At 47.5% G+C, this 288,358-nt stretch overlaps 1 protein-coding gene, 1 long non-coding RNA gene and 2 gene segments (V, D, J or C); all 4 read left to right on the top strand.

Annotated features, from left to right (window-relative positions):
* Window positions 1–53,128: 53,128 nt before the first annotated feature.
* LOC311529988 (immunoglobulin lambda-1 light chain-like) lies at window positions 53,129–209,244 on the top strand (the record flags this gene model as incomplete). Its single annotated transcript, XM_084646263.1, has 8 exons — window positions 53,129–53,174; window positions 54,480–54,712; window positions 94,400–94,485; window positions 196,905–196,975; window positions 204,717–205,007; window positions 206,451–206,510; window positions 208,446–208,562; window positions 209,043–209,244. 7 exons carry the CDS (start codon window positions 53,129–53,131, stop codon window positions 208,559–208,561), a joined length of 903 nt encoding a protein of 300 aa, XP_084502389.1. The 3' UTR covers window position 208,562; window positions 209,043–209,244.
* Window positions 124,033–138,777, top strand: LOC311529672 (Ig heavy chain V region 3-like). The segment is given in 7 exons: window positions 124,033–124,415; window positions 124,870–126,042; window positions 126,791–126,955; window positions 127,456–129,469; window positions 129,587–130,484; window positions 131,280–131,564; window positions 136,929–138,777.
* On the top strand, window positions 165,873–167,127 carry LOC311530072 (Ig heavy chain V region 6.96-like). The segment is given in 2 exons: window positions 165,873–166,015; window positions 166,344–167,127.
* Window positions 209,245–232,691: 23,447 nt separating the features above from the next.
* LOC311529651 lies at window positions 232,692–236,776 on the top strand. The gene is made up of 2 exons (XR_014713853.1): window positions 232,692–232,838; window positions 234,292–236,776. It is a non-coding gene; the product is annotated as an uncharacterized lncRNA (long non-coding RNA).
* The last annotated feature ends 51,582 nt before the right edge of the window (window positions 236,777–288,358 follow it).

The raw sequence follows: 288,358 nt of genomic DNA, 5'->3' as shown, positions 1-288,358 counted from the left end.
GTTGCTCATTGTTTACTACTCTAAATGCTCCTAGATTCTTAGGACCCAATCCAGAGAAACACGTGGGCACTTACTTTACTCTTGTTGAAATCAATGGGCTACACACGTTGCTTAAAATTAAACATGTGTTTAAAGGCTTTGCTATGTCAGGATTTCAGTTTGAAATGCTTAAGATATAAATGATTATTAATTATTGCCTCACTGCTTATGAGTCTGTCTCTCTCATACCGAAGTTGCATCTTTAATTATCTTTCTAGAAACTGTCTCTTTCTTTCCTTCACTCTGCCTTTCTCTGTCTGTGTAACTCTCCTTCTGCCTCGGTTCCTCTGCTCTGTCTGTTTCAGAAATGTGCACTCAGACTATCTATCTATCTATCTATGAACCCGACCTGTCTGTCACAGAAGGAGGCGCTGTGGCAGTCAGCTGCTCCTACAGCACCGGCTATAGCGGTGTCTCTCTCCACTGGTACCGCCAGAGCCCCAGCCAAGCCCCGCAGGACATTCTCCGGGGAGGCGCGAAGGGAAGCACCATCAGTGACCACGCAGATTTTGCCCAGAGGAGGTTCATTTCTGAAGCTAAAGCCACTGCTACAGTTCTGACCATCGCAGGCCTGGAGCTGGCGGACGGAGCTGTGTATTATTGGGCCTTGAATGAGACACAGTGAGGGTCCCCGCAGACAGCTGCACAAAACCCTCCCACATCCCTCACTTGCATTCTTCCCCATCTGTCTCTGCTGTTGAGTTTGAAAAATCTTTGATGCAGGGTCCTTGCCTGACAGGGCCAGCCCAGATCTCAGTTTTATTGTCTAGGTGCCATCACCATGACCGTCAATTTCCAACTGTGTGCAAGGAAACACTTGTTCTCAGCGTTTTAATCTGATTTCGGGTTTTGAACACCAGATTTCCATTAAAAATGAGCACGGACGGATATAACAGATTTTAAAAACCAAAAGGCACCTGTCTGATTATCTGGGCTGACTCCTGCATAGCAGAGGTCAGAGAATGTCATTCCGTAATTCCTGCTTTCAGGAGAACATTTTCAAAACTGCCTTTTCAAAATGGGGCTGTGTCCTACCTCACTTAGGTGCTCTTGAAAAATTTACCATAAGCCCATAACTTCAATCTAAGTTACTTTTTTGACCCCCATCACCTGAGCACCTTACTGCCTTCGATTTATTTTATTTTCACAACACTTCTGTGATATAGGACAGGGCCACGATCTCCATTTCAGGGATGAGGACCTGAATCGCAGAGAAGCCAACAAGTCACCCACCCAACGTCACACAGAATCTCCCAGATTCTAGGCTCCTGGCCTAACCACTTGCCCATCTTTGCTCTCAAACCTTCTTATCAAACTTGTCTTTGAGCTACAATATATGCAGAGGAGCAACTTCTCCCCCCGCCCTCCCTGGCACAGCTGAGAGGTGGGAGAGGGGAGGGCAGTAGCAGCTGCTGTTAGAGTAGCAATACCTGGCTGTAGGTTAAAAAATACCTACTCTTCATTTCAGTAATTCTTCTAACACTGTATTCTTTAATGAGCCACTTGTAATTATGGTTAGGATTTTAAATGAGTTAAGCACCCAGTTTCCTTTGAAAATTCCAGTGAAATTCAACTCCCTTAGGCTCTTTTGAATATCCCAGCCCTACTCACAAGCCAAGAAACATAACAAACACAGAGTATTCGAACAAGCCTGAAGTCTGTACACCAGGAGGATTTTGAATAATAACTGTATTGGCGTCAATGGCCCAGATCCCCAGGTCGTGATTCAACGGGCTTAATTTTGCTTCACTCTGGAGAAAGAACCCTCGGCAAATTTTTTCTCTGGGCTGTGAGCAGGGAGGGCCCTGCCCAGATCTGTGGCAATGGGATCAATGTGTAGTCCCGTGTGTGTGTGGGTGTGTGTGTGTTAACATTTGAAAAAAAAAGTAAAAACCTGCTCGACTTTGTGATTCTTGCTGAGTTATCCTCTCCGAAGTACTAAGAAGAACAAGTTGCTCCTTCTACTGAGCTGCGAAAGAGATCTGGAGGTCAGAAAGGTGACACGTGACAGGAACAAGCCAAAGCCACAGCGGGTGGGGTAAATGCTACCGGAGGGTATTAGCTGTTCCATGGTGAGAGAAACAGGCTTCAACTGGGGTCTATAGGAGAGGACTAAATGGAGCTCTTGCCACAGATTTAATGTCTCTGACTTGATTCTGTGAGAGAAACTTCACCATAAGATTCTGTTCTATTCAGGTTCCTGTATTGCACCCATCATTGTGGTGGCTTGGAGCGCCTGAAGATCTGGAAACAATATATTTAACCATGAATGCTCCAGAAATCCTGATCTGGACAGTAACAGCATTCCTTTCTTTGAGTAAGTGTCAGCTAAAGGGGGAAATGAATATTACAGCTTCTGTTACCCAGTGGATTTGAATAGGCGTGGGCAGCGGGGGGAGGGGGAGCAACTGGAAGACAGGATTTTGGGATTCTGTTCACAACTCAGGGAGGAGTGGGGGTGTCTAGTGAGTTAAAGGAGTGGGTCTGGCCTGGTTTCTAGTCCCACCTCTGGGAGAGGAATAGAGTCCAGAGGTTGAAAGCAGTTAGACTGAGAATCAGGATTCCTGGGTCCTATTCCCAGCCCTGCGTGGGAATCAGGGTCTATGGTTAGAGCATGTACGATTAGGACTCAGGACTCCTGGGTTCCAGTCTCAACTTCACTGCTGCCTTACTAGAAGCTGGGCAAACCAATCCTGTATTCTACGCCTGAGTGGGTCTCTTTGTACAAGATGCGCATAAATAGCCTTTCAATTTCTGGGAGGCCGTGAGTCCTCAAGGGACTCTGTTCTCCTCTCACGAGAGTGGCTGTCGATGTGCAACAATTTTACATGCTTAATTAGAGTGAACTTTTTCTGCATCTCTTTCCTTCCCTGCAGGTTTCAGCCAGGGACAAGGCAGTGTCACCCAAACACAAGGGCAGCTGGTAAAGTGGGGGGGCCAGACTGTCACCCTGGAGTGTACTTTCTCCACTGGATATCAGTATTATTACTTATTTTGGTACAGACAGCGACGATCAGGGAGAATGGATTTCCTCTTCCGAATAGATGAGAGTAACGATGAAAAGAATGGAGCCGGGAGACGGTTTTCTGCACAATTCAGGAAATCCTCAAAATTCTTCAGTTTAACCATTAAAGAGCTAAAGCCGACGGACTCAGCGATGTATTTCTGTGCTCTCGTGGAAGACACTATGAGGCGTTTCATTGGGAGACCTGTACAAAAACCCACCCCTTGGCTTTCTTATCATGAGAAACACAACTGTAGAGGTGTATCCCCAGGCCACAGACAGATGGTTACACCAGGTGATAGGGCTGGTATAACCCACACGACCTGACACCTGTGAAGACTTATGGGCCTCATTCACCATTTTATTACTTCAGATTAACGCCAGTTTACCCACAGTGGGTCTGCTCCCAGCTGCGGTGAATCACTGTGGGTGAAATGGAGTCAACTGGGCCAGGTCCACCACAGGTATAAATAAGCTGTAATTCCATTGGGCGGGATTTCCCCAGATGGGGTAAACCAGCATGGGTTCAATTGGATAGGTACACAAAGGCACAAAATACGGAAGCATGCAGACATACACGCATGCACATGCAAACACAGACATAGAGACATACAAAAGGATATCCACACCGACAAAACCAGTACGCACAACACAGAACTTAAGTCTTCCCACAATGTCTTTAATTTGCGTCTCCCTGAGTAGCAACAAGAAGGACAATAACAATGAAAATGAATAAGAAACCGATCTTCCAGGAAGTGCAGTGGAAGGAATTTGCCCCACGAGTTCTCACTGGCGCTTCAGGGGCAGAACCCAGCACGTTTCCTGTGTCTGTTATGCTGTGTCTGTTATGCATTTCCCGAACCCCTCCCTCTTCTGCTCGGCTGGTCTCGCAGTAACCGTTCCCAGCCCTTGTTCCGAGAAGTTGCCTTTAAGATTCTTCTCGCCGCGACCTCTCAGCTTGTCCGGCTGCCGCTGTCTGAGGCACCATGGAGACGCGTTTCATTCTCAGCCTTTGGGTCTTTAACCAACTAGGTACCAGGGTGCTGTTTTTTGGAAGAAGCTTCATGGAATTAGGCTCCCAACTCCCGTTCTACCCAGAACCCGAACCCTGATTCTAACCCTGACCCATATCCGAACCCCGGCTATCCTTAACCCGAACCCTGATCCTAACCCTGCAATAATGACATTATTGCTGGCAAACATATTAATGCCCAATACCAATGATATCTGCGTGCGTCAAGAGATTTGGAAACCCCCCATTTTACAGCAAGGGAAACTGAGGGATAGATTATCCATCGTCACATACTCAGAGTATGTGGCAGAGCAGGTCTCTGAGTCCCAGAGCAGATCCTTGTCCACAAGCCCATCCCCCTCCCTTAACAACGCTAATATGTCAGCTGCAGGCTGACCTGAACTTACTCTGTTTCGTGGATGTGCGGTGAGTTACCCGAACTCCTCCCTCTTTCTCTCCATTGGTTTATAATTAATTTTACACAGTTGTAGCTGCCCTCACAGACATGACATTTATATTCCTCTCAGGCAGCGGCAATAGCTGGGAGTTTGAAACTTGGTGGATAGAGAAGATACTATGGAGAAGTGTTTTAGTCTCAGCATTTCTATATTCAGCCTCCTAGGTAACTGGGCTGGGATTTCAAGGAAACTAGACAGGGAGTTCCCATTGAACCCTAACCCTCTGCTTAACCCGTACCCTGAACTGTAACCAAAACGGGAATACCACAGCCTGACAGTTCACCCTCACCATAACCCTAAACCCTTGTTCATACCCTCTCCTTAAACCTAACGTTAAACCCCCAACCCTTCTCCTGCCCATGACATTAATGTCTATTGAGTTAGGCGACTAAATCCCTTAGACTTCCTTCAAATTCCCTTAAACTGCAATGCAGGTGGAATCATATCCAGGGCTCAGCTACAGGTGAAATGACCTCGAATGTGTTCGTCTTCTTCCAGGTGCTGCGCTCGGTAACTCGGTTCGGTCCAACGAACCCGAAGTGTCTGGATCAGCTGGAGGTTCTGTGACACTCAGCTGTTCTTACACCACCAGCGTTAGCTATGCCTATCTCCACTGGTATCGTCAGTATCCGAACCAGGCCCCGCAGCACATTCTCTGGAGAGGAGCGAAGTCCGCCAGCGGCCAAAGCGACACTGCAAGTTTCGCCCAGCAGAGGTTTTCTTCCCAGGCTGATGACAGCTCCACCGTTCTGAACATCGCAGCCCTGGAGCTGGCGGACAGCGCGGTGTATCTCTGCGCCCTGAGTCTGGCACAGTGACAGAGCCACATAGGAGAGCCGAACAAAAACCCTCCCTTCCCAGCTGCAGATAATGCTGTGCACATTGGAGTTGGAAGCGGAGTCCCTCCGGAGTTTTGCTGCACTGTTAAAAACACACATTCTGGCTCGGACGTGGTGCTGTCAGATTACTCCTTCCTAATCTCTCCAAAGCGCCAAATTCTTATTCAAACTGCTGTATTAAACCAGGTTTCAGAGGAACAGCCGTGTTAGTCTGTATTCGCAAAAAGAAAAGGAGTACTTGTGGCACCTTAGAGACTAACCAATTTATTTGAGCATGAGCTTTCGTGAGCTACAGCTCACTTCATCAGATGTGTACCGTGGAAACTGCAGCAGACTTTATATACACACAGAGAATATGAAACAATACCTCCTCCCACCCCACTGTCCTGCTGGTAATAGCTTATCTAAAGTGATCATCAGGTTGGGCCATTTCCAGCACAAATCCAGGTTTTCTCACCCTCCACCCCCACACACAAATTCACTCTCCTGCTGGTGCTAGCCCATCCAAAGTGACAACTCTTTACATAATCAAGTCGGGCTATTTCCTGCATAGATCCAGGTTTTCTCACTTCCCCCCCACCCCCATACACACACAAACTCACTCTCCTGCTGGTAATAGCTCATCTAAACTGACCACTCTCCAAGTTTAAATCCAAGTTAAACCAGAACATCTGGGGGGGGGGGTAGGAAAAAACAAGAGGAAACAGGCTACCTTGCATAATGACTTAGCCACTCCCAGTCTCTATTTAAGCCTAAATTAATAGTATCCAATTTGCAAATGAATTCCAATTCAGCAGTTTCTCGCTGGAGTCTGGATTTGAAGTTTTTTTGTTTTAAGATAGCGACCTTCATGTCTGTGATTGCGTGACCAGAGAGATTGAAGTGTTCTCCGACTGGTTTATGAATGTTATAATTCTTGACATCTGATTTGTGTCCATTTATTCTTTTACGTAGAGACTGTCCAGTTTGACCAATGTACATGGCAGAGGGGCATTGCTGGCACATGATGGCATATATCACATTGGTGGATGTGCAGGTGAACGAGCCTCTGATAGTGTGGCTGATGTTATTAGGCCCTGTGATGGTGTCCCCTGAATAGATATGTTTTTTGCTTTAATTTGGGCCCAGAGCAGAGACAAGGGAATTTGTCTTTTTCTGTAGGCTGACAATCACTATCAGAGAATAGGTATTCTATTCCAGCACAGCAAAATTTTACAGCCAAGTTTTGTTTGTTTATTTCTAAACCTCGGGTGTAAAGTTAGTAAAAACAGAGAGGTTAGAATGGCAAAATCCGTGGCTCGACTACAGCTCGAATTAGCCAAATTTCAGGCTGAGGAAAGACAAAGGGAACATGAAAGACAGATAGAACTCATGCAGCTGAAGAAGGAACAAGAAAGGGAGGCAGAACAACACCAAGAGGCTGCCCACAAGAGGGAAATGGAAAAAAAAAAAAGCTGGGAGGAGGGAGAGAAACAAAGGGTCTGTGTCTGTCTGTGTGCTGCTCTTGCCAGGGACAGAACAGGAATGGAGTCTTAGAACTTTTAGTAAGTAATCTAGCTAGGTATGTGTTAGATTATGATTTCTTTAAATGGCTGAGAAAAGAATTGTGCTGAATAGCATAACTATTTCTGTCTGTGCATCTTTTTTGTAACTTAAGGTTTTGCCTAGAGGGGTTCTCTATGTTTTTGAATCTAATTACCCTGTAAGATATCTACCATCCTGATTTTACAGGGGGGATTTCTTTATTTCTATTTACTTCTATTTTTTATTAAAAGTCTTCTTGTAAAAACTGAATGCTTTTTCATTGTTCTCAGATCCAAGGGTTTGGGTCTGTGGTCACCTATGCAAATTGGTGAGGCTTTTTATCCAACATTTCCCAGGAAAGGGGGGGTGCAAGTGTTGGGAGGATTGTTCATTGTTCTTAAGATCCAAGGGTCTGGGTCTGTAGTCACCTAGGCAAATTGGTGAGGCTTTTTACCAAACCTTGTCCAGGAAGTGGGATGCAAGGTTTTGGGAAGTATTTTTGGGGGGCAAAGACGCGTCCAAACAGCTCTTCCCCAATAACCAGTATTAGTTTGGTGGTGGTAGCGGCCAATCCAAGGACAAAGGGTGGAATATTTTGTACCTTGGGGAAGTTTTGACCTAAGCTGGTAAAGATAAGCTTAGGAGGTTTTTCATGCAGGTCCCCACATCTGTACCCTAGAGTTCAGAGTGGGGGAGGAACCTTGACATGGTGGCATATGAGGAGAGATGAATAAAACCGGGACTTTTCAGCTTGAAAAAGAGACGACTATGGGGGGATATGATAGAGGTGTATAAAATCTCTACTGGTGTGGATAAAGTAAATAGGGAAGTGTTATTTATTCTTCTCTTAACACAAGAACCAGGGGTCACCCAATGAAATCAATAGGCAGCAGATTTAAAACAAACAAAAGGAAATATTTCTCCCTGCAATCAACCTGTGGAACGGTTAATGTCAGAGGATGTTGTGAAGGTCACGACTATAACGGGGTTCAAAAAGGAACTAGATAAATTCATAGAGGATAGGTTCATCAATGGCTATTAGCCAGGATGGGCAGGGATGGTGTCCCTAACCTGTTTGCTAGAAGCTGGGAATGAGCAACTGGGGATGGATTACTAGATGATTCCCTGTTCTGTTCATTCCCTCTGGGGCACCTGGCACTGGCCACTGTTGGAAGACAGGATACTGGGCTAGACGGACCTTTTGTCTGCCCCAGTCTGGCCATTCCTATGTTCTTACGGCTCTCAACCTTTCCAAACTATTTGTACCCCTTTCAGGAGTCTGATTTATCTTGCGTACCCCAAGTTATACCTCACTTAAAAGTGACTTTATAAGAAAATCCGACATAAAATAGAAGCTTCACAGCCCACTATTACTGAAAAAATTCTTTTTATTTTTACCATTAATTATAAAATCAATCAATTGGAAATATCGCACTTACATGTCAGTGTATAGAATATAAAGCAGTATAAACAAGTCATTGTTTGCACAGTATGCATCCGATGAAGTGAGCTTTAGCTCACGGAAGCTTATGCTCAAATAAATTGGTTAGTCTCTAAGGTGCCACAAGTACTTCTTTTCTTTTTGCGAATACAGACTAACACGGCTGTTACTCTGAAACCTGTCAGTTTGTACTGACTTTGCTAGTTCTTTTTATGCAGCCTTTTGTAAAATTAGTCTAATATCTAGATGAATTGATGTACCCCCAGGAAGACCTCTAACCCTGGTTGAGAACAAGTGCATTGAAATACCACCACTAGAGAATATAAATGGCAGGGGTCTAGTCAATAAACTTATTTAAAGTATTTTCTCACCCTCTGTTGGTGTTCTTAGTAATACAATAAATCATGTAAAAAACGGAATTTGTTGCAAAATGGTGGTTAAAATTGATGGGTAAAATAATTACAATAAAATAGCTCTTTGTAAATGCGGGTAATGTAAACAAATCATTGGCTCCTAATGTTCCAGAACTAAATCACTGTTCAATCATCAGACAAGGGTCTTCTTTGATGTAATTTGTTAGAAAACCCTCATTGCCTCGCATTTCTTTTCAATAATCCATATGATCAAAACAATGCCTTCCAGGTATATTGTGAAACCAGCTGAATGTTGAAAAGTGTGAATACTTATTGTTGTTTGAAATCACTTTATGTTTAATTTCATAATTTCTATCCAGGGAACAACAATGGCTGAAGAAGAAAAGGCCAAATAAAATAATTATTTCAAGAATGATGTCCGAAACATTCAAAGAAGACAGAGAGTTAGATGTCTAGTTCGCATTGCTCCTTGGACAATCTCAGACTTCATTCAACCAAAAAAAAAAAAAAAACTATACAGTAATATGACCTCCCAGTAACTGCTAATCACCCCAAGATATTTATCCTCACAATCACCCTGGGAGATGGAGAAATATAACAATATCTACTTTACATGTAGGGAAACTGCGGCACAGAGACATTAACTGGCTTGCTCCAGGGCAAACAGGCAGTCGGTGGCAGAGGCGAGAACTGAATCCAGGTGTCCCCAGTCCCAGACCAGAAACTGACTCACAAACCCTCCTTCTTCCTTGAACCACCTCGCGATTTCAACTGCACTCACAAACTTGCCTTTTTTCCTGAACCGCCCAGCGATTTCAGCCGCAGACTAACCTGAACACGGCTTGTTTCCTGTGTCTGCTACGAGCTCCCCAAACTCCTTCCTCTCCCACTCGGCGGGTTTCTGATTAACCGTCTCCGGTCCGAGCTGCCTTCAGGAGACGTGAAATGTAATTTATTTTGCAGCGGCAGCAATATCTGGGAGGTAGAAATTTGGTGGTTGCAGGAGGAGACACCATGGAGACGTGGGTTATTCTCGGTTTTTGGATAGTGAATCTCCTAGGTAACCGGGCACGAATTTTCAGAGAATTCTACGGAAAACTCCTTGCGCATTAAACTCGAAGCACAATCGCAAACTGTCCAGCATAGATTCCCCCTAACCTTAGCCCTTCCCCTAAACGCTAACCTTTTTCTCCTTTGTCACCCCAACCCTACCCTTAATTCCTTTGGCGTTGTTGGCGCATAACGCCCCTATTCCGCATTCCTTTGAATTTCCCCACCCTCAAACTGCCATGCATTTGGAACCGTTTCCATGGGTCAAGTGCAATTGAAAGTGTCACCCGGACCTTGATTGCAGGTGCTGCCCTGTGCGACTCGGTCCGATCCAAGGAACCCGAAGTGTCTGGGTCAGTAGGTGACACACAGCTGTTCCTACGATACCAGTGACACTGCGGGCGTCTCTCGCTTTTGGTACCGCCGGTTTCCCAGCCAAGCCCCTCAGTACATTCTGCAGCGAGGAACAAAGACACACAACGCTTACAGCGACACTGCAGATTTCGCCAAGGAGAGAATTTCCTCTCAGGCCGACGAGAGCTCAACAGAACTGAAAGTCACAGCGCTGGAGCTGGCGGACAAAGCGGTGTGTTACTGCGCCCTGCAGCGCCCACGGTGAAAGAATCTCACAGCAGGGCTGTTCAAAACCTCTCCCAGCCTTGCTGCAGGGGCTGTCACAGACATTAAAACGGGGAGCAGCGCATTGCAAAGATAGAACTTCCCTTAACAGTTACATATTTATTTTGAGAGCTAATTTAAATGTCGCCCTGGGATAATATAATGGGCCTGACATTTATTTAGGAAATTATTAACACAGCTTTGCCTAGTTTAGGAGATTATTTATATCTTTGAAGTGGGGGGGGGGAGAAGGAATCATTTGTAGTAAAAAAGGGTTACAATTTTGAGTGAAATATAGACAAAATGAACTACTGTTAGAAATACTAATTCAGGTAAAATGTGAATTAAAAATGTCATTGAAAAGGGATAATAGACTGTTAAATAGCTCGTTAGGTTAACACTATACTGCCCGTTTGGTGAAATGGGGGTAACATATGCAAATTGAAATATGGGGAAATAGAAATACCGATTATTGGGTAGCGGGCTCCAGCTGCTGTTACCAGCTCCCTAGCGGTCACATCAATACGCCTATCGCAGAGACCTTGAAATTTTGGGCGGATTTCTTTGGAAACTATTTAATTGTAATTCAATTTTCCCAAGAGTATAGGTCGAGAGCCCTGAACTCTAAGCTCGTCGTAGGTGGTAAAATCATCGCCCTCTGCTGGTGGAAAATAGAAACACAGGTTGTCATAATGACAGGTTTCAGAGTAGCAGCCGTGTTAGTCTGTATTCGCAAAAAGAAAAGGAGGACTTGTGGCACCTTAGAGACTAACCAATTTATTAGAGCATAAGCTTGCTAGACTATAGCTCTTCGCTTTAACTCAGGCTGTCGGCAAAGGCAGAAAATGAAAGACAAAAATAATTTAAACAATTCTTTTCAGAGTTCTGGCCGGGCGTTTCAAAGGAGGGTAACAGAGTTGGGCGCCTCATCCCGTTACATTTTTCTTCTGATAACCCCGGACACTATTGCTGGTGACAAGTTCATCCCCCAGCCAAATGATACCTGAGCGTGTCATGAAATATCAACAGTCCCTATATGAGTTAGAAGAAACCCCTCGCTTTTTTACATCTAGGGAAACAGAAGCATGGAGCATTTCCCACAGTCACACACACAGTCTATGGCAGAGCAGGTCTCTGAATCCCAGAGCAGACCATTGTCCATAAGCCCATCCTCCGCCCCTTAACAACACTAATATGTCAGCTGCAGGCTGACCTCAACCCACTGCATCTGCGGTGAGTTCCCCAACTCCTCCCTCTTCCTCTCCGTTAGTTTCTAATGAATTTCCACAGTTGTGTAGCTGCTCTCACAGACTGCAGTTTATGTTCCTCTGACACAGCGGCAATAGCTTTGAGTTTGAAACTTGGGCGGTATAGATAGAAGATACTATGGAGACGTGTTTTATTCTCAGCATTTGGATATTCAATTTCCTTGGTAACTGGGCTGGGATTTCAAAGAAGCCTAAGGGAACCGGACACTCGATTCCCATTGAACCATGAACCTATCTCTATACTTAAGGGTTACCCTAGACTGTAACCAAAACGCGAATGCTACAACCTGACCCTCACCATAACCCTACATCCTTATTCTTACCCTCGCCTTAATCCTAACGGTAAACGCTAACCCTGCCCCTGCTCATCACTGTAAATCCTATGGAGTCAGGCGCCTAAGACTTCATTTTTCAGAGGAACAGCCGTGTTAGTCTGTATTCGCAAAAAGAAAAGGAGTACTTGTGGCACCTTAGAGACTAACCAATTTATTTGAGCATGAGCTGTAGCTCACGAAAGCTCATGCTCAAATAAATTGGTTAGTCTCTAAGGTGCCACAAGTACTCCTTTTCTTTTTAAGACTTCATTGAAATTCCCTTTAACTGCAATGCAGGTGGAATCATTTCCACGGCTCAGCTACAGGTGAAATGTTGTCCATGAATCTGTTTGTCTTTTTTGCAGGTGCTGCGTTCAGTAACTCGGTTCAGTCCAACGAACCCGAAGTGTCTGGATCAGCTGGAGGTTCTGTGACACTCAGCTGTTCTTACACCACCAGCGATAGCTATGCCTATCTCCACTGGTACCGTCAGTATCCGAACCAGGCCCCGCAGTACATTCTCTGGAGAGGAGCGAAGTCCATCAGCGGCCAAAGCAACACTGCAAGTTTCGCCCAGAAGAGGTTTTCTTCCCAGGCTGATGACAGCTCCACCGTTCTGAACATCGCAGCCCTGGAGCTGGCGGACAGCGCGGTGTATCTCTGCGCCCTGAGTCTGGCACAGTGACAGAGCCACATAGGAGAGCCGAACAAAAACCCTCCCTTCCCAGCTGCAGATAATGCTGTGCACGTTGAGGTTGGAAGCGGAGCCCCTCCGGAGTTCCGCTGCACTGTTTAAAACACACATTCTGGCTCGGACGTGGTGCTGTCAGATTACTCCTTCCTAATCTCTCCAAAGCGCCAAATTCTTATTCAAACTGCTGTATTAAACCAGTGGCTTCCATATGAGGAGAGATGAATAAAACCGGGACTTTTCAGCTTGGAAAAGAGACGACTATGGGGGGATATGATAGAGGTGTATAAAATCTCTACTGGTGCGGATAAAGTAAATAGGGAAGTGTTATTTATTCTTCTCTTAACACAAGAACTAGGGGTTACCCAATGCAATTAATGGGCAGCAGGTTTAAAGCGAACAAAAGGAAATATTTCTTCATGCAATGCACAGTCAGCCCGTGGAGCTCTTTGCCAGAGGGCGTTGTGAAGGCCAAGACTATGCCAGGGTTAAAAAAAGAACTAGATAAGGAGGATAGGTCCACCAATGGCTATTAGCCAGGATCGGCAGGGATGGTGTCCTTAGCCTGTATTTGCCAAAAGCTGGGAATGAGCAACTGGGGATGGATCACTTGACGATTCCCTGTTCTGTTCATTCCCCTGGGGTAGCTGGCGTTGGCCACTGTCAGGAGACAGGATATTGGGCTAGATGGACCTTTGGTCTGATCCAGTATGTCCGTTCCTATGTTCTTATGGTTCTCAACCTTTCCAGACTGTAGTTACCCCTTTCAGGAATCTGATTTGTCTTGCGTACCTCAAGTTACACCTCACTTAAAAATGACTTTATAAGAAAATCTGACGTAAAATAGAAGCTTCACAACCCACTATTACTGAAAAAAATCTTTTTATTTTTACCATTAATTATACAATCAATCATTTGGAATATAAATATCGCACATACCTGTCAGTGTATAGAATATAGAGCATTATAAACAAGTCATTGTCTGTATGAAATTTTAAGTTTGTACTGACTTCGCTAGTGCTTTTTAAGTAGCCTGTTGTAAAAGTAGGCAAATCTCTAGATGAGTTGCTGTACCCCCTGGAAGACCTCTTCGTATCTGCGGGGGTACCCCTACCCCTGGCTGAGAACGACTGCATTAAAATGCCACCACTGGAGAATATAAATGGCAGGGGTTTAGTCAAGAAACTTATTTAAAGTATTTTCTCATCATTTATTGAGGTTCTTTGTAATATAACAAATAATGTAAATATGCTAATTTGTTGCAAAATGGAGGTTAAAAATGGTCAGTAAAATAATTGTAGTAAAATAGGTCTTTGTAAATGCGTGTAAGGGAAATAAATCATTGGGTCCTCCTGTTCTGGAAGTAAATCACTGTTCAAGCGTCAGACAAGGTTCTGTTTTTATGTCATTTGTTAGAAAACCCTTATTCCCTCGCATTTCTTTTCAATAATCCATGGGATTAAAATAATGCCTTCCAGGTATATTGTGTAAGCAGCTGCATGCTCTGTTAAAAAGTATGAATACTTATTTCTTTTGAAATCCCTCTGTGTACCCTTCATTTTAATTTTTAGCGAGGGGGAACAACAGTAGCTGTAGAAGAAAAGGCCAAATAAGAATTTTGTTTGAAAACTGAAAGGACACTCTCAGAGTTAGATGTTTAGCTCTCCTTGCTCCGTGGACAAGGTCAAATTTCACTGAATTGCAAAAAAATCGACGTAGTTATATGACCAGTAACTACTGAACATCGCAAGATATTGATCTTAATAAACCCCCTGGGAACTGGAGGAATATTGCAATTTCTATTTTACATATAGGGAAACTGAGGCATAGAGCGATTAACTGCCTTGTCCAAGGGCAAACAGCGAGCCGGGTCGGAGTTGGGAACCGAACTCAGATGTCCTCAGTAAAAGCCCAGAAACTGACTCACAAACCCTCCTTCTTCCCTGAGACTAACCTGAACACGGAAAGCGTTGCAGACATTACAGCTGGGGACAGTGCTCTGAAGGGGACTGTTTACACTGTTTTAAAATGCGCCTTATAGGTCTTAAAAGTCGTTTCTCAGCTACAGCGGGGGCACGTATTGGCCAGGTGTGGTAAAAATGTTTATCCAATTTGGCAAAATGTGGGCTAAAAGTCTGACAATGATTATGCTGTTAAAATTACCCCTTTGAGGTAAAAACGAGAGTAAAATATGTGAAACATGGTGAAAATTAATGGACCCCCGGCGGGGGTGCTTCCTCGAGCGGATTCAGTATTGGAGTCTAAGGCAAACTCGCATGTTGTGCTGATTTGCTGGGGTCTCTCTTTCCCGTGCATCATTTTTGAAAGACCCGCTCGATTAAAGCCATGCTCTGTAGGCTGAGTGGTGAACGCTTGGAAGAGCAGCGTCACCTACTGGTAAAAATTATAGATACATGTTGATTTTTGACCCCTGTTGTTTTAGTATTTTAGGTTTTAATCAGTGACAGCAAAGAGAGGGGAAGAAAGAAAAAAAATAAAGTAATTCTGCTAAGAATTTCAGATGGGATTCCCAAGGCCCAGCTACCTCTGAATTCATGCTGTTCAAATCCCACTCTACATTTTTAATGAACTTTTCTATGGCATTTTCTATGGAATTATATCCCTCTACAGTTGCATATAAGCGCCTGAAAACTGATTATCCTCAGAAATCACATGTGATTTAGAGACGTTATTTGACTCCCTTCCCCCCATGATGTAAGTGAGGAGTTAAAATTACTTGCCATGGGTTAGCAAGAGAATCCAGTTATGGAATCTGAAGTGAACCCAGATGTCCCGAGTTTAAATCCAGGGGCGTTCACATCTAGGTTAACTCTTTCCTTCAAGGTAGGTTGCCATTCCCACGTGTGCTTCAACAGGAGGTTCACCGACACAGGAAACACGCTGAGTTCAGGTCGAGAGTTCCCCAAACTCCTCCTATTTCCTCTCAAGGCTGCTTGTTTGTTTTTATTTTTTAATTACAGTTCCCCAAATGTAGCTGCCTTCGGAGACGTTCAGTTCAGATTTCTCTTCTCAGCAGCATCGGAGAGCCTCAGACTGGGTGGCTGTGGGAGACATCATGGGGACATGTTTTATCCTTAGCATTTGGATAATAAACCACCAAGGTGAATAGACGGAGATTTTCAAAGGAGTGTGGGGAAGTTAGACGCACATTGGAACACAGCTTTTACATTTTCCCTATAAACCCTAACCCTTTCCATGACTCCTAACCCTAAGGTTTAACCTAAGCCCTAATATTATCCTTATGCTCAAACTGAACCCTGAAACGTAACCGAACCGTATCCTGCATTCCCTTGGATTTGGGAGCCTAGCTGCGTGAGAACTCACAGCCTTAAACTGCAATGCATCCAGGAGGGTCTCTCTGTCTCAAGTGCAGTTTAAATTACGCCCTTGAATGTGATGGTCCTGTTGCAGGTGCGGTGCTGAGCGACTCGGTTCCGTCCAAGGAAACCCAGGTGTCCGGAGCTGAAGGCGATACTCCGCTGCTCTTACGCTGCTAGCTATACTGGGTCCGTCTGTCTCCACTGGTACCGCCAGTTTCCGAATCAAGGTCTGCAGTACATTGTCTGGAGAGAACCAAGGATGCCAGAGCTTTCAGTGACACCGCAGATTTCTCCCAGGGGAGGTTTTCCTCCCAGGGGAGGTTTTCTTCCCAGGCTGATGACAGCTCTGAAGGGTTCATGTTTAGCTATTCCACCTGGAAGCAGGCGGGGCACACCTTGACTGTTCTGTAGAAGCAATGCACACATTGCTCTATCCAAGGACAAGGGCTAGATATGAACCATGAGAACTTGATTGTTGGGACAGTAACTGCCGGAGGCTTTCTTAGCCTGGGCTCAAGGCCTGAGAACCAGGATTGTAGTAGCTAAAAGATGCAACTAAGTATATTAATCAACGTCATACATTCCTTTGTGTATCTTTTTGCGGTAGCAGTGTGTAATGCTTAGGGGGGAGAAATATAATAAAAGGAGAAGGTGGAAGGCGGGGGGCAGAACGCCCATCTCAGCTGACCAGCCTGCTTTCTTGCATAAAGCTGTGTTCTGTCTCATCATTGAACTGCCACACAGCTCCACAGCTCTGAACATCGCAGCCCTGGAGGTGGCGGACGGAGCGGTGTATCTCTGCGCCCTGGGTCTGGCACAGTGACGGAGCCACATATCGGAGACGTGCAAAAACCCTCCTGTCCTTGCTGCAGCTGAGGTTAGGCGCCCCCTGAAGCGGGAAGCAGCTCCCCGCTCAGAACATGTCACAACATTACAGCAGAGACTTTTGGGGAGGGATTGTGTTGGTTTGATGTGACCCCTTCCAAAAAAACCCCAAACGGAAACCCTTAGTCCTAGATTATAACACCAATAAGGGACCACACTGATCACCTAGATCCATCTCTCCCTCCCTCCCTGACCAGGTGATTCAGTTCCCTGCCTAGACTGGGATACCCTCAGCAAGCCAGACAGCCCAAGAGGCCAGATTCCTGCGTCTTGCTTTCTCTGCAGAGGGAAAGACCAACGTAATTGTTACAATTACAAGTTACCAGGCAGCTGTTTCTAAGCCAGCACATGTAGTTCTAGGGTGAAAGCTTTACAGAGAAAAAAACATGAGAACAATCAAATAACCTAGCGGCATGCTAACAGGCTTATCAGGAGTCTCCCCGATTCCAACCTAGGCATCAGCCCTTCTAAACCCACAACTGGGTTTTCCCACGTGGGTCATAACTATTTCTGAATTCTGATCCAGAACCAGAACATATAATCTAGTCTTTCCTTTATACAGCTTGGGCCTTGACTCTTACCTACATGTAATAAGTGATAAGAACATAAGAACGGCCATTCTGGGTCAGAACAAAGGTCCATCTCGCCCAGTGTCCTGTCTTCTGACACTGGCCAAAGCCAGGTGCCCCAGAGGGAATGAACAGGACAGGGAATCATCCAGTGATCCATCCCCTGTCACTCATTCCCAGTTTATGACCGACAGAAGCTCAGGACACCATCCCTGCCCATCCTGGCTAATAGCTCACCAGACACAGGCCAACTCCTCAGGCTACAGCTTCAAAAGGCTGGGTTTCTGCTGAGGAATTTGCATTCACTTCTCCCTAGATGTTGCCCAGACAAACACTCAACATCATTTGTTCCCAAAGTCCTTTTTGGTCCTGCACTTTTTGTCAGTGTAGACCTTTGAATGCCCAGGTCCCACATCACATCTCTCCCCTAGAGAGGTTACATACAATCGTGGCCCACAATAATTCATAAAATTTCCATTTCATACAATGGACCCCCCACAGATACTTAAATATAATACACTAAGGGTTTTCAAGGATATTGAAGGAATTTGCCATATCTATCACAACACAGGCCATGGGACTTCCCTGAATTAATTCCTGTTTTTGCAACCACACATCTTTACACGGGGTGGACGGGGGGAAATCCCACCTTGATTTAAAAGTTGCAACACTTCCTAAATTGTTCCAGTGGCTAATTGCCTTCAGTGTCGAAAAATATAATTAAGGGAACCTTCTTCTCACCACCAGATGGTGCAGAGACAGTATAAACACACATTGTAATTTGAAATCCTTCCATACACCCTTATTTTCAGTATTTAATCGGCAGACAATAAAAGCAATTTAAAATAATTCTTCCAAGAATTTTTTTCTGGGAATCTCAAAGGAGACTAATGGAGTTGGGGTCGAAAATCCCATTAAATTTCTCCTTTGAAAATACCACACTGCATTCCTACTAAAGCTATGTGAGTACTAATGTGATCCCAATTACAATATAATTGGAGTGACTCCAGATATTTATACTCAAAATGAGCTAGAGAAATATGATGATTGCCATGCAGAGAAACTGAGGCACAGAGCTATTAAATGGCTCGTCCAAGGTCACACAAGGAATCTGTGGCACAGCCGGAAACCAGGCCTAGCACCAGCGTTCTAACTAACCGCAAACCCAACCTTCCCTCGCTAGCTGTGTCAGCTGCAGACCAAACTGAACCCAGCGTGTTTCAAGGCCCGAACCCCTCCCTCTTCCTTTGGGCTGGTTCCTGATGAACCTTCCCTACCTGCAGCTGCTTTCAGAGGCGTGGAGTTAATTTTTCTGTGAGCAACAACAGCTGAGAACGTCAAATTCGGTGGCTAGAAGAGAAATCATGGAGGCGGGTTTCATTATCAGCATTTGGCTGCTTATTCACCTAGGTAAGCAGTCGGGGGTTCTTCAGCGAATCCTCAGGAAACCAGGTGCCCAACACTCACTCAACTCTAATTCTCAAACTTTTCCTAACCCAGACACTAACTATAAACCGCTACCCTAACACTAAACGCTAACCCCCCTGGACGCCTCTGACGTGCCCGCCTAAAGTGCAGCACACCTGAAACCCTTTCCGTGGCCCAAGTGCAATTAACTTGCTGTACTTGGATTTAAACCTCTTGTTGCAGGTGCGGCGCTGGGTGACTCGGTCGAGTCCAAGGATCCCCAAGTGTTTGGAGCAGAAGGAGACTCTGTGACCCTCAGCTGCGCTTACACTACCAGCTATCCCGGTTCCCTCTCTCTCTACTGGTACCGCCAGTATCCCAACCAAGCCCCGCAGTACATTTTCCAGAGAGGCGCGAAGGGAAGCAGGTACCAGCGCACTGCAGATTTCGCCCAGCAGAGGTTTTCTTCCCAGGCTGCTGACAGCTCCACAGTTCTGGACATCACAGCCCTGGAGCCGGCAGACTCAGCGGTGTATCTCCGCACCCTGCAGAGGACACAGGGAGAGAACCACATCGCAGAGCTGTACAAAAACCCTTCCAGCCTTATTGCAGCTGAAGTTAGGCACACACACGCACTCTGAGGCTGGAAGCAGCGGCCCTTGGCAGATTTGTTGTACAGTTAAGAAACTCATCATTAGGAATAGTTTTGGTGGTGTCAAGGTATTCCTTCTGATTCCTCTCAAAAGCAATTTCCTGTGCAAACATGAGAGTGTAAGAAAATGGCCATCCTGGCTCAGACCAAAGGCCCATCTAGCCCAGTATCCTGTCTTCCAACAGTGGCCAACGCCAGGAGCCACAGAGGGAATGAATAGAACAGGTCATCATCAAGTGATCCATTCCCTGTTGCCCATTTCCAGCTTCTGACAAACAGAGGGTAGGGACGCCATCCCTGCCCAGCCTGGCTAATAGCCATTGATGGGCCTATCTGCCATTAACTTATCTAGTTCTTTTTTGAACCCTGTTATAGTCTTGGCCTTCACAACATCCTCTGGCAAGGAATTCCATAGGTTGATTGTGCTTTGTGTGAATGAGTTCTTGTGTTATGAGAAGGGGTAAATAACACTTCCTTCTTTACTTTTTCTTTACCAGTCATGATTTTATAGACCTCTATCATATCCCCCCTGAGTCGTCTCTTTCCCAGACTGAAAGACTTATTAATCTCTCCTCATACGGAAGCTGTTCCATACCCCTAATTGTTTTTGTTGCCCTTTTCTGAACCTTTTCCAATTCCAATATATCTTTTTTGAGATGGGGCGATCACATCTGCACACAGTATTCAAGATGAGGGCGTACCATGGATTTATATAGAGGCAACATGATCTTTTATCTTATGATCAGTCCCTTTCTTAATGATTCTCAGCATTCTGTTCGCTTTTTTTGACTGCTGCTGCACGTTGAATGGATGTTTTCAGGGAAATATCCACAGTGACTCCAAGAGCTCTTTCTTGAGTGGTAAGAACAAATTTAGACCCCATCACTGTATATGTATAGTTGGGATTACGTTTTCCAATGTGCATCACTTTGCATTTATCAACATTGAATTTCATCTGCCATTTTGTTGCCCAGTCACCCAGTTTTGAGAGATCCTTTTTAGCTCTTCACAGTCTGCCTGGGACTTAACTATCTTGAGTAGGTTTCAGAGTAACAGCTGTGTTAGTCTGTCTTTGCAAAAAGAAAAGGAGTACTTGTGGCACCTTAGAGACTAACCAATTTATTTGAGCATGAGCTTTCGTGAGCTACAGCTCACTTCATCTTGAGTAGTTTTGTATCATCTGCAAATTTTGCCACCTCACTGTTTACCCCTTTTTCCAGATCATTTATGAATATGTTGAATAGGACTGGTCCAAGTATAGACCCCTGGGGGACACCACTATTTACCTCTCTCTCCATTCTGAAAAATACCCATTTATTCCTACCCTTTGTTTCCTATCTTTTAACCAGTTACCTATCAATGAGAGAACCTTCCCTCTTATCCCATGACAGCTTATTTTGCTTAGGAGTCCTTACTGAGGGGCCTTGTCAAAGGCTTTCTGAAAATCTAAGTACACTATATCCACTTTTTCTAAAAACGTGGCTGGAAATTTCAAAGGAACCTAAGAAGAAAAGGAGTACTAGTGGCACCTTAGAGACTAACCAATTTATTTGAGCATAAGCTTTTGTGAGCTCACGTGTAGCTCAGGAAAGCTTATGCTCAAATAAATTGGTTAGTCTCTAAGGTGCCACGAGTCTTCCTTTTCTTTTTGAGAATACAGACTAACAGGGCTGCTACTCTGAAACCTGTCAAAAGAAACCTAAGGGAGTTAGGCACCTCTCTCTCTGTGTGTGTCTGAATTTCTGCTTTGAAATTTCCAAATTTCATTGTTAAGAGTCTGCTTACTTGTATGGTCTTCTTCCAAATGATATCCGAGCGCCTCAAGATATTTATCCTCAGGGTTCCCCAGTCAGGGAGAGAAACAAGACCATCTCTCTTGCAGAGGTAGGGAAAGGGAGTTACAGAGATATTCATTGTTTAGTCCAAGGTCATAGAGGGGGGCCATAGCAGATCTGGGAACCGAAGCCACTGCCAGGTCTCCTGTATCCCACCCGGAGCCTTAACAACCGGTTCATTCTTCTCACCTCAATTTCAGGACTTTTGTCAGCTGCAGACTGAGCAGAACTCACTGCGTTTCCTGTGTCTGTTCAGAGTTTCCCAAACCTCCTGCCTCCCCCACTAGGCCTGTTTCTGATTAACCTTCCTCAGTTGTAGCTGCCTGCAGAGCCCTGAAGTTTAGAGTCCTCTTAGGAGCGGTATCTGGAGCGTCCCATTTAGTCACAATAGGAAAAAAGTAATGGAGCCGTATTATATATTCAGCATTTGGCTATTTAGTCGTCTAGGTAAACAGACTGCAGGTTAAAAGTCCTACGACCATTCAACCCTGTATGAAACCCTGACTGTCCACCTGACTCTAAACCCTACTGCTAACCCTAAATCTAATGGCAATGACAAACCCTTTTCCTTTAGTATAGCCCTAACCTTAACTTAAGGGCCGTCAGGCAACTAAATCCCTTATGGTTTTTCAAAATGTCCAGCCTTACACCCCAATGCACCTGGAATCATCTCGGTGCGTCACGTACAGGTGAAATTATGCCCTTAAATTGAATTGGCTTGTTGAAAGTGCTGCTCTGGGGGACTCGGTCCTGTCCAAGGAACCCCCGCCTCTCTAGAAGAGAAGGAGACGCTGTGACTCTCACTTGTTCTTATGAGACCAGCTCTACTGGCTACGTCTATCTCTACTGGTACCGCCAGTTTCCCAACCAGGCCCCGCAGTACATTCTGTGGAGAGGAGCGAAGCAGGCCACAGGTCAGAGCGATACTGCAGATTTCGCCAAGGGGAGGTTTTCTTCCCAGGCGGATGACAGCTCCACAGTTCTGGACATCACAGCCCTGGAGCCGGCAGACACAGCGGTGTATTAATGTGCCTTGCAGAGAGTACAGTGACAAGGCTACATGGCAGAGCTGTACAAAAATCCTTCCAGCCTTATTGCAGCTGAGGTTAGGCACACACCCTCTGAGGCTGGAAGCAGCGGCCCTTGACAGATTTGTTATACTGAAAAGAAACTCATCGTTTGGAGTAGTTTTGGTGGTGTCCAGGTATTCCTTCCGATTCCTCCCAAAAGCAAATTCCTGTGCAACCATACGAACGTAAGAACGGCCATCCTGGGTCAGACCAAAGGTCCATCTAGCCCAGTATCCTGCCTTCTGACAATGGCCAATGCCAGGTGCCCAGAGGGAGTGAAGAGAACAGGGAATCATCACGTGATCCATCCCCTGTTGCTCATTCCTAGCTTCTGACAAACAGAGGCTAGGGACACCATCCCTGCCCAGCCTGGCTAGTAGCAATTGATGGACCTATCCTCCATGAACGTATCTAGTTCATTTTTGAACCCTGTTATAATCTTGGCCTTCACATCATCCTCTGGCAAGGAGTGCCACAGATTGACTGTGGGTTGTGTGAATAAATACTTCCTTTTTTTGCTTTAAATCTGCTGCCTATTAATTTCATTTGGTGACCCCCTAGTTGGTGTGTTATGAGGAGTAGATAACACTTCCTTATTTACTTTCTCAACTCCAGTCATGATTTTATAGACTTCTATCAGTTTTATAGAGCTATAAACAGTTGCATTATAATATCGCCCTTGAAGAATATTAACGGGATTAAAATAGCCGGGGAATTTGTTTCTGTGTTTACACTGGCCTAGTTGTAAAAAATGTAATGTAAACAAATTTCATTTGTCATGAACTATGTGTTAAAATGTGCGTGGAATATTTTAATAAAATAGTCTCAGTTTTCGATGGGTGTAGTGGGGTTAAATTACCGGTTGCAACTCTAACAGAGTCAGACCACTATTTAAACATAAAACAAAGCTTGTATGCTCGAGTGGTTTGTTAGAGTGCTATCGTTCCCTTGTATTACTTTTAGATAATGTACAGGATTAAAACAATTCTCTGTATGTATATTGGGGGGAAACAGGTTTGATCATTGGCAACTGTTTGGTAAAGTGTATTTTAACGGGGGAGAGAGAGAGAGAGACCGGCTCCCAGTTGTAGAAAAAGACAAACTAATATTAAAATGACAGGTTTCAGAGTAGCAGCCATGTTAGTCTGTATTCACAAAAAGAAAAGGAGGACTTGTGGCACCTTAGAGACTAAGCAATTTATTTGAGCATAAGCTACAGCTCACTTCATCGGATGCATTCAGTGATGAAAAGCTCACGAAAACTTATGCTCAAATAAATTGGTTAGTCTCTAAGGTGCCACAAGTCCTCCTTTTCTTTTTAATATTAAAACAATTGTTGTAAAAATGTGGCAGGAATCTAAGTGAGTTAGGCACCCAACTCTCACTGAATTTATCCATTGAAAATTCCAGATTTCATTGTTAAAATCTACTTACTTATATGGTTCTTCTTAGGAATGATACCGGAGTCCCTCAAAATATCTATCCTCACAATGCTCCAGTGAGGGAGAGAAACATGTCCATCGCTCTTGTACAGTTAGGGAAAGGAAGTCACAGAGATATTAATTGGCTTGCCCAAGGTCAGAGAGGAGGCTCTATAGAAGACCTGGGAAACGATGCCAGATCTCCTGTATCCCAGCCCAGAGCCTTAATCAGCGGCTCATTCTTCTCACCTCAATGTCACCACTTTGTCAGCTGCAGACTGAGCAGAACTCACCGCGTTTCCTGTGTCTGTTAAGAGTTTCCCCAACCCCCTCCCGCCTCCACTAGGCCGGATTCTGACGAACCTTCCTCAGTTGTAGCTGCCTGCAGAGCCCTGAAGTTTAGAGTCCTCTTTGCAGCGGTATCTGGAGGGTCCCATTTAGTTACACAAGGAAGAAAATTCATGGAGCCTTATTATATATTCAGCATTTGGCTATTTATTCACCTAGGTAAACACGCGGAGGTTTCTGAGGAGTCTAAGGAAGTTAAAATTTCTACTACTATTCAACCCTATATGGAACCCTGACTCTTAATCTGACCCTAAACCCTAAAGCTAACTCTAAATGGAATGCCAATGCCAAACCCTTACCTTTAGTCTAGTCCTTAATTTAATGGTCATTGGGAGCCTAAACCCCTTAGGGTTCTTCGAAATTGCCAGTCTTACACCGCCATGCACCTGGAGCAGCCTCGGTGAGTCAGATACAAGTGAAATCATGTCCTAAAATTTCATTGCTTTGTTACAGGTGCTGTGCTGGGGGACTCGGTCCAGTCCAGGGAACCCCACCTCTCTGGAAGAGAAGGAGACGCGGTGACCCTCACTTGTTCTTATGAGACCAGCTCTACCGGCTACGTCTATCTCTTCTGGTACCGCCAGTTTCCCAACCAGGCCCCGCAGTACATTCTCCGGAGAGGAGTGAAGCAGGCCAGAGGTCAGAGTCATACCGCAGATTTCGCCAAGGAGAGGTTTTCTTCCCAGGCCGATGACAGCTCCACAGTTCTGAGCATCGCAGCCCTGAAGCCGGCAGACACGGCGCTGTATCTCTGCGCCCTGGGTGTGGCACGGTGACAGAGCCACATAGGAGAGCCGCACAAAAACCCTCCCAGCCCTGCTTCACTGGATGTTCAGACATTAATGCTGCTTGCAGATCTCCGGAGGGGAACTCCTTCCACTATGTACAACCACATATTTTGGGAAGACAAGGGGACCTCAATGTATCTGTCCTAGCACCTCCCAAGAGTCAAGTACTTATTTAAAGAGCTACATTCAGCTGTCACGCTTGGAGAATATAAAGGGCACGAGCTTAAACCAGGAAACATCTTAGACATTTTTCTCCACAGTTCTCCAGCGGGCCTCTCCGTGTGTAGTGTGGGACGAAAAAAAATTGCTCATTTGTACTAAACTGCGGTGTGCAAATATGTGGATAAAAATGTACATAACAAATGGAATTGAAGTCTTTATTTGTGGTAAAATTAGACGGAAAATGAGTGAGAAAAATATGAAAAAATACTGTTTAAAAATCCTATTTGTGGAAAATGTGGGTTACATGTTATTTAAAAATTGCGGTCAAAATACCTAATTAGGGATGATTCTGACTGGGAGAAGCTGCCCTTTACCACGCCCCCAAAGTGAAACGAGTATTCCAATCGGAGACAAATCCAAGTGATGGGCTGATCGGTTTGGTAACTGACATTCCTTTTTATCGCTCTCTAAAAAAGTACAGCCCCCGTTCGCTTCAAGCGATGCCTTCGATGAGTGTGGTGGGATAATGCCAGAGCAGCGCCATCTTCTGGTGAATCGAATAAATACGTGTTGCGAGTTGAAACCCTCCCACTGTTCTAGAAAATTTGAATGTTCTCCCATTTCAGCCGGAATGACAATAAACATACCAAGACTTTTAAACAATTCTTAGTTAGGAGCCGGACTAAATCCCAGTCTACATAACTAGTCAATACTACATGATTCCCATCACTTTCATATCTGAGTGATTCAAAAGGACTTATCGCCAGAATCTCCATGGTCGGGAAGAGAAATATTATCACTCCTCTGTACAGAGTGGGAACTAAGGCACAGAGAGACTGAGTGAATTACCCAAGTTCACCCATGGAGTCTGTGTGGGAAACTGAGACCAGCTCTCCTGCTTCCCAGAACTCAGCCTTCTGCACCACAGCCCCATCCTTCCTCCCTCCCGCTCAGCACCAGCGTCAGCTGCAGACTACCCTGTATTCAGCCTATTTCTTGGGTCGGTTTAGAGTTTTCCCTCCAAACTCCTCCCTCTTCCTCCAGGCTGGTTTCTGACCGATGTTCCCCAGCTGTAACTGCAGATTCTAGTCGCAGCAATATCTGGGAGAGTCAGACCTGGCTGCTATAAAAGAAACCATGGAGAACTATTTGATTTCCAGCATTTCGATGTTCAATCTCCCAGGTAAACAGGCTGAGATTTTTAAAAGGGCCCAAGAGATTTAGGAGACCAGCTCCCAATCAATTGTAAACCGAACCCTAGCCCTGCCCAACACCCACCGCCTCACCCCATCTCTAACCCTAACCCCAATAATAACCTTGACCCTAATCCTAAAATTAACCTTAACGCCAACTTCATTTCCTTTGGAGCAAGGTACCCAAATCTCCTAGGCTTTTTTTTGCAATCCACAGCCTTAAAGTGCAATGCACTTGGAATCATTTACATGTGTCAGGAACAGCTGAGGTGATGCCCTTGGATGTGATTGTCTTGTTGCAGACTATGATATGGACTGGGTCTGTCAGGCTCCCGGGAAGAGTCTGGAGTCAGTGGCTAGGGTTAACTCTCCAACCGGATCGAGTCAACGGTATTCTAAGGCTGTTGAAGGGTGGTTCACCATCCCAGAGACAATTCTGTCAACACGATATATTTGCAAATTTCCAGCCTGAAGCCCGAGGACACCACCCGCTATTACTGTGCCGGAGACACACAGTGAGGGGAAGCTGGTCTGAGCTCAGACAACAACCTTCCCCTGCAGAGACCGGGGAAGGGATTTCCTGGGGGTGGGATTCATGCTCCACAGCAATGAGAACAGACCTAAAGTATCTCCCTTTATGGACACTGCACAGAGCTGTACTGGGAGACAGAGGTTCTTCCGACTCCATCTCCCCTGGGGAGCGCAGGGAGCAGATGCCCAGCGTGTATTTCACAGAGCAGGAGGGAAGAACAGGTGTATCCGCCCTGGTGCTGTGGATACCCCCAGTGACCCACCAGAGCTTTATGATCAGATATGTTGCAGCTCACTGATCTCTCCTTCTCTCACTGAAGTCAGTGGAGAAGCTGAGCCCAGATAGATCATTGTCTGGAAGGGAGGGGTCAATGATCTATGAGTGACCTTCCCCGTCAGCCCATCGATAAAGGACTTTCTTTGTAATGTGGCCAGCACAAAGGCCTTTGCACCTACAGAGCCTCTCCTAGGCCTTCCGTGGCTAAGTCATCTGATACCCTTCTGCACAGGGGTGACCTTTATCCTCTCTCTGTGGCACTAAGCAATTTGACTGAAATACCTTCTCGAATATTATACCCTAAAGCATAATTTTGTGTGGCGGTTCAATACAGGACAGGACACGGTTTTAGGCAAGCAAGCAGGCTGGTCTGCTGATGGGATTGCCCCTGTCAGCTTTTCCACCTCTTTTATTTCTCTCCCCCCCACGCATCACATACCCCAACCGACCGCAAAAGGCATCAACAAAGGAAATAATATGACTTTGATTAATATTCCTATTTACTAGCCTCTATCTACTACAATCTTTATTCTCAGGCCTTGAGCTTCGGCCGAGGAAGCTTCCCACAGCTGATGTCCTTATTTTGACTTCCCAGATGGTCCATGTTTTCATGGTCCATGTCCTTGGACAGAACAGAGCAATGTGTGCATTGCTCCTACACAACAGTCAGGGTGTGCCCTGACTGTTTCCAGGTGCATGAACGCTACATGAACCCTTCAATTTTGTGTGAAGCATCTTTCTAAAGCATGTTTCCTTACTCATTCTCCAGGTCATCCTGCAAAGGAATGGATCAGTAATAAAACTAATTGCTGGTATATAACAATGGAGTTGACATTCAATACAGAATGGATGGGCGGCTCTTTAATCTTCCATGTCTCCGCTTGAAGTCTAAATCTTCAGGGTGTCCATTACTAGTCTTCAGTATGCTAATTATTGTGTCATCCTTACACACAGTGAGAATGACCTTCAGCTCATACTGGATTTCCTTGCACAAGATTACCAAAGCCTAGGACTCTCACTCAATATTGAGAAGACTAAAGTGCTCTATCAACTTGCTTGAGGCCTTGCACATGACCCACCACAAATCACCATCGAGGGTCAGACTTTCGAGACAGTTGAGCACTTTTGCTACCTCGGTAGCCAACTCTCTCAAAACACAAAAATTGACTGTGAGATCCAGCACAGGATCCAGTGCACAAGTGCTTCCTTTGGGAAATTGCTCCTACGCATTTTCATGTACCGTGTCCTACAGAAAGACACCAAGACCCAGGTCTATAAGACAATTGTTGTTCCTACGCTCCTCTATTGATGTGAAACCTGGGTGACCTATCAACAGCTCCTCAAGAGTCTGGAGAGGTGCCACCAACGATCCCTCCAGATGATCCTTCACATCAAGTGGCAAGATCACTGCACTAACAACAGCATCCTCACTGAAGCCAACATCACCAGCACTGAAGCAATGATCCTCATGCACCAACTTCGCTGGGCTGGACATTGGGTGTGGATGCCAGACTCTTGCCTCCCAAAACAAGTCCTCTACTCTCAGCTCACCAGTGGTCAGAGATCCCATGGTGGACAGAGGAAATGCTACCAAGACACACCGAAAGCGTACTTTAAGAAAACTAATGTAGATGTCATAAGCTGGGAGGAGCAACCCACTTCGAAGAGAAGAGCCTTGCCCTTGAAGCTTAAAAGAGAGAGAGAGAAGGAAGGAAAAGGAAAGAACTTTCTCCCAGCAGGCAGCTGACCTGCCAGGAAATGTCTGTGCCTACTGAGGGCAGATTTGCGGTTCCAGGATTGGATGCCTGAGTCATCCAGAACCCATATGTAAATCCATGGCAGAGATAATCTTTGAATCGAGGGATAGCCAATTGAAGGAATTATAACATTAGCCACAACACTAAAGGGAAGAGAGACAGAGATCTACAGAGAGAGACAGAGACAGAGAAAGAGAGAGAGATTATATTTAGTGGTTTTATATTTTCAGATGTAAGGAGCACAGACTGAACACCCTAAGGTATGTTTCTTTATTGAGGTTGGGGTCTCCAACCCACCGGCCATTAGATGTTTACAAATTGATACAGTGCCACACACCACCTGGTGTCCCCCGTTATATTGTCCCCACCCCCTGGCCCATGCAAATGAGCTCCCTGGGGGTCTGTTCATAGCCCAGCCGCAGGCGGCTCACCCCCCTCAGAGCCAGTGCTGGGCTTCAGCTTCCCATCCTGCCTGAGGAATGAGCCGCCAGCTGTAGACATGACCCCCAGCCTGGCCATCGCCTTCCTTATGAACCTCCCAGTGGGTACGGGTGGAATCTACGCTTCCGCTAGGCGTCTGGTACCACATCTTCCCTAATAACTGCGCCTCTGGAAATGACTGCAATATTTCCCCTTTATTTCCCCCTCTGCAGGTGTTTATTGCCAGGTCAGCCTGGTGGAGTCCGGAGGGGAATACAAGAAATCTTGAGAGACCCACAGACTGACCTACACTGTGTCTGGGTTCTCTCTCACTAGCTACCATATGCACTGGGCTGGGCCTGCCGGGCAGCAGGGAAAGGGCTGGAATGGATCAGAGTTACCTGGACTGGTGGAAACACTGCTTATAGAGATGCTCTCAAAAATCACCTCACCATCACCAAAGACACCTCCAAAAACTAAGTGTACCTGCAACTGAGCGTCCTAAAGCCCAGAGACACCTCCGTGTAGTACTGTGCCAGAGACCCACACAGTGAGGGGAAACCTATTAGAGCCAGCAGTAAAATTAATCTCTCAGAGAACCAGCCATCCTGTGTGAGTCACAGAGAGCTGCAGCTGCCAACACAGTATTCTCTGTGCTTTATTAGTCTTCTGCTTCCTGTGGCTTCCACAGCAAGTTACAAGCCCTTGTGAATTAAACTCCATATCACCCAAAGTCACATAACGAATCAGAGATACCAAGACTGAGAATGGGACCCAGGAGTCCTGACTCCCAGGGCCCTGCTCTACCAGTTTGTCTATTAGTCTGCTCAGAAGTGAAAGGAAAGACCCCAGGAATATTCATACCTAGTCTCAGGCTATAGCAACTAGATAATTCTTCGCTCCCATGGCTGGCAAAATAAACAAGGTGTATTTTTACTGGTGCCTGTGGTAGATCCTAGAGCCCGACTACAGTATTAGAGCTAGGAACAGAGCCCAGGCCTTCTGTTTTGTGGAGGACAAAGTCTGAGTCTGTGACAGGTTGGATCACAGAAATCCCCTTTGGGGCTGCCATCTGATGTGTTGAGACTACCCCTGCCCCTGCTTTTCCTGCCAGCTTGGGACTTCAGTGTCCCACCTTGTTTGAGCTGGACATGCTAGGCTGCTGCAAACCCAGACCCGGGTCTCACCCACACCCCCAAAAGCTGCAGGCTTAACTGAAAACAGCTTAAGAAGTGTTCCTGTCTCTAACACTCAGATGCTCAACTCCCAATGGGGTTCAAACCCCAAATAAATCCATTTTACCCTATATAAAGCTTATATAGGATAAACTCATAAATTGTTAGCCCTCTTTTACACTGATGGATAGATATGCACAGCTGTTTGCCCCTCCCCCCAGGTATTAATCACTTACTTTGGGTTAATTAATAATTAAAAAGCAATTTTATTAAATACTTGAAGTAGGATTTAAGTGGTTCCAAGTCATAACAAACCAAACAAAGTAAATTACCAAGCAAAATAAAATAAAACATGCAAGTCTATGCCTAATACAGTAAGAAGCTGAATACAGATAAAATCTCACCCTCAGATGTTTCAATAAGCTTCTATCACAGACTGGACACCTTCCTAATCTGGGCACAATCCTTTCCCCTGGTACAGCCCTTGTTCCAGCTCAGGTGGTAGCTAGGGGATTCCTCATGATTGCAGCCCCCTTTGTTCTGTTCTACTCCCTTACATATCTTTGCACAAGGTGCTCTCTGGGTTCCCACCCCTCCATCTAAATGGAAAAGCACCATGTTAAAGATGGATTCCAGTACCAGGTGACATGATCACATGTCACTGTAAGACTCCAAGCCCTCATTCCTCCCAGCCTGACTCACAGAGCCACCAACAGTCAATTGTCCTGGTTGAGGGGAGCCATCAAGATTCCAAACCACCATTAATGGCCCACACTTTCCATAACTACAATAGGCCCTCAGAGTTATATTTCATATTTCTAGTTCCAGAGACAAGAATGATACATTTATACAAATAGGATGACCATACTCAGTAGATTATAAACTTTGTAAGCTTTATTTGCTCAAATAAATTGTTTAGTCTCTAAGGTGCCACAAGTACTCCTAAGCTTTGTAATGATACCTTACAAGAGACCTTTTGCATGAAGCATATTCCAGTTACATTATATTCACATTCATTAGCATATTTTCATAAAATCATATAGAGCGCAACATCATAGAGTCATTGGCTCAAGAGTACATTGATTGACAGCAAATAGCCAACACCTCACTCTGGCCCTATGCCTGGAAGGTGCTGAGCCTGCTAAATCTCTTACCCCAGTCCCATTGATAAATCTCTGTGGGTGAAAATCATCTGAGTGATGAGGCAACAGCACAAAGGCCTGACCCCTAGTGAGCCCCACCTAAGCATGAAGTCTCCTTTTAATATTTCACAGGTCCTGTCCTGCCCTCTTTACAGAAGCCAACTTCTCTGGTTTTACCTCATTTCTCCTAAGTGTTGTCTTCTCTGTCTCTGTGCCCCAGATTCAGCCTCATAGAACCAATTCATAACAAAATAAATGTTTACAGAGATCCACTTTTACATGTGCACTTGGCTGCCTAAGTTACACTGCCACCTCCAAACACAAGGTATAGTTCACCCAGAGTAATTTCCCAATCCCATGCAGATGCTTAGAGATGAACAATCTGGATTCTCCCATGCTCTGCCCCACATGGTTCATTTTTAACCTCTGCAAAGCAGCTGGGGTGTGGGGCTGTTCTGATGTACAGCACCTCCTACGTTTTCAGAACAGGGACAGTTTCACATCCCATTTCTAGAGTCTACTACTGCAGCTGATATATAGAACAGGGGAAGAAGACCAATTTGTCAGGTGAGGAGAGCCACAACACAAATAACCTGCTGATGAAGACTCCACAGGAACAGGTCACAAACATGTCACAGGCTGAACTTTATTCATCTCTGCCAAGCCTCGGTGCATGGAATGTTAAGGTCACTTTATGAGCAGATCCCTGACTTAGAACAAGGGGCTGCAGGGACCCAACTCCCAGATCTGGTTGTGTTCCCCCAACCAGCTCCTCCCCTTGCCCAGCTGCTATGGGGTCTCACTGTAGCACAGACTCTCTTCTGTGTGGGGTGTGTGTTTGATCTCCTCTAAATTGATGGGGGATGTGTTTGTTGTGACCTCTTCTCTCCCTGTTCCCTCTTCTCACTCCTCCCATATGCACCTGGTCACAGATATTCTGACCCAGGCGGATCCCTAAGTGAAGCATCCCAGAAAATCCACCCTGCTGAAATGCACTGGGACCGGGTTTAATCCCCAGGTCTGGTTGGTCCCACAGGAACCGGGGAAGGGGGTTTGGATGGCTGATGAGCTATCACAAACCTTCAGTCACAACCCGCTCCTCTCCCAGCCTCCAGGGGCGATTCACCCCCTCCATCTGTTTGTTTTCCCCTTATGTAATATGTACTTGGGATCCCATCGCACTGTGCTGCACAAATGCAGAGTCTTGGATAATCTGATTCCCTCCCTCTGAGACCTACTGAAACTAATAAATCTCATCGGAGTTTGTGACAGGTTTCAGAGTGGCAGCCGTGTTAGTCTGTATCAGCAAAAAGAACAGGAGGACTTGTGGCACCTGAGAGACTAACAAATTTATCTGAGCATAAGCTTTCATGGGCTAAAACCCACTTCATGGGTTGCATGCAGTGGAAAATACAGTGGGAAGATATATATATATATATATACATACACAGAGAAAATGAAAAAAATGGGTGTTGCCATACACACTATAATGACAGTGATCAGTTAAGGTGGGCTATTATCAGCAGGAAAAAAAAACCTTTTGTAGTGATAATCAGGATGGCCCATTTCCAACAACTGACAAGAAGGTGAGAGTAACAGTGGGGTGGGGGAGGGGAATAAGCAGGGGAAATAGTTTTACTTTGTATAATGACTCATCCACTCCCAGTCTTTATTCAAGCCTAATTTAATGGTGTCCAGTTTGCAAATTAATTCCAATTCAGCAGTCTCTCATTGGAGTCTGTTTTTGAAGTTTTTGTTCTTGTAATATTGCAACTTTTAGGTCTGTAATCGAGTGACCAGGGAGATTGAAGTGTTCTCCAAATGGTTTTTGAATGTTATAATTCTTGATGTCTGATTTGTGTCCATTTATTCTTTTATGTAGAGATTGTCTGGTTTGGCCAATGTACATGGCAGAGGACTCTCACCTTCTTGTCAACTGTTGGAAATGGGCCATCCTAATTATCACTACAAAAGGTTGTTTTCTCCTGCTGATAATAGCCCACCTTAACTGATCATGGCAACACCCATTGTTTCATGTTCTCTCTCTCTCTATATATATATATACCCACTGTATTTTCCACTGAATGTATCCGATGAAGTGAGCTGTAGCTCACGAAAGCTTATGCTCAAATAAATGTGTTAGTCTCTAAGGTGCCACACATACTCCTCCTTTCTTTTAATCAGAGTTTGTGCCTCCTATAAGGAGCGGGATATGCAAATGAGAGTGAGAGTTTCCTGTTTAAATCTGTCCTTCTCTCTGCCCAAGCTGCACCCGGAGACACAATACGCAGCCCCCTGGTTCTGTGCAGTTACCAGCCAATTATCGTGAAAACTTTCTCCTCCAACACAAGGGAAAATGAGGCTTTGGCTCCATTTACTTTTCACTGCAGAGGCTTTACAAGGTATTTACTCCCCTTAACTGTATTGGAGAAATAGGGGGATATTACACGGCTGCAGTTGATATCAGAGTGATATTAGAGTCTTTATTCCCAGGTGCCCGGTCCCAGGTCCAGCTGGTGGAGTCCGGAGGGGGTGTGAAGAAGCCCGGAGACTCTCTCCGCCTCTCCTGCAAAGCCTCCGGGTTCACCTTCAGCAGCTACCAGATGAGCTGGGTCCGCCAGGCTCCCGGGAAGGGGCTGGAGTGGGTCGCTACGGTCAGCCAGCCAAGTGGCTCCAGCCAGTGGTATTCCCCGGCTGCTCAAGGCCGATTTACCATCTCCCGAGACAACTCCGTCAGCTCGGCCTATCTGCAGATGACCGGCCTGAAAGCGGAGGACAGCGCCAGGTATCACTGTGCGAGAGACACAGCGACGCCAAACCGAGCAGTGCCGACGCAAAACCCCGACTGCGCCACCTCCCGTGCGCCGCTTGGGGGCAGCAGTGACCATGCAGCTCTGGGCACTGGCAAGAGAAAAGGCATCAGGGTGAATTAAAAGTCTGCCATGGGCTTTTAACCCTCTAATTCCCTGGCAATGTCACCGCTTGCTTCACGATGGGCTCCGTACAGAGACGGCTCAATGCCTGAGCAAACCACAATCAGCTACAGCGGGAGCTATGGGTCAGGCCTGGGATTTTCCAAGCAGACCCATGAGTTAAGGCCCCGCCCCATCCATTTGGAAATCCACGCCCAGCCCCTCAGCTAGTGTGAATCGGGGGAGCTCACCATGTGGCCCACAACCTATGTCCACAATGCAAAAAGATTTTCACAGGGACAAATAACTCACCAGCAGCCCTTCCTCCTCTGAATCTGTCCAGTGGGGCTAGTTATGTGACTTCTAGGGCAGAGACCAGGAGAGTTGATTGGAAAAGCTCAGGAAGAGACCCCTGCACAAACAGGAGCTGATCCCATTGGTGAGGGGCCAGAGGTCACTGGGGTCAGAGAGAGCAGTGCTGGGGTCTTTGCTTGGTGGCTGCTGCCCTGGGCTCCTCATTCTCCTCTAGGGTCCATATGGGTGACCTACCACAAGGGCATCTGTCTCTAGTGCGAATGGCAAGACTTTTCTCAGACTGATTCCCTACGCCCAAACCAATTCTATCGCTTGCCCACAATGGAGGGTCAGACTTTTCTCAGTGACACTGATCATACATTAAATGCCCCATGGGTAAGGAAATTGGGGATGATTTATTGACCGCACCAGGGATTTTCAATGAAACCTAGAGAAATTAGGGGCCAAAATCTTACCCAGAGCCTCACTATTCCAGATTACCTTGACTCAGGGTCCCAGCCTATGACTATGGTGAGAATGCAGACTTAGAAAGGGAGATCGGTTTTCATAAAGCCTTGACCCCCACAGGCACAGAGAGTCGCATCTTCATCTGCCTTATTCTCTAGCCAAAGAGTCTCATATCTAAAGGGAAGATCCACCAAAGCAAATTGAAACCAGGGGGTACCTTCCCTTTGAGTACAACAGTCTGTGGATGAGACTTTGGAATCAAGATACGCATGTATGAGCTCAGGCAAAGTGGTAGTTAATTTCTGTGTTAGGCAAAACATATTCAGGATCTCACTATGCACTGCGGTGTGCTGTACAAACATACTGCCTCTCTCTGTCTGACTCCCAGGGCAAGAGTTTGTGACTCTTATAAGGAAGGGGATATGCAAATAGGGGTAACAGTTTCCTGTTTCAGTCAATGTCTCTCTCTTCCCAGGCTGCACCCGCAGAGACAATCTCCAACCCCCATCTCTGTGCAGTTACCAAACAATCCCCTTAAGAATGTCCCCCTCCAACACGAGGGACAGTGAGGCTTTGGCTCCATTTAGTTCTCCATGTAGTAGCTTTGGAAGATATTTCCTAACTTAAATGCACTGGAGAGGCAGACAAATAGTTTATATTTGCTATTTTGATACTAATATTTCTATCGTCTCTTTATTCCCAGGTGTCCAGTCCCAGGTCCAGCTGGTGGAGTCCAGAGAGGATGTGAAAAGGCCCGGAGACTCTCTCCGCCTCTCCTGCAAAGCCTCCGGGTTCACCTTCAGTGGCTCCTACATGGACTGGGCCCGTCAGGCTACCGGGAAGGTTCTGCAATGGGTGGCTCAGATCAGTTCCCAAAGTGGAATTGAACAGCTGTATTCCCAGGCTGTGAAAGGGTGATTCACCATCTCCAGGGACAACCCCAACAACCTTCTGTATCTGCAAATGAGTGCCCCGAAAGCCGGGGCCACCAGCCGGTGTCACTGTGCGAGGGACACACAATGAGGGGAGGCGAGTCTGAGCTCAGACAATAACCTCCCTGCTTCACTGCAGGAGGATTTTGCTGTAGGTGGCCTTCATTGTCCATAAAATGGCATGAGCTGAATGAAGACAAAAAAAAGCGAACCAAGGAAGCCTGTACTTGTATTTCGTTCTCCCCCGGGTACTTATACCGGAGGACAAGTGGTGAAGAGATGGACACAATGACAAACGACAGCCCTGCACTTCCTCGACTCCCTCCCCCAGCAGCCTTTGCTCTCACCTAATTTCCCAGATCTTCTGGGTCAGCCAAGCATCTAACCCAAAGGACCATGCTGGCTCCCTTTGAAGCACCACTGGAGTTACTGACACTGCTTTTGGGGTGGGGTGGGGGGCGGGGAGCGGAGGTTTTCAAGCAGAAGAGCCAGATTGTGTCATGTAAGACCTGAATTTTTGGTGTCTGGACCCTAAACCCTGCAGCAACCACAGATAGTCATTTGTTAAATGTGAATAGGGACATGAGTGTTAGTATGAAAGAGGATTTGAATGGGGATTGGAACGGGAAGGGGACTACGTGTATAAATGGGAGTGAGAAGGGGGATATGATTGTGAATGGAAATCCAAATATGAAAGGCTATTTCAGAGTGAGTGTGAATAAGGATATGAATGTTAATATAAATGTGAATGATTAGTATTAATCCCATTAGAGTGAAACCTGTTCTTATGCCCCAATTGATCCTCTCTGCACTCTCCCTCCTGTATTCCACTCCTTATTTGTATAAAAGAGATACATTTACTGACCTGCGTTTCACACAGAATTGTAGAATTTTAGGCTGGAGGGACCTCGAGCGGTCACCTAGTCCAGCCTATGCTCTGAGGCAGAAACAAGTAAATCTAGACCACACCTGACAAATATTTCGCTAACCTGTTCGTAAAAACTTCCAGTGATGGGGATTCCACAACCTCCCTTGAAAGGTGATTCTGGTGCTTAGCTAGCTACCCTTAGAGTAAGAAATTTTCCTTAATATCTAATTTAAATCTCCCTGGCTGCAGATTAAGCCAACTACTTCTTGTTTTAGTTCAATGGACATGGAGAGCAATTGATCACAGCCCTCTTTATAACAGACCTTAACATATCTGAAGAGTGTAATCAGGTCCTCTCACCCCTCCCTCTTCTTTTCTCTAGATTAAACATGCCCCATTTTTGTAACCTTTCCTCATAGGTCAGGTTTTCTAAACCTTTGATCATTTGTGTTGATTTTCTCTGACAGGCCCGCTCGGGCGGGCGCAAAGGGAGCAATTGCCTTGGGGCCTGGGAGATTTAAAAGGGCCCATGGCCCCCAGATGCTACGTCAGTACAGCTGGAGCTTAGGCAGGCTTCCTGCCCACCCTGACTCCTCGCGGCTCCTGGAAAGTGCCAGAATGGCTCTACGGTCCCCGGGGTAGGGGATCTCCGCAACCTGTCCCTGTCCCCAGCGCTGACTCCGCAGCTCCCATTGGCCGGGAACTGCAGCCAGTGGCAGCCAATGGGAGCTGTGGGGGCAGTGCTCAGAGACTCCCTGGGTCCCCCACCTGGCACCAGCCAGCACAGGCACAGCAGGGCTTGTAAGTGTGTGGGGGCCCATTGACTGTTCTGCCCTGGGGCCCGGAATTGCTGTCGGTGGGCCTGGTCTCTGTATTCTCTCCAATTTGTCCACTTCTTTCTTAAAGTGCAGCACCCAGAAGTGTACCCAGTACTGCAGCTGAGGACTCACCAGTGTTGAGTACAGCAGGAAAATTAGCTTTCCTGTCTTACGTATGACACCTCTGTTAATACACCCCAGAATGATATTTGCTTTTTTGTGCAATTGTATCACGTTGTTGTCTCATATTCAACTGGTGATTGCAGCCTGATCTATAGATTATGAATTTAAAATTCCCAATTATTACTTTGAGAGTTGGGAGGTTCTTGTCTCAAGATCAGGCCCAGTACTATTAAAATTATTATACAGTTGGGAACCCCAGTTTTCACAGATGCAACACTCACACTATAGGAAATCTTTTGATTTACAAATAAATAATTTATTAATACATTTAGCAAAGTCACACACACTCTAACTCAGTAAGGTAGATCGAGATAATACAGACAGTACATTTGAACATCCACGCACACCATCCCTTGCAGAACAACCTGAAAAGCTAGCCATCACTTTCCTCATCACCGTCACCTTCCTCATCTTTACCAGTGGCCATCATTCTGGCCCCTCCCAAGGGCTACATCTCACTCTCTCCTCTACTGCCCTGGGTTGCCACTTTTATAATATGTTACACTGATGTTATCAACCATGTCTAATGCATATTCAATAGAGGTTTCTCCCCTCTTCCTTATTTGTATTTACTTCCCTTACCAACGTTAAGGTGTCCTTCTTGTATAGGTTAATTCATTTATTATTTCACCCCCATTATCGTATACATCAATTTGGTACTATGGAACTCTTGCGGTCAGAGTCCAAAACCTTCCAGAAGCTGGTGTCAGTTCATGTTCTGTGATTGGATGAGGGAATGAACAGCATAATTGCCACAGTTACAAATTACCAGGCAGCTGTTTCCAACCAGCACATATATTTTTAGTGTGAAAGCATTACACAAAAACAACAACAACCTACAGCAGAACAACCAAATAACCTACCCACATGCTAAAGGGCATATCAGGAATCACTCCTGATTCCAACCAAGGTGTCAGTCCTTCTAAACCCACAACCACTGTGTTTTTCTCGTGGGTCATAACTGCTACAGAATCAAAACAAATAGTGCAGTCTTTCCTTTATATAGCTTGGGCCTTTAATCTTGCCCATATGTAGTAGGTAATACGAACATAAGAATGGCCACACTGGGTATGTCGATATGTGTACTAATGTGACCCCCAATTACAATATAATTGGAGTGACTCAAGTTATTTATAGTCACAATGCCTAAATGAGCTAGAGAAATATGATGAATTCCATACAGGGAAACTGAGGCACAGAGCTATTAAGTGATTAGTTCAAGTTCACACAAGGAGTCTGTGGTGCAGCTGGGAACCAGGTCTCCAGCCAGAGTTCTAACCAGAAGCCCAGTCTTCCCTCCCTCTCAGCTCTAGGTCAGCTACAAACTAACCTGAACCCCTCCCTCTTCCTTTGGGCTGGTTTCTGATTAACCTTCCCTAGCTGCAGCTGCTTTCAGAGGTGTGAAGTTAATTTTACTGTGAGCAGCAACAGCTGAGAACGTCAAATTCGGTCGCCAGAGGAGAAATCATGGGCACGTGTTGCATTATCAGCATTTGGTTGTTTATTCACCTAGGTAAGAAGTCTGGGGCTCTTCAGAGCATCCTAAGGAAACCAGGCACCCAACTCTCACTCAGCTCTAATTCTAAAACGTTTCCTAACCCAAACACTAACTCTAAACAGCTACCCTAACACTAAACTCTATCCCTGACACTATCCTTAATTTACCTGGGGTTGGGCACCTAAACCTCTTAAACGCCTTTGAAATACCCACCTAAAGTGCAGCACACCTGAAACCTTCTCTGTGGGTCAAGTGCAATGGAACTGATGCCACTGAGTTTAATTCTTGTGTTGCAGGTGTGGCGCTGGATGACTCGGTCCAGTCCAAGGACCCACAAGTGTCTGGAACAGAAGGAGACCATGTGACCCTCAGTTGCTCCGACACTACCAGCTATCCCGGTTCCGTCTCTCTCTACTGGTACCACCAGTATCCCAACCAAGCCCCACAGTACACTCCCCAGAGAGGTGCAAAGGGAAACACGTACCATCATAGTGCAGATTTTGCCCAGCAGAGGTTTTCTTCCCAGGCTGCTGACAGCTCCACAGTTCTGAACATCACAGCCCTGGAGCCTGCAGACACAGCGGTGAATTACTGCTCCTTGCATAGGGCACAGTGACAGAGCTACATGGCAGAGCTGTGCAAAAGCCCTCCTTGCCTTGCTGCAGCTGAAGTTAGGCACACTGAGGCTGGAAGTAGCGGCCCTTGGCTTATTTGTTATAGTGTGAAGAAACTCATAATTAGGAGTAGTTTTGGTGTTGTCCAGGTATTCCTTCCAATTCCTCCCAAAAGCAAATTCCTGTGCAAACATAAAAAAACATAAGAACGGCCATACTGGGTCAGACCAAAGGTCCATCTAGCCAAGTATGCTGTCTCCTGACAGTGGCAAGTGCCAGGTGTCCCAGAGGGAATGAACAAAACAGATAATCATCAAGTGATCCATCCCCTGTAGACCATTCCCAACTTCTGGCAAAATAGGATTATTAGGGACACCATCTCTGCCCATTCTGGCTAATAGCCATTTATGGACCTATCCTCCATGCATTTATCTAGTTCTTTTTTTCATCCTGTTATAGTCTTGGCCTTCACAACATCCTCTGGCAAGGAGTTCCACAGGTTGACTGTGTGTTTTGTGAAACAATACTTCCTTTTTTTGTTTTAAATCTGCTGCCCACTAATTTGATTTGGCGACCCCTAGGTCTTGCATTATGAGAAGGAGTAAATAACACTTCCTTATTTACTTTCTCTACACCAGTCATCATTTTATAGACCTCTATCAGTTTTATAGGCCTCCTTAATATTTGCATTAAAATATCACCCTTGGAGAATATAAATGGGATGAAAGTAGTTGGAGAATTTTTTTTCTCTGTTTACACTGGGGTAATAGTAAGAAATGTAATGTAAAAAAATTCCATTTGTCATTTACTACGTGTTAAAATGTGGATGGAATATTCTAATAAAATATCCTAAATTTTGAATGTGTGTGGTGGGGTTAAGTTAATTGTTCCAACTGTCACAGAGTCAGATCACTATTAAAACATAAAACAAAGCTTGCTTGCTAGCAAGGGTTGTTAGAGAACTATTGATCGCGTGTATTTTTTTTAAATAACGCGCAGGATTAAAGCAATTCTCTCTATACATACTGGGGGAAACAAAGGTTTTATCATCGACAGCTATTTGGTAAAAAGTATTTTAACCGGGGTGGGGGGAAGAGAGAGACAAAAACGGGAGGGGAGTATCATAAATATAAAGGGAAGGGTAAACCTCTTTAAAATCCCTTCTGGCCAGAGGAAAAATCCTCTTACCTGTAAAGGGTTAAGAAACTAAAGGTAACCTCGCTGGCACCTGACCAAAATGACCAATGAGGAGACAAGATACTTTCAAAAGCTGGGAGAAGGGAAAAAAACAAAGGGTCTGTGTCTGTCTGCGTGAGGTTTTTGCGGGGGACAGAACAGGAATGGAGTCTTAGAACTTAGTAAGTAATCTAGCTAGGTATGTGTTAGATTATGATTTCTTTAAATGGCTGAGAAAATAGCTGTGCTGAATAGAATTAATATTCCTGTCTGTGTGTCTTTTTTGTAACTTACAGTTTTGCCTAGAGGGATTATCTATGTTTGAATCTAATTTCCCTGTAAGGTATCTACCATCCTGATTTCACAGAGGTGATTCCTTTACTTGTATTAAAAGTCTTCTTGTAAGAAAACTGAATGCTTTTTCATTGTTCTAAGATCCAAGGGTTTGGGTCTGTGGTCACCTATGCAAATAGGTGAGGATTTTTACCAAACCTTCCCCAGGAAGTGGGGTGCAAGGGTTGGGAGGATTTTGGGGGGAAAGACGTGTCCAAACTATGTTTTCTCAGGAATCCAGATAAAGTTTGGTGGTGGCAGTGGAAGTCCAAGGGTAAAATAGTTTGTACCTTGGGGAAGTTTTAACCTAAGCTGGTAAAAGTAAGCTTAGGAGGTTTTCCTGCAGGTCCCCACATCTGTACCCTAGAGTTCAGAGTGGGGAAGGAACCTTGACAGGGAGTCAAGTTGTAGAAAAAGACAAACAAATATTAAAATAATTGTTGTAAAACCGTGGCAGGGAATTTCAAAGGAATCTGAGTTAGGCACCCAACTCTCACTGAATTTCTCCTTTGAAAATTCTAGATTTCATTGTTAAAATCTACTCACTTGGATGGTTCTTCTTTGGAATGATACCGCAGCGCTTCGAGATATCTATCCTCACAATGCCCTAGTGAGGGAGAGAAACGCGACCTTCTCTCTTGCACAGTTAGGGAAAGGGAGTCACAGAGATATTAACTACTTTACCCAAGCTCATAGAGGGGGTCTGTAGCAGAGCTGGGAACAGAAGCCAGGTCTCCTGTATTCCAGTCCAGAGCCTTAACCACCAGCGTATGCTTCTCACCCCAGTGTCACCACTTTGTCAGCTGCAGACTGAGCAGGACTCACCGCGTTTCCTGTGTCTGTAACGAGTTTCCCAAACCTCCTCCCTCCCCCACTAGGCCAGATTCTGACGAACCTTCCTCAGTTGTAGCTGCCTGCAGAGCCCTGAAGTTTAGATTCCTCTTAGCAGCAGCATCAGGAGCTTCCCGCTTAATCACAATACGAGAAAAAAATCATGGAGCCATATTATATATTCAGCATTTGGCTATTTAACTACCTAGGTAAACAGGCTGGGGTTTCTGAGGGGTGTTTAGGAAGTTAAAATTCCCACTACCATTCAATCCTCTATGGAACCCTGACTCTCATCCTGACCCTAAACCCTTAAACTGACCCTAAATCGAACGGCAATGCCAAACCCTTACCTTTAGCCCAGCCCTAAATCTGATTTAATCGCCTTCGGGCACTTAACACCCTAAGCGTCTTCAAAATTGCCAGTCTCACACGGCAATTTACCTGGAGCCGCCTCAGTGAGTCAGATACAAGTGAAATGATGCCCTTATGAATTCCTTTGTTTTGTTGCAGGTGCTGCTCTGGGGGACTCGGTCCAGTCCAGGGAACCCCACCTCTCTGGAAGAGAAGGAGACGCTGTGACCCTCACTTGTTCTTATGAGACCAGCTCTACCGGCTACGTCTATCTCTACTGGTACCTCCAGTTTCCCAACCAAGCCCCGCAGTACATTCTCCGGAGAGGAGTGAAGCAGGCCAGAGGTCAGAGTCATACCGCAGAGTTCGCCAAGAAGAGGTTTTCTTCCCAGGCCGATGACAGCTCCACAGTTCTGAGCATCGCAGCCCTGGAGCCGGCAGACACGGCGCTGTATCTCTGCGCCCTACGTCTGGCACAGTGACAGAGCCACATAACAGAGCTGTACAAAAACCCTCCCAGCTTCACTGGATGTTCAGAGATTAATGCTGCTTGCAGATCTCCGGAGGGGACTCCTTCCACTATGTACAACCACATATTTTGGGAAGACGAGGGGACCTCAACGTATCTGTCCTAGCTCCTCCCAAGAGTCAAGAACTTATTTAAAGAGCTACATTCAGCTGTCACGCTTGAAGAATATAAAGGGCATGAGCTTAAATCAGGAAACATCTTAGACATTTCTCTCTACAGTTCTCCAGCGGGCCTCTCCGTGTGTAGTGTGGGACCAAAAAAATTGCTCATTTGTACTAAACTGTGGTGTGCAAATATGTGGATAAAAAATCTACATAACTAATGCAATTTTAATCTTTATTTGTGGTAAAAATAGACTGAAAATGAGTGAGAAAAATATGAAAAAATACTGTTTAAAAACCCTATTTGTGGAAAAATATGGGTAACACGTCATTTAAAAAATGCGATCAAAATACCTAATTAGAGATGTGTCTGACGGGGTGAAGCTGCCCTTTACCACGCCACCAAAGTGAAACGAGTATTCCAATCGGAGACAAATTCAAGTGATGGGCTGATTGGTTTGGTAACTGACATTCCAATGATATTGCCAAGAATGACCTTGAGCAGATCACTGCAGACTACGTGGCTCTGGGAAGAAGGATAAAGGAGTATGAGGCGCAAGTGGTGTTCTCGTCCATCCTCCCCGTGGAAGGAAAAAGCCGGGGTAGGAATCGTCGAATCGTGGAAGTCAATGAATGGCTACGCAGGTGGTGTCGGAGAGAAGGCTTTGGATTCTTCCACCATGGGATGGTGTTCCAAGAAGGAGGAGTGCTAGGCAGAGACGGGCTCCACTTAACCAAGAGAGGGAAGAGCATCTTCGCGAGCAGCCTGGCTAACCTAGTGAGGAGGGCTTTAAACTAGGTTCACCGGGGGAAGGAGACCAAAGCCCTGAGGTAAGTGGGGAAGCGGGATACTGGGAGGAAGCATGAGCAGGAGCGTGTGAGAGGGGAGGGCTCCTGCCTCATACTGAGAACAAGGGGTGATCAGCGGGTTATCTCAAGTGCCTATGTACAAATGCACAAAGCCTGGGAAACAAGCAGGGAGAACTGAAGGTCCTGGCAAAGTCAGGGAATTATGATGTGATTGGAATAACGAAGACTTGGTGGGATAACTCGCATGACTGGAGTACTGTCATGGATGGGTATAAACTGTTCAGGAAGGGCAGAAAAGGTGGGGGAGTTGCACTGTATGTAAGGGAGCAGTATGACTGCTCAGAGCTCAAGTATGAAACTGTAGAAAAACCTGAGAGTCTTTGGATTAAGTTTAGAAGCCTGAGCAACAAGGGTGATGTCGTGGTGGGAGTATGCTATGGACCACCAGACCAGGGGGATGAGGTGGACGAGGCTTTCTTCCGGCAAGTCGCAGAAGCTACTAGATCTCACGCCCTGGTTCTCATGGGAGACTTCAATCACCTTGATATCTGCTGGGAGAGCAATACAGCGATGCACAGACAATCCAGGAAGTTTTTGGAAAATGTAGGGGACAATTTCCTGGTGCAAGTGCTGGAGGAACCAACTAGGGGCAGAGCTCTTCTTGACCTGCTGCTCACAAACAGGGAAGAATTAGTAGGGGAAGCTAAAGTGGATGGGAACCTGGGAGGCAGTGACCATGAGATGGTCGAGTTCAGGATCCTGACACAAGGAAGAAAGGAAAGAAGCAGAATATGGACCCTGGACTTCAGAAAAGCAGACTTTGACTCCCTCAGGGAACTGATGGGCAAGATCCCCTGGGAGAATAACATGAGGGGGAAAGATAGCCAGCTCTCCTGGACTCATTTTAAAGAATCCTTAATCCCGATGTGTAGAAAGAATAGTAAATATGGCAGGCAACCAGCTTGGCTTAACAGTGAAATCCTTGCTGATCTTAAACACAAAGAAGAAGCTTACAAGAAGGGGAAGATTGGTAAAATGATGAGGGATGAGTATATAAATATTGCTTGGGGATGTAGGAATGGAATCAGGAAGGCTAAATCACACCTGGAGTTGCAGCTAGCGAGGGATGTTAAGAGTAACAAGAAGGGTTTCTTCAGGTATGTTGGCAATAAGAAGAAAGCCAAGGAAAGTGTGGGCCCCTTACTAAATGAGGGAGGCAACCTAGTGACAGAGGATGTGGAAAAAGCTAATGTAATCAATGCTTTTTTTGCCTCTGTCTTCACGAACAAGGTCAGCTCCCAGACTACTGCACTGGGCAGCACAGCATGGGGAGGAGGTGGCCATCCCTCTGTGAAGGAAGAGGTGGTTCCGGGCTATTTAGAAAAACTGGACGTGCACAAGTCCATGGGGCCGGATGCGTTGCATCCAAGAGTGCTAAAGAAATTGGCGGATGTGATTACAGAGCCATTGGCCATTATCTTTGAAAACTCATGGCGATAGGGGGAAGTCCCGGAAGATTGGAAAAAGACTAATGTAGTGCCCATCTTTTAAAAAAGGGAAGAAGGAGGATCCTGGGAACTACAGGCCGGTCAGCCTCACCTCAGTCCCCGGAAAAATCATGTAGCAGGTCCTCAAGGAATCAATTCTGAAGCTCTTAGACGAGAGGAAAGTGATCAGGAACAGTCAGCATGGATTCACCAAGGGAAAGTCATGCCTGACTAATCTAATTGCCTTCTATGATGAGATAACTGGCTCTGTGGATGAGGGGAAAGCGGTGGACGTGTTATTCCTCGACTTTAGCAAAGCTTTTGACACGGTCTCCCACAGTATTCTTGTCAGCAAGTTAAAGAAGTATGGGCTGGATGGATGCACTACAAGGTGGGTAGAAAATTGGCTAGATTGTCAGACTCAAAGGGTAGTGATCAATGGCTCCATGTCTAGTTGGCAGCCGGTATCTAATGGAGTGCCCTAAGGGTCGGTCCTGGGGCCGGTTTTGTTCAATATCTTCATTAATGATCTGGAGGATGGTGTGGATTGCACCCTCAGCAAGTTTGGAGAATTGGGCCAAAAGAAATCTGATGAGGTTCAACAAGGACAAACTCAGAGTCCTGCACTTAGGACAGAAGAATCCCATGCACCGTTACAGACTAGGGACCGAATGTCTCTGCAGCCGTTCTGCAGAAAAGGACCTAGGGGTTACAGTGGATGAGAAGCTGGATATGAGTCAACAGTGTGCCCTTTTTGCCAAGAAGGCCAATGGCATTTTGGGGTGTATAAGTAGGGGCGTTGCCAGCAGATGGAGGGACGTGATCGTTCCCCTCTATTCGACATTGGTGAGACCTCATCTGGAGTACTGTGTCCAGTTTTGGGCCCCACAATATAAGAAGGATGTGGAAAAATTGGAGAGAGTCCAGCGAAGGGCAACAAAAATGATTAGGGGACTGGAACACATGAGTTATGAGGAGAGGCTGAGGGAACTGGGATTGTTTAGTCTATGGAAGAGAAGAATGAGGGGGGATTTGTTAGCTGCTTTTAACTACCTGAAAGGTGAATCCAAAGAGGATGGATCTAGACTATTCTCAGTGATAGCAGATGACAGGACAATGAGTAATGGTCTCAAGTTGCAGTGGGGGGGATTTAGGTTGGATGTTAGGAAAAAAAAATTCACTAGGAGGGTGGTGAAACACTGGAATGCGTTACCTAGGGAGGTGGTGGAATCCTCTTCCTTAGAAGTTTTTAAGGTCAGGCTTGACAAAGCCCTGGCTGGGATGATTTAGTTGGGATTGGTCCTGCTCTGGGCAGGGGGTTGGACTACATGGCCTGATTCAATTCGTGTTGAGCACCAAAATCTTTTAGATCCTTTAAAACTCCCAGCCGTGAGCTGCGTTCTTGGGTCACACCCAGCTGAGAGGATGTCCTGCAGTGTGACGGTCTTGTTGCAGGTGCTGCACTGGGTGACTCGGTCCTGCCCAGAGAACTCCAAGTGTCTGGAACAGAAGGAGACTCGGTGGCTCTCCGCTTTTCCTATGATACCAGCTCTACCGATTACGTCTATCTGAATTGGTACTGCCAATATCCGAATCAAGCCCTCCAGTACATTCTCAAGAGAGGAGCGAAGCTAGCTGGAGGTTTCACTCATACTGAAGATTTTGCCCAGAAGAGGTTTTCTTCCCAGGCTGATGACAGCTGCACAGTTCTGAACATCGCCTCCCTGGAGCTGGCAGACACCGTGATGTATTACTGCGCCCTGGAGAGGCCACTGTGAGAAAGCCACATAGCGGAGCTATACAAAACCCTACAGCACTGGAGGTTGCAGATAGAAAACTGCCCAGCAGCACTCCTGAGGAGAGTGATCACTCAGCTAAAAACACAGATTTTGGAGTGATTTTAGTCATGTCAATTTATTTATTCCAAATCCCCACATTATTAAATCGTTATTTAAGCAGCTGCATTATAATGACACCCCTGGAGAATCACATAATGGTAGGACTGGAAGGGACCTGAAGAGGTCTTCTTGTCCAGTCCCCTGCACTCAAGGCAGGAGTAAGTATTATCTTTTAGACCATCCCTGAGAGGTGTTTGTCTAACATGGTTCTAGAAACCTCCAGGGTTGGAGATTCCACAATATCTCTCCGCAATATATTGCAGTGCTTAATTACCCTGAAAAAGGATTTTTCCTAATGACCAACCTAAACTGCAATTTGGCTGCAATTTAAACCCACTGCGTCCTGTCCTCTCCTTGGAGGTTACACTTTTTCACCTTCCTCCTTATAACATGGTCTATGTAGCTGGTACAAGTGACACAGCCGCATAGCAAAGGGATGCAAAATCCCTCCCTTCCTTGATGCAACTGCGGTGAGGCACATGGAGGCTGGACCATCTGCTAGCCAATTGTAAACACAGAATTTGGGGTGACTGTTGATTTCCATTTTCTTCTTCAACATCCCCTGGGAGATTAAATGTTTATTCAACCAGCTTCACTAGATGATTTTTGGAGACTACCCAGGGGGAGAATTTAACCCAGGAAATCTCTGGAATGCCTTTTCTTCCTTCCCAAGCAGACAGAAATGGGTGTCGCTGTGTTAAAAAAAAATTCTTGGTAACATGTGGCTCTAATATGGTGAGAAAATAAATGTTGTTAAATAGAGATGTTGGTGGATGTGTGGTGTGGGATAAATCTGCCATGAATGGTGAGAACTGGGATTTGAAAAGGAGGCCGATGGATTTAAGAATTTAAAAAAAAAATCTGGATGAAAATTTTAGCCATAATGGCTAATAAATATATGTGAATATATGACAAAATAATACACATTGGACAATATAATCCCAACTCTACATATAAAATTATGTGCTCTAAATTAGCTGCTACCACTCAAGAAAGAGATCTTGGAGTCATTGTGGATAGTTCTCTCAAAACATCAACTCAATGTGCAGCAGCAGTCAAAAAATGGAACAGAATATTGGGCATCATTAAGAAATGGGTAGATAATAGGACAGAAAATATCATATTGGTTCTGTATAAATCCATGGTATGCCCACATCTTGAATACTGCCTGCAGATGTGGTCACCCCATTCCAAAAAAGATATATTTGACTTGGAAAAGGTTCAGAAAAGGGCAACAAAAATGATTAGGGGTATGGAATGGCTGCCATATGAGGGGCGATTAATAAGACTGGGACTTTTCAACTTGGAAAAGAGACGACGAAGGGGGGTATGATAGAGGTATATTCAATTATGACTGGTGTGGAGAAAATAAATAGGGAAGTGTTATTTACTCCTTCTCATAACGCAAGAACTAGGGGTCACCAAATGAAATTAATAGGCCTCAGATTTAAAACGAACAAAAAGAAGTATTTTTTTCACACAGTGCACAGTCAGTCTGTGGAACTCCTTACCAGAGGATGTTGTGAAGACCAAGACTATAACAGGGTCCACAAAAGAACTAGATAGATTCATGGAGGATAGGTCCATCAATGGCTATTAGCCAGGATGGGCAGGGATGGTGTCCCTAGTCTCTGTTTACCAGAAGCTGGGAATGGGTGACAGGGGATGGATCACTTGGTGATTCCCAGTTCTGTTCATTCCCTCTGGGGCACCTGGCACTGGCCACTGTCGGAAGACAGGATACTGGGCTAGATGGACCTTTGGTCTGACCCAGTATGGCCGCTCTTATGTTGTTTAGTTCTTATGACCCCTTCTATCATTATATCTCCACTCCACGAGATGCTTATCAATAAAAAAAAGAACAGGCGAGGCAGAGCTGCCATATTATTATGTCCAGTTTACAGATGGGGAGAGAAGCGCAAAAATATTGGCTGACTTGCCAGAGGTCACCTGGGGCGGAGCTGGGACTCGGACCATGACATCCTGAGCCTACAGCCAGTTACATTAAGCCTAAACCAGCCTTCTTCATTAACCCCATCACTCCCACGAGCCGGGTCGCTCCAGCTGCAGCCCAACCCCAGACTCCAGAGTGTGACCCGGGTCAGGAACGAGTTCCTCAACCTCCTCCCTCTCTGCTGGTTTGTGACCGTCCTCCAGAGAAGTGAAATTTTCCTCTTCGCAGCAGCGGTGGAGGGGGTCAGACCGGGTCGCTCTAGGAGAAGCCATGGAGACGTGTTTTCTAATCACCCTTTGGGTACTGACTCCTCTAGGTAATTGAACGGGGATTTTCCAAGAAACCTGAGAGAGTTTAAGACTCCTAAATTTCATTGAACATTATCCCTAACGCTAACCCCAAACCTAATGGTAATCTTATGCTAAACCCTGACATTGATGCTACATATAACCTTCACCCTCACCCTAATTCAATTCCTGCCGAGCACCTAAATCTTTTAGAGTCCTTTGAAACTCCCAGACATGAGCTGCTTCCCTGGGTCAAGCCCAGCTGAGATGATGTCCTGAAATGTGTTGCAGGTGCTGTGCTGGGTGACTTGGTCCCGTCCAGAGATGCCCAAGTGTCTGGAATAGAAGGAGACTCTGTGACCCTCCGCTCTTCTTACCATACCAACTATACCGCCTCAGTTTATCTGGACTGGCGCCGTCAATATCCGAATTAATCCCTACAGTGCCTTCTCGTGAGAGGAGCAAAGCGAGCTCAAGGTTTCACTGGTACTGTAGATTTCGCCCAGGGGAGGTTTTCTTCCCAAGCTGATGACAGCTCCACAGTTCTGAACATCACAGCCCTGGAGCTGGCAGACACAGCGGTGTATTACTGCGTCCTGGCAGGGACACAGTGACAGAGCCTCACAGCTGAGTTCTACAAAAACCCTCCCCTTCCCGACAGTGCTGGAGGTTGACGACATTAAATCTGCCCAGCAGCTCATCCGAGGAGACTGATCACTCATTTAAGAACACAGATATTAGCTTCATTAAGTTGTTTAAGCAGCTCCATTAAAATGACACACTGGAGAATCAGAATTGTAGGCCTGGAATTGACGTCTAGTCCAGTCCCCAGCACTCCTGGCAGGACTGTTATCTTGTAGACACTCCCCCTTACAGGAGGTGTTTGTCTAATGTGCCTTAAAACCTCCAAGAAGGGAGATTCCACAACCTCCCTAGGCAATTTATTCCAGTGCTTAACCACCCTGACAGGGAGTTTTTCCTTAATGTTCAACCTAAACTACAATCTTGCTACAATTTAATCTCCTTGCTTCTTGTCCTAGCCTCAGAGGTTAATGGGAACAATTTTTCACCTTCCTCCTTGTAACAACCTTTCTTGTACTTCAAAACTGTGATCATGTCTCCTCTCAGTCTTCTCTTCTCCTGACTAAACAAACCCAAATTTTTCAATCTTGCCTCATACTTCATGTTTTCTAGACCTTTAATCATTTTTGTTGTTCTTCTCTGGACTTTCTTCAATTTCTCCACATCCTTCCTGAAATGTGGTGCCCAGAACTAGACACAATACTCCGGTTGAGGCTTTTCAGTAGAACAGAATAATTACTTCTCCTGTCTTGCTTACAACACTCCTGCTAATACATCCCAGAATGATGTTTGCTTTTTTTTTTTTTTAGAACAGTATTACACTGCTGGCTCATATTTAGGTTGTGACGCACTATGACTCCCAGATCACGTTCTGCAGTACTCCTTCCAAGGCCGTCATTTCTCTTTTTGTTTGTGTGCAACTGATTGTTCCTCCCTAAGTGGAGCAATTTGCATTTGTCCTGATTGAATTTCATCCTATTTACTTCAGACCGTTTTTCCAGATCATTTTGAATTTTAATCCTATCCTCCAAAGCACTTGCAGCCCCTCCCAGCTTGGTATCATCCCCAAATGTTATAAGTGTATTCTCTATGCCATTATCTAAATCGTTGATGAAGATATTGAACAGTACGGGACCCAGAACTGATCCTTGTGGGACCCCTGTAATTATTCCTTTTCAGCTTGACTGTGAACCACTGATAACTACTCTCTGGGAAGTATTTTCCAACCAGTTATGCACCCACCTTAAAGCAGCTACATCTATGCTGTATTTCTCTAGTTTGTTAACGAGAAGGTCTTGCAAGACGGTATCCAAAGACTTACTAAAGTCAAGATATACCACATCTACGCTTTCCCGCATCCACAAGGCTTGTTATCCTGTCAAAGAAAGCTATTAGGCAATAAAGGTAATCAATTTAAATCGGCTTCCCAAGGGTCATATACAAGTTTGATGAGTTAAAATAAATAAACAACATTTGTACTAAAAATGAGTAAAATATCACATCAGTTTATACATGTTAAAATATTATAAATTACCAATTTATGGCAACTTGTCAGAAAGAAAGAAAGAAAGAAAGAAAGAAAGAAAGAAAGAAAGAAAGAAAGAAAGAAAGAAAGAAAGAAAGAATATCCATTTGTGGTACAGTAGGGATAAAACAATACGAATTAAAACATATAGATAAATAATACTATTAAAATACTAATTTGTTGCAGAACATGACTTAAAACATGGGGAAAATATGCTGTTAAAATACGCAGATGTAGGTGCGTGTTGATGGGAATAGCTGCCGTTTCGGACTCCCCTAGAGATATATCGCTGTTCAAATTTAAGATAAAATTACATTTCTGGCTGCTGTTTTAAGAAGCTGTTAGCCCTCTTTAGCGAAGGACGATAATACGTGGACAAGGTGATGCTCTCTGTGCAGGCTGTGGTAAAGTAAAGGTAAAGCAGCGTCACCTGCTGGTGCAAAGTGTAAATACACCCTGTCGTTTAAAACACTTGTATGTTCTTTATATTTGAGGTTAATCATGATCACAGCAAAGGACATAGAAGAAAGACATTAAAAATCCTTTCAAGAACTTGGACTGAGATTAAAAAAATGCTATTAAACTTTTCTTTTGAAAAGCTCAAACCTAATTACTGATAAATGTATCCATGTCCTTAAATGAACGCCACAATAATTTCGGAGGGCCTCAGCATATTTATCTTTACAATCCACATTTGGGGCAGAGAAACATAATTTTATAGCAAGGGAAACCAAAGAACAGAGTGGCTAATTCCCTTGATCAAGGTCACAAGGGAGCCAGGCGGAGAGGTGGGAACTGAAGCCAGCTACCCCTGCACCCAGAGATGAGCCTTACCCACAAGCCCGTTCTTCCTCCTACAAGCTCACCACAAATTCATCTACAGACTAACCTGAACGCAGCGTGTTTCCTGAACCTATTAGGTGTTACGCAACTCCCTGCCTGTTCGTCCAGCCCGGGTTCTCTTCAACTTTCCTCAGTTGTAGCCACCTACAGAGACTTGAAGTTTAGTTGCCTACTTCCCCCCTCGCAGCAACATCTGAGAGCGTCAGACTTGGTCGCTGTGGGATACATCATGGAGACGTGTTGTGTTCTCGTTATTTGGATATTTAATCTCTTGGGTAAATGCGGTGGGATTTTCGAAGTATTTTGAGGAAGTTAGGCGTCCAACTACAGTGGAACCCTGAACCTAGTTCTTTTCCAGCCCCTAATCTTTATACTCTGTCCCTAATCCTGACCTGAAACCCCGATCCTAACCCTAGCGGTAAACGCTACATTTTACCTTTACACTTGTCAAGGTTCCTCCCCCACTCTGAACTCTAGGGTACAGATGTGGGGACCTGCATGAAAAACCTCCTAAGCTTATCTTTATCAGCTTAGGTCCAAACTTCCCCAAGGTACAAAATATTACACCCGTTATCCTTGGAATGGCCGCTACCACCACCAAACTAATACTGGTTACTGGGGAAGAGCTGTTTGGATGCGTCTTTCCCCCCAAAATACTTCCCAAAACCTTGCACCCCACTTCCTGGACAAGGTTTGGTAAAAAGCCTCACCAATTTGCCTAGGTGACTACAGACCCAGACCCTTGGATCTTAAGAACAATGAACAATCCTCCCAACACTTGCACCCCCCCTCTCCTGGGAAATGTTGGATAAAAAGCCTCACCAATTTGCATAGGTGACCACAGACCCAAACCCTTGGATCTGAGAACAATGAAAAAGCATTCAGTTTTTTACAAGAAGACTTTTAATAAAAAATAGAAGTAAATAGAAATAAAGAAATCCCCCCTGTAAAATCAGGATGGTAGATATCTTACAGGGTAATTAGATTCCAAAACATAGAGAACCCCTCTAGGCAAAACCTTAAGTTACAAAAAAGATACACAGACAGAAATAGTTATTCTATTCAGCACAATTCTTTTCTCAGCCATTTAAAGAAATCATAATCTAACACATACCTAGCTAGATTACTTACTAAAAGTTCTAAGACTCCATTCCTGGTCTATCCCTGGCAGAAACCAGCATACCGACAGACACAGACCCTTTGTTTCTCTCCCTCCTCCCAGCTTTTGAAAGTATCTTGTCTCCTCATTGGTCATTTTGGTCAGGTGCCAGCGAGGTTACCTTTAGCTTCTTAACCCTTTACAGGTGAGAGGAGCTTTCTCCTGGCCAGGAGGGATTTCAAAGGGGTTTACCCTTCCCTTTATATTTATGACAACACTAAACCCTAACACTGTCCTTATCCCTAACTCTAGTACTAACCTCTAAACCCAGACCTGATCCTTACACCTAACCTTAATTCCTTTCTAGTTAGGAGCGTGGACACATAGGTTCGTTCCTGATCCCCAGCCGTGCGCCTCGAGCCATCTCCATGGGCCAAGGGTGGTTGGAATGACGTCCTTACATGGGATTGTCTTCTTGCAGGGGCTGGGCTGGGCGGTTCGGTCGAGCCCAGCGAAGCTGCAGTGTTTGGAGGAGAAGGAGACAGGATGACACTCAGATGCTTTTACAATACGGACTATTCTGGTGGCATCTATCTCCACTGGTACCGTCAGTATCCGAACCGAGCCCCGCAGTACATTCTCCGGAGAGGAGCGAAGTCCTACAGCAAACTCAGTGATACTGCAGAGTTCGCCAAGAAGAGGTTTTCTTCTCAGGCTGACGACAGCTCCACCGTTTTAACCATCAGATCCCTGGAGCGGGCAGACACAGCGGTGTATTACTGCGGCCTGCCGAGGGCACAGTGCCGGAGCCGCCTAGCAGAGCAGCACAAAAACCCTCCCTTCCTTGTCGCAACTGAGGTTATTGAAGCTGGAGGGAGAGTCCCTCAGAAGACTTGTTACATTGTTAAAAGGATTAATTTCGGGGTGAGTGTGGGGGTGTCAGGTTATTCCTTACACACACACACCCCAAAGTAAAATGCTCATTGAACAATTTACACTAAAAAAGTCCACCCTTGGAGAGTACAAAGGGCAGGAACTTAAATCAGGAAAGCTGTTAGACACCTTCCAGCAGCATATTCTGGGGGAATTTGTAAAAATAAGTTGTAAAAATACCAATTTGTTACAAGTGATTAAAATTGTGATGCAAAATTGCAGTATTAGTTCATAGATAGAGTGAGGTTACCTTTACAGTTCCAAATCTACACTTGTCAAATCACAACTGAACCAGAAGACAAGCTTCTATTTTTGTGTGAAATATTAGAAAACTCCTTATTAGTAGATGCATCGATTCCAAGGCCAGAAGGAACCATTGTGATCATCCTGTGTAATACAGGCCTGAAACAATTCCTAGAGCAGCTCTTTTGGAAAAACTTCCCATTTGGGTTTTAAAATTGCCAGGGATGGAGAATCCACCACAGCCCCTTTGGTAAATTGTTCCAATGGTTAATTACCCTCACTGACAAAAATTAGCACCTTATTTCTGATCCGAATTTGTGTAACTTCAACTTCCAACCATTGGCTCCTGTTATATCTTTCTCTGCTAGGTTGTAGGGCCCATTATTAAATATTTGTTTGTAATAGACCATAGTCAAGTCACCCCTTCACCACCTCTTTGTAAAGATCTTGAGCTTCTTGAGTCTATCACTATAAACATGTTTTCTAAACTTGTAATCATTCTCACAGCTCTTCTCTGAACCCTCTCCAATTTAGCAGTCTCCTTCCTGAATTCTGAACACCTGAATTGGACAAAGTATTCCAGCAACGGCCCCAGCAGTGCTAAATATAGAGTTAAAATAACTTCTCTCTGCTCTTATTTGGCGCTGTATCTCTCTTCTAGTACCTCAGTATAGTAACCATGGCCTGCCCTGCATTTTCCAGAGAGGAGCTAAAAGAGCCAGTGATGCTGCAGGTTTCTCCCAGAAGAGGTTTTCCTCCCAGGCTGATGACAGCTCCACAGTTCTGAACATCACAGACATGAGGCTGGCAGACACAGCGATGAATTACTGACCCCTGCAGCGCTCAAAGGGACAGAGCCACAGAGCAAACCTGGACAAAAAACCTTTCCTTCCTTGATGCAGCGGAAGTTAGGCACACTGAGCCTGGAAACAGCGGGTCTTAGGAGAATTGTTACACTGTCAATAAATACATATTTTATGGTGACTCTACTGGTGTCAAGCTAGTGTTTCCTATTCCCCGCAAACCAAATCTTTATTGAAATCTTTATAGTAATTTATCAACCTTGAATCATAGAATGGGCATGAGGTTATTCTGTTAACATCTTGGGAATTTTTTTCTCTTCATAGACTATCGTATTTTGCAAATAACGCGAAGTAAAAACACCGATTTTTTTTTTAAAAAATATGACTTAAAATAGTGTAGTTAAGTGATTTAAATGAAGATAACCTATTTATGAGCGTGCGTGGGAGATTTAAATGACTAGCTGCAAGCCTGCGACTGTCACAACCTATAAAGCACCTTCTGTTTTGGTGTGATTAGTTAGAAACCTCCTATTGCTTTGTTTGACAGTTTGATAATGCATGTGATTAAAGCAACGCTGTCCAGCTAGATTTGGGGAAAATAACAAGGTAGCACAACCTACTGGTAAAAAGTATAATACACATGTCATTTGAATCTTTCCAGGTTCTATTTATTTTAGATTTTAACCAGGGAGGAAAAAGAGACTTTTAAAACATATTGCAGGAATTTTGCATGAGACTTTTTTAAGGAGCCTCTGTCAACGAGACACCCAAATTTCTTTAAAATCATCCTTTGAAAGTCCCAAACTTCATTCCTGGTAAAGCTATCTGGGTATCTATCTACTTATATCACCCCATCACAAAAAACATCTGAGTGCTTCCAAAGATGTATCCTCACAGTCCAGGTGTGGTAGAGAAATATTAGGATCTCTGTTTTACATATAAGGAAACCTGGGCAGAGAGATTAACTGCCTTGAGCAAGGTCTCAAAGGGAATTTGTGGTAGAGCTGGCAACTGAAACCAGCTCTCCTGAGTCTCAGGTAAGTGCCTCATCCACAACTCCGTCCTTTTCCCTGCAATCTCAGCAGGATGTCAGCTGCTCATCATTGGTACCAATTGTTCTTGTACCAAACCCAAGAGCATCTAATCTGTGGACACCAAAAAAACACCTCCAGCAAAACAGGGTACAGACTGTACAACACGGAGGGCAGAAAGTACTTGCAACCTGGGATTTAAATTATGGCTATTAACAATGAAGAGGCTGCCACCTGTTTCTGAGCTGTTGCACAGTGGTAAATGCTGACTCTTTCTGTGCAAAAATGCACTCTGGAGCTCAGATTGTGAGCTCTTCCGGTCTAGGGGCATCTTCCCCCCCTGTGTTTGTACAGCACCTAACACTATGGGGTCCTGGTTCATCACTGTGACTTACTAGTTCTGCTATCACTACCATCATCATCATCATCATCATCATCATCAGAAGAAGAAGAAGAAGAAGAAGGAGAAGAAGAAGAAGAAGAAGAAGAAGAATAGAGTCTGAAAAGAGAAGTGTGAGGCAACCCAGAATAAACAGGGCTCTCAATATATGATGTTTTATGGCTGAAATGTTCAAATCAGTTAGTGTCTGAAAGCCTCCCAATCTTTAATGTATGGATCCTGACAGCACCTTGTAGGAGAGGAAAGTCCTGTTATCCACATTACAGTTGGGGCACTGTGGCATAGAAAGACTAAAGGTCTTTTCAAAAGCATCTAAGTGATTTAGGAGGGTAAGTCCGTTGGCAAATTAGAAGCAAGGCACAATTTTTAACAGAGAGGGTGATTCATCCTTGGAACAAACTCCCAAGGGAAGTGGTGGATCCTCAGTCTCTTGGGGTCTTCAGATCCAGACTGGACGCGTTTCTGGAGGATATGGGTTAGACACAGATTACTCAAAAAAGGGGTAACAGAGTGAAATTGTGTGGTCTCTGATATGTAGGGGATCAAACTAATCATACATGATCTAGATTTTAGGCTGTAAAATAAATTTTAGAAGGTGGTTTAGGAAACTAGAAAACCATTTACCTAAGGTACGTATGTGGCCCCCATTAGCAGGACCATCACAGTATTTTATCCCCAAAAAACTCCTGTGAGACAGGGAAGTCCCATTTTATAGATGGGGAAACAAAGAACAGAAGGACTAAATTACTTTCCCAGGATTACAAGGGGAGTCTATGGCAGGTCTGGAAATCCAAGTCCCTCCCTGGCCTCTACCTTAGCCATAAAGACCATCCTTTGTTAGTTCCAAGGAGAATAAGATTGCAAGGAGATGGAAAGTTTGCTTAACTCCACTAACCACTAGTGGGTAATGCTATAGATTAATAGATTTAATAGGTACCTAATTGTAGGTTAATAGATTTAAAGGCCAGAAGACCACTAGATCGTAACCCCCTGTATCACATAGATCATAGAATTTCATCGTGTTTCTCCTGCATTGAGACCAACAATTTGTGCTTGATTAAAGCATATATTCCTCAAGTCTCACTGTTGTGGAATTACTGGTCTCCACCTCCAATTGGTGGGATGACACAGCAGTGAGACTTGAGGAAGATATGCTTTAGTCATTTAGTAATTATTATTGGTGTGTCTCAGATATTGCATTATTATAGCGCCTAGCAGCCAAATTTGCAAATGTATTTAGGTGCCTAATTCCCATTGATTTCAATCGTACATACATACCTTTAAAATCTGGCCCTTAGTCCCGCTGTCCCTCAATTCCTCACCTGTAAAATGGGGATAAAAGTCCTTCCTTAGACTATTTAGACAGTAAACTCTGCAGGACAAAAAATGTTTTGTTTTGTTTTTCCGGTGTGCCTGTGTAGCACCCTAAACAAAGAAGTCTTTATGTGGTACTGCTATATAGAGAAAAGTAATAATGATATAATGATAATAAATGTAAAGACCGAACACCCGCACGCCTTCAGCAAGCAAGCAGTTCTCCATCTGTAGAGGATGAAAGTTTAAAGAGATCTTTTGATGAGCAACATCTTGTGATATGTTCAAAAAACACCCTCTTAATCCCAGGTTTCAGAGGAACAGCCGTGTTAGTCTGTATTCGCAAAAAGAAAAGGAGTACTTGTGGCACCTTAGAGACTAACCAATTTATTTGAGCATGAGCTTTCGTAGTGAGCTGTAGCTCACAAAAGCTCATGCTCAAATAAATTGGTTAGTCTCTAAGGTGCCACAAGTACTCCTTTCCTCTTAATCCCCTATTTCCTTTACTGCCATAGCAACCAAACTGCCATGCAATCTTTGCAGATAAGGCAGAAGTGGTGAGGGGTTGAATGCGTGCGGAGGCGCGGTCTGTCGGTGTTATCTCCCCACCGCCAGCGACAGCGGCGAGCTTCGATCTACAAACAGAACAAGAAGACCCTGCAGTCAGAGTGCCATGAGTGGGCGCAGCTGTCTCGTCTTGTCCCTGTTCTGTGAGTAACGCCGCCTGTTGTCTCTTTTAAATGCGATCTTGTTATAGTAACAGCCACTGCCTCCAACTGAAATCAGCACCCCATTAAGCTGTGCTGAGCTCTGTACAGATACGTAGTGAGTCTCTGCCCTAAATAGACAAAGTCTAAGGAAAAAAGAAGTTCTTTTATCCATATTTTACATAGAGATCCAGAGAGAATACAACTGAGAGTTACAACGATGCCTAAGAGATTTAGAGGCCAAATTTCTGCTACTCTTAATGGGAACTGAGTGTCCAAATCTTGTAGGTTTCAGAGTAGCAGCGTTAGTCTATATTCGCAGAAAGAAAAGGAGGACTAGTGGCACCTTAGAGACTAACCAATTTATTTGAGCATGAGCTTTCGTTAGATACAGCTACACTCGAATGCGTCCGATGAAGTGAGCTGTAGCTCACCAAAGCTTCTGCTCAAATAAATGGGTTAGTCTCTAAGGTGCCACAAGTCCTCCTGTTCTTTCTGCGAATCTTGTAGGTGTCTGCTGTTCTCAGCCCAGATGAGTTCCTGAAAGTCACCCAGAGAGTTGGTAGCAGGGCTTGAAGTTAAATCCAGTGTCCTCAGACCCAGCTTAGTGACTTCCATACCAGACCATCTTCCTCTGTCATCACCATTGCAAGCTAACCGACTAAGTCCCGTTCATTTTCCTCTTGTGCTGTGCATCGCTAGCCCACATTTATTGGTTAGTGTTTTATTTAACTCTCTCTCTCTCTCTCTCATTCCCTCCCCGGAGGTGGTATCTGCCTGTCTGAAGTAACCCAGTCCCCCGACCAGAGAGGTGCTGAATTGGCTGATGCAAAGATTCAATGCAAGCATGACATTCCTGACGGGAATTACGATTCCATTTACTGGTATTACCGGAAGGCCAGTACTGAACTGACTTACATCACTCACAGCTACAGTGAGGAGAGAAATTCAGGACGCTGTGGACTCTCTGTTGACCGTGCCAACAGCTCCAGCATTTTAACCATCAGGACTTTACAACCGGGAGATGGTGCTGTATATTATTGTGCCTTGCAGCCCACAATGGTTCACCTCTTGTAACACCCTGAACAATAACCTGCCACTCAAGGAGAGCTTGGTCCAAAGACCATTGAAGACAATGGAAAGACCCCTGTTGAATTCAGTGGTGCAGCTCAGGGGATTAAAGACAACCGTGGGCAAAAATGTCCATAGGAAGAGAATTCTAGTGCCGAGCAATATCGGGGGTTAGAGCTGGACTGAATTCCTCAGGGAAGATTGGCCGAAAGTTAGAAAATAAATAGACACGGTGAGTGAGGCAATATCCACAGAGCTACCGCAGAGCTCTGTGGAGAAAAAGTTCGGCCGATAAAAGATATTAGATCTCCCCCTTCTCTCTTCCTTACCCGGGGCCCACACAGCTACCACAACACTGCAAACGGAATAAAAACGCCGATAATGACAAGACACTGACCAAAGGCAAATGAGTCTTGTAAAGACAAGACATGCAGGTGATGAATGAGATTTGTTAACCCTTCTATGGAAAGTTCATGTCCGTTAATAATGATAAAATCAAGTGGTTAAAAGAATTAAAAGAATTCATTGTCCAGTTCTGGTCACCCATGCTCAAAAAAGGTTAATTCAAAGTGGAAGAGGTGCAGAGGAGGGCTACTCAGACGTTCAGGGAAATGGAAAGCTGATTTTAGGAGACGCAGTTGATTATTTAGCCTAGAAAAACAAAGGCTGACAGGGGATGGGCAGGGATGGTGTCCCTGGCCTCTACTTGCCAGAAGTTGGAAATGGGCGACAGGGGATGGATCACTGGGTGATTCCCTGTTCTGTTCATTCCCTCTGGGGCACCTGGCAATGGCCACTGTCGGAAGACAGGATATTGGGCTAGAAGGACCTTTGGTCTGACCCAGTCTGGCGGTTCTTATGTTCTTATGAGGATCTGACTGCTCTTTATAAATGTATCAGTAAGATAAACACCAGGGAGGGAGAAGAACTATTTAAGCTACTGGACAATGTTTGTAGAAGAACAATGGGTTATAAACTGGCCACGAATAAATTTAGACTGGAAATTAGAAGATGTCTAATCATTAGCGGAGTGACTGTGAGGTTATAGAACAGGTGATAGGAGGAGTGGGCGTGAACAACCAAACTAGTTTTAAAATGGAGCTTGATAAATTTATGAAATGGCATTACCTGAAATGTTCTATGAGCCAGGATGGAGATCCCTTCCAGTCCTATGTCCTACGTTCCTATGGATATTAATTGTTTACCTGAATAACTAAATTTTGTCTTTATTAAAATATTGGAAAAATGAATTGTGTGTGCAAATAAAATCAATATATTAAATATCTCTATATAATATAAATGTTATGAAATATCTGTTTATTTTTACTGTATTTTTGGATACATGAATAAAAAGAAGTTGTCTAAATTTGACAGACCAGAAAAATGACTGTGTAAAAAATCGGTATTTAAAAATAAGTGGCTATATCTCAGAAGAAGGTGAATTTTATGAAATTATTATTCCTTTTAAAATTGTATGTTTTAATTAAAAGATGTCTTCGTTTAGCAGTACAGAAAAATCATTTCACACGGATTGTCAAGAAGAACTTTGTGTGTCTGTTATTGGGAAATTCATTTTCTAATTTATATTTATAATTACAATCCAGAATTTATTAGAATATAAGAAATGAGAGTGCAATACGGGACATGGGAGCACAATACAATACAATACAAGAAATGAGACTAGACTAGAGTAGACTAGAATGTCCTTTAATGACTGGATTTGTTTCTTTAAATCACTGGATGAATATGGACTGGAAAAGATACTTGAAACCATATATCTCAGCTCCTCAAATGCTGTAGGAGACTACCCTACCGAGGCCAAAAGCACTTCAGACATAAAATCCACAGTGGTTGGAGATTTGGTTTCCATGGTGGCTAGTACCTGATAACACATCCATTATCTATCTAATCTATCTATCTATCATATAATCTCTCTCTGCTTTATATCTTAACTCTTATGACAATGAACCACCTCTCTTCCCTTCTTGAGAAGAGATATGGGGCATTTTCTTTTGTCGTCCCTGGGTATAGTGCAATGCTGTACAATTTTCATAAGCTTTATTCTTGTCCACATTCATGGTGCAATATATTCCTATCATGGGCCTGATCCAATGACCCTTGAAGTGGATGGGAAGACGCCTGTTGACTTCAAAAGACTTTGGATGAGGCCAGGATGAGTCACCTTAAATTGAACAAGGCATGCACCTAAAAAAGAAAAGCACCTATTTCCGGTGAGATGAGAGAGCAGCTCATGAAGTTCGTATCAAAGGGTCCTATCTCACAGCAGCGACAAACACCCTGGGGTCTCAGCATGCCTGCGCTTCCCTTGGTACTTGTCCTAACCCTGAACTGGTCCGGTGAGCTTATGAACACCATAGTGTTTAATTCCAGCTTCTATGTCTGTTCTTGGCTGATGTTTGCTTAAAAGACTGAGATGAAATCTGTGTGTCCTCGGGGGTTTTGTAATAACTCCGATGTTACTTTGATGTGTTTAAAGGGCTCACCCAAGGTCAGACAGTCATCCAACCCGTGAGAGAAACAAAGTTGAAGGAAGGGGAATTTGTTACCCTGGACTGTAGCTATAATTCTGGCTTCCCAACGCTGCTCTGGTACAGGCAGGAATCAGGAGGATCTCCACAGTTCATCCTTCAGGAGCGCTCCAGGCATGAAGATTTGGAAGAGAGGTTCAGGAACCGTTTCAAAGCCAAAATTAATAAAACCAGCAGGGTTTTCCCTTTGGATATATCATCGGTTCAGCTGTCTGACTCCGCCACCTATTACTGTGCGCTGATAGACACAGTAGGAAAAAGGATACACCTTCCTTTACAAAATCCCTCCGCCCAGCAATGCACAAAGAAACAGCACTCAGAAGGAGTGGAAAACTGGGGCTTGTCTATACTTGAAAATGAATGTGTATTAAGGTAGGGTGTGAATTTAAAGTTCAACAGAAATTCTTTGAAATATCCACCTGTGGACACTCTTATTCCAGAATAAGAATGCCTTGTTCCTGTTTATCTTAACCCACTTTCAAAGTGGGTTACAGCAAAGCTATTTTTCTCCTGAAACACATTCTTTGAGCCTGTAAAACACGGAACAATTTAAGGCCCTATTTAGAAATAAATGTAAAGGCTATAGAGTATTTTAGAGCAAGGGGGAAACATTTGTCACTGAGAATTTAAAATGAAAAGCAAAGAACCAAACCAAAGAATGAATCAAAAAAGGGAAGAAACATAGAAAACATAGACCGAGATAGAGAACAAGCAAAAAGCACCCCCCAAATCCAGAAAATTGAATGCAAAAAAATCAAACATACAAACAAGCAAAAATTCCCAAAACATACACAGCGACAACATACAGCACAAACAACAAGAACGCAACCACAGAATGCAAAAAGATAAACACAAACAGAATAAACACACAAGCACAAAAGTCTAAAAGTCAGCATAAACCAGGAAAGAGAAAGAAGCCCCTCCCGTCTTCACAAAAACAGGAGAAAGAAAGAAAGAAAGAAAGAATCCCTTTCCTCTTTAAAAATGTACCATACTATATATAAAAAAAAAACTTTTCCAGGATGATTAAAACAACAACAGCAAGAACAGTATGAACTTCAGGCTGCACTTCAGTGGGATGTAGGTATCTAACTCCTTTAGATTTCTTTGAAAATTGCAGCCGAAATGCTTTGCTGGGTGCCTTTTGCAGAGCCCAGGTCTGTGTGAACAGTTGTGCGGCATTTCTCCTTTTCTCTCCAGTCCTAAGGAGGTTAAAGGCCCACCTGGTGTTTGGAAGGATCCGTATTAAGAGGGGAAAGAGCTGTTTGATATCTGGCTGCTCTATGTCTGATCGGAGGGGTGTGAGCGGAGCCGCGATGTGTTACCCTGTGAGCTAAAGACGTCAAAGGCTGGGGAGCTCCATCTTGTCGCTTTTGAAGCCACGCTAACCCAGAAATCGAACTGCTGCCAACCTCCATCCTCTGCCAGCGCCTGCAGAGGAAGGGGCACGTGACTTTTGTATGACAAAGGGGATGACTGAGAAACTCTTGGGTGTTCGTTTTCTTGCAGAGATGAGAAGGGGCTGCTGCCTTCTGCTGCTTCTCAGCAACTTATGCGGAAGTAAACAAAAAACACAATAGCACAGAGCCCTAATTCTGCACTTGCTGTCTGAGTTTGGGTTTGTTCTGGCTTTTTCTTTGGGTTTTTAGGTTTTTGTGTATGAATTTACTGTGTCTGAGTTTCTTGTGCTTTCCGTGTTGATGGAGCTTTTCTGGTGTTTATGTTCTTCTTTTCTGTGTTTGGCTTTTTTCAGTTTGTTCCTTTTTCACTTTTTATTTTATTTTTCAGGTTTTCATATTCGTGGTTTTTTGTTCCTATGTTATGATATTTTTGTGTGTTTTCAGTGTTTATTTTGAATTTAGAGTGCTCCTGTCTTTGTGTTTTTCTTTTCCTCTTTATTTGTGTGTGTGTGTGTGTCTTTTAATGTTGGCTTTCAGGTTTTTGTGTTTAAGTTTTTGTGTGTTTTCTGTGTTTAGGTTGGTTTTCAGGTTTTTGTGTTTGATTTTTGTGTGTGTTTTCTGTGTTTCGCTTCGTTTCCAGGCTTTTGTTTTTATTTTATTGTTTTCTTCATCTTTAACTGGTTGTGAAGCTGTTAAATTCTCTCCAGATTTTCAGTTACATAGAATAATTCTTGACTTGCCAGATACTGTCATTTCACTGTTCAGCCATCTCCGCTGACCTTTATCCTTCTCCCTCATTGCTCCCTTACTGGCAGTTAATCTCTTTGCCTGATTAATACGCTTTATTCTCTCGCCAGCAGTCAGGAGTGATGTGGTGCTGGAACAAGGTGCCCAGGCTTTGGCAGTCCGGGAGGGCGAGGAAGTGGCCTTCCAGGGCCGTGTGAAGGGAGGGGAGATGAACAGCTATTGGATGAACTGGTAGAGAAAGGGGCAGCGGGGCCCCCTGACCTGGGTTTACCGAGAAGGGGACCACTATGGAGAAGGCTTCCAGGGCCGCTTCGTAGGGGAAGTTGATAGCTCCAACAACAGGTTCACCCTCAAGATATGAGCGCAGAGCTGCGAGACAGGGCGGTGTATTACTGCGCTTCCAGTCCCCACGGAGCCACAGCTGTGCTGCGGAGCAGAGCCAAAACTGACAGAGCCGGGGGAGGGCGAAGCATCGCTTGCAAACTACAGACCATGGCCAGCTCTGGGGCAGGAGTGGCTGGGGGATCGCTCTCTCTCTCTCTCTCTCTCTCTCTCTCTCTGTGACGTGTGAAGCTGTCAGGGAAGCCATCTCGACAGAACTGGAAGGAGTGACTCTATCAGACAGCAGTACAGAATTTAGTTCTGTTTATACTAAGTCTAGGTTGGGATCTTTCAAAGGAATATAATTCATTAAAAGCAGTTTTAGAGATCCACGGGTATGTAGTATAGTATAGTATAGTATAGTATAGTATAGTATAGATAGATAGATAGATAGATAGATAGATAGATAGATAGATAGATAGATAGATAGATAGATAGATAGATAGATAGACAGACAGACAGACAGGCAAGTTGTGCTTCTCCTGTGCAGAGGGGGAATTTAAGCCTCATTTTGTAACTCAAAGAAATGGCCACAAGGTGCTGCTATTCACCCATAGTCCATCTTCTGAGACCAGTTAGACTGAAGGAGCTGTCCAAGGTGGAAACCGTCCATGGAGAGTTAAAGAAAAAAAGTGTCAAGAGGCTAACCTGCCGATCTACAGAACACCCTTAACACAAATCTCTGCAGTAGGAGGGAAGGATCTAATCTAATCTCTCTCTCTCTCTCTCTCTCTCTCTCAGAGAAGGTGGGTGACGTAATAACTTTCGTTGAACCAACTTTTGTTGTTGGAAAGAACAAGCTTTCGAGATTCAGAGAACTCCTCCTCAGGTCTGTTTTCCTTCTCCAGACCTGAGGAAGAGCTCTGTGAACCTCGAAAACGTGTCCCTTCCACACACAGAAGTTGGTCCAGTAAAAAATATTACCTCACCCACCTTGCCTCTCTCATACCCTAAAACCAAAAGTTCTGCAACAACTCTCTTTCTCTCTCTGTCTCTGTCTCTCTCTCTGAAAATAAATACATGTGTGTCTGTCTGTCGGTCTGTCTGTCTGCTTTTATGGATTATACTCCTCTGGAGAAATGGTAAGCTAATTTAGTTGCCTGCAATAAATATAACGAAGTTATACACCTACACCGATGAGAAATTGTTTAAGAAAAAAAAAACACTCCTTCCCATTGTCTCCGGGTGGCTTTTCTGGCAGAATTTCTCCCTCTGTCTTTTCACAGCCCTCCCACGAGGGGAAGTGGGTCCTTGGCTGTAAATAGGCCGGACAACAGGGCGGACGTCTCATTCTGTGTGTGACAGCGGTAGAGACGAGATGTGGATCGCCGTCTGCCTACTTCTCCTCAGTGTATCATACTGGCAGTCAGACTGAGTGTTTTCTAACTCACGGGTCTTACTCTGCCTCCACTGTTCTCCTGCTAGGCCCCGTGGCTGGGAACTCCGGGGCCCAGATTCCAGCGTCTGCGTCAGCCAGGGAAGGGCGGCCCGTGAAATTGTCCTGTCAACACAGCACCACGTACACGTACGACGCCCTGGGGTGGTACCAGCAGCTGCCTGGGCAGCAGCCTCTGCTCCTACTGCACAGAAATGAGAGGGGAAATGAATACACGCGCGGTTCGGTGGCCCCTCGGTTCTCCTCCGAGCTCAGCACCCATGTCAAATCGTTCACGCTGTCCATAGACGGGGCGCAGCGGGCTGACTCGGCGGTGTATTTCTGCGCTCTCTGGGATCCACCGGGCTACGGAGCGTCCCGGGCTCCCGACACAAACTGCCGGAGCGGGGGGCGGTCTCGAAAACGAAGGGAGATGAGTCATTTCCCCTGCGTGCACCGGGGGGAGGGGGAGGGGAGCCAAGTGTCAGAGGGCACCAAGAAGTGTGTTATTGTTTACAAGCAGGGGGAAGGGGTCACACACTTTTAAGCTTGTGCAGGCCCACTTTAATGCTAACCCCCAGACTCTCCTTGGATCCTCCATATAACCTCTTCCTGGCCAGAGTCAGCCACATCATCCCCCATTCCCATCTCCTCCCATAACAGGCTCCCCCCATATTTGCCCTCTCCCCAGTGGCTCTTTGTGCACCCCCTAGACCCATTCCCCCTGCCCTCCATTCCTCTGTGTACCCCATTCCCTCCTCTCCCCAGACCAGGGTCCCACATTCTCTTCCCCTGAGAACATAAGAACATAAGAATGGCCACAATGGATCAGACCAAAGGTCCATCCAACCCAGTATCCTGTCTTCCAACAGTGGCCAATGGCAGGTGCCCCAAAGGGAATGAACACAGCAGCTAATCATCAAGTGACCCATCCCCTGTCACCCATTCCGAGCTTCTGGCAAACAGAACCTAGGGACACCATCCCTGCCCATTTTGGCTAATAGCCATTGATGGACATATCCTCCATGAATTTATCTAGTTCTTTTTCGAACGCTGTTATAGTCTTGGCCATCACAACATCCTCTGGCAAAGAGTTCCACAGGTTGACTGTGCATTGTCTGAAGAAATACTTCCTTTTGTTTGTTTTAAACTTGTTGCATATTAATTTCATTTGGTTTCCCCTATTTCTTGTGTTATGAGAAGTAGTAAACAACACTTCCTTATCTACTTTCTCTACACCAGTCATGATTTTATAGACCTCCATCATAACTTCCCTTAGCCATTTCTTTTCCAAGATGAAAAGCCCCAGGCTTATTAATCTCTCCTCATACAGAAACTGTTCCATACCCCTAATCATTTTTGTTGCCCGTTTCTGAACCTTTTCCAATTCCAATATATCTCTTTTGAGATGGGGGCAACCAGATCTGCACACAGTATTCAAGATGTGGGCATACCATGGCTTTATGTAGAGGCAAGATGATATTTTCAGTCCTATTATCTATTCCTTTCTTAATTATTCCCAGCATTCTGTTCACTTTTTTTGACTGCTGCTGCACATTGAGTGGATGTTTTCAGAGAACTAGCCACAATGACTCCAAGATGTCTTTCTTGAGTGGTAACAGCTAATTTCGATCCCATCATTTTATATGTATAGTTGGTATCATCATAAAATTATATAAACATAGAACTGGAAGGGACCTCGAGAGGTTATCAAGTCCAGTCCCCTGCACTCATGGCAGGACCAGCACCATCCAGAACATCCCTGACAGGTGTTTGTCTAACCTACTCTTAATAATCTCCAGTGATGGAGATTCCACAACCCCCCTAGGCAATTTATTCCAGTGCTTCACCACCCTGACAGTTAGGAAGTTTTTCCTAATGTCCAACCTAAGCCTCCCTTGCTGCCATTTAAGTCCAGTGCTTCTTGTCCTGTCCTCAGAGGTTAAGGAGAATAATTTTTCTCCCTCCTCCTTGTAACAACAGTTTAGGTATTTGAAAACTGTTATGTCCCCTCTCAGTCTTCTCTTTTTCAGACTAAACAAACCCAATTCTTTCAATCTTTCCTCATAGGTCATTTTCCAGACCCCTAATCATCCTTGTTGCTCTTCTCTGGACTCTCTCCAATTTGTCCATATCTTTCCTGAAATGTGGCACCCAGAACTGGACACAATACTCCAGCTGAGGCCTAATCAGCAGGGAGTAAAGAAGAAGAATTACTTCTTGTGTCTTTCTTACAACACTCCTGCTAATACATCCCAGAATGATTTTTTTTGCAACAGCATTACACTGTTGACTCATATTTAGCTTTTCCTAGGGGTCCTACTATGACCTCTAGATCCCTTTCCGCAGTACTCCTTCCTTGGCAGTCATTTCCCTTTCTGCATGTGTGAAACTGATTGTTCCTTCCTCAGAGGAGTACTTTGCATTTCTCCTTATGCTTTCCAATGTGCATTACTTTGCTTTTATCAACATTCAATTTCATCTGCCATTTTGTTGCCCACTCACCCAGTTTTGTGAGATCCTTTTGTAGCTCTTCACAGTCTGCCTGGGTCTTCACTATCTTGAGTAATTTTTTATCATTTTGTAATTCTCCCTCTATTTTCGGAGCGGGTGAGCCCCGCCCACGCCCCTCCCCCCTACCAACCAGGACCCACCAGCCCTTCCCCCGCTTCCTAGCGACTCTAAAAGGGGAGCCGCAGGGACAGAAAGGGGGCGCCCGGCACAGCCACTCCAGAGCCCTGCGCACCCCATGGCCCTGCGCCTCGCCCCTGTTCCTTAAAGAGACAGTGACATAGGGTAGAAAACTCGGCTGCTCTTGACCTCTGCTCACCCTCCGCTTTGGAGCAGGAGGGACCGTATCTCGGGCAGGGAGCTGCTAGGTGTGACTGTTGTGTGTGTTGGAGCCATGAGAAAGAGAGACTGCGCATGCACACGCAAATAGGGACACACTAGGTCGGAAAGACAGAGTGAGAGAGGAGGACACAGACTCGGATCCAGAAAAGGGCGCGGGCGCGCACACACGCCCCCCTTTCCCAAGCGTTACTGGGGTGGGTGAGCTCCACCCCCATCCCAGCTCCGGATCCGCTGTTCACACAGAAGCTGCCGTCACCCCCTGGCGCTCCATTTCCCCTGGATAAATGACTGCGGCTCATTGTATTTCCCCCAGTGGTTACAGACTTCCGGGGATCTCTGTGTCTGTGTCTCTGCGCGCTGCCGCTGTTCCCAGGTGAGCTCCGAGCTGCGGGACCAGGGGCTTGTCTGTCTATGGGATTTTCCTCGCCTTGTGCCTCCCTCCTCCTGGTTCGGTGGCTGGGAACTCGCTGACCCAGATCCCGGCTTCCCTGTCAGCCACGGAAGGGCAGAGGGTGGAGATAAGGTGTCAATCCAGCACCTCCTACAGCAGCTGCGCCCTGGACTGGTACCAGGAGCTGCCCGGGAAGCAGCCCCTCTTCCTGCTGGGCAGATACTCCTATGGCTCGGAGCGCAAATCCAGTTCGGTGGCACCTCGGTTCTCCTCCCAGCTCAATACCGGAATGAAGTGCCCCAGAGGGTGGCAGTGTCTGAAACGCAGGGAGACGTCCAGTGGTGGATTTAGTTAGTGGGGGCCTGTATGCAGGTATATTTTCGGGGGCCCCCACTGGAGACTCAGCCAAGAAAAGGAACATGCTTTCTTACCTCCCCAGGTTTTTCATTATTTTTTCTTCATCCTCCTCCTATATTATAAGTAATAGGAAGTAACTGAAAATAAAGTGAGGTACCTTGACTGGGGCAGGGGTCTGGGGTGCAGGAGGGGGTGTAAGAGTAGGGATCTGGGAGGGAGTTTGGGTGCGGGATGCAGGCTCTGTGCTGGGGCAGGGGATTGGGGTGTGGGAGGAGTCAGGGGGTGGCACTTATCTTGGGTGGCACGGCTCCCAAAGCAACCTGCACACCCCTCTGTCAGTGGCTCCTAGGCAGTGGGCCAGGAGGTCTCCGTGCACTGCTGCTGGCAGGCGCTGCCCCTGCAGCTCCCTTTGGCCTGAGTTCCCGGACAATGGGAGCTGTGGAGTCGGCACTTGGGGCAGGGGCAAGGTGTGAAGAGTCCCCACCACCTCCACCAGGAATTTCAGGGACATGCCTGGCACTTCGGAGAGCAGTGTTAGGCAAAAAAAAGGTCTTTTCCTCAAGAATCAGGCAAGCACAGACAATACTGAAGAGAGGGGTTATTCATGGTACTGGGAAGACTGATAAACAGCTTCAAAAATATGGTGCCCGAGTGGCCAGTTATATACATTCTCTTATCAATTCATTTGCATTTATCTGTACATACAGAGACAGACATTGTTACTAGTCAAGAGAGAACCCCGAACAAAGATAAAAATAAAAACAGTACATACATACAGCGGTGGTCCTAATTGCATCAAACATCTATGACTACCTTGTGGGGGAAGGAGGCGGGGTAGGGATGAGTTCTTACAGTTATCCAGTGGGCTGTGAAGGGAGGGTTTGTTCTGTTCTAAGAGCTGAGTTACTGGGCGGGCATTGTCCATATAAGCTTATCACTTGTTTACAGTTGTCAGTGTCCTTGCTACTGAATGCTACTGAATGTGTGTGTGAAGCATTCCTGCTTGTTCTGCGGTTTCTGTCTTAGCTGTTAGCAGCATGGGGCAGAGGGAGGGAAGCAGAGCGGGCAGGGAGCCGCCTTAGACCTGCTGCACTCCTACTGGCAAGTCTCTGTGTGCCCCTTGGTGGGGAGGGGAGCAGTGGGTCTCCCTGCGCTGCCCGGGGTGGGGCCAGTGCGCGAAGCCACCTTATCCTTGCCAGTAACTCACACAGACATGCCAGCAGCTTCCGGGACCCATGTGGGGCCACCAGCCACAGCATACAGGCAGCCTGCCTGCCTGAGCCCTGCCACATTTGGGGGGGGGGACCCTGCCGTTGGGGGCCATGCCACCGCATGGTGTGGTTAATGGTAAATCCGGTCCTGCAGCCAATCCTTTCGAACACAGCTGGGGCAGTACCAAAGTTGAGAGCCTACCAAACCCTACAGGGAGTCAAATCTCTTCCTACCTTTATTTCTTTAGTGACTGGTTTTGATCCTTCTCTTGAATCCCCAGACTCAGAAAGTGAGCTCACTCAGGGAAGGAGTTTGTGCTTCTTATCAAGGAGCAGGATATGCAAATATGGGTCTCAGTTTCCTGTTTAAATCTGTCTCTCTCTCTTTGCCCAGGCTGCACCCAGAAATACAATCCACAGCCCCCTGGTTCTGTCCAGTTACCAGTCAACCTCCCTAAGAACTTTCCTCTCCAAGACCAGGGAGAATGAGACTTTGGCTCCATTTAGGTTTCCTTGTAGCAGCTTTGGAAGGTATTTTCTCCTTGTAAACACATTTCGGAGGCAGAAGGTTTGTGACAGCTCTTCGTACGATTTCTAAGTGTATCTTTATTTGCAGGTGCCCGGTCGCAGGTGCAGCTGGTGGAGTCCGGAGGGGGTGTGAAAAAGCCCGGAGACTCTCTCCGCCTCTCCTGCAAAGCCTCCGGGTTCACCTTCAGCAGCTACCAGATGCACTGGGTCCGGCAGGCTCCCGGGAAAGGCCTGGAGTGGGTCTCGCTCATTTACACTGACGGAAGCAAAAGTTATTACTCAGATGCAGTCAAAGGGCGATTCACCATCTCCAGGGACAATTCCAACAACCTGCTGTATCTGCAAATGACCGGCCTGAAACCCGAGGACACCGCCCGGTATTACTGCGCTAGACGCACAGTGAAATGAGACCTCTTGTTGCTAACACAAAAACCCAGGCTGCGGATTGTCCCTCCTGCCGTGCGCCGCGTAGGGGCAGCAGTTAAACGAATCATACAAGAGGCAGGAGACGCGTCTCAGCCTTCAAAACGAACAGCTTGTGTGTGTGTGTCGTGGAGATGGGCTGCTGCTTTAGATCCCTGGCAATGCCACCCCTTGTTACACATAACCGCCCTGGGGCCTGCAGTGCAGAGACCATCGGAGTCCCCCATAAGCCCTGCTTAACTGGGATACCTTGTAGAGCCACTTTCCCCTGGCAGAAGGGGAACGGTCGATCTTCTCCTGATCATTTCTATCTCCGATACAATGGGCAGTAGCTGTCACCTCGGAGAACAGAAACGGGTGATGGGACTGATCTACAGCCCTTGGGAAGCAATGAAAAACCTTGCCTCTGATTTCACACAGCTATGGTTGTTGTGATCTTAAGACATACATTCACGGTGAGAGCAGAACCACAGCTGGAATAAATGATCACTGACCCACTGGATTCAATGCAGCAGATGCCCCTATTTATGCCGGCTGACGATCTGGGCCTTTTGTTCAAACAGTTAAAACCTCTAATAAACACATGGGTGCTATTTAGCCAATGGGTTCTGGGTGCCTAACTCCCTTAGGTTCCTGTGGAAAAAAAAGTTTTTTCTAAGAAGAGGCGCCATTTCTACCTTTAGAATGAGGTAGTAACCCCTTCACAATAGTGCCCGCTCCTCCGGAAAGAATTAAGGGCTGTGCCCTGGGAGTTTTAAAATGTTACAAAGCAATTAAGATTCCAGTTAATATTGGATCCCTGTCCCGCGAAGACTTTATTAACTAAGTAGAAAACGAGACAACAGACGGAATGCCACAGGAAACCTGGGATAATGTGTCAGCGTGACAGGCACTGGTCCCAGCAAACCACTGATCTGACTGCTCTCTCGCTCTCCCTCCTACACATAGACCCCCCCAAACACACGCACACGTGTCCTATCGCAGCGTGCAGGGAAGGGTGAGCTGGAGCGCTTGTAGGGGGAGAGACCTGGCCTCCAAGCCCACCCGGGCCTGTGAGCTAGTAGCTGCAGTGAGGGACTCTGGATTACAATATTATGTCAGTTCTCTGCCATATTCTCTGTTTTCATTTTCAACCCTAAAGACTCCCACAGCATGAGCTGCACCCATCCCTTCTAAATCCACCCCCCCCGCACCCACATCCACAGCGACCCAGCAGCAGAGCTAGTTCCCCTCCGTTCTGGACCCTCACAACCAATCTCATCCCCTAGCAATACCGGCAGCCCGGCCTGCTCCCCTTTCATCTGTGCGGAACCCCACATCAGCTCACCCCTTAGAGACCCCACCGCCAGCGCCTCCTCCCCCTCCCCCTATACCTAACCCCCTGCTACCCCAGAGCCACTGTCCGCTCATAGAGACACCAACAGCACAGACATCTCCCCTCCCCTCCATACGTAACACACGCTCCCCCTGCACCCCCAGGGCAATGGCTCTCTTGAGTTCTCTCAGGGGGTGGATCCCGTATGCACCCGGTGGCAGACCCTCCTGCCAGCGTTATGCAAAGCGGAGACCTCTCTGGTCCGATTTAAAAAAAAAAAACCAAAACAAAACAGGCTTTCCCCTCTCACAAAGTCCAGGATCTGCCTCAGGGACTCCAGTTCGGACCAGATCCACCTGAGCTCTGCTCTCGAACCGCACCGTGGCTAAGTTGTCCCTGGTACAGCTGCTCCTTACACTGGCCACCCTTTCCTGTGAGCTGGGTTGGGGTTCGCTACTTCCACGCGCTACCCATTATGTGTCTAATATTATGAATTTAACGTGCAATCTCCCTTTCTTCATTTCCCCCCGCAGGGGCCCGCTCGCAGGTGGTTCTGACCCAGTCGGGGACAGCGCTGAAGAAGCCCGGAGAGTCCCATAAACGGCAATGTTCAGTCGGTGGGATTAGCAATTTGGGCTGCAGCATGTTCTGGATCCGGCAGGCTCCCGGGAAGGGGCTGGAGTGACTGATTCACTGTTACAGTATTCAGAGTAGCAGCCCTGTTAGTCTGTATTCGCAAAAAGAAAAGGAGGACTTGTGGCACCTTAGAGACTAACATATTTATGAAAGCTCATGCTCAAATAAATTGGTTAGTCTCTAAGGTGCCACAAATCCTCCTTTTCTTATTACAGTATTCTCCATCTAACAGCTACTCCCCGACAATCCAGGGGCGATTCACAGCCTCCAAGGACAGCTCCAGCTTCTATTTGTACTTGAGCAGCCTGAAACCCGAGGACACCGCCGCGTATTACTGTGGGAGAGACACAGCGAGGGGAAACTTATTATGCGTCCCACAAGAACCAGCAGCTTCCCGAAGGTCCATGAATCGCACTAAGCGGGAGAGGGCAGCAGTTACACCGAACAAAGGGAAGATCTCACAGGGAATTTTCATGCCGCTATTTACCACGGTGGAAACTGAGACCACAGTGAAAAAGTTTTTCCTTCTGCCCTAGAGGTTAAAAGTGGGAAGCCTACCGCTATACTTCTAACACAAACGTCAACGACACCTTTACTTTTCATACCCCTCTGACCAAGACATTATCTGCATTTGTCTTGGTCTCTAGTAAAAAGAGTATTCTCCTTCTGGGTTTGATCCAACGTCCTCTAAACCTAAAAAGAGTATTTGTGTTGATTGCAATGAAGTTCATGTCAAGCCCTAGAACCTTGGCAACTGGTAATTCCTCTCTTCGGGGCAAGTATATTCAAGACCCCAGGACTCTTTGTTAGGCGCTGCACAGACGCACAAACACAAACAAATTTCCCTCTGAGCCTTAGTTACAGTCATGATGACGTTTGTACAGCTTATAAAGGGGGAAATATGTAAATTACGGTGATAGCTTCCTGTTAAAATCTGTCTCTTTCTCTCTGCCCAGGCTGCTCCTGGGAACACAACCCCCAGCCCCTTGTGTCGATGCGGTTACCAGACATTCGCCCTGAGAAGTTTCCTCTCCAACACCAGAGAAAATGCGATTTTTGCTCCTTTTAACGTTCACTATAGCGGCTCTGGAAGGTATTCTTTTCACTGAATCATTGGCAGAGTTAAACGAATATTATATTATTGTGGGTTTTATACCAATGTTTGTAACCTGTCTTTATTCCCAGGTGTCCGGTCGCAGATCCTGCTGGTGGAGTCCGGAGGGGGTGTGAAAAAGCCCGGAGACTCTCTCCGCCTCTCCTGCAAAGCCTCCGGGTTCACCTTCAGCAGCGCCTACATGGAATGGTTCCGCCAGGCCCCCGGGAAGGGGCTGGAGTGGGTGGCTGAGATTCGACCCGATGCATCCAACCAGTGGTATTCCTCGCCTGTTCAAGGGCGATTCACCATCTCCAGGGACAATCCCAACAACCTGCTGTATCTGCAAATGACCGGCCTGAAACCTGAGGACACCGCCCGGTATCACTGTGCCAGACTCACGGTGAGAGGAAATCTCATAGTGTTAATACAAAAACCAGAGCGGAAGAAATCCCATTTCTCCCCTGCGCCACGCGGGGGCAGCAGTAGCGCAAATAGCACCGCCTTGGGGCACAATCGTGAGAAAGAACAAAAGGAGTTAGGAACAACATTTTTCCATTACGTTTTCACCGTTCAACTCCAGAGGGGGATGCAGCCCCCCGCAGTTCAAAGCATAGACCCTTCTCGGAGCGCTACTTTCTCTCCCCAAACCAGAAGCCTCACTGAGACGAATGGGAGACTTCCAGAGAGTAAAGAAAGCAGCACCTGGGCCCTGACCCAAGTCTGAACTTTCCACGAGATATTTCCCTCTGCTCCCTGCACTTTTCAGTGGAGCCGGACATTGCTAGTAATGGGCATGGGTGGAGAATTCAGTCCCAGCCCTCACTCACCGCCGGGGGAATTTTCACCCAACACAGAGCCTCTCAACCCAGTTGGATTTTGTGACCCCCCCCCCCGAGTCACTGACCCCCTCAGTGGCTGGCTATTACACAGCTTCACTGCCCACAAGGTGGGGGCTGCAGAACTGAGCCTCCCACCATCACCTAACTTGGGGGCAATGGTCAGAATTCTGGTCGTGCCACCCGCCGGTACCTGACAGCAGTCAGGGAAGCTAATGATCCAACCAGTTGGCTGAATTCTGAGAGCACCAGCTCAACGAATCCCTGCACTGTCATCACCGACAACCCCAACGTGCAGCCTGGCAACCTTTCATGTCATTGGACAAGCTCTACGCGTGTTACAACTCAATGTTGAGGGTTTGTCGGTTGCCAAGAGTGATTTACTTGGCATTCTTGCTCATGAACATACTAACAACGTCATTTGCTTGCAAGAGACACACATGGCACCTGCTGAAGATGGGCATTACAGTATCAACAGCTTCGACCTGCTGTGCCATGTGGCACACCTGAAGCATGGCTGAGCTACATACGTTCGGTCCAACATTGCACATGCCATTCAGCTAATATCCACCAAATTCTGTGACACCATCCAGACTGGCGGTTTCCGGATGGCAAATGTTTACAAGCCTCCAAATGTCAGCTGGAACCAACAGGTCCTACCAAGCCTGCCACACCTGGCTGTCTACTTCAGAGACCTCAACAGCCATCAGACAGACTGGGGATATAAGGAAGCTAACACTGATGGTAAACAGCTTGCAGACTGGGTATCTCACGAATGATGATAAGCAATGAGGCACGTTCCATTCTACTGACTTGTGCTGGGTCAGTTCAGTACATGGCCATCCTCAGCCTGTAACATGCCAAGTTTTGGATAATTTTCCACACAGCCAACACAGACCCTCGCTGATCCATATTGGGCTACAGCTCCCAGTTGTCAAGAGTTCCAAAAAAATAGTGGTGGAACTTCTGAAAGGCCGACTGGGAAAAATACAGGGAAGTGCTGGAGAAGAGTGTAGTGACAATACCAGCCTGGCATATCTTGGTAAATGAGACCTACTGTCACTTCTGTGGTGCTATTTAAAAAGCAGCCTGCAGAACCACCCCATGCAGTTGCTGTCAGGTCTACATCCCCTGCCTCGATGAGGCTAGAGCTGCCTTGCTCAAGCAGTATGAGGCATCTGGTGACCCACGTCGCTGACCATCTGATCAAATCATTGGACGCTGGTCGCTGAGCCAGATGGGAGAAGATGACGGAGAGGATGAGCTTTACCTGCTCCAGCTGCAAGTGTTGGAGCCTGATCTGATGCCTTGGAGCAGCGCAGCGAGCAGCTGCACTCAGCTACATCCAGCCAGTGACATCCAGCCAAAGTGCCGAACAGCTACTCAAAGTGGCCAGAGCACCTTTGAAGAAACAGGTGTGAAGACAAGTGAGGAATGAATGGCATATGTTTAAACATGTACAGCAGATCAGAAGCTTCCCAGAACCATTCACTGTAACAGAGCTGGAACAGACACTGGGTAGCATCCAGTGTGGAACAGCTGTGGACTATGAAAACATATCTCCAGAATTCCTGAAAAACCTTGGCCCTTGTGCTCAGCTTTGGCTTGTACAATTCTTCACCAGGGTCATCAGTGAAGGCAGGCTACTTAAGATACAGTGCACCACAAAAGTCATTGGCCTCCCAAAGCCTGGAAAGGACCCAAGTCAAGCATCAAGCTATTGTCCCATATCATTACTGTCAGTGTGTTTCAAGCCACAGCAGCGCTTGGTCCTACAGTGTATATTACCCAGTGTGGAGAAAATTTTGAGCCATGACCATGCCATCTTTCACCCAGGGCCATAGCACATGTGACCAAGTACTCATGCTGACCACTATTTGTTGAAAATGGCTTCCAGAGAAACTTGAAAACAGGCGCTGTTTTCATCGACCTAACAGCAGCATATGACACGGTATGGCACACTGGCCTGCTCATCAAGGTATCATGGGTCCTTCTACCTTAGGTCACAGGTGTTGTTGAACTGTTCCTCCATGATAGGAAGTTCAGAGTCCTTATGGGGGATAAGATGAGTGCTTGGAGATGACAGAGCAATGGGTTACCCCAGGGCTCTGTGCTTTTTCCAACCCTGTTCAACCTTTACATCAATGACCTATCAACAACGGAGTCATGAAAGTTCATTTACACAAACATCATCTGTTGCGGTACCCAGGCCCAGATGTTTCCCAAGCTTGATGCCACCTTAAACCAGGACATGGTAAAGTTACCTGATTACTGTAAAACTTGGCACCTCCAGCCAAGCATCATAAAAACAGTTTCCAGTTTGTTCCATCTTCATCACGCCATCGCCACCTGAGAACTGAATGTTTATCTGAATGGTCAGAAGGTGAAGCATGAAGTAGAGCTGGTCTATCTAGGTGGGACCTTAGACCGCACTTTGAGTTACCATGCCCAACTGAAGACAGCAGCTAAAGTTAAGTCACACAACAATCTTCTTAGTAAACTGGTAGGTTCGTCATGGGGTGCTCATGCCACAACCCTGCAGACATCAACTCTTGCCACCTCGTATTCAGTGGAGGAGTCCTGCGCACCAGTGTGGAGCTGATCATCACACACCAAACTGGTGGATACACAGTTACATACTTCCACTTGCATCATCTCTGGCACCCTACATCTGACTCCACTCCCATGGCTTCTAGTTCGAGTAATATCGCTCCTCCCCATATCAGATGAGAGGCTGCCACTGGCAAGTTACTGGAGAAAGTACGTGCCAGCCCAAGCCTGCCACTGCACAATGACCTTTTTTAAGCTGCTAGCCACACGTTTGCTGCCACGTTGCCCATTATGGTCTCATCTGCCACATCAGGATGTTAGGGTGGAAACACTGTGGCAGGAGAAATGGATACCTATTATGATCCCTGTCAAGGCTGTTTCCCCACTCTGACACTTCGAGTGCAAAAGGTGGGGGCCAGGAAAAGACCTTAAAAGTACTTGCCACTAAAGGCTTGCTTTAAAACTCCCCCAGGTTACAGATTCCCTGGCCTCTGACTGATATCACTGCCACCATCCAAATGCAAAAACCTCTTTGAGAACCCAGGAAGGCACACTTGGGAATTCCTTCCTGTGAGCTCTTTTAGCTCTCCCTCTGGAGAGAGCTTGGAAATACCAACTGTTGATATCAGCTGAACATGAAACTTTAATTTCTTAATTCTTCTTAGTAACTGGTTGTGAAGTCTTAGACATGTGCACACAGACCCTCCACCTTCTAGGACACAGGAATCAGATCACGTTCTTAAAAGAGTGATTTTTATTAAGCAAAAAGAAAACAGATCTGGCAAAACATTGCTTGGTTGCTAGGCGTTATGGAGCAACTAAAAAAGGAAGTTTTAAAAGCACAGACAATTGCTTCCCTGGGATTCAGCTTGAAAAACTTACAATACAAGAGGGAAGTTACATGTGCTCAGCACAGAGAAACCAACAAACCCAAAATAAAGCAATAAATCTGATTGCATCTGACTCAATATTCCCTGTTCTACTCACATATCTTTAGTTCAAGATTTAGTCCTTCCCTGGGCATGGATGTTGCTGGATTCTCCATGCCTGGCCCCTGGCTTACTTCATGCCCTTTCAGTAGCTTTGCCTCCCAGAACACAATGGGAAAAGAAAAGGCTGCTGCTTTATTTTGATTGGTTCTCCTGGCCTCCTGCCAACACACTTCCTGCTTCCCTAAGTAGTGGTGGGAGTCTGGGACTCTATGATTTTAACCCTTACAGGCAAGTCAATTCAAAGTGAGGTCTAAAGAGTTAACAACTACTGAGAAAGATTCTAGCTACCTGAATGGCTGGAACTTCCAGAAAATGATATTCCCCCCCCCCACCCCCCTTCATCACCATCCCCAACCAATCTCTCATTGCCTACCCCAAAACCTGCCCACCTGGTTTTGACCTGCCCCATCAGCAATGGTCCCTGTTGAACAGGTTCCAGACTGGGCAAGGTCTCTGTGCAGCATTGCTGGGCCTTTTGTGACAGCCCTTTGTGCCGCAACACAGAAAATGACGTACATTGTCGAGGAATGCCTGCTGACTAGGTTCAGTGATGGCCTAGAAAAACTGCATCACGTCACTGAAGATGCCATTGCTTGGCTAGACGACTATGGATGTGCTAAATAAATACCTAACTTGACTATGAACAGCCCTTAAATACATGTTGGGGGAAGAGTTGTTTTTAAAGGTATTCATGTTTTCCTTATCCAAAAGCGAAATGAGGTACACACTGCTCTGTGCGACAGCCAGACTGTTCTATGAACCAGAGTGCAAATAATTCACATCACCAAGGGAAGGAGTTTGAATCTCTTATAAGGAGGGGGATATGATCATAGGGGTCACAGTTTCCTGTTTAAATCTCTCTCTCTCCATGACTAGGCTACAGGTCAAGAGACAACGAGGAACAATTGCATCCACCTGCCCTCCCCCTAGAATTTTCCCCACTAACATCAGGCAAAATGAGACTTTGGCTGCATTTGCTTTTCTTTGTAGTGGCTTGGAAAAGTATTTTTTCCCGTAGTTGTTGTGACGTTGCACTCCATGTGTTTTATGGAAATATGCTTATGAAGGTGAATATGATGTAACTGGAATATGCTTTATGCAAATAGTCCCTTGTATAGTGTCCTTAGGAAGCTTGTAATCTACTAAGTGTGTTCATCTCATTTGTTTGCTTGTATTATTTCTATATCTGGAGGTAAGAGGATAAGATATAAACTTGTAACACTGTTGTAGTCACACCAGGTGGGGGCCGTCAATGGGGTATTAGGAACTTGATGGCTCCTGTTGACTAGGGCAATTGATGGTAAATGGTTTATTTACCTGCAAGCCTTCCTCTGTATGTGTGGGCCAAACCAGGAAGAATAGAGACTAGGGGTCTCAAAAACATGCGACCATAACACATGTAACTGGAATCCATCTTAGTCCTTGTACTTTTCCATTAATGAGGAAGGGTGGGATCCAAGCACAGACAAAAGATTTCTGCCTTGTGACAAAGATATAGAAGGGGCTGAGTAGGACAAAGAGGGATGCCAGTCATGAGAAACCCCCTGTTTAACACCTGAGATGTCTGCTGGAAATAACAAGGACTGTACCAGGGGAAAGAATTGGGCCCAGACTAAAAAAGAGTCCAGTCTGAGAAGTAAACTTATTGGAACATATTTGAGGCTGAGATATTACCTGTAATCAGTTTCTTAATGTATTAGGCTTAGACTTGCATGTTGTTTCATTTTGTTTTGTGACTTTGTTCTGTCTCTTATTACTTGAAACCACTTAAATCCTACTTTTTATACTTAATAAAATCACCTTTGTTTATTAATATTAATTTATTAATAAATCCAGAGTAAGTGATTAATACATGGGGGAGCAAACAGCTGTGCATATCCCTCTATCAGTGTTATAGAGGGTGGGCAATTTATGAATTTACCCTGTATAAGCTTTATACAGAGTAAAACATATTTATTTGGGTTTCAGGCTTCCAGAAAGACTGAACACTGGGTGCTGGGAAAGTACCTGTTAACTGACAAGCCCCTGGGCTGAGTGAATCTCAGTTTCTGTGAACTGCAGGGGGGTGTGGCCCAACCTCTTGGTCTGCACTGGAGCTGACTGGTGTGTCTAACTCAGCAAGACAGGAGTGGAGGGGAACCTGTTCTGGCAGGGGAGTTTATGCTCACTGGAATCCCAGCACACTGAGTGACAGTCTCGAGGGAGTCTCTGCAACTGAACCCGTCACAGTTGTATTGTAAAGACAGTGGCAGATTTAAAGTTGGTGGGGCCCTGTGCTCAGCTTCATTCCTTCCCCACCCCACCCTGGAGACCCAGCCAAGAAAAAGAACATTCTCTCTTATCTCTCCTGCCCCCGTTTTTCATTCTTTTTTCTTCATCCTCCTCCTATATTATAAGTAATAGGAAGTAAATGAAAATAAATTGAGGTACCTTGATTGTTTTCGTAGGCTAACTTTTTTTCCAGAGACCACTTGAAAATTGGTGAGGGTCTTGGCAGACCACTTAATGAACTTTCCAAATGACTTTCATTTCACTCTGCCCTGCCCCCAGCCCAGACCCCTGCAACCACGTTCTCCCCGTCCCCTCCCACACCATCCTTACCTGTCCAAAATTTTACCACTGCTGAGCATCTGTTAAACAGATGCAGTTGTAAAATGATGCTTTGGCCCCTGGTGCCACCTGTACTTCCAGGTGTCATTGAGGATCCAGCAGCACCCCAAATTGAAAACTTCTTACATGAAAGAAGGATAGGAAGAACAATCACTCCACTTCCCCTTAACACACTATTGGTGCTTCCGTTATGTCCAAACTAAGCTTCTGCCTGAAGTAAGATGTGGCCCTGAAACGTCAACCCCTGTTATCAGAGGCCTGGTATGAGGCCTGAACTAAAGTAATGGTCAAAACTTTACTACCATAAAGCAAAGTTAAGTTGTGATCCAGAGGCAGACCCTGCTTACAAAAGTTGGGAAGAAGGCAGCTGCTAATTGGACATATACACATATCTAAAGGGTATAAAGCACTAATAGGCTAAACATGGGCCAGGATGGCACCAGAACAATCCGGTATGAACACATTCCACAGAGATAATGAGGAACAGGCTGACCCATCCTAAAAGACAGGGTCAAAAGAATAATATGATGGATAGAGTTGTTTGTTCAAACCAACATGTACTAGGAGAGAGACATCACCCCAACAGCAGAGGAGTTGCCCCTCAGTATGTCAGGAGTGATATGTAACTTGTTTGTACCTGTGTATGAGAATGCATCCCTGAGTGTATGTCTTTGTCTGGCCTCGGGGGCAGTGGCAAATCCCGCCACTGACTGAGCCAGTCCATTGTCAGGGAGCACAAACGTACTAGCAGAACTGTAGACATCTGATTTGGGGAGCTAGAGACTGTGTTTCATTTGGCAATAAACCTGGCCGGGTGCCTTCGTACCTTATCGGAGTCTGTGGTCAGTGGGCGAGTCACTCGAGATCTGCTGTGTCAGCAATCTGCACAGAGCTGGGGCAGCACAGAGAGGGAACACCCCCCGCAGCCGACATGTTATCAGCATTGGGCAGAGCAGAGCACCCCACCGGTGACCTCTGATGACAGACATTAGTGGAATTTGACATTTAACTCTCATTACATTTCTCCATCGAAAATCCCAGTTGTCATTGTTAACAAATCTGAGCATGTTTTGAGATTTCTCCTACCCTAATATCTGAGTAGGTCAAGATATTTATCATGACAATCTCCACCTGATGTACAGAAATAGCAAGAAGTTGAGTTTACAGATAGAGACAGTTTTTCTGCCTTTGCCTGAGAAACTGGCCAAGAAACTGGCCTTTGCCTGAGGCAAAGACATCCCCCATCCCACCCCTTCTCTGAAGAACCACCCCTGCCCATTCCATTCCCCCTCCCTTCCTTGCTCGCTCTTCCCCACCCTCACTCACTTTCACCAGGCTGGGGCAGGTGGTTGGGATGTAGGCTCTGGGAGGGAGTTTGGGTGTGGGAGGAGGTGAGGGATCAGGCTCTGGGAGGGAGTTTGGCGTGGGGTGCGGTGCAGGGTGCAGGCTCTAGGCTGGGGAAGGGGTGTGGGGTGCAGGCTCTGGGAGGGAGTTTGGGTGAGTGGTATGGGCTTTAGGCTAGGGCAGGGGGTTGGGGTGCAAGAGGGGGTCAGCAGGTCAGTACTTGCCTTGGATGGCTCCCGAAAGAGATTGGCACACCCCTCTCGCAGTGGCTCCGAGGCAGGGTGATCGCGGGTGTCCGCATGCCCCTACCCACAGCACCGCCCCTGCAGCTCCCATTGGCTGCAGTTCCCAGCCAATGGGAGCTGAGGAGTCACACTCAGGAGGGGAGCAGCACGCGGAGACCCCCCACCCCAGTGGCCACAGGGACATGCCAGCAACTTCCGGGAGCAGCCCTCGGCACAGAGCGAGCAGGAAGCCTGCCTTAGGCCCACTTCACTGCCAGTGGCGGCGGTGGCCAGGGGCCCCTACGCCCTTTTACATTGCCTGGGCCCCATGGCAATTGTCCCCTTCCCCCCACCCTCCCGTCGGCGGGCCTGGACCCATCCCCTGTCGCCCATTCCCAGCTTCTGGCAAACAGAGACTAGGGCCATCCTCCCTGCCCAGCCTGGCTCATAGCTCATCAGACACAGGCTGACTCCTCAGGCCAGAGCATCAAGAGGCTGGGTGTCTGCTGGGGGATTTGCATTCACCTCCCCGTACATGTTCCTCAGAAAAAAAAAAAAAAAAACACTCTACATTTTTTTGTTCCCAAAGTCCTTTTTGGTCCTGCATTTTGTTCTGTAGAGAGCTTTGAATGCCCAGGTCCCATCTCTCCCCTAGAGCGGTTCCATACAATCCTGGCCTACAATAATGCTTAAAGTTTGCATTTAACACAAGGGACCCCAACAATATTTTAACTTAATTCAGTTAAGGCTTTTCAAGGGTGTTGGAGGAACACAGGCCATGGAACTTCCCTGAATTAATTCGTGTTTGTGAAACAAGACCTCTTTTAGGAGGAATCTCCCCCCCACCTTGATTTAAAAGTAATCACACTTTAATTGTTCCAGAGGCTAATTACCCGCAATGTTGAACAATATAATTAAAACAGGTTTCAGAGTAACAGCCGTGTTAGTCTGTATTCACAAAAAGAAAAGGAGGACTTGTGGCACCTTAGAGACTAACCAATTTATTTGAGCATGAGCTTTCGTGAGCTACAGCTCACTTCATCGGATGCATCCGATGAAGTGAGCTGTAGCTCACGAAAGCTCATGCTCAAATAAATTGGTTAGTCTCTAAGGTGCCACAAGTCCTCCTTTTCTTTTTATAATTAAAACAACCTTCTGTCTCTGCGTCACCTGGTGGTGAGAAGTATACACAAGCATTGCAATTTGAAAGCCTTCCATATACCCTTATTTTCCGATTTAAATCGGGAGCCAACAAAAGCAATTTAAAATAATTCTTCCAAGAATTTTGGCTGGGAATCTCAAAGGCGGCTAAGGAAGTTAGGCATGAAAATACCATTACATTTCTCCTTTGAAAATCCCAAACTTCATTCCTACTAAATCTATGTATGTACTTATATGATCCTAATTACAATAAAATGGGAGTGAGTCAATATATTTATACTCACAAGTCCAAAATGAGCTGGAGAAATATAAGTAGCTCCATACAGGGAAACTGAGGCACAGAGCTATTTAGTGATTTGTTCAAGCTCACACAGGGAGTCTGTGGCGCAGCTGGGAACCAGGTCTCTGGCCAGAGTTCAAACCACAACCCCAGTTTTCCCTCGATTTCACCTCTAGGTCAGCTGCAGACTAACCTGAACCCCTCCCTCTTCCTTTGGGCTGGTTTCTGATGAACCTTCCCCACCTGCAGCTGCCTTCAGAGGCGTGAAGTTAATTTTCCCGTGAGCAGCAACAGCTCAGACCGTCAAATTCGGTCACTAGAGAGGGAAATTATGGAGGCACGCTCCATTATCAGCACTTGGCTGTTGATGCACCTAGGTAAGCAGTCTGGGGCTCTTCAAAGCATCCTAAGGGAACCAGGAGCCCAACTTTCACTTAACTATAATTCTAACACTTTTCTTAACCCAAACACTAACTCTGAACCGCTATCCTAACACTAAACTCTATCCCTCACACTATCCTTAATTCACCTGGTGTGGGGCTTCTAAACCCCTTTAACGCCTTTGAAAGGCCCGCCTAAAGTGCAGTACACCTGAAACCCTCTCTGTGGGCCAAGTGCAATTAGCTTGCTGCCCTTGCATTTGATTGTCATGTTGCAGGTGTGGTGCTCTATGATTCGGTCCAGTTCAAGGAAACCGAGATGTCTGGAACAGAAGGAGACCATGTGACCCTCAGTTGCTCCTACACGACCAGCTATCCCGGTTCCGTCTCTCTCTACTGGTACCGCCAGTATCCCAACCAAGGCCCGCAGTACACTCCCCAGAGAGGAGCGAAGGGAAACACGTACCATCATAGTGCAGATTTCGCCCAGGGGAGGTTTTCTTCCCAGGCTGCTGACAGCTCCACAGTTCTGAACATCACAGCCCTGGAGCCTGCAGACACAGCGGTGTATCTCTGCACCCTGCAGCGGGCACAGTAACCGAGCCACATGACAGAGAGGTTGTCAAGGTTCCTCCCCCACTCTGAACTCTAGGGTACAGATGTGGGGACCTGCATGAAAAACCTCCTAAGCTTATCTTTACCAGCTTAGGTCAAAACTTCCCCAAGGTACAAAATATTCCACCCCTTGTCCTTGGACTGGCCGCTACCACCACCAAACTAATACTGGTTACTGGGGAAGAGCTGTTTGGATGCTTCCTTCCCCCCAAAATACTTCCCAAAACCTTGCACCCCACTTCCTGGACAAGGTTTGGTAAAAAGCCTCACCAATTTGCCTAGGTGACTACAGACCCAGACCCTTGGATCTTAAGAACAATGAACAATCCTCCCAACACTTGCACCCCCCCTTTCCTGGGAAATGTTGGATAAAAAGCCTCACCAATTTGCATAGGTGACCACAGACCCAAACCCTTGGATCTGAGAACAATGAAAAAGCATTCAGTTTTTTACAAGAAGACTTTTAATAAAAAATAGAAGTAAATAGAAATAAAGAAATCCCCCCTGTAAAATCAGGATGGTAGATATCTTACAGGGTAATTAGATTCAAAAACATAGAGAACCCCTCTAGGCAAAACCTTAAGTTACAAAAAAGATACAGAGACAGAAATAGTTATTCTATTCAGCACAATTCTTTTCTCAGCCATTTAAAGAAATCATAATCTAACACATACCTAGCTAGATTACTTACTAAAAGTTCTAAGACTCCAGTCCTGTTCTATCCCTGGCAAAAGCAGCATACAGACAGACACAGACCCTTTGTTTCTCTCCCTCCTCCCAGCTTTTGAATGTATCTTGTCTCCTCATTGGTCATTTTGGTCAGGTGCCAGCGAGGTTACCTTTAGCTTCTTAACCCTTTACAGGTGAGAGGAGCTTTCCCCTGGCCAGGAGGGATTTCAAAGGGGTTTACCCTTCCCTTTATATTTATGACAGAGGTGCAAAAACTCTCCTTGCCTTGCTGCAGCTGAAGTTAGACACATTGAGGCTGGAAGTAGGGGCTCTTGGTAGATTTCTTATACTGTGAATAAACTCATAATTAAGAGTAGTTTCGGTGGTGTCACGGTATCCCTTCTGATTCCCCTCAAAAGCAAATCACTGTGCAAAAGTAACAGTGGCCAGACTGGGTCAGACCAAAGGTCCATCTAGCCCAGTGTCCTGTATCCCGACAGTGTCAAATGCCAGGTACCCCAGAGGGAATGAACAGAACAGGGAATCACCAAGTGACCCATCCCCTGTCTCCCATTCCCAGCTTCTGGCAAACAGGGGCTAGCCACACCATCCCTGCCCAGCCTGGCTAATAGCCATTGATGGACCTATTCTCCATGCATTAATCTAGTTCTTTTTTAACCCTCTTATAGTCTTGGCCTTCACAACATCCTCTGGCAAGGAGTTCCACAGGTTGACTGTGTGTTTTGTGAAACAATACTTCCTTTCGTTTGTTTTAAACCTGCTGCGTATTAATTTAATTTGGTGACCCCTAGTTCTTGTGTTATGAGAAGGAGAAAATAACAGTTTTTTATTTACTTGCTCTGAACCAGACATGATTTTATAGACTTCTATCATTTCATAGACCTCTAAACAGTTGCATTAAAATATCACCATTGGAGAAAATAAACGGGATGAGACTAGTCGGAGATTTTGTTTCTCTATATATAGTTGGGTAGTGGTAAAAAAAATGTAATGTAAAAAAATCCATTTTGTCACTTAGTGAGTGTTAAAATCTGGGTGGAATATTTTAATAAAATATCCTGAGTTTTGGATAACTGTTATGAGGTTACGTTACCGGTTCCAATTCTCACAGAGTCAGATAACTATTAAAATACAAATCAAAACTTGTATGCTAGAGTGGTTTGTTAGAGTACTATTGTTCGCTTGTATTATTTTAAATAATACACATGATTAAAGCACTGCTCCCTGTGTATATTTGGGGAAACGGCGGTTTGGTCATCGACAACTATTCGGTAAAAAGTATTTTAAGCAGGAAGGGGAGGGGGAGAGAGAAACGCACACAGCTGTAGAACAAGACAAACAAATACGAAAATAATTGTTCTAAATAGGTGTCGGGGAATTTCAAAGGAACCAAAGGGAGCTATGCACCTAACTCTCTCTCTCTCTCTCTGAATTTCTCCTTTGAAAATTCCAGACTTCCTTGCTAAGAATCTAGTTACCTGTATGGTCTTCTTCTGAGTGACATCGGAGCGCCTCGAGATATCTATCCTCACAATGCCCCAGTGAGAGAGAGAAACATGTCCATCGCTGTTGCACAGGTAGGGAAAGGGAGTCAGAAAGATATTCACTGGCTTGCCTAAGGTCAGAGAGGGGTGTGTGTAGCAGACCTGGGAACCGATGCAAGTTCTCCTTTGTCCCAGCCCAGAGCCTTAACCACCAGCTCATTCTTCTTACCTCAATGTCACCACTTTGTCAGCTGCAAACTGAACAGAACTCACCGCGTTTCCTGTGTCTGTTAAGAGTTTCCCAAACCTCCTCCCTCCCCCACTAGGCCGGATTCTGGCGAACCTTCCTCAATTGTAGCTGCCTGCAGAGCCCTGAAGTTGAGAGTCCTCTTTGCAGCGGTATCTGGAGGGTCCCATTTAGTCACACAAGGAAAAAAAAATCATGGAGCCGTATTATATAGTCAGCATTTGGCTATTTATTCACCTAGGTAAACACCCGGAGGTTTCTGAAGGGTCTAAGGAAGTTAAAATTGCTACTACCATTCAACTCTATCTGGAACCCTGACTCTCAGCCTCACCCTAAACCCGAATGCCAAACCCTTACCTTTAGTCTAGTCCTTAATTTAATGGTCATCGGAAGCCTAAACCCCTTAGGGTTCTTCGAAATTGCCAGTCTTACACCGCCATGCACCTGGAGCAGTCTCGGTGAGTCAGATACAAGTGAAATCATGTCCTAAAATTTCATTGCTTTGTTACAGGTTCTGTGCTGGGGGACTCGGTCCAGTCCAGGGAACCCCACCTCTCTGGAAGAGAAGGAGACGCTGTGACCCTCTCTTGTTCTTATGAGACCAGCTCTACCGGCTACGTCTATCTCTTCTGGTACCGCCAGTTTCCCAACCAGGCCCCGCAGTACATTCTCCGGAGAGGAGTGAAGCAGGCCAGAGGTGACAGTGATACCGCAGATTTCGCCAAGAAGAGGTTTTCTTCCCAGGCCGATGACAGCTCCACAGTTCTGAGCATCGCAGCCCTGGAGCCGGCAGACACGGCGCTGTATCTCTGCGCCCTGGGTGTGGCACGGTGACAGAGCCACATAGGCGAGCCGAACAAAAACCCTCCCACCCCTGCTTCATTGGATGTTCAGAGATTAATGCTGCTTGCAGATCTCCAGAGGGGAACTCCTTCCACTATGTACAACTGCATATTTTGGGTTGAATAGGGGACCTCATGTTATCTGTCCTAGCACCTCCCAAGAGTCAAGTACTTATTTAAAGAGCTACATTCAGCTGTCACGCTTGGAGAATATAAAGGGCATGAGCTTAAACCAGGAAACATCTTAGACATTTTTCTCCACAGTTCTCCAGCGGGCCTCTCCGTGTGTAGTGTGGGACCAAAAAAAAATTGCTCATTTGTATTAAACTGCGGTGTGCAAATATGTGGATAAAAATGTACATAACAAATGCAATTGAAGTCTTTATTTGTGGTAAAATTAGACGGAAAATGAGTGAGAAAAATATGAAAAAAATACTGTTTAAAAATCCTATTTGTGGAAAATGTGGGTTACAAGTTATTTAAAAATTGAGGTCAAAATACCTAATTAGAGATGTGTCTGACGCTGTGAAGCTGCCCTTTACCACGCCACCAAAGTGAAACAAGTATTCCAATCGGAGACAAATTCAAGTGATGGGCTGTTTGGTTTGGTAACTGACATTCCTTTGTATCACTCTCTAAAAAAGTACAGCCCCCGTTCGCTTCAAGCGATGCCTTCGATGAGTGTGGTGGGATAATGCCAGAGCAGCGCCATCTTCTGGTGAATGGAATAAATACGTGTTGCGAGTTGAAACCCTCCCACTGTTCTAGAGAATTTGAATGTTCTCCCATTTCAGCCGGAATGACAATAAACATACCAAGAATTTTAAACAATTCCTCCCAATTCACGAGAGCCGGGGAGAGTTAGGAGGCGTGTTAGGAGCCCGACTAAATCCCAGTCTACATTACTAGTCTATACTACATGTATTATGTTCCCCATCTGAGTGATTCAAAAGGACTTATCCTCAGAATCTCTGTGGTCAGACCGAGAAATATTATCACTCCTCTGTACAGATGGAGAACTAAGGCACAGACAGACTGAGTGAAATTACCAAATTCTCCGAAGGACTTTGTGGCAGACCTGAGAAACTGGGACCAGCTCTCCTGCTTCCCAGAACTCAGCCTTCTCCACCACAGCCCCATCCTTCTTCCCTCCCTCTCAGCAGTAGCGTCAGATGCAGACTACCCTGAACCCGGTCTATTTCTTGTGTCTGTTTAGAGTTTTCCCTCCAAATTCCTCCCTCTCCCTCCGGGCTGGATTCTGATCGATGTTCCCCACGCTGTAACTGCGGATTCTGTTCGGAGCAACATCTGGAAGTGTCAGACCTGGCTGTTATAAAAGAAACCATGGAGAACTATTTCATTTCCAGCATTTGGATGTTTAATCTCCTAGGTAAACAGATTGAGATTTTTAAAAGAGCCCAAGAGATTTAGGCGACCAGCTCCTAATAAATTGTAAACCGAACCCTAGCCCTGCCCCAGCACCCTCCGCCTCACCCCATCTCTAACCCTAACCCCAATAATTGGAGTTACCTTGACCCTAATCCTAAAATTAACCTCAACGCCAACTTCATTTCCTTTGGAGCAAGGCGCCCAAATCTCCTAGGCTTTTTCGCAATCCACAGCCTTAAAGTGCAATGTGCGTGGAATCATTTACATGTGTCAGGAACAGCTGAGGTGATCTCCTTCGATGTGATTGTCTTGTTTCAGGTGCGGTGCTTGGGCGAGTGGATCCAGACCAGGGAGCCCTTCGCATCTGGAGCAGAAGGAGATTCTATGACTCTCAGCTGTTCTTACAATGCCAGTGATACGCGTGTCTATCTGTACTGGTTCCGCCGTTATCCCAGCCAAGCCCTGCAGTAAGTTCTCCGCAGAGGAGCGAGGGGATTCACACTGAGTGATATCTCAGATTTCGCCCAGCAGAGGTTTTATTTCCCAGGCCGATGACAGCTCCACAGTTCTGAACATCGCAGCCCTGGAGCTGGCAGACACAGCGGTGTATCTCTGCGCCCTGCACAGGGCACAGTGACAGAGCCACACAGGAGATCTGCACAAAACCTCTCCTTGCCTTGCGGCAGCGGAGCCTGCAGAAATTAACACCAGAAGCAGCCCCCTTGAAAACGGTTTTTTACCTCATTCAATGCTCACATTTGTGGGCGATTATGGGGCTGTCAATTTAGTTCTTCCACTCCCCCTCCTCCATCAAATCAAGTTCTTACTCAAAATAGCAACATTAAAACACAGCCTTTGGAGAATATAAAAGACCAAGAAATTAAACCAGGAAGCACTTTGGGCATCTTTTCCCACCTCTAAACTGGACAGATACCGACTTAGGGTGCAAAATTACGAAAAGCAAGAGATACTGGAACTGAAACGTGGCTAACTAGTATGACTGAAAAAAAATATAGATTAGAATTACTGTTAAATTCATTTTTTTTTTGCAAAATTAGCATAAAATACATGAATTAAAATTAAATATAGGGTCAATATACATGAATTCAATTTAAATATGTGGTTTATATATACATTCAAAATACCTATTAATTGATACCTGTGGTTAGGTGAAGCTCTCGTTTGAAATGCCCTCAAAAAATCCAATCGAAGTGGAGGCGTGTTTTCTTCTCTTTGTTTGGCTGTTTAAGCACCTAGGTAAAAAGACTCGAATGTTCAATTTTTTTCTGAGAAATTTAGGAGCCCAACCCCCATTGGTCCCGAACCCTAACAATAAACCTCCGTACAAGCACATTCCCTAAACCTCAGCCCTCAGCCCGAACCACGCTCCAACCCTAACCTTAGCCCTGAACTTGCGTTTTACTCAATGAGGCGCCTCAAGGGCTTACGCGTGTTTGAAATTCTGTGTCTTAAACCCGTTCAGTCGGTCAAGCGCAGCTGAAATGAGTCCTGGGATTTGACTGTCTTTTGGCAGATGCTGGGTTGGCTGAATCAGTCCGGTTCAGTGATCTCCGATGCCTGGAGAAGAAGGAGACACGGTGACGCTCGTATGCTCCTGAAGTAGCGGGTATCCTGACTTCTGTCTTTACTTGCTCTGTCGGTGTCCGAACCACATCCCACAGTGCATGCTCCAGAGAGGTGCGAAGTGGTGTGGGATAAATCTGCCACCCATGGGGACAGCTGGGATTTAAAAAGGAGGTCAATGAATTTTAAAAAAAATTCTATTTGAAAAATTTAGCAATTATGGCTAATTAAGGTATATGAATATGTGACCCCCTCTAGCAGCCATATCTTAGCCCCATTATGAAAAACAGGCGCGGCAGAGCTGCCCTATTATCAGCTCCTGTTTACAGATGGGGAGAGAAGAACACAAATATTCTCTGACTTGCCCGAGGTCGCCTGGGGCGGAGCTGGGACTCGGACCATGACATCCTGAGCCTACAGCCAGTTACTTTAAGCCTAAACCAGCCTTCTTCATGCGCCCCATCGCTCCCACGAGCCGGGTCGCTCCAGCTGCAGCCCAACCCCAGACTGCAGCGTGTGACCCGGGTCAGGAACGAGTTCCTCAACCTCCTCCCTCTCCGCTGGTTCGTGACGGTCCTTCAGCGAAGTGAAATTTTCCTCTTCGCAGCAGCACCCGCAGCGGAGCGTGTCAGGCCGGGTGGCTCGAGGAGAAGCTATGTTGAGGTGTTTTCGTCTCACCCTTTGGGTACTGACTCGTCTAGGTAGTTGAACGGGGATTTTCCAAGAAGTTTGAGAGCGTTTAGGACTCCTAAATTTCATTGAACATTAATCCCAACGTTAACCCCAAACCCAATGGTAACCCTATGTCAAATCCTGACATTGATTCTATGTATAAACCTCACCCTCATCCTGATTCAATTCTTGTTGAGCACTTAAATCTTTTAGGTTTCAGAGTAGCAGCCCTGTTAGTCTGTATTTACAAAAAGAAAAGGAGGACTCGTGGCACCTTAGAGACTAACCCATTTATTTGAGCGTGAGCTTTCCTGAGCTACATCCGATGAAGTGAGCTGTAGCTCAGGAAAGCTCATGCTCCTATAAATGGGTTAGTCTCTAAGGTGCCACAAGTCCTCCTTTTCTTAAATCTTTTAGAGTCCCTTGAAACCCCCAGGCGTGAGCTGGGTCCGTGGGTCACGCCCAGCTGAGAGGATGTCCTGCAATGTGATGGTCTGTTTGCAGGTGCTGCGCTGGGTGACTTGGTCCAGCCTGAAGAATCCCAAGTGTCTGGAACAGAAGGAGACTCGGTGGCTCTCCGCTGTTCCTACGATACCAACTCTACGGATTACGTCTATCTGAATTGGTACCGCCAATATCCGAATCAAGCCCTGCAGTACATTCTCAAGAGAGGAGCGAAGCGAGCTCAGGGTTACACTCATACTGCAGATTTCGCCCAGGGGAGGTTTTCTTCCCAGGCTGATGACAGCTCCACAGTTCTGAACATCGCCTCCCTGGAGCCGGCAGACACAGCGGTGTATTACTGCGCCCTGGAGAGGCCACTGTGAGAAAGCCACATAGCGGAGCTGTACAAAAGCCCTGCCTTCCCTGCAGCGCTGGAGGTTGCAGACATTAAAGCTGCAAGCAGCTCTCCTGGGAAGAGGGATCACTCAGCAAAAAACACGGATTTGGTCGTGATCAAGTTGTTTAAGCAGCTCCATTAAAATGGCACCCCTGGAGAAACACAGAATCCTAGGACTGAAAGGGACCTGGACAGGTCTTCTAGACCAGTCCCCTGCTCTCATGGAAAGACTAAGTCTTATGTATTCTAGACCATCCCTGGTAGGTGTATGTCTAAGGTGTCTTAAAAATCTCCTATGAGGGCGGTTCCACAACCAGTACTTAATTCCAGTACTTAATTACCCTGGCAGTTAGGACGTTGTTCCTGATATCCAACCAAAACCTCCCTTGCTGCAATTTAAGCTCATTGCTGCTTCTCCTACTCTCAGAGAACAATTTTTCACCCTCCTCCTTGTAACAACCTTTCATGTACTTGAAAACGGTTACCATGTCCGTCCCCCCCCCCCCCACTTTTCTCTTCTGCAGACCTAATTCCTGATGTGACATTGCACCCCATAAGGCTTTATGGAAATATGCTTATATATATATATATATATATATATATATATATATATATATATATATATATATATATATATATATATATATATATATATATATATGAATATGACATAACTGGAAAAAGTTTTATGCTACATATGCTATGTAACATATCTCTGTATAGGTTATGATCTACTGAATCTATTCCTCCAATTTGTATGCATGTATCATTTTTGTGTTCAAACTTATGAATATTGGCTGTGTACTTGCTTTTTAAGTAGCCTTAGTAAAGCATATGGTCAGCTTCTTGAGAAAGGAATGTGCAAGTTAAGTTCCCAATCAAGAAACACTTAATGTACAATGGATCTCGGAAGGCTCAATCCACATAAGAAGTCTACTTGAGGACGTTCAAGGTAGGATGTGAACCACGGCTGCTACCTGAAAGTTCTGAGTCATTCATGGACATTGACTTGCCCATGTGATTCCAAAACTCCATCTTGTAGCTGGGATTCTACACAGGGGGAGGAAGGGGTGTCCACCAACAAGAGAAAGTCTATTTAAACCCCTGGGAGACCCCTCCATTTTGTCTTTAGTGGCTCAAGAGATAGCCTCTCCACCCCCAAGAATAGCTGAAAGAAACTGGGACAAAGGACAGCACCTACAGGGGGTGTGTATGATTGCTGGACCCAGACTAGAAGGAGACTAGTCTGTAAAAGAAATCTTACTGGAACATCTCTGAGGGTGAGATTTTATATGTATTCAACTTCTTACTCTATTAGGCATAGGCTTGCGTGTTTTATTTTATTTTGCTTCATAATTCACTTTGTTCTGTTTGTTAATACTTGGAACCACTTAAATCCCACTTTCTGTATTTAATAAAATCACTTTTTACTTATTATTTAACCCAGAGTATGTATTAATACATGGGGGTGGGGGCAAACAGCTGTGCATATCTCTCTATCAGTGTAATAGAGGGCGAAGATTTATTTGGGGTTTGGACCCCATTGAGAGTTGGGCATCTGAGTGTTAAAGACCGGAACACTTCTTAAACTGCTTTCAGTTAAGCTTGCAGTTTGTGGGACGTGGTTCAGACCTGGGTCTGTGCCTGTGGCCAGCAAGTGTGTCAAGTGTGTCAGGCAGGGCTCTGGAGTCCCAAGCTGGCAGAGAAAGCAATGGCAGAAGTAGTCTTGGCACATCAGTTGGCAGCCCCAAGGGGGTTTCTGTGATCCAACCTGTAACACCTGATAAATGTGTCCACGTTCTTAAATGAACCCCAATACAAGAATTTCTGAGGGCTTCAGTTTATTTGTCTTCACAATCCACATTTGGGGCAGACAGAGAATATTTTATAGCTAGGGAAACCAAAGCCCAGAGAGGTTAATTGTCTTGATAAAGGTCACAAGGGAGTCAGGGGGAGAGGTGGGAACTGAAGCTAGCTCTCCCTGCACCCAGAGATGAGCCTTACCCACAAGCCTATTCTTCTTCCTACAAGCTGAGCACAATGTGATCTACAGACCAACCTGTATGCAGCGTGTTTTCTGAACCTCTTAGGAATTTTCCAACTCCCTCCTTCTTTGTCCAGCCCGAGTTCTCTTGAACTTTCCCAAGTTGTAGCTTCTTGCAGAGACTTGAAGGTTAGTTTCCTCTTTGAAGCAACATCTGAGAGGGCCAAACTTGGTCTCTGTGGGAGAATCATAGAATCGTAGAACTGGAAGGGACTTTGAGAGGTCATCTAGTCCAGTCCCCTGCACTCCTGGCAGGACTAAGTATTAGCTTAGTCAGGAAGAGAGGTGTTGTATTCTTATTATTTGGATATTTAATCTCCTGGGAAAATCTCCTACAGTCTTGCCAGGATTTCAGCTGCGGACTAATCTGAACCCAGCATGTTTCCTGTGTCTGTTTTGAGCTCCCCCAAACTCCTCTTTCTTCCACTCAGCTGGTTTCTGTTGAACCGTCCCTAGCTGGAGCTGCCTTCGGACACGTGAAGATTAGATTGCTCCTCGCAGCCACGTCTCGGAACATAAAGCCTAGGTCTCTAAGGGAGAAATCATGGGGAAGTGTTTTATTCTTAGCAGTTGGATATTGAATCTCCTAGGTAAATCGACTGGGATTTTCAAAGGACTTTGGGCTCCCATGGATTCTCTTAAACCTATCCCAAATCTTTTACCTCAACCACGCTATAACCTTAACCCAAAATTTAATGCTAATCCGAACACGAACCCTAACCCTAAATCCTAAATCTAAGGGTACATTTGAATGTTAACTCTAGCCCTTATCCTAAATCAGGGGTGGGCAAACATTTTGGCCCAAAAGTCACAATTTATGGCAACTTATGGGTAAAAATAAAAGAAAGAAAGAAAGAAAGAAAGAAAGAAAGAAAGAAAGAAAGAAAGAAAGAAAGAAAGAAAGAAAGAAAGAAAGAAAGAAAGAAAGAAAGAAAGAAAGAAAGAAAGAAAGAAAATCCATTTGTGGTACAGTAGGTATAAAACAATATGAATTAAAAGATATAGATAAATAATACAATTAAAATACTCATTTGTTGCAGATTATGACTTAAAACATGGGGAAAATATACTGCAGCCTGCTTGAGCTTCTTGAGTCTATCACTATAAACATGTTTTCTAAACTTGTAATCATTCTCACAACCCTTCTCTGAACCCTCTTCTCTGAACCCTCTCCAATTTATCAGTCTCCTTCTTGATTTCTGAACACCTGAATTGGACAAAGTATTCCAGCAACGGCCCCAGCAGTGCTAAATATAGAGTTAAAATAACTTCTCTCTGCTCCTATTCGGCGCTGTATCTCTCTTCTAGTACCTCAGTATCGTAACCATGGCCTGCCGTGCATTTTCCAGAGAGGAGCTAAAAGAGCCAGTGATGCTGCAGGTTTCTCCCAGAAGTGGTTGACAGATGCAAAGTCCTGAACATCACAGAACTGAGGCTGGCAGACACAGTGGTGTATTACTGCGCCCTGCAGAGCTCAAAGTGACAGAGCTACATAGCAAAGCTGAGCAAAAAGCCTTCCCTTCCTTGATGCAGTGGAAGTTAGGCAGTCTGAGCCTGGGAACACCGGGTCTTAGCAGAATTATTACACTGCCAATAAATAAATATTTTGAGGTGATTGTACTGATGTCAAGCTAGTGCTTCCTATCCCCCCCAAACCAAATCTTTATTGAAATCTTTACAGTAATTTATCAACCCTGGATCATAGAATGGGCGTGAGCTTATTCTGTTAACATCTTGAGAATTTTTTTCTCTTCATAGACTAGCATATTTTGAAAATAAAGAGTAGTAAAAATACCGATTTTTTAAAAACTTGAGTTAAGATAGTTTTCAGAGTAGCAGCCGTGTTAGTCTGTATTCGCAAAAAGAAAAGGAGTACTTGTGGCACCTTAGAGACTAACCAATTTATTTGAGCATGAGCTTTCGTGGGCTACAGCTCACTTCATTGTTAAGTGATTTAAATGAAGATAACCTATTTATGAGTGTGGGTGGGAGATTTAAATGACTAGCTGCAAGTCTGCGACTGTCACAACCTATAAAGCACCTTCTGTTTTGGTGTGATTAGTTAAAAACCTCCTATTGCTTTGTATGACATTTTAATAATGCATGAGACTAAAGCAACGCTGTCCAGGTAGATTTGGGGAAAACAACAAGGTAGCACAACCTACTGGTAAAAAGTATAATACCCATGTCATTTGAATCTTTCCAGGTTCTATTTATTTCAGATTTTAACCAGGGAGGAAAAAAGAGTCTTTTAAAACATATTGCTAGGATGATGTCTGGGAATTTTTAAAGAGCCTCTGTCAATGAGACATCCACGTTTCATTAAAATCATCCTTTGAAAGTCCCAAACTTCATTCCCAGTAAAGCTATCTGGGTATCTATCTACTTATATCACCCCATCACAAAAAACATCTGAGTGCTTCCAAAGATGTATCCTCACAGTCCAGGTGTGGCAGAGAAATATTAGGATCTCTGTTTTACGTATAGGGAAACTGAGGCAGAGAGAGACTAACTGCCTTGACGAAGGTCTCAAAGGGAATTTGTGGTAGAGCTGGCAACTGAAACCAGCTCTCCTGAGTCTCAGACAAGTGCCTGACCCACAACTCCATCCTTTTCCCTATAATCTCAGCAGGATGTCAGCTGCAGATTCACCTGAACCCAGCGTGTTTCCTGTGTCTTTTATGAGCTCCAAACTCCTCCCTCGTCCCTAGCTAGAGCTGCCTTCGGATATACGAAGATTAGATTCTTCTTCGCAGCCATGTCTTAAAGAACATAAAAAACTAGGTCGCTATAGGAGAAATCATGGGGAAGTGTTTTATTCTTAGCATTTGGACATTGAATCTCCGAGGTAAATAGACTGGGATTTCCAAAGGACTTTGGGCTCCCATATCCCATGGAATCCTAGTCTTAAACCTGCTCCAAACCTTTTACCTCAACCTCGCTGTAACCTTAACCCTAAATCTAAGGCTATCCCCGAACCTTAAATCCTAAATCTAAAGCTACATTCCAACCGTGATGGTTCTCATCCCCGTGAGAAAGAACAAACTACAGGCCACTTGGGAGGGCCCTTTCAAGGTTGTCAAGCAGCTCAATGAGGTAAACTATGTGGTGGAGCTGTCGAACCGGGCACACCACCGCCGGGTGTACCATGTGAATATGATGAAGCCATATTATGCCAGGGGGAATGTGGTGTTGGCCGTGTGTGGACAGTGGGAGGAGCAGGGAGATGACCCTTTAGTAGATCTATTCCCTGGGAACAGAGCTGGTTCCCCCTTGGAAACAATTCCCCTCTCAGATCAGCTAACCCCTGCCCAGCAAGCTGAGGTCAGGGGGGTGCTGCATCTGTACCGACAGCTGTTTTCCAACCAGCCTGGACGCACTAATCTGACTGTCCACCAGGTGCAGACCGGGTCGCACCCGCCGATAAGATGCTCCCCCTTCTGAGTCACAGGGAAAACTGCTCAGGACCTGGAAAGAGAGGTCCAGGATATGCTGGCTTTGGGGGTGATCCAGCCATCGGCCAGCCCTTGGGCCTCGCCGATGGTGCTGGTCCCCAAAAAGGACGGGTTGGTCCAGTTCTGTGTGGACTGTCGGAAGCTCAATGCCATCACTGTATCTGATGCCTACCCCATGCCCAGGCCTGATGAGCTGCTCGACAAGCTGGGAGGAGCTCGGTACCTTACCACCATGGACCTTACAAAGGGCTACTGGCAAGTGCCGCTGGATGCAGATGCCTGGCTGAAATCGGCCTTTATCACCCCTCTGGGGCTCTATGAGTTCCTGACCCTGCCTTTCAGCCTCAAGGGAGCGCCGGCCACCTTCCAGCACCTAGTGGACCAGCTCCTGAGGGGGATGGAGAGTTTTGCCGTGGCGTATATTGATGACATCTGTGTCTTTAGCCAGACCTGGGAGGACCACGTGTCCCAGATTAGACAAGTGCTGGACCGACTCCAGGGGGCTGGGCTGACTGTAAAAGTGGAGAAGTGCAAGGTGGGGATGGCGGAAGTATCTTACCTGGGCCATCGGGTGGGGAGCGGCCGCCTAAAGCCAGAACCAGCCAAGGTGGAGGTGATCAGAGACTGGCCCGCTCCACACAAAAAAAGCAGGTCCAAGCCTTTATTGGGATGGCAGGATACTACCGAAGATTTCTGCCCCACTTTAGCGCCATCACCACCCCCATCACTGAGCTATGCAAGAAGGGGAAGCCAGACAAGGTGGTCTGGACCCAGCAGTGCCAGGAGGCTTTCTGGGTGCTGAAGGAGGCTCTGGTCAGTGGCCCAGTTCCGGCAAACCCAGACTTTGACAAGACCTTTGTGGTGTTCACTGACGCCTCAGACATGGGACTGGGGGCGGTGTTAATGCAGGAGGATGAAAAGGGGGAGAGACACCCCATTGTGTACCTGAGCAAGAGCAACACTACGCGGCCATCGAGAAGGAGTGCCTGGCCATGGTGTGGGCCCTCAAGAAACTAGAGCCCTATCTCTTCGGGTGACACTTCACCGTGTACACCGACCACTCTCCCCTGACCTGGCTGCACCAGATGAAAGGAGCCAACGCCAAACTCCTGAGGTGGAGCCTGCTGCTGCAGGATTACGACATGGACGTGGTCCACATGAAGGGAAGTGCCAACCTGATAGCGGATGCGCTGTCCCAGAGAGGGGACCCCAAACTTCCCCAGGTCACTGGTCAGAGTGACCCCGCTCAGTTCAGTCTCCAAGGGGGGAGAGATGTGACGATGTGAAGCAGCATGGAGGGGGGGAGTGTTGACCTGGGAATGTGCCCTGGGGATGAGAGACCTGAGAGCCTGTCACCTGAGCCAGGAGGGGGAGGGGGAGGTGACACCTCTGCCCAGGAATGTGAACAGAGGCTGCAGGAGGGAGCCTGCTGGGGGGGTTTAGTTTCAGTTTGGGGCTGGGTGGAGGAACTCAGGGAACCCCAGGGCTGGGGTCTGAGCTCCCTTCTCCCCTAGAAGAACTTGACTGAGAGGTCCAGGTTGTCCCCACAAGCTCTGGTTTGGACTGTGTTCCTGTTGTCCAATAAACCTTCTGTTTTACTGGCTGGCTGAGAGTCTCAGTGAATCCCAGGAAGAGGGGTGCAGGGCCGGGACTCCCCCACACTCCGTGACACAGGGCTACCACTCCGAGACCTTTTGATAAGCAACACCTTGTGATATGTTCAAAAACACCCTCTTAATCCCCTATTTCCTTTACTGCCATAGCAACCAAACTGCCATGCAATCTTTGCAGATAAGGCAGAAGTGGTGAGGGGTTGAATGCGTGCGGAGGCGCGGTCTGTCGGTGTTATCTCCCCACCGCCAGAGACAGCGGCGAGCTTCGATCTACAAACAGAACAAGAAGACCCTGCAGTCAGAGTGCCATGAGTGGGCGCAGCTGTCTCGTCTTGTCCCTGTTCTGTGAGTAACGCCGCCTGTTGTCTCTTTTAAATGCGATCTTGTTATAGTAACAGCCACTGCCTCCAACTGAAATCAGCACCCCATTAAGCTGTGCTGAGCTCTGTACAGATACGTAGTGAGTCTCTGCCCTAAATAGACAAAGTCTTTAAGGAAAAAAGAAGTTCTTTTATCCCTGTTTTACATAGAGACCCAGAGAGAATACAACTGAGAGTTACAACGATGCCTAAGAGATTTACAGGCCGAACTTCTGCTACTCTTAATGGGAACTGAGTGTCCAAATCTTGTAGGTGTCTGCTGTTCTCAGCCCAGATGAGTTGCTGAAAGTCACCCAGAGAGTTGGTAGCAGGGCTTGAAGTTAAATTCAGTGTCCTCAGACCCAGCTCAGTGCCTTCCATACCAGACCATCTTCCTCTGTCATCACCATTGCAAGCTAACCGACTAAGTCCAGTTCATTTTCCTCTTGTGCTGTGCATCGCTAGCCCACATTTATTGGTTAGTGTTTTATTTAACTCTAGGTTTCAGAGCAGCAGCCGTGTTAGTCTGTATTCGCAAAAAGAAAAGGAGGACTTGTGGCACCTTAGAGACTAACCACTAATTTGGTTAGTCTCTAAGGTGCCACAAGTATTCCTTTTCTTTGTATTTAACTCTCACTCTCTCTCCCTCCCCCGAGGTGGTATCTGCCTGTCTGAAGTAACCCAGTCCCCCGACCAGAGAGGTGCTGAATTGGCTGATGCAAAGATTCAATGCAAGCATGACATTCCTGACGGGAATTACGATTCCATTTACTGGTATTACCGGAAGGCCAGCACTGAACTGACTTACATCACTCACAGCTACAGTGAGGAGAGAAATTCAGGACGCTGTGGACTCTCTGTTGACCGTGCCAACAGCTCCAGCATTTTAACCATCAGGACTTTACAACCGGGAGATGGTGCTGTATATTATTGTGCCTTGCAGCCCACAATGGTTCACCTCTTGTAACACCCTGAACAATAACCTGCCACTCAAGGAGAGCTTGGTCCAAAGACCATTGAAGACAATGGAAAGACCCCTGTTGAATTCAGTGGTGCAGCTCAGGGGATTAAAGACAACCGTGGGCAAAAATGTCCATAGGAAGAGAATTCTAGTGCCGAGCAATATCGGGGGTTAGAGCTGGACTGAATTCCTCAGGGAAGATTGGCCGAAAGTTAGAAAATAAATAGACACGGTGAGTGAGGCAATATCCACAGAGCTACCGCAGAGCTCTGTGGAGAAAAAGTTCGGCCGATAAAAGATATTAGATCTCCCCCTTCTCTCTTCCTTACCCGGGGCCCACACAGCTACCACAACACTGCAAACGGAATAAAAACGCCGATAATGACAAGACACTGACCAAAGGCAAATGAGTCTTGTAAAGACAAGACATGCAGGTGATGAATGAGATTTGTAAACCCTTCTATGGAAAGTTCATGTCCGTTAATAATGATAAAATCAAGTGGTTATTTAAAAGAATTCATTGTCCAGTTCTGGTCACCCATGTTCAAAAAAGATTAATTCAAAGTGGAAGAGGAGGGCTACTCAGATGTTCAGGGAAATGGAGAGCTGAATTTAGGAGAGGCGATTGATTATTTAGCCTAGAAAAACAAAGGCTGACAGGGGATGGGCAGGGATGGTGTCCCTAGCCTCTGCTTGCCAGAAGTTGGGAATGGGCGACAGGGGATGGATCACTGGGTGATTCCCTGTTCTGTTCATTCCCTCTGGGGCAAGTACCAGTACAAGTATCAGTACCCAGTAATGAATTTCACATGCATTGTCAAGAAGAACTTTGTGTGTCTGTTGTTGGGAAATTCATTTTTTTGTTTATATTTATAATTACAATCCAGAATTTATTAGACTATAGGAAATGAGAGTGCAATACAGGATATGGGAGCACAATACAATACAGGAAATGAGACTAGACTAGAGTAGACTAGAATGTTCTTCAATGACTGGATTTGTTTCTTTAAATCACTGGATGAATATGGACTGGAAAAGATACTTGAAACCATATATCTCACCTCCTCAAATGCTGTAGGAGACTACCCTACCGAGGCCAAAAGCACTTCAGACATAAAATCCACAGTGGTTGGAGATTTGGTTTCCCTGGTGGCTAGGACCTGATAATGCATCCACTCTCTCTCTCTCTCTCTCTCTCTCTCTCTCTCTCTCTCTCTCTCTCTCTCTCTCATAATCTCTCTCTGCTTTATATCTTAACTCTTATGACAATGAATCACCTCTCTTCCCTTCTTGAGAAGAGATATGGGGCATTTCGTTTTGTCGTCCCTGGGTATAGTGTAATGCTGTACAATTTTCATAAGCTTTATTCTTGTCCACATTCATGGTGCAATATATTCCTATCACGGGCCTGATCCAATGACCCTTGAAGTGGATGGAAAGACTCCTATTGACTTCAAAAGACTTTGGATGAGGCCAGGATGAGTCACCTTAAATTGAACAAGGCATGCACCTAAAAAAGAAAAGCACCTATTTCCGGTGAGATGAGAGAGCAGCTCATGAAGTTCGTATCAAAGGGACCTTGTTGCTTTGTTCCTGTTTATCTTAACCCACTTTCAAAGTGGGTTACAGCAAAGGTATTTTTCTCCTGAAACACATTCTTTGAGCCTGTAAAACAGGGAACACTTTAAGGCGCTATTTAGAAATAAATTTAAAGGCTACAACGTGTTTTAGAGCAAGAGGAAACATTTGTCCCTGAGAATTTAAAATGAAAAGCAAAGAACCAAACCAAAGAATGAATCAAAAAAGGGAAGAAACATAGAAAACATAGACCGAGATAGAGAAAAATCAAAAAGCACCCCCCAAAACCAGAAAATTGAATGCAAAAAAATCAAACACACAAACAAGCAAAAATTCCCAAAACACACACAGCGACAATGTACAGCACAAACAACAAGAAGGCAACCACAGAATGCAAAAAGATAAACACAAACAGAATAAACACACACGCACAAAAGTCTAAAAGTCAACATAAACCAGGAAAGAGAAAGAAGACCCTCCCGTCTTCACAAAAACAGAAGAAAGAAAGAAAGAAAGAAAGAAAGAAAGAAAGAAAGAAAGAAAGAAAGAAAGAAAGAAAGAAAGAAAGAAAGAAAGAAAGAATCCCTTTCCTCTTTAAAAATGTACCATACTATAAAAAAAAAAATCTTTTCCAGGATGATTAAAACAACAACAGCAAGAACAGTATGAACTTCAAGCTGCACTTCAATGGGATGTAGGTATCTAACTCCTTTAGATTTCTTTGAAAATTGCAGCCGAAATGCTTTGCTGGGTGCCTTTTGCAGAGCCCAGGTCTGTGTGAACAGTTGTGCGGCATTTCTCCTTTTCTCTCCAGTCCTAAGGAGGTTAAAGGCCCACCTGGTGTTTGGAAGGATCCGTATTAAGAGGGGAAAGAGCTGTTTGATATCTGGCTGCTCTATGTCTGATCGGAGGGGTGTGAGCGGAGCCGCGATGTGTTACCCTGTGAGCTAAAGACGTCAAAGGCTGGGGAGCTCCATCTTGTCGCTTTTGAAGCCACGCTAACCCAGAAATCGAACTGCTGCCAACCTCCATCCTCTGCCAGCGCCTGCAGAGGAAGGGGCACGTGACTTTTGTATGACAAAGGGGATGACTGAGAAACTCTTGGGTGTTCGTTTTTTTGCAGAGATGAGAAGAGGCTGCTGCCTTCTGCTGCTTCTCAGCAACTTATGCGGAAGTAAATAAAACACAATAGCACAGAGCCCTAATTCTGCACTTGCTGTCTGAGTTTGGGTTTGTTCTGGCTTTTTCTTTGGGTTTTTAGGTTTTTGTGTATGAATTTACTGTGTCTGAGTTTCTTGTGCTTTCTGTGTTGATGGAGCTTTTCTGGTGTTTATGTTCTTCTTTTCTGTGTTTGGCTTTTTTCAGTTTGTTCCTTTTTCACTTTTTATTTTGTTTTTCAGGTTTTCATATTCGTGTTTTTTTGTTCCTATGTTATGATATTTTTGTGTGTTTTCAGTGTTTATTTTGAATTTAGGGTGCTCCTGTCTTTGTGTTTTTCTTTTCCTCTTTGTGTGTGTGTGTGTGTGTGTGTGTCTTTTAATGTTGACTTTCAGGCTTTTGTGTTTGATTTTTGTGTGTGTTTTCTGTGTTTAGGTTGGTTTTCAGGTTTTTGTGTTTGAGGTAGGGTTTTTGTTGTTGTTGTTGTTTGTTTGTTTGTTTGTTTTTCCTTTAGGGTGGTTTCCAGGTGTTTATGTTTCAGTTTTTTAATGTGTTTTCTGTATTTAGGTGGATTTTCCGGTTTTTGTTTTTACTTTCTCGTTTTCTTCATCTTTAACTGGTTGTGAAGCTGTTAAATTCTCTCCAGATTTTCAGTTACACAGAATAATTCTTGCCTTGCCAGATACTGCTCAGCCATCTCCGCTGACCTTTATCCTTCTCCCTCATTGCTCCCTTACTGGCAGTTAATCTCTTTGCCTGATTAATACGCTTTATTCTCTCGCCAGCAGTCAGGAGTGATGTGGTGCTGGAACAAGGTGCCCAGGCTTTGGCAGTCCGGGAGGGCGAGGAAGTGGCCTTCCAGGGCCGTGTGAAGGGAGGGGAGATGAACAGCTATTGGATGAACTGGTAGAGAAAGGGGCAGCGGGGCCCCCTGACCTGGGTTTACCGAGAAGGGGACCACTATGGAGAAGGCTTCCAGGGCCGCTTCGTAGGGGAAGTTGATAGCTCCAACAACAGGTTCACCCTCAAGATCCTGAGCGCAGAGCTGCGAGACAGGGCGGTGTATTACTGCGCTTCCAGTCCGCACGGAGCCACAGCTGTGCTGCGGAGCAGAGCCAAAACTGACAGAGCCGCGGGAGGGCGAAGCATCGCTTGCAAACTACAGACCATGGCCAGCTCTGGGGCAGGAGTGGCTGGGGGATCGATCTCTCTCTCTCTCGCTCTCTCTCTCTCTCTCTCTCTCTCTCTCTCTGTCTCTCTGTGACGTGTGAAGCTGTCAGGGAAGCCATCCGGACAGAACTGGAAGGAGTGACTCTATCAGACAGCAGTACAGAATTTAGTTCTGTTTATACTAAGTCTAGGTTGGCATCTTTCAAAGGAGTATAATTCATTAAAAGCAGTTTTAGAGATCCACGGGTATGTAGTATAGGATAGGATAAGATAGGATAGGATAGGATAGGATAGGATAGGATAGGATACATAGATAGATAGATAGATAGATAGATAGATAGATAGATAGATAGATAGATAGATAGATAGATAGATAGATAGATAGACAGGCAAGTTTTTCTTCTCCTGTGCAGAGGGGGAATTTAAGACCATTTTGTAACTCAAAGAAATGGCCACAAGGTGCTGCTATTCACCCATATTCCATCTTCTGAGACCAGTTTGACTGAAGGAGCTGTCCAAGGTGGAAACCCTCCTTGGAGAGTTAAAGAAGAAAAGTGTCAAGAGGCTAATCTGCCGATCTACAGAACACCCTTAACCCAAATCTCTGCAGTAGGAGGGAAGGATCTCTCTCTCTCTCTCTCTCTCTCTCTCTCTCTCTCTCTCTTTCTCTCTCTCTCTCTATCAGAGAAGGTGGGTGAAGTAATAACTTTTATTGAATCAACTTTTGTTTTTGGAAAGAACAAGCTTTCGAGATTCAGAGAACTCCTCCTCAGGTCTGCTTTTCTTCTCCAGACTTGAGGAAGAGCTCTGTGAACCTCGAAAGTGTGTCCCTTTCACAAACAGAAGTTGGTCCAATAAAAAATATTAACTCACCCACCTTGTCTCTCTCATATCCTGAGACCAAAACGACTACAACTCTCTGTCTCTGTCTGAAAGTAAATACAAATGTATCTGCTTGTCTATATGTCTGCTTTTATGGATTATACTCCTCCGGAAAATGGTTACCTAGTTTATTTGCCTGCAATAAATATAACGAAGTTATACACCTACACCGAGGAGATATAGTTTAAGAAAAAAAACCACTCCTTCCCATTGTCTCCGGGTGGCTTTTCTGGCAGAATTTCTCCCTCTGTCTTTTCACAGCCCTCCCACGGGGGGAAGTGGGTCCTTGACTGTAAATAGGCCGGACGACACAGCAGAGGAATCATTCTGTGTGTGACAGCGGTAGAGACGAGATGTGGATCTCCGTCTGCCTACTTCTCCTCAGTAAGTGGTTTAAATTTACTGGCAGTCAGACTGAGTGTTTTCTAACTCACGGATCTTACTCTGCCTCCACTGTCCTCCTGCTAGGCCCGGTGGCTGGGAACTCCGGGACCCAGATTCCAGCGTCTGCGTCAGCCAGGGAAGGGCGGCCCGTGAAATTGTCCTGTCAACACAGCACCACGTACACGTACGACGCCCTGGGGTGGTACCAGCAGCTGCCTGGGCAGCAGTCTCTGCTCCTACTGCACAGAAATGAGAGGGGAAATGAATACACGCGCGGTTCGGTGGCCCCTCGGTTCTCCTCCGAGCTCAGCACCCATGTCAAATCGTTCACGCTGTCCATAGACGGGGCGCAGCGGGCTGACTCGGCGGTGTATTTCTGCGCTCTCTGGGATCCACCGGGCTACGGAGCGCCCCGGGCTCCCGACACAAACTGCCGGAGCGGGGGGCGGTCTCGAAAGCGAAGGGGGATGAGTCATTTCCCCTGCGTGCACCGGGGGGAGGGGGAGGGGAGCCAAGTGTCAGAGGGCACCAAGAAGTGTGTTATTGTTTACAAGCAGGGGGGTTGCACACTTCCTACCTTGTGGAGGCTCAGCGTATTGCTCACCCCGGGGTCTCCTGCATCACTCCCTGCCCTACACAAACTACCAGTCTGCCTCCCTTCCACCCCCACTTTTTTTTCAGGGACTCCCCTGGCTCTTCCCCGCTGGAGTCGCCCCATTATCACCTCCTCCCATACCAAGGTCCCCCATATTTGCCCCATGCCAGAAGCTGGGTGCCCCTCTATTCCCACTATACCTCCCCAATGTAGAATACACTAAAAGACACTATTTTGCATGGTGACGAGTTTCAGAGGGATAGCCCTGTTAGTCTGTTTCAGCAAAAACAACGAGGAGTCTTGTGGCACCTTAGAGACTAACAAATGTATTTGGGCATAAGCTTTCGTGGGCTACGACCCACTTCTTCAGATGCATGGAGTGGAAAATACAGGAACAGGTATAATTATACAGCACAAGAAAAGGCGGGAGTTGCCTGACCAAGTGGGGGGTCAATGATTCAATCAGGGTGGATGTGTCCCATTCCCAACAGTTGACAAGAAGGTGTGAATGTCTACAGAGTAAAAATTACTTTTTGTAGTGCTAAGGATGCCAATTCCATCAGGGTGGATGGCTCATACTCAACAGTTGATGGGAGATTACTTCTTGTAGTGACCCAGCCATTCAGTCTTTATTCAGACCTAATTTGATGGTGTCAAGTTTGCAAAGGAATTCCAGTTCTGCAATTTCTCGTTGAAGTATGTTTTTGAAGTTTTTTTGTTGAAGAATGGCCACTTTTAAGTCTGAAATTGAGTGTCCAGGGGGGTTAAAATGGTTTTTGAATGTTATAATTCTTGACATCTGCTTTGTGTCCATTTATTCTTTTGCATAGAGACTGTCCAGTTTTGCCAACGTACATAGCAGAGGGGCATTGCTGGCACATGGTGGTGTACATTAGTGGATGTGCAAGTGAATGAGCCCCTGATGGTGTGGCTGATGTGGTTAGGTCCTGTGATGGTGTCTCTTGAGTAGATATGAGGACAGAGTTGGCAAAAGGGTTTGTTGCAGGGGATGGTTCCTGGATTGGTGTTTCTGTTGTGTGGTGTGTGGTTTCTGGTATTTGCCTCAGGTTGGGGGGCTGTCTGTAAATGAGGACTGGTCTGCCTCCCAAGGTTTGTGGGAGTGAGGGATCATCTTTCAGGCTTAAACTATCCCAAAGTACAAAGTTTGGATTAAAAGTGACAACATACATAGAGTACATAATCTGCAATATCCCAAATTAAAGTTAATAAATTTAACCATGAAATTAAAATATTAGCATCCAACTATTGGGGTACTTCACTCATAAAAAGTGGGAAGCAAACATAGCAGTGAGTGTAGCTTGTCCCGCAGTAATTGAGAATTTAGGATGGGTTGTGCCTCAGTAAATACAATCCATCGGAGAAGTATTTCAGTTACTTTCCTGTTTCGCTTCTCCATGGCGCTTTTTTATAACTCAGCTATAGGACAGTAGCCGCTAGAACCCACAGCACAGACCTTAGCTAGGGTCTCAGGGGCAGCTAGATGAGGTCGGAGCCAGATTTCAGGGGCCTGCAGCTGACATTTCACAACCAACACAGGGATTTGTTCTTGCCTCTCTCACCAGTTTTCCTGTGATGGGAACTGGGAATCCCACCGTGTAGCGGCCCCGTGTGCGATGAGCGCTCAGTGGAGACACATAGTGAGCGACAGTCTCTGCCCTGAAGAACTTACAAAGAAATTGGAGCCGACAGAGGAAGGGTTCCTCACGGCGCCCTCGTTATACCCATGGGGAAGGAAGTCACAAAGAGAGGAGGGTAAAGTTACTGCTGCTCCGTCTGCTGCTACCACATAGCCACTACGGTCTATTCCTCTCTCCTTTTGAAGACCGGAGCGGATGCAAATCGAGTGACCACATTTCCTGTGAGACACCCCCGGAGCCCCTGGGTCTGCAGAGGACACCGCACAGACACGTGTCTCCGCAGCTCACACCCATCCCCACTTCTCTGCGCCCTCTCCTGCAGAATTGTCTCCAAAATCGTCAGAAAAGAGATGATGCTGTGGCTACCCCTCGCTTTCATGGCAGCAATTCCCAGAGGTGATTCCTTGCCTGGATACAGAGAGAAGCTCAGTATTATGGTGGAGATGATTAAGACTCTATTTTAATTTTGCAGGAGTCCATTCGCAGATTCAGCTGGTGGAGTCTGGGGGAGGTGTTAAAACCACAGGAGAGTCTATCCGCATCTCCTGTAAAGCCTCCGGATTTCCCTTTGGAAACTATTGGATGTTCTGGTACCGCCAGGCTCCCGGGAAAGCGCCAGAGTGGATCTCCTACATTAACCCCGGTAGCACTTCAGCGGACTATGGCCATTCAGTGAAAGGGCGATTCACCATCTCCAGAGACAACCCCAGCAACCTGCTCTATTTGCAAATGACCGGCCTGAGACCCGAGGACACGGCGGTGTATCACTGTGTGAGAGACACAGTGACGGGCAGGGAATCTAACCACGTACAAAAACATCCCCTTTGCAGTCACAGCCCCCTGCGGGGCAAACCCCAGGTGAAGAGTCAGACACACACAGAACTGAACTAAGGAGAAAATGTCCCCAGCGCTGCCAGCAGCGCGGGACGGACAAGACTTTTGTGGGGCTGCAGAGTCAGGTCAGGGCTGGGTAGCAAATATGAGGCAGCCGCTGTCCCAGTCCCTGCCCCTAGGGGGCAGCACCCCCATGTTCTCTGCTGCACACCCGCCCCTCCGGGCAACCAGCGTGCCACCCCTCCCACACCCTGCCCCTAGGGGGCAGCGCCCTGATCCCTCTTCGCTCCTTCACGTCGATGATTCCCAAGCGGCCTCTGGGGGGCGTGAGGGGTCAGCCTTTCTTTGCTGCACCCTGGGTCCCGGGAGACCTTGATGGATTGCGAGCTGTGGCAGGGGGCAGCAAAAGCGGACAGGGTCAGATGTCGCTCGCTGCTGCCAGATCTGACGCTGCCCCTGCTGCCCCACTAGGAAAGAAACCCGGCTGTCCGACCTGGGGCCCAGCCCACTGTCTGATCTCTTAGGGCTAAGACTTTTCCAATGTAGGAAGTTGAAGTTAGGCTCCCGGATCCTGATTGGTGGGTTCCCGAAGGAAAGGGCGGATTTCACAGGCAGCAGCTTCCACTGCTTTCAGTGCATTTGTATCTGCAATAACTGAAGTGAGCTGTAGCTCAGGAAAGCTCATGCTCAAATAAATTGGTTAGTCTCTAAGGTGCCACAAGTCCTCCTGTTCTTTTTGCGGATACAGGCTAACACCGCTGCTACTCTTGTGACCCGTGAACTGGCCCTCTCAGAGGTAATAGTCATAATTGGCCAGGTGAAAACTCAGCACCGCCCTGTGGTTGATAGCTAGCCGCCCTCCTCCCTGGGATATTCGTCACTAGCTCAGCAAGGCTGGGGCGGGGTTTCTCCGAGTGGTAATTTAAATGAGGCGGGGCTATGCAAATTCTCCCCGTGCAGAGACTCTCTTTCCGGGTCTGTCCCACCCGCCCCTGACCCTGCGGCCCGCGGAGAAGCTCTGTCAGTGCAGGGAGCAGCTCCGGACCCGTCCCCAGGGCGAGGACTGGCCGCAGACGCGCAGAGACGATGCGGTGGTGGCTCCATTTTGCTTTCATCGCAGCAGCGTCCAAAGGTACTTCGGATGGCGGGAATCGGGGGGTTGCTGATCCGATTATTGCCATTGATTGACCGGAGCGGGGCAGGGGAGATTCCCCGGGAATAAATTGGGACACACGGATTTTGTTTCCGGTTTCATACCATGTATTTGTCTCGTCTGAGAGGCGGTGGCTGGAAACCTCCAAATCGTTTCCCTTTGTCTCACAAATATAATTGACAGACCAGATGTCCCCCTCCCCCCCTTACATTAGACTGTGGCCAAAGCTGCAGCCGTTGCCCAGACCTGGCCCGAGGGGATTGTTCCCACCCGCTCTCACGCCCCCACCCCGGTTTGTTCCTCAGGGGCCGAGGCGCAGGGGCGGCTGGTGGAGTCCGGGGGCGGGGCTGCGACCACCGGCGGCTCCAGGCGGCTCTCCTGCACAGGCTCCGGATTCGCTTTCAGCAGCTACACCATGCTCTGGTACCGGCAGCGCCCCGGGAAGGGGCTGGAATGGGTCTCCTGGATCAGCGGCACTGGTAGGAGCAAAGATTACACTAACTCCGTAAAAGGGCGATTCACCATCTCCAGGGACAACGCCAAGAGCCAGCTGTATCTGCAAATGAGCCGCCTGGGACCCGAGGACACCGCCCGGTATCACTGCGCTGCTAGAGACACAGTGAGGGGAAGCCGGTGTGAGCTCAGACAAAAACTCGCTGCGTTCAGCTCAGGGGATTCGGGAGCGTCCCATGACTAACATCACCCCCTGAACGCCGGTGTCCCTCACCCACAACTCATAGCCCGCTGCTCACCCACCCACCCACTCACTGCAGCTCCTTAGTGGCGTCCTTGTCCAGAGTAGTGCGTTCTCGGGATGCAAGGTGTGTATCTGTGCCCGGAGGGACAGGAGCTGTTCTCAGAGCACAGGGCAGGGTTATAAACACAGACAGCCGGGGGTGAGAGCAGAGAACTGACCTGAACTCTGCTGGGTTCGCCAGCAAACCTGCGGGTGTCTACTAAGCCGGGCTGCTGCAGGAATTCTTTCACAGCGTATCGTGAGAGAACATGTCTGTCCTTCCTGAGCACTTGGGTGGAAGGGCTGTTCCTCCAGCAACACGTTCAAAGGAAAGGGCTCCAGATTTTTGCACACAACTAGTAGCGTGGTGGGGAGTCTACTCCAAGAGAGGACCTATCCCAAATGTTGGCTCTCTTGCTATCCAGGCTGGAAAGAAAATGCCCAGTTCCGACTTGAATTACACCAAGGACCCAATGGGAGCACTCACTGGTCACTGCCGGCAGAACTGGCAACCCCGGATCGGTGATAACGAGCCTGATTAAAAACAGAAGCGCCTCTACACCAGAGATTCGTTTCTGCGGCCGGGAAATTATCCCTGGATTTCCACACTGATCCTCTTCAGGGTAAGTGTATCTGGTAACGATGAACCGCTACACAAAGGCAAGGGTCCTACTGGACCCCCCAGGGGTTGACTGGTCTTCCCTTAAAGAAGGGAGCATATGCAAATGGAATAACAACATTTCCTGTCACACTCACGCTCTGTCCCTGACCCTGCAGGGGGCAAAAGCTGCAGCCCCATGTGCCTGCATTGAACAAGTCCCACTGGAGATTTTTCCCCAGACTAATCAGAAGAAGATGATCCTCTGGCGGCATGTTGCTTTCATGGCAGCACTGCCCCAAGGTGATTCTGGGCTGAAAAGGTCGGGAGGCCTCAGTGTTACTGAGTACCAGGCTAAAATCGTTCTCTGTTATAGAATCATAGAATCTGAGGGTTGGAAGGGACCTCAGAAGGTCATCTAGTCCAACCCCCTGCTCAAAACAGGACCAATCCCCAATTTTTGCCCTAGATCCCTAAATGGCCCCCTCAAGGATTGAACTCACAACCCTGGGTTTAGGAGGCCAATGCTCAAACCACTGAGCTATCCCTCCCGCCTACCTATGTCCTCAGGTGCCCAATTGCAGGTCCAGCTGGTGGAGTCTGGGGGAGGCCTGAAGATGGCAGGAGAGTCTATCAACAACTCGTGCAAAGCCTCCGGGTTCAGATTTGGTGACTAAGCGATGCTGTGGTACCGACGGGCTCCCGGGGGAAGACCAGAGTGGGTCTCTTATATTAACTGGGTTGGCTCTGACACGGATTAGGCGGACTCAGCAGAAGGGCGATTCACCATCTCCAGGGACAACCCCAGCAATTTGCTACACTTGCAAGTGAAGAGACTGAGAGTCGAGGACAGCGCCCGGTATCACTGTGCGACACACAATGAGGGGAAGCTGGTCTGAGCTCAGTCAAAAACCTCTCGTTCCTGTCACAGCCTCCCTGAGGAAGCACGTCACACCTCAAAGTTCAATCACATGGATTTTAACCAAGTAGAAAATGTCCTCAACTCTTTAGTCATCACGTAGGAAAGTATAATTTTTGGAGCCCGGTGAAGGCTGCAAAGACACGCCAAGGCTGAGTTACATTAGGAGAGCTACAGCCTCTATCCCGGTCTTTGGCACACACCTCGCAACGTCCGCAACAAATGGAGCAGGGGGGCTGCAGACAGCACCAGTCCCCTTCTTTGCATAGCCCCGCCTTACTCCCCTGCGGCTCCTTCTTGGGCACTGACTGCGGCAGGAGTCCTGAGGAAAAAACAGTGTGTGAAGTCTTGTGTCAGTCCCGTCCAGGGGGCAGAGTTAAGATTACATGGGCAACCTGAGTTCTGGCATCTCCTATCGTTCGAGGGCTTGACTTTGCCACCTTAACATTCTTTTAAAGTAGTTTTTAATGCCATTTCCTTCCCGTACAGAAAAATGGAAAAACATAAAAAACACCCTTTCAGTCTATAGAACCATTGACCTTCCCCCAGCTGAGTCATCAGCAGAATTGGCATTTTCAGAGGTGCGCACTCCTTGTCTTAGATGCGCATGCCTCGACCTGGGTTACCAGTGTGCACCTGCTGTCCCGAGCCCTGCCAGTAGGGTACAGCACTTCCCCCCGACCTGAATCGTACTGTGCGCCTTCTACCCTAGTACATACCACTAGAGAGCAGCGCTTGTTCTCTTTGGCGCGCTCCAGTCTGCGTGGGACCTTCATAGGCTGCTGGAATATCGGACACTGCCCCCTTCATTGCTCCCTGGTGGTGAAACATAGGGCTCAGCACTGGGCCGGAGATACATTATTAGGGAAAGATGCTTTAGGGACCCTCCCCCTCACCCCTTTCCCTGCTAGGAGATCTCAAGGTTGACAGCATTTGGGGACATGATGCTATTGCAAAGGGGGTCTTGGAATACCCTCCCCCCTCTCTTCTTGTCAGCTGGAATTGACACTGGCCTATCAGATTACAGGAGATGTAGACTGCGCAGCTGGGTTTCCTGTGCCAAACCAAACATCACATTCACATGTCCCTGACCTTGGAGTTCCCAGAGAGCAACACCGTAATGCTCTGTATGTCTGCAATTACCATCTAACTCCGTCCTCCAAATTCCCATTATCCCTCCAAGTAACCAAAAACTGTGACAGCCTGATTGAATACTCAGGCCTGGGAATTATTTGCTTCTTATGGAAAAAGAGGAAACACTCATTCACCCCCCCCCCCGCCCGCCGTTGGTAAAAGCGGTGCGATCATGTTGTGGGTGACTCTTAAAGGGATGATGTCACTACCCTTCTGAAGTGTTGGTCACTCAGGCCTGGACCTTAGTTATCTCTGGTGGGAAAGGAGGGAGCAAAATAATTTTATTTACTCGTTCTTTCATTTATTCCATTGGTAAATGGGAGTGGTGCAATTTCTGACAGAGCGCACCTACAATGTGAATAACGGGACTGGTCTTCAGTTGTCTCCTGCCCGGGAGCGTGTGGAAATCACCCCGGTAGTTCCCCCAATAGGTGCCCTCTCTAATGTCTGGACACCCGGCCGCCGGCGAGAACTGACAATCCTCTCTTAAGGCACAGGATATGTACAGGGAGGCAGTTGCATTTCCCGGGTCACACCCGCCTCGTCCCTCAGCCTGCAGGAGAGCGAAGCTGCATCCGCTGTGTCACCGCAGTTAAGGGTTAATCCTTCCCGCCGCTAGGCCCTTAAGGGACAGTGAGAGTCGCCCTAACGTTAAGGCACGTGGCTGTTAACGAGCGAGCTAGTCTCTGTCTGAGCGAGATACAGGGAGAGTGCAAGGCTGCGTGTGTTTCAGGAATGGCCGCGGGAGAGCGAGCGCGCTGCTTTGCAGGTGTGGGAAAGCCTCGCTCCCTGTGCCAGGGAGACAGCGTTTGACGCAGGCGTCGCACAGTGTTTGCAGCCTCCTCTGGCTCCTGGTCTCAGGTTTCAGCAGAAGCTGCGGAGGGTTTCAAAGACTCTCCCCAGAGAGAGAAGCCGGTGTCCGGGTCTCCGGCTGTTTTGCTTTGGTCCGAGGCATGATGACCTGGCTCTTAGCTACTCTGCTGGCCCTGGCCCCATGTGAGTACTAGGGAAATGGGGGGGGGGGGGGAGTTTGGGCGAGTGCGGGAGACTCTTTGCTCTCTAGGTCCATTGGTTTATTAATTTATGTTTCCAGGTGCCCTTTCTCAGGTGCAGCTGCTGGCGTCCGGCCCCGGGATGGGGCAGGTCTCCGAGCCCCTCACACTCACCTGCGCGATCTCTGGTGGGTCCGTCTCTGCTGATTACTGGGATTGGTACCGGCAGCTTCCCCGGGGAGGGCTGGACTGGCTGGGAGAGATTGACTGGTACCACCGGAGTGGCTCTTATGCTACGCCCAGTCTCTCCCAGGCCAAATAACTCTCTCAGCTGATTCCTCCAAGAACCAGGTCTACCTGCCGCTCCGCTCGCTGACAGCTGCGGACACCGCCGCCTATTACTGCGCCCGGAGAGAGACAGGGAGACAGAGACAGGGAGCCCCCAGACAGAAAGGGAGGAACCTCTGTGCCCCACCTCCGGGGCTGAACCCGCCTGGCTTGTCCCCTTCTCTCAGCCCCCCTCTGCGAGGGACAAGGTGCGGGAGGCCATCTCTTTCGTTGGACCAACTTCTGTAGCTGAGAGAGAGAGAGATCCACCAGAAGGTATCAGCTCACCCACCTTGGCTCTCCAATATCTTGGGACCAACAGGGATACAGCATCTCTGCATAGTGACAGGTCAGTGTCAACTTCTGCCTGAGAAACACAGCAGGAAAGAGACCCAAAGAAGATCTCTGTGGGGCTCCAGAGTTTGTCTCTGTCCCGCCAACAGAAGTTGGTCCAATAGAAAATATTACCTCCCCCGCCTTGTGTCTGATATCCTGGGACCGTGGTGGCTACAACTGTACTCCATACAGCAGGAAAGAGAGTGAGCCAGCGGGGTCCGGGTCTGCCCTGCTGTGCTGGGCTGTAGATATTTCAGGAGGAGAGAGAGGCGTGTATATATGGGATGCATCTGCCCATGTCTGTTGTGTATCGGATGGACAGTATAGCTCAATACAGAGAGGGGTCTGATAGCTAGCTAAGGGGGTGTATGAGATAGATAGATAGATAGATTAGATAGAGGGGGTGGATGGGGATAAATAGATTAGATTAGATAGTGTGACGGTGGTCCCAGTGGGAGCCAGCTGAGGTCGCTCAATTAGGGTGAATTGCAAACAAACCCGAAAAGCTAGTGGATATTTCAATATTTAGATTTACCCATCCAGCACACAACGGCTTCTGTACTACCTCACTGGTTACTCAGCAGTCCCAACAATGCAGTTCCCTTGAAGTACCCAGCCCCAGGCCTCCACCCAGCTACCCAGGACAAAATATGATGAGGATTCCTGAAAATCTTATTCCATCACACAAAAGAAAAAGTTCTGATCCCAAAGGACCAGCCACACACGCAGGTCAAATTATAACTTAGATCTTACCCAAAAGATCTTAGATCCGATTCCTACTAACTAAACTGAAATTTATTTAAAAAAAAGAAAAGAGAGTGTTGGTTAAAGGATCAATATACTTACCCACATGAATTCAATTCTTGAGGTTCAGATACGGAGCAGAGATGGTGAGCTTGTGTTTGCAAAGAGTTCTTTTGGAAATAGTCCATAGGTTATAGTCCAATATCTGTATTCAGAGTGAAATCCAGTCAATGACTGGGATCTCAATCCTTATGGCTTTGGCTTCCCCTGCATGAAACCCTAGGCAAATCTGAGACAAAAAAAGGTCCTGTAGAGCCTAACTCCGGCCCTGTTCCCGGGGCATCCTGACACCCAATCAGACCGGAGTCTCTGCCCCGCTCCAGGGGCAGGGTGTGGGAAGGGGCATGACTTCGTTTCCCTTCCAAACCCAGCAGCCACGTCATGTGCTTTTAATTGGAGGGTGTATTTAGGTCTTTGTTTGTCTGTATACACCTGTCACAGAGTCCCTGGGTGATGCTCTGGAACTGTTCCCCATGAAGCCAGTCAGGACTCTGGGGAAGTCTCCTTTCTGTGAGCAGCCGGTCTTCAGGACACACAGCTCACACAGCTTCCACCTTCCTGGGTCTGACCTTGGAGCATTCAGCATCCTCTGCCCCTCCGTACGCTTCCCACAGCGAGTCCGCTCAGGCAGGGCTCCTGGGGGAGCCAGAGGGTCCTGCACCCCAACTCTACAGTCAGACGTGACTCTCAGCCAGCCAGTAAAACAGAGGTTTATTAAACGACAGGAACATGGTCTAAAACAGAGCTTGTAGGTGCAGAGAAGAGGACCCCTCAGCTGGGTCCATTTTGGGGGGCAGGGAGCCAGACAACCACGTCTGCACTTCACTCCATGTCCCAGCCAGCCTCAAACTGAAAGTCCCTCCAGCCCCTCCTCTCCTGGGCTTTGTCTCTTTCCCGGGCCAGGAGGTCACCTGATTCCTTTGTTCTCCAACCCTTTAGCTCTCACCTTGCAGGGGGGAAGGGCCCAGGCCATCAGTTGCCAGGAAACAGGGTGTTGGCCATTCTCTGTGTCCAGACCCCTGCACACACCTGCCCTCTAGGGCTCTGCAATGATCATACACCCTTACCCCACTGTGTTAAGGAAAAGTGAGCACATGTGACTCCATTTTGGTTTGGGGCCCACCATTGTTTAAATGCCAGCACATCATACACCAGGAGGAGTAATCCTTAGATATTGAATCCCTGTGAAAATCCTCCTCCTTGTCTCCAGCCTGCCTTGACTCCCAGTATCTGGTTTTTGTCAGTCTCTAACTCCCTGTCTCTTGGCCTTGATGTGAGGCCTCCCATCCTGATAATAAAAGTTACTGATGCATAGCTTTAGGACCATGCTGTGTAATTAACATACTGGTATAGCACGAGGAATGCACCAAGCAGGGATAGGTGGTAGATAAGACAAGGGTTTGTTTATTGGCTAAGGTTTCCGATGCACGAGGGCAACATGCTTTGCTAAAAAGTATATAACCTTTGTATAATCTGCATTCAGGGTCCCCTCCTGGCTAGCAGGGGGGCACCACGCTCGAGCGTAATAAACTTAGTGTCCTTTGGGAACTCTGCACTTGTGGACTTTGTTTCTGTGCCTCAGCCTAGATTCGAACTGTGCTTGTCCTACCAGGTGTAATTCGTAGCACTTGTGTGCGTGTCCTACCAGGTATAATTCGCAGCAGTTGTGTGCGTGTCCTACAAGGTGTAATTCGTAACAACTGTCACAGAGTCCCTGGGTGATGCTCTGGAACTGCTCCCCGTGAAGCCAGTCAGGACTCTGGGGAAGTCTCCTCTCTGGGAGCAGACTGTCTTCAGGACACACAGCTTCCACCTTCCTGGGTCTGACCTCGGAGCATTCAGCATCCTCTGCCCCTCCATGCACTTCCCACAGCGAGTCCGCTCAGGCGGGGCTCCTGGGGAAGCCAGAGAGTCCTGCACTCCAACTTCGCAGTCAGATGTGACTCTCAGCCAGCCAGTAAAACAGAGGTTTATTAAACGACAGGAACATGGTCTAAAACAGAGCTTGTAGGTGCAGAGAAGAGGACCCCTCAGCTGGGTCCATTTTGGGGGGCAGTGAGCCAGACAACCACGTCTGCCCTTCACTCCTTGTCCCAGCCAGGCCCAAACTGAAAACTCCCTCCAGCCCCTCCTCCCCTGGGCTTTGTTCCTTTCCTGGGCCAGGAGGTCACCTGATTCCTTTGTTCTCCAACACTTTTGCTCTCACCTTGCAGGGGGGAAGGGCCCAGGCCATCAGTTGCCAGGAAACAGGGTGTCGGCCATTCTCTGTGTCCAGACCCCTGCACACACCTGCCCTCTAGGTCTCTGCAATGATCATACACCCTTACCCCACCACCTAGATACTTAAGAACTGCATAGGGGAAACTGAGGCACCCCCACAATATTCAGAGGAAACATTAAGAACAGTCCCACTTCGTCACAACACCTCCTTAGTATCTATCTATCTATCTATCTATCTCCATTCATTTGCATGCATCTAGGCATAATGCTTTCTTTCTTTCTTTCTTTCTTTCTTTCTTTCTTTCTTTCTTTCTTTCTTTCTTTTCTTTTCTTTCACAGTCTAATCTATACAACGTTCCGTGCACATAATTGTCTCATCTATTTGTATGTTTCCAATTCCCCACTATCTATTAATCCATCCATTGTTCCTATACCATATTATCTCTCTATACAATCATTTTTCCTCCTTTGTATTATCCCTCTATCCATCCACACTTCCCCTTTACTATTTTCAGTCCCCATCTATGATTTTCTCTACTGTATTATCTAGCAATTTGTTTTTCTGTCTATGTATGTGGCTTAGAGGCCCCTTATCACTCTAGTGAGAGTCAATAGGTATTAGTAATGGTCATTGTGCTATAGTGTTTTCTCCAGCAGATGTCCAGTTGCAGATGCAGCTGGTGGAGTCTGGGGGTGCTATTAGAAATGAAGGGGAGTCCATCCTGCTCTCCTATAAAGGATCAGGCTTCACCTTCAGCAGCTATAAAACGTACTGGTACCAGCAGATCCAGGAAAAAGCCCGGAGTTTGTCTCACTTATTTACACCATGGCTCTGTCCAATGTTACATGGATTCGGTGAAAGGGCATTTCACCCTGTCCAGAGACAAAGCCAAGAGCGAGCTGTACCTGGGAAAGAGCAGCGTGAAATGAGAGGACATCGCCAGGTATCACTGCGCTGCTAGAGAGGCACTGTGCGGGGAAGCCGGTGTGAGCTCGGACACAAACCTGCCACCCCCTCGACTCAGACCCAGTGGGGCAAAGTCAGCTCTATCAGGGGGAGGAAAGACCTGGTGTGCTCAGTGTGAGCAGGGCATAAGTTCTGGCAAGTGAAGTGTAAAAATATAATTAGGAAGGCCAAAAAAAAAAAAAAAAAATTGAAGAAGAGCTAGCCAAACACTCAAAAAGTAATAACTAAAAAAGTGTTAAGTACATCAGAAGCAGGAAGCCTGCTAAGCAACCAGTGGCGCCACTGAACAATCGAGATGCTAAAGGAGCACTCGAGGATGATAAGGCCATTGTGGAGAAACTATTCTTTGCATCAGTCTTCAGGGTTGAGTATTTGAGGGTGTCAAGGCTGATTCCCCACTCTGGCACTTCCACTGCAGAAGGCGGGGGTCTGCAAGGAATCGAAAATTAATACTTGCCAATCCAGGCTGGTAATGCTGCCACCACCCAAGTGAAAACTGCCTTTTGCAAATCCAGAAAAAAAACGTACTTGGGAAGTTTTTTCTGAGGCCCGTCAGCTTTTCCACCCCTCCCTCTGGGAAGCCAAGAAAGAAAACAACAGAAAAGGGGAACCCAGCTGCTCCACCAGCTGATTAACATATGCACAGCCTCTTTACCTCCTAAGACACAGAAATTCAATCATGTTCTTAAAAAAGGGAAATTTTATTGAAAAAAGAAAGAAAACACATTTGGAAAATTAGGTTATTGCTAGATATTAAAAGAGCAACTCCAAGAATTAAGCAGCAAGAATAGCTTTCTTGGGGTCCAGCTTAAAGATTACAAAGCAAACAAAAGCTTCAAAAGGGAGCTAGATAGACTCATGGAAGTTAGGTCCACAAATTGTTATTAGCCAGGCTGGGCAGGGATGGTGTCCCTAGCCCCTGTTTGCTAGAAGCTGGGAATGGGTGACAGGGGATGGATCGCTTGATGATTCCCTGTTCTGTTCATTCCCTTTGGGGCACCTGCCACTGGCCACTGTCAGAGGACAGGATACTGGGCTGGATGGACCTTTGGTCTGACCCAGTCTGGCCGTTCTTATGGTCTTATGTTCTTAAAAGCACCTGAGGTTAGCACAGAGGAATCAACAAGACTGAAAACAAAACAAAAAATAAACCCAATCATGTCTGTCTAAACATTCCTGTTCTACTTACATGTCTGTAGTTTCAAATGAGAAAGTCAAGGTATGACGCTGATGATTTTCATACCTGGCCCACCCTTACAGCACACTTGCTGCCCTGTCCCTCTGCAGCTGAGAGAACAAAGACCCCACCCCAAGCAGTCTTTTCCCAGTTTGAAAGGGTTCAGTTTCCCTATTGGTTCCCTACGTCAGGCGCCAACTCATTTTAAGTTTACCTCTTAACCCTTTACAGGTAGGGCAGTTCGGGTACCTCTGCCAAAGAGGATTCTATACCTAACTGAATGGTTTGGGAGTTACACGAGGGTGCTACCCCCTCCCACCTTCATTAATCACAGAGGGAGATTCCCAAACCTGAGCCATTCTTTTTAGGTGACAAATCTGAGTAACTATCCCAGCTTGAGGTGTCATTAGAGGAGGTTTTGGAGCAAATTGATAAAGTAAACAGCAATAAGTCACCAGGACCAGATGATATTCACCCAAGAGTTCTGAAGGAGCTCAAATGTGACATTTCAGGGCTACTAACTGGTTTGTAACCTATCATTTAAATCAACTTCTGCACCAAATGACTGGAGGATAGCTAACGTGACACCAATTTTTATGTAGGGCTCCAGGGGCAATCCTGGCAATTACAGACCAGTAAGCCTAACTTAAGTACCAGACAAATTAATTTAAACTATAGTAAAGAACAGAATTGTCAAACACATTGATGAACATGATTTGTTGGGGAAGAGTCAACATGGTTTTTGTAAAGGGAAATCATGCCTCACCAATCTACTAGAATTCTTAGAGGGGTCAACAAGCCTGTGGAGAAAGGAGATCCAGTGGATATAGTGTATTTAGATTTTCAGAAAGCCTTTGACAAGGCCTCTCAACAAAGGCTCTTAAGCAAAGTGAGCTGTCATGGGGGAAGAGGGAAACTCCTCTCACTGATCGGTAACTGGTTAAAAGATAGGAAACAAAGGGTAGGAATAAATGGTCTGTTTTCCAAATGGAGAGAGGTAGATAGTGGTGTCCCCCAGGGGTCTGTTCTGGGACCAGTCCTATTCAACATATTCATAAATGATCTGGAAAAAGAAGTAAACAATGAAGTGGCAAAATTTGCAGATGATACAAAATTACTAAAGACAGTTAAGTCCCAGGCAGATTGGGAAGAGCTAAGAAAGGATCTCTCAAAACTTGGTGACTGGGCAACAAAATGACAGTTGAAAATTAATGTTGATAAGTGCAAAACAATGCACATTGGAAAGCAGAATCTGAACTTTACATACAAAAAGATGGGATCTAAGTTAGCTGTTAACACTCAAGAAAGAGATCTTGGAGTCATTGCCAGAAGCTGGGAATGGGCGACAGGGGGTGGATCACTTGATGATTACCTGCTCTGTTCATTCCCTCTGGGGCACCTGGCATTGGCCACTGTCAGAAGACAGGACACTGGACTAGATGGACCTTAGGTCTGACCCAGAATGGCCGTTCTTATTTTCTTATGGGTCTAGGCTGTGAGGTGCTAGCCCCAAAGCTCTGGATTTGCCCTTGTCCCCTGTAGCGTTTGACACCCTTCTGGTCACTGTCAGAACCTCACAATAACCCACCCTGCTCCCAGGGGGCCCTGACACCCATCAGACCGGAGTTTCCTCCCCTTTCCAGGATCAGGGTGTGGGAAGGGGAGGGGAGTGACTTCGTTTCCCTTCCAAACCCAGCAGCCGCGGCTGGGAAGCTGCAATAGACAGAAGTGGCCGCCCCTTGTGTTTGTGCCGTTAAGGGCTAAACCCTCCTTAACCTGACAGTGAGAATTTACCCTGCAGCTCAGCGAGCAATGCCGGTGTGGGTACTGTTTGTGTTCATTGTAGCAGCTTGGAAAGGTGAGAAAAAGTTTGAAAATACAGTGAACCTCAGAGTTTGTGTTTTGGTTGCAGAGGTCTGTATATCCCTGTTTTCTTTCTTTCTTTCTTTCTTTCTTTCTTTCTTTCTTTCTTTCTTTCTTTCTTTCTTTCTTTCTTTCTTTCTTTCTTTCTCTTTCTTATCACAGTCTTATCTATACATCATTCCATTCACAACACTATATCATATCTTTGTATGTGTCTAATCCTCCAGTAGCTATTCATCCATCCATTGTTCCTGTACTGTATTTTCTCTCTATCCATCGCATTTCCCCCTCGACAGTATACTATCTCCATCTATGATTTCCTCCACTGTACTAGCTAGCAACTTTTCTCTCTGTCTATTTCTGTGGCTTAGATACCCCTTGTCACCCTAGTGAGAGTCCACAGGTAAGAACAATGATCATTATGACCATTAACTTGTTTTGTCCGTCAGGTGCCCAGTCCCAGAAGCAGCTGGTGGAGTCCGAGGGGGCTGTTAGAAATGAAGGGGAGTCCATCCGGCTCTCCTGTAAAGCCTCCGGCTTCACCTTCAGCAGCTACGACATGTTTTGGTACCGGCAGAGTCCCGGGAAAAGCCCGGAGTTTGTCTCACTTATTTACTACGACGGGACAGGCCGAAGTTACGCGGCTTGGGTTCAAGGGCGATTCACCATCTCCAGGGACAAGGCCAGGAGCGAGCTGTACCTGGGAATGAGCCGCCTGAGGCTGGAGGACACCGCCCGGTATCACTGCGCTTCTAGAGACGCACAGAGCGGGGAAGCCGGTGTGAACTGAGACAAAAACCTCCTGTCCCCGGGCTCCAGGCCCAGAGGGGTAAAGTTAGCTGCGGGGGCCGGCGGGGCGCACAGACCGGTGGGGCGGCGGGACACGGACCAAGTGCACTGAGAGCAGGGAGGGAAAGGAAACGAAGTGTATGCTGGGGACATCAGGGAGATGTAACTCCGGGGGCACACAGGAAACCTCCAGCCCTACGGAGGTTCAGAGACTCCTGTGACGAAGTGGGACTGTTCTTAATGTTTCCTCTGAATAGTGTGGGGGTGCCTCAGTTTCCCCTATGCAGTTATTAAGTATCTAGGGGGTGGGGTAAGGGTGTATGATCATTGCAGAGCCCTAGAGGGCAGGTGTGTGCAGGGGTCTGGACACAGAGCATGGCCAACACCCTGTTTCCTGGCAACTGATGGCCTGGCCCTTCCCTCCTGCAAGGTGAGAGCTAAAGGGTTGGAGAACAAAGGAATCAGGTGACCTCCTGGCCCGGGAAAGGGACAAAGCCCAGAGGAGGAGGGGCTGGAGGGAGTTTCATTTTGGGGCTGGCTGGGACATGGAGTGAAGGGCAGACCTGGTTGTCTGGCTCACTGTCCCCCAAAATGGACCCAGCTGAGGGGTCCTGTTCTCTGTACCTACAAGCTCTGTGTTAGACCATGTTCCTGTCCTTTAATAAACCTTCTGTTTTACTGGCTGGCTGAGAGTCACCTCTGACTGCGAAGCTGTGGTGCAGGACCCTCTGGCTTCCCCAGGACCCCGCCTGGGTGGACTCGCTGTGGGAAGCGCAGGGAGGGGCAGAGGATGCTGAATGCTCGGAGGTCAGACCCAGGAAGGGGGAAGCCAGGTGAGCTGTGTGTCCTGAAAACAGGCTGCTCCCAGAGAGGAGACTTCCCCAGAGTCCTGCCTGGCTTCATGGGGAGCAGTTCCAGAGCATGGCCCAGGGACTCTGTGACCACTCCCCCCTGGGATAAGCCCCCCTGCAGCTCCCAGGCTGTTTTGCTTCTGTCCCGGAAACGGTGCTGTGAGCCCGAGAATGGGGGGACACAGGGAGCGTGGGGGAGCCCCTCTGCTGCAGCCCAGTCGTCCCCCCCCATTCCAGTGACACCCAACCTGAGCCAGAGTCGCTGCCTGTCAAGGAACGCAGGGAAGAGACCGGGCTGCACGGGGGCAGCCTGATCCCCTGTCCGGATGTGAGACTTTATTTCCCGGCGATGAGGGGCCCCTTGTGTCCCTGGGGGAGGTAGTTACCAGGGGAATCCCAAAGCCTCTTCCGACATCCAGAGACCATTGCTCGCGAGCCTGGAGCGGCGTTTGCTTTCCCGGGGAGGTTTGTCTGCAGCAGGCCGGTCTCAGGCTGCGCTGGGGCATTTCTCACCGGGGTCTCGGCTGTGAGGTGCTGGGAGCAGAGCTCTGGGTCTGCGCTTGTGCCCTGCAGCACCTGTCACACTTCAGGTGGGTGTGAGAACCTCACAATAACCCGCCCTGTTCCCGGGACGCCCTGAAACCCATCAACCAGGAGTCTCCGCCCCCCTTTAGGAGCAGGGTGTGGTGTGGGAAGCGGGGTGACTTCGTTTTCCTTTCAAACTCCGCAGCCACGTCTCGGAGACTGCAATAGACCGAAAAGGCCGCCCCTTGTCTTTGTGCAGCTAAGGCCTAAACCCCTGACCTCATCATACTGACTGTAAGACGTTACCCTGCAGCTCAGCGAGCAATGCCGGTGTGGGTACAGTTTGTGTTCCTTTTAGCGGCTTGGAAAGGTGAGAAAATGTCTGAAAATACAAGGAACCTTCAGAGTATGCGATTTTAATTGTACAGTGTACCTAGGTCTGTCTGTTTGTCTGTATACCCCTCCTTAATCTCTCTCTCTCTCCATCTAGGCATCATCATATATTCTTTCTTTCTTTCCCTCCCTCCCTCCCTCGCAGTCTAATATATACAATGTTCCATTATTAGATTATCTGTTTGTGTTTCTAACCCTCCCCTCGCTATTCATCCATCCATCCATCCATCCATCCATCCATCCATCCATCCATCCATCCATCCATCCATCCATCCATCCATCCATTGTTCCTGTGCTGTATTCTCTCTCTATCCACCTGCACATTCCCCTCTACTGTATTCTCTCCCCATCTGGGCTTTCCTCCACTGTATTAGCTAGCAGCTTGTCTCTCTATCTATTTCAGTGGCTTAGATACCCCTTGTCACCCTAGTGAGGGTCCATAGGTATGAGCAATGATCATTGTGTTTTCTCCCGCAGGTGCCCAGTCGCAGAAGCAGCTGGCGGAGTCCGGGGGGCTGGTAGAAATGAAGGGGAGTCCATCCGGCTCTCCTGTAAAGCCTCCGGCTTCTCCTTCAGCAGCTACGACATGTTCTGGTACCGGCAGAGTCCCGGGGAGAGCCCGGAGTTTGTCTCACGTATTAACTACGACGGGTCGGGCCAGCGTTACGCGGACTGGGTCCGAGGGCGATTCACCATCTCCAGGGACAACGCCAGGAGCCAGCTGCACCTGGGAATGAGCCGCCTGGGGCTGGAGGACACCGCCCGGTATCCCTGCGCTGCTAGAGACACAGTGAGGGGAAGCCGGTGTGAGCTGAGACAAAAACCTCCTGTCCTCGGGCTGAACTCAGCTTCTTTGAGGGCGGAGGGCAGAAACCCGGCGCGCTCGGTGCCGGAAGAGAGGGGAAACTGTGTCACTGCAGGAAGCTCCAGGGAGGAGTGAATCCCGGGGGATGTGTGGGAGGGTTGGGAACACGGGATACCCCTACCGCAGCGCTTACATTAGACGGACACAGATGCCGTGGAGGGAGTGTGGCTTGGGTCTGCCTGCTCCTTTGCCGTGTAGCCTGCAGACTCACGAGACGCAGCGAGAGGAGGAAAGACAGACAGACACACAGCACCTCCCTTCTCCACCCAGCGCATTGCTCGGGGTATGCAAAGGGGAAGATCTCCTCGGCGCCTCATTCCAGCTCCCTTCCCCCGGGCGCTCCGGCTCTCTGAAAGCCACGCGGCTGCAAAGCGCGAACCTCAGCCCGGGGCTTAGGCAGCCACCCTGGGCGTTCACAGCTCTGCAGGGCCAGAGCCGGAGGCAGGATTATTCTTTACGGCGGAACAACGATTAGATATTTCCTGTCGGCACTAGCCCTGGCCCCACGTGAGTCTCTGCGTTTGCATCTGTGTCTGGAGGTATTTGTGCCCCTGTGTGACTATTTGTCTCTGACAGAGAGATTCTTCGCTCCTTGAGCGCCATAGCCAAATGGTGCCCTTTTCGCAGCTGCAGCTGGTGGCGTCCGGCCGGGGAGGTCTCAGAGACCCTCCCGCTCCCCTGTGCAAAAAATAAAGTAAAATAAAAAAATAAAGAACGAAAGAAGTTTTCAAAAGGCAACATAAAAAGCCGGAGGCAATACATAAACCCGCCAAAACCAATGTATAAAATCGGAAAATAACCGAGTGAGAATAAGTACAAACAAAGACGATAAAATAGGAAGACTAAAAACAGACCCGAAAACAACAAAACGCCAATGAACAAAACCCCTCGGACACACCCCGGCACTTTCTAACCTGCAGCAACACACTGTACTGGCATGCCCCCACTCCCACACCCAGGGTTTTTAGGGGCACAGCTTGAGAGAGAGAGAACTTGCAACAAACAATGCGTTCCCCACTTTTGAACATGGACACTGGAGATCATTTATCTTGCAGGAGCTATCAAACTGCATTTTGTCAACAGGCCCACTCACTCCATAGTGTAGGGAAGGGAGGATTGTGTATATGTGAAGCGACAGAAGAACTGTCGGGGAGGGGACATTTTTTGTGTGGAGAAGGAAGCGTGCAGTTTTCATGCTTATCAATGGGTGGACACAAACACTGGGGGGAATCTGGGATTAACAGCCAGGTAAAGTGAAAACTACAAACGGCCTCCTCTATCGGAGGTTACCACGTGTCAGCTAAGGCGCGGTTTACAAATAGCCCAGCTTTTGTAAGTAGAGAGGAAAAGGCTAGAGAGGCTGGCAGGAAGCCACACCCAGAGAGAGACGGAGAAGAGACAGGGGCATTCCCAGAAAAGGACAGAGAGAGAGATCGAGACTCGGCCAGGCCGTGTGGGTGGAGGTGGAGTGTAAGTTACAGGGATGTGGACAGCTCTGGCCCTGTCATTTCCAGAGATTTCAGGGCTTTGTCAGCTCAGGGGCCGAACTGGACATTTGATGCTATTTCCCCCACCCTCCTCTTCAAACCGAAAACCTATTTTCTGCTGCCCTCACGCTGGCACCAGGTAAGAGCTGGTATCTCGGTGGGAATGGCGGCATGGCGGGGGGAGCTCAGGGAGATCCGTCGCTCCCCGCAGCAGCTGGCTACATGTTTATTTGGACTCTCCTATCCTTCTTTCTAGGGGCGCTTTCCCAGCTGCAGCTGGTGGCCTCCGGCCCTGGGGTGGGGAAGGTCTCCGAGCCCCTCACGCTGCCCTGCGCTGCCGCCGGGGTCTTTATCACGGAAGAGTGTAACTGCTGGCCCTGGCTCCGTCAGCCTCCCGGAGAAGGGCCGGAACCCATGGGACGGGTTTGTCCATGGAACGGGGCACGCGCTACTCCCCGTCTCCCCAAGGCCGAGGCACCATCTCTGCAGACAAGAACCAGGTCTCCCTGCAGCTCCGACCCCTGACAGCTGCGGACACCGCCAGGCATCACTGTGCCAGACACCCAGTGACACAGACACAGGGAGGTCTGGGACAAAAAGTGAGCGTTTGAAAATGATAACCGAGCCCATGCAGGGCGATAGAGAGTCCCAGGGAGGGAAATGCAGCCGGAAGGGAAGGGCTTGTTTTGCTGTTGAAAGGTGCAGACATATGAGAGAAAACAAAAAAAAGCAAAAGCAAACCAACTCCCAACAACAACAACAACAACAAAGCAACAAATAAACCCCAAAGTAATCACCAAAGCAGCTAATCAATACACACTAGGAAATGACTACAAACAAACAAACAAAACCCGAATGGACTACACATAAATCAATTCCCAACACACAAAATCAGTTAGCAAACACTTCGCAACAAACGCTAACCAATAACAACACAACAGAATCAACGTGTGATTCTGAATGTCTATTTACTTTCACTAGCGACTCTTTTCGGGTACCGATTATATTTAAAAGCACCGGATACAAAACGTACAAGAAACTTAGCCTACTGCCAATCAATTTTTCCCATGAGAGCGCCCCTCTTAGGGCCACGGAAGATCTGTTGCTTTAAAGAATGAAGGAAACTGCAATTTTTCAAGCTCTTCAGTGTCGAGGTCAGTAAAAGTGTGTGAGAAGGAGGGGAGAGATGAGGAATGGGGGAGGGGGGGGAAAGAGACAGAGGGGGTTGGGGATTTCAGAGGCAGTGAAAGGATCGGGAAGTCTGACTCCCTTAGGGGTTATATTGGGATCTGAGTGCCTAACTCCCTTAGGCAACTTTGGAAATCCCAACCAAGATCAGAAGCAGGGGGTATGGGAAAAAGAGAACGAGACACAGACAGAGAGACTCAGTGTGTGAGAGATTAAACGTATCCACATATACACGGAGAAAGTAAATAGGGAAGTATTATTTACTCCTCATAACGCAAGAACTAGGGCCATGAAATGAAATGAATAGGCAGCAGGTTTAAAACAAACACAAGGAAGTGTTTCTTCAGTCAATGCACAGTCAACCTGAGGAACTCTTTTCCAGGCGATGTTGTGAAGGCCAAGACTATAATAGGGTTAAAAAAATAACTAGATAAATCCTTGGAGTACACGTCCATCAACGCTATTAGCAGGGCAGGGATGGTGTCTTTAGCCTCTGTTTGCCAGAAGCTGGGAATGGGCGACAGGGGATGGATCATCTGATGATTTCCTGTTCTGTTCATTCCCTCTGAGGCACCTGGCTCTGGCCACTGTGGGGACACAGGATACTGGGCTGTAGTGGGTGGGACCCACGATAGCCCTGTGCTACTCAGGTTGCTCTTTATTCAACATTAAGGAAACCACACGGTGAGAGACCCGAGTTCCAAATATCTAGATGAAGACATACAGCGTCTGGCTACTAACCCACACGGCTTCTCTGGCAGGTTCCGGTGGCTCCTGCAGCAGCAGACAGGGGAGACCGCCAGAGGGCTCCGAGACTGTTGATAGGGACAACACCCAGTCCCTACACATCACAGGGAGCAAATCTCCGTGTCTGCGTGTGAGCTACAATTTGTTACAGGTGTCGGCAGAGGTTTGCAGCCCGAGGCTCAGACTTCAGCCGACTCGCCCGAGCTGTCCGAGCTCCGTTGGGTCAGCGGCTGGCCTGGAGATACCTGAAACCTCGCAAATGATTCAATGTGTTTTCCTTGCGCTGGCCTTGGCACCGCGTGAGTCTCTCTGTGTTACCATTTCCATTTCTCTCTCTCTCTCTGTGAGTCTCTGTGTGTGATGTTTGCATTTCTTTCTGTGTGTGTGGCTGTGACCAGGGGGGAGGCAGAGGGAGCCTTTGCTCTCTGGGCATCCCATTCAATGATTATTTTGGACTCCCCCTCCTTTGTTTCTAGATGCCCTTTCCTTGCAGCTAGTGGCCTCCGGCCCTGGGTCGGGGAAGGTCTCCGAGCCCCTCACACTGACCTGCGCTGTCTCCGGGTTCTCCATCAATACTCAATATTCCTACTGGTACTGGCTCCGTCAGCCTCCTGGCAAGGGGCTGGAATCCATGGGATACATACACGCATATAACGGGGGTACCAGCTACGCCCCGTCTTTCCGAGGCCGGATCACCATCTCTGCAGACACCGCCAAGAACCAGGTCTCCCTGACGCTGCGCTCCCTGACAGCTGCGGACACCGCCACCTATTACTGCGCCTGGAGAGACACAGTGACACGGAGACAGGGGGCCTGGCACAAAAAGGGGGCCAACCACACGCATCCCCTGTCGGAGAAAAGGCACCTGACTTTGCCCTTGCGGTCCGCCCCCTTCTGAGGTCACTTTAAGTTGAAGGAGACGCTTTGTCAGAGGCCACCACGAAGCTGGAGAGAAGGAGAGAAAGAGGAAACACCTGCGCTTGTGAATGGGCAGGAGAGAGACTTTGTTACAGGAGTTTTGCAGTTTGGGAAACCACCAATCTGGGCCTGAGGTTGCAACAGACTGTCCTGTGCGCTCCGCAGCTGAACTGGGGAGCTGGGGTTCTGCGGGGCCCCTCTGCCAAATGACTGGTATTTCCTGGCTGCTCTAGCTCTGGCCCATGGAAGGGAGTGGGGGGGAGTGTGAGGCTTTCCTGGTGAGGTAGAGTATTTGTGGGTGTGTTTGTGTAAGCCACACACCTCCTGGGTGTGGTGTCCTGTCCCATCTAGTGGCACCGAGCCCACTTAGAGTGAGATTAATGAGTTTGCTGTACAGCCTTAGCTTACAGCCAAGTGACTTTTAGCTCATGCCCTAGAGGCTCATACACTAAGCACCACAGGTCCCAGGTTCCAACCACCGGGGTCTGTTGGTGTTACTTTTGCACCTGTGTGTGAGAGGAGTTGTGTTGATTCATGTTTGCATGAGAGCATTTCGATGAAGGAGTCTGCGCTTTGAGCCAGATTCTTCGCTCCCTGGAGTGGGGGGTCGTTATATTATTATTTGGGACTCTCCTGCCCCTTTTTGCAGGCCCCCTTTGCAGCTGCAGCTGGTGGAGTCGGGCCATGGCGTGGGGAAGGTCTCAAAGCCCCTCAAACTGGCATGCGACATCTCCTGGAGAGCGGATTTTCTGGCCGAGGTCCTGAGTTTATCTGGGTGATGTACTGTGGTGGGGAAACACCCTCCATGCCGCCTCTCCAAAACACAATGAGCATTTTCAGAGACCCCTCCAAGAACTGGGTCTCCCCTTAGTGCTTAAACTTTCTCCTTTCCTTTATTTTGGCGTTCGGAGCCTAACTCCCTTAGGCTCTCTGGAAAATTCGGCAGGGCAAATAGGCAGCTACTAAACAGACAGAGCCAGTGAGGGAGAGAGGTGGAGAGAAAAGAAACAAACTCACTGTGTGTGTAAGCAGAGGCCCCTGGAGAGAGAGAGAAAGAAAGAAACCGAGAAACTCACTGCTGTGTGTGTAAGCAGGGACAGAACCACATCCAGAGAGGGAAAGAGAGGGGGGAGAGGGGCTGGGCAACAGGGGGTGGATCACGCGAGGATTCCCTGTTCTCTTCATTCCCTCTGGGGCACCTGGCGCTGGCCAGTGTCGGCAGACAGGAGGCTGGGCGAGATGGACCCTTGGTCCGGACCCACCATAGCCCTGTGCTGACTGTGTTGCTCTTTATTGGACATTAAGGAAACCGCACACGTGAGAGACCTGAGTTCCAAATATCTAGATCAGGGCTGGGCAAGCTTTTTGGCCTGAGGGCCACATCGGGTTTTGGAAATTGTATGGAGGGCCGGTTAGGGGAGGCTGTCTCAGGCTGTGCCCCCACCCGCATCTGCTCCCCTTGTTTCTCGCCCCCTGACGCCCCCCCTCCCAGGGACTCCCTGTCCCATCCACCCCCCCCCCCGTTCCCTGATGCCCGGCCCAGGACCCCTGCCCCATCCACCCCCTCCCCCTGTTCACTGTCCCCTGACTGCCCCCCAGCGCCCCAACCAAACCCCTCTCCTTCCTGACTGCCCCCCCCACCTCTACCCTAACCAAACACCCGTTCTCTCTGTCCTCTCACGGCCCAAGAACCCCCCCTACTTCCTAACTGCCCCCCCTTGACCCCTGCCCCCATTCAACCCCCCTCCCCCCTTTCCCTGTCCCCTGACCGCCCCAACCCCATCCACACCCCCGCCCTCTGAGCACCACCCCGAACTCCCCTTCCCTCTATCTAACCCCCCCGGCTCCCTGCCCCCTCACCGCGCAGCACAGAGCACCCCTGGCTGGAGGTGGTACAGCCGCGCCGCCCAGAGCGTTGCGCCGGTGCAGTGCAGTAAATCGCTCTCCGTAACTGCGACCAGGAGCACATTCCTACGCGGAGCAGTTTAATACACTGCAGCCTGGCGCCCTGAGGCTGCGGAGGGAGGGCGAACAGCAGGGGAGAGGCCGGGGGAGAGCCTCCGGGGCCAGGAGCTCAGGGGCCTGGTAGGAGGGTCCCGCGGGCCGGATGTGGCCCGTGGGCCGTAGTTTTACCACCTCTGATCTAGATGAAGACGTACAGTGTCTGGCTACTAACCCACACGGCTTCTCTGGCAGGTTCCGGTGGCTCCTGCAGCAGCAGACAGGGGAGACCGCCAGAGGGCTCCGAGACTGTTGATAGGGACAACACCCAGTCCCTACACATCACAGGGAGCAAATCTCCGTGTCTGCGTGTGAGCTACAATTTATTACAGGTGTCGGCAGAGGTTTGCAGCCCGAGGCTCAGACTTCAGCCGACCCGCCCGAGCTGTCCAAGCTCCTTTGGGTCAGCGGCTGGCCTGGAGATATTTGAGACTTTGCAAATGATTAAATGTGTCTTCCTGTCGCTGGCCCTGGCGCCGTGTGAGTCTCTGTGTGTCTCTGTGTGTGACCGTTTGCATTTCTCTGTGTGTGTGTGTGGCTGTGACGGGGGGAGGCAGAGGGAGACTGCGCTCTCTGGGCATCCCATACAATGATTATTTTGGTCTCCCCCTCCTTGTTCTAGGTGCCCTTTCCCAGCTGCAGCTGGTGGCCTCTGGCCCCGGGTTGGGGAAGGTCTCCGAGCCCCTCACACTGACCTGCGCTGTCTCTGGGGTCTCCATCAATACTCAGTGTCATGTCTGGTACTGGGTTCGGCAGTTTCCTGGAGAAGAGTTGGAATCCATGGGATATGTTTATCCATATATCAGGGTCACGCGCTACACCCCGTCTCTCCAAGACCTGATCACCATCTCCACAGACACCACCAGCAACCAGGTCTCCCTGCAGCTCCACTCGCTGACAGCTGCGGACACCGCCACCTATTACTGCGCCCGGAGAGACACAGTGACATGGAAACAGGGGGCCTGGGACAAAAAGGGGGCCAGCCACACACCTCGCCTCCCAGAGAGAAGACACCTGACTTTGCCCTTGAGGTCCACCCCATTCCGCTGTCCCTGGAAAGAGACGCTTTGTCAGAGGCACCCACGAAGCTGGAGAGAAGCAGAGAAAGAGGAAACACCTGCGCTGGTGACTGGGCAGAAGAGAAACTTTGTTACAGGAGTTTTGCAGTTTTGGAAACCACCAATCCGGACCTGAGGTTCCAACAGGCTGTCCTGTCCGCTCCGCAGCTGAACTGGGGAGCTGAGGGTCTGGTGGGCCCCTCTGCAAAATGACTGGTATTCCCTGGCTGCCCTAGCTCTGGCCCATGGGAGGGTTTGTGTGTGTGTGTGAGTGTGAGAATTTTTCCCCGTAGGGTAGAAAATTTGTGGGTGGGTGTGTTTTACTCCACGAGTAAATAAATTTAAGCCACTGACACCTACAGTGCTTTAGTCTAGACAGTCTCCTGATTTACACTCCTGGAGGAGTGAGAGGAGAATCAGCCTAACTCAGGGGTTCTCACACGTCATTTCACTGTGACCCCTTTCTGACAACAAAAATTACTATACGATCCCAGGACAGGGAATCGAAACCTGAGCCCACCCAAACTCAGCTGCCCCTGGTGTGTGTGGGGGGGCAAAAGCCCGAGCCCCACTACTCTGCGCAGGAGTCCTAAGGCTTCAGCCCCAGGCGGGAGGCCTGTAAGCCTGGGACTCGCCACCCAGGGCTGAAGCTCTTGAGGTTTGACTTTGGCCCCGGGTGGTGGAGCTTGGACTTCGGCCTCAGCAAGTCTAACACCAGCCCTGATGCTCCCATTAAAACATGGTCGGACCCACAGTTTCAGAGCTGCTGCCCTAGAATGAGTGACTGGAGAATTAGTCCTGACAAGACAATGGAATTTCCACTGAGAGTCAGTCGCATCGACCCCACTGGAATTCCTCCTGCTTTACACTGAGGTGCTGGCAGGGCTGGTTCCCCACTCTGGCCCTTCGAGTGCAGAAGGCGGGGGGCTGCAAGGACTCTAACAGTTAATACTGGCCACTCCAGGCTGGTAATGCTGCCACCACCCAAGTGAAAACTGCCTTTTGACAATCCAGAAAAACCTCACTTGGAAAGATTTTTTCTGAGGCCCTTCAGGTTTTCCACCCCTCCCTCGGGGCAGCCCAGAAAGAAAACAATAGAAAAGGGAAGCTCAGCTGTTGTATCAGCTGATTAACATATGCACAGCCTCTTTACCTCCTGAGACACAGAAATCTAATCGTGATCTTAAAAAGGGTACATTTTATTGAAAAAAGAAAGAAAACAACTCTGACAACTCAGGCTGTTAGGGATTAAACACCAAAAATGACTTTCTTTGGGTCCAGCTTAAAGGTTACAAGAAAATAAAAACAAAACAAAAGCACCTGGGGTTAGCACAGAGGAATCCACAAGTCCAAAATGAAGAATTAAATCTAATTGCGTCTAACTAGACATTCCTGGCCTACTTACATATCTGGGGTTCCAAATGAAGAGTTTCTAGGTAGATGCTGATGATTTTTATACGGGGCCCAGACCTTACAGCATGTTCCTGCCCGAGCTGCTTCTGTCGGAGAGAACAAAAGACCCCTACACCCAGCAGTTTCCCCCCATTTGAAAGGGTTCAGCTTCCCTACTGGTGCCCCTGGTCAGGTGCCAGCTCATATTAAGCTTTCCTCTTAACCCTTTACAGGTTAGATTAAACCCCTGGTTGTATGTGAAGTAACAGTATCCCTGTTCTGTTTCTTTTACAGGCTTCGTGGCCGTGGTCACTTTAACCCAGCCGAGTTCTGCCCGGGCAGAGCCAGGCAGTTCCCTCACCCTGGACTGTGTCACCTCTGGGTATAATATCAACGACCACCATTTGAGCTGGATCCGACAAGCCCCTGGGAAAAGTCTGGTCTGGCTAGCAGCCCTCAGGACAGGATACAACCTACATCAGGGATGAGTTCAAAGGGCGGGTTATCCCCTCCACCAATAGTGCCCCTGGCAAGCTAAAGAGAAAGAGTCTCACAGCTGCAGACATGGTGAGCTGCAGACCATGCAAGTGGTCGCTGCCTGGCTTCCTCTCCGACAATATCCCTAGTGGAACTGGCCTCCTCTCACTGAACACATTTTTCTCTTTGCATGAACTTCACCCCCGCCCTAAGGACAGTAAAGGGGCCAAACATCAGTGGAGTCCCACATCAGTCCTCAGAGTGCGGGTTCCTTGCGGAACAGGCCTTCCTCTGCTGCCTCTCCAAAGCTAGAATTTTACCCAGAGGTTTGTGGCTTTGGTCTCTGCAATTTCAACGTGCGTCATTCAAATCAACTTGTGATCAGGAAGCACCATCCTTGCGGGTTAGGCCAGCAGAGTGGGAATCGGGAGAATCTGAAGTTCAGTGTCACAGCCTGGAACAGAAACAATGTGAAGTGAAGCAAGGGACTCCCTTTGTCTGGCTTGTGTGTTTAAAATGAAACCTCTTGAGTGCAAGGCCTGTCTCCTGTGGTGCGTAGGGGCAGCAGCTGACGCACTGGAACCCTGACCTTGGTTGGGACCCTTCAGATGTTACAAAAATGCCAAGAATAACGACCCCTGGATTTGAATGGCAAAAAGGACCCTTACGTGAGACCATCTCACCCAGTGGGTCCTGCATCCAGAAGAAATGTTGAACTGGAGCACTCATGTTTTAAGGAACATGCAGGACAGAGTCACAGATTTTTGAAGCCGGAAAAACCATTCTGAGACCATTGTGCCCCTCTGTGTGACACACATCCCAGGCATTCCTGTAACAAACTTTTCTTTGAGCCACAGCGTGTCTGTTGAGCGGCAGTATATCTGTCTGATATGGGTGACAGTGCTGGACAGGCAGGGAGGTGATCTGGGCTCCAATTCTAATCTGCCACCAGGCTGCAATGGCCGAGAGGGAACAGGAATCCCTTGGTGCAGTGGTCCTCAGAGGGCAGCAGAACCTGGGGAAGGAGACAGACACGTCTATCCCGTAGTGACCACGCGGAAGCAGGAAAGGGTTAGGAAGTGCGAGCATGCGGTGCCCCGGACAATGACCGGGAGTTGGTAACGCAGGTCGGGGGCGGAGACAGCGGTCGCTATACCCGTTACTGAGCAAGCGATGGCAGCAGAGCTCCGAAGGACAGAGATCGAGCCGCTCTCAGTTCTCTGGTCGTCTGTGAAAACCACATGGCTTTTCTCTTTCCTTTTAAATTGCAGCTGAAAGTCTGTGGTTTCCCCACTGCCTGCTGCCTTCTTAACTATAATGAGCAGACAGGGTAATGATCTCAAGAGCTACTATCCTATTGTTAAAAGAAAAGGAGGACTTGTGGCACCTTAGAGACTAACCAATTTATTTGAGCATAAGCTTTCGTGAGCTACAGCTCACTTCATCGGATGCATTCAGTGGAAAATACAGTGGGGAGATTTATATACAGACATGTATCTCACGAAAGCTTATGCTCAAATAAATTGGTTAGCCTCTAAGGTGCCACAAATCCTCCTGTTCTTTTTGCGAATACAGACTAGCATAGCTGCTTCTCTGAAACCTATCCTATTGTTGTAGTCTGTACAATTTTAGGGGATGAGAATTTGAATGAAAGACCCTACCAAAATAAAACTGTCTTGCAATTAATAGCTTTGAAGTGTCTTGTGTGTCTGAGGAGTTTTCACCCTATATAAGCCTGACTTTCAAGAAAACACTGGTCCTTATTTTTAAAGGTAGGTAGATACTAAAATTGGGCTAGGTGCCTAAGTCCCATTCCTTTCAATGGGGGTTTGGTGCCAAACCCGCTTACGACTGTTTTGAAAATCCCAGTAGGCGCCTACTTTGCATCATCACCTTCTAAAGACTTTTTAAAATCTAGCCCAATTGCTTTGCTAGAAAGAGGCAGATTCTCCGGTGGTGTAATTCAGCGTAGCCATGCTGACTTCATTCGCACTGCACACAGACACACGACCTCCGGATCCAGCTCTAAGCCTTTACATTGTTTTTTTATATTTCAAAACAGGGCAATGCTAGCACGGGGTGAGATTCTGTTCCCATTCCTCATTTCCAGTCATATTTTACTCTGTGAGTAGCTCGATTGCTCCGGATTCTCCCCTCGGTAATAATGGCTGCACGCTGGAGTCTCTCCTAATTTACACACGAGTACACAAAAGGAGAGTTACCCCATGACACCCGCAGAGTTAGTCCTGCCTAACACCATGGTGAATGAGACATGATCCAGCCTCACTGAGTACAATGGCCTTATTTCTGCTTTACACCAGAGTGATTAAGAAGACAATTCAGCCCATTGACTGCAGTGAAATTACTTCTGCTTTACACTGAAGCGTGAGGGAGGGGGAATCTCTGCCCCGCACTCACTCCATTGTTACTATTCAGAGAATAAGTTCCTACTCCGTGTTCAGAAATTCTCACCATTTAGACGTGTGACAGTGAAACATTTGTATTGTATAGCCAACGCTTGAAAACGTGGCTTGACCAACATCAAAGATAACTTTCGGTTTAGGATCTTCCATGGCTCCCACCTGGGTAGTATCTGAGCCCTTCACAAACAATGTATATATCCCCACAAGAGCCATGAACGGCAGGAAACCATTGCTTGATGGGGAACGAAGTAAAAGCAAGGCTGAGTGGGTGGTCCAAGGTCTCTGCTCTTTGGAGCAAGCATGTCAACCTTTCCCTGAATGTGGATGGGAAGAAAATTCCCCTACGGTGAGGGTATCCCATAGGTTGCCACGAGAATCAACCTTGCCCCTTCTTTTCAAGCACTGGGTATTGGCTCCTGTTGAAGAACTGAGCTGGATGGACAGGACTGATGCCTTGGAGCAATTCCTCTGTTCCCACCACACAGTGAGTATTTGGCCGCGCAGGTCACAGACTTTGAGCTATTCAAGGGGCCTAAGGGAGCTGGGTTGTAGCTATTTGCCTAACTTCAGGCAATTTTGAGAAATCTCAGCCTGAAGGCAGATCTCCTGCGTCCTACTCCATTAGTCAGCGGGTGGGTGGAGAGTAGGCGGGGAGAGACAGAAGGCAGATGCAAAGCTTCTGAAATGCAGAACCGTTTGCCTTCCCTGGAGGAGATAAGAATTTAGGGCGATAGCTTCAGAGGGAATATTTCACACAACGCCGCTGTGCTAAAGCAGAGATCAGCGGCAGTCATGCTGCCGTTACGCTGTCTTTGCATTATCTCATGGTGCAGCTTGTCAGGTGAGCAGGGAAATGCAGACTCTTGTCAGGTGTTGGGTTTTTGTCATGTCTCTAAGGAACTGATGACAGCACTGGATGGCAGCTCTGGTATTTAACCCAGTCTGTGACCCTGGGCTGAGGGTAAAACTTCCTTTTGTCTGGGCAGGTCATTTTGTGACTGTCATGCATTTTGGAGAGTAGAGGGGCCCCTGCTCTGGTGTGGTATAATCCTGTCTCTGTTCTCTTTCTTTTACAGGCTGGGTGGCCGCGATCACTTTGACCCAGCCAAGTTCTGCCCAGGCAGAGCCAGGGAACTCCATTACGCTGGACTGCACCGTTTCTGGGTACAATGTTAATGACCGTCATATGCAATGGTTGCGCCTGCCCCAGGGGAAAAGTCTGGTCCGGATAGCATCCTTCAGACCAGGCTACATCGTCTACATCGCGGATGAGTTCAAAGGACGGGTCACCCCCTCCACCAGCGGCTCCACTGGCAAGCTAAAGATAGATCGTCTCACAGCTGCAGACACCGCTACTTACTACTGTGCCACAGACGCACAGTGATCGCTGCCTGGCTTCCTCCCCGACAGTATCTCCCCTGGGACTGGCCTCCTCTCCCTCACCCATCTCTCTCTCGCACACGGACTTCACCCCTGGGCCTATGGACAGGAAAGGGCCCTTCAGCAACGGAGTCCCACATCAGTCCTCAAAATATGGGGCCCCTGGTGAACAGGCCCTGTTCTAGGTCTTGTCTAAAGGGTTTTACGTTTTACCCTGAGAGACGCAGGGCTTTGCTGTCTGCAGTTTTAGCTTGTGTTCTTCAAATCAGATGGTGATCAGGGAGCAGCCTGGTTTGCTCCTTAGGCCACTGGAGCCGGAATCAGGAAATGTTGGTTCTGTTCTTGGCTGTGGCACTGATCTACAGGGTGAAATGAAGCAACTGACATCCCCTGTCCCTGACTCCTTTCTTGGGCTTCTCTGTTTAGATTTCAGAGTAACAGCCGTGTTAGTCTGTATTCGCAAAAAGAACAGGAGGACTTGTGGCACCTTAGAGACTAACCAATTTATTTGAGCATAAGCTTTCGTGAGCTACTGCTCACTTCATCGGATGCATAAAGTGGAAAACGCAGTGAGGATGTTTTATACACACTCACCAGCAACCACACACCACACAACAGAACCACTAACCCAGGAACCTATCCTTGCAACAAAGCCCATTGCCAACTGTTCCCACATATCTATTCAGGGGACACCATCATAGAGCCTAATCACATCAGCCACACGCTCAGAGGCTCCTTCACCTGCACATCCACCAATGTGATATATGCCATCATGTGCCAGCAATGCCCCTCTGCCATGTACATTGGTCAGACTGGACAGTCTCTACGTAAAAGAATAAATGGACACAAATCAGACGTCAAGAATTATAACATTCATAAACCGGTTGGAGAACACTTCAATCTCCGTGGTCACATGATTACAGACATGAAAGTTGCGATATTACAACAGAAAAACTTCAAAACCCGACTCCAGAGAGAGACTGCTGAATTGGAATTCATTTGCAAATTGGATTCAATTAACTTAGGCTTGAATAGAGGCTGGGAATGGCTAAGTCATTATGCAAGGTAACCTATTTCCCCTTGTTTTTTCCTACCTCCACCCCACCCACCACTGTTCCTCAGACGTTCTTGTTAAACCCTGGATTTGTGCTGGAAATGGCCCACCTTGATTATCATACACAATGTAAGGAGAGTGATCACTTTAGATAAGCTATTACCAGCAGGAGACTGGGGTGGGGGGAGAGAAAACCTTTTGAAGTGATAAACACCAAATTTTTCGTGGTCTGTGTGTATAAAACATCATCACTGCATTTTCCACTTTATGCATCCGATGAAGTGAGCTGTAGCTCAGGAAAGCTTATGCTCAAATAAAATGGTTAGTCTCTAAGGTGCCACAAGTACTCCTTTTCTTTTTGTGAATACAGACTAACACGGCTGTTACTCTAAAGACATAAGAAGTAATTCTTCTGCTCTCCTCCACACTAATTAGGCTAATTAATGAGTGTTTATGCAAAGTCTGTGGGGAACTTCCTGTTTACAAGCCAACCTCTTTCCCCCTCTCAAATAATCACGTCAAAACAGCAGGGCTGTCACTTGCTTTTACAGCGCAGAATATCGACGTTTAGTTTGGCTGCAGAGGACAGTAAATATGAGGCATATTTTAATTTATCTTTGCTTGATGGCACTTTGTCCAGGTAAATGGAAAACATAGGGGATTCGTGTGATTCTGGGGTATTAGAGATAAATCTGGAATGTCAATATTTATGATATACTTTTCCACAGGTGTCCAGTCGGAGATTCAGCTGGTCCAATCTGGGGCAGAAATTAAGAAGCCCGGCGAGTCTGTGAAGCTATCCTGTAAAACCTCAGGGTTCACTTTCACTTCTTTCTACATGCATTGGATCAGCCAGGCTCCCGGGAAAGGTCTTGTTTGGGTAGGAAGAATTGACCCTGCAGATAGTGAAACAAAATATTCCGAGTCCTTTAAAGGGAGGTTCACCATTACCACAGATAATTCCATCAGCACTGCGTATCTCCAACTCAACAGCCTGAGAATAGAAGACACCGCTGTGTATTACTGTGCTAGACACACACTGAGAAGAAGCTTATTTAAAGCCATGCAAAAACTCTCTGTAGAGAGGAAACACAATATTGTAGACTGAACATATGCTACAGCCTTGCCAGGTCACACATCTACTGCTTATCCCCTGTAGGGCAGTGGAGGGTTATCTACTCTAGGGCGTTCTAGTCTAGTCTATTCTGTTCTTATCTGTTCAGGACGCAGTTCATTTGTTCATAATTATGTGGAATCCATCACTTTCCTTGGAAGATCATTCCACCTTTAAAACATCTCAGAAGTAAGACGTTTTTCCTTGAGTGCACTGAAAAAGACAGAATGAAGAGATAAATCAATATGAAACTGAGGGAATGCCACAGAAAGATGAACATACTTTTAAAGTTTTCCCACAACGTTTTTATGTGAGGAAAACATTTTACTTAAAGTCCATCCAGCATCAAAGAAAAGAAAATTAACATAATTTAAAGATAGCTGTTGCTGGTTTATATTGCTTTAAAACTATAGACTGTCTCACCTGTCATGATTTTCATAAACAGAATCCACAACTGATATATTGAAAATTCCTAAGGGATCTGCTCCCATTCAGAGGAGTTGGGGATCCAAATCCTTAAGGGAGTTTTGGAAATCTCGGTCAAGTTACACCTGGATGCCTTTCTGAAAGATGTATTTTAATCAAGACAAGGAAATGGGCGGAACGCAGGAGCAACTGGAGGAAATTCTCTGGCCTGTGTTACACAGGAGGTCAGGCTAGATGATCCCAGTGGTCCAACCTGGCCCTGGAAATGATGAATCTAGGCAACAGAAAATATATCTCATGTTGGCCGATCTGGGTGCAGAGGTATGAGACAAGGCTAATCAGCTGCTTATTCCTTCTCCCAGGAGGAGGTGAAAAAGCGGGACTAGGGATTGGCAGAGCCTTGGCTCCACTCCCCTACTCAAAGGTCACTTTAGCTGATGTAAGGGACAGGGAGTTATTTAGTGCCCATAATTTCTAGCAGTAAAGGCCTGATCCAACCCTACTGAAGTAAACGAGAATCCGTCCATAACTGGCCTAAGAGGAACTGGATTACACCCTGGGAAGACGAAGGGAGCACAGGAAGAGGTGTGAATCAGAACCGTATCTCTGAGACACAACGCCTCCCAGGGTTAGCCCTGGGCTGGTGCAGATCCTTTCAGGGTTGTGCCTAAAATAAAAGCCTAACTCATTGTCCTCAAAGTTTCCACTAGAGGGGTGAGCGACTCCCCCACATGAGCGCGATGATCAGAAACTGGGCCCAAGTGTCTTGCTGCTTTTGAGTATTTATGCAAAGTCTGTGGGGAGTTTCCTGTTTAAAAAGCCAACCTCTTTCCCCCTCTAGAATAACCACATCGAAACAGCGAGGCTGTCACCTGCTTTTCCAGCCCAGAATATCGGTGTTTGGTTTGGCAGCAGAAGATAATAAATATGAGGCATATTTTAATTTATCTTTGCTTAATGGCAGCTCATCCAGGTAATTTGAGAACATGGGGGATTCAGAGGATGCTGGAATTATGGGGATAAATCTGCTGTTTCAATATTCATTATATGCCTTCCCTACAGGTGTCCAATCGGAGGTTCAGCTGGTCCAATCTGGGGCAGAAATGAAGAAGCCCGGAGAGTCTGTGAAAATATCCTGTAAAACCTCAGGCTTCACTCTCACCGACTACTATATGCATTGGATCAGGCAGACTCCTGGGAAAGGACTGGTTTGGATTGGAAGAATTGACCCTGAAGATGGTGCTACTAGCTATGCCGACTCCATGAAAAACAGAGTCACCATCTCGACAGAAAACTCCATCAGCACCGTGTATCTGCAACTCCGCAGCCTGAGAGCGGACGACACGGCTGTGTATTACTGTGCTAGACACACAGCGAGAGACACCTAGTTCTAGCCCTGCAAAAACTCTCGGCGTGAAGGAAGCACTACTTCAAATACTTTTGGCATGTGAAAATCTAGCAGGGTTATATCTATTCTATCCTCACTAGGGTGCAGTGTAGATTCATCCCTTAGACACAGATACATTTTAGCTGGGTTTATATTAATTCAGGGGTTGGTCCCATCGTTTGATTGTTTTTGAATAATGATTAAGAAATTTAGGATTACAAGCAATGCAAGGGAATACCAAGAAGGCAATTATACACGTATTCAATGACTAACAAACAGTAATACGGACTATATCTCTGTATTCTATTAATGGCTATGTATAGGAAAGACAGTTTTAAAGAAGAGAGAAAAAGTGAAAAATCTCAAATTATGTTAGTAATTATAGACGAGAAAGAGAGAATTTTGTTTAAAGTCATGTGGGAAGAATTCAGGTACAACAGAGAGAAAGAGAGGGTGTGTGTGTGGAGATAGATAGAGTGGGTGTACGAGAACAGATAGATAGATGGGGTGTATGAGGAGAGAGAGAGAGAGAGATAAGGGGGTGCATGGGGATAGATAGATAGATAGATAGAGGGGGTGCATGGGGATGGATGGATAGATAGATTTGATTAGATTTGATTAATTTAATAGAAATTGGGTGTCCAAATCCCCTTTCGCAGCTTTGAAAATCTCAGCCGAAGCGTACGTCTCCCCTTACGGCAGCATGCGGCAGACTCACACTGCATGGCCAGCTAGCAGAGGTTTAAGCAGCCGTGTAGATGGTGAGGCCCAGCTTTGGCGGGCAGAGAAGAAGAAAGTGCCCCCACACCTTTGCCCCCAGGGCATATACCCTACGCAGGCTCTCCGCACACCCGGGCAGTGCCGTCCACCTCAACACTGCGACTGGTAGTGTAGTGTCCCGCTGCCTCCCCACCGCCAGGGCCTGACACTGTGGTGTGGCAAATCTAGACACAGCCGGCCTTGTACTGCGGCAGGTCGCTACACACGCAGTGCCTGTCCCCCACGGGCCGCCCTCAGTGTAGACGTCACCTGAACGTCTGCGACAGCTGCCTGCTAAAACAGCCACCCACTAGATGCCTGGTTTTAGAGCTGATGATAGTCCTTGTTTCAAACCTCAGTGACCTTCCTAGAGGGGTATTACCATGAAAGGGCAACTGCTCCCTCCAGGAAGCGTAGCTGGAGTGCTGTGCAGGTACCAGAAGATGCATAATGGGCTTGTGAGTCTAGCAAGCTGCGAGCAAACCTAGGACTTGTGTCTACCCCCACCCCCCCAATTAAAAACAAATAAACAAAAATCATGACTGAGCAATGTAATGGGGGCCACCAGGAAGGTTTCAGTAGCTTCCTCACAATAACGCTGGCGATTTCACTGAAAAATACACCCAAGTTACTGACATAAATATAGTTCCAAGCATGAAATTCCCCTTGACATATAGGGCCAGCACAAGGTCTATGAAATACTTAATCCTTTGAGGTAGATGGAGCTGTTCCACTTTGTGTGAATAATCAAATATTCATTGGGACAGAGAGAAAAAAGACTGACTCTATAGTATGGTGGTTTTGGCACTCACCTGGAATTTGGGAACTCCAGCTTCAAGTACCCAGTCTGAATCAGGATCTTCCATATCACAGGTAAGTACCCTAATTACCAGGCTAATGGCTATTATGTAAGAACATTGGAACATAAGACCAGTCATACTGGGTCAGACAAAAGGTCAATCTAACCCAGTACAGCAATGGCCAATGCCAGGTGCCCCAGACGGAATGAAGAGAACAGATCATCATCAAGTGATCTATCCCCTGCGGCCTACTCCCAGCCTCTGGCAAACAGAAGCTAGGGACACCATCCCTGCTCATCTTGGCTAATAGCCATTGATGGACCTATCCTCCATGAATTTATCTAGTTCTTTTTTGAGCCCTGTTATAGTCTTGGTCTTCACAACATCCTCTGGCAAAGAGTTCCACAGGTTGACTGTGCGTTGTGTGAAGAAATACTTCCTTTTGTTTATTTTACACCTGCTGCCTATTAATTAGATTGGGTGACCCCTTACTTCTTGTGTTATGAGAAAGAGTAAATAAGACTTCCTTATTTACATTCTCCACACCAGTCATGATTTTATAGACCTTAATTGTATCCCCCCCCTTAGCTGTCTCTTTTCCAAGCCTAAAAGAGTGGGTTTGCTTTCAGAAAGTCCAGCCTGGACATGCAGTGAGTCTGTTTGACTGCACTCCTGAAGGTCATGGGGTTGAGTCTCGCTTGATCTCATAGTGAAAGGCCAAGTCTGGTTCACCCATCTGCAAAACGGGTACCTGATCCATTCGGTTAGGGCAGTGGTTCTCAAAGCTGGTCCGCCGCTTGTTCAGGGAAAGCCCCTGGTGGGCCAGGCCGGTTTGTTTACCTGCCGCGTCTGCAGGTTCGGCTGATCGCGGCTCCCACTGGCTGCGGTTCGCTGCTCCAGGCCAATGGGGGCTACAGGAAGGGCAGTAAGCACATCCCTTGGCCTGCGCCGCTTCCTGCAGCCCCCATTGGCCTGGAGCGGCGAACCACAGCCAGTGGGAGCCACGATCGGCAGAACCTGCGGATGCAGCAGGTAAACAAACCGGCCCGGCCTGCCAGGGGCTTTTCCTGTACAAGTGGTGGACCGGCTTTGGGGACCACTGGGTTAGGGCATTCAAAGGCATGTCGACATGACACTGGCTCCTCACTCTCCTGTGTACTGTTAGCTATGAAACTGATGTGCCTTAAATGAGTGAGCCATTGGCTTGGGAGAACTTCTGATGTCAGGAACCTTCCTGGGAAAGTTTCATTGGAACAAATGTGTTTTCACAGAATATTTTGGTTTTGATGAATTGGCATTCCCCAATTAAAAAAAAAAATGTTTAATTGAAAAATTCCCCACCAACTCTCATGTTTATCCCATTCTAGTGGTTAGTCAACCTAAGATGATAACAGCTCTCAGGTAAGGCAGTAGCAAAAGCTCAGGCTTTTAGCGTTGCGGGTTAAACTCCTGCTGATGACTGTGATACACAGGCCTTGTGCTGCCCCTCTGAGCTGTACGGTTCTTTGTCTCACTTAAATCCTCAGCACTGGCTGTGTAGGGGGATGCATTGGTGTCACGGAGTCCCTGGGCGATGCTCTGGAACTGCTCCCCATGAAGCCAGTCAGGACTCTGGGGCAGTCGCCTTTCTGTGAGCCGCCTGTCTTCAGGACACACAGCTCACACAGCTTCCACCTTCCTGGGTCTGACCTCGGAGCATTCAGCATCCTCTGCCCCTCCGTGCGCTTCCCCCAGCGAGTCCGCTCAGGCGGGGCTCCTGGGGAAGCCAGAGGGTCCTGCACCCCAACTTCACAGTCAGACGGGACTCTCAGCCAGCCAGGAAAACAGAAGGTTTATTAGACGACAGGAACATGGTCTAAAACAGAGCTTGCAGGTGCAGAGAACGGGACCCCTCAGCTGGGTCCATTCTGGGGGGCAGTGAGCCAGACGACCACGTCTGTACTTCACTCCATGTCCCAGCCAGCCCCAAACTGAAACTCCCTCCAGCCCCTCCTCCTCTGGGCTTTGTTCCTTTCCCGGGCCAGGTGGTCACCTGATTCCTTTGTTCTCCAACCCTTTAGCTCTCACCTTGCAGGGGGGAAGGGCCCAGGCCATCAGTTGCCAGGAAACAGGGTGTCGGCCATCCTCTGTGTCCAGACTCCTGCACACACCGGCCCTCTAGGGCTCTGCAATGATCATACACCCTTACCCCACCACCTAGATACTTAAGAACTGCCTAGGGGAAACTGAGGCACCCCCACACTATTCAGAGGAAACATTAAGAACAGTCCCACTTCGTCACATCTCTCCCCCCTTCGAGATCGAACTGAGCGGGGTCACTTTAGCCGTGACCTGGGGAAGTTCGAAGCCACCAACATTCCCATGGATGCCCCAGCCTTCCTTGGTAGGAGTTACACCAGGCCCTTCCAGTTTCACGCCCTCCCTTAGGTCAGGGGTGGTCGATAGCACTCACAGGCCGCATGTGGGAAGGTTTATGCAGCCCATGCCCTTTGGCCACCCCAAGAATGTCTCCCCATTGACCATCACCTTCTGCTCCCACTGGAGATCCGAGGGGCCTGGCCCCAGGAAACTCCACACAGACATATAGGTTGGGACCAGGAGTGGGAGCCTGTCCACATCCCCAACCATCTGGATGACGGAGTCTATGGCCTTGGGACCCAGCAAGGGAGCTAGACACCGGGGCTTTTCCGCAGGGTCCCCTTGGTTCAAATCGCCAGCCTGCTCAAAGGCAGTGAGGTGGCATCCACATCCCCCCCTCCTTAACCAGGGGCAGCAATTTAGTCTCGAGGTTCCCTGCGGAACTGGCCCCCCGGGGTCTATCCCCACTCACCCCGGGGAGGTCCTCTAGGCCTCTCCACCCCACCACCGCCAGTTCATGCTGCTGCTGCTTCTGCAGCTCTTTCTCGGGCTCTCGCTGTCTCTCACAGTCCTCTTGCTCCCTCGGACTCAGCTCCAATCCCGTACATTTTCCGATCCCCCGATGGGGAACCCGATCGTGAAGACCCCCATCTGGTCGGGGACAGGAGTCTTGGGGATGCCTGGCTACCACTCCAGCTGCTCCCAGATCCTGCTATAGCCCCATTGGGGGTCAGGAATCTGTTCCTGAGAGCGGTCATCCTCCTCCAGCTGCACGATGAACTGTGCTTTGGTGAACTTTCCAACGCTCAACCCTCTCTTTTTGCACAGGGTTACAATGTCCTCCTTAAGGAGACGGTGACAGACCATCACTCCGCTCCTCCCAAGTTGTTGTGGACTCACAGGCCCGTGTGTTCTCAGCTCCCCACGGTTTCCAGGGAGAACCCCTAGTGTGCCAGCCCTTCTCGAGGTCACCACCTCTTTGCCAGGGTCGAGCTGCAGACTCCTCCGCCCCTTGGACTGCTCACTGCAATCCCCAGGGGAACCCTGTTACTGCAAAAGTCCTTCTCTCTCCCCGGGCCAAGCTGCAGGCTCCTCTGCCCCTGAGACTGCTCACTGCAGTCCCTAGGGGGACCCCATTACTGCACAGTCCTTCTCGCTGGTCACACACTCCCAGGGGTTAACTGCCCCCCGAAACTGCTCCTCTCTGAGCTTTCAGCATGCCTGGTCCTCGGCAATCCCCCTTCGTGTTACTGCTCCCCAGTCACTTACTGCAGGAAGTGCCATCCACGGGGTGCAGTACATCCCACCGCTGCCACCAGTTGTCACGGAGTCCCTGGGCGATGCTCTGGAACTGCTCCCCATGAAGCCAGTCAGGACTCTGGGGCAGTTGCCTTTCTGTGAGCAGCCTGTCTTCAGGACACACAGCTCACACAGCTTCCACCTTCCTGGGTCTGACCTCGGAGCATTCAGCATCCTCTGCCCCTCCGTGCGCTTCCCCCAGCGAGTCCGCTCAGGCGGGGCTCCTGGGGAAGCCAGAGGGTCCTGCACCCCAACTTCACAGTCAGACGGGACTCTCAGCCAGCCAGGAAAACAGAAGGTTTATTAGACGACAGGAACATGGTCTAAAACAGAGCTTGCAGGTGCAGAGAACGGGACCCCTCAGCTGGGTCCATTCTGGGGGGCAGTGAGCCAGACGACCACGTCTGTACTTCACTCCATGTCCCAGCCAGCCCCAAACTGAAACTCCCTCCAGCCCCTCCTCCTCTGGGCTTTGTTCCTTTCCCGGGCCAGGTGGTCACCTGATTCCTTTGTTCTCCAACCCTTTAGCTCTCACCTTGCAGGGGGGAAGGGCCCAGGCCATCAGTTGCCAGGAAACAGGGTGTCGGCCATCCTCTGTGTCCAGACTCCTGCACACACCGGCCCTCTAGGGCTCTGCAATGATCATACACCCTTACCCCACCACCTAGATACTTAAGAACTGCCTAGGGGAAACTGAGGCACCCCCACACTATTCAGAGGAAACATTAAGAACAGTCCCACTTCGTCACAATTGGTTTGATTAATATTTGCTGGCCCTCTGCAGAGCAAGTCAATCTTATTCTGGTATTTATAACTTGGGTATCTCCTGGTCACCTCATGTAGGCTGGGATTTTCAAAGCAGCCTAAGAGATTTATGCATGCTAATCCCTTTGAATTAATGTGCTTGATTCCCTTAGGCTTCTTTGAAAATTCCATTCCTAGCAACTAGGGTTTTTTCCACCATAGAAAAGCAGCCAGGCTTCAGGAAACCCATTTGCTTGCTCACCGCATTCCAGAGGCCGCCTTCACCTTCGTGTTCCTTATCGTGTAAATAAAAGGGTTCAGCAAGGGGGTGAAGACAGTATTTAGCACTGACACCGCTTTGCAGAGAGTGAGCGAGGAATGCACACTGGGCCTCAGGTACACAAACATAACAGCCCGGTAGAGTATCCAGACTACAGTCAGCTGGGAAGCGCAGGTAGAAAATACCTTCTGGCACCCTGTTGCGGAGGGGATGTGGAGGATGGTGGTTATTATACAGATGAAGGATACCATGGTGAACATCAAGGAACTGAGAATAGCTGTGATCGCAGCCAGGAAACCCAGCAACTCAATGAGGCGGGTATCAGTGCAGGCTATTTTTAAGATCAGCCCAATGTCACAGCAGAAATAGTTGATGATGTTGGAGTCGAATAAGGGCAGATGGAAGACCAGAATAGTTGGGAAGAATATAGCTCTGAAGCCCCCGAATCAAGCCCCTTGTCATAAATATAAAGGGAAAGGTAAACACCTTTAAAATCCCTCCTGGCCAGAGGAAAAACCCTTTCACCTGTAAAGGGTTAAGAAGCTAGGATAACCTCACTGGCACCTGACCAAAATGACCAATGAGGAGACAAGATACTTTCAAAAGCTGGGGGGAAGGAGAAACAAAGCCTCTCTCTCTTGGTCTGTGTGATGCTTTTGCCAGGGACAGAACAGGAATGGAGTCTTAGAACTTAGTAAGTAATCTAGCTAGATATGCCTTAGATTCTGATTTCGTTAAATGGCTGAGAAAATAAGCTGTGCTGAATGGAATGTAGATTCCTGTTTTTGTGTCTTTTTGTAACTTAAGGTTTTGCCTAGAGGGATTCTCTATGTTTTGAATCTGATTACCCTGTAAGGTATTTACCATCCTGATTTTACAGAGGTGATTCTTTTACTTTTTCTTCTATTAAAATTCTTCTTTTAAGAACCTGATTGCTTTTTCATTGTTCTTAAGATCCAAGGGTTTGGGTCTGTGTTCTCCTATGCAAATTGGTGAGGATTTTTATCAAACCTTCCCCAGGAAAGGGGGTGTAGGGTTTGGGAGGATTCTGCGGGGAAAGACATTTCCAAACGGGCTCTTTCCCGGTAATGCACCAGTTAGACGTTTGGTGGTGGCAGCAATAAAGTCCAAGGGCAAAAGGTAAAATAGTTTGTACCTTGGGGAAGTTTTAACCTAAGGTGGTAAAAATAAGCTTAGCGGGTTTTCATGCAGGTCCCCACATCTGTACCCTAAAGTTCAGAGTGGGGAAGGAACCTTGACACCCCTACAGACAGCTGGAGGTAGACTTTGCTGGTCATGATTGTGGCGTATAGCAAGGGTTTGCAGATGGCCAGATAGTGGTTTAAAGACATCACAGCCAGGATGAAGAACTCAGTGCTGCCCAGGAAGAAATGGAAGAAAGCCTGAACGAGGCAGCAGTACATGTAAATTTTAGTCTCAACTGCTGCAAAGGTCTCTAGCATTTTGGGAACCATGGCTGTGGTGTTACCAGATCTCCAGGAATGAGAGGTTGCTCAGGAAAAAGCATATTTGAGTGTGCAGCTTGTGACTGGTCCTCACGATGATCACAATAAGGCCGTTGCTTATGATGACCAGGATGTTCATGAGTAAAATGACTGAGAAGAACACAATGTGAAAACCATGACCAACAGGGAAGCCCCAGAGAATGATAGAATCATAGAATATTAGGGTTGGAAGAGAACTCAGGAGGTCATCTAGTCCAACCCCATGCTCAAAGCAGGACCAACACCAACTAAATCATCCCAGCCAGGGCTTTGTCAAACCTTACCTTAAAAACTTCTAAGGAAGGAGATTCCACCACCTCCTAGGTAACGCATTCCAGTGTTTCACCACCCTCTTAGTGAAAAAGTTTTTCCTAATATCCAACCTAAACCTCCCCCATTGCAACTTGAGACCATTACTTCTTGTTCTGTCATCTGCCACCACTGAGAACAGCCGAGCTCCATCCTCTTTAGAACCCCCTTTCAGGTAGTTGAAGGCTGCTATCAAATCTGCCTCACTCTTCTCTTCTGTGGACTAAATAAGCCCAGTTCCCTCAGCCTCTCCTTGTAAGTCATGTGTTCCAGTCCCCTAATCATTTTTGTGGCCTTTGTCCACATCCTTCTGTAGTGAGGGGACCAAAACTGGATGCAATACTCCAGGTGTGGCCTCACCAGTGCTGAATAGAGGGGAATAATCACTTTCCTCGATCTGCTGGCAATGCTCCTACTAATACAGCCCAATATGCCATTGGCCTTCTTGGCAATAAGGGCACACTGCTGACTCAGATCCAGCTTCTCATCCACTGTAATCCCTAGGTCCTTTTCTGCAGAACTGCTGCTTAGCCAGTTGGTCCCCAGCCTGTAGCTGTGCAAGGGATTCTTCCTTCCTAAGTGCAGGACTCTGCACTTGTCCTTGTTGAAGCTCTTCAGATTTATTTTGGCCCAATCCTCCAATTTGTCCAGGTCACTCTGGACCATATCCCTACCCTCCAGCGTATCTACCACTCCCCCCAGGTTAGTGTCATCTGCAAACTTGCTGAGGGTGCAATTTATCCCATCATCCAGATCATTAATAAAGATGTTGAACAAAACCAGCCCCAGGACTGACCCCTGGGGCACTCTGCTTGATATTGGCTGCCAACTAGACATCAAGCCATTGATCACTACCTGTTGAGCCTGACATCTAGCCAGCTTTCTATCCACTTTATAGTCCATTCATCCAATCCATACTTCTTAACTTGCTGGCAAGAATACTGTGGGAGACTGTATCAAAAGCTTTGCTAAAGTCAAGATATATCACATCCACCGCTTTCCCCATATCCATAGAGCCGGTTATCTCATCATAGAAGGCAGTCAGGTTGGTCAGGCATGACTTGCCCTTGGTGAATCCATGCTGACTGTTCCTGATCACTTTTCTCTCCTCCGAGTGCTTCAAAGTGGATTCCTTGAGGACCTGCTTCATGATTTTGCCAGGGTCTGAAGCGAGGCTGACCAGTCTGTAGTTCCCTGGGTTCTCTTTCTTCCCTTTTTAAATATGGGCTCTATATTTGCCTTTTCCCAATCATCTGGGACCTCCCCTGATCACCACAACTTTTCAAAGATAATGGCCACTGGCTCTGTAATCACATCAGCCAACTCCCCCAGGAACCTCGGATGCATTAGATCTGGACCCATGGACCTGTGCATGTTCAGCTTTTCTAAATAGTCCTTAACATGTTCTTTCACCACTGAGGGCTGCTAACCTCCTCCCCATACCGTGTTGCCCAGTGCAGTAGTCTGGGAACTGACTTTGTCTGTGTCGACCGAGGCAAAAAAAGCATTGAATACTTCATCTTTTTCCACATCATCTGTCACTATGTTGCCTCCCCTATTCAGTAAGGGTCCCACATTTTCCCTGACCTTCTTCTTGGTGCTAACATATGTGTAGAAACCCTTCTTGTTTTCCTTCACGTCCCTTGCTAGCTGCAACACCAATTGTGCCTTGGCCTTCCTGATTACACCCCTGCATGCTCTAGCAATATTTTTATACTCCTCCCTCATCATCTGTCCAAATTTCCACTTCTTGTCAGATTCCTTTTTGAGTTTAAGCTCACTGAAGATTTCACTGTTAAGTCAAGATGGTTACCTGCCATATTTGCTATTCTTCCTGCACATCGGGATGGTTTGTCCCATGAACTCATTCACTGTTGTAGTATTGATCTTCCACATGGGGTCTCTGTCTCCTTCCTCCTTTGAGTTGCGACTCACAGGGACAGCAAAAGGTGCAGTCGTTTGGAGGTGGGAGTTCAGTTCAGCGGTGGTTCCAAAGAATCAGGGAGCGTCAGGGGAGGCAAAAATTGGTTTGGACCAAATGTGAAACTTTTTGGAATTAGTGGAGAATTTAAAAAGTTGTTAAAAATTCCTGTTTGGATCAAAGAAAGTATTTTGTTAGATGCAGGTAGGCACTTAATGGGATTTTTACATTGAAATCCTTTTGAACGTTCCACCAGGCATGTATATGCATCTTTAGATGCCGTATTTCTTTAAAAATCTGACCCTAAATCACTAGTAAAAATGGAATTTAGGATCCTAAGTCATTTTGATTCATCTGAATATTTTACCCGTGACTCCGTCTTTGACCTCCATTTCATTCCTTGATCTTTTCAAATTACAAATCACAATGTAAAGTTTTTCAGACTCTTTTGAAGCGAACCAGCTTTCTCTGTCTGAGCATGTCTTTGAAGACATCTCTTACTTTCTCATTCCTGAGGCTGTATATGAACAGGTTTAGCAAAGGGGTAATCACCTATTCAATGATGTGTGTGTCTGTACAAGCCAGTTTGAAAAGGGATCTTATGTCACAGAAGAAATGGTTAATGACACTGGGGATGCAGAATGGTAAGTGGGACACCAAGATGATTGGGCAGAGAACTGATATAAAGGCTGCCAACCAAGTGCCAATAATCAACTGGACAGGCCATTGCCCATTCATGATGGTGGGGTAATGCAACCGCTTACAAAGAGCTATGTAGCTATCAAAAGACATTATGGCTGCCAGGATATACTCCGAGGTCCCAAGGAAGAAATAGAAATAGGTTTGGGTGAAACACCCACTGATGAATCTTATGTCAGCACATCAAGCTATTTCTTTCATTGGTTTGGGAAGGATGGCCGTGGTGAACCATATCCCTGAGAAGGACAAGTTGCAGAGAAACCTGTACATTGAAGTGTGGAGGCAGTAATCACTCCACACCAAGGCTATGATCACCACATACCACATAAGAATTATCACATAAATCACGAAGAAGAAGTAGGAAGACCAGGATTTTGAATATGGAGTTGCCCAGAAATCCTACTTTGATAAACGAGGTGGGGAGGGTGGCACCCTTGTGTAACTCCCCAACCATTCAGTTAGCTATAGAATCCTTCTTAGCTGCTGTACCCAAATTGCCTTACCTGTAAAGGGTTAAGAGGGAAGCTTAAAATAAGCTGGCACCTGACATGGGGCACCAGTAAGGAAGCTGAACCCTTTCAAATTGGGGAAAATTGCTGGGTGTAGGGGTCTTTTGTTCTCTCCACTGAGAGAGAGACAGGGTAGCAACATGCTGTAGGGTCTGGACCCGGTATAAAAATCATCAGCATCATACCTAGAAACTCCTCATTCGGAACCCCAGATATGTAAGTAGGCCAGGAATGTCTAGTTAGATGCAATTAGATTGAATTCTTCAGTTTGGGCTTGTGGATTCCTCTGTGCTAACCCCAGGTGCTTTTGTTTTGTTTTTGTTTGCTTGTAACCTTTCAGCTGGACCCCAAGAAAGTCATGTTTGGTGTTCAGTCCCTAACAGCCTGAGTTGTCAGATGTGTTTTCATCCTTTTTTCAATAAAATTTATCCTTTTTAAGAACATGATTAGATTTCTGTGTCTCAGGAGGTAACGAGGCTGTGCATATGTTAGTCAGCTGATACAACAGCTGAGTTTCCCTTTTCTATTGTTTTCTTCTCAGCTGCCCCGAGGACGAGTGGTAAAGCTGAGGACCTTAGAAAAATCTTTCCACGTGAGGTTTATTTCTGGATTGTCAAAAGGCAGTTTTCACTTGGGTGGTGGCAGCATTACCAGCCTGGAGTGGCCAGTATTATTTTTGGAGTCCTTGCAGGCTCCCACCTTCTGCACTCAAAGGGCCATAGCTGGGAATAAGCCTTGACACCTAGTATGACTAATTCTTTCACTCTGGTTTGGTTCTCAATCTCCATGGCTTCATTTCTCTCCCTGCTGCATAAAGAAGAGAAGGAAGATACAATCAGCATAATTTCTTATTTACCGTAAAGCACCTCAGTCTACTTCAGATGACATTTTTCAAAGGAGTAAAAGGGACTTGTCCAACTCGCCCTGAAATGCAACAGGAGCTTATTCTCTTTGTGCTTACTCTTGTGTGCTTACTCTCTTTGGTGTGTAATGTAATAAGAACATAAGAACATAAGAATGGCCATACTGGCTCAGACCAAAGGTCCATCCAGCCCAGTATCCTGTCTGTCGACAGTGGCCAATACCAGGCGCCCCAGAGGGAATGAACATAACAGATAATCATCAAGTGATCTCTCTCCTGCCATCCATCTCCACTCTCTGACAAACAGAGGCTAGGGACACCATTCCTTACCCATCCTGGCTAATAGCCATTAATAGACTTAACCTTCATGAGTTTATCCAGTTTTCTTTTAAACCTTGTTATAGTCCTAGCCTTCACAATTTCTTCAGGCAAGGAGTTCCACAGGTTGACTGTGCGCTGCGTGAAGAAGAACTTCCTTTTCTTTGTTTTAAACCTGCTCCCCATTAATTTCATTTGGTGGCCTCTAGTTCTTATATTATGGGAACAAGTAAATAACTTTTCCTTATTTACTTTCTCCGCACCATTCATGATTTTATAGACCTCTATCGTATCCCCCCTTAGTCTCCTCTTTTCCAAGCTGAAAAGTCTTAACCTCTTTAATCTGTCCTCCTGTGGGACCCATTCCAAACCCCCTAATCATTTTAATTGCCCTTTTCTGAACCTTTTCTAATGCCAGTATATCTTTTGTGAGATGAGGGGACCCCATCTGTACACAGTATTCAAGATGTGGGTGTACCACGGATTTATATAAGGGCAATAAGATATTCTCCATCTTATTCTCTATCCCTTTTTTAAATGATTCCTAATATCCTGTTCTCTTTTTTGACTGCTGCTGAGCACTGCATGGACGTCTTCAGAGAACTATCCATGATGACTCCAAGATCTCTTTCCTGATTAGTTGTAGCCAAATTAGCCCCCATCATATTGTATGTATAGTTGGGGTTATTTTTTTCCAATGTGCATTACTTTACATTTATCCACACTAAATTTCATTTGCCATATTGTTGCCCAATCACTTAGTTTTGTGAGATCTTTTTGAAGTTCTTCACAGTCTGCTTTGGTCTTAACTATCTTGAGCAGTTTAGTATTGTCTGCAAGCTTTGCCACCTCTCTGTTTACCCCTTTCTCCAGATCACTTATTGAATAAGTTGAATAGGATTGGTCCTAGGACTGACTGTTGGGGAACACCACTAGTTACCCCTCTCCATTCTGAAAATTTACCACTTATTCCAACCCTTTGTTCCCTGTCTTTTAACCAGTTCTCAATCCATGAAAGGATCTTCCCTCTTATCCCGTGACAACTTAATTTACATAAGGGCATACATTTGGTGAGGGACCTTGTCAAAGGCTTTCTGAAAATCTAAATACACTATATCCACTGGATCCCCCTTGTCCACATGGTCTGCAATGGTCAAATAACAGGTTCAAATGGCATTATTTCCTCAAAGATTATTAATCCAAGATCCTGATGCTATGGGAACATACAAAAACTAGGAGAACACTTCAATCTCCCCGGACATTCAATAACAGATTTAAAAGTAGCCATCCTTCAATGAAAAAAACTTCAAAAACAGACTTCAAAGAGAAACTGCAGACCTACGATTCATTTGCAAACTTAACACCATCAATCTGGGCTTGAATAGGGACTGGGAGTGGCTAGCTCACTACAAAAGCAATTTTCCCTCTCTTGGTATTGACACCTCCCCGTCAATTATTGGGGTGGACCACATCCACCCGGACTGAATTGCCCTTGACAACACTGGTTCTCCACTTGTAAGGTAACTCCCTTCTCTTCATGTGCCAGTATATCTATGCCTGGACTGTAATTTTCACTCCATGCATCTGAAGAAGTGGGTTGCCCCCCCTCCCCCGAAAGCTTATGCCCAAATAAATCAGTTAGTCTTTAAGGTGCCACCGGACTCCTCGTTGTTTTTGTGGATACAGAGTAACACGGCTGCCCCCGATACTGCTTCTCAGCCGTTCGTTGTGTAGCATCCTCATGGGTGACCCATTAAGGCCCAGTTACAAGGGCACAGCAGCCGCTGCTCTCCAGCCACCCGGCTCTGAAGGCAGCACCTGTGCGAGCGCAGAGCAGAAATAAGGGTGGCAGTATCATGAGTGTGCTCCTATGAGTATGTACAGTGATTTGCTATCACTTTTTTTCAGGGGCGGGGGAGGGGTCATCACAGCCTGAAATAATTTCAAAGGGGGGCATGGCAAAAAAAGTTTGAGAACCCCTGTGTGACCTGCTGCACAATGCAGGCCACAGAACCTCCCCCCCCCTTCCCCCAACTTGTAGGTCAGTATTGTAACTTCCCTACCTAGCTCACAGAGATGGTCTCAGGATGTCAAGAAGTCCCCGGGCGATGCTCTGGAACTGCTCCCCATGAAGCCAGGCAGGACTCTGGGGCAGTCTCCTCTATGGGAGCAGCCTGTCTGCAGGACACACAGCTCACCCAGCTTCCCCCTTCCTGGGTCTGACCTCCGAGCATTCTGCATCCTCTGCCCCTCCGTGCACTTCCCACAGTGAGTCCGCTCAGGCGGGGTCCTGGGGAAGCCAGAGGGTCCTGCCCCCCAACTCCACAGTCAGATGGGACTCTCAGCCAGCCAGTAAAACAGAAGGTTTATTAGATGACAGGAACATGGTCTAACACAGAGCTTGTAGGTGCAGAGAACCGGACCCCTCAGCTGGGTCCATTCTGGGGGGCAATGAGCCAGACAACCACGTCTGCCCCTCACTCCATGTCCCCAGCCAGCCCCAAACTGAAACTCCCTCCAGCCCCTCCTCCTCTCGGCTTTGTCCCTTTCCCGGGCCAGGAGGTCACCTGATTCCTTTGTTCTCCAACCCTTTAGCTCTCACCTTGCAGGGAGGAAAGGGCCCAGGCCATCAGTTGCCAGGAAACAGGATGTCGGCCATTCTCTGAGTCCAGACCCCTGCACACACCTGCCCTGTAGGGCTCTGCAGTGATCATACACCCTTATCCCACCACCTAGATACTTAAGAACTACATAGGGGAAACTGAGGCACCCCCACACAATTCAGAGAAAACATTAAGAAGAGTCCCACTTCCTCACACAGGAAAATTTAGCTAGTGATTATTCAGCACTGTCTCAATGCTGTCTATGTATTTGTGTTTAATACTTCTCTGTGTGTGACAGAGGCATATCTGAAAAATATTGTAATCACTCCTGCAGTCTGGGCCCCAGTGGAGATGTTTTCACTTCAGTCAAAGGAAATAAAAGCAGCGAGTTCTTAACTGGGATTAGTGAACTTCGACTGAACCCCAGCTTCTCCTGTGGGTTTTTACTCAAGTTGGAAACCGGAGTTTGCAGAACTTCAGGGCTATTTTAACCCCCTTTAGCGCACACCTCTCCCCGTCCCCAACTTCTCCTTCCGTGCAGAGAGGTGGGGAACCGCAGCCAAATGGCTGGCTCCACACCGGCACTGTGCGCGCTGGTGCGGGACTGTCCGAGTTCTGGGGAGCAGAGGCCCCAGTTCTTAGCGCGGCACTGGGCCGCGCTGCCCCGGGATTTCTTTCCCAGCGCATCGCCAGAGACCGTGTGTGTCCTGCCTTCGCCCGCGGGGGGAAGGGCTGTTCCTCCGGCCACGCGTTCACATGCAAGGGATCCCGATTCCTTTACTCCGCCATTGGTCCGAGTGGTGGCGTGGTGAGGAGCCTAATCCAAGAGAGGACCCGTGCCCAATGTCGGCTCTCGCGCAACCCAGGCTGGTAAGAAAATGCCCATTTCCGACTTGAATTACACAAAGGACCCAAGGGGAGCGCTCGCTAGTCACTGCGGGCAGAGCTGGCAACTCCAGGGCGGTATTGAAGAGCCTGCTTGAAAACACAAGCGCCTCCACTTGAGAGATTTGTTTTCCGGTCCAGGAAATTACCCCTGGTTTTCCCAGGCCGCCACACTAAGCCTCTGGAGAGTAAATGTATCCGGTAAAGACGAGCTTCTACACGAATGCCAGGTTCCCGATCCACCCCTAGGGGTTGATTTGTCTGTCCTTAAAGAAGGGAACAGATGCAAATGGAGTGACAACATTTCCTGTCACACCCCGCCGTCCCCGACCCTGCAGGAGACAATGGCTGCAGCCCCACGTGTCTGCAGTGAACACCCAGAACTCTCCCTGGGAAATTCACTCCCCACTTAGCAGAAGAAGATGCTCCTCTGGCTGCACGTTGCTTTCCTGGCAGCACTTCCCCAAGGTGATTTCTGGCCCTAAAAGCTGCGGGGCGGGGAGACCAGTGTTACTGTGCACGAGGCTAAGATCCTTCTCTGTTCTGTCCTCAGGGGCCAATTCGCAGGTTCAGCTGGTGGAGTCTGGGGGAGGCGTGAAAATGGCAGGAGAGTCTATCAGCATCGCCTGTAAAGCCTCCGGGTTCACCTTTGGTGACTACTGGATGCACTGGTACCGACAGTCTCCCGGGAAGGGACCCGAGTGGGTGTCTGGCATTAGCTATTGGGCCGGAACCGACAAGAGATACGCTGAGTCGGTGAAAGGGCGATTCACCATCTCCAGAGACAACCCCAGCAACCTGCTCTATTTGCAAATGACCGGCCTGAGACCCGAGGACGCGGCGGTGTATCACTGTCAGAGAGACACAGTGACGGGCAGGGAATCTAACAACGCACAAAAACATCCCTTTGCAGTCACAGCCCGCCGCGGGGCACAGCCCAGGGGAAGAGTCAGACACACACAGAACTGAACCAAGGAGAAAATGGCCCCAGCGTCGCGATCAGCGCGTGAAGGACACGGCTTTTGTGGGGCTGCAGAGACAGGTCAGGGCTGGGGGAGGAAACACTGGAGGGTAGCAGGCCCCGTTCTCTTTGCTGCACACCTGCCCATCTGGGCGAGCAGCGAGCTTCCTCTCTCCCCGGGTTCCGTTCGCAGCTCGGGGTTAATGAGCCGGAACCGCACAGCAAGGGGAAGCCAGTCGGAGCTAAGACACAAACCTCCCCCTGCTGCCAGTGGGGCCAGGCCCTGCTGATCACAGTCAGCTGCATAGGGAGGCTGGGGGACCCGGCGCTTTCAGCGCTGGAAATGCCGGGATACCGTGTCTCTGTAGCAGGCAGCAGGGAGATGCCAACCCCAGGCGCGACACTGGAAACCCCAGCCCCATGGCGTGCCAGCTGCCCCCATTCCCGCAGCGTGTGAGCCTCGCCCTCCCCCACCCTGGATCCCCCTGCCCTGCTCCCCTCCCCCAGGCATGTGAAAGGGGCTGGGGCAGTGACAGAAAGAGGGCGCTCCGCATCCTCACTACAGAGCTCTTTGTCTTTAAGCCCTTCTCAGCCTGAGTTCCGGAGCAGGCAGGACTGGAGGACACCGGGGCTTGGGGGCTTGGGTTTGTCTGTTGTGTGTTGCAGACAAGTGAGAGAGAAGGGCGCGCAGACAGACAGGGACACACACACACGGACACAGCCAGACACACAGCCAGACACCGGATAAATGCTCACACATTTGCTCACCGTCGCACTCTTTCCCACGCCTTACTGGGGTGTGTGAGCGCCACCCGCACCCCCGCTCCGGATCCCCCGTTCACACAGCAGTTGGTGTCATTCCGCAGTCACCCTCTCTCTCTCCCTGAAGCCCAGTCGGTGGCTTTGGGGTTCTTTAGCTTCCCCATTACAGACATGAGGGAATCTCTGTGGCTGTTTCTCTGCGCGCTGCCGCTGTTCCCAGGTGAGCTCCAAGAGCGGGGGCCGGGGCCTGTCTATCTAGGGGACTTTCCTCGCCCTGTGACTCCCTCCGAATTATCTCTCTTTTAGGTTCGGTGGCTGGGAACTCGCTGACCCAGATCCCGGCTTCTCTGTCAGCCACGGAAGGGCAGCGGGTGGAGATAAGGTGTCAATACAGCACCTCCTACAGCAGCTACGCCCTGGACTGGTACCAGGAGCGGCCGGGGAAGGAACCCCTCTTCCTGCTGGGCAGATACTCCTATGGCTCGGAGCGCAAATCCGATTCTGTGGCCCCTCGGTTCTCGGCTCAGCTGGACACCGGAGCGAAGTCCCTCTCGCTGTCCATAGACAGGGCGCAGCGGGCTGACTCCGGGGCGTATTTCTGCGCTCTCTGGGATCCACCGTGCTACAGAGCGCCCCGGGCTCCCGACACAAACTGCCGGAGGGGGCGGCAGGTGTCTGAAAGGCGGTGAAGTGTAATTCGAGTTCTCAGCCCCAGTAGACACGTTAGGAGACACACTTCAGGCCTCCTGGAAAAACAAAGGTACATTTTGGAGGACGTAGGCTAGCCAGAGGAGGTGAGTCGCTTTGCCGTCTGAGTAGCTACGAAACACAGAAGAAGCAACGCAACCTGAATTTTAGAGATGGGCTGCTGAGGCGCAGACGCGCTAAGTGACTTGCCTCGGTGACACAGTGAAACGGCTTGAGGGCGAGGAACTGGGTTGGGAAGGATGTGTCTCGGTTATATTAGTGTCTCTGCAATAGACGGTGAAGGCGGATGAGTGAAGGCGGATGAGTCATGTAATCTTACCTTAACTTGGAGACATAAAGAAGTTGATCATTATTTATAATTAAGGTAATGCTAAAATTATCTAATACACAGAGTAAAGCAAAAATGTCTCTACATCTGGGTATAAGGCTTAAATGATCCCAAAGTGCAAAGTTTGGTTTAAAAGTGACAAAATACATAGAGTACATAATCCGCAATATCCCAAATTTAGGTTAATAAATTTAACCAGGTAGTTAAAATATGAACATCCAACTATTGAGGTACTTCACTCATAAAAAAGTTATACGAAGACCAGCTTGTGGGAAGCAAACATAGCAGTGAGTGTAGCGTGCCCCGCAGTAATTGAGAATTTAGGATGGGTTGTGCCTCAGTAAATACAATCCATCGGAGAAGTATTTCAGTTACTTTCCTGTTTCGCTTCTCCATGGCGCTTTTTTATAACTCAGCTATAGGACAGTAGCCGCTAGAACCCACAGCACAGACCTTAGCTAGGGTCTCAGGGGCAGCTAGATGAGGTCGGAGCCAGATTTCAGGGGCCTGCAGCTGACATTTCACAACCAACACAGGGATTTGTTCTTGCCTCTCTCACCAGTTTTCCTGTGATGGGAACTGGGAATCCCACCGTGTAGCGGCCCCGTGTGCGATGAGCGCTCAGTGGAGACACATAGTGAGCGACAGTCTCTGCCCTGAAGAACTTACAAAGAAATTGGAGCCGACAGAGGAAGGGTTCCTCACGGCGCCCTCGTTATACCCATGGGGAAGGAAGTCACAAAGAGAGGAGGGTAAAGTTACTGCTGCTCCGTCTGCTGCTACCACATAGCCACTACGGTCTATTCCTCTCTCCTTTTGAAGACCGGAGCGGATGCAAATCGAGTGACCACATTTCCTGTGAGACACCCCCGGAGCCCCTGGGTCTGCAGAGGACACCGCACAGACACGTGTCTCCGCAGCTCACACCCATCCCCACTTCTCTGCGCCCTCTCCTGCAGAATTGTCTCCAAAATCGTCAGAAAAGAGATGATGCTGTGGCTACCCCTCGCTTTCATGGCAGCAATTCCCAGAGGTGATTCCTTGCCTGGATACAGAGAGAAGCTCAGTATTATGGTGGAGATGATTAAGACTCTATTTTAATTTTGCAGGAGTCCATTCGCAGATTCAGCTGGTGGAGTCTGGGGGAGGTGTTAAAACCACAGGAGAGTCTATCCGCATCTCCTGTAAAGCCTCCGGATTTCCCTTTGGAAACTATTGGATGTTCTGGTACCGCCAGGCTCCCGGGAAAGCGCCAGAGTGGATCTCCTACATTAACCCCGGTAGCACTTCAGCGGACTATGGCCATTCAGTGAAAGGGCGATTCACCATCTCCAGAGACAACCCCAGCAACCTGCTCTATTTGCAAATGACCGGCCTGAGACCCGAGGACACGGCGGTGTATCACTGTGTGAGAGACACAGTGACGGGCAGGGAATCTAACCACGTACAAAAACATCCCCTTTGCAGTCACAGCCCCCTGCGGGGCAAACCCCAGGTGAAGAGTCAGACACACACAGAACTGAACCAAGGAGAAAATGTCCCCAGCGCTGCCAGCAGCGCGGGACGGACAAGACTTTTGTGGGGCTGCAGAGTCAGGTCAGGGCTGGGTAGCAAATATGAGGCAGCCGCTGTCCCAGTCCCTGCCCCTAGGGGGCAGCACCCCCATGTTCTCTGCTGCACACCCGCCCCTCCGGGCAACCAGCGTGCCACCCCTCCCACACCCTGCCCCTAGGGGGCAGCGCCCTGATCCCTCTTCGCTCCTTCAGGTCGATGATTCCCAAGCGGCCTCTAGGGGGCGTGAGGGGTCAGCCTTTCTTTGCTGCACCCTGGGTCCCGGGAGACCTTGGTGGACTCCGAGCTGTGGCAGGGGGCAGCCAAAAGGGGACAGGGTCAGATGTCGCTCGCTGCTGCCAGATCTGATGCTGCCCCTTTGGCTTCCCCTTGGTGCCCCAGCTAGGAAGGAAACCGGGGTGTCCTGGGACCCAGCCCAGTCATTGGACCACTAGGGCAGGGATATGTTTTTTCCAGTGTAGGAAGTTCAAATTAGTTTCCCGGATCCTGACTGGTGGGTTCCCGAAGAAAAGGGCGGGTTTCACAGGCAGCAGCTTCCGATGTCTCCAATGTACCTTTAACTGCAGTAACTGACCGGTGACCGGGCCCTGTCTCAGATAACTGGCCAGGTGAAAAGGCAGGTCCCCCGCCCCCCGCCCCCGCCCAGTTGAGTGATATTAGCCACCCTGCTCCCTGGGATGTTCATCAATAGCTCAGCAGGGTGGGGCGGGATTTCTCCGAGTGCTATTTTAAATGAGGCGGGGCTATGCAAATTCTCCCCGTGCAGAGACTCTCTTTCCGGGTCTGTCCCACCCGCCCCTGACCCTGCGGCCCGCGGAGAAGCTCTGTCCGTGCAGGGAGCAGCTCCGGACCCGTCCCCAGGGCGAGGACTGGCCGCAGACGCGCAGAGACGATGCGGTGGTGGCTCCATTTTGCTTTCATCGCAGCAGCGTCCAAAGGTGCTTGGAATGGGGCGGGGGGAAATCAGGGGGGTTGTTGATCCGATTATTGCCATTGACTGACCGGAGCGGGGCAGGGGAGATTCCCCGGGAATAAATCGGGACACACGGATTTTGTTTCCGGTTTCATACCATGTATTTGTCTCGCCTGAGAGGCGGCGGCTGAAAACCCCCAAAGGGTTTTCATTTTTCTCATAAATATTTTGGGGAGAACAGAAGTTTTCCCCCTTACATTAGACTGTGGCCAAAGCTGGAGCCGTTGCCCAGACCTGGCCCGAGGGGATTGTTCCCACCCGCTCTCACGCCCCCACCCCGGCTTGTTCCCCAGGGGCCGAGGCGCAGGGGCGGCTGGTGGAGTCCGGCGGCGGGGCTGCGACCACCGGCGGCTCCAGGCGGCTCTCCTGCACGGGCTCCGGATTCGCTTTCAGCAGCTACACCATGTTCTGGTACCGGCAGCGCCCCGGGAAGGGGCTGGAATGGGTCTCCTGGATCAGCGGCACTGGCGAGAGCAAAGATTACCCTGACTCCGTGAAAGGGCGATTCACCATCTCCAGGGACAACACCAAGAGCCAGCTGTATCTGCAAATGAGCCGCCTGGGACCCGAGGACACCGCCCGGTATCACTGTGCGAGAGACACAGTGAGGGGAAGCCGGTCTGAGTTGACACAAAAACTCGCTTCGTTCAGACCAGGGGATTCGTGAGCGTCTCGTGACTAACATCACCCCCTGAACTCCGGTGTCCCCTGACCTGCACCACATAGCCGGCCACTCACCCACCCACCGACCCCCTGCAGCCCCTGGGTGGCGCCCTTGTGCAGTGTCGTGGACGCTCAGGGGGCAGGGTGTGTGTCTGTGCAGGAGGGGTTGTTCTCTGAGCACAGGGCAGGGATATGAACCCAGACACCCTGGTCTGAGAGCAGGGGAAAGATCTGAGCTCTGCTGGGTTCACTAGCTGTGACGAAGTGGGCCTGTTCTTAATGTTTCCTCCGAATATTGTGGGGGTGCCTCAGTTTCCCCTATGCAGTTCTTAAGTATCTAGGTGGTGGGGTAAGGGTGTATGATCATTGCAGAGCCCTAGAGGGCAGGTGTGTGCAGGGGTCTGGACACAGAGAATGGCCCACACCCTGTTTCCTGGCAACTGATGGCCTGGGCCCTTCCCCCCTGCAAGGTGAAAGCTGAAGGGTTGGAGAACAAAGGAATCAGGTGACCACCTGGCCCAGGAAAGGAACAAAGCCCAGAGGAGGAGGGGCTGGAGGGAGTTTCAGTTTGGGGCTGGCTGGGACATGGAGTGAAGGGCAGACGTGGTTGTCTGGCTCACTGCCCCCAAAATGGACCCAGCTGAGGGGTCCCGTTCTCTGCACCTACAAGCTCTGTTTTAGACCATGTTCCTGTCGTCTAATAAACCTTCTGTTTTACTGGCTGGCTGAGAGTCACGTCTGACTGCGGAGTTGGGGTGCAGGACCCTCTGGCTTCCCCAGGAGCCCGCCTGAGCGGACTCGCTGGGGGAAGCGCACGGAGGGGCAGAGGATGCTGAATGCTCCGAGGTCAGACCCAGGAAGGTGGAAGCTGTGTGAGCTGTGTGTCCTGAAGACAGGCTGCTCACAGAAAGGCGACTGCCCCAGAGTCCTGACTGGCTTCATGGGGAGCAGTTCCAGAGCATCGCCCAGGGACTCCGTGACACTAGCAAACCTGCGGGCGTCTGAAATGGAAACCTTCCAAGGTGCCCTAAAGTACACCGGAGAATTCAGGGGAACCTTCCCATTGGGCGATCCTTCAGTCTTCCCCAATTATTATTATTGGACTTTATTATCCTAGTGCCTTGCCACCCCATTCATGGACCAGGCCCCCTTTGCGCTGGGCTCTGCACAGACTCTGGACCTTCCCTTATCTTCCGAGTTTATTCATGAAGTTTCCCTCCAGTTATTTCTCTCTCCTGCTCGCCTAGCTCAGGCGAGATAGACTCCGAGACTCAGAGACTGTAAGGCCAGAAGGATCCATCATGATCTTCCAGTCCAGCAATTTCTCAGAGTGAGGGTCCTGGCCCCAAGGAGGTCGCAAGGCTGTTGCAGGTGGGAGATCATAAAAATACATCTGGGAGGAGTGAGTGTGGGTAGAGCAACTGCCGCTCTCGGGCAGCCAGCTCTGAAGGCAGCGCAGAAACCAGGGTGGCAATTCCATGAGTGTGCTCCAATGAGGATGCCTACACCTCCACGGTTTTGGGGTCCAGTAAGGGGGTGAGAAACTGGAGCCTGTCTGCAGGGTCAACCCTATGCAGCTCACAGGCATTCTCAAAGGCCGTCAGGAAGCTATCTATGTCCTCCCCCTCCTTCCGCTGGGCCAGGAAGCACTTATCAAAGCTCCTTGCAGTCTTGGGTCCCCCCTCACTCACCGCAGCCAGGGCCCCACTGCTCCTCAGCCTGGCCAGCTCCAGTTCATGCTGTCTTTGTTTCCCCTTCTCCTGACGTTCCCTCTCCTTCTCCTCCTGCTCATGTTGACGTTGTTTTTCATGATCCTCCAGCTCCCTCATTTTCATCTCCCTCTCCCATTCCAGCCGCACCCGCTCCAGGGATGGGGAGCTCCACCGGGAGGATCCCCTGCTGGCTGCCGGGTTCAGGGTGCCCTCGGTATTCGCTGGGCTTCCCCCAACCCCTCCCCCAGGCATAGGTAGGAAGGGTCTCGGGATGTCCTGGGCAGCAGTCTGACCCCTCCCAGCCCATTCAGGCCCCAGGGCCCACACTGCGTCCGCTGGGCAGCTTCCCTCAGGGACAGGGATCTGGTCATCCAAGCGATCCCTCTCCTCCAACTGGGCAATCAGCTGTTCCTTGGTGGACCTCCCGATGCGCAGCCTCCTCTGCCTGCACAGCTCCACCAGGTCGCTCTTAAGGCGTTTAGCGTACATCTCCCTGCTGGCCACTCGCAGGCCGGGCAGCTTCCCACGGTTTCCAGGAAAAACCCCTTGTCTGCCAGTCCTTCTTGAGGTCACCACCTCTTTGCCAGGGTCGAACTGCAGACTCCTCCGCCCCTGGGACCGCTCGCTGCAATCCCCCGGGGGACCCTGTTATTGCAAAAGTCCTTCTTTCTGGTCACACACTCCCAGGGGTTAACCGCCCCCTGAAACCGTCTCTCTCTGAATCTTCAGCACGCCTGGTCCCCGTCAGTTCCCCTTCGTTTTACTGCTCCCCAGTCACTTACTGCAGGAAGTGCCGTTCACAGGGTGCGGTAGATCCCACCGCTGCCACCAGTTGTCACAGAGTGTGGGGGAGTCCAGGCCCTGCACCCCTCTTCCTGGGATTCACTGAAACTCTCAGCCAGCCAGTAAAACAGAAGGTTTATTGGACAACAGGAACACAGTCCACAACAGAGCTTGTGATGAAGTGGGACTGTTCTTAATGTTTCCTCTGAATAGTGTGGGGGTGCCTCAGTTTCCCCTAGGCAGTTCTTAAGTATCTAGGTGGTGGGGTAAGGGTGTATAATCACTGCAGAGCCCTAGAGGGCAGGTGTGTGCAGGAGTCTGGACACAGAGAATGGCCGACACCCTGTTTCCTGGCCACTGATGGCCTGGGCCCTTCCCCCCTGCAAGGTGAGAGCTAAAGGGTTGGAGAACAAAGGAATCAGGTGACCTCCTGGCCCGGGAAAGAACAAAGCCGAGAGGAGGAGGGGCTGGAGGGAGTTTCAGTTTGGGGCTTGCTGGGACATGGAGTGAAGGGCAGACGTGGTTGTCTGGCTCACTGCCCCCCAAAATGGATCCAGCTGAGGAGTTCCGTTCTCTGCACCTACAAGCTCTGTGTTAGACCATGTTCCTGTCATCTAATAAACCTTCTGTTTTACTGGCTGGCTGAGAGTCACGTGTGACTGCGAAGTTGGGGTGCAGGACCCTCTGGCTTCCCCAGGACCCCGTCTGAGCAGACTCGCTGTGGGCAGCGCAGGGAGGGGCACAGGATGCTGAATGCTCCGAGGTCAGACCCAGGGAGGTGGAAGCTGTGTGAGCTGTGTGTCCTGAAGATAGGCTGCTCACAGGAAGGCGACTGCCCCAGAGTCCTGACTGGCTTCATGGGGAGCAGTTCCAGAGCATCACCCAGGGACTCCGTGACAACCCCTCAGTCATGTCCTTCTGGGGGAGCAGGGAGCTTAGACCCCAGCCCTGGGGTTCCCTGCGTTCCTCCACCCAGCACCAAACTGAAACTAAACCCCCCCAGCAGGCTCCCTCCTGCAGCCTTTGTCCTCATTCCTGGGCAGAGGTGTCACCTCCCCCTCCCCTCCCCCTCCTGGCTCAGGTGACAGGCTCTCAGGTCTCCCATCCCCAGGGCACATTCCCAGGTCAACACTCCCCTCTCCCTGCTGCTTCACATCGTCACAGGGGGGCATGGCGAAAAAAAATGTGAGAACCCCTGTGTGACCCACTGCACCCTGCAGGCCACAGAACCTCCCCGCCCCCCCCCCCCCGCCTCACTTGTAGGTGAGTATTGTAACTTCTCTACCTAGCTCACAGAGACGATGTCAGGATACCTTGGCTAGTGATTATTCAGCACTGTCTCAATGCTGTCTATGTTTTTGTGTTTAATACTTCTCTGTGTGTGACAGAGGCATATCTGAAAAATATTGTAATCGCTCCTGCAGTTTGGGCCCCAGTGGGGATGTTTTCACTTCAGTCAAAGGAAATAAAAGCAGCGAGTTCTTAACTGGGATTAGTGAACTTCGGCTGAACCCCAGCTTCTCCTGTGGGTTTTTACTCAAATTGGAAACTGGAGTTTGCAGAACTTCAGGGCTATTTTAACCCCCCTTTAGCGCACACCTCTCCCCGTCCCCAACTTCTCCTTCCGTGCAGAGAGGTGGGGAACCGCAGCCAAATGGCTGGCTCCATACCGGCACTGTGCGCGCTGGTGCGGGACTGTCCAAGTTCTGGGGAGCAGAGGCCCCGGTTCTTAGCGCGGCACTGGGCCGCGCTGCCCCGGGATTTCTTTCCCAGCGCATCGCCAGAGACCGTGTGTGTCCTGCCTTCGCCCGCGGGGGGAAGGGCTGTTCCTCCGGCCACGCGTTCACATGCAAGGGATCCCGATTCCTTTACTCCGCCATTGGTCCGAGTGGTGGCGTGGTGAGGAGCCTAATCCAAGAGAGGACCCGTGCCCAATGTCGGCTCTCGCGCAACCCAGGCTGGTAAAAAAATGCCCATTTCCAACTTGAATTACACAAAGGACCCAAGGGGAGCGCTCGCTAGTCACTGCGGGCAGAACTGGCAACTCCAGAGCGGTATTGAAGAGCCTGCTTGAAAACACAAGCGCCTCCACTTGAGAGATTTGTTTTCCGGTCCAGGAAATTATCCCTGGTTTTCCCAGGCCGCCACACTAAGCCTCTGGAGAGTAAATGTATCCGGTAAAGACGAGCTTCTACACGAATGCCAGGTTCCCGATCCACCCCTAGGGGTTGATTTGTCTGTCCTTAAAGAAGGGAACAGATGCAAATGGAGTGACAACATTTCCTGTCACACCCCGCCGTGTCCCCGACCCTGCAGGAGACAATGGCTGCAGCCCCACGTGTCTGCAGTGAACACCCAGAACTCTCCCTGGGAAATTCACTCCCCACTTAGCAGAAGAAGATGCTCCTCTGGCTGCACGTTGCTTTCCTGGCAGCACTTCCCCAAGGTGATTTCTGGCCCTAAAAGCTGCGGGGCGGGGAGACCAGTGTTACTGTGCACGAGGCTAAGATCCTTCTCTGTTCTGTCCTCAGGGGCCAATTCGCAGGTTCAGCTGGTGGAGTCTGGGGGAGGCGTGAAAATGGCAGGAGAGTCTATCAGCATCGCCTGTAAAGCCTCCGGGTTCACTTTTGGTGACTACTGGATGCACTGGTACCGACAGTCTCCCGGGAAGGGACCCGAGTGGGTGTCTGGCATTAGCTATTGGGCCGGAACCGACAAGAGATACGCTGAGTCGGTGAAAGGGCGATTCACCATCTCCAGAGACAACCCCAACAACCTGCTCTATTTGCAAATGTCTGGCCTTAGACCCGAGGACACGTCGGTGTATCACTGTGTGAGAGGCACAGTGACTGGCAGGGACTCTAACCACGCACAAAAACATCCCCTTTGCAGTCACAGCCTGCCGCGGGGCACAGCCCAGGGGAAGAGTCAGACACACAGAGAACTGAACCAAGGAGAAAATGGCCCCAGCGTTGCGATCAGCGCGTGAAGGACACGGCTTTTGTGGGGCTGCAGAGACAGGTCAGGGCTGGGGGAGGAAACACTGGAGGGTAGCAGGCCCCGTTTTCTTTGCTGCACACCTGCCCATCTGGGCTAGCGGCAAGCTTCCTCTCTCCCCGCCCCTGCCCCTAGGGGGCAGCACCCCCGCTCTCTCTTGCGCTCTCTCACTTAGATGATTCCCAAGCAGCCTCTAGGGGGCAGGTGGGGTCAGCATTTCTTTGGTGGACTCCGAGCCGTGGCAGGGGGCAGCCAAAAGGGGACAGGGTCTGATGTCACTAGATGCTGGCAGATCTGATGCTGCCCCTTTGGCTTCCCCTTGGTGCCCCAGCTAGGAAGTCCTGGGATCCAGCCCAATGATTGGACCACTAGGGCAGGGATATGGTTTTTCCAGTGTAGAAAGTTCAAATTAGGCTCCCAGATCCTGATTGGTGGGTTCCCGAAGAAAGGGGCGGGTTTCACAGGCAGCAGCTTCCAATGGCTTCAGTGCACTTTTAACTGCAGTAATTGTCCGGCTTACTGGCCATGGGAGAGGTAATAGTGAAAACTGGCCAGGTGAAAACTCAGCACCCGCAGTGAGTGAGAATAGCCCCCCACCTTCCTGGGATGATATTACGTCACTCAACTTGTCTTGTTGATATCCTGGGACACACACACACCGCAGCACAACTGCCCTCCATAGAGCAGGGAAGAGAGTGAGACAGCCCAGTCCGGGTCTGCCCTGCTGTGCTGGGTTGCAGACATTTGAGGAGGAGTGAGAGGCTTGTATATGGGATGTATGTGCCCCTGTTTCCTGTGTGTAGGCTGGATAGCTCAATACAGAGACAGGTTTGATAGACAGATAGATTAGATGAGTATCAGATAGAGAAAGGGATGTATGACATGGATAGATAAGTGGTAGAAAGATGCACACTCTCACACAAAGAAAAGGAGGACTTAGAGACTAGCAAATTTATTGGAGCATAGGCTTTCCTGAGCTACAGCTCACTTGATGGGATGCATTCTGATGAAAGAAAAGGAGGACTTGTGGCACCTTAGAGACTAACCAATTTATTTGAGCATAAGCTGTAGCTCACGAAAGCTCATGCTCAAATAAATTTGTGAGTCTCTAAGGTGCCACAAGTCCTCCTTTTCTTTTTGCGAATACAGACGAACACGGCTGCTGCTCTGAAACACTCAGCCAGATGGAGGGAGAACGGACGAGAGAGGGAGAACCAAACCCCCAGAGAATTTCACACCCTCTCATGACCACAGCCATACTCCGAGAGAGTCGCTGTTCCCCACACACCCTCCTCCCCGACCTACACACGCACGGAGGCCGCTGCTGTCCTTTCCCAGGCATTTGCCTCCCCCAGAAGCTGCATCGGTGGCTGTGGGGCTCATTGGCTTTCCCCCTCCGCCCCGGGTACAGACATGCCAGGGGCTTGGTGGCTGGTGCTTTGCGCGCTCTCTGGCTCTCCAGGTGAGCATTGAGGGGCCCGGTCCCCGGGAACTCTGGGGGGCGCCATGGAAAGTTTAGACTTACCCCTCCCCTCTGTTCCAGGTGCCCTTTCCCAGGTGCGGCTGGTGGAGCCCGGCCCTGGGGGAGGTCTCCGAGCCCCTCACTCTGACCTGCGCGGTCTCTGGGGAATCGATAGCGAGCAGCGATTACCTGTGGTAGCGGATCCCGGCGTCTCCAGAGACAGGACTAGAATACCTGGGCGTTATCACCCGCTCCGGGACTCCATTCCCGGCCCAGGCTCTCCGGAACCGCCTCACCCTCTCCAGAGACACCGCCAGGAGCCAGGTCTCCTTGCAGCTGCTGTCCCCGAGAGCTGCGGACCCCGCCACCGACCACTGCGCCAGGAGAGGGGCTCAGCGACACAGACAAAGGGGGGCCTGGGACAAAAAGGGGGGTGGGTACATTTCACAGGGACTTTCAGGGCAGTTGGAGACCGAGGGAGAGACCAGCTGGGAGAGACGGATCCCTGCGGGTTGAAGAAGGGACCAAACTCAAACCAGGCGGTGTGTCATCCCGGCCCCCTCTACCAAACCTGAGCGCCGGTCACAGTGTCTGCAGGAGCGGATCAAAGAGACTCGAGCGCTCGGGGGCAGCCTGACCCCCCAGCCCGGATGTGAGACTTTATTCCCCGGCGATGAGCGGCCCCTTGTGTCCCTGGGGGAGATAGTTACCAGGGGAATCCCAAAGCCTCTTCCGACATCCAGAGACCATTGCTCGCGAGCCTGGAGCGGCGTTTGCTTTCCCGGGAGAGATTTGTCTGCAGCAGGCTGGTCTCAGGCTGCGCTGGGGCATTTCTCACCGGGGTCTCGGCTGTGAGGTGCTGGGAGCAGAGCTTTGGGTCTGCGCTTGTGCCCTGCAGCGCCTGACACACTTCAGGTGGATGTGAGAACCTCACAATAACCCGACCTGTTCCAGGGGCGCCCTGGCACCCATCAGCCTGGAGTCTCCGCCCCTCTCCGGGGCAGGGTGTGGGAAGGGGGGTGACTTCGTTTCCTTTCCAAACCAGGTAGCAGCGGCTGGGAGGCTGCAATAGACAGAAGCGGCTGCGCCTTGTGTTTGTGCCGTTAAGGGCTGGCGCCGCCCCCCGCCGCCCCATTATCCTGACAGGGAGAAGTGACCCTCCAGCTCAGCGAGCAATGCCGGTGTGGGTACAGTTTGTGTTCCTTTTAGCCGCTTGGAAAGGTGAGAAAATGTCTGAAAATACAGGGAACCTAGAAATTATGTCTTTTTAATTGTAGTGTATCTATTTCTGTTTGTCTGTATAAACCTCCTTAGTATCATCTATCTATCTATCTATCTATCTATCTATCTATCTATCTATCTATCTATCTATCACCGCCATAAATTTGAATCCATCCAGGCAACATCATATTTTCTTTCTTTCTTTCTTTCTTTCTTTCTTTCTTTCTTTCTTTCTTTCTTTCTTTCTTTCTTTCTTTCTTTCTTTCTTTCTTTCTTTCTTTCTTTCTTTCTTTCTTTCTTTCTTTCTTTCTTTCTTATACAATGTTCCATGCACATCATTATCTCATCTGTATGTTTCTAATCCCCCACTAGCTATTCTTCCATCCATTGTTCCTGTGCTGTATTATCCCTCTCCCCATCCGGATTTCCCCCACTTCGGTAGTCTCTCTCCCTGTATGCTTTCCTCCACTGTCTTAGCTAGTAACATGTCTGTCTGTCTCTGTTGCTTATATCCCCTTATCACCCTAGTGAGAGTCCACAGGTATGAACAATGATCCTTGTGCTCATTAATGTGTTTTCTCCATCAGGTGCCCAGTCCCAGATGCAGCTGGTGGAGTCTGGGGGGGCTGGTAGAAATGAACGGGAGTGCATCTGGCTCCCCTGTAATGGCACCGGGCTCGCCTTCAACACCTATTGAATACACTGGTATTGTCAGAGTCGCGGGAAAGGACTGCTGTTTGTCTCACGTATTGACTAGGATGGGTCTAGTTCTTGTTAAGTGGATTGGGGTTCAAGGGCGATTCACCATCTCCAGAGACAACGCCAAGAGTGAGCTGTACCTGGGAATGAGCAGCCTGAGATGGGAGGACACCGCCCTGTATCAAACTGCGCTGTTAGAATCACAGCATATCAGGGTTGGAAGGGACCTCAGGAGGTCATCTAGTCCAACCCCCTGCTCAAAGCAGGACCGATCCCCAATTAAATCATCCCAGCCAGGGCTTTGTCAAGCCTGACCTTAAAAACTTCTAAGGAAGGAGATTCCACCACTGTCACGGAGTGTGGGGGAGTCCAGGCCCTGCACCCCTCTTCCTGGGATTCACTGAGACTCTCAGCCAGCCAGTAAAATGGAAGGTTTATTGGACAACAGGAACACACTCTCAAACAGAGCTTGGGGGTACAACCAGGACCCCTCAGTCAAGTCCTTCTGGGGGAGCAGGGAGCTTAGACCCCAGCCCTGGGGTTCCCTGCGTTCCTCCACCCAGCCCCAAACTGAAACTAACCCCCCCCCCCAGCAGGCTCTCTCCTGCAGCCTCTGTCCACATTCCTGGGCAGAGGTGTCACCTCCCCCGCCCCCTCCTGGCTCAGGTGACAGGCTCTCAGGTCTCCCATCCCCAGGGCACATTCCCAGGTCAACACTCCCCCCTCCCTGCTGCCTCACATCCTCACATCACCTCCCTAGGGAACGCATTCCAGTGTTTCATCACCCTCCTAGTTAAAAAGTTTTTCGTAATATCCAACCTAAACCTCCCCTACTGCAACTTGAGACCATTACTCCTCGTTCTGTCATCTGCTACCATTGAGAACAGTCTAGAGCCATCCTCTTTGGAACCCCCTGTCACGGAGTCCCTGGGCGATGCTCTGGAACTGCTCCCCATGAAGCCAATCAGGACTCTGGGGCAGTCGCCTTTCTGTGAGCAGCCTGTCTTCAGGACACACAGCTCACACAGCTTCCCCCTTCCTGGGTCTGACCTCAGAGCATTCAGCATCCTCTGCCCCTCCGTGCGCTTCCCCCCCGTGAGTCCGCTCAGGCGGGGCTCCTGGGGAAGCCAGAGGGTCCTGCACCCCAACTTCGCAGTCAGACCTGACTCTCAGCCAGCCAGTAAAACAGAAGGTTTATTAGACGACAGGAACATGGTCTAACACAGAGCTTGTAGGTGCAGAGAACAGGACCCCTCAGCTGGGTCCATTTTGGGGGGCAGTGAGCCAGACAACCACGTCTGCACTTCACTCCATGTCCCAGCCAGCCCCCAAACTGAAAACTCCCTCCAGCCCCTCCTCCTCTGGGCTTTGTTCCTTTCCCGGGCCAGGTGGTCACCTGATTCCTTTGTTCTCCAACCCTTCAGCTCTCACCTTGCAGGGGGGAAGGGCCCAGGCCATCAGTTGCCAGGAAACAGGGTGTTGGCCATTCTCTGTGTCCAGACTCCTGCACACACATGCCCTCTAGGGCTCTGCAATGATCATACACCCTTACCCCACCACCTAGATACTTAAGAACTGCCTAGGGGAAACTGAGGCACCCCCACACTATTCAGAGGAAACATTAAGAACAGTCCCACTTTGTCACATCTCTCCCCCCTTCGAGATCGAACTGAGCGGGGTCACTTTAGCCGGTGACCTGGGGAAGTTCGAAGCCACCAACGTTCCCATGGATGCCCCAGCCATTCCTTGGTAGGAGTTACACCAGGCCCTTCCAGTTTCACGCCCTCCCTTAGGTCAGGGGTGGTCGATAGCACTCGCAGGCCGCATGTGGGAAGGTTTATGCAGCCCATGCCCTTTGGCCACCCCAAGAATGTCTCCCCATTGGCCATCACCTTCTGCTCCCACTGGAGGTCCGAGGGGCCTGGCCCCAGGAAACTCCACACAGACATAGTTTGAGGTCAGGAGTGGGAGCCTGTCCACATCCCCAACCATCTGGCTGACGGAGTCTATGGCCTTGGGACCCAGCAAGGGAGCTAGACACCGGGGCTTTTCCGCAGGGTCCCCTTGGTTCAAATCGCCAGCCTGCTCAAAGGCAGTGAGGTGGCATCCACACACCCCCTCCTTAACCAGGGGCAGCAATCTAGTCTCGAGGTTCCCTGCGGAACTGGCACCCCGGGATCTATCCCCACTCACCCCGGGGAGGTCCCCTAGGCCTCTCCACCCCACCACCGCCAGTTCATGCTGCTCCTGCTTCTGCAGCTCTTTCTCGGGCTCTCGCTGTCTCCCACGGTCCTCTTGCTCTTTCAGACTCAGCTCCAGTCCCGTCCGTCTCGATCCCCCGATGGGGAACCCGATCGTGAAGACCCCCATCTGGTCGGGGACAGGAGTCTTGGGGATGCCTGGCTACCACTCCAGCTGCTCCCAGATCCTGCTATAGCCCCATTGGGGGTCAGGAATCTGTTCCTTAGAGCGGTCATCCTCCTCCAGCTGCACGATGAACTGTGCTTTGGTGAACTTTCCAACGCTCAACCCTCTCTTTTTGCACAGGGTTACAATGTCCTTCTTAAGGAGACGGTGACAGGCCCTCACTCCGCTCCTCCCAAGTTGTTGTGGACTCACAGGCCCGTGTGTTCTCAGCTCCCCACGGTTTCCAGGGAGAACCCCTAGCGTGCCAGCCCTTCTCAAGGTCACCACCTCTTTGCCAGGGTCGAGCTGCAGACTCCTCCGCCCCTTGGACTGCTCGCTGCAATCCCCAGGGGAACCCTGTTACTGCAAAAGTCCTTCTCTCTCCCCGGGCCAAGCTGCAGGCTCCTCCGCCCCTGAGACTGCTCACTGCAGTCCCCAGGGGGACCCCATTACTGCACAGTCCTTCTCGCTGGTCACACACTCCCAGGGGTTAACCGCCCCCCGAAACCGCTCCTTTCTGAGCCTTCAGCAGGCCTGGTCCTCGGCAATCCCCCTTCGTGTTACTGCTCCCCAGTCACTTACTGCAGGAAGTGCCATCCACGGGGTGCAGTACATCCCACCTCTGCCACCTGTTGTCACGGAGTCCCTGGGCGATGCTCTGGAACTGCTCCCCATGAAGCCAGTCAGGACTCTGGGGCAGTCGCCTTTCTGTGAGCAGCCTGTCTGCAGGACACACAGCTCACACAGCTTCCACCTTCCTGGGTCTGACCTCGGAGCATTCAGCATCCTCTGCCCCTCCGTGCGCTTCCCCCCAGTGAGTCCGCTCAGGCGGGGCTCCTGGGGAAGCCAGAGGGTCCTGCACCCCAACTTCGCAGTCAGACCTGACTCTCAGCCAGCCAGTAAAACAGAAGGTTTATTAGACGACAGGAACATGGTCTAACACAGAGCTTGCAGGTGCAGAGAACAGGACCCCTCAGCTGGGTCCATTTTGGGGGGCAGTGAGCCAGACAACCACGTCTGCCCTTCACTCCATGTCCCAGCCAGCCCCCAAACTGAAAACTCCCTCCAGCCCCACCTCCTCTGGGCTTTGTTCCTTTCCCGGGCCAGGTGGTCACCTGATTCCTTTGTTCTCCAACCCTTCAGCTTTCACCTTGCAGGGGGGAAGGGCCCAGGCCATCAGTTGCCAGGAAACAGGGTGTCCGCCATTCTCTGTGTCCAGACTCCTGCACACACATGCCCTCTAGGGCTCTGCAATGATCATACACCCTTACTCCACCCCCTAGATACTTAAGAACTGCCTAGGGGAAACTGAGGCACCCCCACACTATTCAGAGGAAACATTAAGAACAGTCCCACTTCGTCACATAGAGGTACCGGGGAGGTGTGAATCCTCGGGGACAGAGGAAACCCCAACCCTACCGCTTCCATCACACTAACAGAGCTGGCCCAGAGGGGGTGTGCCACACTGGGACCTGGCTTGGGTCTGCCTGCTGTTCTGCAGACGGGTGAGACACAGCGAGAGGAGGAAAGACAGACAGACACACAGCACCCTTCCCTCTCCCTTCCCAGCGCATTGCTGGGGGTTTGCAAAGGGGAGGATCTACTCAGCGCCTCATCCCAGCTCCCGTCCCCTGGGCGCTCCGGCTCTCTGAAAGCCGCGGCTGCAAAGCCTTAACCTGAGCCCGGGGTTTACGCAGCCTCCCTGAGCGTTCACAGCTGGTCGGGACCAGAGGCGGAGCTGGAGGAGCGATTCTTCTTCACGTCTGGACAGAGATTCAATAGTTTCAAAGCAATCACCGAAGCAGATAACCAATAACCAATAAGAAATAACTGCAAACAAAAATCCCAATGGACAACACACAAATCAATTCCCAACATACTGAAATCCGGTAACCAAAACTTCGCAACAAACACTAACCAATAACAACACAACAGAATCAACATGCGATCTTGAATATTTATTTAAATTCACTTGCGACTCTTTTTAGGGGTACACGTTTTATTTTAAAAACTCCAGATACAAAACATGCAACAAACATAGCCAAGTGTAAATCAGTTTTTACAGTGAGAAAACCCCTCTGAAAGCCATAGAAGATCTGTTGCTTTAAAGAATCAAGGGAACTTCAAATTTTCAAGTCAGAAAAGGTCCCCACTATCTAGGTCTGTAACACGGTGAGAGGAAGAGGTGATAGATGAAGAATTGGTGGGGAACAGAGAAGGAGGGGGACTGGGGATTTCAAAGGAGGTGAAAGGACCTAGGTGTCTGACTCCCTTTGGGGTTTATTGGGATTTGAGTGCCTAACTCCCTTAGGCAGCTTTGGAAATCCCAACCAAGACCACAAGCGGGGCGTCCGGGGAAAAGAGAAAGAGACACAGGCAGACAGAGCCAGGACTCACACACTCATACTGTGCTGTGTCTGTTGCTCTTTATACAACACAGGGAAACCACACGGTGAGAGCTGACTTCCAAACAGCTAGAGGAAGACATGCAGCGTCTGGCTACTTACCGACACGGCTTCTCCGCCGGGTTCTGGGGGCTCCTGCAGCCGAAGATAAGGAAGACCTCTAGAGGGCTCCCCGACTATTTATGTAGGGTTAGTACCCGATCCCTACGCATCACAGAGCGTGAACCTTTCTGTGTCTGCCTGCGAGCTAGAATTTGTTACAGGTGTCGGCAGAGGTTTGCAGCCCGAGGCTCACGCTTCAGCCGACTCGCCCGAGCTGTCCGAGCTCCGTTGGGTCAGCGGCTGGACTGGAGAGTTTTGACACCTTCCAAATGATTAGATGTGTCCTCCTGGGGCTGGCCCTGGCGCCGTGTGAGTCTCTGTGTGTCTCTGTGTGTGGCTGTTTGCGTTTCTCTGTGTGTGTGACCAGTGGGGAGGCAGAGGGAGCCTTTGCTCCCTGGGCATCTGATTAAAGGATTATTTTGGACTCTCCCACGCTTGTTTCTAGGTGCCCTTTCCCAGCTGCAGCTGGTGGCCACCGGCCCTGGGGTGGGGAAGGTCTCCGAGCCCATCCCACTGACCTGCGCTGTCTCCGGGGTCTCCGTCACTTCTCGGGATTACGTATGGCACTGGCTCCGTCAGCCTCCTGGAGAAGGGCTAGAATACATGGGACGGGTATATCTATATAGCAGGAGCACACACGCTCAGTCTCTCCAAGGCCAGATCACCATCTCTGCAGACACCGCCAAGAACCAGGTCTCCCTGACGCGACGCTCCCTGACAGCTGCGGACACCGCCACCTATTACTGCGCCTGGAGAGACACGGTGACACAGAGACCGGGGGCCTGGGACACAAAGGGGGCCAGCCACACGCGTCCCCTCCCAGAGAGAAGGCACCTGACTTTGCCCTTGCGGTCCGCCCCCATCCGCTGTCCCTTGAAGGAGACGCTTTGTCAGAGGCTGCCAGGAAGCTGGAGAGAAGCAGAGAAAGAGGAAACACCTGAGCTTGTGAATGGGCAGCAGAGACTTTGTTACAGGAGTCCGGCAGTTTCGGAATCCCCAATCCGGGCCTGCGATTGCAACAGTCTCTCCTGTCTGCTGAGCAGCTGAACTGGGGAACTGAGGTTCTGGGGTCCTTTCTGACAAATGACCGGCTATTTCCTGGCTGCGCTAGCCCTGGCCACAGTGTGTGTGTGTGTGAGAGAGAGAGGAGAATCTGAGACAGGCGTCCGGCCCAGGGGTGGGGCAGGTCTCCGAGCCCCTCCTGCTCACCTGTGCTGTCTCTGGGTTCTCCATCACTGGTCAGTGTAAGGAAGTGGGACTGTTCTTAATGTTCCCTCTGACTAGTGTGGGGTGCCTCAGTTTCCCCTAGGCAGTTCTTAAGTATCTAGGTGGTGGGTGTGACGAAGTGGGACTGTTCTTGATGTTTCTTCCGAGTGGTGTGGGGGTACCTCGGTTTCCCCTGGGCAGTTCTTGGGTGTCTAGGGGGTGGGGTAAGGGTGTATGATCATTGCAGAGCCCTAGAGGGCAGGTGTGTGCAGGAGTCTGGACACAGAGAATGGCCGACACCCTGTTTCCTGGCAACTGATGGCCTGGGCCCTTCCCCCCTGCAAGGTGAGAGCTAAAGGGTTGGAGAACAAAGGAATCAGGTGACCACCTGGCCCGGGAAAGGAACAAAGCCCAGAGGAGGAGGGGCTGGAGGGAGTTTTCAGTTTGGGGGCTGGCTGGGACATGGAGTGAAGGGCAGACGTGGTTGTCTGGCTCACTGCCCCCCCCCCCAAAATGGACCCAGCTGAGGGGTCCTGTTCTCTGCACCTGCAAGCTCTGTTTTAGACCATGTTCCTGTCGTCTAATAAACCTCTGTTTTACTGGCTGGCTGAGAGTCAGGTCTGACTGCGAAGTTGGGGTGCAGGACCCTCTGGCTTCCCCAGGAGCCCTGCCTGAGCAGACTCGCTGAGGGAAGCGCAGGGAGGGGCAGAGGATGCTGAATGCTCCGAGGTCAGACCCAGGAAGGTGGAAGCTGTGTGAGCTGTGTGTCCTGAAGACAGGCTGCTCACAGAAAGGTGACTGCCCCAGAGTCCTGACTGGCTTCATGGGGAGCAGTTCCAGAGCATCGACCAGAGACTCCGTGACAGTGGGCTAAGGGTATATGATCATTGCAGAGACCTAGAGGGCAGGTGTGTGCAGGGGTCTGGACACAGAGAATGGCCAACACCCTGTTTCCTGGCAACTGATGGCCTGGGCCCTTCCCCCCTGCAAGGTGAGAGCTGAAGGGTTGGAGAACAAAGGAATCAGGTGACGTCCTGCTGGGAAAGGGACAAAGCCCAGAGGAGGAGGGGCTGGAGAGAGTCAGTTTGGGGTTGGCTGGAGACATGGAGTGAAGGGTAGACGTGGTTGTCTGGCTCACTGCCCCCCAAAATGGACCCAGTGAAGGGGTCCGGTTCTCTGCACCTGCAAGCTCTGTTTTAGACCATGTTCCTGTCGTCTAATAAACCTTCTGTTTTACTGGCTGGCTGAGAGTCAAGTCTGACTGAGGAGTTGGGGGTGCAGGACCCTCTGGCTTCCCTGAGGGGCAGAGGATGCTGAATGCATCTGAGGTCAGACCCAGGAAGGTGGAAGCTGTGTGAGCTGTGTGTCCTGCAGACAGGCTGCTCACAGAAAGGCGACTGCCCCAGAGTCCTGCCTGGCTTCATGGGGAGCAATTTCAGAGCATCGCCCAGGGACTTTGTGACAGTCAGCACTCCTACTGGCACTGGATCCGGCAGCCTCCCGGGAATGGGCTGGAGTTGCTGGGGTGGATACACCCCTCTACGGGGCAGACATCCTTCCCCCCTTCCCTGCAGAGCATGGTCACCATCTCTGCAGATGCCCCGGAGAACCAGGTCTCTCTGCAGCTCGGCGCCCTGACTGCTGTGGACCCCGCCACGTATTACTGTGCCAGGGGACACACAGTGACAGAGATTGGGGGGGGGGCTGGCACAAAAAGGAGGTGGCTCGAAATGTCAGCGGGGCCCATGCACGGGGAGGGGCAGTGATACAGGCAATGGTGGGTAGGCTTCGCTGTCGGGTGGTGCAGACATTTCACAGGATCATTGAACCATAGGGGGAGAAGGGACCGCACAGGCCAGGGTGTTAGCTACTCTCCTTACCAGCCAGAGAGAGTAGGACACACACGGACACTTCAGCACCCCACCTTGCCACAGAGTCCTAGCCCTCTCACAGAGAGACACAACCCCCAGCTCACCTACAGTCACACTCACTCGCACAGGGCTTAATCTGTGCCAGGGCTGAGCCTGGCCCCTCTGGTTTGCCGTGTCAGCTATGAACGTACAGATGTTGCTTGGGCCCCAGCACCTCTTTCATTACAAATTAAGCACTGCACTCACACCCAATGAAAACACAGTGTCAACCCCCGCCCCCATCCACATATTCACACCCAGACCCAGAATGTGCCCCACCCACAACCTCACACCCACAGTCACATCTACCCGCCTGCAAAAATATCCCACCTGCACCCACTCCCCTCCCCGGTACCACTCAGCTTCTGACTGCTGGATGCCGGGACTGGACAACAGGGGATGGATCATTCCCTCCTGGCCCTGTTCTGTTCATTCCCTCTGGGGCACCTGGCACTGGCCGCTGTCGGAAGACAGGACACTGGCATAGATGGTCCTTTGCTCTGACCCAGATGGGCTGTTCTTATGCTCACTCTCAGAAACACCCACCAACACCCACAGAGTCACATCCGCCTCCCCTGACTCTTCTCAGCCTCTCCCCTGCATTACTGGGCTGTGTCCTGTTTACCCCCATCCCATCTCCGGGCGTGGGGCGCAAAGGGAGTGGTTCAAAGAGAGATGGGGCGTTTCTTTCTCAAAGGCCAACCACAAGTAATTGGGGTTGATGCTGGAGGCACTGGCTAGACTTCTCCGGTCTGTGTTAAATAAGAGGTGAGAGCAGATGGCCCCTCTAGCCTTAAAATCTATGAGAAATTATTTCTATCTCGGCTTGGAAGGGTTCGATTTCTGTCAGGAGCTGTTGGTAAATGTCTGATTTCTCTGTACACACACAAACAGATGAAAACACATTTCCATGAATAATCATCAACATTTACAGACAGGCAAAGTAAGAAAAATAGCAATTGAGAATTTATTAGCGTCTTCGTTAAGGCTATTTATTCTGTATATTTTGACATGTGATGTTGACCATTTGTGTTTTAATGGTTATAAAGTGTGAACTTTTTGAATTGCAACATTTGCTGCCATTAAATAATTATTGTCTGACCCTCATATTTTCTCCAAACTGTGAACATTTAAATAGATAAAAAGACTTAAAACCCATCATTTTGCACAACTGTGAAAATTTAAACAGCTAAATATAAAAAAATGCTTAAAATAAACATTGATATTACCCATGGAAATTATTTAAAAAATTGTATTCCTCCAAGTCTGTTTGCAAACAGTTTAAAATCTTTTGATTCAAAAACTCACTCACAAACCTGATTGTATGCTCTAGCCACTAGGCAGAGACAAGCCACATTGCCGGAATGTGTGTTAGTTGTGTTAGGCTGCTTTTCTGGGATGAGAAAGGTGTTCTTGGTGTCTCAGTTTCCCATCTGGAAAGAAACCCCCATCATCATCATCAATCTTTCCTTTTAGCAAAGCAGAGAGTAGCAGTGGTTTCCACCATGCATTGGAGGCCCATGTAGAGTATTCACTAATGAGTCCATTTTTTAGCATCCCTGTTGGGAAGATGTTATGTAGGCAGACTTCATACATGGCTCTGTGTGTGTGCGTACACACACACACACACACAAAACAGCAAGATAACTACCACCGTAAAATCATAGTTGAAACAAGAGTCTGTGATTTTTATGGAGCTGTAGCTATCTGGGGTTTAATGTGAGTGCTTTGAAGCAGACAGATACACACAAAAGTGTGATAGACACAGAGATAGGCAAGACTCTTCTTGTGAGCTTCCCCCCCATTGGCTGAACCTTCTAGGATCAATCACCACCCCGGATTTCCTATCTAGAAGCTCCCAGATCTGCAGAAATGTTCTCTGCCCAGAAGCTCAGGTAGCCACCTTGTGCTGCTCTCCAGTGGTAGAAATGGGAGTATCTTTGCTCCTTCTGAGTTTTCTGGGCACCCCAGTGTTGTGTGAGTTTTTTTTACAGAGGATGCACTTGCAGGGTGTGTGTCAGGGGAGACAATCTGGCAGGGTGGGTCTATTAATTTTGCACCCCTTCTCCATTTTTCTAGGTGACCTTCCCCCGTTTAGACTGGTGGAGTTTGGCCCAGCAGTGGTGCGGCCCTCAGAGACTCTGCAACTGAATTGTGCTGTCTATGGTTCCTACATCACGGGTGGAGGGACCTTCTGGTATTGGTTCAAGCAGAGTCCCAGGAACGGGCTGGAATGGATGGGGCTGATTGATTCCAAGGGGGATACTGCATATGGCCCATCATTGAAGAGCCGAATAATAATCTCCAGGGACACTTCCAAGAACCAGTTTTATTTCCAGCTGAGGGCCCTGACAAGTGCTGACAGTGCCAGCTATCACTGTGCCAGAGGATAGGAGACACAGTGATTGGGAGCAAAGCAGGAGCGAGGCAAAAATCTGAAAGATCTCTCTGAGGGGCGTGAGGAGTTGCAGAGTGTCTGAGGGTGGGCTTCATGCCAGAGGGAAATAAAGGCAGAAGTAGGATTAAAGAGACTTCAGAAGAAACCACATGGAAACATTACATTCAGACCAAAGAGAGTTTTAAAACTGGAGTTTTATTAAACTTATTATCCAGAACCAAACAAACTCAAGTTGCAGTAGCCCCATTGCTGCTGAGTCCTTTCAGAGCCCCTTTGACTTCCTTCGCAGGCCCTCGATCCTTAAAGGGCCAGGGTGCAGACAAATCTAACCCTGAGATTCCCTTCTGAATGCTGCCTAAACTCTTAAACTGGACCTCTGCCTCTGTCTCTTTCCTTCCCTCTGAACTCTCACATGCAGAAACTCTCACACTCTCTCTTTCTCTCCTGCCACACTTACCATCACGGTACGTGAGCGCCTCCTGCCAAGTTTTTGTTCTGAAACAAATTGAAAAGAACATATTTTTCAAAGACCTGTCAGCACAGCAATGGGAGAAACACTGCAAATGTTAATCATCAGCAGCTTTCCCTGCAGTTTCAGAGAAATCAAAAGGCTTGCGGTTTTGTGGGAAGGGTGGCCCAGACTGACATAGTCCCTGAGTTCTCCGAACCAAACCACGACACACAGCATGGGAACATGCTCTCCAGGCAAGTCCCAGGTGTGTGGCCAGCCCAGACAAACATCCACTGCCCTGTGGGGGTTGGGAGTCAGGGGAAGAGGGGTCTGTGCAGGTAGAGGTGAGAAAACCCACAGAACTTCCTCTTTTCACTGGAAGGGATTTAAAGACAGTCTGGAGAGAGATTGTTGGGGCTGGGTGATTTTATCCCCTTCATTTATGAAAAGGACAAAACAGAAACAAATCCATATAATAAAAAGGAAAGAAGAATTTAATAAGGTTGTATAAACACACACAATAGCAACAGCACTGCGTTACAACAACAATAGCAATGGGAATAAAAACAACACTATCAGTGACAACAGTCATAACAATGTAATTGGCAACCCCCAGAGCAATACAGTGCCTTTAACAATAGCAACGATAATAATTCATAAAGTAATACAACCCAGCAAACCAGCAACCTAAACATCAGCCCCCAAGCCAACCAAATTCTCAGTCAAGAAACCAAAGAAATAACCAGACAAACAAATAACCCACTAAGTGAGCAATCAAGTATTAAAAATGAATGAATAATAAATTAAACCAATCAAGTATATAACCCAAATCAACTAAACAAATAAGAAACCAAGCAGCAAATCAAGCAAGGAACCCGATGGTCAAAGGAATAATGAACCAAGGAAACACAAAGAACGAAGCCCTGTGAAGCTGGCAGACCAGGCCAAAGCCCCAGGCCTTACCGCACTCTTACAAGTTCACAGCTGGAAGCCCGGCCAGTTCACCTGTGTACTACCACAGACTAAAGCGATTGTTAGATATATTATAATGTAGTTGGTGTTTAAACGTCATGAAAACTGATAGGACGCTGCATGCATTGTTTTCACGTACCTGTGTCCTGCTATAATGTAATAGCAAACATGTACCTTGCGCATACCCCCCCCTCCCAGTGATTAAATAAGCCACCAAATGAGAACGAAGCCTTGTGCAATGCAAATGCAGAACTTTAATAGGAAAGTGCTAATTTCAAAGCAAGGAGTGTTCTGTAGGTGGTGACTGGAACTCAAAGGCTCTAAACGCAGAGACTGCTCTCCAAGAAAGAGCCCACGTGGGTGGTGACCCCCGTACCCTGTGAGCAGATGCTGTAAGTATGGACACAAGGCAAAAATCTTCACCTCTGGACTGTTTGAATTCTAATGAGAAGACGGAGATCCCCAGGGTTATTCTGGGTAGCCCCAAGAGACTTTGGAAAACTGGCAGATTACTACATCTCTGCTACCATTGGGAGTCATAGATCATGACTCACCTGTACATATATTTTTATGTGCTTTAACCTCTCAGTAACTCTCATTCCTTTGTCCTAGCTAATAAACCTTTAGTTAGTTTACTATAGAATTGGCGTCCAGCATTGTCTCTGGTGTGCGATCTCGAATGCTAATCAACCTGACTGAGTGACTGGTCTCTGGGCCTGGGTGTAACCTGATGATTTATGATTTTTGGTGTAACCATTGATCACATAGTCCAGCTTGGCTGGGTGCAAGAGAGACTGGAGTGCCTCAGGGGATTGTCTGCGACCTTGTACTTCAGGAGTTCACATTTATTATTGGGTTTGTGAAATGTAATGATAGAACACACCACCAGTCGGGCTGCCCGCCCTGCTTCTGGCCGTCTGCGCTGAGGTGGGCTCTCATGGTTGTGCACCACTGCAGACAGTGTGACACCCCCTAATCAGATAAAAGAGTGATTGAGCAACCACATAAAAACCCAACTGGTCAATCAGCCAAACTCTCCAACACCACGCAAATAATGAATCAAACAAATAACCAACAACCCAGCAAGAGTCATGTCCTTCTCTGTTTTTCAGCTTCCCCATCTGTAAAATGGGGATGATATACTGACCTCCTTGTTCAATAATTTTGAGATCTACACAAGAAAAAGCATTATAGGTTTTACTATTAATTGTATTATTATTAATTATTATTATTATTAGACACAAATAACCACATTTTTAACTTTAAACTCTCCAAAGAGTTCTTGTGTCACAGACTCATTCTTTGTGCTGCCCTGGAAGAGTGCTGGTAAAAGTTTGTTTTATGGCTCCCAAATGTCCCTGACAACTCTGAAAATTTGAGCCCCAAATTAAGATTTTCAAAGGATCATAAAGGATTTCAATGAGGTCTGGGTCTCTACTTTTCAAAAGATACCTACGGGTGGAGAGAGAGATCAGACTATTTTAAAGAAAATTCCCAGGATATTAAGGGTTAAACTTCCAAAGCAGCTAAAGGAACTCGTGGACAAACCTTTCATTGAAAGTCAATGTAATCTGGGTGCTTAACTCCCCTCCTCTCCTTTGAAAATCCCAGCCTAGTTCTCTATAAATGCCTCTTTAAAATAACAAAGGAAACTTAGGGTCAGATCCCCAGCCAATGTCAATTATCAGGGATCCACTGACCTGAATGGAGCAACATTGATTTACACCTGCTGTGGGCCAGGCTCTTAATCTTTCAAAAAAGTAATTATGGAATCTCTATTTTCAGATGATAAGCACAGTATTTTGTCAGGGCAATTACAGACTAGCTGGGGTTTGGTAAACCCGGTGCTTGAGAATGCATGATTGTGTCCTGTGGAGGTAGAGTGAAGTCTGGGAGGTTTTTGTAGCGCGGTTTATCACTGTGTATACTACGTACCACAGTGATTGAAGATAACTGAGTTACTGTACATAAACCAACACTGTAGTTTCTGCAGGTGGAGTGTACTGTATCTTTAGATGCACCGAAGGAAGGAGGTTAAAAAGATAATGAAAGGGCAGCTGCTTTTAATCTAAACCACAGAAAGTGATACATTCGTGCACAGGTTGTTCCACTTATTAGAGTCAAGGCAGCATTCTTGGTGAAGGAGGATCAGGCTGGGAAGCAAACTTCCAAAGGGGATTTGTCTACCCCACTGTGATGCTCCTTACTTCATGTCGCAATGACTTCTTTAATAAATCTTTCACACCAGGACTAGTTGACAGCCACAACAGCAAACCCCACAATAAAAAACAAACAGAAAAACAAACAAACAAAAAATGAACAGAAAACTAATAAATAAAAACAAAACAACCTCCCCCCCTCCCGGCACAAAACCAACCCCTTCCAATCTCCCCAAATCCAAACCAAACCTACCAACCAACCAATCAAAAGAATGGAACAAAATGAACAATCCCCTGGCATACTCCATGCAAAGGTTCCCCTGGTTAAAAAAGGCAGAGAACTCCTTGAAATCTCTTGGGGACCTTGCTATGCTGTGGTGAATAACCTGATCACTATGATCACTGTGAGATAGCTCGTTAGCTAGCTAGATAACAGGGTGTGACACGGGGGCCAAAATGACAAAGGGTTACCTGTTCTTTACAGGCAACTTGCCTCAGACTGGACAAATTCACTAAACCTAATACACAGCTTTCACAGTATTTATCCATAAATGCTAGCATCTGAGCATGAAAGCTTGTAAATCATAGCTATCCATAGTCATGGTGAGATGTGTTATGGGTTCTATTTAGGGAATAATGTAATTATATTGAAAATTATGCCTTTATGGTCTTGGAGGGAAAGTGAGTCACCAGGAAATCCTATGTCTTGGTGATGGGTCATTCAGGCGGTCAGGAATTTACACCCCTCACTGGCTAGCCATTGATGTAATGTATTGCTCAATTGTCTACTTTGTGGCAATCCAGAAAAGTCAATGGACAACCATCAAAGACAAACTGTAAATATCAAAACCACTTGGGAGTGAGAAGTGAAAGCAATGCAGTGATGGCATGGCCCTGTCTGTGAACAAACACAAGAGACCCATTCAATAGATCACAGGGCAGAGAAAGACCCTCTGTACCCACTGCTGAGGACTTAACTTGATGAAAGACTAGGGGCTAGCAAGTGCTGCTAGCTGCGGGGTAGCAAGACTGACTTTCAAAGAGAGAATCTACTTGATTATCTAGGAAAGTAACTATTAATAAATGTAGGCCCTAATTCACATTTTATGATTTTCTTTTGCATGTAGCTATCACTCACACTAGTTTCTATTTCAGTCTCTGTTCTTTCTTCAATTATTTTTCTTTTGTTTTACTAGCATCCAACTCAGGTGCTGTGTGTGGTCCAGAACCAGTGCTCTAAGGTAAAACTGGTAAACTGGGGTACGCTGCTCCTTTGGGAACAGAGGATCGGGACTTTCTGTGGGTATCCAATGATCAGGGCCTAGACACCAGAAGGAGACATACTGAAGGGACTCAGGGGCTGGGGTGCAGCTATTGTCAACCTGCAGGGCAAAGGAACAGCTGGAATAGCCCAGAGGAGAGGCTGTTTTTTTTCGGGAACTGACACCCTGCCAGGAACAGGCAAGACTCCCCCACACTGAAGGCAGGTGGCAACAAGGTGACTCACATCCCTGCGTGTCCCAAGAATGGTCACAAGCGGTGTGTGTGGGAATAGATAGATTATAACATTTCAGAGATGAAAATATATTCTTTCATCTAGTCCACCTCTGTGGGGCCCAACGGAGGAAGAAGTCTTTGGCTAGTATTTTTATCCAGGCTTAATTTTTAAAGTCCCAAAAGATGGGATTGGCACCACCTCAAGAAATATTCATAGAATCATAGAACTGGAAGGGATCTTGAGAAGTCATCTAGTCCAGTCCCCTGCACTCATGGCAGGAATAATTATCTAGCCCATCCCTGACAGGTGTTTGTCCAACCTGTTCTTAAACATCTCCAATGATGGAGATTCCACAACCTCCCTGGGCAATTTATTCCAGTGCTTAACCAATTAGAAAGTTTTTTCCTAATGTCCAACCTAAACCTCCCTTGCTGCAATTTTAGCCCATTGCTTCTTATCCTATCATCAGAGCTTAAGAAAAACAATTTTTCTTCCTCCTCCCTATAACAACCTTTTACATACTTGAAAACGGTTATCATGTCCCCTCTCAGTCTTCTCTTTTCCAGACTAAACAAACCCAATTTTTCAATCTTCCCTCACAGGTCAGGTTTTCTAGACCTTCAATCATTTTTGTTGCTCTTCTCTGGACTTTTTCCAATTTGTCCACATCTTTCCTGAAATGTGGCACCCAGAACTGGACACAATACCTGAGGTGAAGCCTAATTAGTGTGGAGGAGAGCAGAAGAATTACTTCTTGTGTCTTTAGAGTAACAGCCGTGTTAGTCTGTATTCACAAAAAGAAAAGGAGTACTTGTGGCACCTTAGAGACTAACCATTTTATTTGAGCATAAGCTTTCATGAGCTACAGCTCACTTCATCGGATACATAAAGTGGAAAATACAATGAGGATGTTTTTATACACACAGACCATGAAAAAATGGGTGTTTATCACTTTAAAAGGTTTTCTCTCCCCCCACCCCACTCTCCTGCTGGTAATAGCTTATCTAAAGTGATCACTCTTCTTACAATGTGTATGATAATCAAGGTGGGCCTTTCCAGCACAAATCCAGGGTTTAACAAGAATGTCTGAGGAACAGTTGGGGGGAAAGGGGGGAAGGAATAAACAAGGGGAAATAGGTTACTTTTTATAATGACTCAACCACTCCCAGTCTCTATTCAAGCCTAAGTTAATTGTATCCAATTTGCAAATGAATTCCAATTCAGCAGTCTCTCCTTGGAGTCTGTTTCTGAAGTTTTTCTGTTGTAATATTGCAACTTTCATGTCAAACTGGACAGTCTCTATGTAAAAGAATAAATGGACAAATCAGATGTCAAGAATTATAACATTCGAAAACCAGCTGGAGAACACTTCAATCTCTCTGGTCACGCGATTACAGACATGAAAGTTGCGATATTACAACAGAAAAACTTCAGAAACAGACTCCAACGAGAGACTGTTGAATTGGAATTCATTTGCAAATTGGATACAATTAACTTAGGCTTGAATAGAGACTGGGAGTGGCTAAGTCATTATGCAAGGTAACCTATTTCCCCTTGTTTTTTCCTACCACCCGCCCCCCCCCCCCCCAGAAGTTCTTGTTAAACTCTGGATTTGTGCTGGAAATGGCCCACCTTGATTATCATACACATTGTAAGGAGAGTGATCATTTTAGATAAGCTATTACCAGCAGGAGAGTGGGGTGGGGGGAGAGAAAACCTTTTGTAGTGATAAACACCCATTTTTTCATGGTCTGTGTGTATAAAAACATCCTCATTGTATTTTCCACTTTATGCATCCGATGAAGTGAGCTGTAGCTCACAAAAGCTTGTGCTCAAATAAATTAGTTAGTCTCTAAGGTGCCACAAGTACTTCTTTTCTTCTTGTGTCTTGCTTACAAGACTCCTCCTAATACATCTCAGAAGGATGTTTGCTTTTTTTGCAACAGTGTTACACTGTTGACTCATATTTAGCTTGTGGTCCACTATGATACCCAGATCCCTTTCCGCAGTTCTCCTTCCGAGGTAGTCATTTCCCATTTTGTATGTGTGCAACTGATTGTTCCTTCCTAAGTAGAGTACTTTGCATTTGTCCTTATTGAATTTCATCCTATTTACTTCAGACCATTTCTCCAGTTTCTCCAAATCATTTTGAATTTTAATTCTGTTCGCCAAAGCACTTGCAAACCCTCCCAGCTTGGTACCATCTGCAAACTTGATAAGTGTACCCTGCATGCCAGTATCTAAATCATTGATGAAGATATTGACCATAACCGGACCCAGAACTGATCCCTGTGGGACCCCACTCTTTATGCCCTTCCAGCATGACTCTGAACCACTGATAACTACTCTCTGGGAATGCTTTTCCAACCAGTTTTGCACCCACCTTATAGTAGCTCCATTTACGTTGCATTTCCCTAGTTTATTTATGAGATGGTCATGTGGAACAGTATCAAAAGCTTTACTAAAATCAAGATATACCACATCTACCGCTTCCCCCCATCCACAAGGTTTGTTACCCTGTCAAAGAAAGCTATCAGGTTGGTTTGACATGATTTGTTTTAGAGAAATCCATGCTCACTGTTACATATCACCTTATTATCTTCTAGATGTTTGGAAATTGATTGCTTAATTCTTTGCTCCATTATCTTTCCGGATACAGAAGTTAAGATGACTGGTCTGTAATTCCCTGGGTTGTCCTTATTTCCCTTTTTATAGATGGGCACTAGATTTGCCCTTTTCCAGTCTTCTAGAATCTCTCCCGTCTTCCATGACTTCTCAAAATAATTGCTATATCTTTAGGCAATAATTCTGTAAAGAAGTCCATGAGGACTATTCTCATGCTTAAAATTAAGCACATACACAAATCTTTGCTGGCTCAGGGTTTAAAATAACTAATATGAAGATAGAAAAGTGAGACTGATGCCACTGCAGTAGGATTGGTTGAAAATTTTCCAACCAAACTCTTCTGTGATAGAAAAGTGGGTTTTTGATTAAATGAAAATTTTCATCCAAAAAGGAAATGCTCCCCAAAGTTAAATATTTTTGGTGAAAGTGAAATATTTTGGTTGAAACCAAAATATTGCAATTTAGATATCCTGTCTTTGTGCCTCATGTGAGTTGTAATTTAGTTGTTTCATGTCCCCATTCCCCGCTATGGACTAGGCTCCCCAGAAGACTACATTCCTCATGATGCACCAGGGCAAAGACTCCCATGATGGAGCCATCTCCCCTCACCATGGGTGGGGGGGGGGCATAGAGCATCATGGGAGATGTAGTCCAATCAGGTAGTCCAGCCCTTAAAGAAGGGGAGCATGAGGCAGCCAAACGACAACTCCCGTGAGGCACCACATCTGAATTTCTGAGTGAAAATGTTTGTTTTTTGGTGCGGGACAAAATACTTCATTTTTTGATATTTTCACTGAAAAGTCAATTTTGTAAGTTTTTAAAAGACTGTTGGGTTTTTTTTGGGGGGGGGGAGAGGAGGGAATCCCATTTTCCAACCATCGACACTCTGCAGGTGGAGTCTTGGTTCGACTCTGTGAAAGTTTTGGCTGAGGCTTTTAAAAATGATGGAGTAAAGCTAGGCTTTTAAATTTGCATGGGGTACATTTTTCAATAGTACTTGAGTGAGTTAGGAGCTTAAGTCCCATTTTCAAAAGTCATTTTGGGACATGGGAGCCTGAGGCTAGAGAGTTAGGTCAATGTAAGGCAGCTTATGTTGACCTACTTATGTCAGTGTCCACACTACAGCCTTGCTGCTGTGGAAGTAAGTGCTCTGCTACACTGACATAATAACTCCACCTCCATGTGTGTAATTCCCATTGAAAATCAATGCGCTTTAGGCACATAGATGCTTTTGAAAATCTCTCCAGGCACCTAAATATCTTTACAAATTTGGCCCTAAATTCCTAACTCCCATGGATTACAATGAGAGTTAGGCTCCTAAACTACTTAACTCCTTTTAAGAATCCCACTAGGTGTCTAAATACCTCTGTTAATCTGTCTCCAAATACCTTAGTTAGCATTGAAAATCTCTATGTCTAACTTCCTTAGGCTCCTTTGAAAGTGCCAGTCTTGAACTCAAGCTTTAGCTCCCCCAAGTCTGAAAACCTTGGCCCATCTTCATGTTGCCGAGGCTGGAATGAAGCTGTGGTAAGCAACCGCTTTCATTTCCTTGGAACAGTCTGTTGGGAAGTCACATGGCTGCATGCACTCTCACAGCTCTGTACAGTAAGAAAGAAGAGGTGTTTTTTGTAAAGAGGTGCAGCACTGTGGGGTGGGGGGATATACTACCACAGTGACACAAACTCCATAGAGTGCCGTACAAAAACCTGCAGATGCAAGAAAAGCAATATTTCGTGGCAAAAAACACACTAACCCAAAATTTCAGAGGCGTAACTACAGTTCATTTTATTCTTTTTCTCCTATTTCCATGTAATCCCCAAGAAACAGTTTGAGCAATATCCTAAGAGCTGGAAAGAAGGTTTAGCTGAGAAGCATCTTCTGGCACAAAGTCTTTGGAATCGTTCAACTACAGAATGATTTTTTTCTAATTTTTGGCAGAAATAGGACATGTTACACACTTCCTGGCTTTGAATAATGTGTCCTGCAAGGATAAAGTCCTGTTTTTAATCCTCTGTCTTGGCATGTCTACGGAGCTCCTCTAGAGACCTATTCTTCAGCAGGCTACAAACAATGTGGATACAGATAAACTGATCTTCGGAAAAGGGACCACTGTCAAAGTAGAACCAGGTAAGTACAAAGCTTTGTATGTTTAAAATTACACTAGAAGGGAAGGGGAGCATTGCTACGTGGTTCCACAAAGAAATGATTTTGCTTTCTGGGGTTTGAGAGGATTTTCTTGCCAGCTGAAGACTCAGCTCTGGATGCTCAGATGCATTGCACAGCTCCATTGGACCGAATGGCCCATAATCCCAACTAGTGTAAACCAGCTTCATGCCATAGGAGTCAAAGGGCCAGATGCCTCCCCAGTGTACATTGGGTGTGGCTCTATTGGAGTGAGTGGACCCGATCCCGAGCTGGTGCATATTTGTGTAGCCGCAGTGGAGCCAGTGGTCTAGATCCTTGGCTCGTATCTATTGGCGTAGCTCTACTGAAGTCGATGGCGTTACACCGGTACACACTAGCTCAGGGTGTGGTAACCTGGGCCAGACTTGGTGTAAAAATGCCTCAGCGCCACTGAAGTTCCGTGGATTTGCACGGTTTTAGGTCAGTCTCAGAACGCAGGCCCCAGGGTTCAATGCTGATGCGCGAGGCGGGTTTTGCGATGACTCTCTAACTCTGTGGAGTATGAGAAACTGATTTTCGGGAAAGGCACCAAAGTGACCGTGGAACCAAGTAAGTAATTCATCCCCAAAAGGATGAGTGAGTGTTTTTCATTTTCCTGAAATAATGGCTCAATAACCTCGGGGTGAAGTTTTGAAAACTGCCTAAGCAACTGGGATGTCCAAGTTCCTTCAGAATGAATGGGAATTGGATGTCCAAATTGCCCGGCTGACGGGGAAAATGTCACCCAGGAAATTTAAGGTTGTTTTAGAAAAGTAATTAAAGTTTTCAGAGAGGGTTGAAATATGGGGTGAATCAATGGAACAACTTTACAGCTGGTTGCTGGATTTCTTTGTCTGGAGTTTCTTGGGTGTAAACTGAAGAAATTGGATTAGGTGGTGGTTGTTGATTTTTGTTTTGGAAAGTGGGGCTCTAATTTAAAGGGAAAAAATCTGGGGTTTGTGAGTCAGTTCATGGAGTTCCAGCATTCCTCTGAGAGAGATGGAACATGTAAGTTTTTGTAGGGACCCTTTGAAGTGTGTTAACACATTGCCCTTGGTCTTTGGGAAAGGCACTCAGCTGAGAGTTGAACCAAGTAAGTATTTATCAAGTGTATTTTTCAGCTTCTGGGGAAGGGTAAAGTGGTTGAAAGGTTGATTTTATTGTTCAGAAATATCCAGCTGTGTATAGAAACTGACAGCAGAACAGTCCTTGGTTGATTATGGGTAAAATTTTCAAAAGCAGCCATGGCTTAGATGCTCAAAAGTCTTATGTGCCTAACTTCCATTGAAATCACCTAGATACTTAATGATTGTCAGTCAGTCCCATCGACTTTCAATGAGGCTTCAGCTCCTATGATACAGATTTAAATGTATTTAGGTGATAAAGGCTGTTGAAAGGTGTCTAGTAAGATTTTTCAAAAGCACCTACATATCTAACTCCCATTGAAATCAATGCATCTGGACAGGTTTGAAATCCCCACCAAGTGCCTATCTACATCTTTCAGAGTAACAACCAGCCGTGTTAGTCTGTATTCACAAAAAGAAAAGGAGGACTTGTGGCACCTTAGAGACTAACCAATTTATTTGAGCATAAGCGTTCGTGAGCTAAAGCTCACTTCATCGGATGCATACTTTCCACAGTATGGATCCGATGAAGTGAGCTGTAGCTCAGGAAAGCTTATGCTCAAATAAATTGGTGAGTCTCTAAGGTGCCACAAGTCCTCCTTTTCTATCTACATCTTGAAATACCTATAAAACCAGCCTAAATTAACCTAAATACCTTTACAAATCTAGCTTGTGGGTGCTTTTGAAAATGTTACCCTTGAAAACTCAATTCCCATTAAAAATGACAGGATTTGGGTGTCCAAATCCCCTAGGCAACTTGATATGTTTTCAACTTTTTGCATGCTCCATGAAGGAGATTTGCAAAAAATGCTGAAGGAAGATAGGAGCGCAGTTCCCTTGGCACTTTGAAAAGCCTCTCCTCCTTGACCACAGCACAGAAAGCGTCCAGTCAGACATACAGCTGTATATTTGAAACCTTGTTTGGTGGCGTGGGTTAAGGAATAGTTGGATATAGGGAGAAGCCAAATATTCTGACTGCATGTTTGCATTTTTTAACAATCTTGTTTCATCTTGATTTTTTTTCGAGAACACCGTTAAAAGAAGTGATAAAACATTGCCTTGAGGTGGCAGGTACAAGCTATTGTGTTAATTAGTGAATCTAGAAAACGTGTATACCATTTGTGTCCTTGTTGCTGTTAAAACCCAGTCCAGTGAATTCCTAGCATGAAAATATCTGCTAGTCCATCTTCATTACAATCAGACTGGCCAGATTTCCAGCTGGTGTCAATCAAGAAAAATCCGTGAGGCCAAATGCTCACCTGGTGTAAATGGATGTAGCTCATGTGAAGTCAGTGGGAGAAGATCCCCAGCTCCTCAGTCACTGGGCCAGATCAGCAGTTGGTGTAAATTGACATAACTACAGAGAAGTCAATCGGGCGGTGTAAATTGCCAAAGCCCTGTCGATTTTACAGAGCCTCAGATTACAAGTCCAGAAGGGGCCACTGTGATCGTTTAATCTGACATCCTGAATATCACCCACCACAGAACTTCCCCAAAATAATTCCCATAGAATATCTTCTAAAGAAACATTCCTTCTTGACTTAAAAATTGCCCTTGCTGGAAAATCCCTTGGTAAACTGCTCCACTGGTTAATTGCCCTCAGTGTTAAACTATACACCTCATTTCCAATCTGCATTTATCAACTTCCAGCCATTGGATCATGTTAAACCGCTTTCTGCTACATTGATAAACCCATGATCAGATATTTGTTTCCTATGCAGATACCTAGAAACGGTGATCAGATCACCCCTTAGCCATCTCTTTGTTGAGATGAACAGGTTGAGCTCCCTGATTCTGTCGCTATAAACGTGTTTTCTAATCCGTTCATCGTTCTCCTGGCTCTTCTCTGATCCCTTTCCAATTTATCAACAAAAAGAAAAGGAGGACTTGTGGCACCTTAGAGACTAACCAATTTATTTGAGCATGAGCTTTCGTGAGCTACAGCTCACTTCATCAGATGGAGCTCACGAAAGCTCATGCTCAAATAAATTGGTTAGTCTCTAAGGTGCCACAAGTCCTCCTGTTCTTTTTGCGAATACAGACTAACACGGCTGTTCCTCTGAAACCTGTCAATTTATCAACCTCTTTCTTGAATTGGGAACAGCAGAGCTGGACACAGGATTCCAGCAGAGGGTAAACTAAACTTTCTCTCCCCCCTTTTATGCACCCAAGGCTGCTTTAGCCCTTCTGATCTCTCTAACACAGCGCTGCCAACCCGCCGCCCCCCCCAGCATCTGTCCCAGTTCCGTTGCGCCCGCAGCGCAGCTGGCCCGCGGCTCAGCGCCTTGGCCGCGCGGAGCTCAGACAACGCCCCCAAGGGGCTCCCCGCGAAGAAAGCGGCGCCGCCCTCGGGGTCCGGAGCCGAGCTGTGTTCCTGCACCGAGAACCGCACACAGAAGAGGGCTAGCGAGGCAACCCGGTTTTGTGCTGCCGCCTGTAACGGTGTCCAACAGCCCTCCTCTTCGGCGGCGGGCCCGGCTCACCGGGGGACCCGGCGCGTATTTGTTGTGTTTTAAGGTCTCGGAATCACCAGCGCCCGGGGCTAAGAATTTTTTCGCATTCAGGTGACTGAAGTTAGGCGCCCAGGCGTCTGCTTTGGCCCCTCGTTAAACGGGGTGAGCTCGGCGCTCCTCAGGGCCGTCTCCAGGCGGAGAACTTGGGCAGGGGCCGTTGTGCGCTCAGGGGAGAAGCCGCTTAGCCAGCCATCCAGATAAGGGTTCTGGAGCCTCGGGCTGGCACCGGAGCCTTGGCCTGTGTGGCTATGCCGGGGCTTTCTAAAAGAGCCTAGGTGAGTTAGGCGCACAAGTCCCACTGCTTTCAGCACCTCGTTCTCTGAGGCACCTTTGAAAATCCCCGTCTTAGACCTAATCCTGAGCCCTCACCTTAAGGTAACAAGTGTCTGTGGGGTGAGTTTGGGCAAGTCCTAAATGCGATTCCGTTTCTCCATCTGTGAACTGAGGATAATGAGACCTTATCTCGTTGGAAAGCTCTCAGAGATTCGTGTATGGGAAGCACTGTAGGAGAGCCAGCCATGATCTGTTACCATTATTGGTTGAGAATTCACCCCGGAGACGACCAGGGTGTGTTGTGGGGGTGGAATTTCAAACGTTTTTCCTTGCAAATAACTTAAGACCAAAAGGATGCTGGAAACTTCTCTCAGTTGGCAGAGATTGTTCTTTAGGGTTGACACTTTCAAAGCCTCTGAGTGGATTTGGATGCTAAATGGTCATTAATATGAACAGGAATTAGGTGCTCAAATCTTTGAGACCCTCAACGTGGCGATGTAGTGTATGCTTCATTTCCCATCAAGTGTTTTAGCCAGGTGTAAAATATCAGGGAGTATTTGTCAACCTTCAGAATACCTCCCTGGATGATCGCCACGCCTCAGTAGAGCTGGAAGGTTCCTACACAGCCATTTCCCCTTTGTTAGGAGAGGAATTAACCCGTTTTCCGTGGGAATGGAAGAGCAGTTGGTCCGGGCTAGGTGCGTGCCAGAGACAAGCTGCAAGTGCCCGACACAGGGCTGGGACTCGGTGTGAGAATTTAGCAGTGTGTTTACCACCGGGAAGCTCACGTTTGGAAATGGGACTAAACTCACAGTCCAGCCAGGTGAGCGGGGGCAAAAAAAAGTTTGAAGGCTTTTCATAAACTGAGAGTGAAGGCTGGGGTCTTGCAAGGAGCCGAAGGGACTTAGGCGCCCAGCTCTAATTTAATATCAATGGGAATTGGACACCTAAATCCTTACAGTTCCTTTGAAAATTCCAGCTTTGGGGCAAGACAGTGACACCCTGATGTTCCTGAATCCCTTACTCTGCAAATCACCGCCTTGATTTTAGCAGGGCCATGCACAAACTAAGGTGCTACTCAATGTGAGTAAAGTTCTCAGAATTTGGCCCTTAGATTCCAGAATGTAATCCAGAAATTCACAGATTTCAGAGCACTTTCCAATCTCCAGTTTTTTGAAGAGCCTTGTCACACTGTGTGCGAAGTGCTCATTATTTAATATTTGGGAAAGGCACGACTTTGACTGTGGAACCAAGTAAGTGTTCATCTCTCTCACCCTTTAGTCTGCACCTTTTCCCAGCATTACATTAATTTTTCCTTTCAAAAGAGAGAGAAATAAAGGAACTGTTCCTTCCCTGGCAGTTCTGGCGCTACAAAGAGGTACAAAGAGAACGTTTATATATATATAAAACCCTGTTTTCATTCCCACTGTTAAAATCGTTTTTTCCTTGCACTGGAGAAGAATGGTCTCCAGGCTGAATGGAAAGCAGGCCCACTAATAAATATAGCTGGCTGGAAATGTTTGACCAACTTTTTAAAAAATTGAAAATAAACATCCCCCCCACCCCCAACCCCATTAGGTTCAAATCTATCAGCTGCTTTGAAAACATTCAGGGTTCTTTTTTGTAATTTTGAACGATCCATTGAATCATGTTTTAAATTGAGATTTTGACTGACATTTTTCCTTTCCTGAAACCTTCATGTTTTGAGGCTATGAGACATTTGTATAGCCCTTTTGATAATGTTATTGCTAAAAGTGAAGAGAATTCTTCCTGGGAAATAAAAGGGAGGGCATTTCCAAGCCAGGAAAATGGAGACACAGTTGAAACAGATGTCCCTGTTTCTACTGGTCCAATGTGAGGCCGAGAAGTAGTTACAATCAGCTGAATTTTCAGACTGAAGTGATGTGAGAGGCTTCCTGTTCAGTAGGGTTTAGGACAAACTCGGCAGTGATATGACAGGCGAGAAAGCGCTGAGTTTGCAAGGCTGCCGGTGGGACTTTTGGACGTGGCGTTAAGCTTTTGGTTGAGCCCAGTAAGGAACAGCTAGGTTGTATTGTCGATAGTGTTTGATTCCCATTGCCTCAGGCCAATGCGTATGTAGCGTCTCCATTACACGGGTGCAAATCAGGCTTCCTCTGAGCGCAGGCCCTGGAGTTGTGTGTCTGGCCCTGCAGCACGGTGCATGGGAGACCAGAGCCCTGACTTTTGGCAAAGGCACGAGGCTTTCTGTTGAGCCCAGTAAGTGTCAGTTTTGTTCTCTTTTCCATGTCCGCTGGCGGCGTCGCTCCGGGTCCTCAGCTGGTTCAAAGCGGCCCAGCTCCGCCTTCAGTGCAGCCACGCTGGCTCTCGATCATCCAGGAGTTTGACCCATTGTTTCCAGTGCCTCGATAACGGGGCATGCTGAGCCAGGGGTTATAGTGGGCGAGAAGCTGGATGAGAGTCAGCAGTGTGCCCTTGTTGCCAAGAAGGCTAATAGCATTTTAGGCTGTATAAGTAGGAACATTGCCAGCAGATCGAGGGACGTGATCATTCCCCTCTATTTGGCATTGGTGAGGCCTCATCTGGAGTAGTGTGTCCAGTTTTGGGCCCCACAGTACGAGAAGGATGTGGAAAAATTGGAAAGCGTCCAGCACAGGGCAACAAAAATGATTAGGGGACTGGAGCACATGACTTCTGAGGAGAGGCTGAGGGGACTGGGATTATTTAGTCTGCAGAAGAGAAGAATGAGGGGGGATTTGATAGCTGCTTTCAACTACCTGAAAGGGGGTTCCAAAGAGGATGGATCTAGACTGTTCTCAGTGGTAGCAGATGACAGATTAAGGAGTAATGGTCTCAAGTTGCAGTGGTGGTGGTTTAGGTTGGACGTTAGGAAAACCTTTTTCACTAGGAGGGTGGTGAAGCACTAGAATGTGTTACCTAGGGAGGTGGTGGAATCTCTTTTAAGGTCAGGCTTGACAAAGCCCTGGCTGGGATGATTTAGTTGGGGATTGGTCCTGCTTTGAGCAGGGGGTTGGACTAGATGATCTCCTGAGGTCCCTTCCAACCCTGATATTCTATGATTCTGTGAGATTATCCCCTCCTAAAGCCGGAGTGACACCATTCCAATGAATCATGTTCCCACTGGGGAAGTGTGGGGAGAGTCCGGCTTTGATGATTTTTATGACTGTAAGTGGATAGGAGGCTGGTCTGACGAGCTCTTAGATCGCATTTCGCACGGCGGTTCTGAGGGCTCCGTTTGCACAGTCGGGCTCGTTCACACACAGGGCTACCAGTCAGTCTGCACAAGACCGAGATCACGGAGTCGGGCTGTCAGGAGTACAGGATAGGCCCGAGAGCAGAGAAGAGCTGTGGCATGTAGCTGTTTTTTTTACTGTAAGGTAAATTAACAAAATATCATGGAGACGCGAATGGAAAAGCAGCACAATTAGTGTGGAAATCCATCGCTGTTAGGGCTATTACTGCGCTCTAGCTGGTGTAAACGGAAAGACTTCCCACTGAACTGAGTGCTGCTGCTGATTGACACCAGCGGGGGATTTGGCCCATGGATAGACTAGCGAGATTAGGTCACTTCACACCACCCCACTGAATCCCATTGCTCTATGGCTGATTGACACCAGCTGGTGTTTGGTCCCTCTGACTTCAGTGCAGCAATGTGGGTTTGTACCAGATGCAACTTGGTTTTCCTTCATATTTACAAAATTGTCAACATCTGCTTCCCACCTCAGACAACCCTGGCCATGAGCAGTTACACTGCAGGCACTGACAGGGGCCCTGTACCCCTCATGCCGTTCCACGTTCACTAGGTTTCCTGGATATTCACCTTCATGAAACATTCTGAGACAGCAGCATGAAGTGGTCTGATGAAATCAGATTTGCTTGCTTTTAAAGTGCCATAATAACGCTTCTCCAGAGAGGGTTGTGTTCCTTGATCCACTGGCACATGGGAAACGCCTTTAAAAGGTGCCCTGAGAGTTGCAAAATATCCTTATAACTCTTAGCAGAGTTGCAAAAGCCCCTGTGGAACTCGGTAACTGTGAATTACTAAAGGATTTCTGGGTTTTGCCACCGTTCCTAGGAGTGGTACGTTACTCCTGAAGTAGAGTCATGACTCCTTGTAGAGCCAGGAGTAAAAGAGAGCAGAATCGGTCACCCACTGGCATAACTTCCTTTCTTGCCGTCATTGCGATCCTTATGTGGTTTGGCCACATCAGAAAGCGGCGGAACATGAAGGACCTTCCCGCGTGGGCATTTATAATTTCAGTCCAGGTGCCAAGATGACGCCAAGGCAGGATTAAATTATACTGTTGAGTTTTATGCTACAGGTGTACAGGGTTTGCTAATTTTAAGGCCCGCTTGTTAAAGACTGAGGCTCTTACTCGGACAGGAGAGGCTCGTGATGCATGTGAGTTCTCACCAATATAAGTAGGTGTTACGGACCTAGGGAACATGGGGATTGTTTTTGATATTCATATCAATGTCCACTCTTGAGTTTTCAGGCCGGGCTTTTGAGTGCATAGCTCCTTTAGTCTCCTTTGAAAATCACAGCCTTCGTCCCCATCTCTCTCCCCGTCTCTGTCTTCTGTGGTCCCTTCTTCTGTGGTCCCTTCTGCCTTCAGCACCTCTGGCTGATATTTTCAGCAAGGATTCCAGCGAGTGAAAGTTGCACCTAGAATTACGGTCTTTAAAAAATACCTCAGGTGATATTTTCTCCAATTACCATCAGCAGGGCTTGTATCCAAACCCGCAATGTGGAGATGTAGCGCTCTACATCCCATCACCATATCCAAAACTTCCCATTGCTATATCTGACCCAGAGGCGAGAGACTCCATAGTCCATGACTTTATTCTATGATCCTTAACCTAACTCTCCCTCCCTTTAGAGTTTAATCTAATTAAATTATAACCCTCAATTATTTGTTTTCAGAACATAAGGAGATTTCCCCTCCATCTGTCTTTGTTGTGAAATCGACAAAGCCAAGAGAAAATGATGGCAACAAGTTGACGGCGGCTTGTTTAGTTAAGGATTTCTACCCCGCGAACATAAGCGTAAGCATGAGTCAAGAGAAAGAGGTTGTATACAAATCGAAAGAAGGCATTCTCTCTTCCAATGGGAAATACAGCATGATCCAGGTGATCAAGGTTGAACCTAATGAAGAAGTGAAGTGCTTTGTTAAACACGAAGGAGCCTATACTAACCAGACAGAGCCTCAATCAGGTATAGTTATATGGTCCAAATGTGAAAGTTATAATCGCTTGCCAGATGCACCCTATTTCATGGTGCGTCGTAGTCCTAAATTCAAGGATACCCACCCCTCCCCAGGAAAGCTGGATAGAATTTCTAATGGGAGCTAGGAGCCAGATGTCCAGTGGTGTTTCTGTGCCCAAAGACACAGAGAGGTGCACAGAAGGGCTTTCAAAAGCACCTAAGCAGTTCCTTCCTAACTCAGTTAGGGCCAGATTTTTAATGGTAGGTGGGCTCCCAGTGGGTGTCAGGCACTTAGATGTTTTTGAAAAGTCCAACTAGGTGCCTAAATCCCTTTAAAATCTCACCCCTCTGTGACATTTCAAACAGCATCTAGACACCTAACGCCCATTAATCACATAAGGCTCCTGACAGCATCTTTAGTCACCTTTGTAAATCTAACCCTAGGTGGGAAATGTGTCAAACCCAATGTTTCTGCGTTGAAAAGTGACCTTTTAAGAACATGAAAAAAATTCCCCATTTACTCTTTCGTGAATAATTGTGTGTCATTTTAATCAAAGTTTTTAAGGAAAACATTCTTCACAATATTATTGAAACTGTGATTGGAATTTTCAGAAAAGTAAAGTGGAGTTTAGCTAAACAAAAATTTTGGATTATATTTTTGATTTAAAAACGAAGACCATGACAAAGTTTTAAAAAATAAAGCCTGCCTCGGTTTTGAACTTAGCAATGAAATTAACTTCAAAATGTAACTTTTTCTTGGTGAAAGTGTCTTTACATTTTTCAGCCGGTGCTCCTTGAAAATATTTCTCTTAGGGCTTAGATTTTCACAGCCACCTCATGGATTTGGATGTTGAACTCTCATTTACTTACATGGGAATTGGGACTCCAAATCTCAACCTTAACTTGTGATCCAACTCCATATAAAGTCTCCTATTGACACGAGTAAGACTTAGATTCGGTGTTTAATGGAAAAAGCACTTTGTTCCATCCAATTAATGAGGGCTTTTCAAATATTTTGTTTCAAAACCTTTCCTTGGTGGAAAAAAGAATTTTTTTAAGCATGGATTTTTACAGAAAGTATCGGCATTTTGAGAATATTTTTTATTTTTAGTCAGGAAAAAAAAAGAGATGTTTTCCCCCCAAAAGGCTTTTGTTCTGGGCTGGTTTTAGCTGATTTTTTTTTTTTTTCAGTTTTCAGCTAAACTTTTGGGCTAGAATTGTTTGGGTTTTGGTCGCTGAACACCAAAGCACAATGTTGTGTTGTTTTGACAAAATGTCGACTTTTTCTGTGGGGAAAAATCAAAAAAATGTGTGACCAGTTCAAAAGTTAATTTCAGCCTGATTTTCAGGCATTTCCATTCACTCATTACTGGGTGCGGGGAGGTTGTATTTATCATTTGTTTCATAATTGTTTTAATTGAGCTCTATTTTAATTTCTCTCTCTTTCGACAGCTCCCATTCAGGCTCCAATCAATAACACTCAGTGTGAACCTTCAGATTCCACTTCCGAAGGTTAGTTACGAAAAATAAAAGGAAATATAATAAAGGGCCAGTGGAATGATGTTTGTTTGAGGGTGTGGATTCAATGCAGATATTTGACAATGGAATTTCTGAGTTGAAAAATAATGTTTAACTTTTGACTCTTTACTGTCAGTTTGTAGTTGCTCTTTCCACGCAGCAGTGCTGGTGACCCACAAACGTTACTAATAGGGCCCGACCAAATTCACGGCCCTGAAAAACACATCAGGGACTGTGAAATCTGCTCTCTCCCCCGTGAACTCTGGTCTCACCCGTGACATCTGCTTAGTGTAGGGGAGGGGCAGGGCAGGGAGCTCTTGCCATGTGCCCAGCTCCAGATGCTAGCCCCGACCGGGCTGGGAAGGGACAGGACTTCCTTTTCCCCAAGAGGGACCGCTCCCAGGGCTGAGTCAGACCCATCTCGGAGAACCTCCCAGGGCGGCAGGAAGCTCTGTGGCTGCTGGCTGGGAGCCCAGCTCTGAAGGCAGCCCTGCCATCACCAGCAGCACAGACATGGAGGTGGTAATACCATGACCCCCCCCCCCCAGCAATTGCCTTGCAACCGCCCCCCCAGCCCACTTTTGGGTCGGGAGCCCCACGGTTACAACACAATGAAATTTCAGATTTTTAAAATTCTATGACTGTGAAATTGAGCAAAATGGACTGTGAATTTGGGAGGGCCCTTGTTATTCATGGAGTCACCTGTCTGGGGTGGCTCATGACCATGAAGACCTACTTCAGGGCAGACTGTCAAAAACAGGGCAGACACCCCCGACTGGTGGTGGGTTGTATAATAAGATTTCAGCAACTCAGTACCAAATGTGAACTCCTGGATCACTGTACCAGTCTTACCATGGAGTCACAGACAGTCCCTTTTGATGCTCCAATCTATCTTGCCACCCAGACAAATGGGACTGAGTGATAAATGGTCACTTACACCAAAAATCGCACCAAACTCAGGTTGCTTCCATCCCAAGAGACCAGTCACTTACCCCTAGAACAATTGGTACCCTAGATCTTACACCAAAGACAACGCCTGTAGCCAATCCTGTAATAAACTATCAAAAGCTTTGTTAACGAGGAAAAAGAGCGTTATCTCCAGGCTAAAGCAAGCAAACATAGACACACCAATGAATTACCGGCTAATCCTAAGAGTGGCAGAGTTGTAGTGATCTGTCAATTCAAAGTGTTTTCAGGGCAGACCAAGGAGGCAGAACTCTCTGCCCTTCAGAGTTCAAACAGCTAAAAAGATGGAAAATTTTCCGGTGGACTTGTTTTATTTCCTTCATTCAGCTTCCAAGCCCACAGGCTTCCAAGCTTCCTTCCAAGTAGCATTTCTCGGGTGCAATGGGGCCACTACACAATCATTTGTATTGCAAAGGTTCTTGGTGGCCCATCTGAGTGTGATGGTGCATCTGAATGGGCAGAGGTTGTAAATTCAGGGCAAACATTTTTCAAGTTATAAAGCAAAACTTACATCTTTTCTTACAGCCATGACAAGTGAGACTAATGCATTCAGCACCTTAAAAGCATCTCCTAAACTCTAAATCCTGGAGACATTCTGAGAAGACTATTACCTATTTTGAGCAAAACTAATAAAGAGGTGACCTGGTCTGGTCTCCAGCTATGAGTTTGTCAGTTCTTAGCTAATGCCTGCAGCCTGGGCAAGAACTGGCATCTGGCCTGCCAGCGTCACACATGGGCTGAATACAAATGAAAACCATAGTCTGAATAAAATAAAGAAATGCTACTTTATCTATCTGTACAAAGTCTTTCTTTCTTTCTTTCTTTCTTTCTTTCTTTCTTTCTTTCTTTCTTTCTTTCTTTCTTTCTTTCTTTCATATAATTTTTATTGAGGTGTTTCCCACTTTCTGCTGATATAAAACCATTTGATCCAAGAAGGTGCCTCCCTCCTTTTTTTCCCCACAGAGCCAAACATGGAAAAAGTGAACATGCTGTCAGTGACTGTGCTGGGCCTGCGAGTTCTGCTTGCCAAAAGCATCGCCTTCAACATGCTTATGACTGTCAAGTTGTTCATTTTCTGAGGTAGGAACTCTTACTATCATCATGTCCATGCAGGGACTTGGGGGGTCATTGTTAAGGATTTTCAAAGGAATTATGGGAGTTTTGGGATACAAAATCCCATTGAAATCCAATGGGAGTCACTGGGCCAATCTCCAGCTGGTATAATTCAGCTGTAACTCCACTGGACGTGATGGACCAGATCCCCAACTGGTATAAATTGTCTGCACACCCACTGATTCCATTTGCGGATGCAGATTCTCAGCAGCCTTCAGAAAGCAGGGCCATGGTCAAGCGCCCAGAATGAGAGGTTGCTTTTGGAAATGTTGGCCTACGGTGCCCAAAGTCACACAGAAAGCCTGGGAATCCAGCACAGATCTCCTGAGTCAGAGTCTGGGACATCAGCCATTACAGATCATCACCAGAGTGTAGACCCTAGGGTGATGGTCCTAGTGAAATGAACAGTGTCCAGAATGTCTGAGCACAGATCTGTCATTTTCATAGGTTGTGAGGAGTGAACCAGCAACGGGCTGAAGACAGGAGACCGGGACCAGTGCCAGAGACTTCAGTTGGGGCGGATTCCCAGCTGGTGTAAACCACTGTAATGCTATTGGAGTGAGTTGGAACAAATCCCCAACTGGTGTAAATGGCCTGTCATGCCCTCCGAGTCAATGGGCCGCACGCCCAGCTGCTGTCAATTGGCGACTTTAATACATCTATACCAATTATCACCTTCTTGGGATTTGTCCCTAGATCTTCTTTTCCATGTTTTAAATTATTCAATTTTTTCGGTTCCCCATTCTCTTCATTGCTAGTTAGTTCTGACTCTTAAATGATGTATCACAAGATAGTAAGTACTTGTATTCTTCTTCAGTCTTCTGTTTAATAGGAATATTTAGCGGGAAGTTTCCCTACCACAGTATTACATTGAGGCTTCCAAATCCCTTAGGCAGCTTTGCAGAATCTTAGTTTGATTTTTTTTCACTATATAAAAATACTGGTTTATTGCTTAGGAAATCCATTCATAGCTGAAGCATTTTATCATTTTAGAGTAGAAAATTTGCACCAGGTCTGTCACTGGTATAAATTGGTGCAACTCCATTGACTTCAACAGAGCTGTGCTGACATACACCAGCTGGGGGGGTGACGGCCCATGTCCTCACGTTATTTGTGATAGCTGGTCAGTTCACCTCGGGGATCTGTGCATTTATATGAAACTGGTGGTTGCAGCTTTCTGTGCTTATTATGGAAATAATAAAGGTGATTGTGCAAAGGGAAAGAAAGACCCTTTTTTTTACCCTCTGTCTTCGGCGATTCTGAATTCATTCTAGTTATGGGTGAGTGTTTGGGTCTGAGCTCATCACCAAGGATTTTATTCAATGGCCACTGAAGTCCAGGGGTTACAGCCATGAATTTCTGTAACTTGAGTTCATCTGCCTGTGGATTTGTTGCAAGAAAAACACTGCACAAAACTGTTCCCACTTTCATCACCAAGGGTGGGATTTTGAAAATTGCATTTTGTAGTTAGGCAAACAAAGTTCACTGAAGTCAATGGGGGCTGTGCTCCTAATCCACGTAAGTGCTTTTCACAGTCCAACCATAGAGGTGGTATGAAGAAAAAGTAATATTGTTAAAAGTTTGGATTTTTCAAAGGAGTAAGGCATGTAGCCCCCACCCCTGTAGCTTTCAATAAGATTTGGGCATCTAACTCCTTTGGCCACTTTGAAAATTCCAACCAAAATATTCTGGATATTCTTCCATCCTACAAAAAGAGACACAGAGATGCACACTAATACACGTGGGCATACGCACACGGGTGTGCAGGGAATAGTGTGTGTGTGTGAGTGAGAGAGAGATGGGGGTGTAGGGGGATAGGTAGACAGAGATAGAGAGACGGGTGTGTATGGCGATAGAGAGATTGAAAATACAAAGTTTAGAAGAGAACATTTGTTATTTTTTCTGTTCACTGCTAACAGGAAGGCACTAGGAGGAAATAACTTTTGGTGGTTTGCTGGATGATACAGTTGCTACAGCAACCTGGACCAGAGGGTTATTTGTAGTCAAAATACATCCCCTCCCCCACCGTCCTTCCCCTGCTTTATGTCAGTTACTAGCAGGCGCCCAAATGAGGCAGGATGCTGCGGTGACAGCCGCTCAGCTAGTCACGCCATGCAAAACAACAGCCTCATGCTCATTTCAGAAAAACATTTTAACCGCCACCGTCTTTGATGTGATGTTTTTCTGATGCTGACTCTGAGTCAGGGCTGACCCCAGGGCCCCAGTTGGAGGCTAAGAGGGGCTGGGCTGTAGGATGAGCTCTGGGGCAGGGTCAAGTTCAAGGTCTCAGTCGTTAGCTCCATGGGGCTTAGTGGCCCAGGATACCTGAAGGAGCCTACAGCTCTGGAATGAGGACCGTGGTCCTCCGGCAAAGTGGAACCATCTGTCATAAGGATGATCACTTCTGTAACATGGACACAGAGCAGCATGAGACATTTTAAAAATATCTCCTTCCCTCCAAAGCCCTTCCAAAACAGCACTCCACCACAGACACAACTCTCCTTGGAGCGAGGAGGAGAGAGAGAAAAGAAAGCGCGTGTAACAGATGTTAGTCCCCTTGTGCTAGGGGGTGCCCTGCTGCCGGGAATGATGTGGGGGTTCAGTGGAGGGGGTCTCCCCCAGAGTCAGTGCTGACCCCAATGTGCCAGTGTGGCAATAAGGGGTGCTGAGCTGCAGAAAACTAGCAGGTGACAAGGTGCTGGAGCAGCCATTTTTGAAAAAGAAAACGGAGACCCAGACCACGTTGGCTCATGTAAGATGCTGTAGCAGAGCAGGGCAGGGCCCCCTTAGCTCCTGCCTCTGCTAGTTTCACAAAGTCACCCTGAGACCCTGGCGTTAGTCAGCACTGGTGCAGTTTATTCACAAGCTTGTTCCCACCACCGTTTCAGCCTATACAGTTGGCCCTTCACCGTCTGCAGGCAAGAATCATAGAATACCAGGGGTGGATGAGACCTCAGGAGCTCATCTAGTCCAACCCCCTGCTCAAAGCAGGACCAACACCAACTAAATCATCCCAGGCAGGGCTTTGTCAAGCCGGGCCTTAAAAACCTCTAAGGAAGGAGATTCCACCACCTCCCTAGGGAACCCATTCCAGAGCTTCACCACCCTCCTAGTGAAAAAGTTTTTCCTAACATCCAACCTAGACCTCCCCTACTGCAACTTGAGACCATTACTCCTTGTCCTGTCATCCGCTACCACTGAGAACAGTCAAGATCCATCCTCTTTGGAACCCCCTTTCAGGTAGTTGAAAGCAGCTATCAAATCCCCCCTCATTCTTCTCTTCTGCAGACTAAACAATCCCAGTTTCCTCAGCCTCTCCTCATAAGTCATGTGCCCCAGCTCCCTAACGATTTTCATTGTCCTCCACTGGACTCCCTCCAGTTTGTCACATCCCTTCTGTAGTCAGGGGTCCAAGACTCCAGATGTAGCCTCACCAGTGCCGAATCGAGGGGAATAATCACTTCCCTTGGTCTGCTGGCAATGCTCCTACTAATACAGCCCAATATGCCGCTGGCTTTCTTGAGAGGGAAGAGCTACCTCCCTGCTTCTAATCCCTGCCGTTTCCCTTTCTTTCTGCTCCTCCCTTGGCTTCCTGCCTCGGAGGCTATTATACAGTCCCAGGCTAATTAGGTGGCAGCTGTCTCTGTCTCCCCAATTAGTGCCAGGTTACCTCCAGCCAGCTCTAATGTATTCCCCTAAATGGGAGCTGGCCTGACAGAGGGCTGAATCAGCAACCCTTTGCCCAGCCCTCTGTCACAAATGCTATTTATAAAATTGCTTATGGTGTATTAAAGGCAATTCCTTTAGGGTAGTGAGTAAAGGTTGGATGCCCTGAGAGATCCCTTTTAGGTATCTCAGCCTTGGTTTATTATTTTTCACTTATTTATTAGGCAAGAACATCCCCTTCCACTGCAGTAATAGATGGGTGAAAATTTGTGTCCTATGTCAGGCAGGAGGTTTCACTAGGAAATACTTTGCCACACTGTGCACAATCGGCCCGTGGAACTCCTTGCCACAAGATTTCACTGGGGTCAAGAAATTAGCAGGGCTGAAAAAAGCCCTGGGCATGTAAATGGATAATGAGAACACCCAGCGTTGCCAGAACAAAGATTACAGAATGGACACGAGCTTTGGAAGAATTAGAAACCTTCCTTCTTCAGGACATAGGCTGAATTCTAAGGGCTGGTCAACAGACAGGGTTTTGTTCCTCTATAACTACATTTGTTCTAAAATCCTTGTAAATGTATGGGAATAACCTATACTGACAAAAGCATCTTTACTCTGATATAAGTGCATGCTCGGAAGCGGGTTGAACTCCCTTAGCTCTGTCAGTGTCTGGTGACAGAGGTACAAAAACCACCGGCAAACTGCGTGTAAAGACAGGGTGGCCCAACGGTTAGGACACTGGCCTAGGCCTGGGGAAACCTTGGTGAAGGTCCCTGTTCTGTCACAGACTTCCCGTGTGAGACCTTGGGAAGCCACTTAGCGCTAGACTTTGACAGGCATTTAGGCGCCTAACGCCCATTGAAATGTGAGGGTGGAGGAGACGTATTGCAAAGGCAGGGCCTTTCCCGGAGGTTTTTGTACAGCGCTGCAGTCAGGCTGTGTCATCGTGGCTCTGATGGCACAGTGATAGGAAGCAGCGTCCTCACTTCCCACGGGAGATATAAGCAAGTGGAAGGTTTTTCCTGCTAAATCATGCTCCACAGCGAAGCGTCCCTTGGCAAAATCAGCATCCCGGGACCGGGAGTTATCCCTGTATAGGATGAACTGCAGGGTGTTGTCAGAGAGCTGACGATACCAGTACAAATCAGGGTTTGCAGCGATAGTAACATAATTGCAAAATATTTTCGTTTGGTTCCCCATCTCCACCGTAAGAGCCGAGGGTGTCTGTGTTACTTGATTGCACAGAACATCTTTGCCTGTGAATATCAAGAAAGAAAACATGAATTACAAGGACCTGTTTAGTTATAAGGAATAAAGGCCAGCTTAACACTGCAATGATGTCTGAAGAAGGCAGCCTTTTTGCCACATTGCTATAACCGCTAGAAGGTGTGAACTCACTGATTAAAAAACACACACATGAACTTCCGTGTATAAAGTGTGGCTCGAAAGCTTGTCCCTCTCCCCCACAGAAATTGGGTCAATAAAAGATATTGCTTCACCCACCTTGTCTCTCTCTAATGAACTTCTTTGTTAATCAGAGTTCATAGGAAAGAAAGGGTGAGAAATAAGCAACTAGGAGGTAAGAAGAAAGAAAGAAAGAAAGAAAGAAAGAAAGAAAGAAAGAAAGAAAGAAAGAAAGAAAGAAAGAAAGAAAGAAAGAAAGAAAGAAAGAAAGAAAGAAAGAAAGGCAATACTTACACAATAATATCAGTAAAAGTTTAATTAACACACGGGTTTGAGTAATTTTTTCAGCCATCAGTCAGAAGGATGATGCAACCAAAGTGACTCTCAGTGACCCTGAATGCTTCTTACAGACGGCAGTGGATTCAGGAGGACGCTTCACAAAGGAAGTCACAATAGGGGTGTGTGTGCAGTTGCCATGTTTGTGCGCGTGCTGTGAGTGAACTCCGAAATGGCAAAGATGGTGATCGGTTGGTTAGGTTAGGGGAAAAGCTCAGAGCAAGAATTTCAGCTGCGGTAAATCAGCCAGTTCTTATCAGCGGAGGATGTGGCCTGCAATTCTTGACGCAGGGCTGACATTTATACTAGCAGAGTCCCTCTATGTAGGACTGGTGTTTCTTGGGGGGGAAGTAAAATAAAATAATAAGATACGTCTTGGCTTAGGGCTGGGTTCCTAGCATGAGGTACACACGATAACGTCCGGCTAGTTCAGATGTGACACATGCTGAGGATGTGAAAGGCCCACATGTTGCCCGTGTTTTAGGGTTCGGTTTCTGTGGGACAAATTCAGCTCCCAGTCTACATTTGTGTCGTGATTCTGGGGAGTCTCAATTTTTGGACGCCCAAATTTAGGCACCTTAAAGGGGGCAGAGGCTCAGCACGTTCTGCAAATCAGGCACCTTTTTAGCCATTTCAAGAGGGGCACCCAAAAAGCGAAGCATCCAAAATCCCCAGTCCCTTTTGAAAATGTGAACACTAGCCGTGACATCAATGAGAGTGCCCAGGGCTGGTTGGGAAGGGTGGATTCTCCATGATTTGAAGTCGTTGAATCAAGAGTAAATGGGTCTCTCAAAGCTATGCTGTGTAGCTCACACAGAAGTGAATAGCTTGATGCAGAAAATGTGAAGTGACATTCCATAGCCAGTGTCATGCAAGAGGTCAGACTAGATTAGCCTCCTGGCCTCAAAATCCATGAATCTTCGGAGAACACATGTCTTCTGTGTGTGTCTTTAGACAATAGATCGGTAGTGTTTATTGCCAGACTTCAAGTGGATGTAAAGGATCATTCTCATTGTAAGGTTTGCAAAAAATACCCGCGTTTATATCTCTTTGAGGGATACCCATGTTTATATCTTTTTGACAGAGATTTTGTAGGACCAATTCTTTTCTCAGTGTCTAGGCGAGGTTTGCGGCCGTAGCTCCGCCGGAGTCAATGGCCCAGATCAGCACGTTACGGAGCTGTGTCTGTGTAAACCAGCTGAGAGTCCGGAACAAGATTTTTTGCTCTGTCCTCACCGGTGTTGTCGTCTCTGGAGGACCGGAGTGGAGAAGAGATTTTTTTTTCTTTTTGAAGTCTGGTTAACTGTTTTGTACAGGCCAATCGCCCCCTCTGCTGGAGAAACACCAATTTTCCTCTCTCGCTCAGACAGCTCCGGAAAATAGGTCAGACAGAGACACCCGGACACTCTTCTGTTCGCACCACAAGCGACCGCAGATGTTTTGTTGTTCTGCAGTTGACAAATGTTGCCTTAAGCAAAGCAAGCTATTTTTTGTATGAAGAAGTGAGTCTCTTACCCTTGGAAGGAGACGGGATAACTCATGGGCAACTGACGGACTTGAGGGACATATTCACATTGGGAGAGGTGCTAAGTCACAGAGTTACCCTTATGAATTCAGTAATGACCATCAGTAATGGTGGTCGCGAGTCGGAAAGAGATGGCGATGGCAGAGGTAGAAGGAAGACAAGCAGCAGGTGCCAGTAAATAGCCTTGTTTGCAATAGAACTTCGGGTTTGACTTTTTGATACTTTTATACGTACAGGAATATGTTTGAACAAAGGGCAAAGACACTGTGTGTGTTCTTTCTTTTTAGCTTGGAAAGGAGATGACTGGGTGGGGGGATATGATAAGAGGTCTAGGAAATCATGAGTGGTGTGGAAAAAGTACATAAGGAAGTGTTATTTACTCCTTCTCATAACACAAGAAGTAGGGGTCACCCAATGAAATGAATAGGCAGCAGGTTTAAATCAAACCGAAGGAAGTATTTCTTCACAGAACCCACAGTCAACCTGTGGAACTCCTTGCAGAGGATGTTGTGAAGGTCACGACTATAACAGGGTTCAAAAGAGAACTAGATAAATTCATGGAGGCTAGGTCCATCAATGGCTATGAGCCAGGATGAGCAGGGACGGTGTCCCTAGCCTCTGTTTGCCAGAAGCTGGGAATGGGCGACAGCAGATGGATCACTTGATGATTCCCTGTTCTGTTCACTCCCTCTGGGGCACCTGGCACTGGCCACTGTCGGCAGACAGGATACTGGGCTAGATGGACCTTTGATCTGACCCAGTCTGGCCTTTCTTATATATGTTCTTATGTAAGGGCTGGAGGTTTGAAAGGAGTATAAGGGTATTGTAGATACCCGGCTGTGACTGAATTTTAATGGGGCTTGGGCATCTGTCCATTAAGCACTTTTCAAACTTCCTGCCTGAAGCCAAATCTCCAAAGGCCACCTCCCAGGCTTTAACCCCAAGAATCTGGGGGTGGGGGTGGGGGAGAAGGAAGACAGATCGGAGAAAGAACAATTCTGAAATGCAAAATGATTTGCCTGCCTTGAGAGATATAAAAACATGGGATGATACATGCCCTGTCAGTCAGCCGCAATATCTGACACCAACCTGTTGTGTTAATGCAAAGGTCAGCAGCAGTCAGCTGTAGCTAAGGTGTCTTTGCCTTGTGGCCTGGTGCATCCTGTCAGGTGAGCAGTGAGGTGCAGCCTCTTGTAAGGTTGGGTTTTTTTCATCTCCCCAAGGGTTTGATGGTGTCAGTGGGTCAATGCTTTTCTGCTTACACCAAACTCTGACAGGTTTATTTTGTAACAGCCCACATCCAAGGTGTCTTGCACCTTCCTCTGAGAGGTCTGTAGGAGATTAGCTGGCTCACTGATGTGATGGGATAGGCCAGTTTCTCCATTTGTGTTTCTTTAACCTGCTCTGTGGCCACGGCCACTTTAACCCAGCCAAGTCCTGGCCGTGCAGAGCCAGGGAGTCCCATGACTCTGGACTGTGTCGTGTCTGGGTATAACATCAATGACCACCATCTCCACTGGGTCCGTCAGGCCCCTGGGGAAGGTCCGGTCGGGGTTACAGCCTTCAGAACAGAGTTGTGCTCCTGAATGCAAGGGCGTGAGAAAAGCCCCTGTGCAAATCCTCCTGCGTGGAAAGACAGTGAGATCCGGGGAGTCACGCGAGGGCCTTATTAGACCAATATCTTCCTAGAGACCAAGGCGTCTCCTTCCCGCTATTGTATCTATCTCGCTAACTTACTTGATCTTTTTAAACATTACTTTTAACAGCCCGGGCACAGGTGGTTCTGACCCAGTCCAGCCCGGAGATTAAGAAACCCGGGGAACCCACTAAGCTGACCAGTACAGTGAGCGGCTTTGCTCTCAGCAGCCATGGGATGAGCTGGGTCCGGCAGGCTCCGGGAAGGGGGCTGGAGTGGCTGATCTACTATTATTCCTCGTCCAGCAACAGCTACTCCCCGGCAGTCCAGGGGCGATTCACAGCCTCCAAGGACAGCTCCAGCGTCTGCCTAACAGGAGCAGCCTGAAGCCCGAGGACACCGCGGGGTATCCCTGGGCGAGGGACACGGTGAGGGGAAGCCGGTCTGAGTCTGAACTCGGACACAAACCTCCCCCGGTGTTAATTGAAAGAAAAGAAGCCCCCAGCAGGAGGCGCTCCGCAGCTACACACAGCAGGAGACCGGCTGGTCTCCCTCCGTTGTCCTCCTTCCCCTGCATCCGCAAGACTGACAACCGGAGAACAAACGGCTGCAAAAGGAGACGGGTTGTCTCTCCTGCGGCTTGTCTTCCTTTCCCAGCCTGTGACTGAGGCAAAGGAAAACACTTAAGCACTAACTCGTAGGTGTATTTTACTTGCTTCTCTCAGGCATGGGGGACGAGCTCCTCCTACTGCTCCAAGTGAAGTCAATTATTGGTTTATTATTTTGTCCGTGGCCCCTAGGAACCAGAGCCATGGATCGGAGGTCTGTTGTGCGAGGCGCTGCACAAACATAGATCAAACAGCCGGAGCCCCAGGCAGTTTACGAACTCAATATAAGACAACAGATGGGAACCTACAGAGAGACGCGGGGAAAGGAACCAATGTGACAATATTGACCAGCATTATGGGCAGTGACCTCAGCAAAAGAGCAGCCTACCAGTCGTCAAGTATTTTTCTATGCTTCAAAGCTCTCCTAAAATCCTCCTCTGCCATGAAGGGAAACACTGAAGTAGCTTTGCCCAAGTTCCTCCCTCCCCTCTCCAGGCAAGGGGCAGCCGCGGGGGAAAGCAGAACTGTCCTTGTTTAAAAGGTTGTGACGGCCCGCAGCGTGTGATTACAAACATTAACGAACGGGCATACCCACAGGTCTTGTAGTAAGAGCGGAATAGATGAAAGAGAAACAGCTGCCAAATCCAGGTGCGTGTCAATAGCCACTATTGCCACGCGATTAATTTAATCTAGGAGAGGTGTTTTAAGGGCCGCATCACCTCCGTATCTCTGCGTCTCACATTCATGAGCCAATCTTAACGTAGAGAAATAAAATTCCCATTGGACAAACGAGGAAACAGTTTCAATGACCTGAGAGCCTAAATCCATTTTTTAGAAGGGGCTTAAATTTCACAGCCTAAATGCCAGAGACAGGGATTAGGGTTTAGGTTCCAAAATAATGTAATTACCCCAAACCCGACTCCCTGAGGCTCCTTTGATTTCCGGGGGATTTGGGTCAGGGCGCTACCCCTCCCCCTCCCTCGTCCTTCTCTCAGAACCGGAGGGCAGCTCATGAGATCACCAAGGGAAGGAGTTTCACGTGTTTTATGGGGAGCGGGGCATGCAAATCAGGGAGACAGTTTCCTGTTTAAATCTGCCCCGTTCTCTGCCCAGGCTGCACCTGGAGACACAATCCGCAGCCCCTGGCTCTGTGCAGTCACCAGCCAGTCCCCTGAGAACTTTCCCCTCCAGCACCCGGGAAAATGAGGTTTTGGCTCCATTTAGGGTTCCTTGCAGCAGCGTTGGAAGGTAATTTTAGCCCCTCACACCATTGGCCTGGCAGGGGAACAGTCTATTCATTGCTCTTAATATTAATGCGCATTACAATGTTCTTTCTATTCCCAGGTGTCCGGTCCCAGACGCTGGTGGAGTCCGGAGGGGATGTGAAGAAGCCCGGAGACTCTCTTCGCCTCACCTGCAAAGCCTCCGGGTTCAAAGTTGGGGACTACGGGATGTACTGGGTCCGGCAGGCTCCCGGGAAGGGGCTGGAGTGGATCTCAAGCATTTATTGGGACGTATGGAACCGCTATTATTACGCAGACTCAGTGAAAGGCCGATTCACCATCTCCAGGGACGATTCCAACAACCTGCTGCATTTGGACATGACCGGCCTGAAGCCCGAGGACACCGCCTGGTATTACTGTGCGAGAGGCACAGCGAGGGAAGCCGGGCTGGGCTCCGACGAAAACCTGCCCAAGGAGAAACTGGGAGCTGGGGGCGCTGCAATTCTGTATCTCGCAGCGGGGAGAGCGGTGACCGTGATAACTCCTGTCCTTAGCCTCCTTTCTGTGACTCGCACGGACACAGGTGCGCACAGAGACTAACCGCAGTGTTAGAAGAGACGAGCCCACAACTCCCCCCCACCCCCCACTCCGTGACCCTCACTCCGCTCCTCCCCCCCCCCCCCAATATCCCAGGCTGATAGAAGCGAGAGGAAAGTGTATGAACACGTGGTATTTTAAACCCCTCTCTCACAGCCAGGCTGAGGGTTTTCCAAGCTGCCCAATCCATATGGGCACCTCATTCCTATTATAACCTCTCGGGAGCTTTACAGACCCTCAGCCCGGGGAGATAGGTTTGAATTCCGGACCGAGCCCAGGAGCGCTCGACAGCCAGCTGCCAGGGGCTTTCAAATAGGTGTTCAGGGCTAGATCCACAAAGGGAATTCAGCACCTAACTGCCGCCTTATGTGCCTAAGTCGGACATGCCACCGAGACTCTCAAAGCCTGCACCCTGTAGGCACCGAAATCCCCTAGGTGTCCAGCTGGTGACATGTACTGGGCCTGAAGGAACAAGAAAGCGACTCACTCTACAGCCCAGGGATTAGGACACCCAGGGGAGTCAAGTCCCTGCTCTAATGAGCCTTAATTACTTAGAGCAAGTGCAACAGCCATGTCCCCTTGTGAGCTGATCCCTTAATGCATCAATTCCTAGCCACCCCCCCACCCCCGAAAATTCCATCTTGAATAACTTCGCTCACACCTCAGAAAACATACAGGGAGGGGAAAGAAATAGAGAGAGCAGCAGGCAAGGAGAAAAATAAAACCGAGTTTCCTATTGTGGCTGGCAGTGACCATTCCAGCCAGAAGAAGGGAACAGACGGTGATACCCTTATGTTGACTGGTACATTACACTGTGAATAACCCGTCTGGCAGAAGCAAATATTAGCGGCTGTTTAAGTATTTCTCTCTGGTTCAGTAACAGGGGACAAATCTTCTCCTGGGCTCATATACGCCCCCCGGCGCTACACAGAGACCAGGTGAGCTGCTATCTCTCGACCTTAAGGATCCTTCAATATCCCAACCTCACCTCTCAGGGCTTGGCTACACTGGCAAGTTTTGTCACCAAAACCTGCCTTTTGGCGACAACACAGCAAGAGCGTACACACTGCGATGGGACTTTTGTAGGAAAAAAACACCTGGTTTTGCGACCAAAAACTTCCACCCTTGCGAGAGACGTTTGTCTTTTCCCCTCCCTTTATTATCAACAAACAGCAACTGTAGACACCATGCATTTTATTTTATTGGCCTCCAGAAAGTGTCCCACAATTCCCATGCTGCTGCTCTGGTTAGCAGTTTGAAGTCCGCTGCCCTGCTCCGCCAACCCACCCCTCCCCCTTGCAAGCCCAGGGAATTTTAAATCTCATTTCCTGCTTGCTGGCTTCCCAGGTGAGCATGGCTGGCTATCGCACCTAACACACTCCCACTTGGACCACCGTGGAGCTGTTGGAGTTGATCAGTATATGGGGAGCGAAGTCCGTTCTGTCTCAGCTTCGATTGACCCGTAGGAATCGGGACACATATGGGCAAATTTCTCGAGGCTTGTGTGAAAAGGGTTATGATCGGGGGACACAGCAGTGCAGAGCGGAGACAAAGGAGCTGAGGCAGGTGGACCATAAGGCGAGGGAGGTGAACCATCACTCCGGTGGTGCACCTAAGACCTGCCGCTTCTATAAGGAGCTGAATGGCATCCTTGGTGGTGACCCCACTTTCATTGCCGATTGCCCTGTGGAAAGAGGCGTTATCCAGAGGCTGAAATTCTGGAGGAAGAAGTGGAGGTAGAAGAGGAAGTGGAGCTCCCAGCGGGGTTGCCCAGTGGAGCAGGCAGCCAGGAACTTTTCTCCAGAAGTGCTCAACAAGGAGCAGGAAGCAGATGAGATGCCGGGTAAATTGCTGTGGCTTGTGTAGGGAACCAAAAAGTGGGAGGCAGGTTGTGTTCTATGTTAGCTGGACTTTGCCCTGTGTAGATAATCTGCATGGCCAAGCAGGGTGTCGATGGACATTGAGACCTGCAGGGAATCCTCTAGAGAGAGGCCCTGGAAAGTTTCCAAGAGGTACTTGTTAATCCTCTGCCACAGATTCCAAGGGATTGCAGCTTGTTAGTTCCCCCATTGTAGGAAACTGTCCCCTGCCATTTAGCAATCACTGGAGCTGGGACCAAAGCAGCACACAGCTGAGCTGCATATAGACCGGGGTGAAAACCGTAAGCAAGCAGTAGTTGTGCCCTGGTTTCCCTGCTTACCTGCAGCAGGAAGATGTCAGCCAGCAGGTTGGCCACCTGTGAAAAAGTGTGGGATAATTTTAGAATGAGTTCCCTGCAAAGCTGCCCTGCAAGCTGTGACCATTTTGTCCATATGCACAACTGCCTTCCCCCCACTCCCGACACTCCCCATGATTGGGGTGCTCGCAGACCTGTGTGCCTGCCTAGATTCAGTGAGAAAGTCATAGCTACTAGTTGCAAAAGGCCCTTATTACTGAAATGTTTCAATCGTTTGCTGGAATGTAACAGTCCCTCTTCTGTGAGCTGTCCACAGCAGCCGAGACCTTGTGGAATACACCACGCACCCCTGCTGACCGGCTTCGGCAGATAAGGAAGAAGCCGAGACGCAGCAAAGACGACATGTGCAGGGACGTGCTGCAGCGCGATGAGAGACAGACGAGGGACAGAAAAGAGAATGCACCAGGCAAGCGACAGAGCAGATGATACAAGTGATAGAGGGTCAGGCCGGGATGCTCAAGTCTTTGATGCAGCTGCAGACTGAGCAGATCTGTGGTCGACCTCCACTGCAGCATGTGCAGATGCACAAGTCTTTGCCAACCCTCCCTCCCCCCCACGCCCACACATTCCTTTTCACTCCACAGCCCTCCTGTGTTTCCCCGTCGCTCCACCCCCTCGCACAGCTTGGACAATGATCGCTGGAGCTACACACACTTGGGAGGTTTTACCCTTTTTAACAATAAATAAAGGCTAAGATATTTAAAGCGTTTTTATTCTGTGTTCTACAAAAGCCGATAGCAATCAATCCACTCTCGGGAGCAGGCTTCTAAAGCATTTTGTTGCATGGATCTTGGGCCCCAAAACTGTACATGGATGCACCAGGGAAACAACTCCAAAGCAGACATGTGTTAATGCCCCTCATTGTCAAAGTGGTTCCTCAAAGCCTCTCCGACGTTCATAGCAGCCCCCTGGGCTCCTCCGACAGCCCTAGCATCTGGCTGTTCAAACTGTGCAGCCAAGTGCTCTGCCTCAGTGCTCCACGCCTGAGCAAACCTTTCACCCTTAGATTCACACAGATTATGCAAAGTGCAGTCCACAGCTATGACCACGGAAATATTATCCTCGGTAAGGTCTAGCCTGCCATTGAGACACCTTCAGCGAGTTTTCAAACAGCCAAAGGCACATTCGACTACCATGCGGCACTGTTGTTAAAATGCTCCTTGCTGCTGTCCAGGTGTCCTGTGTAAGGTTTCATGAGCCAGGGGTGTAAGGGGTAAGGCGGGACTCCCAGTATTACGATGGGCATTTCCACATCCCCCACTGTGATCTTGTGGTCTGGAAAGAAAATCCCCGCCTGCAGCTTTCTGTACAGGCCACTGTTCCTGAAGATGCGTGCGTCATGCACCTTTCCAGACCAGCCTTCACTGATGTCTGTGAAACGCCCAAGGTGATCCACAAGCACCTGCAACACCATGGAGAAGTATCCCTTCCTATTGATGTACTCTGAGGCAAGGTGGTCTGGTGCTAAAATTGGAATGTGTGTGTTATCAATCGGCCCGCCCCAGTTAAAGAAACCCATCTCGGCAAAGCCAACCACTATTTCATGCACATTTCCCAGAGTCACGGTCCTCTGCAGCAGGATGTGATTTATTGCCCTGCAGCCCCAACAGTGGACTTCCCCACTCCAAATTGATTTGCAACTGACCAGTAGCCGTCTGGATTTGCCAGTTTCTACACAGTGATTGCAACATGCTTCTCTACCAGAACGGAAGCTCTCAGTCTGGTGTCCTTGCACTGCAGGTCGGGGAACAGCTCAGCACATAGCTCCAGGAAGGTGCTTTACGCATCCTAAAGTTCTGCACCCACTGGTCTTCATCCCACACCTGCATGACAATGCGATCCCACCAATCAGTGCTTGTTTCCCTAGCCCAGAAGTGACGGTCTACCCTATGCAGCTGCTCTGTGAATGCCACTGATAAGTCGCTGCCGTCCATATCACACTCGGGTGCCTGCGATTCATGCTCTGTCAGTAACTCTGCGAGTAACTCTGCTGCCATCCACGATGTCTTCACAACAGCTAACGGCGCATAGGAGAGGAGTGCGGGATCCAGCCCCTCTCACTGCAGATGCTGGTGCGCACTGCAACGACTGACAGTTGGAAAAATGGTGTGAAAGGAAGCCGGAAACCCTTGGAGGGCTGGGACACAAAGTGGTGCATGATGGGATATTTTGCACATCCCAGGATACGCTGCGCTCCATCTCCACCTTCCCACAGCACCTAGCAACAGATGGTGTTGCCAGGCACTGTGGGATACATACCCACAGTGCATTGCTGACGCTGCTGACAATGGTGCCCCAAACGTGGACATGATCTGTCGACACAGGGAGCAAATGCAGACTCACTTTGGCGACTTTGATCTTGTTGATTTTTTCATGTCGACATTAGTTTCATCGACAAAACTTGCCAGTGTAGACAAGCCCTCATATTTTACAAACCCATCTCTCCAAAGGGTCGCCCACCCCTAAAGGAAACTGAGCCTGCCATCTGAGCGCACTGCCTCGCACCTGGGAGATAACACTCACTGCCTGACTGAGCAGCATCCCTTGCCATGGAGCGCCCGGCCCTATGACTTTCACAACAACAGAAGGGATCCTGACCCTCCAAATTCCCACTGATTTTAAGGTGCTGCTAGAATAATAAATAATAATTCTGTCTTCTAGTCCAGCATTGCTAGAAAGAGATGAATGTGTTGTCTCAATTTTTCAAGAAGAAGAAGATGAAGAAGTAGATTTCAAACATTAGTAATAATTACCTAGCTCTTCTATTGGGATTTTCATTTGTACATCTCAAAGCCCTGATGACAAAGGAAGGTCAATGTGATTTTCCCCCCCATTTTATAGCCATACAAATCGGGGCACAGGGAGTGAAAGTTTCTTGCCATAGGTCACCCATCATATTAGTATTAGAGCCAGAAATAAATCTCTGGATTCTCAAGTACCAGGCTAATGTCCCCCCCACAACATCACACTGCTCCCAGGATCTCATAAGAGCAGAGGGACAAGCAGACAGAACTGAGTGGAAGGAGAACCAATAAGGAATTTTGTCTCTAAAAAGGTTTCAGAGTAACAGCCGTGTGTTAGGGGGCTTATTCCTTCACCCACTTACTTCCCTGGTCCTTCTCGCATGAACAGAGAGCAACAATACCCAAAGTCCAAAGGTGCAAACAATTTGATGTTTATTGGGGTGAACTTCCAGCAAGCATGATTCCAGTTTCCTTCCTTAGTGTCCCCCTTCCCAGCTCTGACACCACAGAGCCTTACACCTGTGTCCCTGTTCCCATTCCTACCCTTAGCCAAACATGATTCCAACTTCTTTACTCCCATTCCCTGTTCCCATCTCCCCCTTTAGCAAAACATGATTCCAATTTTCTTACCCCCATTCCCATCTCACGCACCCACATGCCCACCCCCACCCAGTCCCTTCCTCATTGACTACAGATTATATAGTAAAACTTGAGTTCTGCTTAGCTATACCTTAACCAATCATTTTCCTGAAATTTAACTAACCAATCCTAACATATTGTAACATGATTATGTAACCAATTATATCCTACCACCTTAATTAGTTTACACCCAGCAAAATTAATTATACAGCAGACAGGAACAATCACAGAACCAGAGAGATTATACAGACAAACAATAGCAAAGTGGGAACTATAATGACAAAACAATACAGAAGTGAGGATTTCACATCCCAGCTATTGATAAGTGAGTTCTTGCCAGACAGGATGCTATCAAACTAAGTTTTCTTTAACATTTTCTAGGCACTTCCCTTTCTCTGGAGGTGATAGGAATACAATCCTGTCCTGATAGTGCCTAACAGCCCAATAGCACCTTATTTCCATGTGACTAGTTTGGAATGTGAGGATGTGACCGTTCGCTTCCCAGCTTATGGCTGCCTCTGCTGCTTAGCCAAAGGCCTGAGCCTAAGCACAGGGCCTCAGACTGTCACAGTAAGAGAAGGCCCTTACACCGGCAGACAGTGATTTTGATTCTCTCTTTTATACCTCTATCACTAGCCAAGTGATAAGAATACACCTAAATTCTTAGAGTATAGGCCTTTACAGACAGGCCTGAATATCTATATCCCAACACCGTGTTAGTCTGTATTCACAAAAAGAAAAGGAATACTCGTGGCACCTTAGAGACTAATCAATTTACTTGAGCATAAGCTTTCGTGAGCTGTAGCTCACTTCATCGGATGCATAAAGTGTAGCTCACGAAAGCTTATGCTCAAATAAATTGGTTAATCTCTAAGGTGCCACAAGTCCTCCTTTTTTTTGTCTCTAAAAAGCAACTCAGATAATTGTAGAGGCCACTGCAGCAATTATTCTGTGTGTGGAGTTCTTCCCCTTCCCCTTCACCCAGATAACCCTTTCCCACTACACCCACCTCCGGGAGGCTGCATTTGCTGAGGTCTCAGGTCCAAGAGGTGTCTTATAAACAGGAGCGCAAGTAGGGTGGTACTCTTCAGTATGCGGAACCAGCAAGAGATTTTTTAGCAGGTATGGGGTACCAGAAAGACTTGGAGCTAGCTTTCTCTCCCCCCGCTCAGAGGGGTGGGCTGTGCTCTACTCCTTAAAAGAGAAGGACATGGCTAGGGAGGTCATTCATTCTTTATATGGCTTTAACAGCACAGTGCATATGCTAACAAACTTAAACAAAGCCTTTGTTTAAGTTTGTTAGCATCTGTATCGTGCTGTTAAACTGGCCAGGAATCCTCAAGAGGGGAAGGGGGCGGGAAGGGATGGAAGGTTTTTAAACAGTGTTTTTGATTTGGTTTCTCCCCCTTGGTCCGAATTACCCATGGCATCCATACTGCATCACGTCAAGCCCAGATCATGAGAGCAATGCCTCTGCTTGCCCTGACCAGCGGATGTCTGGATTCTACTGTCAGCCCAGCTCTGCAGCCTGGCGGGAACCAGGTGTTGTCCCCGTGTACCGAGAATTCTTCTTTGCAGCCAAACTAGTCGAACATGCATTTTACTAACTGGAACTGGAGCAGGAAAACAAAGAAAACAAAAGCCTAATTTTCCAGCTTTGTGGGTGGGAGAACTGTAAGTGAAGATTATAATGCTGGACACTGACGACCTTAAACCAGCTGCCTCAGGAATCTGACAAGAACTTTGCTGAAAATATGTTCCTCATCTTAGCAACAGAGCTAAGACATATCGCACATCTGCCCAACTCTATTCGAATGACGCTCCTTCTGATCTGACAGCCCTGGCATTGCCAGTTTCGTCTAGAACAATTTACAAACTTGGAACCTAATTCTGTAAATCCTTAATCATTTGATCAATCCCAATGAAGACAATGGGTCTATTTGCATGTCTGTGGACCACTTTTTGTGGTAAGAGTTTCATGAATCTGTTCTATAAAGGAAGTTGAATCTCCCATTGAAATGCAATGTTTGGGTACAATACCATAATGCAGTTTAGGATTCAGCTCTAGTTAAGATTTGTCTTTTAGTAAGTCAGACATACGCTGAAATGACTCTTCACCCAACTCCCATATTCCATATAAACAGACTGAATTACTACATATTTGGAGGGAAAGTGAGTAGTTAAGTACGTTGATGCTTGTATATACAAACACCCATTTCATCCCTGTACTGGAGAATATAGCTGAACTTAATTTTTGTACGGAATTTGAAAAAAAGTTTAACAGCCCTGATTGTTTTCTGTGGTAATCAGCATGAACCTGGAAAAATTACATGCCTTCTAAGAGAAAAGAACCAGTCCACATTTACTGGGAAAAAAAATTCCTTTCAACTGGTGTTCAGAAGAGTGCTACAAGACACATAAATAACCTCATGAGCAGAGGGCGGAGAGGATACCCTCTCACATTATGACCAACAATAATAATAATGATAATAAAATCTCAAAGAGGCAGAGGTTCACAGATTTGCAAACCTAAAAACCTGTGTTATGCTTTAAACCACCTCAGCCCATGCCAGGTTTATGAACATTAGAAAATTAACTGCAAAGGAGCACTGAACTGCAAAGGAACCATTAACCTGCATGTGGGCCAGCCAGTCTGCCCTCACGGACTAAAGGTGCAGTCACACCTGAACAGCTCAAAATTAACTTTGCCCTTTTAGGCTACATGGAGAGTCCTGTCACTGGCTCCCTGTCTGTTACATAACAGATAAAACTCCAGTAGGGCCTGGTGCTGGCACAGAGGGTCTCAGGTAAGTGGTGTGATTTTTCAGAATCTCTTTTGGGAATAGTCATGCAGGTGAAATAGCTGGTACTTATGATTATGCTATTTCTATGCATGTCTATTCATCTTGGTATCTGAAGGTATGGATATTAGCTATGTTTACTATGTTTGCTCCTGTGGTAACGCCCACAATGTATTTGTCCAGTACATGAAGGGATAAGTAAAGTTGAATGGTCCATTAAGGAACACGTAGCTCACAATGAACCCTGGAAAAAGCCTGTCTACACTTAATGGACTTTTTGTGAATGTTCTAACTAGAAGATGGGTGGGAATGATGGACATGCAACTTGCCCATGTGACTCCAAACACCATCTTTGACAGTGAGAACAGATTTCCCTTTACTTAGCACTTGGCAGAAGCTAAAAGGCCCTGGCCTGGAAACATCTCCATTTTGCCTCTTTCCTGCTCCAGCCTCTGGACTATGAGCATATACTAATGGGAGAATTCTAACCAAGGGACTGAGGACTTTAAGGTAATCTGGAGCCTTCATATTTCCTTGATCCTTTGCAGACGGACTTATGAGTTGGATATGGTACAGAGACTGTTCTAGCCTCATTGATTGCTGATTTCTCTCTTGCAATGGACAAAGATAAGATGTCTGCTGACTTTCTCACGAGACAGCAGCTTTTGATACCTGTGGTATAAACAACATAGCCCTTGCTTAAGTGGTTTTGTTCTTTCCTCTCCGAATGTCAAAGCCTGTTCCCACTGAACTCAATAGCAAAACTCCTTTTGATTTCATTGGGAACAGGATTTGGCCCCAAGAAATCAGAGAATGTGATATTGATCAATTGCTTATCTGTCCAAAGACAGTTCTCATGCATGTTCTGACAGGCTGATTTTGATTGCTCCTCCTGTATGTCATGCTGAGGAAAATAATAAAACAACATGGGCTGTAGTTCTATCAAGATGTATGTGGCACACACAGATCTATGCCTCTTTTCCATCAAACCCAGATGGTGCAGAATCTTTGCTTTCCTAGTGCCTGGAGGAGAGCAATACTTAGATAAAGGCAAGCTGGCAGAAGCTTCATTTGGACATAAGGGAGGCACTGATAGAGTGTTCAGGGAAAGTGATTTAACTGGGAATTGGTCCTGCTTCGAGCAGGGGGTTGGACTAGATGACCTTCTGGGGTCCCTTCCAACCCTGATATTCTATGATTCTATGATATGGGGTGATTGTCCTTCCTATCCTTCTTTCATTTAAGAAGACAGGGATCTGTAAAAGCTACATAGAGATTAAGTAGAATCTGGAAGTTGCTGTTGTAGATTAAGAATCAAGTCTGTGTACTTTTTCAGTTGTTTTAACAAACACTTCTTGTCCTCTTCACTTAAGGATTCAATATAAATGCCTTCATTAGTCAACTTCTGGACTGAAGTCTTTGCTTCTTCCAGTACTTTTCCAAAGGATAGCTCTCTGATTGATCCAAATGTAGCTTCTATTGCTGGACAAAGATCTACTACTGTCCTAGCAGATGCCTGGATGGCATTGTTTAATGACCCAAGTGGTTTCAACAGTAGACTTACAAGAGAGAGAATGGCAATTGTCTTCTCTGTACGTAGTAGCAAAAGTAATCCACCAGCCTCACTACTTAGATCCATCCCATCTTGGTAGATACTTTCCAAAATCAGTAATAACAGCTGGAGTAATATTAAGACAACAGCCAAGGATCACTCATGAGAAAGCCAGAGGGTTTTCCTGGGTTGGACTAATTTGAACTTCAGTCCCAGTGTATCTTCTATATTTTCCAAGATATAGAGTCTTTTTGGACTCTTGCTGAAAAAAATATAATGAAGACATTAAATTTATAGCTTTTTAAATGTCTTTTGAAGATTCTGCAGCTCGCACCAGTGCTAGTTGGAGTAGATGGCCTCTGCAGTGTCTATGGGAGAGACTCGGGTTACACTTTTCTCTGAGCAAAGCTTGTGCTCCACCGTGTCTTCCAGAGAAGTTTGCAGCTCCATCAAATGCACAAGCAACCATGTGTCTGGGGTCCCACTGACAAGCATTTAACTCTAAGATGTGGGTTGTCACAGATGCAGCCGATGTGTCTATAACTTGAAGATCTAGAAATGCATCTACTGGTCTACCACTGACATCAAGATAATGTACACAATGACTTAATACTTGATGACCATTTGCATCTGTGCATTCATCAGCCATGTATGCAAATTTTTTGAATGTGGTGAGAGAGTTCTTCACTTTTTCAACTGTTGAGTCTTTCATTGTTGCACCGCATGCTTCTAGCCAGTCAGTGGAGTTTCTTGCAGAAAGACAGTGAGCATTTTCTGGTCTTGTTCAGAACCAGTGTTCATCTTCAGGATGAACAAATGACAATGCACTTAACATCGGCCTCCAGTCTGCGGTGTATGGTATCTCTTGCTTAAATAGAAAATATGATACCACAGCCATGTTTGTTCGCATGAACGGTGTTGTATCTCCAGCATTCTTAACAGACTCATTAAGTACTTCTAAAATTGGCTTTGAAAGTGGGCTTATAAGGCTTTCTGCATGTCCAGAGGCCTAGTGTTTTGCTGCCTTTTCAGGTAGTTTGTCGGCATTGGCTTTGCTGATCAGTCTGACAAACCAAGCTCCTCCACTTTTACCAATTGTAGCATTGGGAAGCTTTCCTTCTTCGGAAGCTTCTTTGCAAGAGGTGCACCAGTAGCCATCTTTCGTAACTTCAATAAATGGGAACACTTGGACCAACAAACATCAGGAAATGCCTTTAGGTTTTGGAGACACTGTTTCTTCAGTAGGTAGCTATATTTGTGCTTCGGGCTGGTCGGATGTAGATACACCACTTGAACCTTCAGACGACATGTTGATATATTCTTGGTTCTTGACGTGTTCTTCACCTTGGTTAGTTTTTGAGGCCTTTGAGTGAAAAAAATTGTTGTATTTTTGTCTTTTCATTTTCACTTTGACCTGCAACATATAAAAGAGATCTGAATAAAATCAATGTTTTGTTAGGATAATGCAAAATACACCAAAACACATAACAGGTCTAGATTTCTAAAAAAAATAGAATTTAAAGAAAAATGTATTTAATTTAAATTGACTTTTGAAAAGTAAGCCATCATTGGATAAGAGGGAAGTCCTCTCATGGATCAGTAACTGGTTAAAAGATGGGAAGCAAAGGGTAGGATTAAATGATCAGTTTTCAGAATGGAGAGAGGTAAATAGTAGTGTCCCAGAGGGGTCGGTACTGGGCCCAGTCCTATTCAACATATTCATAAATGATCTGGAAAAATGGGTAAAAACAGTGAGATGGCAAAATTTGCAGATGACACAAAACTATTGAAGATAGTGAAGTCCAAAGCAGACTGTGAAGAGTTACAAAGGGATCTCACAAAACTGGGTGACTGGGCAACAAAATGGCAGATGAAATTCAATGTTGATAAATGCAAAGTAATGCACGTTGGAAAACATCATCCCAACTCTACATATACAGCGATGGGGTCTAAATTAGCTGTTACCACTCAAGAAAGATCTTGGAGTCATTGTGGATCGTTCTCTGAAAACAGCCACTGAATGTGCAGTGGCCATCAAAAAAGCCAACAGAATGTTGGGAAGCATTAGGAAAGGGATAGATAATAAGACAGAAAATATCATATTGCCTCTCTATAAATCCATGGTACGTGCACACCTTGAATACTGTGTGCTGCTCTGGTCACCCCATCCCCCAAAAAGATATATTGGAATTGGAAAAGGTAGAGATGGGCAACTAAAATGATTAGGGGTATGAAACAGGAGGAAAGATTAAAATGACTGGGAATTTTCATCTCAGAAAAGAGACAACTAAGGGGGGATTATGATAGGGGGTCTATAAAATCTTGAGTGGTGTGAGGAAAGTGAATAAGGAAATGTTATTTAATCCTTCACATAACACAAGAACTAGCAGTCACCTGTTGGGAACACTGGGGCATGGCCACTAGGTAACTCGAGGGGATGGAAGACCACGAGTGTTGATGAAGCCCCCTCGCACTAGGCCCCGGTGTCCTTGCCCCCCCCCCCACTCCTGCCTGGAGGCACTCGCAGCAGCTCTGCGTGCTAGGCCCAAGTGTCCTTGGCCCCCCCGCCTGGAGGCACACACAGCAGTTATGCTGAGAATCTGCAACAGTATGTTGCAGAGTCAGACTGCCTGAAACTAAGCAAGGCCAAACAGGGGAGATATGGAAGAACAATGCTGAATAAAGCAGCTTTATGTATAGTTTAACAAATGATACAGAGAATCAGGGAACTAGCTGGGAACTGGATTGGCTGGCTATATGGATACTTGGAGCAGCTTGCTATTGGATAAGTATGCTGGGAAAAAGGATGTATAAAAGCCTGTGTAACTTCCTGCTCTGTTGTACAGGATTTGAGATTCAAATCTCCCTGTACCTTTTTGAAGCTTCAAATAAACTTTTCTGCTTCTCCACCCCGTTGTGATTATTGGGTGCAGCACACCGGGTAATGAACCAACTCAAGCTGTTGTTCAGCCTCTCGGCACTGGGTGCCGGCAACAGCTTTTGGCATCCCTGGGTGGGCTACGAGGCTGCAATTTAGCCTTGCCCGGACCCCTCCTGGAGGTCGAGGATTGCGGCGAGAACCGACGCCCAGCGCGCACCGGTGAGTTCATCGGGGGCCTCAGAGGAGACGTGATTTGATCGACCCCAGAGGGCACAACGGTGCAACGCACTCATATAGTGGAGAAGCTGTTGTGGACGGCAGTGAAGAACCGGTCCCTTAGACGTGGGGGAGCAGCAGCTGCAGGACGGCGGTGAAGAACCGGTCCCTTGGATAAGGTAGTATCCTTTTAAAATCCGGATTATATGCTCTGTTGGAACCTGGGGACGCCCAGAGTTACCCTGTAGGTATGGGACAGGGACAGAACTCGGGGGTTAGGGCACGGTGTACGCCCCTAGAGTGCATTCTAGCAAACTGGAAGGTATTTGGTGCGGATCCGATGACTAAGAGCCAATTAAAATGATTCTGTACAGTTGACTGGCCTCAATATCAACTAGAGGACCAGGAGTGGTGGCCACCAGGAGGGTCAATTAATTACAACACGATCCTTCAGTTACTCCTGTTCTGTCAGAGAACAAGGAAATGGAATGAACATATGTATGCGCATTTGTCTGACTTTATGTACTCGACCAGATATTTTACAGTGCTGTAATCTGACTCCAACTGGTTCGGTAGCAGCTAATGTTAGTCCCCAGACCCCCACCCCCACTGTAATGGCAGAGCCGGTGTCCCCTTCGGCCCCTACACCCACACCTTGTAAGTCCCCAATGGTTGGCCTATACCCCTTAATCACCGAAGTACTGTAATAGATGGGCAAAGGAGGGCGGGTTATGCTGTCGTGACCCTCCATGACACTGTGGAAGCTGAAGGTTTGCCTGCTGGGACCTCTGCCCAGCTTGCCGAACTAATAGCCCTGACCCGTGCACTTGAACTGTCAAAAGGAAAGCGGGTCAACATTTTTACTGATTCAAAGTATGCTTTTGGTGTGCTGCATGCTCATGCTGGCAGGGAAGCACTTATCCAGCTAATGGGAAAATACTTTATCACTTCCGGACTCCGACCCCTGGCTGCCCAGGTACAAGCGGACTGCTTAGTCTGCCAAAAGAATAACCCCCGACCGGGACATCCTGTGCCACCAGCTGCCCTAGAACCCACTCCGGGCCCCGGACAAGTGTGGCAAATAGACTTTACTGAGTTTCCCCGGACCCAAGGGTTCAAATATCTCCTTGTTATAGTGGATCGGTTCAGCGGATGGCCAGAAGCCTTCCCATGCCGTAACTGCACTGCCAGGACAGTGGCCCTCAAGTTTGTTAAGGAGCTCATTCCTCGCTTTGGACTCCCCCTGTGGATGGAATCTGACAATGGGACACACTTCACGTCAAAAATCATCCAAAGCATCTCACATGCCTTACAGATCCCCTGGAAACTCCATACGCCCTGGAGACCGCAAGCCAGTGGGGTAGTGGAGCGTACCAATCAGACTCTTAAATGACATCTCTCAAAAGTGTGCCAAGAAGCCTCACTGCGATGGCCTGATGCTTTGCCCCTCGTCCTACTCCGTATCCGCGTTCTCCCAAAGGGTAGATTCGGGCTCAGTCCCTTTGAAATTATGTTTGGAAGGGCATGGCCCATGAATGGCACCCCGGTTCTGTCAGGGGAATGGGAGTTGGGTAATGGTTTTTTGTCACAGTATATGTGTTCCCTGTCTGCTGTTCTCTTGTCTCTTCACAGGTATACCAAGGATTCCCAGCCTCTCCCCTTGGACTCTCCCGTTCACTCCTTACAGCCCGGTGACTCTGTGCTTGTTCGCACCTGGAAAGACGAGCCTCTCCAGGAAAAGTGGAAAGGACCCTATGCCGTCCTGCTGGTCTCCCATACAGCGGCAAAGATCGAGGGACAAGAACTGGATCCATCACTCTCGTCTGAAGGCAGTACCCGCCCCCTCGTCAGCAGAACAGTGGACTGTCCAACCTGCTGACTCCTCATCTAGTGACGATCTCGGGCTAAAGCTACTATTTAAAAGACACAAATAGCGGGCACCTTAATGCTAAAATGGGCCCACCCAGGTACTGGAGACCCTGGGTTGGGAAGACTCTGGTAATAATTAATTGGGTAACATTGTTATTTTTTGTATTGGTATTTCCAAACTGTGCATATCGGGAGCATAACTCCTTTGTTTTGCTTGCGCACCATGTTGCTAATTTAACAAACCAGACTGATTGCTGGGTGTGTGCTCCAACTCCACTATCCCCAAAACGGGAATGCCCCTTGACATGCTGCCCTTGACCCTAGCAGAATTAGCCGCCACCAAAGAGCAGGAAAGAACGAACTCACCGTTCTGGAACAAGACCTCTTTACAGCCAGCCACCTATCAGGACCAGGAGTATTCAGTTGCAGTACTCACTGAGGGAGTGTTATGTTTTACCCGAAACCAATCTGATCACTATGGGCATCCTGTGGGAAAGAGCTCCTGTGTTATTACACAGTGGGCTGATGGGTATTGGATAAAGACCAACAGGGGAGGCCAACGGTGTGGGTGTAATGGTTCCTCCCCTTTTAGGGAAACACTTACAAATAATCTTACCACAAAAAAGGGGTTTGGAAATGTAACTTGCCGTCCAGTTAATATCTCCAATGTAGCAAGCCAATGGTGGGTTTGTAGTGGTCCCTATGGCGAGTGTAATTTGAACGGCACAATTAGAAATGCCCCCACTTGTACCCAATCAGGAGGATGGGATGCCCCCCTAGGGGCATATGAACTGTTTGGAAAAGCAGCCTTAAATATCCCAGGAATCCCCTTAAGAAACAGTCCTTATTGGGCCCTACAGGGTCACTATTTTGTATGTGGCCGAAAGGCTTACAAGGTGCTGCCAGCCAGCTGGACAGGTAGCTGTTATATAGCTCATGGAGTTCCTCATCTTTCCATAACTGCCACACTGCCCAAAGGAAAGATTAGAAATGCCCGAGACACCTCTGTTGAGTCATGAGAAAAGACCCTGCGGCGACTGACTAAGGCATTGGAGGGAATTATGAAGAATCCCCTCACAACCGAGAAGCTGGTAGGGTGCTCTGTACTGGGAATAGCACCACTGTTTACCGGGCCAGCCCTGGCATGTATAGGCCGCTATACTGTAAGGCTGCAGATGGTACTTGAGAAAGTGGCCTTAGAGTTAGAGGACTCGGTTAGTGATTTAGGGTCAGCAGTAAAAACATTAAATAAAGAGGTACAGCAGCTCAGGACGTTTTCCCTCCAAAACAGGCTGGCTTTGGACTATCTCTTGGCATCCCAAGGAGGGGTTTGTGCCCTCATCGGGCCCCGATGTTGTGTATATGTAAATGATAGCAGTTATGAGATCTATGAAAAGGTGGTACAGGCTGAGGCCCAGGCCCGAGCCGGAGCACAGGTTGCCTATACTGCCCCAGAGAACGATTGGTTGCAAACCTTGTTTTCAGGCTGGGGTTTGTCGTCCTGGCTTGGTGGTTTATTTAGCCTGCTATTGAAATTTCTCTTTCCTGTATTGCTTGTATTACTGGTATTATGCTGTGCGGTATCATGTGTCAGGGCCCTTTTGCAAAAGTTAATAAGTCATTCTCTTCAGGGCTATCACAAAGTGCTTATGCAAAGTTATATTGTAAAGAAATAAGTAGCCCAAGTGAGAAAACTCAGAGCCAAGGCTGTTGAGTGTTCTCAAAGGGGGGAGTTGTTGGGAACACTGGGGCATGGCCACTAGGTAACTCGAGGGGATGGAAGACCACGAGTGTCGATGAAGCCCCCTCGCACTAGGCCCCGGTGTCCTTGCCCCCCCTCCCCCTCCTGCCTGGAGGCACTCGCAGCAGCTCTGCATGCTAGGCCCAAGTGTCCTTGGCCCCCACTCCTGGAGGCACACACAGCAGTTATGCTGAGAATCTGCAACAGTATGCTGCAGAGTCAGACTGCCTGAAACTAAGCAAGGCCAAACAGGGGAGATATGGAAGAACAATGCTGAATAAAGCAGCTTTATGTATAGTTTAACAAATGATACAGAGAATCAGGGAACTAGCTGGGAACTGGATTGGCTGGCTATATGGATACTTGGAGCAGCTTGCTATTGGATAAGTATGCTGGGAAAAAGGATGTATAAAAGCCTGTGTAACTTCCTGCTCTGTTGTACAGGATTTGAGATTCAAATCTCCCTGTACCTTTTTGAAGCTTCAAATAAACTTTTCTGCTTCTCCACCCCGTTGTGATTATTGGGTGCAGCACACCGGGTAGCGAACCTACTCATGCTGTTGTTCAGCCTCTCGGCCCTGGGTGCCGGCAACACACCCAATGAAATTAATAGGCAGCAGATTTTAAAAAAAAAACAAAAGGAAGTACTTCTGCACACAACATACCAAAGTCAGCCTATGGAACTCTTTGCCAGGGGATGCTGTGAAGACCAAAACTATAACAGGATTTAAAAAACAACTAGATAAATTTTGGAGAATAGGTCCATCAGTGGCTATTAGCCAAGATGCGGGGGGATGCAACACCATGCTCTGAGCGTCCCTAGCCTGTTTGCCAGAAGCTGGGAATGGGAGACAGGGGATGGATCACTTGACAATTACCTGTTCTGTTCATTTCCTCTGAAGCACCCGGCCTTGAGCACTGTCGGAAGACAGGACACTGGGCTAGATGGACCATTGGTCTGACCCAGTATGACCATTCTTATGTAAAAATTAATTATAATAATAAAAATCTTTAGTACAGAAACTCCCCAACATAATGGCCTCTGAAGATAGCAATGATGTGAGATAACAACCTTGACAAATAATGTGTTTTAAAAATCTTGGCCTACTAGGAAACATATGTCTATAAGTTTCCATTCCCAGTCACAAATCTAGCATTCTGGAGCAAAGTCACTAAAATATAGTCCAACAAACAAATGTTTATTTAACGTGCCCCTCGCTTTTCCCTCCCCCGCACCCCACTCACCGCTGTTGTCCTTGGTCAGTGGAGACTCAGAGTTCAGAGGTGCTTTCACGTGAGTTCACCTCCCAGGTGAGGGGCAAGAAGGCACCTTGCTCGTTCCTCCAGCTGCTCACGGTTCGCTCTGGCCACTGCTGTTTGTTGTGCCACCGTTCGCTCCACCGCTCTGTCCCCCATGGCCCTGAGCCGTCACCTTCTGCTGCCACCTGCCACTGTGACCTCTGCGAGTCGGTCTCTTGAGGTTCCACCAGATCTCAGTGATTTCAGCCGAGCTCTCAGTGGGGGACCTCGCGGCTGGTGCAGGCTGGGCCGTCTCTGCCACAGAAACACGGTCCCACAGCCGGTCTGAGCACTTAGACCTGATTCTCAGTGATTTCAGCTCTAGTGGTGACTGAACAAACCAAAAGACTCTCTATGGAGCCTAATCAGCTCCGTCTTTAAACAGTGGAGAGGGGCAGGTCAAATCGTACTTGTGACTCAGCCAGACCATCAAGGAAAACACCTGTCCCCACCCTCTCTTGATGCCCTCAGCCAGCACAGGCGAAGGGCGGTTCTACTGCCCTTTACTCCAACAATAAGAACAACAACATTTAATTTCCCCCCCCCCCCCCGCCCGCATTCAAGTGATTTGTAACCCAACCCCAGCCAAAATCACCTGGGCAACACCGCTCTGTTTGCTGGATACCTAGGTAGATTAGGTGTGAATGTAAATACAATCTGGTCCTGAAGCCTTCCCCCCCCCAACTCCTCACTAGCTGTCAGGGAGAGCTCATTTAGACTTTGCTTACAAATCACAATTTGAAATTATTAGGTTGCCCAACATCACCGATATGACTGCACTGGCATGGTCATAAACAGCTGTACAAAGAAGCTAGTCTATGTTCATACTTTTCAAATCTATGATACTTTTTCAGATACACACTTTAAAAGCACATAAAGTGTATTAATGTTTCAATTTCAATTCAAATTTCCAAACAATCACTAAATTGGCAACACTGCACGAAACTAGTTCACAAAACGGGGGGGGGGTGTTGGGGAAATTTAGGGGGGTATACACCCCCCCAGGCGTAGGGAAATCCCTGCTCAGAGCTGCTGCGTTCTACTCTGAATAGAAAGAGACAGTGCACTGTTTGAGATTTTCCAGCAGCCAGTTCACACAGCCTCTCTCTCTCATACACACACTGTCCTGTTTGTGTGTGTGTGAGAGAGAGAGACACATACACACACACGCCTCTCTGTGTCACACTGTGATACGGCTAAGGTGGGCCCGTCCGGTGCGGGGTGAGTGTGCCCGTCTCCCTCGGGGAATAGGGACAGACGCACAAGCCTTATGTGTCTGTTCCCTCCCCTCAATTCAAGTCTGTATGTCTGGACTTAGCTGTGGGGTAGTGTGGCCCAAGGGCCAGAGTCCATACAAATATCCCACCCCCTCAGGGTAGTGCAGCCTAGGGACCGGAGTCCATGAAACGTGCCCCTACTGTCAGGGCAGTGTGGCCCAATGGCCAGAGTCCTTATAAACACCCTGCTTGTTCAGGGTAGTGCAGCCTAGCAGCTGGATTCCATGAAAAATGCTCCTACTGCCAGGGCAGTGCAGCTAAATGGCCATCGTCCATGCAAACAACCCGCTCTCTCGGGATAGTGCAACCTAGCAGTTGGAGTCCATGAAATGTGCCCCTATCATCAGGGCAGTGCGGCCCAATGGCCAGAGTCCATACAAATATCCCTCCCACTCAGGGTAGTGCAGCCTAGAGGCTGGAGTCCATGAAACATGCTTCTATTGTCAAGGCAGTGCTGGCAGAGTTTATGGGGGCCACCAGCAGGAGGGCCAGCAGCCCAGGTAGGGGGGCCTACATCCACCCAACTCCATCGAGCCCCGACCCAGAGCTCTAGTCGCGGTGGAATGACCAGCTACTAGCTCAGCGCAGAGTCCCACCAAAACACGCTGAGCTCACCTTGGCGGGAGATACCAATCTGTCACCGCCCCTGGGCCACTTCCTACCGCAGTCTCGGGCATTGTAGTCCAGGAGGTGTCGGGATCTTCTGGTTCCCCAGCACCGGCTGCTCCCTGGTGCTCCGTGGACTGCTGGGGTCTGAGTCAATGCTCCGCGTTTCCACTCTCCTCTGGCAAAGGCTGGAGACCATCCCCAGCAGGAGCTCCTGGCACACATCCTTCCCCTCTGGCATCTCCCCTTGACTGAGCTGGGCTTTTCCTTTTTATACTAGTACACCTGGAGCATGCCCAGTAGGGAGAAGGAGGTGTGGCTTCCTTAGCTCACAATGTGTCATTAACCCCTTTCTGTCTGGTGCGGGGTGAGTGCACCCCGTCAGACACCCTCCCCTTTAAGAGTGGACTGGGCGGGAGTTCGTTGCCTCTTTCCTCCCGCTCTGACTGATAGGGATCAGCATTAGCATGTGCCATACCTGGGCAATGCACCACTTGGAAATCATATGGCTGTGGATAGGTACCATCGCATAACCCGCGGGTTGGTCTCTTTCATGTTATGCAACCAACGTAGAGGTGCACAGTTGGTGTCAAGGTTCCTCCCCCACTCTGAACTCTAGGGTACAGATGTGGGGACCTGCATGAAAAACCTCCTAAGCTTATCTTTACCAGCTTAGGTCAAAACTTCCCCAAGGTACAAAATATTTCACCCGTTGTCCTTGGACTGGCCGCTACCACCACCAAACTAATACTGGTTACTGGGGAAGAGCTGTTTGGATGCGTCCTTCCCCCCAAAAAACTTCCCAAAACCTTGCACCCCACTTCCTGGACAAGGTTTGGTAAAAAGTCTCACCAATTTGCCTAGGTGACTACAGACCCAGACCCTTGGATCTTAAGAACAATGAACAATCCTCCCAACACTTGCACCCCCCCTTTCCTGGGAAATGTTGGATAAAAAGCCTCACCAATTTGCATAGGTGACCACAGACCCAAACCCTTGGATCTGAGAACAATGAAAAAGCATTCAGGTTTTTACAAGAAGACTTTTAATAAAAAATAGAAGTAAATAGAAATAAAGAAATCCCCCCTGTAAAATCAGGATGGTAGATATCTTACAGGGTAATTAGATTCAAAAACCTAGAGAACCCCTCTAGGCAAAACCTTAAGTTACAAAAAAGATACACAGACAGAAATAGTTATTCTATTCAGCACAATTCTTTTCTCAGCCATTTAAAGAAATCATAATCTAACACATACCTAGCTAGATTACTTACTAAAAGTTCTAAGACTCCATTCCTGGTCTATCCCCTGTAAAGACCAGCATACAGACAGACACAGACCCTTTGTTTCTCTCCCTCCTCCCAGCTTTTGAAAGTATCTTGTCTCCTCATTGGTCATTTTGGTCAGGTGCCAGCGAGGTTACCTTTAGCTTCTTAACCCTTTACAGGTGAGAGGAGCTTTCCCCTGGCCAGGAGGGATTTCAAAGGGGTTTACCATTCCCTTTATATTTATGACAGTTAGTAACCAGCCAGAATGAGTTTCCTAACAGGTAATATCTTAAAGAGTCTATAACCCACTTGACAGCTAATGCCTCTTTCTCTATAGTTGAGTAACGAGTTTCTCTGGGGAATAATTTCCGACTCAAGTACAATATAGGGTGCTCCTCTCCGGCCTCACCTTGAGAGAGCACCATGCCAATCCCAACTTCAGATGCATCTGTCTGCAGGATGAAGTGTTTCTTGAAGTTGGGGTGGGCCAAGTCTGGTTCTTGTGTCAGCCGATCTTTTAAGGCTTGGAAGGCTGCCTCACATTCCTTTGACCACTGGACTTTGAGGTTGTGCCTTCCTCATTAAGTCCATCAAGTGGGCTGCCAAAATTGCAAAATCTGGCACAAATCGCTGATAATATCCAGCCAGGCCGAGGAATTGCCATACCTGCTTCTTGGTTGTTGGTGCAGGCCAATCCTTTAGTGCCTGTAACTTGTTGACCAAGGGTTGTAGCTCACCGCCCCCAATGGTATAACCAAAGTAGGTTACTTCCTTCTGTCCAAAATGGCATTTCACTGGGTTGGCTGTCAGTCCTGCCTCTTTTAAGGCCTGTAGGACCATGGAGAGATGTTCAGCGTGGTCATCCCAGCAAGTGTTGTATACGACAATGTTGTCAATATAGGCCACCGTGTACCACCCGTGAGGTTGTCATATCCTGTCCATAAGCCACTGAAAGGTGGCCGCTGCTCCATGTAACCTGAAGGGCATGGTCACAAATTGGAATAGGCAGAAGGGTGTCAGAAAGGCCATCTTCTGGAGTGAGGTCAGGGTCAGGGGGATCTGCCAATATCCCTTGGTAAGATCTAGTGTCGATAGGAATTTGGCTCCCCCAAGCCTCTCTAGAAGTTCGTTGACCCAGGGCATTGGGTAGGTGTTAAACTGAGATATGTCATTCACCTTTCTAAAAGGGAACCATCCGGTTTTGGAACTAGGACTATTGGACTCCGCCCCTCGCTACAGGATTTTTCTATCATGCCCATGTCTAACATAACCTCCAGTTCCTTCCGAATGGCCTCCCACATCTTCTTAGACAGGGGCTGGTGAGGGTTGTGTACCTTCTGCCCTGGTAGAATGGTGATAGGATGACTCATGACAGCCATCTGCCCAGGCCGGGCTGACAAAACCTCTGGGTAAGACCGCAATAATGTTTGGAGTTGTTCCTTCTGGTTCAGATTAAGGCCTGCTCCTATGGTTACGGGCCCATCTTGGAAGGACTCATCTGCCAAGGGTCCCAGCTCTGGTTTGGGAGGATAGGGGTAATTAGTAATATCTCCCTACTGCGCCAGGCCTTTAACCAATTTACATGGTATGGGTGTGTTTCGTGACGCCGGCCAGGCAGCTTAACCTCATAGTCGACTGGGCCGATCTGCCGGGTGACTTCAAAAGGGCCTTGCCACTTAGCCACTAATTTGGACTCAGATGAGGTCAACAGGATCAGGACCTGGTCTCCAGGTTCAAAGCTCCGTAACCTGGCTCCCTGGTTGTAATGTTGGGACTGACTCTGCTGTGCCTGCTCCAGGTTCTCTCTAGCAAAGGTCCCAAGTCTCTGCAACTCTCCCATAACTGTAAAACATGGATAACCCCCTTTCCTTGGGTCTCTTGTTCTTCCCAGCCCTCCTTCAGGAGGTCTAGGATACCTCGGGGTTGTCTCCCATAAAAGAGTTCAAACGGGGAGAACCCCGTGGAGGCTTGGGGTACCTCACATATAGCGAAAAACAAGGCTGGGAGTAACGTATCCCATTGTCACGGATCCTCTTCCACAAATTTGCATAGCATACTCTTCAATGTCTTATTAAAATGCTCCACCAGCCCATCCATCTGGGGGTGGTACAGGGATGTCCTCAAGGCTCATATGCCTAAAAGATGGCAGAGGTCAGCCATCAACCGGGAAGTCACATAAATCCCCTGGTCTGCCAAGATTTCGTGGGGTATTCTTACCCGCGGAAAGACCTTGATAAGCTTGGCAGCTATCTTAGGCCTGGTCTACACTGGGTTGGGGGTGGTGGGAATTGATCTAAGCTACGCAACTTCAGCTGTGTGAACAATGTAGCTGAAGTCGACGTACTTAGATCTACTCACAGCGGTGTCTTCACTGCGGTGAGTCAACAGCTGACACGCCCCTGTCGACTCCGTCTGCGCCTCTCGCTCCGGTGGTGTACTGGAGCTGATGGGAGAGCGCTCGTCAGTCGATTTATCGCATCTAGACTAGATGCGATAAATCAACCCTTGCTGGACCGATCGCTGCCCGTCGATCCTGCAGGTAATGTAGACAAGCCCTTAGGGGAAGTGGCCGTCCATAACAGTACCGCTTCAGGGTACCGTGTAGTGTAATCCATGATTACAAGGATGTATTGGTGGCCCAAGGCACTCTTTTCTAGGGGGCCCACCAAGTCAAGTCCTATTCACTCAAAGGGAGTTCCGACTACTGGAAGAGGTATGAGGGGTGCCTTGGGTACTTCTTTCGGGCCCGCCCATTGGCACTCTAGACATGATGCGCAGTAATTTCTCACTTCTTGGTGAATCCCTCGCCAGAAGAATCGACACACCACCTGTTGGAGGGTCTTTTCTCTTCCCAGGTGCTCTGTTCAGGGCACCGAATGGGCAAGGTGCAAAAGACCCTGGCTCAGCCTTCGAGGAACCAGCAACTGATGGAGTCTCTCTCAAGTTTGGGGCTCCTCCACTAGCCGATAGAGGCGATCCCGCCATACCTCAAAGTTTGGACCTGGGGGTTTTTGGGAAGCCCCCTCCCCTTCTAGGTCCCCAACGGTGGCCTGTTCCCAGGCATGCTTAAGTGCGGGGTCCTCATGCTGTTCCTGGATAAAATCATCATCTCGCTCCAGCTCTCTCTGTGCTTCCTTGACAGAGGAATCTGTCAACGTCAGTTGGGGACTGGGGTTTTGGTGGGTCTAGAGGTCCCTTCCCCAGGGTCCTCATCCTCATGATTGCACCCAAGTAGCCCTCTCTGTACTTAGCCCTTGCCTTCTCCCATCAGAGGGTCCAGGGCAGTCTCTTACAACAGTTCTGGGAACCACGGCCAGCCTTACCCTAGGATCACTGGGTAGACTAGAGTCAGGGTTATACACACCAGGCGGTCAGCTCTTCGGTTGTGTACTACCAGCATTACCCAGGCCGTGGGATACAAATGTAGGTCACCATTGACACATTGGACATAAATAGGGGTTCTGTCGGGCTCCAAATCAGGCACTAGGTCATCCAGGACAAGAGTTTGGCTACAGCCCGAGTCAATCAATGCTGTTGTAGAAACCCCTTCAATGAGCAGCGGGACCCCTAGTTTCCCTGGGCCCCTTTTCCGAGGCTGGGGACTGGCACCCCAGACTTGCCCGTAATTACAGTCCCTGTATGGGCAATCCTGAAGAAAATGCCCTTCTTGACCGCATACATAACTGTCCTGTGGTCCTCTGGATGGCGTGCCTCTCCGATTTGGCTCGACCCCTCCAAGGGGTGCCTCTTCCTGCCGTATAGGGCCTCAGGAGGCAGGCAATTTCTGATTTGGGTCAGCAGGCTTGCCTGAGGCTCCCCACGGGTGTTGCGGACCTCCTGTGGGGGTCTGCTGGGGTATTCCGTTGGTTACCAGGCCTCTCCCCACAGATTCATTTGCCTTGTGGGGTTGGGATTCCGTAGTCTCTGCTGACAAGTAATCCTCCATCAGGGTTACTGTCTCCATAAGCATCTCAGGATGGTGGCTAGGCTCTAGACATTGCCAAGCATAGTCCCAGAGACGTTGAGCTACCACCCATGGCCTGGCCCCCTGTGACATTATTGACATGAACTCTGACTGTATAGACCATTATTGTAACCAAGATCCTTTAGGGGCACCAAATCTTGTACAAAGGAGGTCAAGTGAGGTGTCTATGATAAGGTTATGATTTGCTGATTATGCGATCTGTATGCATGTATCTTTTTTTTATTTAAAGTTATAAGTATTATCTATACTGTATGTATTTCAAACTTATGCTATGCTTCTGGGTGACACCCCAGACAATTTGGCATCAGCACTGCCTAGCCTGCTTGATGGCCCATTAACGACCATCAGCAATACAACTGACCCATTGAGAGAAAGCAGATACACCTTGGGACTCAGCAAGGCAGGCAGGGCCATGCCTATGGACAGAACGCTAAGATTTTTCCATACCATGTGCTGGACAGCTTGTTTTGGGAACAAAGGAAGCAGAGGCCACATGGCAAGAGACTATAAAAGGCTGCTGCATCTCCTCCATCTTGTCTTCAATCCTGCTTCTTACTTCTCGAGGCACCTTGCTGCAAACTGAAGCTCTGAACAAAGGGCTGAATGACCCATCCCAGCTGGGGATGTTCTCCAGAGACTTGATTTGTGCCTGCAGTTTATTCCATCTCTGATACAAGCCTGAACCAAGAACTTTGCCATCACTGTCTGTCATTGATTCCATTGAACCCATTCTAGCTCTCATCTATACTTCTTTCTTTTATGAATACATCTTTAGATTTTAGATTCTAAAGGATTGGCAACAGCGTTATTTGTGGGTAAGATCCTACTTGTATGTTGACCTGGATCTGGGTCTTGGTTCTTTGGGATCGGGAGAACCTTTTTTATTTCACTGAGGTATTGGTTTTCATAACCATTCATCCCCATAATGCGTGGGACTGGAGGTGATACTGGGAAACTGGAGTGTCTAAGGGAATGGCTTGTATGACTTATGGTTAGCCAGTGGGGTGTAAGAAAAGGCAAACAGGAACTGGGAGTCAGGGTGAACCAGGACAGAAAAGAAAGCAGAGCACAAATCAACAACAGTAAAATGAGTTGCATCTGGTGGGATAGAAGCCAGAATCTTTGAGAGAGGCAAGTTTTGATTCTGTCCACCTATGATTTGCCTCTTCCCACCACTGCATGAAACAATCAACCTCTCCTCTTGCCAATTTAGTTGTTGGTTGGCCGAGTTTGTCTTTTAAGACGTCTACTCGGTTTTGTCCCAAGATCCTAACAGTGGCCACTGAATTTTGGGATTCTCCTGAGTTAGCCTTTTGCATTCCCATACACATCTCCCCCCCACCCCCAAGGTCAACCTTTTGAAGCCATCCCCCACCCATGTCATGAGGTTTTCTGTTCATTAAAACAAAACAATGCTAGCAACAAGACAAACACCACAGACAAACAACACAAAACATAGATCCATGGTATTCTGAGTTATTCTTCTGCTGGCGCCAGCTTGCTTGTAGAGTGTCTGAAAAACAAAAGAAACAATTTCTACCCCCCTGGTGGGGACAGATTATTGCTTCATAATAATACCACTTTCTTTTACAAATTTCCTTGCTAATTGCAGGAAAAACAGAAAAATTACCTCCAGGCTGTCCTTATTTTGTTCTATAGTCAGGCTAGTGAATTACCCCACTCACTGGTCATTTATGAAATTAATGAGGTGGTGTACCTCAGTTTCCCCTCTTGTGCAACAGACCATGTTTGCAATAGTTTCTCTGCTGTACCAAGCCATAAGTTTATTCTCAGGTAATAGCTGAGACACAGCTTCAGATTTTAGCACTATACACACACACAAAATTCTCTTTTGCCTAACATCCCTTGCACTCTGATTACTCTTTTACACAACTGTACCCCGATTACACTTCCATCTCGTACAGCTAGACACAACCAGGAGCAGCCAAGTTAAATTCCAATAGAAACCCCTTCCATCCTTTAGTGATTTTGATTACTTTACCCAATAGTCAAACAATTTTGATCAGATGCTGTCTCTGCCTGCAGCAGTCCCTTATAGACCATTTCTGTGGGAAAAGGGCCCATTTTCCCTCAGAACAGCTGTAAAGGCTTCTGGGGACAGAAGCCTAGTGGTGGTAGTAGCCACTCTACCTGACCCCCTTAGCCTAGACCATTTTTCCAGAAATTTACAGGAGTCCGGACTCTTCCTAAAATACATAAACTGAGCCGGTGTTCCTTTAGAGAACTGTCCAGACTTAGACGTCTGGTTACCCATACAGGAGGACTTTACACACCAATCACACAAGAAGGAAAGTCGGGTTCGTCAGAGCGATGCCCGGTGCAACACACAAAAGGAGTCCACAGGCTACTGCCTCAATCGCCCTTGCTTTCACACCAAGGGTTTTACCCAAGACGCGGTGCGGCTGCGATTGTGCAGATTTCATTCACTCAGACCGTGGGGACAGGAACCCTTTGGTCAGCCGATCCCCGGACGGAGACGGCGCCCAGACTCAAACACACCACAGGGAGGACGGATAGACACAGAGACAAGACAGTCCTCAGACCGGACAAAACACAGAAATAATTACCTGACCAGATTCCTGATGTCAGATCCTGGGATCCCAACCAGAACAGAGTGGGAACCAACAGGTTCGATGGCGTAGACTTCACTGTGGTCATGCACCCTTCCATTCTAGCCGAGGACCGCTCAGGCCAAATGCCCAGGTGCCGGCTTGCCACTGCCTTCCTAAGAACAGTCAGGAGTCACACGGCCCCAGTGAAGATGGTTGCCATCTTGGTGGGACCTCCAAATTGTCAAAGTCAGATTCAGGACTCACATAATTTGTCAGACCACTCTGTTTATTAGCAAAGTGCTTTGCCAAAGCACCCAGATGTGAGCCCCTCTCTGAGGCTCAAGATAACTTATTTATACAGCTAAGCCAAAGCCAATTTAACATAAGAGACAAAAGGAAGCAGAAACTGACAAATATACATATATATCGTATTTGCATACTAACATTTACCAATCTCTTAGCTCAGTAGGAGCTCTAAGTTAATTAGTTTGAGGACCCATTGTCTCACACTCCTTAATGTTTCTCTTCCTGACAACTATATTTCAACAAACCCTTCAAGTAGCATTTCTTCAATGAATTATAATTTCAATATAATTCATTCTACTTTCACAACACACAGCAGAGAACCCCACCCCAGTCATTTCTGTAACAAACCCATGACTTTTGTTTGAGCCACAGCATATCTTTTGAGCTACAGTATATCTACCTGATATTGGTGGCAGTGCTGGACAGGGAGGGAGGCGATCTGGATTCTTATCCTTATCAGCCATCAGTCTGCAATGGTTGAGAGTGAACATGAATTCCTTGGTTCAGTGGTCTCCAGAGGGCAGCAGAACTTGGCGAAGGAGACCATGTGGAAGCAGGAAAGGGTCAGGCAGTGAGAGCATGTGGTGTCCTGTACAAAGACCATGAGTTGTTAACACAGGTAGGGGAATGACCTAGAAGTTGCTGTACCCTGTACCGAGCAAATGAGGGCTGCAGAGATCTGAAGGACAGAGATCTAGCAACTCTCCGTTCCACCTGCAGTTGTGTTCATCTGTGAAAACCACATGGCATTTCTCTTTTATTTTAAACTCCAGCTGAAAGTCTGTGGTTTCCCCACTGCCTGCTGCCTTCTTAACTAACCATACCATATGAGAGAGAGGGTCTTCAAGAGTGACTATCCTATTGTCATACTGTGTGCAATTTTCAAGGGATAAGAGTTTTATGTTGATAGAGTCTTTAATTCAAACTTTGTCTTGCAATTTATAGCTTTGAAGTTTTGCTGAACTCTATGTCCTGAAAGGGCACGACTATCACCAGGCAGCCTTAATTGTGCATTTTTTGACATTTAACCTTTTGCAGTAAAGTCTGTTACCTCTGTCATATTTGTTTTCTGTTTATCTATTAATAACAGTAATAAAGCACTTTATCACCCAAGCACTTTATTAATATTACAGCAGGGTGTTTGAACATGATCCATTGTCATACTGAGTGAATGGGACTGAGGTGCCCTGAGTCATTTTTGAAAATGGGACTAATGTAACATTTTTCAAAGCATCTAAATGACTTGAGATCCTTAGCACCAGATTTTTAAAGGTATGTATATAGCCCCCTAATGCCCATTGAGTTCAATGCCTCATTGGAGTTAGGGACAGATTTTTCTGAAAATAATTGGGTGCTTAAGTCCCATTTTCAAAAGTTACTTGGGCATTTGAGACCTTTAATTGAAAAATAATAGAATTCAAGTTAAACTCCTAATTGTCTAAAGGGGCCGATTAAAAAAAAAAAGGTGCATAATGATGCAGAGAGGCACTTAATGGGATTTTCAAAGCACCCAACCCACATTGAAATCCTTTTGAAAGTCCCACTAGGCATGTATATGCATATTTAGATGCCACATTTCTTTAACAATCTGACCCTAAGTCACTTTTAAAAATGTAACTTAAGATCCTAAATCATTTGATGCATCTGAATATCCACCTCATTCCTTGGTCTTTACCAATTATGAATCACAATGTAAAGTTTTTCAGACTCTTTTGAAGAGAACCACCCTTTCCCATCTGAGCGTGTCTTTGAAGGCACCTCTTACTTTCTCATTCCTGAGGCTGTATACGAATGGGTTTAGCAAAGGGGTGCCCATGGTATGAATAATGGCTGATGCTTTGTAGAACCTCGATGAGTGGCTCTTTGGGGGTAATATGGACATGCATCTGAAGAAGTGGGTTTTTAACTGATGAAAGCTTATGCCCAAATAAATCTGTTAGTCTTTAAGGTGCCACCAGACTCCTCGTTGTTTATATACATGAAAATGGAACAGCTGTAGAAGATGACACCACCGCGATGTGAGCTGTGCAGGTGGAAAATGCCTTTTAATGACTGGTGGTGAATGGGATGTGTGATATGGTGGTGATGATATACATGCAGGACTCTGTTGTTAAGCAAAGAGCTAAGCACCACAGTGGAAGTGTATAGGGAGCCCACCTATTCAATGATTTGTGTGTCTGTACAAGCCAGTTTGAAAAGGGATCTTATGTCACACAAGAAATGGTTAATGTCATTGGGGCAGCAGAATGGCAAGCAGGACACCAGGATGGCTGGGCAGGGAACTGATTTAAAGGCTCCCAACCAGGCACCAATAATCAGCTGGAGAGGCAATTGCCCATTCATGATGGCCGGTCAATACAAAGGCTTACAAATAGCTATGTATCTATCAAAGGACATCACAGCTACCAGGGTATATTCTGAGGTCCCAAGGAAGAAATAGATTTGGTTGAAACACCCACTGATGAATCTTAGGTTAGCACATCAAGCTATTTCTTTCATTGTTTTGGGAAGGATGACTGTGGTGAACCATATCTCCGTGATGGACAAGTTGCAGAGAAACCAGTACATGGGAGTGTGGGGGTGATAATCACTCCACACCAACACTATGATCACCACCTTCCCCATAAGCGTCAGCACATAGATCACCAGAAGAAGTAGGAAGACCAGGATTTTGAATCTGGAGTTGCACAGAAATCCTACTATGATGAATTCCTTCACTCTGGTTTGGTTCTCAGTCTCCATGGCTTTATATCTCATCAGTTGCATAAAGAAGAGAAGGAAGATACAATCAGCATAATTTCTTATTTACAATAAAGCACCTCAGTCTACTTTAGATCAGATTTTTCAAGGAGTAAAAGGGAGTTGTCCAACTGTCCCTGAAATTCAACGGGACTCGTGTGTGTTGTTTTTGAATAATGATCTGCAATGGCTCAAATGGTATTATGTCCTCAAAGATTATTAATCCAAGAGTAATACAGCCCTCTACAGCATGCAGAAAGAGGCCCTACTTTACCACGCTGGGTGGATGTTGAAGAGAAGGGAGTTTGGTCCCTTTCTTTGTACCTGGTGGAATGCTGACAATATTCACTCCCAAACTAACTTTCCAGATCTTTCCTTTCATAGGATGAGAGACACAATTCCTTTTGCAGGGAAAAATACTTTCCCCCGACATAAATATAAAGGGACCGGTAACCACCTTTCTGTATACAGTACTATAACATCCTTCCTGGCCAGAGGCAAAATCCTTTCACCTGTAAAGGGTTAAGAAGCTTAGGTAACCTGGCTGGCACCTGACCCAAAATGATCAATAAGAGGACAAGATACTTTCAAATCTGGTGTGGGGGGGAAGGCTTTTGTCTGTCTGTGTGATGCCTCTGCTGGTGACAGACCAATAAAGCAAGCAATTCAACTCCTATAAACATAGTAAGTAACCTAGCTAGAAAATGCATTAGGTTTTCTTTTGTTTTTTGGCTTGTGAAATTCACTGTGCTGGAGGGAACGTGAATTCCTGTTTTTGTGTCTTTTTGTAACTTAAGGTTTTGACTAGAGGGATTCTCTATGTTTTGAATCTGATTGCCTGTAAGATTATCTTCCATTCTGATCTTACAGAGTTGTTCTCTTATCTTTGTTTGTTCTTCTAATAAAGTTCTGTTTTTTTAAGAATTTGATTGGGTTTTTTGGGTCTTAAAAATCCAAGGCTGGTTTGTGCTCATCTTGTTTATTCTCAAGCCTCCCCAGGAAAGGGGGTGTAAGGGCTTGGGGGGATATTTTGGGGGAAGATGTCTCCAAGTGGTCTCTTCCCTGATTCTTTGTTAATTCGCTTGGTGGTGGCAGAATACCAGGTTTTAACCTAAGCTGGTAAGACAAGGCAAAAATTGTGCCTTGGGAACGTTTTTAACCTAAGCTGGTAAAAATAAGCTTAGGGTTTTTTTCTGGTGGGTCTCCAAATCTGTACCCTACAGTTCAGAGTGGGGAGGGAACCCTGACACCCCCCCCCCATTAATTTCACCGTGTGTTCAGTTTTTCTTAGTGCTGATGGACCATAAAAGAAATTATTTAATTTACCTAACTGATAAGTATAAAGGAATCTCTAGCATCATTATTACTCATAGCTGTAATAACTACCAGTTCTTCATGAGCTAAAAACATCTTTCAATGGGTCATTATTTCATCTATGATAGAACTTATCTGTAATAATAAGTACCCCTTAATAATTGCTCAGTGTTGTTTATAACACACTGCTGTAGACACTTTTCAGAAGTTTAAGGGTTCTCCTCCCTGGCCACCTGGACTCTATTGGTAAAGTCAGGGTTAAAAAATTGCACATAGTCCATCTCGTTCCCTTTACGTTTAACTGAAGGTCAAAATTTTTTAGATTCAATACGTATAAGGCAATAAGTGTATTCACACACACACACACACACACATACACAGGCTTTTGTAAACAAATGAATACATATAGTATACAAATGAATGACTACAGCTCAGCATATAAAAAGTTAGTGAATATTAACATCAGCTTTTTGAAACCCCCAGCCTTACCCTTAAAAATTAAAGAGAAGTGGCAAATGGAACATAGTCAATAAGACTCTACATGGTGAGAATACCTCAGAGCAGTGATGTCTTCTTATTCTAGAAGGCAAAGGCATAATAAGACCCGTTGGATGGAAGTTAAAGCTAGAGAAATCCCAACCAGAATTAAAGCACTGATTTTTAACAGCAGCGTGGGCCGGGTCACTGCTTTCCCCATCTCCCATTGATTGGGAACTGAGAACCGCAGCCACTGGGAGCTGCAGGGCTCCATGCCTGTGGATGCTCAGGTAAGCAAACCACCTGGGCAGCCCACCAGCGGCTAAGCCTGATGAACCACTTCCAGCCTGCAGACCAGAGGTTCCCCACCGCTGCTCTAGGCCGTTATCTAACTCATTGATGAAGATATTAACAGAACTGATCCCTGTGGGACCCCACTCGTTATGCCCTTCTAGCATCACTGTGAACCACTGATAACTACTCTCTGGGACAAAGGGGGATTTTGATGAAAGCTTATGCCTGAATAAATCTGTTAGTCTTTAAGGTGCCACCGGACTCCTCGGGTTTTTTTTTACTCTCTGGGAATGGTTTTCCAACCAGTTCTGCACCCACCTTACAATAGCTCTATCTAGGTTGCATTTCCCTAGTTTGTTTAGTGAAGCTTTTGATACTGTCTCACATGACCTTCTCATAAAGTCAAGATATACCATGTCTACCGCTTCCCTGCTATCCACAAGGCTTGTTACCCCATCAAAGAAAGCCTTCAGGTTGGTTTGACGTGATTTGGTCTTGACAAATCCATGCTGACTGTTATTTATCACCTTATTATCTTCTAGGTGTTTGCAAATTGATTGCTTAATTATTTGTTCCATTATCTTTTCAGGTCCAGGGCAATAGCCGCATGGCCCTCAGTCCAACCCAGCCTTGCACTCCATAAACCTGCCTTACACTGCTCAACCCCCCACCCTCACCCCCGTTGGAAAGTGCAAGCTCATACATCTGTCATTTTATCAAAGAAAATGAATCTGCACCGGCTCTTGTTAATCTGAGCAGAGATTCCCCAAACAAGTCAAGCAACATACACTGGTTTAGATTATAATTTAAAAGAATATTGTCTTAAATGATTAAAACCAGTTAAAATCTCAGTGATACAGGCACAAAAGGTCAGAATTGGTTACAAAAATAAAAGATAAACATGAGTCCTATTCCTAAGCCTCTACCAAGCTAAATAAACTTTGAAGCAAACAACTTTTCTCACTCCTTTGGCTGTTGCAAGCAGTTCACAGTTCTGCATACACGGTCTGGATTCCCTTCCCAGCTGGTGACCAATCCCTCCAGCTCAAAGTCTTTCAAACAATCTTGTTTCAGTAGAGCTGGGAGAGAAGAGAGGCCATAATCTGGAAAATTAAAGGGACACTGCTGTTTTAAAGTCCAGCTTTTACCCTGGGGGATGTCACATTATCTCCTCGTCTGAGTGAGCATATTTTCACCAATATGATAGCTTCACAGTCGAGATCCAAAATCACATGGTTAACAAAATTACCTTTCTTCCGCTACAGAATACAATTGCTTTAGTAATGGAGCATGCCTTATATATTCCTACTGATACTGCAGTTTATGTTACAGGCCTCACCATCATATTACTCTTCTTCAGTATATAATTCACACAGTTATTTCCTTTCCTGGATATTCTCACTCACAGAACCTGGACAACTGCTTTTTTCATCAGCATCTCCAGCCTCAGAGTGTGACACAACTGCTTTTATTATAGCTTGGGTCATGAACTCCAAGTCTGTAGTTTACACTCCCAGCTACAGTCAAACACCAGTGGGACCAAATGCTCATTAATACATTTTTTTTCCTGAGCCTGCATTCACCAATTAAGATGATGATTCTAGTATGAGTCAAGGAGATAAATAAACATGATTTCCTTGGAATTATGTTGATTTAAGGTAAGCTGAGGATCTGGTGCAAGGAATCTATGGTTTTTCTAGTCTACGATTTTCTGCCTCTCTGCTGGTTCCTCATGAATGTTCCTTTATGGTCCAGTGCAGGAGTGTTCTCTACAGAAAGAATATCTTTTGGTTAAGGGACTCAGAAGATCTGGCTTTAATTCCTGGCTCTGTCAGAAACTTTTGGGAATTTGGGCAAGTCACTTAATACTTGTGCAATGGATGTAAAGAGAGTTTTTATCCTCACACTACCAAGCTGAGATAGCATTCTTTAATGTTTGCATGGGGCTTCACCAAAAAATCAACCTTCCATTTGGATGACAAATTAAAATACAACTGCTGGGTTTACATTTGCCAAGGAGTTACACAGGGTAGTCATGTCATATCTGCTAACAAAAATCTCTGTCACCTAATGTGTAATGAGACGCATTCATTCCTGATGTATCTCCTCTGAAGGCAATGGAGGTTTGACTGAAAAGTGAAATTCACCTCTGGGCAGATGGCCAGAACTAGAGTTGTTTGAAGATATTCTGACTGAACAGTTTTCCCTCTGAAAATGCTGCCTCAACTGAATAAAAAATGTGAGGGAATAGATGGATTTCATTAAAACTTTCATGGGAAATTATTGACATTTCATTCCAATGAGGTGAAAAGTTTATTTTGATGTCCTCATGTAGAGATTTCCCTTTTGCATAGAATTTGAAAATTCGGGGGAGGGTTGTTCCCAATCAGCTTGCAATCAAATTCCAAGATAGTGAGATCCTCCCTGAAATGAAGTGACCTTTCTCTTCACATCTCTAACCATACTTCATTTTGCATAATAGCTTAGCCCATGAGAAGATTTAGTTGAGGATAGTAGCAATGTAAAGGATTACCCCTTGGGCCAAAGTGTGAACCCAATACTCTTAGTTTATCACCTTTTCTCATTCAAGATTCCCATTGGTGTGCAAGGGACATTGCTTAACTGAGCAATAGCTCACCAGCGGCATTACAGGACTTCAGAAACAGTTGTGCAGTGTGAATAAAGGTGGCAACATCTCACCATTGAGTAAATTCTGGGTACGGCTGGTAGGGTTATGTGCTATGAACTACATTGTGAAACTCTTACTCATATTAGTGAGTTTCACAAACCCAGTGAGACTCCCCCTGCAGCCCACCTATGTGATGAGAATCCTACTCCTGGATTTCAAAGTTCTCAACAGCAGTGTTTCCTCACTGGTGTATTTCTTGGGCACTGGCTCTCAGTCTGTTACCCCATCATGGAAATAGAAGCCCTTCAGCCAACCTGACTCAGTTCCCAGTGGCAACCCCCTGCCCCCTACAAGATACCCAAGAGTTTAAACAGCCTTATCCAGATTCCCACCGAAGATGAGAGTCTTCTAGGTGGCTGTTTAACTGTTTCAGGACGCACGTGGTAGTTGTGAGCTCAGTCTTCCCTGGGGGTTTCTTTGGGGACCATCTGGGATTCAGGTAGCTAAGCAGGGTCCCCTGCCTCGTCAAGCTCCTACATGCTGGGTTGCTTCTCCTAATTGGAGTCTTTCAGCCCAGCTTGCCCTCTCTTGGTCCTTGACTGGTCTGTTCCCTTCCTCTCTCTTGCCTAACGCTTCCTGTTACTCTAGTCATCCTGTTGGTCCACTACAGTAAGGGAGGTGAGGTGAGAGTTCCCCACTTCCTCCTCCAGCCACGGTATGTGAGGCAAAGCAGGTGCCTCTCCCATTGGCTAGCTTAGGTGGCTTCCCAACCACAGTGTTTAAAGCTTCTGCCACTAACACCGCTGCTGCTTTGTTCTCAAAGAGTAAAGTGCATAGCCTCCCCCTCCCCCCTGAGCCTTCAACTTTCAGTAAGATTTGGGCATCTAACTCCTTAGGTCCCTTTGAAAATTCCAACCAAAATAGTCTAGATAGTCTTTCATCCTACAAAAAGAGACACAGCGATGCACACAAAAGTGTGTGTGTGTGTGTGAGAGAGAGAGAGAGAGAGATCTCAGTGGTTTGAGCATTGGCCTGCTAAACCCAGGGCTGTGAGTTCAATCCTTGAAGGGGCCATTTAGGGATCTGGGGCAAAAATTGGGGATTGGTCCTGCTTTGAGCAGGGGGTTGGACTAGATGACCTCCTGAGGTCCCTTCCCACCCTGTGATTCTGTGTGTGTGAGAGAGATGGGGGCTTAGGGGAATAGAAACAGACAGAGATGGGTGTGTATGGGGATAGAGAGATTGAAAATACAAAAGTCAGAAGAAAACATTTGCTGTTTTTTCTGTTCACTGCTAACAGGAAGGTACTAGGAGGAAATAACTTTTGTTGGTTTGCCGGATGATACAGTTGCTACAGTAACCTGGACCAAAGAGGGTTATTGGTTGTCAAAATAAATCCCCTCCCCCCACCATCCTTCCCCTGCACTATGTCAGTTACTAGCAGGCGCCCAAATGAGGCAGGATGCTGCGGTGACAGCCGCTCAGCTAGTCACGCCATGCAAAACAACGGCCTCATGCTCATTTCAGAAAAACATTTTAACCGCCAACATCTTTGATGTGATGTTTTTCTGATGCTGACCTCAGTGCCCCAGTTTGATGCTAAGCGGTGCTGGGCTGTAGGTTGAGCTGTGGGTCAGGGTGAAGTTCAAAGTCTCAGTCCTTATCTCCATGGTGCTTAGTGGCCCAGGAAACCTAAAGCTTTAGAAAAGTGGAATATTCTGTCATAAGAGTAACACTGGTCCATCCAGAAACCAGAGATTTTGTGGTGGCTGGTCTGGGACTGGGGAATGATCTTCCACAGGAACTAAGGACTACCCCAAACCTCACCCGCTTCCACTCCAAGTACAAGCTTCACTTAATCAATCTACCTTCTGTAACAGAGACACAGAGCAGCATGAGACATTTTACAAATATCTACCCCACCCCCCACAACAAAACCCTACCAAAACACAACACTCCACCGCAGATACAACTCTCTCCTCGGAAAGAGGAGGAGAGAGAGAAAACAAAGCAAGTGTGACAGATGTTAGTTGCAATTAAGGGGTCGGGACAAAATTTTTTGCTCTGTCGTCACCCTTGTTGTCATCTCTGGAGGGCCCGAGTAGAGAAGAGAATTTTTTTCTTTTTGACATTTGTGTAACTCTTTTCTAGAGGGCCAATCACCCACTGCTGGACAAACACCAATTTTCCTCTCCAGTCAACTACAGAAAATAGGTCAGACAGAGACACACATACACTTTGCTGTTCATGTCACAAGCTACCACAGATGTTCTGTTGTTCTGCAGATGAGAAATGTTTCCTTAACCAAAGCAAGCTATTTTGAGCATGAAGAAGAGAGATTCTTTCACCCTTGGAAGGAGACAGGATAACACATGGGCAACTGACGGACTTGGGGACATAATTACATTGGGAGAGGTGCTAAATCACAGAGTTACTGTTATGACTAACAGTAATGGTGGTCACTAGTCAGAGATAGAGGGTGATGGAAGAGGTATAAGGAAGACAGGTAGCAGGGTGAGTATGGAAAGATGTAAATTGGGATTTTCAAAGAGATTTAGATGCCCAACTCCAATTGAATTTGAACGTCTAACTCCCTTCGGCCACACACTTAATCTGTTGTCCTTTTGGGAAAGGACACCCAGGATCTCCTTATGGGACCCCATGGAAGCTGCCTTCGGAAGTTGACACCAAATTCCCTGTAAAATTAATGGGAATCAGGCCATCAAATCCCCTAGGCACTCTTGAAAAGTGCAGACTTAATGCCAGGTGCTACACTTAAAGTTACTTCAAAAGCTGTTACTGAGGGTGTTTCCATATACCCCAGAATATTCTCACAACTTTCTGTGTTTGCAGACAACCAGCATGAAGCCTGAGGTCATATATGTGTGTCAGTTTATGAGAGGCACTGGGTCAAAACCAGTTAGGGTTAACACAAAAAGACATGTTCTTTTATACCCCATTAGCCCACAGGGGGCAGTAGATGCACAAAAACCAGACACATTTCCACAGTGATAAATAGCAAGTTTACCATCCTAATTTTTTACATTAGAATCATAGAATATCAGGGTTGGAAGGGATCTCAGAAGGTCATGTAGTCCAACCCCCTGCTCAAAGCAGGACCAATCCCCAATTTTTGGTCCCAGATCCCTAAATGGTCCCCTCAAGGATTGAACTCACAACCCCGGGGTTTAGCAGGCCAACGCTCAAACCACTGAATTATCCCTCCCCTCATTTCCTGTAACTCTTCTGGATTTAGTTTCGACAGGCACCCTGTTATGAATCTATGTTCTATGCAGGAAGTCAGAAAACAGGTGATTTTCCAGGGGAGTCAAAGAAGCTGTCTTAAGAGGTAGATAGGCAGAGACTTCCTATAAACTCCTTCAATTGTGGTGTGAGGAGAGCCTGAGATATTTAAGTGCCTATTGATGCAGATAGGGCCAGGGAATGGAGTTTGAAAGGTATTTAGGTGCCTAAAGAGGGAGATAGGCTTCTAATGGAGTTTACAAAGGCACCTAAGTGAGTTAGCTGCCTAACTGCCATTGACATTAAAAAAAAAAGTAAGAGAATTCAAATATTTTGAGGTAGAGAATCATCTTTGCAGCGTTTTTGATCTAGACTTGTTCATTTGGTCAGAGGGGGCGAGGCTTTGGACAGCTTTTTCTCACACACTGCTGCCTACATTTAGCCCACCTTTATCACAACTTTGGTTAATAAGTTTTTCAGTCCCATCTTGACTGCATGCTTTCTTTGCACAAACCAGCTTTCCCCCGTGCCAGAGATTCAATTGCACTGTTTAAAACCACAAAGTCTTCTTATGCTACAGAACTCCCTCCCCCTTAAATATGCTATACGTTAGGTCTGAAAGTATGAGAACTGAGATTCTAGGCACTTTCCAAAGAGAGAAGGAGGAGGATCCGTGCCCCAGGGAACACACAATGTAGAAATAGACAGAGAAGTTAACAAACAGAGGGTGGGGAGAGGAAAGATTTTCAACCAGCATGGAGTTGTATAAACAAATTTTATATAAATATGATAACAGCATTATAGTGAGATTGGGTTTGATTTTACCACTTCATACTTCCTCTAGAAACATTAACCTGAACATATATGTCAATGATAGGTTCAGGGTAATGTTGCTGGGACTGCAATTAAGGATTTGTGTTACACTGTTGGTGGCAGAAAGAAGATCCCTGTGAGGTGCCGAGACCTTCACTGTCAGTGGAAACTTACTGTATAGAAAGTCCTTTATGGTTAAACTATGTCCCATAACTTTACCCTCCATTGCTTTTCAGTATGTCTGTGTGTGTGTGTGTGTGATATCAGCTTTGACTACCCTTAACTGGATTTAGACAATTGTTTTCTTTGTGGAATCCTGTGCGTAAGGTGAATTCTCTTTTTATAATGGAGATCTGTCTACCAGGCTACAAGTGCATTGGCAGTGCAAACCATGCTATGCTGCCAGAAACCAAAGGGACTCTTCTGATAGAAGACAAAGATGAAAAGTTGAACAGCGAATCATTTCAGAACCGGGCTTGCTGCAGTTCCAAGGAAGCATTCGCCCACATGGGCAGCTCCAGGTAGCAACTCATTTCTCTGGAAAACAATTCTGAGAAGTTGTGTTGAATCCTCTCTGAGCCACAAAGACAGTTTATGTAAAGAGGTTTAGCACGGTGACTGGGAGGATACAAACACAGTGATACAGACACCATAGATCCCTGCACAAAAACCTTGAACATAACAAACACCTTTTTTCCTCAGGCAAATGTCTAGCCTTTGGGTTTTTTTGACATTTTCAGAGGAAGTTACATGAGAAGACAGAAGAAAGGGCCCGCAAAATGTTTGTCAATGTTTTTCTAAAAAATAAATAAATCTTAATTATGATTTACACTTTTAAATCCCTAGTTTTTTGTTTATTGTGAAGGAAAATGGAGAGATTATCCATATGTTATTGCATTGGTTTAATAATAATATTTTAAATACTTCTTTTACCTTTGCACATTTCTTTATATGCTGTAGAGTACACATGCTTAATTACTCGAAACAAGGTTTTATCCTCATTAGTTAAATTAAAGAAGTAAAACATCCATAACTATTTTTATTATTTGCAAAACACAGTGTTGTCTTGCTACACGGTCCCACATATGGCATGTTGCCGTTCTTTGGGACCCCTAATCAATCCTTCTCAACCCACTGGCAGATCTTGACTTTGAGAGATGGAATTTGTTTCTGAAAGCAAGACATTTTGGGAGTCAAGCATCAAAATTCTTCTGTAAGGCCCTGCTCCTACAGAAACTGAGCGTGTGTTTCAGTTTACACATTGTAATAGACTCACTGAAATGTGAATAGGGCTACACAGCGGGACAGATCCTCAGCTGCTGTTAATTTTTATATTGGCTTCAATGGTGCCAGGACCATTTACACCAACCGAGAATCTGCCTCAGGTTGTACAAAGTCTTTGCAGGACTGAGGCTTCAAAAGAATAAGAACAGGTAAGTGCTGGAACAGGTTACAAGGGAAGGTTGTGGAATCCCCATCTTTGGAGGGTTTTAAGAACAGGTTAGACAAACAGCTGTCAGGGTGATCTACATAAACTTGGTTCCATCTCAGAGAGGAGGGCTGGACTAGATGACCTCTCAAGGTTCCTTCCTGCCCTACACTGCAAACGGCACAGCGGTGCAGCTGCAGCATGTCAGTGTAGTTACGACCTATACTGATGGGAGAGTTTCTCCCTTTGGCGTCAGTGATCCATCTCCCCAAGAGGTGATAGCTAGGGTGACAGAATAAACCTTCTATTGACCTATTTCCTTCTATGTAGGGACTGAGGTCGCTTTACCTAAGGCCTTTTCTACACTGGCAAGTTGGAGCACATGAAATCAGCGCCCGGTGCTGTAGCTCCTGAGATGTCCACACTGGGAAGGCACATAGACCGCCCGGACTCCACAGCTGGAGCGCTCCTGGTAATCCACCTCCATGAGAGGTGCAGAGCTTTCTGCGCCAGGTCTCTTACTGCGCCCTGATCGGCCTCCAGAAGTGCCCCACAATGCCTGTTCTCGCCACTCTGGTCATCACTTTGAACTCTACAGCCCTGCCCACAGGTGACCAACTGTCAGCCCAGGGCTGTTCTTACTCATATGCAAGGTACACAGCTGCGCAGGGCAGCAGGAAATTTGGCACCAATTTCCTGGTGCCCTGCGCAGCTGCTTGCAGCTCCAGTCCCTGCTCTGACTCTCCAGTCCCTCCAGAACCTCTGCCTCTTCCCCATGGCCCCCACCCCTGCTCCTCCCCACCCCTGCCCCACTCCACCGCTGCCCCAACCCCCCACCTTGCTCCGCCCCAGCCCCGCCCCTTCCCACCCCAGAGCTCTGCAGCAGGGCAGGGCCAGCACTAATTGGTAGCGGGAAGTGCAGTGACCCGGTCCAAGCTACTCTTCGGAGGGGCTGCAGAGGGCCCCAGAATAGCCAGGGACAGCCCTGCATCAGCCCCACCCTTTAAATTCTCTGGGAATTTTGAAAGTCCCCTTCCTGTTGGCTCAGCCAGGCATGGAGTGCTCTCAGTGAATCTGTCCAGGTGACCATGCCTCCATGGGCCAGGCGATCCCCAGCATGGAGCAATGCTGAGGTACTGGACCTCCTCAGTGTTTGGGGGGAGGAGGCTGTCCAGTCCCAGCTGTCCAGTCCCAGCTGCACTCCAGCTGTAGGAATTACGATACCTTTGGACAGATATCAAGGGCCATGATGGAAAGGGGCAATGACCGGGATGAAGTGCAGTACAGGGTAAAAGTGAAGGAGCTGCAGAATGCCTACCACAAGGTGCAGGAGGCAAAATGACACTCTGGTACTGCGCCCACAACCTGGTGGTTCTACAAAGAGCTGGACGCAATACTTGGGGGTGACCCCACCTCCACTCCAAAGAGCACCATGGACACTTCAGAGGCCATGCCAGCCAGAGGAAGGGCACTTTCAAAATTTCCAGGGAATTTAAAGGGCAGGGCAGTAGAGTTCAAAGTGATGACCAGAGTGGCTAGAAGAGGCATTGTGGGGCACATCCCAGAGGCCTATCAGAGTGCAGTAATAGACCAAGGTGTCCACACTGGCATCGCAGCGCTTCAGCCCGGGCACAGAAAGGTCTATGCTTCTCATGGAGGTGGATTACCAGGAGCGCTCCAGCCATGGAGTCCAGGCGCGCTACGTGCCTTGCCAGTGTGGACACCTCAGGAGTTATAGCACCTGGGGCTGATTTCATGTGCTCCAACTTGCAAGTGCAGACAAGGCCTAAGTCTCATGTTGCTTGTGATGGCTTTCCAGGTTAATTTTATTCTTAAAGGCTTTGGAGATTCCTCAGATTAGTAGGCGCTAAAGTTACATCTTTCTTACAACCTTCTTTTCCAGGTGTCCAGGCACAAATTAGATTTGTGGAATCTGGAGGGGATGTGAAGCAGCCTGGTGACTCGCTCCACCTCTCCTTCAGTTTTGGAGACCACTGGCTAAGCTGACTCTGACTGTCTCCTGGCAAAGGACTGGAGAGGGTTGCCACCATTATCTTTTGGACAGGAGACACTAAACATTATGCTGCTTCTGTAACAGGGCGGTTCAGCATCTCCAGATCCAATGCCCAGAATATGCTCTATTTGCAAATGAATAACCTGAAACCTGAAGACACAGCTATAGAATAACAGAACTGGAAGGGACCTCGAGAGGTCATCAAGTCCAGACCCCTACACTCATGGCAGGACCAGCAACATTTAGACCATCCCTGACAGGTGTATGTCTAACCTGTTCTTAAAAATCTCCAATGAAGGAGATTCCTCAACCTCCCTAGGCAATTTATTCCAGTGCTTAACCACCCTGACAGTTAGGAAGTTTTTCTTAATGTCCAACCTAAACCTCCCTTGCTGCTATTTAAGACCAGTGCTTCTTGTCCTATCATCAGAGGTTAAGGAGAATAATTTTTCTCCCTCCTCGTTAACAACCTTTTAGGTATTTGAAAACTGTTATCATGTCCCCTCTCAGTCTTCTCTTCTCCAGATTAAACAAACCCAGTTCTTTCAATGTTCCCTCGTAGGTCAGGTTTTCTAGACCGGTAATCATTTTTGTTGCTCTTCTCTGGACTGTCTCCAATTTGTCAATATCTTTTCTGAAATGTGGCGCCCAGAACTGGACACAATACTCCAGTTGTGTAGAGTGGAAGAATTACTTCTCGTGTCTTGCTTACAAGACTCTTACTAATACAACCCAGAAGGATGTTTGCTTTTTTTGCAACAGTGTTACACTGTTGACTCATATGTAGCTTATGGTCCACTATGGCCCCTAGATCCCTTTCCACAGTACTCCTTCCTAGGCAGTCATTTCCCATTCTGTAGGTGTGCATCTGATTGTTCCTTCCTAAGTGGAGTACCTTGCATTTGTCCTTACTGAATTTCATCCTATTTATTTCAGACCATTCCTCCAGTTTGTCCAGAACATTTTGAATTTTCATCCTATCCTTCAAGGCACTTGCAATCCCTCCCAGCTTGGTATCGTCCACAAACTTTATAAGTGCACTCTCTATGTCATAATCTAAATTGTTGATGAAGACATTGAAAAGAACTGGACCCCAGAACTGATCCCTGCAGGACCCCACTCTTTATGCCCTTCCAGCCTGACTGTGAACCATTGATAAATACTCTCTGGGAGCGGTTTTCCAGACTGTTATGCACCCACCTTATAGTACCTCCATTTGGTTGTATTTCCCTAGTTTGTTTAGAAGAAGGTCATGCAAGACTGTATCAAAAGCCTTTCTGACGTCTAGATATGCCACATTTACCGCTTCCCCCCTATCCACAAGGTTTGTTACCCTGTCAAAAAAAGCGGTCAGGTTGGTGTGACAAGATTTGTTCTTGACAAATCCATGTTGATTATTACTTATCGCCATATTATTTTCTAGATATTTGCAAATTGATTTCTTAATTATTTGCTCCATTATTTTACCAGGTACAGAAGTTAAGCTGCTTGGTCTGTAATTGCTTGGGTTGCCCTTGTTTCCCATTTTATAGATAGGCACGATATGTGCTCTTTTCCAGTCTTCTGTCTTTCCATGTCTCCTGTCTTCCATGACTTTTCAACGATAATAGCTAATGGCTCAGATATCTCCTCAGCCGGTTCCTTGAGTATTCTAGGATACATTTCATCAGGCCCTGGTGACTTGAAGACCTCGAACTTGTGCAAGTAACTTTTAACTTGTTCTTTCCCTATTTTAGCATCTGAACCTATCCCATTTTCACTGGCATTCACCATGTTAGGCGCCCAAATACTACCTGCCTTCTCGGTGAAAACCGAAACAAAGAAATCATTAAGCACCTCTGCCATTTCCACATTTTCTGTTATTGTTTTTCCCTCTTCATTGGGTAATGGGCTACCCTGTCCTTGGTCTTCCTCTTCCTTCTAACGTATTTGTAGAATGTTTTCTAGTTACCCTTTATGTCTCTAGCTAGTTTGATCTCGTTTTGTGCCTTGGCCTTTCTAATTTTACCCCTATACATATGTGCTAATTATTTATATTCATCCTTTGTAATTTGACCTTGTTTCCATTTTTTGTGGGACTCTTTTTTTGTTTTTTAGACCATTCAAGACCTCCTGGTTAAGCCAGGGCAGTCTCTTGCCATACTTCCTATCTTTCCTACTCAGGGGGTTAGTTTGCACTTGTGCCCTTAATAATGACTCTTTGAAAAACTAAAAACTGTCTTCTACTGTTTTCCCCCTCAGACTTGCTTCCCCTGAGACCTTACCTCCCAACTCCCTGAGTTTGCTAAGTCTGCCATCTTGAAATACATTGACTTTATTGTGCTGTTTTCCCTCCTACCATTCCTTAGAATCATGAATTCTGTCATTTCATGGTCACTTTCCCCAAGCTGCCTTCCACTTCCAAATTCTCAACCAGTTCCTCCTTATTTGTCAAAATCAAATCTAGACCAGCCTCTCCCCTAGTAGCTTTCTCCACCATCTGCAACAAAAAATTGTCTCCAATACATTCCAAGAACTCGTTGGATAATCTGTGCCCTGCTGTGTTATTTTCCCAACAGATGTCTGGGTAGTTGAAATCCCCCATTACCACCAAGTCCGGTGCTTTGGATGTTTTTGTTAGTTGTTTAAAAAAAAGCCTTATCCACCTCTTCTTCCTGGTTAGGTGGTTGGTAGTAGTCCTCTACCATAACATCACCCTTATTTTTTACCCCCTTTATCCTTTCCCAGAGGCTTTCAACAAGTCTGTCTCCTATTTCCATCTCAACCTCAGACCAAGTGTGTACATTCTTTATATATAAGGCAACACCTCCTCCCTTTTTTCCCCTGCCTATCCTTCCTCAGAAAGCTGTACCCTTCTACACCAATATTCCAGTCATGTGTATTATCCCACCAGGTCTCTGTGGTGCTAACTATGTCACTGTTGTGTTCATTTACTAGCATTATGAGTTCTTCCTGCTTATTCCCCATACTTCTCGCATTAGTATACAGACATTTAAGATATGATTTGATTTCCCCCCGCCTCCAGTTCTGTCTTGTCTCTCATTGATCTCTGCTATTAAAGCCCATGCTCCTCCAAATTGTTCACCCTTCTCCCAGGTCTCCATGTCTTGGACTTACCTGTGGGCTTTGCTCTCCTTCCCCCTTCAAACCTAGTTTAAAGCCCTCCTCACTAGGTTAGCCAGTCTGTTTCCAAATATGCTCTTTCCCTTCCTCAATAGGTGGGCCCTATCTCTGCTTAGCAGTCCTTCTTCCTGGAACAGCATCCCATGCTCAGGGAAGCCAAAGCCCTCCTGGCGACACCATCTTAGCAGCCAGGCATTCACCTCCAGGATGCCTCTGTCTCAGCCTGGGCCCCTACCCTTGACCAGAAGGATCGAAGAGAACACCACCTGTGCTCTGAGCTCCTTCACCCGAACTCCCAGAGCTCTGTAGTCATTTCTGATCTGCTGAGGGTCATACCTTGCAGTATCATTATTTATTATTGGAGCCAAGCACAGTGTGTCAGAGTAATTCTGAGCTCACACAGGAGCCTGGAATCGTGGCTGTTCTGGGAGGAGAGTGCTGCTGGCCAGATGAAAGATCTGGACACTAGGGCAGAGAGTTTTAAAGCCACATACAGGACTGTGATGCACAGACCTCATTGTAACGAATAGGACCTCCTCAAAAAGGCCTTTCCATGATAAAAATGACCCTTTCACTGGAGGTCTTCCCATTTATCGCAGACACAATATTATGAGCTTCAGAGGGTTAGCCGTGTTAGGCTGTTTCAGCAAAAACTACGAGGAGTCCTGTGGCATCTTAAAGACTAATAAATTTATTTGGGCATTGTAGGGAGCCAGGGTGGCCTCCGTCCGAACCAGAGGGTAAAGAGCTGCTCTCTCATCCTGAGTTGGTGGAGCCAGGCCAAGCCTACTCCACCCCCCGGAAAGGAAGTGGGTGGAACAGGACGTACAAAAGGCAAGGCCCTTAGCTCAGTCCGGGCAGCACCAGGGAGGGAGACAGACACAGACTGCTGGCTGTTCCCTCCAGACCCTGCTGCAGAAGCAGGAGATGGCCTGGACCAGGATAAACCTGACCTGGAGGAAGGACTCAGGCTACTCAGGCTGGATGCAGAGTCCCCGAGGGCGGGAGGAGCCGGGCAGCGGCCCGAGCCCGAGTGAGCCCAACACTGAGAGTGAGTTGGAGCTACTGGGGCTACCGGCGGTTGAATATCCCAACGAGGGGATGAACCAGAGGGACCTACTCAAGTGATCCGGTAGGAGGTAGCTCGGGGCAGAACTGGACAGTGTGGTGAGTTAGTATTTGGTCAGTGTGTTGCGGACGGATCCCCGCTGACCCAGTGGCGGGACCCTCTCCCCCCTGTCAGGGCCCTGGGCTGGAACGCAGTGGAGTTGGGTGGGCCTGCGTTCCCCTGCCCCTGCCACCCAGACTCGGGTGGCAGAACCCCGATAAAGAGCTAAGGACTCTTGCCGGCACTCCCCTGCCTCAGGGGCGCTTCACTGACCCTTGTCAGCGCTCCCCTGCCCGAGGGGCAAGCCATGGACTCTTGCCGACGCTCCCCTGCCTCAGGGGCGCTTCACTGACCCTTGCCAGCGCTCCCCTGCCCGAGGGGCAAGCCATGGACTCTTGCCGACGCTCCCCTGCCTCAGGGGCGCTTCACTGACCCTTGTCAGCGCTCCCCTGCCCGAGGGGCAAGCCATGGACTCTTGCCGACGCTCCCCTGCCTCAGGGGCGCTTCACTGACCCTTGCCAGCGCTCCCCTGCCCGAGGGGCAAGCCATGGACTCTTGCCGACGCTCCCCTGCCTCAGGGGCGCTTCACTGACTCTTGCCAGCGCTCCCCTGCCCGAGGGGCAAGCCATGGACTCTTGCCGACGCTCCCCTGCCTCAGGGGCGCTTCACTGACCCTTGTCAGCGCTCCCCTGCCCGAGGGGCAAGCCATGGACTCTTGCCGACGCTCCCCTGCCTGAGGGGCGCTTCACTGACCCTTGTCAGCGCTCCCCTGCCCGAGGGGCAAGCCATGGACTCTTGCTGGCGCTCCCCTGCCTGAGGGGCGCTTCACTGACTCTTGCCAGTGCTCCCTGGCTTGAGGGCGTGTCATGGACTCTGGACGGTACTCCTGTGTCATGCCAATTACAACGGCACATCTCCCTGTGCTAATTCCCCATTGACAGAGAGGTGTGACCAAGGCCTTTCGATGAGGCAGTAGCTCCCCATCGCCCCCAGCAGCTTGGCGGACCAACTGAGACCTTGCTACAGGCATAAGCTTTCATGGGCTGGAGCTTGCAATATTATGAGTCTTACAATCTCTTTCCCCCCTTAGGTGGCTAAACTGCTAAATTCATAGAGTCTGTGGGAGACATTAGAAAAACTTCAGACTCTCACTACCTCTCCCGTAAAACCTCCAGATTCAAATTTGGTGACTACTGGATGAGCTGGTATCGACTGTCTCCCAGCAAGGGACTGGAGTGGGATATTCTGTCATAAGGGTAACATTGGTCCTTGCAGAAACAAGAGATTTTGCAGTGGCTGGTCTGGGACTGGGGAATGATCTTCCACAGGAACTAAGGACTACCCCAAACCTCACCCCCTTCCACTCCAAGTACAAGCTTCACTTAATCAACCTACCCTCTGTAACATGGACACAGAGCAGCATGAGACATTTTAAAAATATCTTCCCCGCCACCCCTCAACAAAACCCTACCAAAACATAACGCTCCACCACAGACACAACTCTCTCCACAGAGCAAGGAGGAGAGAGAGAAAACAAAGTGCGTGTGACAGATGTTAGTTGCAATTAAGGGGTCGGGACAAAATTTTTTGCTCTGTTGCCACCCTTGTTGTCATCTCTGGAGGGCCCGAGTAGAGAAGAGAATTTTTTTCTTTTTGACATTTGTGTAACTCTTTTCTAGAGGGCCAATCACCCACTGCTGGACAAACACCAATTTTCCTCTCCAGTCAACTACAGAAAATAGGTCAGACAGAGACACACATACACTTTGCTGTTCATGTCACAAGCTACCACAGACGTTCTGTTGTTCTGCAGATGAGAAATGTTTCCTTAACCAAAGCAAGCTATTTTGTGCATGAAGAAGAGAGATTCTTTCACCCTTGGAAGGAGACGGGCTAACACATGGGCAACTGACGGACTTGGGGACATAATTACATTGGGAGAGGTGCTAAATCACAGAGTTACTGTTATGACTAACAGTAATGGTGGTCACTAGTCAGAGATAGAGGGTGATGGAAGAGGTATAAGGAAGACAGGTAGCAGGGTGAGTATGGAAAGATGTAAATTGGGATTTTCAAAGAGATTTAGATGCCCAACTCCAATTGAATTTGAACGTCTAACTCCCTTCGGCCACACACTTAATCTGTTGTCCTTTTGGGAAAGGACACCCAGGATCTCCTTATGGGACCCCATGGAAGCTGCCTTCGGAAGTTGACACCAAATTCCCTGTGAAATTAATGGGAATCAGGCCATCAAATCCCCTAGGCACTCTTGAAAAGTGCAGACTTAATGCCAGGTGCTACACTTAAAGTTACTTCAAAAGCTGTTACTGAGGGTGTTTCCATATACCCCAGAATATTCTCACAACTTTCTGTGTTTGCAAACAACCAGCATGAAGCCTGAGGTCATATATGTGTGTCAGTTTATGAGAGGCACTGGGTCAAAACCAGTTAGGGTTAACACAAAAATCCATCTACTTTTATACTCCTTTAGCCCACAGGGGGCAGTAGATGCACAAAAAACAGACACATTTCCACAGTGATAAATAGTGAGTTTACCATCCTCATTTTTTACATTAGGTTTTAACTCCTTCACGTTGCCTTTAACTCTTCTGGATTTAGTTTAGAAAGGCACCCTGTTATGAATATATGTTCTATGCAGAAAGTCAGAAAACAGGTGATTTTCCAGGGGAGTCAAAGAAGCTGCCTTAAGAGGTAGATAGGCACAGACTTCCTATAAACTCCTTCACTTGTGGTGTGAGCAGAGTCTGAGATATTTAAGTGCCTATTGATGCAGATGGGGCCTGGGAATGGAGTTTGAAAGGTATTTAGGTGCCTAAAGAGGGAGATAGGCTTCTAATGGAGTTTACAAAGGCACCTAAGTGAGTTAGCTGCCCAACTGCCATTGACCACAAAGCCTTCTTATGCCACGTAACTCCCTCCCCCTTAAATATGCTATACGCTAGGTCTGAAAGTCTAATGACTAACAAGGTCAGCTAACTAACAAGGCTGGACGAGTTGCATCCGAGAGTGCTAAAGGAACTGGCGGCTATGATTGCAGAGCCATTGGCCATTATCTTTGAAAACTCATGGCGAACGGGAGAAGTCCCGGATAACTGGAAAAAGGCTAATGTAGTGCCAATCTTTAAAAAAGGGAAGAAGGAGGATCCTGGGAACTACAGGCCAGTCAGCCTCACTTCAGTCCCCGGAAAAATCATGGAGCAGGTCCTCAAAGAATCAATCCTGAAGCACTTACATGAGAGGAAAGTGATCAGGAACAGTCAGCATGGATTCACCAAGGGAAGGTCATGCCTGACTAATCTAATCGCCTTCTATGATGAGATTACTGGTTCTGTGGATGAAGGGAAAGCAGTGGATGTATTGTATCTTGACTTTAGCAAAGCTTTTGACACGGTCTCCCACAGTATTCTTGTCAGCAAGTTAAGGAAGTATGGGCTGGATGAATGCACTATAAGGTGGGTAGAAAGTTGGCTAGATTGTTGGGCTCAACGGGTAGTGATCAATGGCTCCATGTCTAGCTGGCAGCCGGTGTCAAGTGGAGTGCCCCAAGGGTCGGTCCTGGGGCCGATTTTGTTCAATATCTTCATAAATGATCTGGAGGATGGTGTGGATTGCACTCTCAGCAAATTTGCAGATGATACTAAACTGGGAGGAGTGGTAGATACGCTGGAGGGCAGGGATAGGATACAGAGGGACCTAGACAAATTGGAGGATTGGGCCAAAAGAAATCTGATGAGGTTCAATAAGGATAAGTGCAGGGTCCTGCACTTAGGACGGAAGAACCCAATGCACCGCTACAGACTAGGGACCGAATGGCTAGGCAGCAGTTCTGCGGAAAAGGACCTAGGGGTGACAGTGGACGAGAAGCTGGATATGAGCCAGCAGTGTGCCCTTGTTGCCAAGAAGGCCAATGGCATTTTCGGATGTATAAGTAGGGGCATAGCGAGCAGATCGAGGGACGTGATCGTCCCCCTCTATTCGACATTGGTGAGGCCTCATCTGGAGTACTGTGTCCAGTTTTGGGCCCCACACTACAAGAAGGATGTAGATAAATTGGAGAGAGTCCAGCGAAGGGCAACAAAAATGATTAGGGGTCTGGAACACATGACTTACGAGGAGAGGCTGAGGGAACTGGGATTGTTTAGTCTGCAGAAGAGAAGAATGAGGGGGGATTTGATAGCTGCTTTCAACTACCTGAGAGGTGGTTCCAGAGAGGATGGTTCTAGACTATTCTGAGTGGTGGAAGAGGACAGGACAAGGAGTAATGGTCTCAAGTTGCAGTGAGGGAGATTTAAGTTGGAAATTAGGAAAAACTTTTCCACGACGAGGGTGGTGAAACACTGGAATGCGTTACTTAGGGAGGTGGTGGAATCTCCTTCCCTGGAAGTTTTTAAGGTCAGGCTTGACAAAGCCCTAGCTGGGATGATTTAATTGGGGATTGGTCCTGCTTTTGAGCAGGGGGTTGGACTAGATGACCTCCTGAGGTCCCTTCCAACCCTGATATTCTATGAAAGTATGAGAACTGAGATTCTAGGCACTTTCCAAAGAGAGAAGGAGGAGGATCCACCCAGGGGAACACACAATGTAGAAATAGACAGACAAGTTAACAAGCAGAGAGTGGGTAGAGGAAAGATTTGCAACCAGTATGGAGTTGTATAAACAAATGATATCAAAATACGATAAAAGCATTATAGTGAGATTGGGTTCAATTTTACCACTTCATATTTCCTCTAGAAACATTAACCTGAACATATATGTCAATGATAGGTTCAGGGTAATGTTGCTGGGACTGCAATTAAGGATTTGTGTTACACTGTTGGTGGCAGAAAGAAGATCCCTGTGAGGTGCCGAGATCTTCACTGTCAGTGGAAACTTACTGTATAGAAAGTCCTTTATGGTTAAACTATGTCCCATAACTTTACCCTCCATTGCTTTTCAGTATGTCTGTGTGTGTGTGTGTGATATCAACTTTGACTACCCTTAACTGGATTTAGACAATTGTTTTCTTTGTGGAATCCTGTGCGTAAGGTGAATTCTCTTTTTATAATGGAGATCTGTCTACCAGGCTACAAGTGCATTGGCAGTGCAAACCATGCTATGCTGCCAGAAACCAAAGGGACTCTTCTGATAGAAGACAAAGATGAAAAGTTGAACAGCGAATCATTTCAGAACCGGGCTTGCTGCAGTTCCAAGGAAGCATTCGCCCACATGGGCAGCTCCAGGTAGCAACTCATTTCTCTGGAATACAATTCTGAGAAGTTGTGTTGAATCCTCTCTGAGCCACAAAGACAGTTTATGTAAAGAGGTTTAGCACGGTGACTGGGAGATACAAACACAGTGATACAGACACCATAGATCCCTGCACAAAAACCTTGAACATAACAAACACCTTTTTTCCTCAGGCAAATGTCAAGCCTTTGGGGTTTTTTGCCATTTTCAGAGGAAGTTCCAAGAAAAGACAGAACAAAGGGCTGGAAAAATGTTTGTCAATGTCTTTCTAAAAAATAATAAAATCTTAATTATGATTGACTCTCTTAAATCCTTTGTTTTTCATTTATTGTGAAGGAAAAGGCAACTATTATGCATATGTTATTATGTTGGTTTAATAATTGAAGGAACATAAATCCACACCGTGTAGAATCAAGCACAGGAGTTTATTACGCTCAGCGCTGGCGGAGTGTCATCTTGCTTATTAGGCTCAGAGACACTGCAGAACAATTCATTACAATAGATCATATAGGGTGCTCATTGGGTGGAGAGAGGCAACGTGTATGGGTTTTCCGAAGCCCCGGGATAGGTTCTAGCAGCAGGACAAGATAAGCACAATAAGCCAGTGGTCTAAAAGATTACATAATGGCTCTGCCCAACGACCAAATTAACATATTGCTGACACACAGGTAATTACCCCCTAACTATATTTATTAAAGTATATAGGTTAAATCCTAATTTTGGGGTCCAGGGGAATGAAGTAGCAGCTCTCTCGGTTGACCAGCAGGTACGTTCCTAGAGATTTAAAGCAAAAAAGCAGTAATTAGTATTTAACAAAAACAATTGTTTCGAAGTTTACCCTTGCATTTCTCTGGGCTAGGATTTGCATACATCTGTGAAGGGAGGGTGTGATAACTCATGTCAATCATATTAGGCCTCGCCCCAAACTCTCTCTGGGATCTGAGGGGTATTGTACCACTATCTCCTCCCTGCATTAGGGAGTAACCATGAGGCTTTTCTCAGCACTTCATGTGTCTATAACTCATGATAAGGATGCCCAATTACATTTGGAGTTATGCTGACTCCGCTTACTGACTTGAAACACACAAGGTTATTTGTTTACCCCAGCTTTCTCTTAGTGATGTATTGTTCTTTATTAGCTAGTCCTCACCCAGGCCGATATGAAAAGTTTTTAGCAGAACTGTAGTTAAGATCTTACATCCACAGCAAATGGATTTTGGCCCTTCAATAATAATATTTTAAATACTTCTTTTACCTTTGCACATTTCTTTATATGCTGTAGAGTACACATGGCCAATTACTCGAAACAGGGTTTTATCCTCATTAGTTAAATTAAAGAAGTAAAACATCCATAACTATTTTTATTATTTGCAAAACACAGTGTTGTCTTGCTACACGGTCCCACATATGGATGTTGCCGTTCTTTGGGACCCCTAATCAATCCTTCTCAACCCACTGGCAGATCTTGACTTTGAGAGATGGAATTTGTTTCTGAAAGCAGGACATTTTGGGAGTCAAGCATCAAAATCCTTCTGTAAGGCCCTGCTCCTACAGAAACTGAGCGTGTGTTTCAGTTTACACATTGTAATAGACTCACTGAAATGTGAATAGGGCTACACAGCGGGACAGATCCTCAGCTGCTGTTAATTTTTATATTGGCTTCAATGGTGCCAGGACCATTTACACCAACCGAGAATCTGCCTCAGGTTGTACAAAGTCTTTGCAGGACTGAGCTGTGGAGATAGAGGTGGTTAGGGACTATTTAGAAAAGCTGGACGTGCACAAGTCCATGGGGCCGGACGAGTTGCATCCGAGAGTGCTGAAGGAATTGGCGGCTGTGATTGCAGAGCCATTGGCCATTATCTTTGAAAACTCATGGCGAACGGGGGAAGTCCCAGATGACTGGAAAAAGGCTAATGTAGTGCCAATCTTTAGAAAAGGGAAGAAGGAAGATCCTGGGAACTACAGGCCAGTCAGCCTCACCTCAGTCCCTGGAAAAATCATGGAGCAGGTCCTCAAAGAATCAATCCTGAAGCACTTGCATGAGAGGAAAGTGATCAGGAACAGCCAGCATGGATTCACCAAGGGAAGGTCATGCCTGACTAATCTAATCACCTTTTATGATGAGATTACTGGTTCTGTGGATGAAGGGAAAGCAGTGGATGTATTGTTTCTTGACTTTAGCAAAGCTTTTGACACGGTCTCCCATAGTATTCTTGTCAGCAAGTTAAGGAAGTATGGGCTGGATGAATGCACTATAAGGTGGGTAGAAAGCTGGCTAGATTGTCGGGCTCAACGGGTAGTGATCAATGGCTCCATGTCTAGTTGGCAGCCGGTATCAAGTGGAGTGCCCTAAGGGTCGGTCCTGGGGCCGGTTTTATTCAATATCTTCATAAATGATCTGGAGGATGGTGTGGATTGCACTCTCAGCAAATTTGCGGATGATACTAAACTGGGAGGAGTGGTAGATACGCTGGAGGGGAGGGATAGGATACAGAAGGACCTAGACCAATTGGAAGATTGGGCCAAAAGGAATCTGATGAGGTTCAATAAGGATAAGTGCAGGGTCCTGCACTTAGGACGGAAGAACCCAATGCACAGCTACAGACTAGGGACCGAATGGCTAGGCAGCAGTTCTGCGGAAAAGGACCTAGGGGTGACAGTGGACGAGAAGCTGGATATGAGTCAGCAGTGTGCCCTTGTTGCCAAGAAGGCCAATGGCATTTTGGGATGTATAAGTAGGGGCATAGCGAGCAGATCGAGGGACGTGATCGTTCCCCTCTATTCGACATTGGTGAGGCCTCATCTGGAGTACTGTGTCCAGTTTTGGGCCCCACACTTCAAGAAGGATGTGGATAAATTGGAGAGAGTCCAGCGAAGGGCAACAAAAATGATTAGGGGACTGGAACACATGAGTTATGAGGAGAGGCTGAGGGAGCTGGGATTGTTTAGCCTGCAGAAGAGAAGAATGAGGGGGGATTTGATAGCTGCTTTCAACTACCTGAAAGGGGGTTCCAAAGAGGATGGCTCTAGACTGTTCTCAATGGTAGCAGATGACAGAACGAGGAGTAATGGTCTCAAGTTGCAGTGGGGGAGGTTTAGATTGGATATTAGGAAAAACTTTTTCACTAAGAGGGTGGTGAAACACTGGAATGCGTTACCTAGGGAGGTGGTAGAATCTCCTTCCTTAGAGGTTTTTAAGGTCAGGCTTGACAAAGCCCTGGCTGGGATGATTTAACTGGGAATTGGTCCTGCTTTGAGCAGGGGGTTGGACTAGATGACCTTTTGGGGTCCCTTCCAACCCTGATATTCTATGATTCTATGATTCTATGATTCAAAAGAATAAGAACAGGTAAGTGCTGGAACAGGTTACAAGGGAAGGTTGTGGAATCCCCATCTTTGGAGGGTTTTAAGAACAGGTTAGACAAACAGCTGTCAGGGTGATCTACATAAACTTGGTTCCATCTCAGAGAGGAGGGCTGGACTAGACTGTGACAGATTTTGTTACCAATCTGCCTGAAGGCATCGGTTGATCAGGCTGAGGCCACGGGATCTTGTAGGGAGGAGATGACGAGGCACACCAAGGGTCTAAGTTTAAAGCTTTATTGATAAAATAATAATAGCAGAGAGTGCTGGGAATGCTCCCACGTCACTCGGGGGAAGAAAGAAAGCGTTAGTGCCCCAAGCCCTAACCCACTTTCATACTCACATACGCTACCCAAGGCTGGCCAGGCCTGGGTGTAATGTCAGAAGAAGAGAGCGGGGAAGGGTGGACGGGAGTTCTTGTCCTGGGCCCAGGCCATCCGGGTCTGCTGCTGATCTCCAAATTGCTCCAGTTCTCAGGAGGGTTTTAAGCCCTGGGCTCCTTTGGGGGTGTTCCATTCCGCGACCTCTGTTCCTGGTGCTCTTTGTGTCAGTCCAAACCGGCTTGCTGTGGTCTTCTTGGTTTCCCAAAACATCCTGGCTCTGGAGACTTTGTTTTCCCTTCTATTGGCCTTTGCTGTCATGTCTCATTTGCTCTCACTGTTCCTGCTGTTATCTTTGCAGCTTTGCTCCACTTAGTTTTTCTCTTCTTATGGCTGGTCAGAGGGGTTGGACTTTCCCCCTTCTGTCTTGGCAGGTAGCCACTGGCCGTGGGCTGAAGTCAGCTTCTTATCTTCGGAATGAGCTTGCTAGCTGCAGTGTTGAGTTAACCCGTTCTCTGCTCTCTTCTTTCTCTCCCCCCCTCTCGGCCTCTCATACCTCCAAAGGAAACTTCCACTCTCCACTCACACATTTTTAGGCCTCCCCAAAATGCTTTGCAATGCTTGCAACAGTGTTAGCCACATACAGTACTGATCTGCCTTCCCTGGAGACTCCCTGAGGGGGGCGGGCATTGGGGTGTGACAAGACAATCTCTCAAGATCCCTTCCAGCCCTACACTGCCAAGAAACGCCACAGCGGTGCAGCTGCAGTGTGTCAGCATAGTTACTACCTATACTGACGAGAGAGTTTCTCCCTTTGGCGTCAACAATCCACCTCCTCAAGAGGTGATAGCTAGGGTGACAGAAGAAATCTTCTATTGACTTATTTCTTTCTATGTAGGGACTGAGGTCACTTTACCTAAGGCCTTGTCTACACTGGCAACTTGGAGCACATTAAATCAGCGCCGGGTGCTGTAGCTCCTGAGATGTCCACATTGGGAAGTCACATAGAGTGCCTGGACTCCGCTGCTGGAGTGCTTCTGGTAATCCACCTCCATGAGAGGCATAGAGCTTTCTGCGCCCAGGCCAAAGCATCACGGTACCAGTGTGGACACCCTGGTCTATTACTGCGCTCCGATCGGCCTCTGGGATGTGCCCCACAATGCCTGTTCTAGCCACTCTGGTCATCACTTTGAACTCTACTGCCCTGCCCTCAGGTGACCAACTATCAGACCCGCCCTTTAAATTCTCTGGGAATTTTGAAAGTCCCCTTCCTGTTGTCACGGAGTCCCCAGGTGATGCTCTGCTCCCTACGAAGCCAGGCAGGACTCTGGTGAAGTCTCCTCTCTGCGAGCAGACAGTCTTCAGGGCAAGAAGCTCACATGGCTTCCCCCTTCCTGGGTCTGACCTTGGAGCATTCTGCATCCTCTGCCCCTCCGTGCGCTTCTGTCAAGGTTCCTTCCTCACTCTGAACTCTAGGGTACAGATGTGGGGACTTGCACGAAAGATCCCCTAAGCTTATTCTTACCAGCGTAGGTTAAAAACTTCCTCAAGGTACAAACTTTGCCTTGTCCTTGAACCGTACGCTGCCACCACCAAGCGTCTTACACAAAGAGCAGGGAAAGAGCCCACTAGGTGATGTCTTCCCCTAAAATATCCCCCCAAGCTCTGCACCCCCTTTCCTGGGGAAAGCTTGATAAGAATCCTCACCAATTTGTATAGGTGAACACAGACCCAAACCCTTGGATCTTAAGAACAATGAAAAATCAATCAGGATCTTAAAAGAAATATTTTAATTAAAGAAAAGGTAAACGAATCACCTCTGTAAAATCAGGATGGTAAATACTTTACAGGGTAATCAGATTCAAAACACAGAGAATCCCTCTAGGCAAAACCTTAAGTTACAAAAAGACACAAAAACAAGAATATACATTCCATTTAGCACAGCTATTTTACCAGCCATTTAACAAAAGGAAATCTAACACATTTCTAGCTAGATTACTTACTAACTAACTGTTGTAAGGCTGCATTCCTGATCTATTCCTGGCAAAAGCATCACACAGACAGACGAACCCTTTGTCCCCACCCCTCCAGATATGAAAGTATCTTGTCCTCTCATTGGTCATTTTGAGTCAGGTGGCAGCGGGGTTATCTTAGCTTCTTAACCTTTTATAGGTGAAAGGATTTTGCCTCTGGCCAGGAGGGATTTTATAGCACTGTCTATGGAAAGGTGATTACCCTTCCCTTTATATTTATGACAGTTCCCACAGCAAGTCCACCTCGGCGGGGTCCCAGGGAAGCCAGAGGGTCCTGCACCTCAACTCCGCAGTCAGACGTGACTCTCAGCCAGCCAGTAAAACAGAAGGTTTATTAGATGACAGGAACACGGTCTAACACAGAACTTGTAGGTACAGAGAACAGGACCCCTCAGCGGGGTCCATTTTGGGGAGCAGTGAGCCAGACAACCACATCTGTACTTCACTCCTTGTCCCCAGCCATCCCCAAACTGACTCCCCCTCCAGCCCCTCCTCCTCTGGGCTTTGTTCCTTTCCCGGGCCAGGAGGTCACCTGATTCCTTTGTTCTCCAACCCTTTAGCTCTCACCTTGCAGGGGGGAAGGGCCCAGTCCATCAGATGCCAGGAAACAGTGTCGGCCATTTATGTACCCTGGCCCTTTGTTCTGCAACAATTATACCCTCTTATCCCACCACCTAGAGACTTAAGAAATGCATAGGGGAAACTGAGGCACCCCTACAGTATTCAGAGGAAACAGTAAGAACAGACGCACTTCGTCACACCTATTTGCTCAGCCAGGTGTGGAGTGCTCTCAGTGCATCTTTCCAGCTGACCATGCCTCCACGCACCAGGCAATCCCCAGTATGGAGCAATGCCAAGGTGCTGGGCCTCATCAGTGTTTGGGACGAGGAAGCTGTCCAGTCCCACCTGTTCTCCAGCCGTAGGAATTACGATACCTATGGGCAGATATCAAGGGCCATGATAGAAAGGGGCCATGACCGGGATGCACTGCAGTGCAGGGTTAAAATGAAGAAGCTGCAGAATGTCTACCACAAGTTGCAGGAGGCAAACCACCTCTCTGGTGCTGCAACCACAACCTCCTGGCTCTACAAAGATCTGGACAAGATACTTGGGGGCAACCTCACCTCCACTGCGAAGAGCCCCATGGACACTTCAGAGGCCATGGCAGCCCAGAATGTAACAAGGCAGGAGGAGGAAAGCGGGAGCAAGGGTGCTGAGGAGGAGAGGAGCCCAAAGCCAAAGGACGACTCACCATCCACAGATGCATGCAACCAGGAGCTGTTTTCAAGCCAGGAAGAAGGTAGCCAATTGCAGCGGATGGTGCTTGGGGAAGAACAGACTGCAGAGGAGACGCCTGGTAAGCGGCATTGATTTTGAGAAGGGAGTTGTTGGGTGCAGGCTGTTGGCATGAGGAGGGTTGCAGAAAGAAGGGTCAGGGCTGTGTGCATGCCTAGTTCCAGAATAGGGCGTTGGCGTGCTCTCTCACATTGCGGTAATCGGCTTCTGTGATCTCATCAAAGGTCTCATGCAGAAACTGGGCAATCCACTTGTGCAGGTTCCTTGGCAGAGCTACTGTGCTCCTTGTCCCAGTAAGGCTAACATGTCCGCACCACTGTGCCGTGAGTGGGGGGACCATTGCTGCACACAGGCAAGCCGCATAAGGGCCAGGGTGGAAGCTGCATTGTTGCAGAAGACCCTCCCTTGCTTCCCAGGTCATCCTCAGCAGTGAGATATCTTCTGGGACGAACTTAACTTGTGGAAAATGTGGGGACAGTGTTTAGTATAGGGGCCCCCTGCAGCTGCTGGCTCTTCCCAAGACACAGGACCCCAGAGGACAGTACGGCCCTGGAACACTCAGTTCCCGTTGCCCCTGTGGTTACTCACCATTTCAGGGCTCTTGTGGGTTATGTGCGCTCGCCTTGGGACAGGCAATTTGTGCTAGGTGTGTGAACTGAGCTTGTATTTAAGATCGGCCGAATCGTTACTCTGTCTCGCATTAACAATGGTGCCTCTGTAAAATGTTGCATTTTGGCTTTACAGATGCAACCTTGAGATCCCAGCCGTCCTTGTTATCAACGGCCAAATGGCTCCGCAGACTCAGGAAGCGGCCACGAAGAAGCAAGGAGGACCTTCCTCATGAAGTCATGCAGCAGGCCCTTACTGAAAATAAAAAAATACAGGAGTGGCGGGAGTGAGAAAGGAGGCTCCACCAGGAGAATGCGGATCACCGGCAACAAACCATGGAGCGGCTCCTAAGCACTCTGGAGTGCCAAGCGGACTCAATGTAGGCACTCATAGCAATGCATACAGAGCAGATCCACGCCCACCCCAGCTGCAGCCCGTGTCCCAACACTCTTTCCCTTGCGCCCCCATGTCACCGCCAACCCACTTCCCCCAATATCTGGTTTCTTATCACCACCAGCTGCCTCCAACACCTGTACCTTCACCGTCCAGCCCTGCACACTCCAACCCTTACCCACTGCCCTCCACCTCTTTGCCCATGCAGTTTAGCAAGCCTGAAGTGCAGAGCACACTGCACTCCTGACAGCAAGGCTGAATATGATACCTGGACATACGCAAATCTGTAAATGTTCCGTTCCCCCCCCGCCCTTCCTTCCTCCCACACACTACAGATGTGTCATGCCGTTTGTGTTTCTCCATCTCATAGAATCATAGAATCATAGACTTTAAGGTCAGAAGGGACCATTATGATCATCTAGTCTGACCTCCTGCACAATGCAGGCCACAGAATCCCTCCCACCCACTCCTGTAACAAACCTCGAACCTATGTCTGAGCTATTGAAGTCCTCAAATCATGGTTTAAAGACTTCGAGGTGCAGAGAATCCTCCAGCAAGTGACCAGTGCCCCATGCTGCAGAAGAAGGTGAAAACCCCCAGGGCCTCTGCCAATCTACCCTGGAGGAAAATTCCTTCCGGACCCCAAAAATGGCGATCAGCTAAACCCTGAGCATGTGGGCAAGACTCACCAGCCAGATACCCAGGAAAGAATTCTCTGCAGTAACTCAGATCCCACCCCATCTAACATCCCATCACAGGCCACTGGGCATATTTACTGCTAATAGTTGAAGATCAATTAATTGCCAAAATTGGGCTATCCCATCATATCATCCCTTCCATAAACTTATCAAGCTTAGTCTTGAAGCCAGATAGGTATTTTGCCCCCACTTCTTCCCTTGGAAGGCTTTTCATAGAATCATAGAATCATAGAATATAAGGGTTGGAAGGGACCCCAGAAGGTCATCTAGTCCAACCCCCTGCTCGAAGCAGGACCAATTCCTAGTTAAATCATCCCAGCCAGGGCTTTGTCAAGCCTGACCTTAAAAACCTCTAAGGAAGGAGATTCTACCACCTCCCTAGGTAACGCATTCCAGTGTTTCACCACCCTCTTAGTGAAAAAGTTTTTCCTAATATCCAATCTAAACCTCCCCCACTGCAGCTTGAGACCATTACTCCTCGTTCTGTCATCTGCTACCATTGAGAACAGCCTAGAGCCATCCTCTTTGGAACCCCCTTTCAGGTAGTTGAAAGCAGCTATCAAATCCCCCCTCATTCTTCTCTTCTGCAGGCTAAACAATCCCAGCTCCCTCAGCCTCTCCTCATAAGTCATGTGTTCCAGACCCCTAATCATTTTTGTTGCCCTTCGCTGGACTCTCTCCAATTTATCCACATCCTTCTTGAAGTGTGGGGCCCAAAACTGGACACAGTACTCCAGATGAGGCCTCACCAATGTCGAATAGAGGGGAACGATCACGTCCCTCGATCTGCTCGCTATGCCCCTACTTTCCAGAACTTCCCTCCTCTGATGGCTAGAAACCTTTGTCTAATTTCAAGCTGATGGCCAGTTTATATCCATTTGTTCTTGTGTCCACATTGATACTGATCTTAAATAATTCTCTCCCTCCGTGGTATTTATCCCTCTGATATATTTATAGAGAGCAATCATATCTCCCCTCAGCCTCTTTTTGGTTAGGCTAAACAAGCCAAGCTCTTTGAGTCTCCATTCATAAAACAGGTTTTCTATTCCTTGAGTCACCTAGTAGCCCTTCTCTGTACCTGTTCCAGTTTGAATTCATCCTTCTTAAACATGGGAGACCAGAACTGAACCCAGTATTCCAGGGGAGGTCTCACCAGTGCCTTGTATAATGGTAATAACACCTCCTTCTCTCTACTGGAAACACCTCGCCTGATGCATCCCAAGACCGCATTAGCTTTTTTCACGGCCATATCACATTGGCGGCTCATAGTCATCCTGTGATCAACCAATACGCCGAGGTCCTTTCCTCCTCTGTTACTTCCAAGTGATGCATCCCCAGTTTATAACAAAAATTCTTGTTATTAATTCCTAAATGCATGACCTTGCACTTTTCACTATTAAATTTCATCCTATTACTATTACTCCAGTTTACAAGGTCATCCAGATCTTCCTGTGTGATATCCCGGTCCTTCTCTAAATTGGCAATACCTCCCAGCTTTGTATCATCTGCAAACTTTATTAGCACACTCCCACTTCTTGTGCCGAGGTCAGTAATAAAAAAATTAAATAAGATTGGTCCCAAAACCAATCCCTGAGGAACTTCACTAGTAACCTCCTTCCAGCCTGACAGTTCACCTTTCAGTGTGACCCATTGTAGTCTCCCCTTTAACCAGTTCCTTATCCACCTTTCATTTTTCATATTGATCCCCATCTTTTTTAATTTAGCTAATAATTCCCCATGTGGACCCGTATCAAACGCCTTACCGAAATCTAGGTAAATTAGATCCACGGCGTTTCCTTTGTCTAAAAAATCTGTTACCTTCTCAAAGAAGGAGATCAGGTTGGTTTGGCACGATCTACCTTTTGTAAAACCATGTTGTATTTTGTCCCAATTACCATTGACCTCAACGTCCTTAACTACTTTCTCCTTCAAAATTTTTTCCAAGACCTTGCATATTACAGAAGTCAAACTAACAGGCCTGTAGTTACCCAGATCACTGTTTTTCCCCTTTCTTAAAAATAGGAACTATGTTAGCAATTCTCCAATCATACGGTACAACCCCTGAGTTTACAGATTCATTACATTTTTTTGTTAATGGGCTTGCAATTTCATGTGCCAGTTCCTTTAATATTCTTGTATGAAGATTATCTGGCCCCCCAGATTGTTTCTTTTCAGTAAATGTTTTTTTTTGTTTGTTTGAAAGCATTCTTTATTGCATTAATTAAAAGCAAGCATAGCCCAGGAAAGCAACAGGAATTTCTAGTCAGTGCATCATACGTAGCAAACACAGATGCCGACTGTCACTGGAACCACTGCACTTCAGTGCAGGGCACCAAACATTATTGGCTTTCAGCATCGAATTGCTGCCTCAGGGCATCCCTAATCCTTACCGCCCAGTGCTGTTCCCCTCGAATGGCCCTGGTCTCTGGCTGCCAAGGAACATGAGTAAGCAGATTGCCCATATTCTTCATGAGATCTTCGATGAGATCACTGAAGCTGATTACCATGATGTGAGAGAGTATATCAATGCCCTGTTGATATACTGGCAAGCTTCCTCCGGCCTTGAAAACAGACCTTGGCTGCATGCATCTATGGATGATGAGTCGTCCTCTGGCTGGCACAGCTGATCAGAGTGCAGTAATAGACCAAGGTGTCCACACTGGCATTGTGGCACTTCAGCCCGGGCACAGAAAGGTCTATGCTTCTCATGGAGGTGGATTACCAGGAGCGCTCCAGCCATGGAGTCCAGGCGCGCTACGTGCCTTGCCAGTGTGGACACCTCAGGAGTTATAGCTCCCGGGGCTGATTTCATGTGCTCCAACTTGCAAGTGCAGACAAGGCCTAAGTCTCATGTTGCTTGTGATGGCTTTCCAGGATAATTTTATTCTTAAAGGCTTTGGAGATTCCTCAGATTAGTAGGCGCTAAAGTTACATCTTTCTTACAACCTTCTTTTCCAGGTGTCCAGGCACAAATTAGATTTGTGGAATCTGGAGGGGATGAGAAGCAGCCTGGTGACTCATAGAATCATAGAATCATAGAATATCAGGGTTGGAAGGGACCTCAGGAGGTCATCTAGTCCAACCGCCTGCTCAAAGCAGGACCAATCCCCATTTAAATCATCCCAGCCAGGGCTTTGTCAAGCCTGACCTTAAAAACTTCTAAGGAAGGAGATTCCATCACCTCCCTAGGTAACGCATTCCAGTGTTTCACCACCCTCGTCGTGAAAAAGTTTTTCCTAATATCCAACCTAAACCTCCCCCACTGCAACTTGAGACCATTACTCCTTGTCCTGTCCTCTTCCACCACTCAGAATAGTCTAGAACCATCCTCTCTGGAACTACCTCTCAGGTAGTTGAAAGCAGCTATCAAATCCCCCCTCATTCTTCTCTTCTGCAGACTAAACAATCCCAGTTCCCTCAGCCTCTCCTCATAAGTCATGTGTTCCAGACCCCTAATCATTTTTGTTGCCCTTCGCTGGACTCTCTCCAATTTATCCACATCCTTCTTGAAGTGTGGGGCCCAAAACTGGACACAGTACTCCAGATGAGGCCTCACCAATGTCGAATAGAGGGGGACGATCACGTCCCTCGATCTGCTCGCTATGCCCCTACTTATACATCCCAAAATGCCATTGGCCTTCTTGGCAAAAAGGGCACACTGCTGGCTCATATCCAGCTTCTCGTCTACTGTCACCCCTAGGTCCTTTTCCGCAGAACTGCTGCCTAGCCATTTGGTCCCTAGTCTGTAGCAGTGCATTGGATTCTTCCATCCTAAGTGCAGGACCCTGCACTTATCCTTATTGAACCTCATCAGATTTCTTTTGGCCCAATCCTCAAATTTGTCTAGGGCCCTCTGTAGCCTATCCCTGCCCTCCAGCGTATCTACCACTCCTCCCAGTTTAGTATCATCCGCAAATTTGCTGAGAGTGCAATCCACACCATCCTCCAGATCATTTATGAAGATATTGAACAAAACCGGCCCCAGGACCGACCCCTGGGGCACTCCACTTGACACCGGCTGCCAACTAGACATGGAGCCATTGATCACTACCCGTTGAGCCCGACAATCTAGCCAACTTTCTACCCACCTTATAGTGCATTCATCCAGCCCATACTTCCTTAACTTGCTGACAAGAATACTGTGGGAGACCGTGTCAAAAGCTTTGCTAAAGTCAAGAAACAATACATCCACTGCTTTCCCTTCATCCACAGAACCAGCAATCTCATCATAGAAGGCGATTAGATTAGTCAGGCATGACCTTCCCTTGGTGAATCCATGCTGACTGTTCTTGATCACTTTCCTCTCATGTAAGTGCTTCAGGATTGATTCTTTGAGGACCTGCTCCATGATTTTTCTGGGGACTGAAGTGAGGCTGACTGGCCTGTAGTTCCCAGGATCCTCCTTCTTCCTTTTTTTAAAGATTGGCACTACATTAGCCTTTTTCCAGTCATCCGGGACTTCCCCGGTTCGCCACGAGTTTTCAAAGATAACGGCCAATGGCTCTGCAGTCACAGCCGCCAGTTCCTTTAGCACTCTCGGATGCAACTCATCCAGCCCCATGGACTTGTGCATGTCCAGTTTTTCTAAATAGTCCCTAACCACCTCTTTCTCCACAGAGGGCTGGCCATCTATTCCCCATGTTGTGATGCCCAGCACAGCAGTCTGGGAGCTGACCTTGTTCGTGAAGACAGAGGCAAAAAAAGCATTGAGTACATTAGCTTTTTCCACATCCTCCGTCACTAGGTTGCCTCCCTCATTCATTAAGGGGCCCACACTTTCCTTGGCTTTCTTCTTGTTGCCAACATACCTGAAGAAACCCTTCTTGTTACTCTTAACATCTCTCGCTAGCTGCAGCTCCAGGTGCGATTTGGCCCTCCTGATATGATTCCTACATGCCCGAGCAATATTTTTATACTCTTCCCTGGTCATATGTCCAACCTTCCACTTCTTGTATGCTTCTTTTTTATGCTTAAGATCCGCTAGGATTTCACCGTTAAGCCAAGCTGGTCGCCTGCCATATTTACTATTCTTTCGACACATCGGGATGGTTTGTCCCTGTAACCTCAACATGGATTCCTTGAAATACAGCCAGCTCTCCTGGACTCCTTTCCCCTTCAAGTTAGTCCCCCAGGGGATCCTGGCCATCCGTTCCCTGAGGGAGTCGAAGTCTGCTTTCCTGAAGTCCAGGGTCCGTATCCTGCTGCTTACCTTTCTTCCCTGTGTTAGGATCCTGAACTCAACCAACTCATGGTCACTGCCTCCCAGATTCCCATCCACTTTTGCTTCCCCCACTAATTCTTCCCGGTTTGTGAGCAGCAGGTCAAGAAAAGCTCCCCCCCTAGTTGGCTCCTCCAGCACTTGCGCCAGGAAATTGTCCCCTACGCTTTCCAAAAACTTCCTCCACCTCTCCTTCAGTTTTGGAGACGACTGGTTAAGCTGACTCTGACTGTCTCCTGGCAAAGGACTGGAGAGGTTTGCCACCTTTATCTTTTGGACAAGAGACACTAAACATTATGCTGCTTCTGTAACAGGGCGGTTCAGTATCTCCAGATCCAATGCCCAGAATATGTTCTATTTGGAAATGAACAACCTGAAACCTGAAGACACAGGTATAGAATCATAGAAGTGGAAGGGACCTTGAGAGGTCATCAAGTCCAGTCCCCTACACTCATAGCAGGACCAGCAACATTTAGATCATCCCTGACAGGTGTATGTCTAACCTGTTCTTAAAAATCTCCAATGATGGAGATTCCTCAACCTCCCTAGGCAATTTATTCCAGTGCTTAACCACCCTGACAGTTAGGAAGTTTTTCCTAATGTCCAACCTAAACCTCCCTTGCTGCTATTTAAGCCTCTTGCTTCTTGTCCTATCATCAGAGGTTAAGGAGAATAATTTTTCTCCCTCCTCGTTAACAACCTTTTAGATATTTGAAAACTGTTATCATGTCCCCTCTCAGTCTTCTCTTCTCCAGACTAAACAAACCCAGTTCTTTCAATGTTCCCTCATAGGTCATGTTTTCTAGACCGGTAACCATTTTTGTTGCTTTTCTCTGTACTCTTCTATTTGTCCGTACCTTTTCTGAAATATGGCTCCCAGAACTGGACACAACACTCCAGTTGAGGCCTAATCAGTGCAGAGTAGAGCAGAAAAATTACTTCTCGTGTCTTGCTTACAACACTCTTACTAATACAACCTAGAATGATTGATTTTTTTGCAACAGTGTTACACTGTTGACTCATATTTAGCTTATGGTCCACTATGACCCCTAGATCCCTTTCCGCAGTACTCCTTCTTAGGCAGCGATTTCCCATTCTGTAGGTGTGCATCTGATTGTTCCTTCCTAAGTGGAGTACCTTGCATTTGTCCTTATTGAATTTCATCCTATTTACTTCAGACCATTCCTCCAGTTTGTCCAGATCATTTTCAATTTTCATCCTGTCCTCCAAAGCACTTGCAACCCCTCCCAGCTTGGTATCGTCCACAAACTTTATAAGAAAAGGAGTACTTGTGGCACTTGTGTGCATCGGATGCATCCGATGAAGTGAGCTGTAGCTCAGGAAAGCTCATGCTCAAATAAATTGGTTAGTCTCTAAGGTGCCACAAGTCCTCCTTTTCTTTTTGCGAATACAGACTAACACGGCTGTTACTCTGAAACTTTATAAGTGCACTCTCTATGCCATGATCTAAATTGTTGATGAAGACATTGAAAAGAATCAGACCCAGAACTCATCCCTGAGGGACTGCACTCTTTATTCCCTTCCAGCCTGGCTGCGAACCATTGATAAGTACTCTCTGGGAGTGGTTTTCCAAATAGCTATGCACCCGCCTTATAGTAGCTCCATCTAGGTTGTATTTCCCTAGTTTGTTTAGAAGAAGGTAATGCGAGACTGTATCAAAAGCCGTACTAAAGTCCAGATATGCCACATCTACCCCTTCTCCCCATCCACAAGGTTTGTTATCCTGTCAAAAAAAGCTATCAGGTTGGTTTGACATGATATATTCTTGACAAATTGATGCTGACTGTTACCTATCACCTTATTATCTTCTAGATGTTTCCAAATTGATTCCTTATTATTTGCTCCATTATCTTACCAGGTACAGAAGTTAAGCTGACTGGTCTGTAATTGCTTGGGTTGCCCTTGTTTCCCGTTTTGTAGATAGGCACATATGTGCTCTTTTCCAGTCTTCTGGAATCTCCCCTGTCTTCCATGACTTTTCAACGATAATAGTTAATGGCTCAAATATCTCCTCAGCCGGTTCCTTGAGTATGCATTTCATCAGGCCCTGGTGACTTGAAGACATCTAACTTGTGCAAGTAAATTTTAACTTGTTCTTTCCTTATTTTAGCATCTGAACCTACCCCATTTTCATTGGCATTCACTACGTTAGGTGTCCAAATGCTACCTGCCTTCTAGGTGAAAACCAAAACAAAAAATCATTAAGCACCTCTGCCATTTCCACATTTTCTGTTATTGTTTTTCCCTCTTCATTGAGTAACAGGCTACCCTGTCCTTGATCTTCCTCTTCCTTCTAATGTATTTGTAGAGTATTTTCTTGTTACCCTTTATGTCTCTAGCTAGTTTGGTCTCGTTTTGTTCCTTGGCCTTTGTTAAGGTTCCTTTTTGACTT

The sequence above is a fragment of the Lepidochelys olivacea genome (genome assembly GCF_965140295.1).
Source record: "Lepidochelys olivacea isolate rLepOli2 genome assembly, chromosome: 13".
Classification (NCBI taxonomy): Eukaryota; Metazoa; Chordata; order Testudines; family Cheloniidae; genus Lepidochelys; species Lepidochelys olivacea.
The sequence above is the reverse complement of the archived record's forward strand: the minus strand, read 5'-3'. Positions and strand labels throughout refer to the sequence as shown.